This window comes from Ranitomeya variabilis, chromosome 3 (genome assembly GCF_051348905.1).
Source record: "Ranitomeya variabilis isolate aRanVar5 chromosome 3, aRanVar5.hap1, whole genome shotgun sequence".
Lineage (NCBI taxonomy): Eukaryota > Metazoa > Chordata > Amphibia > Anura > Dendrobatidae > Ranitomeya > Ranitomeya variabilis.
The window spans coordinates 52,254,606-52,461,509 of NC_135234.1; the positions used below are offsets into that span (position 1 = coordinate 52,254,606).

A 206,904-nucleotide genomic window follows, 5' to 3' on the forward strand; every position below is an offset into this window, starting at 1 on the left:
GCGCGTTCCAATTCACCAAACAATTTTGCTCCTATCTACATAATGGGGAAAAAGTGAAGGGAAAAGTGTTGGAGGAAAATTGACAGCTGCCAGATGTGAACAATGAGGACTTAAAGAATGAGAGCGATGGCGACAAAGAGTATATACCGTACAGTTGCTAAGGTGGGGCCCCGACATGGGATACTCACCACACACGGGGATATGAACACAAACACAAAATGCGCCACACACTACCACGTGCTTGAACACATATACCACCCTCAGCACACATTTCACCACACACACACACCAACCTCGCCACATAAAAGTCGAAACACAAAAGTCACCACTCAAAACTCGCTACATGCAAAACTCGCCATATGCAAAACTAGGCTCACGCAAAACTCGCCACACGTGCAAAACTCACCTCATGGAAAACTCACCTCATGCAAAACTTGCACACACAGAAAAATTGCCACATGTACAAAAGTTGCACCACATGCAAAAGTTGCCTCACACAAAACTTGCACATACTCAAAATGCACCACACATAAAACTCGCCACGCGCAAAACTCGCCATGCACAAATCTTGCTGCACACAACTTGCTACACTAACCTGTCACATGCAACTCAACACACAAAATGTTGCTACACGCATGTCGCCACACAAAACTCATCTCACAAAAGTCGCTACATGCATGTCGCCACACGCAACTCAACACACACAACTTGACACATAAAACTCGCCCTAAAACACACACAAGTCTGGTATTGTCCTTCAAAAATAAAAATCTGATTAATAAGCAAACTACAAGAGCAACAAATGTACCATATAGGAAATACGGCAGCTGTCAGTCACATGACCTGTCTATTATGTGTATGTGTGAGCTAATATATACTGCCAGGGGGGAGGGCTTCCTGTTGGCTGGGGATTTATCAGGCTGCCAATAGCAACCAATCACAGCTCAGCTTCTATTTTGCTACAGTTAATTAACCTGAGCTCTGATTGGTTAATATAGGCAACAAAGACATTCTCAGTATAACAAAGCTAATATATGTTGTGAAATGCTTCTATTTGCTTAGTTTTTGCCTTTTAATAATTACATTTCTATCTATTTGTTTTGTGGTTTTTGTGTGCAGAATAAATTTTTGTTAACACATTCTATTTTGCTAACAGCAGTCATTAACCCGGGCGAAGCCGGGTAGTACAGCTAGTATTGATATATATATAAAATAAAATAACTGGAGAGACAAAAAGCGCAAAATAAGGTCTTATCCGGTTACCAAAGGGTATAAAAAATGGGAAAGTGCACTCGCCTGGTAGGGTTGTGACAGTCACAACTCCTATAGAAAGCATGTGAAGGCTGCTGCAGGACCACCAAATAGATTACATGCAATAAATAAATCTGCCAGGTTTTGGACATCTACATGGAAGAAAAACTTTGCCTAGAGGAATGAGGAAGAAGTATGGTACTTTGTAAGGAATGGACAAAATAAAAATACACATAATATCCTCGTGTAGACCTGGATTTGTTACCATCTACCAGCAGCGAGGAATTTTCCACTTTTTTCTATCCATAAATTGCTGCTCAATGTAAGTCTGTGAGAGACTCATTCTGGCTTCGTTTTGGTGCTAAAATACTTGCACTGAGTAGTGACTTCCAGCTCGCCCTGCAAACACTCGAGCAATCCGGCAGGTCATAACCGGAATAAGCCCAGGGAATTTACATTAATAGCGCCACTACAGCGCTGCAAAAAAAAACTGCTGGAGTGGCGCTTTATGATGTAAAGTGGTCGAGAGCGGTAGGCATGACCGAGCTGCTGTTCCGTTACACGCTGCCACTTTACAGGAAAACCGTGTCCCGGGCCCAGAGTGCTGTCAGCTGTGGGGTGCATCACACTCACTTGTAGGCCTCAGGCCTCCACTGTCTCCAGGCCTCCATCGTCAGGAGCTGCGCACAACTCACGGAAACCAAGTTTATTTCCACCAACAGAAGTTTTCTGGACACTTCAAGTTTATCAGATTGTGACATGTGGGAAAGGGTACAACACTTTGTATTCCTTACTTCATTAGCACAATAAATCTTAAGCCCTACCTTTCGTTCCTCCTGGACTATCCCTATGCCCACTGGCTCTGTCAGCCCCAGGGATCTCCTGTCCAGTTTCGCTACCTTCCCTTTACCCGGTTCCACTTCCATCACCCCCTGTGCTCTAGAGGACACCATGCACCCTTTAGCCCCTATGCTGAGTCTTGATTTTCTGATGTTACCGGAATGTCCACCAGGGATTCTAGTACGGCCTCCCATTACCTTGAACATTAGGTGCATGCTGGCCCTAACAATCCACTGCGCTTGTGACTGTACTTCCCTATATGAGTCACTAACAGGAAGTACACACTTTTTACCAGCTCTAGCTCCCTCCCACTGTGGGCTAGCCCCAAATATTAACTGTATCTTAACCTACACTTTTACCTACCGTAACTGCAGTTACTATCCTATAACGATATATACTAAGCCTTTGTCCTTATCTTATGTCCTATCCTTATACTGTACACTATCACATGTCCTATGCCACTGGCCACGTACTATACACATTATCCTTCACAATACTACATTAACAGTACTTATACTACCCCATATCACAGTGCCTAGTTCACATAGTTCATATTTTCACTATCTATATTATGCCATGATTTTCTTCAGGGGCAGTGACAGGGCAATACAGTCCACACCCATGCACAATGTTGTAAAGAAGATTGTTTTGGAGGACTTTTGTCCCAATGTATGAGACTGAATAAGGAACTGACAATAAACCAGAGAAGCAGAGAGAAACAGGAGGTTCTGAGATACAACTGATTCAGTAGTAAAGCAGAGTTAATTCAGCAAAATAGTGGAGCTGTATTTGTCACAGAGTCCAAGACAGAGATAGCACAGCAGTTAAACAGGGTCCTCTAGTAATATAGCAAAGTCACAACATTCAGGAAGAACTGGCCTTCCCTAGCCAGACATAGCAGAGCTATAGGCAGAGCTAGCAAACAGTTTAGCAAAATTACCCAGCTATGTAGCAGAGCTGAGTTTGTCAGGATGGCCAAAGTTGTCCATCGAAGTTGTTTGGACACTAGCTACCTGAATACTCAAGCTGCACTTTGCCTCCTGAGGTTACCGATAAGGCCTGTGAGCATAACCTCATAGGACTGGACCACGTTTCCATGATAATTCATCACACAGAAAAGGAGAGGAATCCGACAGAGACAGGAGGAGGACGCAGCTTGGTCAGGATTGGTGAGTAACAGTTGAACACTGAGTTTCACTTTGCAAACTGTTGCAATGAATTAGGTCCCTAGTGACATGAATTTACTTTGTTATGTTTCAAAATGGGGTACAGTGTCTAAGGAATCACCTACTTCTTCATTCTTATCTCCAGCAATATTTAGGGAAGCAGTCAAGATGTGTCTTTGGATGAGATAAAGAGAAGACACATTGAGGATTAGAAGCAAGAGAAGGACAACAAGTACCACCAGGCAACAATTCAAAGGACAAGGCAAAAGCAGGATCAGCTAATGAAGCCAAAGTCAAGGCCAAAGTCTTCCTGTAATGTTCACCTTTCACCAGCAGATGGCAGACTCAGCACTTAGCCAATGAAAATGGGTGCAGAGATGAGCCAGGAGGAGCGAGGGCACAAGGTGCAGGCTCTAACTACAGAACTGGTGCCCTTGTTCTTGTGTATTATGTCTTTATTATTGGTAGTAGTGTTATTATTGTATGGTACATGCTTCTACTAGGTAACCAGCATTTCAGATCTATTAATGATAAACTGTGATCTATCAGGTAACATCCTCCTTAGAAGGTGATCCCAGGTCATCTGCAGATCCAGCTTCCTAATCCTTCCAGACTTAACTCTTTCCATCTCTAACCCTGGGTACTGGGCCACGCTGTAATCAGTGCACATATGGATGGATTCAGGTGTCGGACTGGGGTGCCCAGGGCCCACCAGTAACCACCTCCAGGGCCCCACTTCTCAGCTACGTGCAAATGTGACCTTATCCTCAATCACAAAGTTATATAACAATGACCTGGGCAGATTGTTAATTAATAAGATGCCGCCTCTGCCTGTACATAGTGATTCAGGTATATAGTGCCATATAAGAGGGTGGTGGCCCAGCGGAGGATTCTCCAGTCCTCCTGAGGGCCAGTCCAAGCCTGATCATGTCATGTATGGAGTCTTATGGAGCATCATCTCCGTCCGACCCACAAACTCTATTGTCACGTTTGTTTTCTTGCTTAATAAGTTAAACTCCTCTGAAAGCCGTCCCCGATCTCGGCCCCGTACTCCACGTCTGTAGCCAGGTGTTTTTCTAGGTTAGCAATGCTGCTATGTACTATGAGATCTTCTAAATAGGACGAGCAATGGATCTTCTTACTGTCAGACTTGCAAAGTCGTTAGATACTTTTTTTTTATTTAATGAAGTGGAATAGAGTAGTTCTATACCTTTGTTTTTACAAATTAACTTTTACCATCTGCAACTTTGGTGCATTTACAAAGAAGTGCGGCATCTTTTTGGGTTGCACCCATTAGTTTACAGCTTTAAAACATGTCAGCTTGCCATAGGAAAATCCACCAGCAATAATCAGAAGGTGAATCTGCAGATTGTCCGGCAACTGATTAGCCCTAATTACTAATTCTGTAAAGCTAATTAGAGACTTTGGGACAATATTTTATTTTTCAGTTTGAGATTTATAAATTTTATTAAATTTTTTTTTTTTTTAAAGTATAATAATTCCATGAAGATTTCTTTATGGCCCTTGGGAATCTACGCCACTCAGATGCATTTATAAGAAAATGTCAGCGGATTCTGTCAATATGTCCAAATTTGTGTCTGAGTTCTGGCAGGATCTTGTGTGTGTGAATGTATCCTTACAGAATGCTAGTGTGCCGCACGAAAGATTCCATGCAATGGAAAAAGTTAACAGAATTCTCCACCTTTGGGGTCATTTTTTTTTTATTAAAATGCATATATTTCGGGTTAAAAGTCATTTTTGCTGTTGGGTTTCCTAAAAAATTTTGCATTGTGTGCCTTTTATAGTCTCTGCGTATCACTGGCAATTGCCTCCTGCAGAATGAGTTATAATTTGTAAAGCGCTGCGGAATATGTTGGCGCTATATAAATAAAATGATTATTATTATTATTATGAGTTAACTGAGAATCCGTCAGTGAGCTCATTGTGATGACGGATAGTAAAGTTTGCAGCTCTTATATATCTCTTTTTAAAAGTTGACTGCACAGAGAAACAAGGAACTTGAATATGCCAAACATTGCAAAATGACTTTACCCAAAATACATGCATTTATGTAAAAAACAAAATTCCTCAACGTTGGACAACTCTAACTACAAACGTTGGTTGCAGATCCACGTTGAATCTAGTCAGACGCTTAAGCTATACTCCTACCACCCTTATGGAACTTTTTATAAATTACTTGTGCTTTTTATTCTTGCTGTGTGTTGAGCTTGGACTGAACTGGTTGACATCTCCATCCCATCCTGATAAGTTTAACATGTAAGATTTTTTATGCTACTGCATCAAACACTGCCACACAGTGGACGTTCATGTGCATTACATCCTTATCTTAAAAGTTTTCACAAACTTTTTTTTTTTTAAACTTTGTTTTTTATTATTATTATTTTACGTTGTTTATATGGCACCAATATATTCTGCAAAAAATGTACAAAGATTTTTATCACCATCCCAGTCATACTAAAGGTGAACTACTGTAACTGTCTTTCTAAGAACTGTACCTTTTTGATTATTAACGTGTGTTTTAGCAAAATTATTATTAGTAGTGATATTATTCTTAAAAATAGTAATTATAAATTATATTGTTGCAAAATTAATTATAACAAAAAGAATTTAAATTAAATAAGTACCAAATTGCATTGTTTACTCATTAATCTAGAAATTGGAACACCAAGAAGCAAAAGTTGTGGAATTTTGGAAATAAAAAAAATCGATGGACATGTTAGTGATAAGCAAATTATGGAAAAATGGAAACAACAGTTTTGAAAACATCTCAACTTATTTAGTATCGAGCATGAGCGCAGAAATCCCTGCCTTTACACAGCTTGGCTGCTGTCTATGAAGTTATTCATGGTTGTCTGAGGACTGTTCTACCATGCTGAATGCACTTGGGCAAATCATCAAGATCTCCTGCTGGCAGATTCCTTTGCAATTGTTGCACATAGGCCGTAAATAGAGTCTGATGGGCTCTGATGCAAAATTTGTACCTGGGATCCCACCTGCATGTTGGTCCAATGTATGGGCTCTTGTAGCATTCTTGATCCTATACAGACATATGTGTTCACCCTACATGTAATAATTTTCCATCCTGGCCTCTTCTAGCAATAATGTCCCATCATAGATCCCTTCCGGTAATAATATCTCCATCCTGGGCCCCTTCCTTAAATAATATCCTCCACCCTGGTTCCTTTCTGCAATAATGCCCCCATTCCTGGCCCCTTCCTGGTATAATGTCCCACTTCCATATATAATGTTCCCCATCCAGGTATAATGTACTCTTCCCCGGTATAATGTCCCCATTCCCGATGCCTTCCTGGAATAATGTTCCTCATTCTAGGTCAATTCCTGGTATTATGTCTCCTAACCTGGGCCCCTTCCTGGTATAAAGTCCCTCATCTTGAGTCCCTTCCTGGTATAAAGTCCCTCATCTTGAGTCCATTCCGGGTATAAAGTCCTTCATCTTGAGTCCCTTCCTGGTATAAAGTCCTTCATCTTGGGCCCCCTCCTGGTATAAAGTCCTTTATCTTGGGCCCCTTCCTGGTATAAAGTCCCTCATCTTGAGCCTCTCCCTGGTATAAAGTCCCTCATCTTGAGCCCCTTCCTGGTATAAAGTCCTTCATCTTGGGCCCCCTCCTGGTATAAAGTCCTTTATCTTGGGCCCCTTCCTGGTATAAAGTCCCTCATCTTGAGCCCCTTCCTGGTATAAAGTCCCTCATCTTGAGTCCCTTCCTGGTATAAAGTCCTTCATCTTGGGCCCCTTCCTGGTATAAAGACCTTTATCTTGGGCCCCTTCCTGGTATAAAGTCCCTCATCTTGAGCCCCTTCCTGGTATAAAGTCCCTCATCTTGAGCCCCTTCCTGGTATAAAGTCCCTCATCTTAGGCCCCTTCCTGGTATAAAGTCCCTCATCTTAAGTCTCTTCCTGGTATAAAGTCCCTCATCTTGAGCTCCTTCCTGGTATAAAGTCCCTCATCTTGAGCCCCTTCCTGGTATAAAGTCCCTCATCTTGAGTCCCTTCCTGGTATAAAGTCACTCATCTTGAGTCCCTTCCTGGTATAAAGTCCCTCATCTTGAGCCCCTTCCTGGTATAAAGTCCCTCATCTTGAGCCCCTTCCTGGTATAAAGTCCCTCATCTTGAGTCACTTCCTGGTATAAAGTCCTTCATCTTGGGTCCCTTCCTGGTATAAAGTCTTTCATCTTGGGCCCCTTCCTGGTATAAAGTCTTTCATCTTGGGCCCCTTCCTGGTATAAAGTCCCTCATCTTGTGGCCCTTCCTGGTATAAAGTCCCTCATCTTGAGCCCCTTCCTGGTATAAAGTCACTCATCTTGAGTCCCTTCCTGGTATAAAGTCCCTCATCTTGAGCCCCTTCCTGGTATAAAGTCCCTCATCTTGAGCCCCTTCCTGGTATAAAGTCCCTCATCTTGAGCCCCTTCCTGGTATAATGTCCCTCATCTTGGGCTCTTTCCTGGTATAAAGTCCCTCATCTTAAGTCTCTTCCTGGTATAAAGTCACTCATCTTGAGCCCCTTCCTGGTATAAAGTCCCTCATCTTGAGCCCCTTCCTGGTATAAAGTCCCTCATCTTGAGCCCCTTCCTGGTATAATGTCCCTCATCTTGGGCTCTTTCCTGGTATAAAGTCCCTCATCTTGAGCCCCTTCCTGGTATAAAGTCCCTCATCTTGAGCCCCTTCCTGGTATAATGTCCCTCATCTTGGGCTCTTTCCTGGTATAATGTCCATTCTGCTACTCTTTTCCAATGCATTTAAAAATTCAAAATAGTAATAAACACTTCTTCTTACCTCCCTCCCACTTCCATAGCAGGCACAAAGAGAGGCCAGCAGCTAACTGTGGCATGTCAGCCATGGGTCATTACCACACGCCGCCCATGATGGGCACGCCAACCTCAGCTGCTGGCCTCTGATTGGCCAGCAGCGTGTAATTCAGTGCAGGGAGTATGTTGGCATGAATAATCAAGCAAACAGTAGCTGATCAGTGGTGATTTGTGTACTGTTTTGTAAGTTAATGCTCCATTTTTGGGTTGCCCTTCATCGTGATTCTTTCTTCCTCTCTTATATAGTTTTTTCTGCTAATAACTACATTTCCTAGGATGTTTTTTTAGACTGGGCTAAGCATCATCACACTGTAGTTCTGCTCTAAATCCTAAAAGCAACAGTAATAGATTAGTTGCGTAAAACTACTGTCCTCTGACTCACGTTACAGAGTGTCATTGTATCCTATCTGATGCATCTTCAGCCTGTCTCTCACCTCCTGCTTGTGAAAGGTATCTCCTTGTCAGCATGTGTAAGCTGGAGCCAGGGAGAGCAGTGTAAAGCTGCTTTTCATATGACGCACTTAAGAATGTGAAAACAAACCTCACAGATAGCATAGACAGACAGAGTAAGTAGATTTTTTATTAATCATGGTATAGACTCATCTACTACATCACTGCTGCATTATATAAAGCATTAATAATGACTTTAGCTCCATGGGGAGACAATGATAGGAAGAAGAAGGGTGGAGTTATTTGGGGAGGGCTCACAGAGCTGCCAGGAAGGATGTGATAGGTGATGATGATGTGATCCTGTAGTTCGCACATTGGGGTATGTACCGGACTGGTGGTCAGACTGGAGATCACATGACCCAGATAAAAAGTTCAACTAAGGGGGCACAAAACAAATAACACTGGTAGAATATGGTAAAACATGTGCTGGAATGTTACTTTAGGTGACATCGCATGGAGTTGATACTAATATTTCTAATTGTATTTCATTTTCAAAATTGGTCAAAAGCTCGCAGTCCTTGAGATGGCAACATATAAAAATGGGCATCAGTTTCCATGTGTTTGCAGTCAGGTTCTTGTATTTTGGCAGACGTTCAGACACAAATTAACTTCATCAAAGCTTAGGATACACCTCTGCAAGCAGCGCCTGCCTGTAAACCGTAAGTACACAGTATGACTTCTGCTATATTAAACTGAGGAGCCAGATGGACAATTATGGGAAGTGACTGCGGAAATGATCTATGCAGGTGCACACGAGCGTCTCTCAGAGACAAATAGAACCTGGCGCTGGCCGCTCATATCAGGGTCTGATTCTGCGCTATCAGACGCACAGGTAGTCTCCACAGTAATAGGACCTTATATGTAAGCACAGAGGAATCCTCAACACCACAATATATTATGCTAAATTAATCTTTTCATGAGAATCTAAAATGCAAGAGATTCATATAAAATACATTTTCACTCTGGGGAACATTAAAGGGGTTTTTCTAGTTTTGGAACACCCCTGTACCCCAATTCTGAGCAACTTGGGCAGAGCTGCTGAGCCCAGATATTGGCAGTTAATAAATGGGGGAAAAGTGGGAAAGTTTCTTTTCTGAAACCGGAAGAAAATCACTTTAAGATCTGCTTTCCGCTGGTAACAAAAAACTGACTGTCACCATTACCAAAACAGAAAACTGGTGTGTACAGGTGCGACGTAAGAGTAGCCATCTTTATACATAACAATCAAATAAAGTTGCACTCTGTAGCCCTATAGCATGTTCACATGAAATATGAATAGCAATACTGCTCTAGATAATAAGAAAAATATGGAGACACTTGGCTCGTAATTTGGCCAATTCATGCATCACCAGCAGCCAACAAGGTGATCTCCGGTTTGCTGGGAACCTACGTGTCTAGTGTGAACACCACTCTTAGGTTAAAACCTGAATTTATGGATAGATAGGATCCTGATTCAATTAAAACCATAAACAAGTAACACACTGGCGCTCCTAGGGCCTCATACAAGGGTCAGTAGCTGCAAGTGAAATAGCAGGCTCTGTGCAAGTCCTGTAAATATGAAATAGAAAATGTAAAGAGATCAATGCGCTACGATAAAGTGCTGGTAGTGTATTCCTGTATGTATAGGTGTGAGGCTGCCATGTGCCTGATACTAGCAGCCGTTGGTGGAACTTACTTCTGCTGTCCAGGCGGGCCACAATAGTTTCCTGTGATAGCAACTAGCACAGGTGCACGGAAGCAGAATTGCAGGAGTGCACCAGGATAGAAGCTAACAGCAGGCTCTGGCCGGAAGCACCGCCGAATCAGGGATGAGGTAGCCGTAAGGTACTGCAGTTACTTCGGCACGGAACTATTGTGGCCCTCCCGGACAGCAGAAGTAAGTTCCGCCAGTGACTGTTAGTATCAGGCACATCGCAGCCAATCAACAAGTTTTAAAGCTGTGGGCACTTCCAACCTCATCACATCCATGTCAAGTATTGGCATGGCTGTGATTGGGCTGCACAGCACATGATCCAGCCTGAGGTTGTGAAATAAATAATAAAAAACAAAAGGTGCAGTACCCCCTATTTTAATAACCAGCCAAGGGAAAGCAGACAGCTGTGAGTTGGTCTTATTATGCTGGGAAGAGGTCAATATCCATGCACCTTCCCAGTCTGTTAATATCAGCCCCCTGCTGTCAGCGTTGACTTTACTGGTTATTAAAAAAAAATAAATTAATAACCAGCAAAGGCTAAGCAGAGAGCTGCTGGCTTATATTAATAGGCTGTGAAGAGCCATAGGTATTGGTCTCTCACCAGCCTAATAAAACCATCCCTCAGCCACCCCAGAAATGGTGCATCCATTAGATGCGCCAACTTTGGCACTTAGCCTCGGCTCTTCTTGATTGCCCTGGTGCGGTGGCAATTGTGGTAATGATTTTGGGGTTTATGTCAGCTGTGTAATGTCTGCTGACATCAAGGCCAGGGCTTAGTAATTGAGATGCATCTGTCAGACACCCCCATTACTAACCTCACAGTCAAAAGAAAGAAACACACACACAGAAGTTCTTAATTTGTAAAAGTCACTCCCCTACAAGTTCACTCTTTCACCCATTTATTACCAAAAAAATTCACAGGGGTCTGCTACAATCCAAATCGAGGTCCTCTTCTTCTTCGTCCAGTCTATGAAGCCCCATGCAGAGAATGCAGCTCCATAGACTGATGCATCAGCCACTGCCGGGCCTGACACTGTACTCCACGAGACCTGGCCACTGTGAACTGAGGTGAAGTCAGTAAAATGATGTTGGTCTTATGTATATGGAGGACTTTTGGAGGAGAGTTGTTCTTTTGTCTCTATGTTTTAGTGATTTGTGTGTTTCATGTCCATACGGACTATTAATGGAGCGCCCCCAGACGCAGGGCAGCAGGGTACTCGGTACCGGGTCTCTCTGTCTCGGTTCTGGGGATGTCACGGTGGCCCGACCCGGTCCGTGGCCCTGCTAAGGGACGTCCAATTAAAGGTGGGGTGATGGAATGGCAGCTAGATGGTGTAACTTCCCACAGGTGAAGTATGTCCCCAGGGCTTCCCTTGATGAGTAGATGGTAATGGTGTAGGTCGCAGTAAACAACGAGGACACAGGGTTGCAGTCTCTTTACCTTTTTACTGAAGGCTTCAAGATCCTCAATCCAGAGCACTGCTAACAGGGCTGGCTGAGACCGGCCGGTCCGATGGCACATCCAGAGTTTCCTTTGCAGGTGGAAATCAGTAGCCTTCCTACTAGCGCCTGGGTGTTGTAGCACTTCCCTGCTGAGCACCACGGGATAGTCCTCACAACTCTTGTATCTGTTTCTGATGTTCTCTCTCTCCGTCCCCCAGATGATATGGATAGGACGCACCCGTATGACAGGGTAGGCCTGGAGTTATTTTATAGGGACCCTAGAGACGCCCCTCTCCCACAATTGCCTCCGTTGTCTTCGTTAGGTGTAAATGGGTGAGACAACCAACCTGAAGTTAACTGCTCTGCTGTAGTTCAAAGTAATGTGTAGAGTCTATTACTTTCTCGGCGTTCCGGCCACCGGCTACGCGCCTCAGAAGGATGTTGCCGATCTCGGGGCATGACTCCTCCCGGTATTATCTCCTTAGTGCTGTGATCTCGTTTCTCACTTCTCCACAATATACTCCGCTTCTTGTCCTTTCTTAGGATGCCGCCGCAATGAAGTGCAGGCGCGGCTCCGTAACGATCTGTCTCTTGCTAGGCCTCTGTCAGGATCCCACCCCTGACAGGGACCCCCCTGGATCTTCCCAGCAACTCCCTCTCTAGATGTTACCTGGGCAAAACCCAGTCAGCTTCTCCCTAACTTCCTATCCAACCCCCAGTTTTACCAGAGTGTGAGGAGTGGCCTAGTAAATAGAACCTTTTGCTCCCCCTGGTGGCCAGAGTGTGAAGTGTAATGTGTGACTGTGATACCTGGTCAGGTGAACTCCTTTAGTGCAATCAGACGTACCATCACTCCCCTTAGTGGCAGAGCGACATTACTGCAACGACCAGGACTCTGGGGCGCTGCATTAACCCCTTCACCCCCGGAGCTTTTTCCATTTTTTCGTTTTCATTTTTCGCTCCCCTCCTTCCCAGAGCCATAATTTTTTTATTTTTCCGTCAATATGGCCATGTGAGGGCTTATTTTTTACGGGACGAGGTGTACTTTTGAACGATACCATTGGTTTTACCATGCCCTGTAACAGAAAACGGGAAAAAAATTCCAAGTGTGATGAAATTGCAAAAAAAGTGCAATCTCACACTTGTTTTTTGTTTGGCTTTTTTGCTAGGTTCACCAAATGCTAAAACTAACCTACCGTTATAAAAAAAATAAATTAAAAAAATTGCGCGATTTCCCGATACCCGTAGCGTCTCCAATTTTCATGATCTGGGGTCGGGTGAGGGCTTATTTTTTGCGTGCCGAGCTGGCGTTTTTAATGATAGCATTTTGGTGTAGATACATTCTTTTGATCGCCCGTTATTGCATTTTAATGCAATGTCGTGGCGACCAAAAAAATGTAATTTTGGCGTTTTGATTTTTTTTCTCGCTACGCCATTTAGCGGTCAGGTTAATCCTTTGTTTTTATTGATAGATCGGGCGATTCTGAACGCGGCGATACCAAATATGTGTAGGTTTGATTTTTTTTTTAATTGTTTTATTTTGATTGGGGCGAAAGGGGGGCGATTTAAATTTATATATTTTTTATTTTTTTTATATTTTTAAACACTTTTTTTTTTAATTTTGGCATGCTTCAATAGCCTCCATAGGAGGCTAGAAGCATGCACTACACGATCGGCTCTGCTACATAGAGGTGAAGCACAGATCACCTCTATGTAGTAGAAATGGTTGTGTACTTTGAGTGCCGACCACAGGGTGGCGCTCAAAGCAATCGGCCATCAACAACCATAGAGGTCTCAAGGAGACCTCTGGTTGTTATGGCAATGCACCGCTGACCCCTTTTTATGTGACGGGGGTCAGCGGTGTGAGAATCTCCAGCCGCGCGGCCGGGAGCGCTAGTTAAATGCCGCTGTCAGAGTTTGACAGCGGCATTTAACTAGTTAATGGGCGCGGGCGGATCGCGATTCCGTTTGCGCTCATTGTGTGCACATGTCAGCTGTATAAAACAGCTGACATGTCGCGGCTTTAAGGTGCCCACCTCAAAGCGGGGGTTCTGCCAGCTGACGTACTATTCCGTCAGCTGGCAGAAAGGGGTTAACATTGTTCATCCCCTAGAATGTGTCCTTTTTTTGTGACCACCATTGATTAGAGATTTTCACGTGAGTCTGTCCTTAGTCTAGGATGCGAGAAGCATGTGGTTGAACACTTCTGCCCCTTTCATGGATGGGGTGTCAGTGTCTAGATCCCCATCAATTTAACTTCTGACGTTGACATGTAACGTGTAAAAAAAAAAATTCTAAGCATAGAAATCGAATGAATGGATCAAACAAATCATGTCAGAGACAGTGGCCACATCCAGCTCTCGTGGCCCGGGGAAGCCATCACTGTGGAGTGCAGCACTGTGGACCACAAGTGTCATCCTTACATATGGAGTAATCAGCAATGCTATCCCCATGTTATCCCCGATGTGGAGACCGTCACTTCATCCTCCGACAGTAATATTCCCTCTGCGCTGCAGGTATGAAATACTCACGCGTTTAAAGAGCATTGCTGCTTAATTTTTCAGTTCAATTGACCACCTCAAATAAGTAAATGGAGAAGGGGAAGCCCAATTAAATAACTAGTAAACCTTTGATGGAAAATTTTGATTGACTGGCTGTTCTATTTAAAGAGCCGCGACGTGATGATGGAAATGTTTCTGGACAGGAGTAATTTCATCCGAAATTAAGTGAAAAGACTGATGGACAAGTCATTTTCTTGCAAAATTAGCTTTATGTATGGTTTATGGTGCAAATAAATGCCCTCCAATTCAGCTGTAAAAACGCAGAACTGTAGCTCAGAATATGAGGCTTAGGTTATAAATTTTTCATGGGCAGTGTTTAATAGAGGAATATAATATTCCTATATAGCGGGAATGTAAAAGTTCTGTGGGAAGGATAATTAAATCTCACTAACTTCTATTAACCCGATGGATAGACAGTATCCACAGATAGATGATAGATAGATAGATAATAGAAAATAGATAGATAGATAGATAGATAGATAGATAGATAGATAGATAGATAATACATAGATAATAATAGATAATAGATGGTACATAATAGATAGATAGATGATAAATAGATAATAGATAGATATTAAATAGGTAGATGATAGAAAGATAGATAGATAGATAGATAGATAGATAGATAGATAATACATAGATAATAGATAGATAATATATGATAGATAATAGATAGATTAGATAGGTAGATGATAGAAAGATACATAATAGATAGATAGATAATGGATAGATAAATAGATAGATAATAGATAGATAGATAGCTAATAGATAGATAGATAACAGATAGATAATATATATAAAGATAGATAATAGATAGATAATAGATAGAGAGAGATAGATAATAGATAGATAGATAATAGATAGATAATAGATGATTGATAATAGATGATAGATAAATAGACAGATAATAGTTAGATAGATAATAGATAGATAGATAGATAGATAGATAGATAGATAGATAATAGATAGATAGATAATAGATAGATAGATAGATAGATAGATAGATAGATAACAGATAGATAATAGATATAAAGATAGATAGAGAGATAGATAATAGATAGATAATATATAGGTAGAGGCAGTCACACCTCCAATAGTAAAATATAGAGAAAAAATCTGACCAGCACTTCCTAAGGTGTAATAAATGTGCATTATTTTAACCCTTACCAGCCCTATGACGTACTATTATATCATAATAATTGGGTCAATGCAGCGAAGTGGCGTACTAGTGTTCCACAGTGATAACTTAGGCACAGGAGCTCTTAAGAGTCTATTATATAAGCTGGGATTCAGACAACTCTGTTACTGGCCTTTTAATCCCTTAAGGCTGACCTCTCGTCAGATTTCTTAATACAAGTTTCATACATTATTAAATAGTACTCAGACTTGATGATGCTGGTATATTTACTGTGAACATTACTGTCAGAATGACTGTATAATCCTTTACATAAGTTTAACTCGATCTCTGCTTACTTACCAAGACTGACATCATCCTGCCTATCTGCTGCTGTGACCTCGCACTACCCAGGACAAGCTGCAGCTACTAGTGAGGCTGGGTGGGCGGAGGCCATTTGGACTCCTGACTATTTCATTTTATAGATGAACTTGTAGGAAGATGGACCACGCCGGTAATACCTCCCGCGTGTTAGTTTCGGAACTATCGGGCTGTCACCATTGTTGCCGGGGGGAAAGCTTTCTGACCCGGACAGACCTTTGCCCCCAACTGTAGGGGGCGTGTCAGGGATAAAAGGGACGGTGTGCGGGAAAGCCAGTCAGTTAGCAGGAAGACAAAGCACGCATCAGGAGAAGGTTCACTCACTCTCTGTGGAGCTACGCAATAGGCCAGACTAGCGTTGCAGCATTCTGCTGCAGACCGACTGTGAGGAACGTATAACTCTGTGCCCACTTACCCCAGTCTCGGGGAATTCTTCCCACACCATTCCACCTTCTGCTGCGGGCTCGCGGCCTGAGTCAGACCCACTGAGTCATTCAGAGCCGGGTAGAGTCATCCCCGCCTCTGCCTGTGAACTGACTCCCAGTCCGGCGGTACCACAGATGACTTCCCAGCTCGGACATCTCCCCTATATTCCAGGACGTCACCTCGGAGAGCCAGAATTCGCCACATCCATCAGGAGGCCGTGTATCAACTTTCTTCAAGATCAGGCCAGAGACTTCACGCGTCGCTTACGGCGCCACCGTGGGATTTCAAGCTTCGATAGGCCAGATCCCATCAGACTGATAAGTTTACCTGTTGCATAACCACTTGTTCTTACCCTGACATAATATTTACTTTAACTCTCCTCTTAACCATTTCTCTCACGGAATGGAGTAACCCCTGTAATAAACCCTTTAACTCTTGCTCTGCCTCCTGCTTGTCACTGCATCCCGCATCCCTGCGATTCTTACAAACTCATCAAATGCTCATCTTAATATCAGGATTGTACATTTCTATTAAAATGCATTTTACACCAGCCTCAGTTCTAAAGATCTAATGTATGCAGTTTGCAGCTTGAAATGACCCATTTTAAGAGGTGCAATGCATGCTAACAGAGGCATCTAAGGGTTTAGAAACAGAGAGAAGAGACCTTCTGTCACCTGATTGTCATCTCCATGATGAAACTGCTGGTCTCCACTTGCTTCCCTTGGCAGTTGATGGCCTATGTTACTGTCAGGCGTTAGTATATTCCAGATCAGTATATCTTGGTGCAGAGTTGTCAGTAGACAGATTACTTATCACTTTTTCACTGGCCACTGGTCAGTGCTAGTTATAGGTGCTAGTTTTTCCAACTACCTGGTGGTTGGAAAAACTAATTATTTTATAGCATCGCATATGCAGATATTTTTATTTAGGTGGGTGTTGAGTCCTTATCCGTCCCTGGCTTTCTGATGTAGGAAAATCCAAGTAATGACACACAGCACAAGAGATGTGTATTCATGTGCAGGGATCGCCCAGGAGCTCGCCTCTGACTCACTGGGACTCACCCCTCCTTTTTATATAGCAAAGAGATAAGCATTTACAGACATGCGTACAAGCGCTCATATTCTCTAACAAAGAGTATCTATTCTACTGATAACGTTCACTTCTGGAATGTAAGTTACAATATCACAAAGGAATGCGTCCATAAAAGGAAATGTCTATTTTGCTCAAGTCTTCCTCATATTAAGCCAGACGTCTCTGAAAAGGAAGACAAAATGGATTCTTCAATCTGATCTCCACAATTCCCCCCTTTGACATATTCCTTTTATGATCTATCACAAATCCCCTTTAACATATCCATATTTTAGATTACCACAGGGCCAAAGACAAAGCCTTTATTTTTGGTATTACACATGTACACGCTTATATCATTAATAAGAGAATCAAATCTAGTATCAATTCTTCCGTTTAACTCTCACAACCTTTTCTTTGTTTTGCAATAAGTATACTAAAATATAAAAACAAAAATTAGTACGGTAATATTAATTAGAATCACTAGAGGATAACATAAGAATAAAGAAGAAAATTTATACTCTTGCATCTATTACACAAAATTTATCTGTGCATACTGAGATACTCTTGAGCACAATCTGGAATAGTACGTATATGACTACAATAATCATAACTATATGTATTATGCTCTGCATAATCCCAGCAACCCACCCACCGATTCCTCTGAACCAGTTGGCTGGGTTGAGAAAAGAGAAAGTATCAGACCACCAGCTATCCTTATTCTGGTCATTGTCTTTATCATACTGATCTCTGAGTCGTTGTACGTCCTTTAATTTAAATGTCATACTCATAGTACTATTCGGGTCTATATAATGACAGCAGGTGGGTCCGATGATTTGACACATACCCCCTTGTGAGGCAGTTAGGTAATCCAATACCAGAGTATGTTGGTTGATGACTATTATAAGCTGATTCTGTACAGCTATACTAGTGTTTAGTATATCCAATATATCCCAGATCTGATCATCTAGATAATCCGTGGCTCTAACTAATTTATCCCACATTTGTGTTAACATAGGGTAAATAAAAATAGAACTGACAATTTTATTGGCTATACCCATTTGCACTATGTGTGATCTCCCTGAGGGACGTGGTGAGTTATCTGCAGCTCTTTTATACAGTGTGTGCTTGGGCACGGCTTGCATATTCACTTGTTTATTTGAAATTATGAAAGTAGCCGGGGTTAGGCGTCCTAATGTACAAGTACCCTTTATACCTACGGGAAGCCATTTATATGCTCCTTCTCCGCATATCCAAAATGTACCCTCAGGCAGATCCCATAGTGCTGAGTGCTGCAATACCAATCTGTGAGCCAAATCCACAAATCTAGATACATTCTGAAGCATACACCAAGAGGGTTTTTGTCCCAAGGGGCTACAGTACCCGGCTGCGGGATTCCCACATAAAGGCATTCCTCTGATATACTCATCGGATTCATTACAAACCAGGTTCCCCGGTTTGCTTGTACAACTGTTTGCATCACCTTGGGGGAACAACGCAGAATGTTCCCATTTTCTATTATGTATGTACCTTTCCAACATTGTAGGTTTGAAAGCATAAGAAGAGTCGGTGGTTGTACTGAAACTGAGCTGTAGATTTTCAGTGGGGACCTGTCCTAAATCAGTTAATCCAGTCTTATTTCTAGGTACCCATTTTCCTTCCCTGAATGCAAAATATTGTAAGTTGCCTATTCTTCCTGTAAGATTACCCTGCCACCAAGGAAATTCTACCCATCCCACAATTGGTATGGCGATTGTAGTATTCCACAGCCTAGTATTACCAATTTGGTTGTTGGCCAGGTTGTCTGAACAATTAGGCCAAGCGAATATTTCTTCAACTGACACGGGAACTGCTAGAAAAGGTATACTTGTGGCTGATACTGGTGAATGGGTACAGATCCAACAATCTGCTAGGGGTTGTGTATTATTTAACAAGTCATGTACTAATTTTCTATGATGTTGTACGAATCTATTGTTCAAAGGGGTTAGAGAATTCAGTTTATCCCATGCCTCCGTTGAGGTTAATACTATTAACATCAATGTTATGAGTTTTATACTGCTCTTTTGCAATGGCTTGCATGTATCCATGATGCCTTTCCTTCGAGCTTGACTGATGTAGGTGTTGTCAACAGGACTTGGAAGGGTCCGTCAAATCTTGGTTCAAGAGCCATTCTGGTGTGTCTTTTTACATAGACTTGATCACCTGGTTCCAACTTGTGACTTCCTTCAATGTTGTCAGGATCTGGAAGGGAAGCAAAAACTTGTGCATGCACCTTAGTTAATTGTTTCTGAAGATTTTGCACATAAGAAGTCAATGACTCAATATTTAACACAAGTTGCTGTGGAAAATAACATCCTAAATTGGCAGTCCTGCCAAACAAAATTTCATATGGAGACAGTTTAGTCTTACCCCTTGGGGTATTGCGTATTGAGTAAAGGGCCAGTGGAAGGCATTCTGTCCAAGGCTTTCCTGTTTCAGCCATGGCTTTCTGTATTTTTAATTTTAAAGTTCCATTCATGCGTTCCACCTTACCAGAACTTTGAGGATGGTACGGAGTGTGTAACTGACTTTCAACACCCAACATTTTCAGTACATTTTGAAATATTTCTCCAGTAAAATGAGTACCCCTATCTGACTCGATCACTTCAGGGAGACCGTAACGGGGTATCAGTTCGGCAACTAGCTTTACAGCAGTGTTTTTAGCTGAAGCCTTCCGAACTGGATAGGCCTCTGGCCACCCCGAGAACATGTCCACACATACCAACACATACTCATACCCATTACTTTTTGGCAGCTGGATAAAGTCTATTTGTAATCGCTGAAACGGATAGAGAGGTCGGACGTGGTGCTTCATAGGGGTCTTTGTTGTCTGTCCGGGATTATGTGCCAGGCATATAGCGCATGTTGCACAATAGTCTCTTGCGTAGTTGCCAAAACCTGGAGCCAACCAGACTTGCTTTGCCAGTAGTGTCATTGCATTTGCAGACACATGAGTAGGGTGGTGCAGTCCACCAACTACAATCGGGTACCAGGCTCTAGGTAGACATATTAGTCCATCTTTCTTCCAAATTCCTGCTTGTTCTTCTGCCCCTTCCTTTTTCCACCTGTCCCTCTCCTCTTCTCCTGCATCTTCCTGTGCTTGTCTCAGTCTATCTTCAGTATTTTCTGTGGGGTTTACAGTATGAACCTGCTGTAAGGGTTTGACCGCTGCTGCCTTGGCTGCTTTATCAGCCCTATCATTTCCCCTAGATTCCCTAGTGTCGAGTCTCACATGTGCAGCTACCTTAATTACTGCTACTTCTTTTGTTTCTTGTGCAGCCTCTAAGATCTGTTTGATCAGAGAAGCATGTTTTACAGGTTGGCCTGACGCTGTCATGTAACCTCTAGCTCTCCAGATTACTCCAAAGTCAAACACAATACCATGTGCATACCTAGAATCAGTGTATATATTAGCTGTCTGATTCTCAGCTATTTTTAGCGCTTCAATCAATGCTGTTAGTTCTGCTTCTTGTGCAGACTGTTTCGGTGGAAGAGGTTCTGCTTTGAGAGTTTCAGATTCTGACACAACTGCATACCCTGTATGGAAATTACCTGTGTCATCTGCAAACCTACTACCATCTATAAACAGCTCTAAATCTGGATTTTGAAGTGGTGTTTCGGATACATTGGGTAAGCCTACCGTTTCTTGTAAAATGAGCTCTGTACAATCATGTGTGTCTGTAGGGAAAAAATTTGCGTGTGGATCAGTGTCCTTATTCCCCCCTTCAGACTCGAGAGGTAGCAGTGTTGCTAAATTAAGAGTCTGAAGCCTAGCAAATGTGATAGTCTGGTAGCCCTAACGCTGGAGCTGAAACAAGGGCATCTTTTAATTGTTGGAACGAAATCTGACCTTCTTTTGTCAACAAATAAGGTTCACTTTTTACACAGTCATACAGTGGTTGCATTAGTTGACTGGCATGTATAATCCATTGTCTACAATGAGACACTATTCCTAAAAATGCTCGTAGCTGTTTATGATTTCTAGGCTCATTCATCTGTCTTATTGCTTCAGTTCTTTGAGGTGTAAGATGCTTTTTACCTTGAGAAATGCAATGACCTAGAAAGACCACTTTGGTCTGACAAACTTGTAGCTTTTGTCTATTCACTTTACACCCTTCTTTTTCTAGAAAACATAGTAAACTTACAGTAGACCTTTCTGCAGTTTCTAGGTCTGGGCAGCAAAGTAGTAGGTCATCCACATACTGCAAAATTACTACCTGTGGTTCGGGTTCAAACCTCTGAAGGACTGTTTGTAGGGCATTTGAATAAAGAGTAGGGGAGTGTATCATTCCCTGTGGAAGGCGTGTCCACGCCAACTGTTTGCCCTTAAATGTAAATGCAAATAAATGCCAACTATCTTGGTGTAAAGGAACCGAGAAAAATGCATTTGAAAGATCTATTACAGTAAACACTTGAGAACTGGCTGGTATCTGTGATAGTAACGTATGAGGATTGGGTACAACTGGGGTGATTGGATCTAGAACTTTGTTTATTTCTCTTAGATCATGTACCATACGATATTTGGGCATAGAACTCTTATCAAGAGTTCTCTTTTTGACTGGATACAGAGGAGTGTTAGCAGGTGATTGTATCTCTACCAAAACTCCTTTCTCTCTATATCCCTCTATCTGTTTTGTAATCGCTAATTCCTGCTGGGCACTCACAGGGTATTGTCTGAGCTGTGGGAGAACAGTTCCTGGTTGCACAGATAGTTTTACAGGAGAGATATGCAATAATCCCACATCAGTGTCACCCTGTGCCCACAGTGTTTCTGGGACCATTGAGAGATCTAGATCTGTGGTGTACTCTTTTTCTTCAGTATAATCCTCAAAAGCCTGAATTCTGACATATTGTTCTAATGTTTCTGCATCATCAGGGATAGTCAACATAACTGTGCCATCGTCCCTAAAATTGATGTTAGCTTCTAATTTCTTTAGGACATCAGTTCCTAACAAACATGTTGGGGCACCTCTGGCATACAAAAATCTGGATGCAAAACATTTAGGTCCTAACGAGACCTCTAGGGGCACAGTATATGGCAGTGTTCGAATTACCCCATCATAACCCTCAGCAAAAGTTGTTTGTTCTGAAATATCTTCCGGATTCGGAAGAAAATCTTGATTCAAAATTGAGGAAGTTGCACCTGTATCTATCAAAAATGGAATCTCTCTCCCCCCCACATTCTAGCTGGTAGGGAAGTTTGTAACACATCGAGTCAATCTGAATCTGGTATGGGACCATCTACGATAGTAGATTTCTGCTGGTTGTCCGTTTGGGGAGGGTTATTTCTGGGAACAAATTTGCCTGACTTTATATCTGCCAACTTCTTCCTGCACTCTTTTTGGAAATGACCTGGCTTTTTACAGTAGTGGCAAAGAAAATTGTGTCTCACTCTTCCTCCTGTATTAGCTTGTGCTATTCTAACAGGCTTACGATTCTCTCTCATGAAAATTATTAATGCCTCTGTGAACTGGGTACCTGATGCTTCTGTCTGTAAGGCACTCCCTTCTGCCACTGGTCTATTGGGCTGTAAGTGTGTCAATAATTCCTGAAAAAGTCCGGGGGACATTTTCATTCTACATAATTCTTCCCCGTCCGCCCAGACCCCAGCATGAGTCTGCATGATTTGTTGTATATACTGTGCAAATCTAACTGGAAACTGGATAGGATCTGGTGCGTTATGTAAGAGGGACATACCCTCGGCAGGGGACCAAGGGAAGTATTGCCGTGTGTTATGGTAGTGGGTTGCCATTACTCCATTGGCGCCAGCTTCTCTAAAAGGTCTAGGTACTACCCTAACAGGGGCAAGTACAGCGCCATATCTAGGTGTACCACAGGCTAGGCAATCATTTCTCCAATCTGGATTTTGTTGTCCACAGTGTGAACATTCCCATCCTCCTACCCCACCAAGATTGGGATACAAGGCTGGAAATTGTTTTCCTCCTTCTGCTCTTCCAGATGGTACAAATGATTGGGCTTTTGGATCTAGGTAAGGTGGTGGGATTATGTCACAACTTTTTCCCTTTCCCATGATCCATTTGGAAGTGTCTGGATCATACTTCCAATTCTCCTCTTTAGCTGTTTTTGAGACCTCTATCATACAATGTATGATTTCTTCCCACCCATTATCTTTGATAATTCCACCTCGTTCTTTACTCAGTCTTTCCCATTCTGTACTGAACATAAGTGCTTCTGAAATTCCCAATTTTCCTCTCACTCTTCTAATCTGACTTCTGACTGCCTTTCCACATCTTTCCTGTATGATATCTGCTGCTTCCACTTGTCCTAAGACGGTTTTGGTCTGTTTATTTCTCATTTTAGCTATTTCTACCCCAGGTGACGTTTGGACAATCACTGTGGTGATGTCTCGTTGCCTTCTCTCCTAGGGAGCTAAAATATCCTTTCAATATTTGCTATTTCTACCCCAGGTGACGTTTGGACAACCACTTCCTCTGTTGGTGGCGTCTCGTTGCCTTCTCTCCTAGGGAGCTAAAATATTGAAGGGCTTGTCTGCTCTGTTTCTTCTAATATGCAGGACGTACTTAAGTGCTATTATGCACACAGACCCAGCAACACCATACAGATCACAAAACTTTCTGTGTCAGTTAGCATACTTGTCCCAGGCTCATGAAAACCGCGTCCTGGGCTCATTCTATCACACCTTATCCAGGGAATGTAGAAACAAGTTCTATAGGAGAGTCAAGCATGGGCGGAGGTCTCCCAGAAGGACGCTACCTCATAACCCAGTTAGGCTGACTTCACCAATAACCTTGTTCTAACAATCGTGGCTTATTGTTCTACGTACTTCTATTCTTCTTTCACAACATGTCACAACCTTCACACTGTTCACACACTGTTCACACACTGTTCACACACTGTTCACACACTGCCAGGGACTAGACTCATAAATCTATACAATATGGTAACCCGAGTTCTATAGGTATCTACTCACTACTAGACTAACCCAGCATGACACGGCTCATAGAGATCTTTCGGATAATACAGGGCAGATAAAAGAGAACTAATAATGTCTCTTACCTGGCCAGGTTTTTTTCATTTGCCGTCCATTATCCCAGATCTCCGTTGTCCGTATCCGCAGGTAAATCTTGAGTAAATACTCTCACCTCGGGTCCCTGTTCGGGCGGCCAAGAAATGTTGAGTCCTTATCCGTCCCTGGCTTTCTGATGTAGGAAAATCCAAGTAATGACACACAGCACAAGAGATGTGTATTCATGTGCAGGGATCGCCCAGGAGCTCGCCTCTGACTCACTGGGACTCACCCCTCCTTTTTATATAGCAAAGAGATAAGCATTTACAGACATGCGTACAAGCGCTCATATTCTCTAACAAAGAGTATCTATTCTACTGATAACGTTCACTTCTGGAATGTAAGTTACAATATCACAAAGGAATGCGTCCATAAAAGGAAATGTCTATTTTGCTCAAGTCTTCCTCATATTAAGCCAGACGTCTCTGAAAAGGAAGACAAAATGGATTCTTCAATCTGATCTCCACAGTGGGTCACTCTCATTTTTATGGCCACCATGTTGGAATGTGCTGCTGAATGCCAAAGAAGATAGAAGTCTGCAAAGAAAAGCTGTGAATGTGAAAAAAGTCTCATGGTATCTGGACCTTATGGACAAGAATAGAAAGAGAATAACTCCAATCAGAAGACATCAACTATGAGGTCCCTGGTTTTAAATGTTTGTGATACTGACAGTGTCTAATCTGTACTGTGGTTCCTGTATGGTCCACAGTCTGAAGATGGCTAGTAGCAACAACTCTCAGCATCTCCTTACCATTGTAAGGTTTCTATTGGGAGTGCTATATTCATGTACTGATGGGTCTGGTGCAATATCCATGCACTGATGGTGGTTGTATTAATTTACAAATGCTGGTTCTGGAGCTGAATTCATATACTAATGATGGTTCTGGTACTGCACTCATGTACTGAAGTTGATTTTGGTACTGTATTCATGTACTGATGTACTTCATGTACTGATGATGTACTTGTGCTGCATTCATTTGATAATTATGATTCTGTGCTGTATTCATGTAGGGATGGTGGTTCTGGTGCTGCATTAAAGTTCTTATGATGATTCTGGTGCTGTATTAATGTACTAATGTTGGTGCTGGTGTCTTGTATTCATAGTTATTATGGTGCTATATTCATGTTATATAATATATATATAATGGTGGTGGTTCTATTGCTGTAGTAATGTACCGATTGTGGTTTTAGTGGTACTTTAGTGTTTAGTTATACTGTGCTGACGATAGTTCTGGTGATGTTCTTATGTATTGATCGTGGTTCTGGTGCTGCATTTATGTACTGATGATGGTTCTGGTGGTGTATTCATGTACTGATGGTGATTTTGATGCTGTATTAATGTACTAATAATGGTACTGCATTCATGTACTGAAGTTGCTTTTGGTACATTATCCATGTACTGGTGGCTGTTTTGATGATATATTTAGATACTGATTATGGTTCTGGTGATGTTTTTGTAGCGCCCCCACTGCCGCAGGGCCGAGGGGTACCCGGTACCGGGCCTCTGAGTCTCTGTTCTGGGGTTGTCACGGTGGCTAGACCCGGTCCGTGACCCTGCTGAGGGGCGTACAATGAAAGGTGTAGGTGGTGGTGAGGTTGTGGTGCTATGCAGGACGCAGTAAATAATGAGGACACCAGGTTGCAGTCTCTTTACCTCTTTACTGAAGGATTCTGAGTCCTCAATCCGGAATACGGTTAACCAGGCTGCGCAAGTCCGGCCGGTCCGATGGCACCTCCAGAGTTCCCTTTGCAGGTGGAAATCTGTGCCTGCCTTCTAGCGCTTGTGTGTTGTGGTCCTCCCCTGCTGTGCTTACGGGATAGTCCCCACAACTGTTGTGTCTGTTTCTCGTGTTCCCTCACAACTCGATTATCTGATGATCTTCTTGGTACCCGTCTGACGGGGAGGCTCGGAGGTTGTTCCGGGACCCTAGTGTCACCTCACTCCTGTTGTTACCCCCCTGTGTCTTCCTAGGTGATCTTCGTGAGACAGCCCGCCTCTAACTGACTGTCCTGCCGTAGGTTTGAAGTCTGGCTTGGAACCTAGTACTTCCTCGGCGTTCCGGCCACCGGTTATGCGCCTCTATAGGATGTTGCCTTGTCTTACAGCACGACTCCTACTGGTATACTCCTTGTTGCGTTGATCTCGTTTCTCACTCAGCACAATATACCTAGCTTCTCGTCCTTTCTTGGGGTACCGCCGCGATATCGTGCAGGCGCGGTCCCGTAACGTTCTCTCTCGTTGCTAGGCCTCTGTCAGGATCCCACCCCTGACAGGGACCCCTCTGAATCTTCCCCCTACAACACCCTCTGCCACAAGGTGTTGCCTGGTTCCAACCCAGTCAGCTGTCTGTCTAACTTCCTATCTAACCCCCAGTTTTACCAGTGTGTGAGGAGTGGCCTAATAAATAGCACCCTTAGCTCCCCCTGGAGGCCAGACTGTGAAATGTATTGGTGTCTGTGATACCTGTTCAGATGAACTCCTTCAGTGCCATCAGACGTACCGTAGCCCCCCTTAGCGGTGGAGCAACAGTACTGCAACGACCAGGACTCTGGGGCGCTGCATTTTCATGTACTGATGATGTTCTTGTGCTGCATTCATGTAATGATTGTGATTCTGGTGCTGTATTCATGTAGGGATGATGGTTATGGTGCTGCGTTAAAGTACTTTTGATTGTTCTAGTCCTGTATTAATGTACCAATGTTGGTGTTGGTGCTTTTGTCCTGTACTGATGGTTGTTATGGTTCTGCATTCATGTTCTGATATTGGCTCTGGTGCCGATCTATTGTTCTGATGCATGCTTTGATTACATATTCTGTAAGTTGCTTTTGGTACTGCATTAATGTACTGATGATGTTCTTGTACTGCATTTATCTAATGATTATAATTCCGTGCTGTAGGGATGGTGGTTCTGGTGCTGCATTAAAGTACTGATGGTTCTGGTGCTGTATTAATGTACTGATGTTGGTGCTGGTGTCTTGTACTGATGGTTATTATGGTGCTGTATTCATGTACTGATATTGGTTCTGGTGCTTTTTGCTGTAGTGATGGCTGTTCTAATTATGTATTCTGTGTTGTTGTTGCTTTTAGTGCTGTATTCATGTTCTGATGTTGGTTCTGGTGCCGAGTTAATGAATTGGTGATGGTTCTGTTGCTTTAGTCATATACTGGTGGTGGTTCTAGTGCTGTATTAATGTACTAATGGTGATTTTGGTTCTTTATTCATGTACTTATGATTTTGGTATTGTATTCATCTACTGATGGTGGTTCTGGTGCTGAATTCATGTACTGCTGATGGTTCTGGTGTTCTATTCTTGAACTGAGGATGTTCTGGTGATGTATTCATCTTCTGATAGTGGTTTTGATGCTGTATTCATGCACTAATGATGGTCCTAGTGCTGTATTTATGTCACGATGGTGGGTCTGGGGCTGTATTCATGCACCAATGATGATTCTGGTGTTATATTCTTGTACTGTTATTGGTTCTGAATGATGTTCTACATGGCTATATTAATAAAGTACTGTTATATTAAGGATTACTACTTCTGTAGTTATGTTAGGAGCATTAAACCTTAGTATTTGCTGGGGGGGCCATAAAAATGGGAATACCAACTTCAGTGTGCTGTGTAGTCTGCGAAGCTTCTGTAACTTTGTGGAATACCTGTATAAAACTTACTATGGCTACGTTCATATTTGCGTTGTGCGCCGCAGCGTCGGCGCCGCAACGCACAACGCAAACAAAAACGCAGCAAAACGCATGCACAACGCTGCGTTTTGCGCCGCATGCGTCCTTTTTTTCATTGATTTTGGACGCAGCAAAAATGCAACTTGCTGCGTCCTCTGCGCCCGGACGCGGGCGCCGCAGGGACGCTTGCGGCGCAAAACGCAAGTGCTACGCATGTCCATGCGCCCCCATGTTAAATATATGGGCGCATGACGCATGCGGCGACGCTGCGGCGCCCGACGCTGCGGCGCCGACCGCAAATGTGAACGTAGCCTATATCAGTATGTAATTTGTGCCGTTACATGGGGTGGCAGGAAAATGTGCATTACATTTATTTTATGGGTGTGGTAGGGCATGTAACTGGTTATGGACTGGTCCTCATGCAAACAGGTAACGCGTTGTTAAAAATTTGAATCCCATGGCTTGTATCACGTTAGGTCACAGATACTGTTAATTATTATGGTGGAGCACGGAGCTATCAGCTCTCCACTCCACAATTTACCTGAGCCATCGGACAGTCTACACAGCAGACATGATAATGAGCCACACACAGCACAAACTGCTCCTCTCACTGTGAGGATGGAGTGAAGTGAGTAATAATATTTCAATTTACCAGCAGAGTGGAGTATAGGGCACCAATATTTATGGGATTGTGGCACTGAGAACTTAGGGAACATGAAGTGTGGCCATCATGCTGTTTGGGAGGGCACTAAGGGCATCATAATGTGTGGATGGGCAGTGTGAGGGCATCTTATTGTGTGGAGGGGCATCATAGGGACCATAAAAGGGGTATCAAACTGTGGGAAAATGAAGGGGCTTTGCCATTTTTGTTTCTGTGAACAAAAAGGACTGGGTGGGATTTGAGTTGTGGCTTAGCTGTGAAGCAATTTGCCACAGCACACAGTGAGCACAGGGTTATCTGTACCTTTTAAATGTTCTTAAAATTTGGGAGTTAATTAAAATAAAGGTGGTAATTACACAGGTCTGCAGCTTGGACTGTGTGAGCTCCTTGCATTGGGATTCATACAGTTAACATTGCATTTGATAGGGGTGACATATAGACACCAATCTATACGGTATTAGCTCCCCCTAGAGTTGGCAGCGGGGAGTCAGAATTTTATCAATTATTATTATTATTTATTATTATAGCACCATTTATTCCACGGCGCTTTACATATGAGGAGGGTTTATACCTAATAAAGTACACTAATCTTAATCAATACAAGTCACAACTGGTACAGGAGGAGAGAGGACCCTGCCCGTGAGGGCTCACAGTCTACAAGGGATGGGTGAGGATACAGTAGGTGAGGATAGAGCTGGTCGTGCAGCGGTTTGGTCGATCAGTGGTTACTGTAGGTTGTAGGCTTGCCGGACGAGGTGAGTCTTCAGGTTCTTTTTCAAGGTTTCGATGGTAGGCGAGAGTCTGATGTGTTGTGGTAGAGGGTTCCAGAGTAGGGGTGATACGCGAGAGAAATCTTGTATGCGATTGTGGGAAGAGGAGATAAGAGGGGAGAAGAGAAGGAGATCTTGTGAGGATCGGAGGTTGCGTGCAGGTAAGTACCGGGAGACGAGGTCACAGATGTATGGAGGAGACAGGTTGTGGATGGCTTTGTATGTCATGGTTAGGCTTTTGTACTGGAGTCTCTGGTTAATGGGGAGCCAGTGAAGGGATTGACAGAGGGGAGAGGCCGGGGAATAGCGGGGGGACAGGTGGATTAGTCGGGCAGCAGAGTTTAGCATAGATTGGAGGGGTGCGAGAGTGTTCGAGGGGAGGCCACAGAGCAGGAGGTTGCAGTAGTCGAGGCAGGAGATGATGAGGGCATGGACTAGGGTCTTGTTTCAAGGGGAACAAACCCAAGGTTGTACAGATTAGATTAATGTCAGTGAATCCCACTGGCTTCAGTTGAGCCAGCCAATTGCAGATGCAGAAATGTAATGGTGTCATGTGATAGAAGAGTATTAATTACTGAATCACTGGAGCCCCTATAGTCCTGCTTTCTGCACATACTGATGACAAGGCCACTGGTTGCAGGGTCACTTTTAATTTATCAAGTTTAATCTGGAGTTTCTAAACTGTGTGAGCTGATGTCTATAAATGAAGGGCTTAGCAAGAGTTCTCTTACTAGTTCTTGCCACACGGCGCCCTATCACTTTGCCAAGGGCCCGAGGGAATGTCCAGCTGTGCCGCAATTAAACACATCTTGCAGTCATTGGTATTGTCCTTAACAAGGTCACAGTTCTACTGAGCAAACAGAAATAATATCTGCTCACAATTTCCATCTGGGCTTAAAACCCAGTGTTGCGGAGATGCTGTAGCTGAATTTGCAGGGCAGCCTCCTGAGTCACAGCTTATGGAATTAAACACTGAAACAGGGGCTAATGCCAAAAGCACATTCAGGATTGCACGGCGGTGGTGAGTATTACCGGATGATCACTGAATTGGATGGTGGATAAAATTAATCATGACATTTCTAATGAGCATTAACATTCGCTGACACCGTGTTTATTTAATTTCACTCTGTAAAAAAACAAAACAAAGAGGAAAAATAATAATTTGGGCATTAATGCTAACTTAAAGCTAATACTAATCATATCTATTGTCTGCATCAATATTATATACCGGTAGTATCATGTATAATCGAATAAATAAATTGTGTCAAATGATTCTTATGCAACAATGTATAAAAAAGTTATTCAGATGTAGCAGAGACGATTTTTTCATGTTTCATTTGCAAACAGTGTTCATTCCATTAACATTACGTAATATCTTAATTTGAAGTCCCATGTAAAAGCACAGACAGTATATCGTGGTATCACAAAGTGATCGGACAAATCCGTCTCTGCTGTTCCTGAAAGTGATGATTTACGGATAAAAACAAAAATCCAATTATAGAAAAACTACATTTTTTTTTACCTTTTTTTATTTATTTACTTTGAAATTATTTGCTTTTTTATATTTATATTCCTTTATTTACGTGAAATATTTGGAGGAAGAATATTTTTAACATTTTTATAAATATTTTGATAAAATTCTGAAATTGCTACTTAATTATTTGAGGCAGCATTTCTGTGAAATCTCAAGTAACAGATTGTGATAACCCAAATGCTACATTTGACAACCAGAGCCTCTGACGAATTGCATCTGTACCCGTAAAATCCGTAACAATTAATTATTTCGATTGTGTGTGTGTGCTGACCTGACGATAACATTATTTGTGAGCACTTTCCATCTCTTTTTCTCTCTAGCGATTATCGTCTTGATGGGAACGCTGTCTCTTTTATTCGCAGAATGGCAGCCTGTCTCATTTAATAATGGCCTCTGAGTCCCATGGATTACTGCAGGGATTTTATCTTGCTGTAATCTCTAGGAAGAAATATACAAACAGCTGGGAGGACAGGACAGATCAGCATTCTTCCATTGGAACACTGAGGAATACAACTTTTCAGGACCGAACTTAACCCACAAACCGGGATGAATCTCTTCTGTTTCTCGCTGGTAAGTGTCACATTCACTCTAGGCTGGTGGAACCAGCGATATCTATAACCCCCAAGATATATCGTACGAGTAAATAACGATCAACAATAATCATCCCATCTAATTACTGCTCCTAAATATGGAATATAAGGTTTCTATGACCCAGCCAAAATTCTCTTTTTCTATATTTATCCAAATATTTAATCCAGAATTTGTAACTGTTTCTCATCACAATTCGGTTCTATCAGTTCATAAGTGATCACAATATTTATTGTTTAATAATACTGAAATATGTTCACAACTAATGGGACTAATGTATGGAAGGATCACTGGACAGATAAATCTGCTTTAAAAACGGCACATATACTAGCTCCATATCCACAAATGTAGATTTTATTTTATTCTATCATGGTCTTTTATAAAATGGGTACATTGTATTTGGGATTTTTCTAAACAAAGCATCGCAGGTGAGGCTATAAGTTGGTTTTGCTTCTATGCGTAAAAGATGAGTCCTTTATATATAACCCGGACACGTGGAGGAATCAGAGAAAGCTGAGTGGTCTCATATCCCTCCTACAATAATAATATGTGCAATTTTGGATATACATCTTTTTTTTTTTTTACATATAATCCCATTCTGCGATGTATTTATTATTCCTTTATCTGAAATCTTGCTGGTCAACATTTTTAAGGACACGCAGAATTCTTGCTTTCTGACTTTAAAGTAACCTTAATTAAAGAGAATTTGTCACCAGAGTTCACAATATAAACTGTGCACATTATTACGGTAAATAGATTTCTTAGACTTGATAAGTACCTGATGTACTTACTATGAAAATTTGTGATAGAATTGGCGGTGTAACTCCTTTGTGAAAGTTTTTAATATTTAAATAAGCATTTTATCAGCCCGGCTCTAATAATATCAGGATTATGCAGCCGTTTCTGAAAAGGATTTTCAAAGTAAGTACACCAGCCTTGTCAGGTTTAAAACATCTGTTTGTTAACGTATGCAGTTTGTGGGTGTGAAATGTGTTGATTGATCTGCTTTAATATTACAGTATATACATTTCCACTCAAAAACATAGGAAAATTGACTTTTTGGTTTTTTAGTTAAAGCAGCGCTAGTTCACTTGAATTGTCCCCCGATAATGTGTTGCTGGGCAACTCTTAACCCTCTCTTCATAATGTCAATGCATCGATGATCAATTATGTATTTGCGCTAATTAATTGTACACATTCAAAAAATTGTTTATTTATTTTCACTATTTACATGTTAATAAAAAAAACTACCTAGTGAAAAATTCTTTAGGACACATTCACATGTTCAATATTTGGTCAGGATTTTACATCAGTATCTGTAAACCAAATCCAGGAGTGGGTGATAAATGCGGAAGTGGTGACGTGTTTCTATTATACTTTTCTTCTGTTCCTCTCCTGGTTTTGGCTTACAAATACTGATGTAGAATACTGACCAAACACTGACCGTGTGAACGTGGCCTAACCCACATAGTATTGCACCACCTGGTGTTTAAGATGTATAGCAATGTGTGCGCCTATCTCACGAGTGTTGGTGGACGCACGTGTTCAGTCTCTCCCCCCACTGTCTACTCTTTGTACAATGATCTTATGTTCACTACAGAGCAGACAAAAGACATATAGGGACCAATATTATTACATAGAGAGAAGGAGACTGATTCTGTCCAGTAATACCAAGGGAGACACATGGAAGCAACACTAATGAGTAACTCGTATTTTTTGCTAAAAAAAACAAAAAACCCTATAATAACAGCCTTTGAGGACTTGTAGTTGAAAATTATTCATGGGGGAACACCATTAATGTTTGTGACTTGATTTTTTCAGGAGGGGTCCATGGACAGTCTGTATGAGGCGGTAGAGAATATACAAGAAACAACCAGGAACCATGACAACAGGGCGAGCACGCCACCTTGTACCTTCACAAAGAACGTAGCACATGAGAGATCATACTCCATGGTGAGCTGTACATTGTTTATACAACTAAATGTCATTGGCACATATCACACTGGACAATTGTCCAGGAACAGCCATGAGGCTCCTGGAAAAGAGTAAAGGTTGAGGTGTCCTGGGCTTCTGTAGGCATTGGCAAATCTCCCGAATGACACCTGACCCTCTCCAAAAACAGCATTTCAAGAAACGTTCCTGTCTTGCCTGATGCTAGTATTCTCTCCTGTGAGACGGAGGCCCGGCATCTAATCGCTCTTTGTGGGCGGCAAACAGGTCATGAATGTGGCTGGGAACAGTCATGGGGGAGGGACGTCAAAAAGGGGCATGGTTGAGTAGAAGATATCAGTGCTGCAAACATCAAACACATGGAACTTGCCAGCCGATGCAGTCAATGCATTTTGGTGGCTCAGACAAACGTTTCAGTAAAGGCGAGGAGATATGTCGGCTTTGGTATCGCCTATCTCCACCAAAGGCAGCTCTTAAGTAATGACGTGTCTGGTGCTGCAGACATTTGATCATCGGTAGGTCTAAATTTGTGACTTCCATTGTGAAAATTGTGATATATGTGAAAAAAGTAATAATCTAGAAGGGAACTCACAGCATCCACACTATGGTGGCCTCATCTTCTATGTTGGCATCAGACAAAGATCTTTGTTGGCATCAGACAAAGATCAGATGAAAACTGATTCAGAGAATATGGTACATGCAGCTAATTTATGAGCGGACCACTGTGCCCTTTTTAATAAGCGAGCTTCAAATTATGACCCTGACTCCAAATATACATTTACTGTTTTCTTTAAGGTATAACCGCACTTTCAAGAGACGTCATAGTAGTGACATGTGAGAAGTTTTGATTATTAGGGGTCTGGCTGCTCAGCGCCCCAACAATCACTGAAATAAGGGGGCAGGAGCCCTAAGCAGACCACTATTTTCCTTGGATTAGTGACGATAGCTGAAGATGAGGCCATAGAAAGTCTAAGAGATGGTCTCCAGGCATCTCCATCTAACTGAGGAGAGCAACTCTCAACTTAGCATTTCGGCACCATTGTTTTAGCACCCAGACCTCCACTGATTAAAATTTCTGATATGTCACTATGAAATAACCAATGTCTAATACTTTTAACTATATTTTATATAAAACATAGTAAGTCCTAAATGATTACAGCCCAAGCATTTCCTTCCGGGTATCATAGTCTTCCCTAGTTCATACTGATGGTAGACTGGATCTGGACCTGGATCTGTACATCATAAGCTTTTTGTCATGATCCAGATCGGATTTTGGGTCTTTTCTCTCCTTTCCCGGTCTGGTCATGTCAGGGGTTAACTTTCACAGCCTTGTTCCCGTGTCAGGTTTGCTATATATCTGTGCTGCTCCCTGTATTCAGTGCCAGTTATATTTCCTGCCTACAGCGTGTGTAGCTGGCTCTGGTGAGACCCTGATTTGTCCTGCTGCGTTTAGCCTTCTTTGCCTGTGTCTGTTCATTCCTCTCTTTCTACCCCAACTCTGTGTGTTCCTGTGTGTTTGGATTCCCCGGTTCTCGACTCTGCTTTGGCTCTGACCTGATTCTGCCTCTTCCCTCTGATACTTCTGGTACGGACCGTCACTGACCTTTGGCACTCCTCTGACACTGTGTTTGGGATTTCCCTTGGTACTACGCTACTCTCTGATATTGACCCGGCTTGTCTGACTTTTCTGCTGCCACCTGGTGGTAGCCTCACTGCAGTTCTGCTGTCTGCTCTGAGCAGGTCTTTCAGACCTCTTTCCACTCTGCTGCCATCTAGCGGAGTTTGCATTTACCTGCAGTGCTGCAGCGTGACATTTTTCCGTTATCATTTTACACACAGAATCCATCATCAATACAGTCTAACGGATTATTTGTAAATCTACATATAGGAAATAAACCCTTGTGTCAAGTGATTGGCTCCAAACTCCAACTTGGTTATCTTCTTCTGAACCCTTGAGGCCCATTATTGTGCCAGTGGCTAGCTCCACTAAAGGATCCTTTACTCTTTTAGTGGGCCAGTCCTACACTGGATTAAAACAGATTTGCCAAATACCATAAATGTCTTAGACGTGATGAGGCTGTTGTAATTACTTTCAAAATTCATTTCAGAATGATAGTATTATTCTGGTGGTCTATCTAAAGCAGAGGTGTGGAACCATTTTTTCTGCAAAGGGCCTTTGGGGGCCGTACATATCATGCTCTAACTCCCCCCACAAAGTAGGCCCTGACGCTGGCACTGTACATTGTACATGCTTCTGCTTTACTCTGTGAACACTGCATGTACGTTCTCACAAAGCAAGAAGAAAGTAAAGAGTTGGTGGCTGGCAAAACACAGCTGCCAGCTCAAGCACTGCAGTCCCAGGAATCTTCCTGGGGACTGGATAAAAGGTCATAAAAGGTAATCAAGGGCCGTAAATGGCCTGTGGGTCTAAGGTTTCCCACCCCTGATCTAAAGGGTGGTAGAGCTCATGGGTCCAAGTGTATTCAGTTTCCACCCACCCAGCCTGATTGACAGCTGCAGCTTATACCGAGCTGTGTGAGATTTCAGAAGCAGCAGGGAGGAGGGCACTGAGGAGCTGTCAATCAGGCTGGGTGGGCAGAGATTGAGCTTACACTTTCACAAAGTATTATAAAGACATTCTGATGTGTGGATTTTAAAAGAAATTACACCAGACTAATCAGGTCTACGAGAGCTCTTTAATAAAACATGCAGTTTGTATTGAGAAATCTGGTGACAGATCCACTTTAAACAAAGGATTAGTTTGATATGCATGAAGTTAATTGGCTGTAAGTAATTATTCTGCTGATTGGTTGCTCAGTGCTGTGACTTCCTGCTGCGTTCAAGGCAGAGAGAGCCGCCACAGTTAAGTTTCGGAAAGACGTTTGACAACACGATGTAAAACATAAAGCTAAGCAAATTGTATGTCCCCTAGAAATTACAAGATTTTTTTTCTGGAACCATTTTTATGATGATGACCCCTTTTTATTGAATATAATAGAAAACTAACAAATGCTTTCCTGTCCTCATGTGCAGTCTGCAGTATTGTCTGGGAAGGAGATTAAAGCTGATCAGTAGATGTAGACATCCTACGTATAATCTGTAAATACCTTACACTACATAAGCATGGAGGAAAGTCTTCCTTCTGTGATTATTATAGCTGCAGTCTGGAAGAACAGCCACGAAATATAAACAGTCATAAAAACGAAACAAACTCTTGGAAGCTTGGAACTAATGAACAAACTCTCCGGTAATTACACCCCGGCATTGGATAGGGGCAATTAGTTTTTACTGAGCTCAGTTTTCTTTTTTTTGCAGTAGGATTTTTAATGAGCTACTGTAAAGTCTGAAGCAATATGAACATGGGAGATAAACTGTCTTTTCATGTAAGAAAGTGTGAGTAATGAAATGGAAAATAAAGAAATCTTTATTACTTCTCGGCACTTTATTATAATCACACAACAAATCAATAATCAATTAGGTCTGTCTGAGCGGAAAATGTTCAGATGCAAATTTATGTAAAATATGTAATCAACTACAACTGAGATGATCTAAAACCCAGAGCGCAGACCAGTCTGAATTTACCGTACTTATTTCCCATTGACTTAAATGCAGAATGAAACTGCAGAAGGCATACAACTTGTAAAATCTAGTTACCAAGGATCAAGTTGGATTTACAGAATTAGGTCTAACATTCGAAGTTATACCTATCCAAAGGATACTTGACTGATGGGAATCTGATCGCGATGGTCCTCACCGATTCTTAAAATGGGGCTCTGAGATGCCACATCGCGATAGAATGGTGACCATTAACGCACCTCACCACTGTGGTCATTGCCTCAGAGATTGGGCCCTTTCTTGTAGTCCCATAGACGATGTTTGTGTGGCCATCATTTCATTTTGATGGCTCATTTCAGAGCCCGATCCTCAAAATCAGTAAGGGTTCCTCCAAACGACATTAAAGCAAACCATACAGGTGCTACTGGGCCCCTCGAGAGACAGAGTTGGCCTGCCATATCAATTTGCTCCTCATTTTAATGAGCGGCGAGGTCCTTACAGGTATGTGATCTCCTTAAGTCAAGAACATGGAATGAGGACACCATGTCTCCTGTCCTAGGAAGTTAGAGATATGTTGGCGTCAAGCAGCATCTGAAAGGGGTCTTATTTCTATGAGGTATGGAAGTCATCCTATGTGTGGTATGGTCACCGGAGAATACTTTCTAATGCACAAGAGGTTGAAAATGCAACTCAGAGGCCATTAATGTCCAAGAATTGGCACTATTGCCAAGGCGGCCTTTTAATGTCCATCAGTCAATTGGAAATACTGCTATATTGTCCATTAAATCATGTGAGCAAGAAGACGCCTCAATCAATCTGCGGGCGTCAGGTCATTACCGTTCTTGTTACATTTCATCAGTACTTTTGGATCAAATGCCTGTGAGCTGGAAATGTGTTTACATCAGAACAGAAAATGTACGATGTGTCATAGATGACATTTATATTGCGACGTCCTTGTACTTATAAACTGTCCAAGCACAACTGATGGGAAATGACGGGAAATGACTTCAATCCAGTATTGGTTGGAATTGATATGTGCCATATTTTCCATACAGTATAGGTATGTATATTTATCTGCATTATCGTACAGTCATTGAAAACTAAAGAACTTAGAAAACCAGTAAATACTAGAATACTAGTAAATGTAAAAAATATAAATATATACTGTAACTCAAAATATGCAAGTATAACATTTTGCAACCTAATTCTCTTTGCTCGGTCTTCTGGTACTGAGCAATTACACAATGTATTTTACTTTTGTACTGTAAAGGAAATACTTTTTAGACCGTCTGGATTGTTCTAAACCAGAATTTAGGTCCCTTCACATGTCCATGTTTGCAGTACGTGGGGCATCTGTTTTTTTCACAAATGCCATACATACACATTGTAACTTATGCTTCTGTGCACATGTCCATTTTTTACACTATCTGTTCATGTAATTCACACGGAGATACATCTGTTTTTCACTGGCAGCACGGATGACAAGGGTCAATACAAGTCTATGGGTCTGTGTAAAACATGTACAGCACACGTACAGATGCACCGTATATACTTGTGTACAAGCTGAGTTTTTCAGCACATTTTTGGTGCTGAAAATGCCCCCCCTTGGCATATACACGAGAGACGGTACAGAAAGCTGGCGGGGAGGGGGGGCTGCAAAGCAGCGGGTGCCAGGAGCCGGCGCACACATCATACTCACCTACCTGCGCTCCCTCGGTGCTGGCACTGCATCTCGTTCTGGCCACCCGCGCCTGCCTGCAGCTCTGCGGTCACATGGTACCACTCATTAAGGTGATGAATATAGACGCGTCTCCACTCCCATAGGGGAGGAGCGCATATTCATGGCATGCATACCAGGACAGGGAAGGGGGAGGCATTCATACTAGGATAGGGACAGTGGAAGGCATGCATACAGGGACCGAACGGGGGATGCATTCATACCAGGACAGGGATGAGGGGACAATGCATACCCGGCATATACTCGAGTCTATAAGCTTACCCAGTTTTCTGTGGCAAAAGTAGGTGCCTCGGCTTATACTCGGGTCGGCTTATACTCGAGTATATACTGTATATTGCAAAGTATTGGAGAAGCTTTGTAATTTATTTTTCTTTTGCCATACCGGAAAACACTGATGGCACACTGATGACACAGTGACAACACACTGATAGCATATTGATGGCACACTGATGACAAACTGATGGCACACTGATGATACATTGATGGCACACTGATGACACACTGATGGCACACCGATGACACTGAGTCGCCCCACGGGCCAGGGGTCACTCGGTACCAGGTCACCAGGTACTTCACAGGGGGATGTCACGGTGGCTGCGACCCGGTCCATGGCCCAGGGCGCCCATGTAAAAGGGAAAGGTCTATAAAGGGATAGAGTTTATGTTCGTGACGCCACCTGTGGTATTCGGTCAGGATGACCGACGCTGCTTTAAGGGGTCCGCTGGGGTGATGTTATGGCAGCTAGATGGTATACCTTCCCACAGGTGAAGTATATCCCCAGGGCTCCCAGTGTGTAGATGGTGATATAGTGAGAGGTGCAAAGAAGAACGAGGACACGAGGTTGCAGTCTCTTTACCTTTACTGAAGACTTCAGCATCCACAGTCCAGAGCACCAGATCACAGGGCAGGCAGACAAGTCCGGGCAGTCCAGAGACAATCGAATTCCCCTGGGTAAGTCAGGTGGGAGCCTAAAACTCTGCGCTTTCTGTCTCTAAGTCCCTGCTGCCACTGAGTGTCTCAACAAGATCTTTAATCATTCTGCTGTCCTAGGACAGATACCTGTATGGAAGGCAGCTCGGGCCGTGTGAACTGGGGTCTGTTCTCGGTGACTCCAGGCTCCTAGGTGCTGCTGTGCCACAGGTAATTATGGGCAAAGTTCTTGTAGAACAATACCCTTCGGTTCTGTTCTGTGTTTTATAATCCACAAAAGCCTCGGGCTCCCGGTACCCGGATTCTTGCGCTGATACTCTTCAGAGGCCTGCTTGTGACCTCTTGGAGCTTTCATCCTCCTCTGTGCTCCACTCCTGTCTGTCCTCGCACACAGACTTCTGCTACAAACTGAGCTGTCTCCGCCTCCAAACCAAGATCTTTATTCAGGGAAGCTGCCCTAAAACAGGGCTTGGAGCTCCCCCTCCTGGTCTAGAAGTAGAAGGTGTTGTGTGTGTGTAAACCTACCAAAATAAATCTCACTTGTCTCCAGACATAGCACTATCCTCCCCGTGAGAAATACAGCACTACTGTGGTACCCGAACTCCTGGGGTGCCACATTTCCCCCCCCCCCCCCCCGTTAAATCCAGTACTCCTGGACAGGGAAAAGAGAATAACAAAATACAAGTTAAATAATGCAAACAATTTTGACAAACATTTGAACAATAATTACCTTTGGCTTCCCTTTATGGGAGGTAAGGACACTTGAACGTTGCAAAAACAAGTCTGTAAAAGTACATCTGGTATTGTCTTTGGTCAGATGAACCAAACAAGGTTCTACCCACGCCACAAATGGGCAGAACCAGTGTTCACCATGAGGATGCCAAATTATTTACAATGAAAGTTTTTGGGTAAGCATTGTCCATTACCTCAATGTCCATTTTAAACCTGTAACAAAGATAAGCAAGAAATTCAAACAGATAACAGTAATTATTGACATTTCTAGTCCTTGTAATGACTTGGGATTTGACTCTTGGTGCTACGTGTAGACCTGCGCAGTACAGGGATTGCTAGTGACCTGACAGGATTCACTGTTCTCGCTACCACTGGTATAGTGCACTGTCTTTTGGCTACACTTCTGGTGAGTCTACGTAGCACGGCTATACTGGACCTTCTGGGACTACTTCTACTTACTGTAGGCATGGCAGATTCACCAATAGCAGAGGGTGGATTTTCTGGTTCCACTGCTTGGGTGACACTGTCTGCTTGAACCTGTTGGTGCAGAGTCTCTTCAGGTTCTGGATGGTTCTGAGTCGCTTCTTCTTGTGTTTCCGGCTGGGGAAATGTTAAGACTGGTATCACTATGGCCTGATGTACTTGAGTCCAAGACTGGGGGAAATCTCCAAGAACAGTGTGAATTTTCTTTTCCTCTATTTCCTTAGGTGGAGATGTTCCTGGGTCTTTTTCTCTGTTCCTCAATTTATCAGGGCATACGTTGAGATGGTTTCTGGATACTGCCATCGAAGTTTCTCCTCCATCTTTACTGATAAGGCAGACTTTCATGTTGTCGAAGTTTGAAGGCAGGATAGCATACGGTTCCGCTTCCCATTGGTCATCAAGTTTGTCTAATCTCCTTTTACGCTTGAGCACTTGTTCACCTGGTGACAAGGGACTTGCAGGAGCATGTTGGTTAAAGTCTCTTTCTTGCTTTTGTCTGGCTTGTGCTAAACTTCTCTCTACGCATTCTTGCACTTGGCGGTACTTTTCTTTTCTCTCAGTTTCCCAATCTGTATCTGGTGAGATATCTTCTGGGGTTAAGATTCCCATGTCTAGATCGACAGGTAGTTGACTGGACCTTCCCCTCATTAAGTATGCTGGCGTATAGTTGGTGGAATTTACTGGGACATGGTTGTATAAGTCTACCAAGTCTGGTAACTTTTCTGGCCATAAGTTCCTTTCGTGTGAAGGCAATGTCTTCAGGAGATCAATCACTATCTGATTCATTTTCTCACACATTCCATTTGTTTGTGGGTGATACGGAGTTGTTCTGATCTTTTTACATCCGTACAGGTGGCAGAATTCCTGGAATACCTCCACTTCAACGGCTGGACCTTGGTCAGTGAGCACCTTCTCAGGGTATCCATGGGGTCTACAGAAGTACTGTTGGAAGGCTTGGGCTGCTGTCTTGGCTGTCTGATCCTTGACAGGTGCAACCACCAGGAATCTGGAGTAGTGATCCACAATAGTCAAAGCGTAGACATAGCCTGACCGGCTTGGGGTTAGCTATACATGGTCTAAGGCCACCAATTCAAGTGGCTTTTTGGTGACTATGGGCTGTAGGGGAGCCCTTTGGCTGTCACGGTCCTTTCTGCGCAGACTACATGGGCCACACTCACGGCACCACTTTTCGATGGTTTTCCTCATGCAAGGCCAGTAGAATCTTCCATGTAACAGGATCTCCAATTTCTTCCATCCAAAGTGTCCTGCTCCATCGTGGTACGCATATAGAACCATGGGCACATCTTGTCGTGGGACCACTATCTGCCAGACTAGCTCATGTGTGCGTGGATCAATGTTTCTTCTGCAGTTTACCATCGTAGATGTTTAGATTGCCTTTTTCCTTCCAGTTTCTTGTGGATCAACTGGACCAGGGTGCGAGTCTGCTTGTGTCAGCAGTTCTCTCACCAGACGGATTGCGGGGTCGCTATCCTGTGTCTCCGCCCATCCATGGTGGGGCAACAGATTCAGCATGGTTCTGCGTTTGTTTTTCCGCCTGTTTCTCACCTAATGAGAGAACTGAGTCGCTCCAGGGCGATGGAACGCTGGCAGCTCTACTTCTTCAAGCAAGTTCTTCTGGATCCTCTCCCACGTCTGGTAGGTTGGGCATTCTGGACAATGCATCTGAGTTGGCATTCTTGTGCCCTGCACGGTATTTGATGGTGAAGTCGTAATTGGACAACCAAGCCATCCATCGCTGCTCCAGAGCATCGAGTTTTGCAGTTTCTAAGTGGAACAGCAGGTTGTTATCCGTGTAGACTGTAAATTTTGCAGAGGCTAGATAATGTTTAAATCTCTCTGTCAAGGCCCAGACGATGGCGAGGAATTCCAGCTTGGAGGAACTGTAGTTCTCGGGGTTCCTTTCTGTGGGGCGCAGCCTCCTGCTGGCGTACGCAATTACTCTCTCTTTGCCTTTTTGTATATGGGACAGTACTGCTCCCAATCCCACGTTGCTGGCATCTGTGTACAGCACAAACGGTTGGTCGTATTCTGGGTAGGACAGTACTTCTTCTCCTGTGAGAGCCAACTTCAATCGAGTGAAGGATCTCTCCAGCCCGTTGTCCCAGTCAAATGGGGTATTCCTACCCTTGGTTTTCTTGGATTGGCCCACTAGCAGGTCTTGCAGTGGTGCGGCTATCTTAGTGAAGTCTTTCACAAATCTTCGGAAATAGCTTACCAACCCGAGGAACTGTCAGACTTCACGGAGGTTACTGGGTTTTGGCCAGTTCTTGATGACAGTGACCTTGTCTGGATCTGGGGCCACTCCTTCTGAGCTCACCACATGGCCCAGGTATTGCACTTTGGATTTCAACAGATGACATTTTGAGGGTTTTACCTTCAAGCCAAAGTTGGACAGGGCTTCAAACACCTCTGCCAGGTGTTTCAGATGATCCTCATACGTCTTGGAGAATACAATGATGTCGTCCAGGTACAACAAGACAGTTTCAAAGTTCTTGTGTCCAAGACAGCATTCCATCATCCTCTGAAACATACCTGGGGCGTTGCACAGTCCAAACGGCATGCAATTGAACTCGGAGAGACCCATCAGTGTTGTGAGGGCTGTCTTGTAGAACAATACCCTCTGGTTCTGTTCTGTTCTGTGTTTTATAATCCACAAAAGCCTCGGGCTCCCGGTACCCGGATTCTTGCGCTGATACTCTTCAGAGGCCTGCTTGTGGCCTCTTGGAGCTTTAATTCTCCTCTGTGCTCCACTCCTGTCTGTCCTCGCACACAGACTTCTGCTACAAACCGAGCTCTCTCCGCCAAGATCTTTATTCAGGGAAGCTGCCCTAAAACAGGGCTTGGAGCTCCCCCTCCTGGCCTGGAAGTAGAAGGTGTTGTGTGTGTGTAAACCTACCAAAAGAAATCTCACTTGTCTCCGGGCATAGCACTATCCTCCCCTTGAGAAAGACAGCACTACTGTGGTACCCAAACTCCTGGGGTGCCACAACACACTGATGACACAATGATGACACATTTATAACACATTGATGACACATTGATGACACACTGATAGCATACTGATGACACACTGATGATACATTGCTGACACACTGATGATACATTGCTGACACACTGATGACACACTGATGGTACACTGATGGCACACTGATCGCACATTGATAACACACTGATGGTACACTGATGGCACACTGATCGCACATTGATAACACACTGATGACACAGTGATGATACATTGCTGACACACTGATGATACATTGCTGACACACTGATGGCACACTCATAACACAGTAATGGCATACTGACACATTGATAACACACTGATGGCACACTGACGCATTGATAACACACTGATGGCACACTGATGATACATTGCTGACACACTGATGACACACTGATGGCACATTCATAACACACTGATGACACACTGATGACACACTCATAACACTTTGATGACACACTGATGACACACTGATGACACACTGATGGCACACCGATGACACTGAGTCGCCCCACGGGCCAGGGGTCACTCGGTACCAGGTCCGGTACTTCACAGGGGGATCTCACGGTGGCTGCACCTAGTCCGTGGCCCAGGGCACCCATGTAAAAGGGAAAGGTCTTTAAAGGGATAGAGTTTATGTTCGTGACGCCACCTGTGGTATTCGGTCAGGATGACCGACGCTGCTTTAAGGGGTCCGCTGGGGTGATGTTATGGCAGCTAAATGGTATAACTTCCCACAGGTGAAGTATATCCCCAGGGCTCCCGGTGTGTAGATGGTGATATAGTGAGAGGTGCAGAGAAGAACGAGGACACGAGGTTGCAGTCTCTTTACCTTTACTGAAGACTTCAGCATCCACAGTCCAGAGCACCAGATCACAGGGCAGGCAGACAAGTCCGGGCAGTATAGAGACAAGCGAGTTCCCCTGAATAAGTCAGGTGGGAGCCTACCACTCTGTGCTTTCTGTCTCTAAGTCCCTGCTGCCACTGAGTGTCTCAACAAGATCTTTAATCATTCTGCTGTCCTAGGACAGGTACCTGTATAGCAGGCAGCTCGGGCCGTGTGAACTGGGGTCTGTACTCGGTGACTCCAGGCTCCTATTTCCTGCTGTGCCACAGTTAATTATGGGCAAAGTCCTTTTAGAACAATACCCTCCGGTTCTGTTCTGTGTTTCATAATCCACAAAAGCCTCGGGCTCCCGGTACCCGGATTCTTGCGCTGATACTCTTCAGAGGCCTGCTTGTGGCCTCTTGGAGCTTTCATTCTCCTCTGTGCTCCACTCCTGTCTGTCCTCACACACAGACTTCTGCTACAAACTGAGCTCTCTCCGCCTCCAAACCAAGATCTTTATTCAGGGAAGCTGCCCTAAAACAGGGCTTGGAGCTCTCCTCCTGGCCTGGAAGTAGAAGGTGTTGTGTGTGTGTAAACCTACCAAAAGAAATCTCACTTGTCTCCAGACATAGCACTATCCTCCCCGTGAGAAAGACAGCACTACTTTGGTACCCGAACTCCTGGGGTGCCACAACACACTGATGACACATTCATAACACATTGATGACACACTGATAGCATACTGATGACACACTGATGATACATTGCTGACACACTGATGGCACATTGATGGCATACTGACACATTGATAACACACTGATGGCACACTGACACATTGATAACACACTGATGGCACACTCATAACACATTGATGGCACACTGATGATACATTGCTGACACACTGATGACACATTCATAACACACTGATGACACATTGATAACACACTGATGGCACACTTATAACACATTGCTGGCACACTGATGACACACTCATAACACACTGATGGCACACTCATAACACACTGATGGCACACTCATAACACACTGATGGCACACTCATAACACACTGATGGCACACTCATAACACACTGATGGCACACTGATGACACACCGATGGCACACTCATAACACACTGATGGCACACTCATAACACACTGATGGCACACTGATGACACACTCATAACACATTGATGACACACCGATGGCACACTCATAACACACTGATGGCACACTGATGATACCGGTACTGCTTTTTCCGTTACTGGTTTTAGACGGACGTTTGAAGATAGCCTTAAGGGAATTTGTCAGGATGATTTTAACCCATAACTAATAACCTGGCCATATAGGTCGACAACAACAATAAAAATGATACCTTTCTTACAATAATCCAACGAGCCAGTGCTAAAAATTCAAGCTTTTTATCCACATGCAAATTTTACTCTGAATACATTGATATTCCCCAATTGTACTTCTGGTCTAATTTCATGAGGCTTCAAAGGTTAATCATAACTACAAGACATGTATCGGTTTTATACACTTCTCAACTATGAAATTGCAAATTTAAGTAGGGAAACTTGTGGAACTATGGAAATAACAGTATCGATAGACATATTAATGACCTGCAAATAACAAAAACATGGAAACTGTAACATCTGTGCTGATTTGTGTCTCCTTTGTTTCCGTTTTGTTCGCTGGGCAGCGGCGCGCCTATTTTGCAGGCAATGTATGACGTTGGTCCTGCTATTCTTTCTGGGACTTTTGGTGTTGCCTAATAACAGAGATGTGTGGTTAAATTTGGTCTGGTTTTGATCACTCCTTCGGGGCTGTCAGCTATTTAAACCCCTCAGGCTCTGACTTCCACTGCCAGTAAATAGTTCTGCTTCCCTGGTCTATAGCTCTGTTCTATGCACCTGTTGTGTCACCTAGATTGATTCCATTCTCTACCTGACATGACCTTTTGGTATCGACTCTGCATAATGAAGATTCTTGCCGCCAGCTTCTTGTCCAAGGCCAGGGGTCCTTGTGTAAGTCCAGATTCCTGTACAAGGGTTAAAGAGTGAAAGCCAGGGCAACCACTGGGATCTGGTAAATGGCTTCTGCTAAGCCTGTCCAAGGAAGCTCTAATTAACAGCTGTCAGGTTTCAAATAGCAGTGTTATAGAGAAAGATTGACTAGACCACAAATTATGGATCCCCTTCAAATGGTGGTGGATCAAATGCAAGTCCTGACCATTTAGTCCAAGGTCATGCAGGGTGGTTTCAGCATTATGAAACCACTCAGGCCCAAGCCCCTGCAGCATCGCCTTTCACACTTTCTGAACTCAAGGGTAACCTACCTGACCAATTTTAAGGTGACCATGAGAATATTTTTTCCTTTAAGAAAATCTGTTGTCTGTATATCAGGCTCGTCATCATCTGTTTCTGACATCCCATGTGTGGGACTCATCATTTCCTTGCTGCAGGGTCACCTCTAGGCTTGGGCCTTTTCTCTCCCCGCTGGCATCCCAGAACTCTCCACAGTCAAGTCGTTTTTTGATACCTTAGGGCAGAGGTGTCAAACTGCATTCCTCGAGGGCCGCCAACAGGTCATATTTTCAGGATTTCCTTGTATTGCACAGGTGATAATTTAATCACCTGCATAGAATGATTCCAGCACCTTGTGGAATGCTAAGGAAATCCTGAAGACATGACCTGTTGGCGGCCTTCGAGGAATGCAGTTTGACACCTCTGCCTTAGGGCATCCCTGACAAAGTAGCTTTGGCTGAAAGTAAATTAACAGCACCCCCCAGGGGTAAAGTCTGGCTGAGGGTTACTATATGGAGTTTCAGGGATGGGCTACTACTCAAATAGGAATGACCAAGGCCTTCGCTATCAGTTTCGCACAAGACTTTCTGATCACATCAAGGACATGTTAGTGCCATTCTCATCTCCTGACTCCCTTAACTTGACCATGTCTCTGGAAATCTCTCTTGATAGGCGTTTGCAAGAACACAGACAGAAGTGCACTGCTTATGCTGCACCTCGACCTAATTCTTGTGCTCCTATTACTAGAGATGGGCAGACACCTGGATGTTCGGGTCCGGTGGGCTCTGCCGAAAACTTATAAAAAATTCAGGTTCGGGTACCAGAACAGTACCCGGACACGAACTGGAACCCCATTCACGTAAATGGGGGGCCCGAACATCCAGTGCTTGCCATGCTGTCATGTGCATGACAGCACAGCAAACACTGCTTCTGATCACTGCCGGTCACACAGCCACAGTTGCCATGCTGTCAAATAACAGCGTGAGCTCTCAGCTGTGATCGGAGGTACAAAGTGTACCTCCGGTCATTGGGGTCGGCTGATGAGAGCAGTAGAGGGGTCCCCACGCCATATTTTTTATTTAAATAAATAATTTACAAAAACAGTGTGGGTCTCCCCATTTTTGACAACCAGACTTGCTAAAGCAGACAGTTGGATGTTGGTATTCTTAGGCTGGTAAGGGGCCATGGATTTTGCTCCCCCAGCCTAAAAATAGCAGCAGCCCACAAAAGGCGCATCTATTAGGTGCGCCAATTTTGATGCTTTGCCTGGCTCTTCCCACTTGCCCTGTAGTGGTGGCAAGTGGGGTTCATATTTGTGGGGTTAATGTCACCTTTGTATTGTCAGATGACAACTTCAAGCCCACGGCTTAGTAAAGGAGAGGCATCTATAAGACACTTATCCATCACTAATCCTATAGTTATATTGTAAATAAAGACACAGCCAGAATAAAGTCTTTTATTTGAAATAAAACAAAACACACTTTTCCATTTTTATTTAAAAATAACAAACACAGTTATACTCACCTAACGCCTAATTCCACTGAATCCCTCATCTCCTGTAATAAAACGAAAATAAAATACAGTATCCCTCACCTGTCTGTCCTTTTGTCCCATGCCATAATCCATGTCTGGAGGATAAATAGTTTTCAACCTGGACAGTGTCAAGATGTGACCGTCCAGGCTGAGAACCAGCAACATCAGTGACTAGCAGTAACGTAATTGAGGTTACAGCTGGTCACTGAGGCTGCGTTCCCAGCCGACAAATGAACTGCTGTGATCTCTGCACCATGTGTGGTGATACGCTACCTGAGTGTGTTGGGGAACACTCGCTTGGCAGCAGGATAAACACTTCAGGCACGATATCTCACACATATCAGTCTTATTTGGTTTATTACACATCATAAACCACATGACGTACAGTCCATTGCGTTACATTTCATGAACTTATCACGACCCACAGACTGTTCATGCAGCAGATAGGCTTCTCTGCTGTATATTATAATCCCCTTGTCCGGGGTTACCTCTCAGGAGTTCCACTCCTCATGCTGATTTCATGTCAGTCCCAGGTCCTCAACACAGACCGTCCAGGTCTACGGTCTCCATGTGCTTCCAGGACGACTCCACTCCCAGGAGTCTCCAACACTGACCATCCAGGTCTACGGTCTCCAGGTGCTTCCAGGACGACTCCACTCCCAGGTGTCTCCAACACTGACCGTCCAGGACCTACAGCACACAGGCCACTCAGTGCCAAAGCCCAACCATGTGCTATTCAGGAATTCCCAGGATTTCCTACACAGGCTTCCAGGGCCTTGCACAGGAACAAACAGCTCCTTACACAGGAACCTCACAGGAACATGTGACCCATACCTTGGTCACATTATCTACCTGTAACCACTCCCATGGGTGTGTGGCTAGTTTGACCCTCCCATCTCTCACAACTAGCCCTGCCAATCTCCCATTAGAACTATACAATTACTTGTGGGACTACAGGTCCCAGAACACAACATATCTTTAGAATGACAGTGCAGAGTGTCCTCCTCTGCGACACACATACCGGCCATTTATAATCGTGCCGGACTTTCTCTCACCAACACAGTTATACATCCAAGTGCATCCTGCAGCGCACACACAGCGCCCCCTGGCTGTAAGATTCTTCACTGCACCACATACCTCCCCCCTTTGTTCAACCCTATCGGGGATGACACATGACATAAACCTGGGTGTTGTGAATTTGCTTTTTGCTCCCTCTAGTGGTTACTAGTTTTTTGACTCTGGTTTTTCTGTCTTTCCTTTTATCCGCACCTGGGTCGTTAGTTAGGGGTGTTGCTATATAAGCTCCCTGGACCTTCAGTTCAATGCCTGGCAACGTAGTTATCAGAGCTAGTCTGCTGTGCTCTTGTCTACTGATCCTGGTTCCAGTTATATCAGCTAAGTCTGCCTTTTGCTTTTTGCTATTTGTTTTGGTTTTGTATTTTTTTCCAGCTTGTTCCAAATCTATATCCTGACCTTTGCTGGAAGCTCTAGGGGGCTGGTGTTCTCCCCCCGGACCGTTAGACGGTTCGGGGGTTCTTGAATTTCCAGTGTGGATTTTGATAGGGTTTTTGTTGACCATATAAGTTACCTTTCTTTATTCTGCTATCAGTAAGCGGGCCTCTCTGTGCTAAACCTGGTTCATTTCTGTGTTTGTCATTTCCTCTTACCTCACCGTCATTATTTGTGGGGGGCTTCTATCCAGCTTTGGGGTCCCCTTCTCTGGAGGCAAGAAAGGTCTTTGTTTTCCTCTACTAGGGGTAGCTAGATTCTCCGGCTGGCGCGTGTCATCTAGAATCAACGTAGGAATGATCCCCGGCTACTTCTAGTGTTGGCGTTAGGAGTAGATATATGGTCAACCCAGTTACCACTGCCCTATGAGCTGGATTTTTGTATTCTGCAGACTTCCACGTTCCTCTGAGACCCTCGCCATTGGGGTCATAACAGTTTGCCAGGCCAGTATTAAATGTTTAATGCATTGCAGAAGAGGGATTATAAGAAAGAAGATTCTGAGTTTTTTTTTTCTCCTTCCCCTTTACCTCAGAGTGGCTATGCTTGCTGCAGACATGAATGTCCAGACCTTGATTACAAGTGTGGACCAGCTGGCTACTCGTGTGCAGGGCATACAAGACTATGTTATCAGAAATCCTAGGTCAGAACCTAAAATACCGATTCCTGAACTGTTTTCCGGAGACAGGTTTAAGTTTAGGAATTTCGTGAATAATTGTAAATTGTTTTTGTCCCTGAGACCCTGTTCATCTGGAGATTCTGCTCAGCAAGTAAAAATTGTTATTTCGTTCTTACGGGGCGACCCTCAGGATTGGGCTTTTTCGCTGGCGCCAGGAGATCCGGCATTGGCTGATCTTGATGCGTTTTTTCTGGCGCTCGGTTTACTTTATGAGGAACCCAATCTTGAGATTCAGGCAGAAAAGGCCTTGCTGTCTATGTCTCAGGGGCAGGACGAGGCTGAAGTGTATTGCCAAAAATTTCGGAAATGGTCCGTGCTGACACATTGGAACGAGTGTGCACTGGCCGCTAATTTTAGAAATGGCCTTTCTGAAGCCATTAAGAATGTTATGGTGGGTTTTCCCATTCCCACAGGTCTGAATGATACTATGGCACTGGCTATTCAAATTGACCGGCGGTTGCGGGAGCGCAAAACCGCAAATTCCCTCATGGTGTTGTCTGAACAGACACCTAATTCGGTGCAATGTGATAGAAAAACCGCAAATTCCCTCATGGTGTTGTCTGAACAGACACCTGATTTAATGCAATGTGATAGAATCCTGACTAGAAATGAGCGGAAAATTCATAGACGCCGGAATGGCTTGTGCTACTACTGTGGTGATTCTACACATGTTATCTCAGCATGCTCTAAACGTATAGCTAAGGTTGTTAGTCCTGTCACCGTTGGTAATTTGCAACCTAAATTTATTCTGTCTGTAACTTTGATTTGCTCACTGTCATCTTATCCTGTCATGGCGTTTGTAGATTCAGGTGCTGCCCTGAGTCTCATGGATCTCTCATTTGCTAAGCGCTGTGGATTTACTCTTGAACCATTAGAAAATCCTATTCCTCTTAGGGGTATTGATGCTACACCATTGGCAGCAAATAAACCGCAGTATTGGACTCAGGTTACCATGTGCATGACTCCTGAACACCGCGAGGTGATACGTTTCCTGGTTTTACATAAAATGCATGATTTGGTCGTTTTAGGGCTGCCATGGTTACAGACCCATAATCCAGTCCTGGACTGGAAGGCTATGTCAGTCTCAAGTTGGGGCTGTCGTGGTATTCATGGGGATTCCCTGCCTGTGTCTATTGCTTCTTCTACGCCTTCGGAAGTTCCGGAGTATTTGTCTGATTATCAGGATGTCTTCAGTGAGTCTGAGTCCAGTGCACTGCCTCCTCATAGGGACTGTGACTGTGCTATAGATTTGATCCCAGGCAGTAAATTTCCTAAGGGAAGACTGTTTAATCTGTCGGTACCTGAACATACCGCTATGCGTTCATATATCAACGAGTCTCTGGAAAAAGGACATATTCGTCCGTCTTCTTCCCCTCTTGGTGCGGGATTCTTTTTTGTGGCAAAAAAGGACGGATCTTTGAGACCTTGTATTGATTATCGGCTTTTAAATAAGATCACTGTCAAATTTCAGTATCCTTTACCGCTGTTGTCTGAATTGTTTGCCCGGATTAAGGGTGCCAAGTGGTTCACCAAGATAGACCTTCGTGGTGCGTACAACCTTGTGCGCATTAAGCAAGGTGATGAATGGAAAACCGCATTCAATACGCCCGAAGGTCATTTTGAGTACTTGGTGATGCCTTTTGGGCTCTCCAATGCGCCTTCAGTTTTTCAGTCCTTTATGCATGACATTTTCCGGAAGTATCTGGATAAATTTTTGATTGTTTATCTGGATGATATTTTGGTTTTTTCTGATAATTGGGATTCGCATGTGGAGCAGGTCAGGTTCGTCTTTAAAATTTTGCGTGAAAATTCTTTGTTTGTCAAGGGCTCAAAGTGTCTCTTTGGTGTACAGAAGGTTCCCTTTTTGGGGTTCATTTTTTCCCCTTCTGCTGTGGAGATGGACCCAGTCAAGGTCCGAGCTATTCTTGATTGGACTCAGCCCTCGTCAGTTAAGAGTCTTCAGAAGTTCTTGGGCTTCGCTAACTTCTACCGTCGTTTTATCGCTAATTTTTCTAGCATTGTGAAACCTTTGACGGATATGACCAAGAAGGGCTCCGATGTAGCTAACTGGGCTCCTGCTGCCGTGGAGGCTTTCCAGGAGTTGAAACGCCGGTTTACTTCGGCGCCTGTTTTGTGCCAGCCTGACGTCTCACTTCCCTTTCAGGTTGAGGTGGATGCTTCGGAGATTGGGGCAGGGGCCGTTTTGTCGCAGAGAGGCCCTGGTTGCTCTGTTATGAAACCTTGTGCCTTTTTCTCTAGGAAGTTTTCGCCTGCCGAGCGAAATTATGATGTGGGCAATCGGGAGTTGTTGGCCATGAAATGGGCATTTGAGGAGTGGCGTCATTGGCTCGAGGGTGCTAAGCATCGTGTGGTGGTCTTGACTGATCACAAAAATCTGATGTATCTCGAGTCTGCTAAACGCCTTAATCCGAGACAGGCCCGCTGGTCATTGTTTTTCTCCCGCTTTGATTTTGTTGTCTCGTATTTACCAGGTTCAAAGAATGTGAAGGCCGATGCTCTTTCTAGGAGCTTTGTGCCTGATGCTCCTGGAGTCGCTGATCCTGTTGGTATTCTTAAAGATGGAGTTATCTTGTCAGCTATTTCTCCGGATCTGCGACGTGTGTTGCAGAGATTTCAGGCTGATAGGCCTGAGTCTTGTCCACCTGACAGACTGTTTGTTCCGGATAAGTGGACCAGCAGAGTCATTTCCGAGGTTCATTCCTCGGTGTTGGCAGGTCACCCGGGAATTTTTGGCACCAGAGATCTGGTGGCCAGGTCCTTTTGGTGGCCTTCCTTGTCAAGAGATGTGCGGTCATTTGTGCAGTCCTGTGGGACTTGTGCTCGAGCTAAGCCTTGCTGTTCTCGTGCCAGCGGTTTGCTCTTGCCCTTGCCTGTCCCGAAGAGACCTTGGACACATATCTCCATGGATTTCATTTCTGATCTTCCGCTATCTCAGGGCATGTCCGTTATCTGGGTGATATGTGATCGCTTCTCCAAGATGGTCCATTTGGTTCCTTTGCCTAAGCTGCCTTCCTCTTCCGATCTGGTTCCTGTGTTTTTCCAGAACGTGGTTCGTTTGCACGGCATCCCTGAGAATATTGTGTCAGACAGAGGATCCCAGTTCGTTTCCAGGTTCTGGCGATCCTTTTGTAGTAGGATGGGCATTGATTTGTCGTTTTCGTCTGCTTTCCATCCTCAGACTAATGGACAGACGGAGCGAACCAATCAGACTTTGGAGGCTTATTTGAGGTGTTTTGTCTCTGCTGATCAGGACGATTGGGTGACATTCTTGCCGTTGGCTGAGTTTGCCCTTAATAATCGGGCTAGTTCCGCCACCTTGGTTTCGCCTTTTTTCTGCAACTCTGGTTTCCATCCTCGCTTTTCTTCGGGTCATGTGGAGCCTTCTGACTGTCCTGGGGTGGATTCTGTGGTGGATAGGTTGCAGCGGATCTGGAATCATGTGGTGGACAACTTGAAGTTGTCACAGGAGAGGGCTCAGCGCTTTGCCAACCGCCGCCGCGGTGTGGGTCCCCGACTACGCGTTGGGGATTTGGTGTGGCTTTCTTCCCGCTTTGTTCCTATGAAGGTCTCCTCTCCCAAATTTAAACCTCGTTTTATTGGGCCTTACAAGATATTGGAAATCCTTAATCCTGTATCTTTTCGTCTGGATCTTCCTGTGTCGTTTGCTATTCACAATGTATTTCATAGGTCCTTGTTGCGGCGGTACATTGTGCCTGTAGTTCCTTCTGCTGAGCCTCCTGCTCCGGTGTTGGTTGAGGGCGAGTTGGAGTACGTGGTGGAGAAGATCTTGGATTCTCGCCTCTCCAGGCGGAGGCTTCAGTACCTGGTCAAGTGGAAGGGCTATGGTCAGGAGGATAATTCCTGGGTGGTCGCCTCTGATGTTCATGCGGCCGATTTAGTTCGTGCCTTTCATGCCGCTCATCCTGATCGCCCTGGTGGTCGTGGTGAGGGTTCGGTGACCCCTCACTAAGGGGGGGGTACTGTTGTGAATTTGCTTCTTGCTCCCTCTAGTGGTTACTAGTTTTTTGACTCTGGTTTTTCTGTCTTTCCTTTTATCCGCACCTGGGTCGTTAGTTAGGGGTGTTGCTATATAAGCTCCCTGGACCTTCAGTTCAATGCCTGGCAACGTAGTTATCAGAGCTAGTCTGCTGTGCTCTTGTCTACTGATCCTGGTTCCAGTTATATCAGCTAAGTCTGCCTTTTGCTTTTTGCTATTTGTTTTGGTTTTGTATTTTTTTCCAGCTTGTTCCAAATCTATATCCTGACCTTTGCTGGAAGCTCTAGGGGGCTGGTGTTCTCCCCCCGGACCGTTAGACGGTTCGGGGGTTCTTGAATTTCCAGTGTGGATTTTGATAGGGTTTTTGTTGACCATATAAGTTACCTTTCTTTATTCTGCTATCAGTAAGCGGGCCTCTCTGTGCTAAACCTGGTTCATTTCTGTGTTTGTCATTTCCTCTTACCTCACCGTCATTATTTGTGGGGGGCTTCTATCCAGCTTTGGGGTCCCCTTCTCTGGAGGCAAGAAAGGTCTTTGTTTTCCTCTACTAGGGGTAGCTAGATTCTCCGGCTGGCGCGTGTCATCTAGAATCAACGTAGGAATGATCCCCGGCTACTTCTAGTGTTGGCGTTAGGAGTAGATATATGGTCAACCCAGTTACCACTGCCCTATGAGCTGGATTTTTGTATTCTGCAGACTTCCACGTTCCTCTGAGACCCTCGCCATTGGGGTCATAACACCTGGGGTTCCGATACCAGGAACCCACATCACCTTTGATAGGCCTCCCCCGCCCCCAGCGGTCAGTTTGTCGGCCTTGGGCTTCAACCCTTGAGTCACCACCTGTCTATCAGCAGACCCTTTTTGGTCAACCCACTTACAGTCAAGCTGACTGTCTGGTCTGAGTCTGACCCTTCGCTACTACGTCTGCTACCACGTTTCCCACCTCGGTCACTCAGCCCTGAGCTAACAGAGGAGTCACTTCTTTGGACTCTTCTATTCTTTAGGTTATCTTTTTGTATCTTCATACCCTGGGTTGGAAGTGGTCGCCATCTTATATTCTGCAGCTGTTTATTAATCTTCAGACGTTCCAGTCTTAGCTGCTCTATCTCCTTTAGATACGTCACCCGGTATTCAAGAAGCACTCGAATGTTCCTAAGGCTATCTACTGAGCCAATTACAACAAATGGAACCATCTCATCTTCACCAGTTACCTGGACTTCACCATCATCCGGGATCCTCAGTCTTACCACACCGGATCTATTCACCAGGTCCTGCATCACTTTTCCAAATCTTCCAATGACTTTCCCCACCAGACTTCTGGGTACTTGAACAATGTCTTCCACAAAGCCCAGCCGACTTTGAGCTTTCCTGGTATGCTCCAAACGTCGAGCGGCTTCCTTATTTCTCAACAAGATCATCTGTTTTGTACGGAGACATTGTAGGTGCATATCCTTCAGGATAGCCACCTGCTTCACTGTGACTTCCATAGTAGACAGTATCACCAACTGTTTAGTCTCTGGTGCCCAGTGCACACTACATGCTTCCACTGCTTTTCTAAAGGCCTCATGCACACCCTCACCAGTACAGGCTTCTTGCACTTCTTCGGGTACATCAATCACGCACTTGAAGAGCAGGGTCTCACTCTCTTCATGGACGGATGGCTCCTGTTCTTCCATGGACCTTTCCAATAAGACATCTGCCACGACCGGGTGACTGTCTTGTTCTGTTTTTAGCGCCAATTCTTCCTCCGCTTTACACTCTTCCAGACCCCTAGCCAGGATGGGCACTGGCATCTTCACCTCGTTACCACTCTGGTACCGCCGCTGTGAGTCTGTGACCAGCATCTCCTTCTCTTGCAGAGGACCACTTAATGCTTCTCTGAGCACTTCCACATCTTTCCTTAAAGCTTTATTCACACTTTGCCACGTTGACAGGTGACCTCGGAGCTCAGAGACTTCTTTCTCCAGCTTATCCACCCTGTGCTCAGCTGCTTGTCTCAGATGCCTTAACTCGGCCTGTAAATCTGTTACCTTTTGCTTCTCATGAGACAACTCATTACTGAGATCCTGGACCTCCTCTTTATCAGCCTTCTCACCAGGTGCAATTTGTTCAGCCCCTTTTCCTCTTTTACATCTCCGGCGACGGGAGGAAGACTTGCCACTTGTACTTGAGTCAGCTATACTGCACTCTTTTCCGCTGGCGTCATCATCTGAATGGGAGTCACCACCACCCAATTGGTCATCCTGTAACCCGCAGTCGCCCCTTACACAGGTCATAATTTCTGTTATGGCTGCCCCTGCCATCCTGACTTTATCTTGTGGAGCACTGTCGCTCCCCTGTGTCAGTGTTTCTGTCCGCACAACCTCGTACTCAGCTCTAGTGGTTGCTACTGGCAATGACACATCACAGTCACCCCCGGAGTCTGTGTCACACGCAACAGTATGGTGAACTCTCAAGTTCCTTTCTAACAGGGTGTCAGCTTCACAGGTTTTATTTACCACATCACTGTCAGTCATTTTGGGGTACATGTCAGGTGACATCATGTCAGTAAGTTGGGCAGACGAACCCTTCACACTGGTCACGCCGATGTCCGACCCGTCAATTCTGGGATATATTACTGACTTAATGTATGCCTCTGCAACAGTAATGAGACTTCCATCCTCGTGCTGCAGAGGAACGCCCTCCTCCCACAAGTCTGAGAATAACTTACAGTCCTGGCCTACTATTACCGGACAAGGTAGGTTAGGAACTATGGTGGCCAAAAGACTTGTATGGCTCCTGACCGTCTCGAGTTGCACCAAGGCCACTGGATAAACCTTAGTGTCCCCATGAATGCATGTGACCGCAATCTTCCTTTCAAACATTATAAATTTATCTTCTACAGCCCTTACCAGGGTCACTGGGCTCACCGAATCAACCAGACCAAAAACATCCTCTACATCTGCGTTCAACTCTAGAACACACCCACGCAGCTTCTTACTAGGAGGGTAGTTCACATGGCAAATTGGACACACATAGTACCATTGTCTCTGGCAACAGTCCGTTTGTGTCACCCCTTCAGTTTCAGGAGGCTCCGCCCCCTTTTGGGCCTCTGCCCCCTTTAGGGTCACCACCCCCTTAAGGTACTCCACCCCCTTTTGGACACCAACTCCCTTTTTGGATGCTGCCCCTTTTTGGGACTCCGCCCCCTTTTGGGCAACCATCCCTGGTTGGGTCACCGCCCCCTTTTTTGGGACACCACCCTATTAGGGACACCACCCCTTCCCTGGGGTATACCCCGTGGACTCCCCACAGTACTTTCAGGCCCCAGTTCGCACAGTACACCACTGTGACTCTGGCCTTGCACTGGCCCTTTAAGAATCTGCACGCTCTGGACCAGCAATGTCTTTTTTTTTTCTTCTTCTCTTTGCTGCAACTGCAGCTACACTTCACAGTGCTCTGCACCGCAGACTTCGATGACCCGCCGATCCACAGCAAGACGCTTGTCACCTTCGTGGACCCGCCGATCCACAGCAAGACGCTTGTCACCTTCGTGGACCCGCTGATCCACAGCAAGACGCTTGTCACCTTCGTGACCCCGCCGAGCCACAGCAAACTTCGTGACCTCACCGAGCCACAGCAAGCTGACTTGAGAAAAAATAATTTCAGTCTCTCACTGACCCAGGTCAGCGTCGCGCAGACTCCTGTCTGTTACACACGGTTCTCAGACCGTTTACTCCTCTGGCTCAGATCGGCCAGCACTGCAACATGTGCTTCTTGGACCGTGCCTGCATTCGAAACACCAAATGTGGTGATACGCTACCTGAGTGTGTTGGGGAACACTCGCTTGGCAGCAGGATAAACACTTCAGGCACGATATCTCACACATATCAGTCTTATTTGGTTTATTACACATCATAAACCACATGACGTACAGTCCATTGCGTTACATTTCATGAACTTATCACGACCCACAGACTGTTCATGCAGCAGATAGGCTTCTCTGCTGTATATTATAATCCCCTTGTCCGGGGTTACCTCTCAGGAGTTCCACTCCTCATGCTGATTTCACGTCAGTCCCAGGTCCTCAACACAGACCGTCCAGGTCTACTGTCTCCATGTGCTTCCAGGACGACTCCACTCCCAGGAGTCTCCAACACTGACCGTCCAGGTCTACGGTCTCCAGGTGCTTCCAGGACGACTCCACTCCCAGGTGTCTCCAACACTGACCGTCCAGGACCTACAGCACACAGGCCACTCAGTGCCAAAGCCCAACCATGTGCTATTCAGGAATTCCCAGGATTTCCTACACAGGCTTCCAGGGCTTTGCACAGGAACAAACGGCTCCTTACACAGGAACCTCACAGGAACATGTGACCCATACCTTGGTCACATTATCTACCTGTAACCACTCCCATGGGTGTGTGGCTAGTTTGACCCTCCCATCTCTCACAACTAGCCCTGCCAATCTCCCATTAGAACTATACAATTACTTGTGGGACTACAGGTCCCAGAACACAACATATCTTTAGAATGACAGCGCAGAGTGTCCTTCTCTGCGACACACATACCGGCCATTTATAATCGTGCCGGACTTTCTCTCACCAACACAGTTATACATCCAAGTGCATCCTGCAGCGCACACACAGCGCCCCCTGGCTGTAAGATTGGTCACTGCACCACACATGAAAAAGAGTCTCATGGTGCAGAGGCGAGTTCACTGCCGTGAAATCCTCCCTGTGAACTGCAGGGACCTCGCCCCGCCACCGTGAGTTTTTTCTCACGGTGCAGAGGTTAGACAGATACGTTCCCACACTGTCAAATGACAGCGTGAGCCCCCAGCTATGATCGGAGGTAAAAAGTTATCTCTGGTCATTGGTGTCGGCTCATGGGACTACTAACTCTCATCAGATGACACCTGCTGTTGCAAATAACAGTGACAGTAGAAGTATTCATCAGCCGACTCCTGCGCTGTAAATAAATCTATAAAAAAAAACAGCATGGGTTCTCCTGTATTTTCTATAACCAGCCAGGCAAAACTCACAGCTGGGGCTGCAAACCTCAGCTGTCAGCTTCAGCAAGGCTGGTTATCAATAATAGAGTGGTCCCCATGCCGTATTTTTTAATTATTTAAATAAATATATATTTTTTGATGATGTGGGTTCCCCCTCAATTTTGACAACCAGCGAAGCTAAAGCTGACAACTGGGGGCTGGTATTCTCAGGCTGGTAAGGGGCCTTGGATATTGCCCCTCCCTCCAAAGCTTAAAAATAGCAGCCCACAGCTGCCCAGAAAAGGTGCATCTATTAGATGCACCAATTCTGGCTCTTTGCCCAGCTCTTCCCACTTGCCTTGCAGTGCTGGCAAGTGGGGTTCATTAGTAATGAGCGAGTATACTCTTTGCTCTGGTTTTCCCGAGCATGCTCGGGTGGTCTCCGGGTATTTGTGACTGCTCAGAGATTTAGTTTTCCTTGCCGCAGCTGCATGATTTGCGGCTACTAGACAGCTTGATTACATGTGGGTATTCCCTAGCAACCAGGCAACCCCCACATGTACTCAGGAAGGCTAGCAGCCATAAATCATGCAGCTGGGTCAACAAAAACTAAATCTCACAGTTTTACTCACCTAAAGCCTAATTCCACTGAATCCCTCATCTCCTGTAATAAACAAAAAAAACAACAATATTCCTCACCTGTCCATCCTTCTGTCCCATGCTGTAATCTATGTCTTGGTGATAAACAGTTTTCAAACTGAAAGGTACAAGATGCGACCGTCCAGGCGAGTGCAGCATCAGTGACTACCGATGACATCATCGAGATTACCGCTGTCACTGAGGTTGCGTTCCCAGTCAGCAAATGAACTGCAGCGACCTCTGCACCGTGGGAATCTCAGGGAGAATTTCACTGCGGTGAATTTGAACTGGGGTGAACTCTCCCCTGCTACGTGAGACTTTTTCTCACAGTGCAGAGGTCACCACAGTTCATTTGCCGTCTGGGAACCCAGCCTCAGTAACCAGCAGCAACCTCGATAACATTACCGCTAGTCACTGATGCTGCGCTCACGGCAGTTCATTCACCAGTGGTCAAATCCAGAGCCATGATAGTCCCACTTTTGTCTTGGACACAATGATAACTGGAGATTATTTGGGGGCTATGTGAGCATGCCATGAAGAGGCTTTCATAAGGGAACATGTGTCTCAGGAGCTGTTTTTTATCACGACAACGTCAGGCTTCATGTTGCTCATGGCCTATACGTGCTACCACGCCCTGCAGCCTCTCTAAACTTATCTCCCATTGACCACATCTGGGACATCATTCGTCAGTAATTTGAAAGGGAGCTGCCAGCAAGAATCTTGATGATTTGCATGCCCAAGCATTCAACATGGCATAATATTTGATACTGAATAAATCGAGATGTTTTGAAATTTTAGTTTTCATTTTTTCATCATTTGTAGATCATTAAAATGTGTATCCATGCTGTGAGTTCCACAATTCCTGCCTTTTTTCTTCTGGGTCTTGCAGTTCATTGTTTAGTGTAGTTGTTCCGTGTCATACCACTAGTTTGATTAGTTAACCCATCCTAACATTTTCCCTTTAAGGATGTTTGCATGATTATTTATAATAGCAATAATAATATTAATAAACACAATTTTAGCTTTAAGCGTGAACTCCCCATGTCTCTTCTACAGACACCAGAAAAACAAAGGTCATTTTAATGAGTTTTTTTCTGTTTATTAAAAAATGACCTAGAAGTGAGACCTATTTTCGGTCTCCCCCAGCAGGATGTGGTATGTTTTGTGCTGCTTTGTAGAAAGCTACATGCATGCTGCAGTTTAGATAGACAGAAATTAGAGATTATTTTCAGATTTTGAAATAGTGTATAAATGTTGAAAATGCTTGTGGATCATGTAAATTATATTATTTCCATATGGAAACACATACATTTCCTTTTTTTCTTTTACATAGGCATGTGTTTTAAATAAGATTTGGGTATTACTGTGTTCATTTACAGTACTGGATATCATATTGGTAGAAGATGACAGTAATCAGCATCTGATGCCAATGCTTTCTGATTACCTGATCAAAGTGGGTTACAATACAGGAATTTCTGGGCAATAACTTAGGCTTAATACTATATATCATAGACCAGATCTAAGTCTTTAGAGCTCTATAGCTAATCATAGAAATTTAATAAGTGATCCAATAATTGTATCCATGTGATTAAAGGGGTTGCCTGCATTTCTTCAGGAGAATACCTCTCCTATGCATGCCGGAGTCCTGCTTGTGGGGGCAGTGCACTCCAGATGATTGACGGTTTGGGCCGGTGGCATGGCTGAGCTGCCAGCCCAAACTGTGCGCTCTCTGATGCGCTAGCGGAGGTAGCATAGCCTCTGCAGAATTAGAGGACCTCAGGGGCACTGAAGCTAGCTGGATCCAGGTGATGTAGAAACCCATAGCTTGAGGGCACACTATGGGTTCCTACTAAGGCTGAGAGCTCACCAGGACTGATTGCACGAACTACTGAGGTATATATGGACTTCTTGAATTTAACGGGGTTGTCTAGTGAAAACAATTTATTATCTATCCATTGAATAGGTGATAACTTGTTGATCAGTGGGGGTCCAACTGCTGGAACCGGCATCAATAAAAAACTGGACATTTTTGACCCCATTAGAATGGAGTGGCAGTGCACATGCTCAACTGTTGCTCCATTCATTTTCTATTGGGCTTCCGAGTACTGCCACAAAACAGAAGAAAATCCAGCTCAACGAACTTGTAAGCAAACTTCTTTCTTTATTCACTGATAGTGCTCAGTAGAGGATAACACATCGTGAGCTGGACCTAGTTTTGTTCCGAGTACTGCACTTGGCTTATTCCGGCAGCCCCATAGAGAATGAATGGATCTGCATTGGGCCATCTGGCCTTCTGCTCCATTTTATAATGGGTATAATAGTGCTCCTTCTGGGGATAATAATTCCTTGCTCTGCAGATAGTGATAAAGTTCTTAAAGGAGAAATAACGTGGCGCTATCTAAGTGTAGTGAGATTTAATCAATTGAAAAAGTGAGTATCTATAGGAAATTGCTCATCTGATGCGGTTGTGCAAACTGAGGCACAACTCCCGCTTGAAGTATGGATGTATTTGCAAAAGATTGCCGCCGATCTGGTGAGCAGGGATTAGACCCTGAAACAGAAGTATCCCACAGCGTGGATGCCAGAATGGTGGACCAGGAATAGCGCTGTCTTTGCCATCAAGGTGCAGGAACTTCAGGTTGCTTGTTAGTTACATTTTTAATTCATACTGATAAAAAAGTATCAATTCTGGGAAAGGGCTATACAAGAAGGGTCAAAATCATTTTCTCCACACACCTGAAGAAGGCTGCAAACAGCGAAACGTGTTGTATATATAGTTTTTATTTATTTTATATCAGTGTGAATAAAAATTTTAACCAACAAGAAACCTGAAGTTCCTGCACCTTGATTTCTCTCAGTGGCAAAGGCAACACCATTCCCTGTTCTGTAAATGTATGTAGGTCCCAGTGATCGGACACCCACCAGTCAGTAAGCCATTGGTTATCCAATAGATAGGCACTAACTTGTTTTAACTGGATAATGCCTTTAAGAGCTCATGGCCAGCATTCATAGGAGATTGTGAATTGTGCTACATGCAGCGCCCCCAATGCCGCAGGGCCGAGGGGTACCCGGTACCGGGCCTCTGGGTCTCTGTTCTGGGGTTGCACGGTGGCTAGGCCCGGTCCGTGACCCTGCTGAGGGGCGTCCAATAATAGGTGTGGGTAGAGGCGATGATGTTGTGGTCGTGCGGTGCAGTGCCGGTCACAGTGAATAATGAGGACACCAGGTTGCAGTCTCTTTACCTCTTTACTGAAGGCTTCAGGATCCTCAATCCGGAATACGGTTAACCGGGCTGCGCAAGTCCGGCCAGTCCGATGGCACCTCCAGAGTTCTCTTTGCAGGTGGAAATCTGTGCCTACCTTCTAGCGCTTGTGTGTTGTGGTCCTCCCCTGCTGTGCTTACGGGGTAGTCCCCACAACTGTTGTGTCTGTTTCTCGTGTTCCCTCACAACTCGATTCTGATGTTCTTCCACGTCCCCCAGATATTATGGTTAGGATGCACCCGTATGACGGGGAGGCTCGGAGCTCTTCCGGGACTCTAGCGTCGCCCCACTCCTGTTGTTACCTCCCTGTGTCTTCCTAGGTCAATTGGGTGAGACAGCCCGCCTATAACTGACTGTCCTGCCATAGGTTTGAAGTATTGCTTGGAGCTTAGTACTTCTTCGGCGTTCCGGCCACCGGTTACGCGCCTCAATAGGATGTTGCCTCGTCTTACAGCACGACTCCTACTGGTATTCTCCTTGTTGCGTTGATCTCGTTTCTCACTCAGCACAATAAACCTCGCTTCTTGTCCTTTCTTGGGGTACTGCCGCTATATCGTGCAGGCGCGGTCCCGTAACGTTCTCTCTGGTTTCTAGGCCTCTGTCAGGATCCCACCCCTGACAGGGACCCCTCTGAATCTTCCCCCACAACACCCTCTGCCACAAGGTGTTGCCTGGTTCCAACCCAGTCAGCTTTCTAACTTTCTGCCTAACCCCCAGTTTTACCAGATTGTGAGGAGTGGCCTAATACATAGTACCCTTAGCTCCCCCTGGAGGCCAGACTGTGAAGTGTATTGGTGACTGTGATACCTGGTCAGAAGAACTCCTTCAGTGCCATCAGACGTACCATAGCTCCCCATAGCGGCGGAGCGTCAGTACTGCAGCAACCAGGACTCTGGGGCGCTGCACTACACATACCAGTGCTGAAGCACTTCTATGTGTAGCACAGGAGATCGGATGATCGCAGCTTCTATTCTCCTAAGGGGACTATTGAAAGCAGTATAAATAAAAAAAAAAGTTTTAAAAAATGAAAAAAGAAAAACACAAAAGTTCAAATTAGCCCCTTTTTGCCCCTTTAACCCCTTCATGACTGGAGGTATTTTCAGTTTTGCGTTTTCATTTTTTGCTCCCCTTCATGCCAGAGCCATAACTTTTTTGTTTTTCCGTCACTATGGCCATTTGAGGGTTTGTTTTTTGCAGGACGAGTTGTACTTTTGAACAACACCATTGGTTTTAACATATTGTGTACTGGAAAATGGGAAAAAAAATTCCAAGTGCGGTGAAATAGCAAAAAAGTGCAATCCCACAGTTTTTTTTACTTTGCATTTTTACTAGGATCAATCACTAAATGCAAAACTGACCTGCCATTATGATTCTCCAGGTCATTACGAGTTCATAGACACCAAACATGTCTAGGTTCTTTTTTATCTAAGTGGTGAAAAAAATTCAAATCTGTGTTAAAAAAAATAAAAAAGCCATATTCCGATACCCGTAGCGTCTCCATTTTTCATGATCTGGGGTTGGGTGAGGCCTTATTTTTTTTTGCGTGACGAGCTGACGTTTTTAATTATACTATTTTGGTGAAGATATGATCTTTTGATTGCCCGTTATTACATTTTAATGCAATGTTGCGGCGACCACAAAAAAGTAATTCTGGTGTTTCAGCTGTCAGCTTTGCCTGGCTGGTTATAGAAAATACTAGGGAACCCACACCAATTTTTTTATTTATTTATTTATAGCACAGGCGATGAATACTTCCATCAGCCGCTCCTGCTGTCACTGTTAGGCTAGGTTCCCATTGCGTTAATGGGATAGCGCTAACGGACAGCGTTGCACGGCGAAATTAACGCCGTGCACCGCGTCCGTTAGCGCTCCCATTGCCGGCAATGTTAGAGCGCATTGCTAGCGCGTGTCATTTTCGGCACGCGCTAGCGATGTGCCGGTCTTTTGTAGCGCGCCTCGGACGCTGCTTGCAGCGTCCGCGGCGCACCAGAGGTCCGTTCTCCGCTCAGGCAGATCGGGGATCTGTGAGAGCGGGGACGTTAATGCGACCCCTGAACGCGGCCCCGAAAAAGACATTGCGTTAGCGCAATCCGCTAGCGCTCGCGCTAAACGGATTGCACTAACGCAATCTGAACCTAGCCTTATTAGCAGCAGCAGGGGAAGGCTGATGGGAGTAATAGTCCTATCAGCCACCGCCTGCTGTCACTGTTATCATTGAATAAAACTCTCATTATTTTCCACTGCTTGCGCTGATCGAAGGCAGAGCAGGGGAGAATGATGAGACCCGTGTTCAGCACCCGGCATCGGGGAACAGCGCTTACTGCACCGCTGCTTCTCATGCGTTGCTACGTGTGGTTCTGATGTGGCACATGTGTGCTGCAAGTATTACACACACGGACATTGACATCTCCGATACCATTTTTTACGGTATCGGAAATATCAGGATGTGTGAAACCAGCCTAAAGATTGATTGTAATCCTGTCTGCAATAATAATGAGACAGCTGAATAGTGTATAGAACAGGAAGTATAAGTCTAGTATTAGGCGTTTTAGGCAAAAGTTGCAAGATTTTTTATTTTCTTTTTCTTATATAGATAGTAATATAAAAAATAAAAAGAATTGCATAAAAATTGTAAAAAAAAAAACATTTAGTCTAAAAACATAATTTAAAGAATTACTAATTTTCTGATGACACATTCCTTGTAACGTTTTTTTTCTTTTTTTTCTTGTAAGCGAAAATAGTTTATTTTTTATCAATTGACAAAATACAATTACCACTTTTATTTCTTGCTTTGCAGCATTTTTCCCCACCTGCATAAAAGTATTGTGCCGAACTTTTATATTTACAGATAATTGAATTTACTGAATTTTTGTTCTCATTTTTGATGATCAATGATCTTCACATTCTGATGTCCCGGATCTGAATCCGCTTGTAAAATACGGTCTCAGATCTGACTTTCTGGCTTGGGGCGGCCTCTGTTCTGCAGCTCTTATATCTCCGCTCTCCCAGTTGGCCAGGAATAAGTCGAGTCATACTGCGATTAACAGGATCTTTTCAGGAGCATGGCCGGATGAAATACCCAGCGTTTCCCACCATCTGGAACCCTTGGATACAGATTAAACCCCCTGTAAGCGCTGTCTACAGAGCCATAAGGCTGCAGCGGTCGGGGTTAATTGTCCATTTCATAATCTTGCTATTCTTTCTAATGGAACATTGATTTTATATATTCCATCCTGACTCCCATTCCCACTGCTGATACCAGTCCCTACACTGAAATAATCAATATCTGGTGGTCTGGAAGGTGTTGGCTACCTGCTGGGTGCTGTAGCACAGACGGGCGACCTTACAGGCAAAGGCCATTGCTGGATTTAAAAAATAAAATAAAATAATTTAAAAAAAACCCAAACATAATTAACTTATATGAAGTAAATTGAATTAATGACATTTTTCGGTAAACCGACGTACGAATACATACCGCACAGAAAGCAGATGGGGCTTTGGTGACTTTCATTTAGAATACGTAAGATCTTAATCCCAAATTGCTTTAGAGACCTCTTTGTAAAAGTTGTTAACAGATGTTCAGCATCAGTAAGTTAAGCCGAGCAATACCAGAACTAGAAATAATGTCACCGGGAGAAAATTAATAAGCAGTGTAGAAAAAAAAATCCCAGTTCACAGATGCTTTAGAGCCTTGGTTACAGACCTATTTCTCTCCAGCTGACAAAAAAACCTACAACGGGGTCCATATTTTATTTCCAGAAACAGCGCCACTTTTGTTGATAGGCCATGCCTGGTGTTACCGTTTACACTATTGTAGTTAATGGTGTTGAGATGCAAGCAAACAAGTGGAAAAACTGGGTGAATCACATGCAGCCTACGTTAACCCCTTAGTGACCAAGCAAAATGTTAAAAATATGATTAATGTCATCAGAGCACCATGATGTAGGTGTGTGTATGTTCTCTTTGTTTGTGTGGCTTTCCTCCCACACTCCAAAGACATGCCGAGACGGAATGACATAATTACTGCTGAATGTAAAGTGCTGTGGAATGAATGGCGCTATATAAGTGGGTAAAATAAATAAATGTAGGGGCTGAGACCCTTATTCCAGCAATGTGTCGCTTACTAGGATGTGTGTTGCTGTTTCAATAACATCAGTGTTTTATCGGCAGGAGATTATCACTACAGGACTAGTTGTCTTATGCCTCCTAGTCATCTAACCCCGCCCCCACCACTGTCAATATACAGTATACACAGGAAGCAGCCAATCAGTGGTGTGGGCGGGGTTATACAGAGTTCAGCATTAAGAACTCCGCTAGATCTGCAGCAGAGAAAACTGTGATTGTATCAAAATGACAGGAAGCAGCCCAGCAAGTGAAACATCACTGGAATCAAGGTCTTAGCCCCTACATTGTGGTATTTTCAGATTACATAGCAAAAACTTGGTGGCACATTCCCTTTAAATGATGGCTTATCCTTAAGATACATCATCAGTGTTTTATCAGTGGAGGTCCGACCACAGGACATTTACTAATCATTAAAGAAGCTCTCCTCCTCCCATCAAAGGTTTTATCCTCTATACAGTATATTACAATCATCATATTATACAGCACTGTGCACTTACAATTGCTCATTTTGCCTTTCTACCAAGTAAATTCTTCTCTTTTCTCTGCTCTATGTAGAAACAGGAAGTCTCTTGTCCCTGCATTTATCATCCCCCCCTCAATTCCTGACCCCACTGCTCCATCCTCTTCCCTGCCAGGGACTTTTGCAGCAACTTATGATGTGCAGACAAAATTGACCTCCTTTTTCTACATAGAGGGTAGAAGGATTCAGCTAGTCTGTTTTTAATCTCGTGATGTCATAGAAAAGAGAAGAATTATCTGGGTAGAAAGGCAGAATGAGCAATTGTAAGTACACAGTGCTATATAATATGATGACTGCAATATATTAAGAGGATAAAAATATTGCTGGGAGGAGGAGGAGGGCTTCTTGAAAATACAGGGATTCCTGCACTCTCTGAGCTGCAATACCATACATACAGAAGGGGTGTCAGCTGTGTTATACAGCCAGTGCTTGCCTCCTACACCAACGCTGCTGATTAAACACTTAAATGCTGCTTTCATTCTGTGACAGCAGCATGTAACTGTTGCAATCCCAGTGGGGCGCTCGTTCCAACGCCCCCTAACCACCCGCAATGCAATCACGTGATCCCAGTGGTTTTCCCTGGCAGCCAGGGCTCTACTGAAGGCCCCATCGCTACCGTCTTTGCACTCCTATAAAGCGAAGACATGGGCTGGACTTTATAGAAGATCGTTATTTTTACTTTATACATAGTAAAAGTGATAAAGGGGTTGTAGGCGCAAGTCGTCCACAGGACTAAAAAAAAAGAAATAAAGTAAATTAAAAAAAGTTTTAAAAATATATAAAACAAAAAAGTTTAAATTACCCCTCTTTGCCCAGTCTATAAAGAAAAAATAATAATAGTAAAAGAAAAATATTTGGCATCGCCCCATTTGTGAAAAATCTGAGCATTTATGGCTCTTCGAAGAAGAGGAGAATAAAACAAAGCGCAAAAACAAACATTGGCTCTGACAAAAAGAGATTAAAGGTGTTGTCTGGTCTTGCGGTGAAATTCTGCAATCACTCCATGTGTCTGCAGTCTTCTGAATCCTTACAGCGTGCACACTGCATGCTGTCAGGATTGTGCGGTGTCGCTACCAAAACCAGAAAGTCATGTAACCTCAAGTATGTGATTTGCATACATGCAACAATACCACCAAAGAGTGTATCCACTGTATCCATTCATGTCACCAAATTACCCAGAGGGTAAATAAACCCTAATTAAGGGATGCATTAAAACATGACTTTTATTGTACTTTCTTAAAATAGTGCTGTAGAAATAAAAAACACACTAGTGTGCCTGTGCAAATACAATAACAATTATAATCTCTAGGATCTGTCTGATTAATAGAACATTCTAATTTCTATGCACAACTGTGCGCCTGTATATCTACCATGACTTCAGTTCATAGATTAGAAGCCACTCAATTAGAATCTCTCTTCCAAGAATATACAGGCAACACTCATTCTACCTAAAAACATCACATAGCCACCCCATCAAGTTTCGCCACACAGGTTTCCTCAGGGGGTTGGGGCTATAAAGCAGCACAAGTCAGTGTCGCACTCCTGAAAAAACCCTTAGGCTGCGCATCCAAGATTAGGAATAGCGTTTTGGACACAGTGTATTTGCGCCGCATCCAAAATGCTGTGTTCTACATTACAAGCACAGCCGATCTGATTTATGAAAATCCCATGACCATTGTGCTTCTATTTACCGCTACATATACTCACTTGCGGTACGGGTTTACGAGCCGCAGCATGTTCATTTCGGCAGCGGAGATGCTAGTCTCTGCTGTGTAGGTTCCCCCATAGCTATTCATTAGATGCATTAAATCTGCATAGTTCACTAGGAACTTGCGGATTTAACTGCGTGATTAGAACGCAGCGTTTACACCTAAACCTTAGAATGGGAAAACCTGACTTTTTGTACCTTCATTTGTACCCAGTAGATGGTGACACAGGGCCTATGCATTGGCCTAGTTGTTAGAACGGTATACTGTATATTGCAACCATTTTTTTCCTTAATGTTACATTAAATCTTAGTAGAACCCTGTTGTAAATAATTGTCCTTTTTTTCGGTTCTCCATACAATTTTCATTTAGCTAATTCTTTTGGAAATATACATACCCCAGTAGAATTTTTGCTTTTTGGCCTTTTTTCAGAGAATATGAATGATAACATCAACACTTTTTCTCCACTCATGGTTAGTGGTTGGGTGAAGCCATTTATTGTCAAACTACTGTGTTTTCCCTTTTTCAATCATAATGACAACCCAAAACATCCAAAGTTTTGATGGTATCATTCATATTCTCTGAAAAAAAGACCAAGAAAGCAAAAATTCTGCCGGGGTATGTAAACTTTTGATGATAAGTGAGAAAAAATCATTCCACTTTTCCGGATGAAAATCGGACCCATCATTTATACACTTATGTCACCCCAACCTTAATACTGCCATGATGAAGCATTAAAATCAGTTCTTCTCACAGTGCTCTCTATCCAACATCTAAACATACAACACATTTCCTTTTTACCAATTTGTAAAAAATAATTCATGTTAATGTGAGGCCGTGTTCACACCAGTGCCTTTGGAGACTACCCTATAGTATACAGTTTATGTCATCATTTGATACTCAGCTTATTGGGCATCTTTGATCTCTCCATTAGGAGCACTCCCAATATACAATCTATGATGAGAGGAGTTCACAAGTGTTATGTTAACAGGATCTGTACCACAGGACTGGCGTATAGCAAATGTGGTGCCAATATTCAAAAAGGGGACAAAAACTGAACTTGGTAATTATAGGCCAGTAAGCTTAACCTCTACTGTGGGTAAAATCCTGGAGGGCATTCTAAGGGATGCTATGCTGGAGTATGTGAAGAGGAATAACCTCATGACCCAGTATCAGCACGGGTTTACTAGGGACTGTTCATGTCAGACTAATTTGATCAGCTTCTATGAAGAGGTAAATTCCAGACTGGACCAAGGGAACCCTGTAGATGTAGTGTATATGGACTTTTCAAAAGCTTATGATACGGTGCCACACAAAAGGTTGATACATAAAATGAGAATAATGGGGATAGGGGAAAATTTTTGTAAGTGGGTTGAGAGCTGACTCAGGCAAAGGAAACAAAGAGTGGTTATTAATGGAGCACACTCGGACTGGGTTGCGGTTAGCAGTGGGGTACCACAGGGGTCACTATTGGGCCCTCTTCTTTTTAACATATTTATTAATGACCTTTTAGGGGGCATACAGAGCAGAATTTCAATATTTGCAGATGACACTAAACTCTGCAGGGTAATCAATACAGAGGAGGACAATTTTATATTACAGGATGATTAGCTTGGGCTGATAAATGGCAAATGAGCTTTAATGGGGATAAATGTAAGGTCATGCACTTGGGTAGAAGTAATAAGATGAATAACTATCTGCTTAATTCTAAAACTCTGGGCAAAACCGTCAATGAAAAAGATCTGGGTGTATGGGTGGATGACAAACTCACATTTAGTGGCCAGTGTCAGGCAGCTGCTGCAAAGGCAAATAAAATAATGGGATGTATTAAAAGAGGCATAGATGCTCATGAGGAGAACATAATTTTACCTCTATACAAGTCACTAGTTAGACCACACTTAGAATACTGTGTACAGTTCTGGTCTCCGGTGTATAAGAAAGACATAGCTGAACTAGAGCGGGTGCAGAGAAGAGCGACCAAGGTTATTAGAGGACTGGGGGGTCTGCCATACCAAGATAGGTTATTACTAGGGTTGAGCGACCTTGACCTTTTTAGGGTCGAGTCATGTTTTGCGAAACCCGACTTTTTGAAAAGTCGAGTCGGGCGAAATCGACCGATTACTGCGCAAAGTCGAGGATCGGCCGGAACACGAAACCCTATGCACGTCAATGGGGATTTTTATTTATTTTATTTTTTTCTCTCTCTCTCTCTCTCTCTCTCTCTCTCTCTCCCCCTCTGTCCCTGCCCCGAAAATTTCGTTTTACACATTGCAAATCCCTGCTGCGCACAAGCGCTAAAATGATAATAGGCGTGCACGCCCCTAACCCCTATGTCATCACTCTGCCCACACTCCTTCATTGGCTGAAAAAATGGCGCTAAACGCGTCATACGAAACGCGACTTTGGCGCCAAGATCGCGTACCGCATGGCCGACCCCACACAGGGATCGGGTCGGGTTTCATGAGACGCCGACTTTGCCAAAAGTCGGCGACTTATGAAAATGAACGACCCGTTTCGCTCAACCCTAGTTATTACACTTGGGGCTATTTAGTTTGGAAAAACGAAGACTAAGGGGTGATCTTATGTTAATGTATAAATATATGAGGGGACAGTACAAAGACCTTTCTGCTGATCTTTTTAATCATAGACCGGTGACAGGGACAAGGGGGCATCCTCTACGTCTGGAGGAAAAAAGGTTTAAGCATAATAACAGACGCAGGTTCTTTACTGTAAGAGCAGTGAGACTATGGAACTCTCTGCCGTATGATGTTGTAATGAATGATTCATTAATTAAATTTAAGAGGGGACTGGATACGTTTCTGGAAAAGTATAATGTTACAGGTTATATATACTAGATTCCTTGATAAGGCGTTGATCCAGGGAACTAGTCTGATTGCCGTATGTGGAGTCAGGAAGGAATTTTCTTCCCCAATGTGGAGCTTACTCTTTGCCACATGGTTTTTTTTTTTTGCCTTCCTCTGGATCAACATGTTAGGGCATGTTAGGTTAGGCTATGGGTTGAACTAGATGGACTTACAGTCTTCCTTCAACCTTAATAACTATGTTACTATGTTAAAGGGAATCTGTCACCAGGTTTTCCCCAATGTAAATTATGGCCACCACCTTTAATGCCTCTTTTACAGTAACTTAGCAAGCTGAATATAAGTCTCCAACCCCTCTGCCTAGCCCAAAAAATACCTTATATAATCGCCTTCATACGGCATGGTGCGGTCCGATGGGCATCACTTGTCTTGCTGCGGTGCAAGGTGCCCAAGACGGTAGCTGTGGGCTACTGCTCCATCACACCCTGGCACTTTCCAAGGAAATTGTGTCCCAGTCCATATGTGTGTGCTGTGTATAGTGCTTTACACTCACTTGCGGGCCGGAAGCCTTGGGTGTCTCCACGTCGATAGTTCCAGGACCAGCCGCACACATCAGGAGACACCCAGTTCATTTTAACAAGTTCAACTTTACTGGATAGTTCAAGTCCTCAGTATTTTAGACGCAGTATCAGGCACAGCACCCTTTGCCACTTGCTTTGTTCACACAGTACACTTCCATAATTTTCTTACTTTTAGCTCAGACTATCCCTACTTTAACAGATCCAGTTATCTCCAGGGATTTCCCATCTGGCACCGCAATATTACCGATATTCGCTATGGTTCCCTCAAGCGATTCCACGTCCATCTTCCTCTACACGAAAGGGGTTTAAGGTACTCTCCACAGCACCTGTTTAGAGTCGTAGGCTCCGGACGTTGCAGGAATGTCCACAGGGAGTTTTGTCTGACCTCATACCGCCAGAATGTTTTGTTCACACCGTACTTCCAGACCACTGCGCCTTGAACTTCACCTCGCCTCCAACAATCACTTTCATTAAAGGGAACCTGTCACCCCGTTTTTTCAGTATGAGATAAAAATACTGTTAAATAGGGCCTGAGCTGTGCATTACAACAGTGTATTTTGTGGACCCCGATTCCCCACCTATGCTGCCAAAATACGTTACCAAAGTAGCCGTTTTCGCCTGTCAATCAGGCTGGTCTGGTCAAAAGGGCGTGGTGTCTTCCCCCAGATCTTGCTTAGTTTTCCGTTGGTGGCGTAGTGGTTTGCGCATGCCCAAGGTCCCAAATCCACTGCACAGGGGAGTTAAAAGAGCGCGATGTGCACTATTTCATTGGTGATCGGTGGGGGCGGCCATCTTCCTTTGGCCGCGCGTGCGCAGAAGCGGCGCTCTGCTGGCCGCGGCTTCAGGAAAATGGCCGCGGGATGCCACGCGTGCGCAGATGGAGATCGCGGCGGCCATTTTCCTGAAGTCGCGGCCAGCAGAGCGCCGCTTCTGCGCACGCGCGGCCAAAGGAAGATGGCCGCCCCCACCGATCACCAATGAAATAGTGCACATCGCGCTCTTTTAACTCCCCTGTGCAGTGGATTCGGGACCTTGGGCATGCGCAAACCACTACGCCACCAACGGAAAACTAAGCAAGATCCGGGGGAAGACACCACGCCCTTTTGACCAGACCAGCCTGATTGACAGGCGAAAACGGCTACTTTGGTAACGTATTTTGGCAGCATAGGTGGGGAATCGGGGTCCACAAAATACACTGTTGTAATGCACAGCTCAGGCCTTATTTAACAGTATTTTTATCTCATACTGAAAAAACGGGGTGACAGGTGCCCTTTAACTTTCTCACTGACTCAATAAACCAGGAATTGGTTCCCGGTTTTACTTCCCCCTCCCAGCCTGGGCTAGTCCCAAACATTTAAATATATCTTGATTTAATGTATTCACAGTAGTAATACTAACCAAAGCACTAACCTACGTTCTTACCATATACCTGAGCTGAGTGAATGTTACCGACAGTAAGCATTAACAGTTTTTACACAGCAGCATCAGTACCTACAACACTATGCATTAGTTACATCACATTACTAAAAACCGCATGACACTGAACATACTTCACATGGCACAATAAAATGCAGTAAAAAGCATGACACTCGATGTTGTCTTCAAAGGTAGGAACAGGCCCATCCATAGCCTTATTGCGGCGCCTCCTTTCTCGTTGCAATCACCGTCCTCCTGCTTACTTTATGTGGTAATATGTCCTTCGTCACCGACACAGTGTCCACAATCATGCTTCTGCACAGGCGTACTTCTGCTGACGGCAAAGCAAACTCCTGTATTGCGCATGCGACGGGAGAGACCAAAGAGCGCCGATGACTGGAGAGTAAATCCGGTGCATGTGGAGCGCCCCCATAGGGCAGTGGGGTACTCGGTACCGGGTCCTTCGGTTCTCAAGGGGGATGTCACGGTGGCTGACCCAGTCCGTGGCCCTAGGGACATCCGTGTAAAAGGGGAAAGGTCTTTAAAGGGTTAATGTTCCTGACGTCACCTGTGGTATTCGGTCAGGGTGACCGACACTGCTTTAAGGGGTCCGCTGGGGTGATGGTATGGCAGCTAGATGGTATACCTTCCCACAGGTGAAGTATGTCCCCAGGGCTTCCCAGAGTGTAGATGGTGGATGGTGTGAGGTGCAGTGAAGAACGAGGACACAAGGTTTTAGTCTCTTTACCTTTTTTACTGAAGGCTTCAGTATCCACAGTCCAGGGCACCAGATCATAGGGCAGGCAGAGTCCGGCCGGTTTGGAGGCAAATTCAGAGTCCCCTTATCCAGGTGGAAATCAGTAGCCTTCCTCTAGCGCCGTGTGTTGTAGTACCTCCCTGCTGAGCCTCTCATAAGGTCCTCACAACTGTTGTAGTTGTTCTAGGTGTTATGTCTCTTTCTCTGTCCCCCTGATGGTAAGGATAGGACAACCGGGGACACCGTGTGTATGACGTAAGACTCGTCATTCACATGAAGCAGGGAAGGAGGATGGTGATTACGGGGACAGAGGAAGCAACGAAGCAAGACTAGCCCTGCCCATCAGACTGGACTGCACCGTATGGGGGGATTATAAAAGATATTATTGGGGTTATGCAGAGGGGGTTGAGGACTTATATACCTTTTGCTAGAATACAGTAAAAAAGGTATTAAAGGTGTTGGTTGTAGTTTATATTGATTAAACCTAGTGACAGGTTCCTCTAACAGAGTCTTCTAGGCAAAAAACGAGATTATTATAGCTTTTAATTTAATTATTTTGTTTTACTTTTTCTTTTAAGGAAATGTCGGACATGAATGCTACGGATGCAAACAAAATACGCAAAAAGTAAGTGGAGAACAAATGAAAACAACATCCATATCAGCCATAAATGTATCTGATGCTGAAATAAAGGTAGTGTATGTTGCCTACTACAGCTGACGACGTCATGCAACGTGGTCCTCACAGAAGAACAAAGGACAATGTTATTTTATTTAGAGATCTGCTTACCAACACTGTGGAAAATAAGTAATTACAGTAAATTGTGTATAAGTTGGGCACTAAATGTTGATCATTCTGACAGCAGTAATTAATTACCTCTCAAAAATCAAAATCCATAAGATTGAATCAGCCATAGTTAAAACTTCAAGTGCGCGGCACAGTTGGCCAAATGGTGCCAAACGTTTGCTACTTTGCACCAGCCCATTCTGTTGTTTTTTGTTAATTTAACTACTGTATCTCCCCGATCTGCCAGTTCAGACTGGGATGTTGCACAAATGATGTGACACATTCTGGCTCATAAGTCTTTTGTGCTGATTTGTCTGGTATCAATTTGTGACAGATCGTTATGTGTATGGCTCAGTCTTATTTTAGTCAATCATGATGTTTTTTCAACAGGGAATAAGGCAATATTCACATGTCTATTTGGCATTTTTATTTTTGGATCTGCTTTTGAATGAAAAAAACTAAAATAAAATGATCCAGTACAGGACCTGTTCATATCAGGGAAGGAAATGTCCTAAAAAGTCTAAAACCGCAATAGTCTGCACAACGTTATTGTTCAGCCAAAAAAAACAAAAGCAAAGAGCAACTGCGTCCATTTTTTTTAAACATCTAAATATATGGGAAACATACCATAATGGATGTTTTTTTGTCTGTTTTGATTTTTAAAGACACATCCTTCCAAAAGCAAAAACTTTGGTTTACATTTTGCATCTGTTTTCGCTCCGTATGTGAATGGGTTGTCAAACAAGTAGGTAACACTAGGATGTATTCTGTGTGTCATCCGACTGCTGTTCATTTTTTACTGTCAACTCAAATAAATCAGAGAAGCTTAGAATTTTTTTCCGTACAATTACGGATTACGAATTATTAAAAATTAAACATAAAAGACCAAAGATGGAGGAAAATTAGATCCAGCACACCAGTTAAAAAATGGTTCTTGTTTTCTCACATGCAAAAAAATGGGTGTCTGTATGCGGTCTAACTCATCTGAAGCTCAAAGATAATAAGCTAGTATCAGTGCTACCACCTTCTAATTATCTGCCTTATTTCAATAGGAATCTTGCATTGAATGGGTGAACACATACAATATGTGCAACTGCACATGACCCCAATAAATAGAGAAGGCCTGAAGCGGTGGCAGAACGACACCACCGGACAGGGCTCAAATACAGTACAGTAGACGAAGAGACAGAAACAAAACATCGGCTATATTAAAAGACAGTGGATTTTATGCCAGAAAATAAAACTAATGGTTCTTATAATGATAACAGAAATCATAAATACAAGGAGGGATAGCTGGAACGTGTCAAGCAAGCTGTGCTCCTGCAATTGCAATACAAAGTTCAATACAAACAGTATAAACAATAAGGAAACCTGCTCTATAACCTAACACAGTTGAACACTGGTGTCACAGTCACAGTTCTGCAGCGCGGATGAGAAAGTCTGCTATCTTTCTGTGTGGTCCCAATGTAATGGAGCTAAATTTTCTGTGTTGCACTCCTCTTTTAGATAAACGGTTCAGTTTTTTTCCGGGTCCAGGCAAGTTTCGTCCACTTTCTATGCTGGGGGATCACTGGTAACACAGCGTTGCTTTCACTCTCCAGGTTACAGGTGCTTGAGGCAAACTATCTTTGCTGTACTATGCAACACTTTCCTTCTGACACGGTCTTGCTAGTCGATCCTGCGTTAACCAAGCACAATCTTCTCCCTTAAAGCTGCAGATTCTTTTAATGGTCTCTCACTGTTCACACACCCTTGTTGGTCAGTCTTCTTGACACAGGCATGAGTCTTTCCCTCGCTCCACTTCCGAATCTGATCAGAGACTTCCTGCTTCTTGCTCAAATCAACATGCTGCAGGGGGAAAGGAATAGTCAATGTGCACACAAATCAGAGGGGAGATTTCTCTTAAAGTCACAGTTTAATTCAGCTCTTGGCAAGGACTGACCCCCTACAGGTCCAATGCCTAAAAAATCATCTTCCTACTGTCCTGCTGTATCTTAGCTCAGTGTCATGTCCTATACAACACCTTATGTAACTTTGACCATAGATCATAGCTATCATTGTTAATTGATATTCTCTTTATTCAGGTCTCTCATACAGAAATCCATATCAGAAAATGAAGCATTCGGTAAGTGTTAATATTTCATTGCATTCTAGTGTAAGGTTTGATTGCTGTGCACAAGATGAACTCTTATTACAACATACAAGGAATTACATACAAGATTAATTAAGCTAACAATGCTGGTTTGACCTCTTTCAATATTAGATTAAAATTCCCATACACTGAAGTTGGCTAAAACCACCAATATTTTCAGGCGCAGCTGACAATCTAAAGTGCAAGGGGGGCTCCTGACTCTCTCATGAAAGATGATGTCAGGGTAGATAAGGATCCAGTATATGTGATTTTGGACTGCAGATCCTTTTGTATTCAGTCAAGATAAGCCACCGCCAGAGGAGTCTGGTAATATCCCTCTCACAGAGAGCGTGCTCCTGTGTATGGAGGAGTTGGGAGAGTTAGCTGACAGCTGAACCATCGTTCATCTATTGTATCTTTACTGAGAAGTGCAACCTTAAATGGGCTATCCAGGACTTTGCTAAAAACTTACGCACTAACTACAGTGGGGGAAAAAAGTATTTAGTCAGGGTACAATTGTGCAAGTTCTCCCACTTAAAAAGATGAGAGAGGCCTGTAATTGACATCATAGGTAGACCACAACTATGAGAGTCAAAATGAGAAAACAAATCCAGAAAATCACCTTGTCTGATTTGGCAAGATTTATTTTGCAAATTATCATGGAAAAAGAGTATTTGGTCATTAAAGGGAATCTGTCACCACTTTTTTGGGATATCATGTAAAAATATCATTCAATTTAGTGTCACCTATGCATTATACCAGTACTTTTGATACCCCTCGACTCCCCACCGATGATCCATAAATACCTTTTATAATCCTCCCGTGGTGTATGCTCGGTCCGGTCCAATGGGCAGGGCTTACTGTCCGTCTCTCCCCCCCTCCTGGCTTGCTCTACGTATTTCTTTCAGGTAATTCCTGTGTTCGTGTAGAGTTACTGCACGTGCGCATTCAAATGTCCTCTCGCGCGTGCACAGTAGGCTTTGCCCTACTGTGGGCAAAGCATAAAATCAGTATTGCGCATGCGCCGGCATACTCCATTATGTTCTATGGCCTGGAAGTAATGCAATGCAATTGTGTGTTCTCTCACGCCGGAAATCTGTCAAAAGCCCTGCACATTACACCGGAAGAATCGGAAAGTGAATCTCTGAAAATACATTTGACTGATGTATTGGTTGAGTGATTGTAACTTTCGCCTCTTTGATGCCAGACAGGAGAGTTGGAGTAACAGCACATTACCTTACCTCCAGGAGACCTGACCATGATTCCTACCTCAGGAGGCACGGTCCCATTGAAGGTAATATGTTCATACTGTAAGTGTGATGACATATGTCTCCATATATACTTCCATATAATCCCCCAAAGACTCATCATCCACCTACTTTTTTAGTTACCGTATATTTGTATACATTACTCATGTAATGCCAAGCTCAAACTTAGGTCCCATGGGCCCTTCAGGTAAACGATTCTGTGGTACACCACCCGTCCGTACAGATCATGTTCATGCATACTGTATTGTAATCTACGGGGGGAAAGATACATCATTGCTTTCGCTCTTTTGATTCTGCAGAAAAAATAGTTTTAATAACGACTTTTTTTATTTGTACTTTATTCCTTATTTAATTTGTGTCCTTTTAAGGTTAATTTTACTCAGTTTCTTCAGGCTTTTCTTCAGCATAATGACCTTGGGTTTGGTTGTCCTACATCTAATTCATCGTTTGCCATCTAGTTTGTGCAATTGTACTCTTGTAACCGAGTGGAGTGCAAAATCTTTTTAATTTTATATTTTGTTAAGTTGAAGATTGTCCACCAGTTTATTGTAAGGTGCAAAAAAGAAAAAGTGGCAAAAAACTCTGTGTGCATATGTGCCAATTAATCGCACAGAGACAAAAAAAAATAATTTTAAAAATATGGCACACATTATCATAAGTATCATCCTCTAAGAAATAGACCCAAGATTCTGGGGACTGGCTCCAAAATCAGTTTCCAAATGGGATTGCCTTATACTGGACTTTTGGGGTTGCAGTTGGGTCACAATCGATAATATGAACAACGTAATATAAAGACAGGGGGCATTCATCAGTGTAGCGGGTGCAATCTGATCTATCTCCTGTAAGTCAATATTGGAGCCCAATAAACCAGCAGCAGTCAGGATGTACAAAATATCAGTGCTGCTCCAGCCTGTGATATGTGATAATTGAAGCATCCCTTCACCCTGGGACTGAAACAGGACTGAACATTTTTCATTTTTAGTCACCCAACCTGGCGCCCTCCAGTTACTTCCCGCTGCTTCCATTACTCAGATCAGCGTTCCGCTCCCTCTGCTTTCGGGATGGCCACCACAGTAGTATGGGGAGTTCAATGGTGAGTGTCGACCATGCCTTCTCTGCCATTCCTGTCCTGGCAGTAGGATAGGAAAGGCAGGGAGATGAGCTTTAGACTTAGCCCTGCTCTCCCCATGCCATCCCGAAAGGAGGCTAACGCCAGCCTGAGTGGAGTAGGCAGGGAGTGGCAAATGGAGGACACCAGGGAGAGCAAGTCATTTTTCAGTCTCAAGGTGGAGGCTTTTAGATGTGAGAACCAATTAGGAAGTAAACTTTACTCTGTGTATATATCGTAGATCTCAGTGAAGAAGAATTTATGATGGGAGACCGAAATACTTTACTTACCAGGAGGAAAGCTGAAGAAAATCTTTGCCAGGTAAAAAAAAAACTTCCTAATAATAATAATAATAATAATAATATACAGTTACATGGAATAGTGGTCAGAAAAAAAACAGTCCATAGTATGAACAGTACATTGTTTTTTTTTCCTTGAGGTTGTATGGGAAATTTTGAGAGGGGTTGTCCAGATTTGGGATAAAAGTCTGCTGCCACTGCAAGCTGTCAGTTCTCTTTGGTTTATTTAGTGAGACCACATGGCCATGTGAGCGCCAAAGTGCGGCCACATTCCAACCAGACGTGCCTTGCTCAACACAAATGAAGTGAATGAGGTCAAGCACGTCTAGTCGGTACGTGACTGCATGCAAATCGACTACTCGCTCTCGCTGCCGGAACCGGAAAAGTGTGCAGTGAGGATTCAAAAGTCTTTTAGCATGCGGTGACAGTAATTAATTAAGAAGCCTCAAATCTCAATGGGATCATTTCATGAGAGACATTTATGACAATTCCTCTGGAGACTACCCAGTTAAACTTTAACATCCGGAATCTATTTCAAAAGGGGTTGTCCACCACATGTCCACCCTCTTAACTAACTTAGGCAAAAGGAAACACTTTTCTAAATACATTTAGGCTGTGTGCACACTTTTCAGATTTTTCGCATTTTTTTATGTTTTTTCGTGATAAAAACGTGAAAAAAAACACATCCTTTAAGCATCCTATTAATAGAATGCAATCCGCATTTTTTGTGCACATGTTGCGTTTTTTTCCGGTAAAAAACGCAGCATGTTCATTAATTTTGCAGATTTTTTGCAGATTTCCCGCTATTTATTGCATTGGGAAGCTCCGGAAAAAAAATGTGAAATATCCGCACAAAAAAATGCGAGAGAAAACGCGAAAAAAACGCATGCGGATTTCCTGCAGAAAAAGTCCGGTTTTGTTCAGGAAATTTCTGCAAAGAATCCTGCCGTGTGCAGTGCACAAAGCTTTAGGATTTCCTTCTTGCCACCAGCCTCTGACATAGTGACTTCACTATAGAGGCTATCTTAGCAGGCCTGAAGATGACCACACAGGCACACCTCAATGACAAAGCCTATCCAGCGACCTCACTGTGGCATTCCAACAGATGCTGCAAAAAGAAAATGGAAACCGCCAGATGGCATCATGTGATCGCTTTCTGCACAGCAAGATCAAGGAAACATAAGTAGATAAATGTATAAAGAAAAGTAATTAATTTCCAAATGAATAGTTAATAGAGAAAATTGTGGATACATGGTAGACAACCTCTTTAACTCCTCAACTTAAAAGATTATATAGAACTAGCTGTACTGCCCGGCTTCGCCCGGGGTAATAACTGCTGTTAGCAAAATAGAATGTGTTAACAAAAATTTATTCTGCACAAAAAAAACACAAAACAAATAGATATAAATGTAATTATTAAAAGGCAAAAACTAAGCTAATAGAAGCATTTTACAACATATATTTCAACACCAGAGATATTCCACACAGATTTAACTAAATTGGCCAAGTAATGTGAAGTAATCTTCTACTACTTATTCGAGAGCCTTTTGATAAACGACATTCTTAGTTTTTCCTTCAGGTGCAAAGACAAACAGATTTTTGGCTGTTCCAACTCTTGAACAGGCCACATAAAGTTGACCATGAGAAAAGCATGGAGATTGTAAATCTAAGCTAGCTGAAGAGCCCGGCGTTGCCTGGGCATAGTAAATATCTGTGGTTAGTTATAGCACCTCACTTCTCTTATTTTCCCATCACGCCTCTCATTTTCCCCATCACATTTTTCATTTTCCCCCTCACATCTCTCATTTTCTCCCTCACACCTCTCATTCCCCCCTAACACTTGTCATTTCGACCTCACATCTGTCATTTTCCGATCACTCCACTATTTTCCCTCACTCCTCTCATTTTGCACTCACACCTTTTCATTTTCACCTCACACCTCTCATTTTCACCTCAGTATATACATGTTTTTCATCTCCCTTATATATAGTATATACCTGTATGTCATCTCCCCTGTATATAGTATATACCTGCTGTGTGTCATGTCCCCTGTATATAGTATATACCTGTATGTCATCTCCTATATATAGTATATACCTGTATGTAATCTCCTCCTGTATATAGTATATACCTGTGTGTCATCTCACCTATATATAGTATATATCTGTGTGTCATCTCCTCCTGTATATAGTATATACCTGTATGTCATCTCCTCCTGTATATACTATATACCTGTAGGTAATCTGCTCCTGTATATAGTATATACCTGTGTGTCATCTCCTCCTGTATATAGTATATACCTGTATGTCATCTCCTGCTGTATGTAGTATGTACCTGTATGTCATCTCCTCCTCTATATAGTATATACCTGTGTGTCATCTCTCCTGTATATAGTATATATCTGTGTGTCATCTCCTCCTGTATATAGTATATACCTGTGTGTCATCTCCCCTGTAAATAGTATATACCTGTGTGTCATCTCCTCCTGTATATAGTATATACCTGTATGTCATCTCCTCCTATATGTAGTATGTACCTGTATGTCATCTCCTCCTCTATATAGTATATACCTGTGTGTCATCTCTCCTGTATATAGTATATATCTGTGTGTCATCTCCTCCTGTATATAGTATATACCTGTGTGTCATCTCCTCCTGTATATAGTATATATCTGTATGTCATCTCCTCCTGTATAAGACGTCGTTCACACGTTATTTGGTCAGTATTTTTACCTCAGTATTTGTAAGCTAAATTGGCAGCCTGATAAATCCCCAGCCAACAGTAAGCCCACCCCCTGGCAGTATATATTAGCTCACACATACACATAATAGACTGGTCATGTGACCGACAGCTGCCGGATTCCTATATGGCACATTTGTTGCTCTTGTAGTTTGTCAGCTTATTAATCAGATTTTTATTTTTGAAGGATAATACCAGACTTGTGTGTGTTTTAGGGCGAGTTTCGTGTGTCAAGTTGTGTGTGTTGAGTTGCGTGTGGCGACATGCATGTAGCGACTTTTGTGAGATGAGTTTTGTATGGCGACATGCGTGTAGCAACTTTTTGTGTGTCGAGTTGCATGTGACAGGTTAGTGTAGCAAGTTGTGTGCAGCAAGTTTTGCGCATGGCGAGTTTTGCGCGTGGCGAGTTTTATGTGTGGTGCCTTTTGAGTATGTGCAAGTTTTGTGTGAGGCAACTTTTGCATGTGTTGCAACTTTTGTGCATGTGGTATTTTTTCCGCGTGTGCAAGTTTTGCGTGTGGCAAGTTTTCCATGAGGTGAGTTTTGCACGTGTGGCGAGTTTTGCATGTGGAGAGTTTTGCGCATGGCGAGTTTTGAGCGGCGACTTTTGTGTTTCGACTTTTATGTGGCGAGGTTGGTGTATGTGTGGTGAAATGTGCGCTGAGGGTGGTATATGTGTTCGAGCACGAGGTAGTGTGTCGCGCATTTTGTGTGTGTGTTCATATCCCCGTGGTGGTGTGGTGATTACCCCATGTCGGGGCCCCACCTTAGCAACTGTACAGTATATACTCTTTGGCGCCATCGCTCTCATTCTTTAAGTCCCCCTTGTTCACATCTGGCAGCTGTTAATTTGCCTCCAACACTTTTCCTTTCATTTTTTCCCCATTATGTAGATAGGGGCAAAATTGTTTGGTGAATTGGAAAGCGCGGGGTTAAAATTTCACCTCACAACATAGCTTTGACGCTCTCGGGGTCCAGACGTGTGACTGTGCAAAATTTTGTGCCTGTAGCTGCGACGCCTCCAACACTTTTCCTTTCACTTTTTCCCCATTATGTAAATAGGGGCAAAATTGTTTGGTGAATTGGAAAGCGCGGGGTTAAAATTTCACCTCACAACATAGCCTATGACGCTCTCGGGGTCCAGACGTGTGACTGTGCAAAATTTTGTGGCTGTAGCTGCGACGGTTCAGATGCCAATCCCGGACATACATACACACATTCAGCTTTATATGTTAGATTTGAAAACAATATGCTTTACAAGTAAATCAAAATCCATGGCTCACCTGCTAAATCCTGTGCTGTTCCAGCCATGACACTCTGGCGGAGCCCACTGGTCTTTATTGATTTTCCTATAGTAATGATGTGCTGTACATCCATGCGACTACTTCATCCAATTACTGGCCTCTGTGGTTTTGTGCTGAACATGCTAACATGGCAGCTGAAGGCAGTGACTGGCTGCACTGGACATTTGGATTTGCTAATACAGGAAATGAACAGTGAATGAGAAAATGGTGGCTTGGAGGAAACGGGGGGGGGGGGGGGGGATTATTCAGTTGACCAGATCTTATATACTGATGACCTATCATTAGTATAGGTCATCAATATGATATCGGTAGATAACTGACATCTAGCAACGTCACTGATCAGCATTTTGTAGTTTATCCATTCTGGATATCTGCGTAGGTCATGTGGCTAGGCGATAAATATTAATATATGGAGCTCTGCATCAATCACTTATAGCTTTTTAGCAGCCACTACTTTATTAAAGGCGATGGAATATAGAGTTTAATGGTTTTAATTAGATGACAATAAAATCATATTGTGATGTTCTGTTTGTCCCATAGAGCATGGAAACGGAAGTCCTAGTTATCTATCGATCTTTATCGTTATTTTTCTGTCTTGTGTTTAGTGTTTCAGATTAACAATAATAAGAGGCATGAAGTTCATAAATGGCTATGAGCTGTAGATAATATCTATAAATTGGAGATGCATTGCCTAAAAACAAGAATCGCCCGTTTGGGTATTTTCATCTAATCATGTGTATAACATTGTATTAGAGTGGATTAAATGTAATCTTACTAGAAAGAGACTCTTTAAAGGGGTACTCCGGGGAGATGCAAATAATATATTCACATCGACGCTACTTCAAATACTATAAAGCTCACATTCATGGTAGTGTTTTAATGATCAAAGTATGTGATATGTATAACTGTGATGGAGATGCAGCTCCTGAGTGCTCATCCTCCCTCCTAGGATGCTGGGACCCAGGTCAAGGAGCGAAGCTTGCAACTGCCTTCTAATTCAAGCCAGCCCCCTAATTATACCTCCTTCCACTCAGTCATGGATCAAGTAGTGTGGTTTGTATCTTGCCTGGAATTCAAGCCAGCCCCCTGATCAAGTCTGATGTCCTGTATGTCGCCCCATAGTTTGTGCGTTGCCTGAGTGATTTCACCTGTAATCTATGACTGCTTCTTCACAGCTTGTCTCAGACAGTCATCGTTCCCTGTACATTCCTTGACATGCCACAGAGAAGCTGTGCAGCGGCTGGTTGTATCCCTCCCATATTCTATTCCACCCCATCACCACCCCTTCTCCATACTCCCTGGGTAGTTTTGCGCCTCCTGCATCCTATCTGTGCCGCTCTTAACACTCCTACTTCAGGAGGTCTGCTGCGGCATTTATCAGACATGGTATAACCCCGCTAGTTGCCCTCACCAAATTCCACAGAAAATTCACCTTCTAGCGTGATAACAACTCTAAGCATTCCCCCAAATAAACTAAGAACGGCCTTATTAGAAGAAGATCAAAGTTTTGGAATGGCACAGCCACAGCTCAGACCTGAATCCAATTGAAAATCTGTGAGTGACCTGATGGGGGCGCTGTACACAGGAGATGCACCACTGCATGGAAGAGTGGGCAAGGATTGGCAATTCTAGATGTGCCGTGCTGATAAACTGAAAAAGACTGAATGCTGTCAGACATTCAAAGGTTACTTCAAAAATGGGTTAGTTTAGGGGTGTAAATATTTATGCAAACAAGTTATTTTAGTTCATTATTTTTCTTTTTCAACCCAAAAACTATTTCAGTTTATTTTTCAATTGAATTTTACAGGTTGAGTGACATAGAAGGTGGAAAAAGTTATGAAATGATCCTTTTAGCATGATTTTTTCTGCATGACAAAAACCTGATATTTTAACAGATGTGTGTAGACTTTTTATATCTACAGCACATTAACTCATCAGTTTTCTCACTGTTAGTATGGAGCGCACACAGATTCAAGGAGTTTAATGAAACTACTCACACTAGTTTTGTACTTCATCCAATTTTGCAGATCAGAACCGGCCATTAAATTCTATAGGAATCCATTAAAAATGGATGGAAAATGGAAGACATTTTATTACAATTTTTTTTTTATTGTATTCCCATTGGATCCACAGATAAGTGATAAAAAAAATGAGATAAAATGCATCAAACCAGATGCCGCATTAGAAAAAAGTCAATTTTTGGAGACAAAAATATGGAACCTGATGTGTGACGGCGCTCACAGGAGAATTGGCCTGTGATTTCTACCAAAAAATATTCAGTATTATTAATATTCAGACATTATTTTGCACAGAATTTAGGATTTATTTAGATACCATCTCTGAAACTAATCTGTAATATTTGACAGATCCCTCCACACGAACAATGGAACTCAACGTGGAACCAAGGGTCAGCTGCAAATACGGAGATGGTGAGAACAGAAACTGGGATACATCAATATTAAAGGGGTTGTCCACTACTATCAATTATCCCCCCAATGTATCCCCCCGGGGCCCCTGATGAATTGTGTAAATACCTTGCGTTGCCTTTTTCGCCTGTGAGCGGCGCTATGCTGGTGGCTGAGTCCGGGTCACGTGAGCCCCAGGCTGCAGCCACCGCTAATTTCCGCCGACGTCACGTCAATTTCCAGACTCCAGCGGCGGCCGGTCCCGCGGTGGCGGCGGCGGCCGGTGCCGTGGCGGCGGCCGGTGTGTCAGCGGCTGGTCCCGCAGCGGCAGCCGGTGCCATGGCGTTGGCGGCTGGTGCGTCGGCGGCCGGTCCCGCGGTGGCGGTCGGTGCCGTGGCGGTGGCGGCCGGTGCCGTGGCGGCGGCGGCCGATCCCAAGGCGGCGGCCGGTCCCGCGGTGGCGGCGGCCGGTGCCGTGGCGGCGGCCGGTGTGTCAGCGGCCTGTCCCGCGGCGGTGTCCGGTGCCGTGGCGGCGGCAGCCGGTGCCGCAGTGGCGGCGACGGCCGGTGCGACAGCGGGGGTCTGCGTGGTGCTGAAGGTGCCGCCGAAGGTGCTGGAGTGTGGCTGTGCGGTGGTGGTGGCGGCGGCGTTGTCTCTGTGTGCAGGCATGTCCGATGGGACTACAAGTCCCATCGGGCTCTGCCTGCTACAGTGACAGTGAGTGACACATTAGCCAATGATGGGACAGTAGTAGTCCCATCATCCGGCTAATGTGTTGAATGTAAAAAAAAAAACCACACATATACAGTACATACATACATAGAACACATACAGAACATGCGACATGCGACGACATGCAGCATGCGACAACATGCGCCATGCGACGACATGCAGCATGCGACGACATGTGCCATGCGACGACATGCAGCATGCGACAACATGCGCCATGCGACGACATGCAGCATGCGACAACATGCGCCATGCAACGACATGCGCCATGCAACGACATGCAGAATGCGACGACATGCAGAATGCGACGACATGCAGAATGCAGCATGCGACGACATGCGCCATGCGACGACATGAAGCATGCGACGACATGCGCCATGCTACGACATGCGCCATGCGACGACATGCGCTATGCGACGACATGCAGAATGTGACGACATGCGCCATGCGACGACATGCAGCATGCGACAACATGCAACATGTGACATCATGCGACATGCCGCATACAGTACATGTAACATAGAGTACATACTCACCATCACTTGTCACTTTGATCCCCGAAGCCATTGTCATCTGTAAAAAAATATTAAAGTAATAAACAACCAATATACTCCCTGATCCGCAGAAATCCAATTAAAACGAGTGTCCCTCGACGATCTCCCGTGGAGAGCAGGAGCATCAGCTGATGCAACCACTCTCCAGGGGCTCCAGGAACACAATGAGGGGAGGAAGGTATCCTTCCACAATGTAGTCCCCACAATGTATTCCAACGCCCCTGTGAGAAAATAGTCCCTAGTCTCACTTTATGGCATTGCTGTATGAGAAAGTTCCCACGCAGCTTTTTGCCATAAAGTGAGACCAGTGAACTTTAGTAACCTCAGTGATGCACTGCAGGAGCCATTGTCTCCTATCTGTCCGTTTATCTGTGTGTAATGGAGTGTGGGTTGGACAAATGTAAAAGAGGAGGTTGGACAGAAATGACATCACAAATCTTTTTGAAGATAGAGGAGGGAGGGGTTGGGGTGTGTTTTGGAGTGGGTGTGGTAAGTTTGGGCTTAGAAGCCAGTGCAATGCATCATGGAACTTGTAGTATTAGAGCACAATAACTCAGGAGAAAGGAAGTTGTCGATTAACCCCATGAGAGCTGGATCCAGCACTAAAGATGTGCTGCTACAGCATGATAAAAGGTAATATTGCTAAAATAAACACAGTAGATGTTTTCAGTGGCCCATAATAGCAAGATTTATGAAAAAAAAAAAAAAAAAAGTTATAGTAGTGGACAACTTCTTTAAGCTTTCGGGATAAGTCTATTGTATGGAATTATTTTTGTTTGACTGAGCACAATAAGTGTAACCCCTCAATAAATGCCAATGTACCTTTTAATTGACCTGAGAGATAAGAGAGTATCATCCCCTGATGGGCGAAAATGCAGCATGTTAACCCTCTAGATGCCGCTGTTAATATTGACTGCAGCATGCAGACGGTTAGCTGGGGGAAGGAGCTCCCTCTTTAAATCCGTTGTATTTCTGTGGTCTCAATGGTCGTCATTGCAATCTGCGGCCAAGTTATGGCCTCAATGTCTACCAGTTATGGTGGCTTGTTAGGAAGTCAGCAAGTCAGCATCATGTTAGGGGGAAAAAATATCATTTTTCATTGCATTTATTCCACTTTGTGTTGATTCCTGTGAAGAATCCAAAAGGGTTCACAAACTGCCTGAAATCAGTTTTTGGATATTTTGACCGGTGTTGTTTTTATAATTATATTAATTTTAGGGATTGTCCAATATAAAGGCCCCTCAAATCCTCACTTCAAAACTCAATAGGTGTCTTAAACAATATAAAAAAAAAAAAGATTTTTAAATTGTCTTGAAAAAATGAAAATGTACTACTAATACCCCTCTAACATCCTACCAAAGTAAAAGGACATTAAAAAAAATAGGGTTGATGTAATGTAGACACATGGTAAATGTTATTTATTTTAAAGGGACCCTTACATCTGATACAGGCTGCTTGGTCCACGGGCAGCATGTATCAGACACTGGCTGTATGATTATTCACAAAATGGAAACCCCTAAGTGACAATTAAAGGGTCTCCAACACTGGTACTTAGTAAAATAAAATATATCTTTATTTATATATCAATAAAACATCATAAAGAGAAGGTGCTAGATCCAAAAAAGAGGGACTGCAATACCCTTGGATCTCCTACAACAAACCCACAGATGCCATATAACCCCCAAGTACATAATATACAATATGTGCGCTCAACAACCAAACTTGTAGCCTCATACCAATGGAACAATATAATACTCGCAATACGTATTGCCAAATTAGACATATATGCAAATTTTTGCAAAGGAATTGTCCCAAATATACATCATTAAATATATGGCTGTGAGCAATCACTATAGTGACATAATAACAGTCATTGTATGGGTTATAACATACCAGATAGTGAGTAGGTGGAGGTTCCTGGGCGTCCCTCTGCCCCGACGCGCATTTTGCTCTGCTTCTACGGAGGCATGTCTAGGCAGCTGCACTATTTAAACCGGCATGCCCCCTGCCTAGATACACCTCCCATAGAAGCAGAGTGAAATGCACGTTGGGGCAGAGGGACGCCCGGGAACCTATGTTTAAATGTACCACTACCACGTAGAATGTGACATGAAAAAATAATCTCAGAATCATTGAATATGTTGAAACATTGCCATGGTACCATGATTCATTTTTGTGACTTATTGCATGCCATATGTGACATTGGCAGCCAATTGCTTGCTGCAGTAGTCATTAGTCAGGTATATTGCAGCATCATCCGATGGGCTTCAAGTCACACAACCCTCTAAACTGCAGATAAATTTATGCTAGCATCACAGGTTTTACATTGAAAGCTTTGTTCACATTCGTTTTTTGTATATGTTGGGCTTTTTACATGTTTATACGTCAAACAGAAGCCTCGATGAATGCCTCTGCATAGGCATTAGGTGAGATATGTCAGCCATTGACTCGCATAGTAAAAAAAATAAAGTATGATAAAAAAGGTATTTCACTTTCCTATGCAGTAAAAAAAAAGTAAACATACCCTTAAATATAGGTTGCCCCTTATCGATGGTCAATCTGGTGGCTATGAAAGCTCAAAGGGATGCAGAATGACATAAATATCTGACAAGAGTACGGATCCCTTGCCGCAGGCCACCACACTCGTAGTATGAATTTAGCCTGGCTGTTTCCATAATGCATATTGTACACAATGGAGGGAGCCATGCTCATGTACATAAAAACTCTCCATTCTTTATTAACCTTGGGTACACAACATAGGTGCAGTCAGATGACATCTGAGTGCAGTCCGATTTTCACGGACTGACACAATGGAGAAGATGGAGACTTTTTTGTATCCATTTTCTCATCTGTGGGAATCTGAATACACCGTGATCACACTCTGATCATAGCGTGTTTAGCATAATCGGACAGATTATCTCGGATGAGAGAAAATACGGTGGTGTGACCCCAGCCTAAGGCTACTTTCACATTTGTGGTTAAGTCCACAGCGTATCATCCGCAACCGCAAACGCATGCAAACGTCTTTAAACGCAGCGTTTTTTATCCGCATAAGCTTACACATGATGGTTAAAAAAAACGCAGCGTTTGCATGCGTTTTTACATGCGTTTGCGCTTTTTATGCACATGCGTTTGATATTTCCAGGAGGGTGTGTCTTTAATGGGCATGCGCTGTCCGAAGTACGCAAGCGCATCAAACGCATGCGTACGCAAACAAATGTGTACGCATGCGTTCCCATAGATAGTAATGCGTTTCTTTGCCGCATTCCTTGCGCTAACAACTGCATACATTTCTAGGCGGCAAATTGACGCCTCTAAAATTACTACATGTAGCGTTTACCGCGCCAAACCGCAGACGACGAAACGACGCATGCGTCGTCAAACGCGGCAAAACGCAACCAATCGAAGACACATGCGTCCCTAATGTTAAAGATAGGAAAACACAACACATGCGGATAATTGCAGCACAAACGCTGCGGACACAACCGCAAATGTGAGACCGGCCTAAGTCTTATGGATATGCCATATTTATCTGAGATAGAGATGTCCCCTTTAATGAGTGCAAAATACTCCATAGATATAAAGTGCCCTCACGTTGCTTGTTTTTCTTTTTTTTTTTTTTTTTTTTTTTTACAGGAGATGGATGACAGCAAATCCGAGTCGATGGGGACATTAAAAAGATTGCAGAAGATAGTCCGAAATAAAAAGGCCAATGATGACGTGAGACACTCTCTGCTACAGTGTAAGATCTCATGTCATACATACAGATCTAACCTGCACCTATACATTATTCCTGGCAGCACTGTCTTCAGCTTACCCTCGCATTCTTAGCATAGGATTTTAGTCCATATTCCAAAAGTATAGATATTCTAGGCTTAGTATATAGCATAGAAATGAACGCATATAGTCTGTGATTGGAGCCTTACTGGGGAAGCAGAGTATAAAAATACTAGCACTACAGGAGGGACACGAGACGTATCGGTATGTGTTACCACTTACCAGGTCTGTGTACACGGCTGCGGTGGGGTGCTACAGATATCTTTATACATGTAGCTCATCCATAGAAATGTATGCATGGATGGCGCAATGCACAATTACAGTTATATGAAAAAGTTTGGGCACCCTTATTAATCTTAAGCTTAATGTTTTATAAAAATTGTTTTTTTTTTGCAACAGCTATTTCAGTTTCATATATCTAATAACTGTTGGACACAGTAATGTTTCTGCCTTGAAATGAGGTTTATTAGATATATGAAACTGAAATAGCTGTTGCAAAAAAACAATTTTATAAAACATTAAGCTTAAGATTAACAGGGGTGCCCAAACTTTTTCATATAACTGTACGCTTTTACAAGGAAACATTACATGAAAATAAACAACTTTGTAATAGATTTTATCAGAGAAATCTGCTCCTTTCTTCTTTTCGAGTAAAATCTGCATTCAGTGATTTTCCCATTACTGAGATAGGAGATGACAGTTGGTGCTTATAACCCCTTCATGCCGCGGCTCTTTTCCGTTTTTGCGTTCTCGTTTTTCGCTCCCCTCCTTCCCAGAGCCATAACTTTTTTATTTTTCTGTCAATATGGCCATGTGAGGGCTTATTTTTTGCGGGACGAGTTGTACTTTTGAACGACATCATTGGTTTTAGCATGTCATGTACTAGACAACGGTAAAAAAATTCCAAGTGAGGTGAAATTGCAAAAAAAAGTGCAATCCCACACTGTTTTTGTTTGGCTTTTTTGCTAGGTTCACTAAATGCTAAAACTGACCTGCTATTTTGATTCTCCAGGTCATTATGAGTTCATAGACATCAAACATGTCTAGGTAACGTTTTATCTACGGTAAGTGATGAAAAAAATTCAAAACTTTGCTTAAAAAAAAAAGAAAAAAAAAAGGCGCAATTTTCCGTTACCCGTAGCGTCTACATTTTTCGTGATCTGGGGTCAGGTGAGGGCTTATTTTTTGCGTGCTGAGCTGATGTATTTAATGATACCATTTTGGTGCAGATACAATCTTTTGATCGCCCGTTATTGCATTTTAATGCAATGTCACTGCGACCAAAAAAACGTAATTCTGGAGTAATTTTTTTCTTGCTATGCTGTTTAGTGATCAGATTAATGTTTTTTTTTTATTGATAGATTGGCCGATTCTGAACACGGCGATACCAAACATGTGTAGGTTTGATTTTTTTTTTATTGTTTTATTTTGAATGGGGCGAAAGGGGGGTGATTGAAACTTTTATATTTTTTTATTTTTTTCATATTTTTTTAAACTTTTTTTTTTTACTTTTGCCATGCTTCAATAGCCTCCATGGGAGGCTAGAAGCTGGCATAGCCTGATCGGCTCTGCCACATAGCAGCGATCATCAGATCGCTCCTATGTAGCTTAATTACAGGCTTGCTATGAGCGCTGACCACAGGGTGGCGCTCACAGCAAGCCGGCATCAGCAACCATAGAGGTCTCAAGGAGACCTCTGGTTGCTATGCCGACGCATCATGTGACGGGGTCGGCGATGTGCGCATTTCCAACCCGATGGCTGTCAGCGTTTGACAGCGGCATTTAACTAGTTAATAGCGGCGGGTGAATAGCGATTACACCCGCGGCTATTGCGGGCACATGTCAGCTGTACAAAACAGCTGACATGTCCTGACTTTGATGCGGGCTCACCGCCAGAGCTCACATCAAAGCGGAACTGACCTCCGCAGTTCTATGGAGAGGGGCGGAGCTAGAGGCAGACACAGATATTCTGCTGCACATTCCATAAAACTTTAAAAGCACCAACTGTTATCTCCTGTCTCAGTAATGGAAAGTCTGTATTAGCTGAAGACAGATTTGACCCATGAATTGAGAACTTGAATAATAAATAATAAAAGTTCTGTTCAGAAAAAGAAGATTTCTCTAATAAGTGATATTACAACGTTTGTGTACTATTAATTATGCAAAAAAGATGTAAATGACCGTTATTCTTTAACATTCTGTATGTAGCACAGCACAGGGCAATGGGGGGAGGCTCCTGCTGCAGCTAATGACATTTTACAGCTAGTAAAAAGATTGAGAAAATGAGTGGGGACGTGGCTGAGATTAAGGGACACAAATAAGATTTCTTTAAATATTTTCTTTAATTTTAAATACAGCATAAAACTAAATGGGATCAAAGTAACAGCAGAAATGTAGGGGAAAGATTGGTGAGGATGTTTTCAAATTTTTTTGTAAATTAAAAGGCGGATTCTGGTTTTAGCAAATAAATATTTTTTTATTATAAGAAATCAACAATTTGCCAATATCATTTACGGTATGTATCAATGTTTAATTTATTTTACTTGCTTACATGGCGGCATTAATTTCAGCAGCACTTCACGTTCATTATCATCTCTGTCCTCATTGGAGCTCACAATCTAGAATCCCTATCAGTATATCTTTGGAATGTGGTAGGAAATCGGAGAACCAGGAGGAAACTCACGCAAACACGGGGAGAACATACAAACTCCTTGCAGATATTGTCCTTGGTGGGATGGGATCCTAAGGCCCCAGTGATGCAAAGCGACAGTACTAACCACTGAGCCACATTAATGATTTTTAATATCTTTGCTTGTAGTTTTATATAGGAGCCTGAGAGAACTGTGATACACTCAGTACGTGGCAAACTGCATTGGTACAAAAGTCATGGTAAAACTGCAGAACTATTACATCTATGACACAACTTCAATTTCCAAAATTGTCAACATATTTCGAACATTATTTCATTTTTGCTTTGTTTAGTTTTACTGCCAGGAAGAATCCGAATTATAGACTTATAATCATGGGTTCAATGTTTCATTCACAGCTCCTACCCAGGACATTGAAGAAGAGGAAGAAGAGACATTAGTAACATGCATGAAGCTATCGAAATCCCAAGACAAAAAAATGGTCAAAAACAGACAAGAACCAGAGCAATATACAGAGCACAATGGCACTTCGTTAGACAAGTCTATCAGCCTCAAATGGAACCCTCCAAAAAGTATGGCCCCATCTCTAGAGAACCATTCTTACTACTTCACTGACTGGAAATCCTTTCCTGATCACTTTGATCCTTTGATTTTCTCAACATCACACATAGAAGAATGGGAAACCTGCATTTGTTGTAACCACCAGGCCCAAATCCCATGCTCCTTCACTGACACACATCTTCCGTATGCTTGGGTAAGTCATCTCAAAGCTTTTTTTTAACCCTTTTTCCAGGGTCTTAATGTTACCAAACAGTGGTTGATAAAAGTTATTATTATCTTTAAAAGTATATCTGGATATGTGCGCTTGTTACGGCGCTGGACAAATAGACTGCTGACAAAAGGATGAAATTGAGGAACTAATTAAAGTTCTCCAAACTACCCCAAATAAACAAAATATCATCAATAAAACATCACAATAATATTAGCCCATTCCGTAAACAGCCTTCAGAGTAGATCGTTGAGTCCTTTCATTTTCCTACTTATAGATTTTGTAGCTTGGGGCAAATTGCGTCCCCATGGCTGTACCCCATTTTTGTAGCTATAAATATTTTTTGTAAATAAAAAATCTAAGATTCATTGACCCCTTATTTATCCTTTATGTGGAATTATTATCAGTATCATAACCCTCCATTCCAATGTGTATTTGACACCCTGGTTGTTCCCTGTGGTATTGCATTTAAGCTATTTAAATAAACACGGCAGACAACACATAAGATCCAAGATAACTGCACATGATGGTTAGTCTGTCTGTAGGCTAGTCTAGATGTACTATATGTCGATACTGGCACTTTAATCAGTTTTTCAATTTCATCCTTTTGGCAGCAGTCGATCTGTCTCAGTGCGGTAGCGAGCACACGTCCAGTTATTCATTCATTGATGGATCAGCACACAGAACCGTTTTCCCTACCAGCAGCTATCTATATCCTCCAGTGTATTAGGTAAAGCACCAGTGTTTTAAAATATTTCTTCACATATATTTGATGTACAATAACAAATTATATTGTGGTAATCTGTCAACAGGTTTTTACTATGTAATCTGAGAGCAGCATGATGTAGGGGCTGAAAGCTTAATTCCAAAGGTGTGTCATTTTCAGTTCCGCATATGTTCATTTTTTTACAATCCCCGTTTTCTCTGCTGCAGATCTAGCAGAGTTCGGAATGCTGAGCTCTGTATAACCCACCCACACCACTGATTGGCTGCTTTCTCTGTACCATATACATTGTCAGAAAGCTGCTAATCAGTAGTGGGGGCGGGGTTACATAGAATACATAGACCAGGAGCCAAGAGGCAGCTAGTGCTGTAGTGATAATCTCCTGCTGATAAAACACTGATTTTATAGAAATAACAACACACAATCTAGTAAGTGAAACATTGCTGGAATCAGGGTCACTAGCACCAATTAATCATTGCATTACTGTCAGTGTTTTGTCATAAATATTTTTCAGTTGGGGACTTCTTGATTTGCAGCAAATTCATCAAACGATTTGCACCTTTTTTTCAAGATGTCTTTCATGATTTAGCTAATTTTCTAGATGTTTTCCAGATTTATGAAATGTGATTTTTTTTTCTTTACTTTTTTTTAAAAGTCAAAAAATTTAGCAAAACTCTATTTCAGTTCCCTGCAAGAATGATTTTATGAATGTAAGAGGTTTTTTTGGCACTTTATTGCAACATTTTGCGAAACGTGCAACGTTTCCCGTTAAACTGTTGCAAAATCAGTTCAAGACAAAAAAAGAATATGTTGGACTTTGCACAAAATTCATGATTTGCAAGTGTTATTTTGATGAATTTGGGAGAAAAAACATCAGCAAGAAGCAAAAGTCTAAAAAGAAACTCACAACTTTTTTGGGTTTTTGATACTTAGTAGAGATAAGTGTCTGGTGTGAGATGGAGATTATTGAGCAGTGTCCCCCACCAGCATCTTATCTCCAGATTCGTAATCTTAAAAAGTAGACTTTTTCTATGTTTTTTGCACAAATCATGTTAGATAGTATGTATTCGGCAGCATGAGAAGATCAATGTTGTCGTAGCCTCAATCTTTGAGCTACCTGAATTTTATTGACCCCTGGCGATTTTTCATTTTTGTACATTCGTTTTCTCCTCACCTTCTTCCAAGAGACACAACTTTTTATTTTTGTGTCGTCACATAGCCGTGTGACGCTTACTTTTTGTTTACTTAAGAAATATAAGACGGATCCAGGCAACTATCATCCGGTAAGTCTGACATCAGTAGTGTGCAACATTTTTTAAGCCTTTATAAGAGTTGACCTGCAGAGATATATTGCAGAGAATAATATAATAACTGACAACGACCATGGATTCATGAAAGATAAGTGGTATCTAATCAACATGTTGGGTTTCTAAGTCTGGATGATGGCCATGAAGCTGATGTGACATATATTGGCTCTACAAAGGCATATGATACTGGACCACACAACAGCCTTACACTGAATCTCCAGAAGCCAGGACTAGTGGACACTGCATGCACCATAGGTAAAAAACTGGTCAAGGGACAGGAAACAAAAAGTCATTGTAAATGGCACATTATCTAAATGGGATAAAGGCATCAGTGGGGACCACAAGTATCTGCACCAGGAGAAGTGGGGACCACAAGTATCTGCACCAGGATCAGGGGGGATAACAAGTGTCTGTGTAATAGTATTGTAATAGTATGCATGTACTGAGTGTGTCACCACGGAACAGACAGACCAACAGTTGAGGGGTTTATTAACAGGAATCAGGTTCTCCTCGCAGGGAGGAAGAAGTGGAATATAACTAAAGGTACCTTCACACGAAACGACTCTACAACGAGAACGACAACGATCTGATCGCTGCAGCGTCGCTGTTTACATCGCTGTAGAGATGTCAAACACAGCAGCTCCAGAACGACGCAGGAGCGATCCTGTGACGTAGCGGTGACGCACTTATCGTTCTCACAGGTCGTTAGCTCCATGTTTAACATTGCTGGCATCGTTGCTTTTGCTGTCAAACACGACGATACACGCCGATCTGACGACCAAATAAAGTTCTGGACTTCTAGCTCCGACCAGCGATATCACAGCAGGATCCAGATCGCTGCTGCGTGTCAAACACAACGATATCGCTATCCAGGACGCTGCAACGTCACGGATCGTTGTCGTTCTCGTTGTAAAGTCGTTTCGTGTGAAGGTACCTTAACAATATAACAGTGCAAAAATATGGGAGTCAAACAGTGTGACAATAGAAAACGGAATTTCTTTGGAAAAAAAACACTTATCAGTCTGCTGAGGACTTGCTTGAAGAGTCATCTTCTCCAACGAAGGCGCCGAGATACAGCGGCACATGTCGTCCCTCTGTTGTCCGTGGGCTGAGTAGTCTGTAGGAGCCTGCTGCCTGGGGTTTCGAGAGCTAATGTGGTATACACCGGCTCTGAGTCTTTAACTTTTGCAGCACAGCCTATCCCGGGAAAACGATGGTCAGTCTATTAATAAGTCTCTCAGCAGCAATCAAGGGCTCTGCACTGATACCATGGGTCACAGTCTCTGCATGGGCCACTGTCTCCGCACAGGTGTCAAGGCGCCCCTCTCCAGTCACAGCAGAGTCTTCTTTATGTACTTAGAAGATGCAGTCTTTTGGGGCAATCTCCCTGTATTTGTCCTCTGACCGAGAGCTCTCCCTCTTTCCCGGATTGCAGCTGCGTCCTGCTCTGACCGCTGCTCACGCTGCTCTGACCCTTGCACGCACACCTTTCCCGCTCTCTGCCCGGCTTCCTTCCTGTCCCAGTCTCTAAGTCTGCCCCCTGGGGAACCTGTAGCACAGCTCAATGGTTCCAGGCACGGAGCCGAGAAGGTAACCGCCCCCGGACTCTTCTTACGCTTCACCTCCTTACATCTGCATCAGGAGCAGTAGGGACCACAAGTATCTGCACCAGGTGCAGTGGGGAATACAAGGATACCAGTGGCAGTGTGGGCCACAACTATCTGCATAAAGAGCAGTGAGGACAATTATCTGCACCAGGAGCAATGGGGACCACAAGTATCTGCATGAGGAGCAGTGGGTACCACAAGAATCTGCACCAATAGCAGTAGGGGCCACAAGTATCTGTACCAGGTGCAGTGGGGACCACAAGTATCTGCATCAGGAGCAGTGGGGACCACAAGTATCTGCACCAGGAGAAGTGGGGACAACAGGTATTTGCACCAGGAGCAGTAGGGACCACAAATATCTGCACCAGGAGCAGTGGGGACCACAAATATCTGCACCAGGAGCAGTGGGGACCAACACCAGGAGCAGTGGGGACAACAAGTGTCTGCATCAGGAGCAGTAGGGACCACCACCAGGAGCAATGAGGACCACAAGTATCTCCATCAGGAGCAGTGGGGAATACAAGGATACCAGTGGCAGTGGAGGCCACAACTATCTGCATAAAGAGCAGTAAGGACAATTTATCTGCACCAGGAGCAGTGGGGACCATAAGTATCTGCACAAGGACCAGTGGGGACCACAAGGATACCAGGAGCAGTGTGGACCACAAGGATACCAGGAGCAGTGGGGTCCGCAAAGATCTGTACCAGGAGCAGTAAGGCTTATTTTTTAGCGTGACAAGATGTTGTTCTGAATTACACCATTCATATTACCAATGTGTAGGTTAACTCACTCAGCTGCTCTCAGAGGTAGACACAGGAGTACTGCTTAGGTTAATCTTTTGCTGGTTTATTAAACAGCATAAACCATGGCAGGATTTAACAAAATAAACATGGCCTTTCTGGCATAACAGCAAAACAAAAGATAACTTGTAGCACAGTCCGTGTATCTGCAGGATTCGCCCGCTCAGGATACAGTACACTCCAACTCCCACTGGAGCTACCACCTGGAGACTTCACTGTCTCCAAACACACAGCAGATAAAAAAATACAGTTGCTGGACATTTAACTTCTCTAACCACACCCTTGGGGAGGAGATATGGTGAGTGGCTGTCCCACCCATCTCTTACAGCCACTCACAAGAAACCCAACCCTGTCATGGTCGATTAACCCCTTAGCACATAACATGCTGGGGAGAATCTTCTGGGTTTCACACCACAGAAGATAGTAACCTTTGTGACACATATCTCCCCTCACACACAGCGCCAGTGACCCTCTGACACCATATAGACTAAGGGAAAATGGTTCCTCAAAAATCCAAGTGTGGTAAAATAAAGCAATATTGACAATGTGTTTTCGGTTATATTTTTACAATGTTGATTGTACAGTAAATGATACTGATTCTCAATTCTCTATTTTTTACTAGTTCCCTTTGGGGACTTGAACTTGCAATCGTCTACGTGACTGTACAATATATAGCAATACCACAGTATTGCTGAATATAGTGAAAAGCAGCGTCTTCTATGAAGCTGAGCCACAGGCTTGGCATCGTAGAAGCAATCACATGACGGTTACCTTTTGGCTCCCTGTGGTCATCTTGCAGGGGAGCTCATGGGCATCCCAACCAACCTCCAGGCTGGATCAGTGATTGACATTGGCATTTAAGCAGTTAATAGCAATGATCTGTGGGAATGCCAATCGCTGCCATTACAGACAGATGTCCGCTATATAATATAGCCGGCATCTGTTGTCTCTGGAGTGGGCTCTGCTTCTGAGCGCACTCAGAAGTCCCTGACATGCTCAAAGACGTAATGGTATGTCAGTGCTGAGGGGTTATTGTTGATAAATGTAAAGTAATGCACTGTGACCACAGTAATCATATTAACTCATATACATTAAATGGGACTATATCAACAAGAGAAGGACTGGAGCATTCTGGTCATCAGTAAGCTGAGCAGCAGTACTCAATGTCAAGCTGCAGCGGGAAACGCAAACAAGATTTTAGGGTGTATAAAAAGAGAGATAAGATCCTACAATCCCAAAATATTTTATCCCTCTATAACTTATTCGTAAGGCCACATCTTGAATGTAGGATCCAGTTTTTAGCACCACATTTTAAAAAAGATATTGGAAGTTAGAGTAAGTTCAAAGGTGGCAAGTAGGTCATTACATATGATGGAAGGCCTCTCATGTGATGAGAGGTTAGGGAAATAGGGATTGTTTAGCTTAGAAAAAAGATGCAATCTCATTTATATGTATAGATACATTTTTGGTCAATACAATCGACTGGCACATGACTTATCCCTTCCAAGAAATTTACAAAGGGGCACTCATTACATGTAGAGGAAAAGCGATTCCAGCAGATAAGTAGGAAGGGTTCTTTACAGTTGGAGCAGTCAGACTGTGAAATGCCAGACCACAAGAGGTAGATGTGGAGACTAGGGTTGAGCGACTTTCATTTTTTTAAGATCGAGTAGGGTTTTGGGAAACCCGATTTTGTCCAGAGTCGAGTCGAGTGCAGTCGGCCGATTATCGCTAAAAGTCGGGGATCGACCGAAACACGAAACCCAATGCAAGTCAATGGGGAAGCATAGTCGGCAGTGAGTGGAGGCCAGGAAAACACCTACAGTGCCCATTTTAATGCCAAAAACATCCATTCTTGTTTCTGAAGCTTGCCAATCTTAATTAACTGTATAATAATAGTTGGGCATAGGGAATTGGGTGAAAGTTGTGGGGGGAGTAGGGCTGGCTCAAGTTTTTCGTGGGCCCAGGAAATGCGGACTACGTCACGGCGGTGTTGCAGGGAAAGGTAAGTATTTAAAAGTTGCAAGTGCTGTGATCCTGAGCAAGCAGGGGGGGGGCCCACTCGTTCGCATTGCCACTGGCACAGGGCCCCTCAAAGTACGGCGGTGTGTTTGCATGGCGGGGGCGCCTCCCACCAGCAGCGACACTTTTGCGTACTCTGAGGGGCCCTGTGCCAGTGACGTCGCCAACGAGTATGCCCCCCCACCTGATGAAGGAACCTGCACTTTCATCTGCACCTTCCTCTTTGTCCCTGTGTAAGGTGGTATAACATGCGGGAAGGGGAACCTTACTTTCAGCAGGGACAGATTCTGGCTGTGTAGAGTACAAGGGGAATGTAGTGGTCTAGGTCAATGTACCAGCAGACTCATTTAGCAGTGGCTGGGCAATGGGCAGGATGAGGAGGAAACAGATATAGGGCCAAAGAATAAAGTAGGCTACATGCAGTTCAAAATTGGTAACAGGACTAAACAGGCGGCATTGCTTTGTTCAGTGGAGTAGCAAACCCAAGAGCAGCAGACACTGTTTCAAGGGCCTAACCACACTAGTAGGCCAAATGCAGTTTAATATCTGATAGTATAGGGCGAAAGCCAGAATGTGGAAGCTCAGCTTTGTTCAGTTGAGGACAACACCAGGGAGGGGCAGACACCTTTAGTAGGCCGGAAAAGCCTATTGCATTTTTTAAAATGGTAATTTGGAGCAGAAGGTTGAAGCTCAGCTTTATTTACTTGAGGGCAACACCAGGGAGGGGCAGAAGCCGTTAGTAGGCCCTAACCACCATTTTTTTTTTTTAAACCACATAATGAGAGCCGGAAGGTTGAAGCTCAGCTTTATTTAGTTGAGGACAACACCAGGGAGGGGCACACAGACAGACACCTTTAGTAGGCCTGAAAAGCCTATTGCATTTTTCAAAATGGTAATTTGGAGCAGAAGGTTGAAGCTCAGCTTTATTTAGTTGAGGGCAACACCAGGGAGGGGCAGAAGCCGTTAGTAGGCCCTAACCACCATTTTTTTTTTAAAACCACATAATGAGAGCCGGAAGGTTGAAGCTCAGCTTTGTTCAGTTGAGGACAACACCAGGGAGGGGCAGACACCTTTAGTAGGCCGGAAAAGCCTATTGCATTTTTTAAAATGGTAATTTGGAGCAGAAGGTTGAAGCTCAGCTTTATTTAGTTGAGGGCAACACCAGGGAGGGGCAGAAGCCGTTAGTAGGCCCTAACCACCATTTTTTTTTTTTAAACCACATAATGAGAGCCGGAAGGTTGAAGCTCAGCTTTATTTAGTTGAGGACAACACCAGGGAGGGGCACACAGACAGACACCTTTAGTAGGCCTGAAAAGCCTATTGCATTTTTTAAAATGGTAATTTGGAGCAGAAGGTTGAAGCTCAGCTTTATTTAGTTGAGGGCAACACCAGGGAGGGGCAGAAGCCGTTAGTAGGCCCTAACCACCATTTTTTTTTTTAAAACCACATAATGAGAGCCGGAAGGTTGAAGCTCAGCTTTATTTAGTTGAGGACAACACCAGGGAGGGGCACACAGACAGACACCTTTAGTAGGCCTGAAAAGCCTATTGCATTTTTTAAAATGGTAATTTGGAGCAGAAGGTTGAAGCTCAGCTTTATTTACTTGAGGGCAACACCAGGGAGGGGCAGAAGCCGTTAGTAGGCCCTAACCACCATTTTTTTTTTTTAAACCACATAATGAGAGCCGGAAGGTTGAAGCTCAGCTTTATTTAGTTGAGGACAACACCAGGGAGGGGCACACAGACAGACACCTTTAGTAGGCCTGAAAAGCCTATTGCATTTTTCAAAATGGTAATTTGGAGCAGAAGGTTGAAGCTCAGCTTTATTTAGTTGAGGGCAACACCAGGGAGGGGCAGAAGCCGTTAGTAGGCCCTAACCACCATTTTTTTTTTAAAACCACATAATGAGAGCCGGAAGGTTGAAGCTCAGCTTTATTTAGTTGAGGACAACACCAGGGAGGGGCAGAAGCCGTTAGTAGGCCCTAACCACCATTTTTTTTTTTAAAACCACATAATGAGAGCCGGAAGGTTGAAGCTCAGCTTTATTTAGTTGAGGACAACACCAGGGAGGGGCAGAAGCCGTTAGTAGGCCCTAACCACCATTTTTTTTTTTAAAACCACATAATGAGAGCCGGAAGGTTGAAGCTCAGCTTTATTTAGTTGAGGACAACACCAGGGAGGGGCACACAGACAGACACCTTTAGTAGGCCTGAAAAGCCTATTGCATTTTTTAAAATGGTAATTTGGAGCAGAAGGTTGAAGCTCAGCTTTATTTAGTTGAGGGCAACACCAGGGAGGGGCACACAGACAGACACCTTTAGTAGGCCTGAAAAGCCTATTGCATTTTTCAAAATGGTAATTTGGAGCAGAAGGTTGAAGCTCAGCTTTATTTAGTTGAGGGCAACACCAGGGAGGGGCAGAAGCCGTTAGTAGGCCCTAACCACCATTTTTTTTTTAAAACCACATAATGAGAGCCGGAAGGTTGAAGCTCAGCTTTGTTCAGTTGAGGACAACACCAGGGAGGGGCAGACACCTTTAGTAGGCCGGAAAAGCCTATTGCATTTTTTAAAATGGTAATTTGGAGCAGAAGGTTGAAGCTCAGCTTTATTTAGTTGAGGGCAACACCAGGGAGGGGCAGAAGCCGTTAGTAGGCCCTAACCACCATTTTTTTTTTTTAAACCACATAATGAGAGCCGGAAGGTTGAAGCTCAGCTTTATTTAGTTGAGGACAACACCAGGGAGGGGCACACAGACAGACACCTTTAGTAGGCCTGAAAAGCCTATTGCATTTTTTAAAATGGTAATTTGGAGCAGAAGGTTGAAGCTCAGCTTTATTTAGTTGAGGGCAACACCAGGGAGGGGCAGAAGCCGTTAGTAGGCCCTAACCACCATTTTTTTTTTTAAAACCACATAATGAGAGCCGGAAGGTTGAAGCTCAGCTTTATTTAGTTGAGGACAACACCAGGGAGGGGCACACAGACAGACACCTTTAGTAGGCCTGAAAAGCCTATTGCATTTTTTAAAATGGTAATTTGGAGCAGAAGGTTGAAGCTCAGCTTTATTTACTTGAGGGCAACACCAGGGAGGGGCAGAAGCCGTTAGTAGGCCCTAACCACCATTTTTTTTTTTTTTAAACCACATAATGAGAGCCGGAAGGTTGAAGCTCAGCTTTATTTAGTTGAGGACAACACCAGGGAGGGGCACACAGACAGACACCTTTAGTAGGCCTGAAAAGCCTATTGCATTTTTCAAAATGGTAATTTGGAGCAGAAGGTTGAAGCTCAGCTTTATTTAGTTGAGGGCAACACCAGGGAGGGGCAGAAGCCGTTAGTAGGCCCTAACCACCATTTTTTTTTTAAAACCACATAATGAGAGCCGGAAGGTTGAAGCTCAGCTTTGTTCAGTTGAGGACAACACCAGGGAGGGGCAGACACCTTTAGTAGGCCGGAAAAGCCTATTGCATTTTTTAAAATGGTAATTTGGAGCAGAAGGTTGAAGCTCAGCTTTATTTAGTTGAGGGCAACACCAGGGAGGGGCAGAAGCCGTTAGTAGGCCCTAACCACCATTTTTTTTTTAAAACCACATAATGAGAGCCGGAAGGTTGAAGCTCAGCTTTATTTAGTTGAGGACAACACCAGGGAGGGGCAGAAGCCGTTAGTAGGCCCTAACCACCATTTTTTTTTTTAAAACCACATAATGAGAGCCGGAAGGTTGAAGCTCAGCTTTATTTAGTTGAGGACAACACCAGGGAGGGGCAGAAGCCGTTAGTAGGCCCTAACCACCATTTTTTTTTTTAAAACCACATAATGAGAGCCGGAAGGTTGAAGCTCAGCTTTATTTAGTTGAGGACAACACCAGGGAGGGGCACACAGACAGACACCTTTTGTAGGCCTGAAAAGCCTATTGCATTTTTCAAAATGGTAATTTGGAGCAGAAGGTTGAAGCTCAGCTTTATTTAGTTGAGGGCAACACCAGGGAGGGGCAGAAGCCGTTAGTAGGCCCTAACCACCATTTTTTTTTTAAAACCACATAATGAGAGCCGGAAGGTTGAAGCTCAGCTTTATTTAGTTGAGGACAACACCAGGGAGGGGCAGAAGCCGTTAGTAGGCCCTAACCACCATTTTTTTTTTTAAAACCACATAATGAGAGCCGGAAGGTTGAAGCTCAGCTTTATTTAGTTGAGGACAACACCAGGGAGGGGCAGAAGCCGTTAGTAGGCCCTAACCACCATTTTTTTTTTTAAAACCACATAATGAGAGCCGGAAGGTTGAAGCTCAGCTTTATTTAGTTGAGGACAACACCAGGGAGGGGCACACAGACAGACACCTTTAGTAGGCCTGAAAAGCCTATTGCATTTTTTAAAATGGTAATTTGGAGCAGAAGGTTGAAGCTCAGCTTTATTTAGTTGAGGGCAACACCAGGGAGGGGCAGAAGCCGTTAGTAGGCCCTAACCACCATTTTTTTTTTTTAAACCACATAATGAGAGCCGGAAGGTTGAAGCTCAGCTTTATTTAGTTGAGGGCAACACCAGGGAGGGGCAGAAGCCGTTAGTAGGCCCTAACCAAAGTTGAAGGCCAAATGCAGTTTAATTTCTGATACTATAGGCCGAAAGCCAGAAGGTGGAAGTTCCGATTTAGACAGTGGAGGACAATTTGAATTAGGGACTGCAGACAGACTTAGTAGGCTGTCCCCTGTGGACCATGCATCCACCACATTAACCCATTGCGCCGTAATGGACACGTAATCTTCCGTGGCCATGCCTACAGGTCCATGCGTCTGTTGTCAGGTGCACCTTTGTACTCACAGATTGCCAGAGTGCATGGACAATGCGGTCTTCTACATGCTGGTGGAGGGTTGGGATGGCTTTTCTCGCAAAAGAAGTGTCGACTGGTTAGCTTGTAGCGTGGTACAGCGTAGTCCATCATGGCCTTATTAATAGTAAATAAAATATATAACTAGGCTCTATGAACTTTTAAATAGGTTCCAGGGGTACACGGGCAGCATTGGTGTGGTCAGTGGAGGAGTATTGCAAGTAGGGGCTGCAGACAGGCTATCAAAGGCCTAAAATAACAAACAGTAGGCAGTCATGGCAGTTTTACATCGGTTACATGGATACACAGGCAGGCACTCCAGGCAGCATTGTGGTCAGTGGAGGAGTATTGCAAGTAGGGGCCGCAGACAGGCTATCAAAGGCCTAAAATAACAAACAATAGGCTCATGGCAGTTTTACAGCGGTTACATGGATACACGGGCAGGCAGCTTGGTGGTCAGTGGAGGAGTATTTAAAGTAGGGACCGCAGACAGGCTTCAAAGGCCTAACATAAGAAAATGGGCTGGCTGTAGGCACTTTATAATTGGTTCCAGGGGTACACGGGCAGCAGTGGTCTGGTCAGTGGAGGAGTATTTAAAGTAGGGACCGCAGACAGGCTATCAAAGGCCTAACATAACAAACAATAGGCTCATGGCAGTTTCACAGCGGTTACATGGATACACGGGCAGGCAGCTTGGTGGTCAGTGGAGGAGTATTGCAAGTAGGGGCTGCAGACAGGCTATCAAAGGCCTAAAATAACAAACAGTAGGCAGTCATGGCAGTTTTACATCGGTTACATGGATACACAGGCAGGCACTCCAGGCAGCATTGTGGTCAGTGGAGGAGTATTGCAAGTAGGGGCCGCAGACAGGCTATCAAAGGCCTAAAATAACAAACAATAGGCTCATGGCAGTTTTACAGCGGTTACATGGATACACGGGCAGGCAGCTTGGTGGTCAGTGGAGGAGTATTTAAAGTAGGGACCGCAGACAGGCTTCAAAGGCCTAACATAAGAAAATGGGCTGGCTGTAGGCACTTTATAATTGGTTCCAGGGGTACACGGGCAGCAGTGGTCTGGTCAGTGGAGGAGTATTTAAAGTAGGGACCGCAGACAGGCTATCAAAGGCCTAACATAACAAACAATAGGCTCATGGCAGTTTCACAGCGGTTACATGGATACACGGGCAGGCAGCTTGGTGGTCAGTGGAGGAGTATTGCAAGTAGGGGCTGCAGACAGGCTATCAAAGGCCTAAAATAACAAACAGTAGGCAGTCATGGCAGTTTTACATCGGTTACATGGATACACAGGCAGGCACTCCAGGCAGCATTGTGGTCAGTGGAGGAGTATTGCAAGTAGGGGCCGCAGACAGGCTATCAAAGGCCTAAAATAACAAACAATAGGCTCATGGCAGTTTTACAGCGGTTACATGGATACACGGGCAGGCAGCTTGGTGGTCAGTGGAGGAGTATTTAAAGTAGGGACCGCAGACAGGCTTCAAAGGCCTAACATAAGAAAATGGGCTGGCTGTAGGCACTTTATAATTGGTTCCAGGGGTACACGGGCAGCAGTGGTCTGGTCAGTGGAGGAGTATTTAAAGTAGGGACCGCAGACAGGCTATCAAAGGCCTAACATAACAAACAATAGGCTCATGGCAGTTTCACAGCGGTTACATGGATACACGGGCAGGCAGCTTGGTGGTCAGTGGAGGAGTATTGCAAGTAGGGGCTGCAGACAGGCTATCAAAGGCCTAAAATAACAAACAGTAGGCAGTCATGGCAGTTTTACATCGGTTACATGGATACACAGGCAGGCACTCCAGGCAGCATTGTGGTCAGTGGAGGAGTATTGCAAGTAGGGGCCGCAGACAGGCTATCAAAGGCCTAAAATAACAAACAATAGGCTCATGGCAGTTTTACAGCGGTTACATGGATACACGGGCAGGCAGCTTGGTGGTCAGTGGAGGAGTATTTAAAGTAGGGACCGCAGACAGGCTTCAAAGGCCTAACATAAGAAAATGGGCTGGCTGTAGGCACTTTATAATTGGTTCCAGGGGTACACGGGCAGCAGTGGTCTGGTCAGTGGAGGAGTATTTAAAGTAGGGACCGCAGACAGGCTATCAAAGGCCTAACATAACAAACAATAGGCTCATGGCAGTTTCACAGCGGTTACATGGATACACGGGCAGGCAGCTTGGTGGTCAGTGGAGGAGTATTGCAAGTAGGGGCCGCAGACAGGCTATCAAAGGCCTAAAATAACAAACAATAGGCTCATGGCAGTTTTACAGCGGTTACATGGATACACAGGCAGCTTGGTGGTGAGTGGAGGAGTAGTGCAAGGAGTGTCTGTCCCAGTACTCCCAAAATATAAATAGATGTTAATGTCTCGCAAAACAACCAAAACAAAAAAAAAAGGTGGCATACTTAGGTACAGGGGTGGGCTCATCTACTGAGTTTCTGACATAGTAATTTGGCAGTAACTATTTAATGGTGCCAATATAGGACACAGACACAGACTACTTTAAGTTGCATCATAGATGTCTACAAATTTGTATTGTCAGTGCCAGACATTGAATGATGTCAGCGAATAGACTAAAGATTGGTGGAGCTGTGCGACATAATTTTGCACGTGGTAGAGCACATTTTGAGCTGGGGTAGGGGGGAACTCTCTTGAGGCCGGCGGGACCGCCCCAGGGCCCCTCATGTTACAACGGTGTGTCTGACGTTGGGTGCGCACCACCACCGCCAGAGACACTACATTGTACTATGAGGGACCCAGTAGCAATGCCGTCAACCAAAAGCGAGCACACCCACCTCTTCAGACAAACAGCAGTCTCACGGGTGCTTGCGCCAAGTCGCGATACCACGGCCCCGTGTGGGGAGTTTTGCCATTTAGGGAGGTGTAAACATGTCGTATGCTGTACAATCAGCTGCAGCAAATTAGACATTAGAAAAGTAATTCACAGGCAAGAGCTTTTCATAGGAAAGCTAGGTGTCGGCCGGGCAAGGTGGGGCAAAAGATTTCGAAATCCAGTTGTGGTTCATTTTAATGAATGTTAGATCGTCAACATTTTGGGTAGCCAGACGAGTCCTTTTTTCGGTTAATATTGAACCTGCAGCACTGAATACTCTTTCTGATAGGACACTTGCTGCCGGGCAAGCAAGCTCCTGCAATGCATATTCTGCCAATTCTGGCCAGGTGTCTAATTTGGAGGCCCAGTAATCAAATGGGAATGACGGTTGAGGGAGAACATCGATAAGGGATGAAAAATAGTTAGTAACCATACTGGACAAATGTTGTCTCCTGTCACTTTCAATTGATGCAGCAGTACCTGTCCTGTCTGCGGTCATAGCAAAATCACTCCACAACCTGGTCAGAAAACCCCTCTGTCCAATGCCACTTCTGATGTGTGCACCCCTAACACTCCTAGTCTGCTGCCCCCTGGAGCTCGTGTGAGAACGATCACGTGCGCTGTGTGCTGGGAATGCCTGAAGCAAACGGTCAACAAGAGTTGATTGTTTGGTTGCTAATATTAGTTCCAAGTTCTCATGTGGCATAATATTTTGCAATTTGCCTTTATAGCGTGGATCAAGGAGGCAGGCCAACCAGTAATCGTCATCGTTCATCATTTTCGTAATGCGTGTGTCCCTTTTTAGGATACGTAAGGCATAATCCGCCATGTGGGCCAAAGTTCCAGTTGTCAAATCTCCGGTTGTGATTGGTTGAGGGGCAGTTGCAGGCAAATCTACGTCACTTGTGTCCCTCAAAAAACCAGAACCCGGCCGTGACACGCAACCAAATTCCTGTGCCCCCGGGAAAGGTTCGGCATTAAAAATATACTCATCCCCATCATCCTCCTCGTCCTCCACCTCCTCTTCGCCCGCTACCTCGTCCTGTACACTGCCCTGACCAGACAATGGCTGACTGTCATCAAGGCTTTCCTCTTCCTCTGGTGCAGACGCCTGCTCCTTTATGTGCGTCAAACTTTGCATCAGCAGACGCATTAGGGGGATGCTCATGCTTATTACGGCGTTGTCTGCACTAACCAGCCGTGTGCATTCCTCAAAGCACTGAAGGACTTGACACATGTCTTGTATCTTAGACCACTGCACACCTGACAACTCCATGTCTGCCATCCTACTGCCTGCCCGTGTATCCTCCCACAAATAAATAACAGCACGCCTCTGTTCGCACAGTCTCTGAAGCATGTGCAGTGTTGAGTTCCACCTTGTTGCAACGTCTATGATTAGGCGATGCTGGGGAAGGTTCAAAGACCGCTGATAGGTCTGCATACGGCTGGCGTGTACAGGCGAACGTCGGATATGTGAGCAAAGTGCACGCACTTTGAGGAGCAGGTCGGAGAACCCAGGATAAGTTTTCAATAAGCACTGCACCACCAGGTTTAAGGTGTGAGCCAGGCAAGGAATGTGTTTCAGTTGGGAAAGGGAGATGGCAGCCATGAAATTCCTTCCGTTATCACTCACTACCTTGCCTGCCTCAAGATCTACTGTGCCCAGCCACGACTGCGTTTCTTGTTGCAAGAACTCGGACAGAACTTCCGCGGTGTGTCTATTGTCGCCCAAGCACTTCATAGCCAATACAGCCTGCTGACGCTTGGCAGTAGCTGGCCCATAATGGGACAACTGGTGTGCAACAGTGTCATCTGCCGATGGAGTGGTTGGCAGACTGCGTTCTGTGGAAGAGCTGTAGCTTCTGCAGGAGGACGAGGAGGAGGAGGAGGAGGGGGTGCGAACGCCTACAGCCAACTGTTTCCTAGACCGTGGGCTAGGCACAACTGTCCCTAAATTGATGTCGCCTGTGGACCCTGCATCCACCACATTCACCCAGTGTGCCGTGATGGACACATAACGTCCCTGGCCATGCCTACTGGTCCATGCATCTGTAGTCAGGTGCACCTTTGTACTCACAGATTGCCTGAGTGCATGGACGATGCGCTGTTTAACATGCTGGTGCAGGGCTGGGATGGCTTTTCTGGAAAAAAAGTGTCGACTGGGTAGCTCGTATCGTGGTTCAGCGTACTCCATCAGGGCTTTGAAAGCTTCGCTTTCAACTAACCGGTAGGGCATCATCTCTAACGAGATTAGTCTAGCTATGTGGGCGTTAAAACCCTGTGTACGCGGATGCGAGGATAAGTACTTCCTTTTTCTAACCAGAGTCTCATGTAGGGTGAGCTGGACTGGAGAGCTGGAGATCGTGGAACTTTCGGGTGTGCCGGTGTACATGGCAGACTGAGAGACGGTTGGAGACGGTATTGTTTCCGCCGGTGCCCTAGATGCAATATTTCCTCCTACAAAACTGGTGATTCCCTGACCCTGACTGCTTTTGGCTGGCAAAGAAACCTGCACAGATACTGCCTGTGGTGCGGAAAATGGTGGCCTTACAGTGACGGAAGGGATGTTGCGTTGCTGACTAGCTTCATTGGCCGAGGGTGCTACAACCTTGAGGGACGTTTGGTAGTTAGTCCAGGCTTGAAAATGCATGGTGGTTAAGTGTCTATGCATGCAACTAGTATTTAGACTTTTCAGATTCTGACCTCTGCTTAAGCTAGTTGAACATTTTTGACAGATGACTTTGCGCTGATCAGTTGGATGTTGTTTAAAAAAATGCCAGACTGCACTCTTCCTAGACTCGGATCCCTTTTCAGGGATTGCAGACTGAGCTTTAACCGGATGGCAACGCTGTGCTCCAACAGGTTTTGGCTTTGACACGCGTTTTGGGCCAGATACGGGCCCGGCAGATGTAACCTGTTGCGATGTTGATGCCTGCTGCGGCCCCTCCTCCACCTCCGCTTCTGAACTACTGCCGCCTGCACCCTGTTCCCCCAATGGCTGCCAATCGGGGTCAATAACTGGGTCATCTATTACCTCCTCTTCGAGCTCGTGTGCAACTTCGTCTGTGTCACTGTGTCGGTCGGTGGTATAGCGTTCGTGGCGGGGCAACATAGTCTCATCAGGGTCTGATTGTGGATCTGTACCCTGAGAGGGCAATGTGGTGGTCTGAGTCAAAGGAGCAGCATAGTACTCTGGCTGTGGCTGTGCATCAGTGCACTCCATGTCAGAATATACTTGTAATGGGCATGGCCTGTTAAATGTTTCACTTTCTAAGCCAGGGACGGTATGTGTAAAGAGCTCCATGGAGTGACCCGTTGTGTCGCCTGCTGCATCCTTCTCTCTTGTTGTAGTTTTTGCTGAGGAGGACAAGGAAGCGACTTGTCCCTGACCGTGAACATCCACAAGCGACGCGCTGCTTTTACATTTACCAGTTTCGGAAGAGGAGGCAAAAGAGCTAGAGGCTGAGTCTGCAATGTAAGCCAAAACTTGCTGTTGCTGCTCCGCCTTTAAAAGCGGTTTTCCTACTCCCAGAAAAGAGAGCGTTCGAGGCCTTGTGTAGCCTGACGACGAAACTGGCTCCACAGCTCCAGACTTAGGTGGAATATTTTTATCCCCACGACCACCTGATGCTCCTCTACCACTACCATCATTACCAGCTGACAATGAACGCCCACGACGACCTCTTGCACCAGACTTCCTCATTGTTTTAAAATCTTAACCAAAGTAACTTTATTTGTTGCTGTCAAACAACTTACACGGTGAGCTATAACTTCAGTATGATTTCAATATCCCTTAACAGGTTGGTGAGACCACAAGGAAAATCAGGCACAATGTTACACACTCTGTTTTCTGTGGCACAAAATCACAGAGATGACACACACGCAGGACTGTCACTCAAGCACTAATGTCAATATTAATCTCCCACCTAATTTATTTTTTTTTTTTTCTCAGGGAGACTTTAGAAACCAAATAATATTAAAAAAAAAAAAAAAAAAGGCTTTCTATGGCCCACAATTAGAGAGAGAGAGGTGGCACACCCAGGAGTCAAGACTGGCACACAAGCTGAGAGGGCAATATTACTCTCCCACTGTTTTTTTATGTATTTTTTGTTTTTTCAGGGAGACTTTAGAAACCCAATAATATTTAAAAAAAAAAATAAATAGGCTTTCTATGGCCCACTGAATGAGAGGGAGAGAGGTGGCACACCCAGGAGTCAAGACTGGCACACAAGCTGAAAGGGCAATATTACTCTCCCACTGTTTTTTTAGGTTTTTTTTTTTTTTTCAGGGAGACTTTAGAAACCAAATAATATAAAAAAAAAAAAAAAAAATAGGCTTGCTATAGCCCACTGAATGAGAGATAGCACACACAGCAGTGGCACACAAGCCCTGACTGAGGCCAATATTTTTCTCCCACTGATTGATGTAGTGTTTTTGTGTTGAGGTAGAATTTAGAACACAAATCACGGAAAAAATAAATAGGCTTTCTATGGCCCACTGAATGAAAGGGAGAGAGGTGGCACACCCAGGAGTCAAGACTGGCACACAAGCTGAAAGGGCAATATTACTCTCCCACTGTTTTTTTATGTATTTTTTGTTTTTTCAGGGAGACTTTAGAAACCCAATAATATTTAAAAAAAAAAATAAATAGGCTTTCTATGGCCCACTGAATGAGAGGGAGAGAGGTGGCACACCCAGGAGTCAAGACTGGCACACAAGCTGAAAGGGCAATATTACTCTCCCACTGTTTTTTTAGGTTTTTTTTTTTTTTTTCAGGGAGACTTTAGAAACCCAATAATATTTAAAAAAAAAAATAAATAGGCTTTCTATGGCCCACTGAATGAGAGGGAGAGAGGTGGCACACCCAGGAGTCAAGACTGGCACACAAGCTGAAAGGGCAATATTACTCTCCCACTGTTTTTTTAGGTTTTTTTTTTTTTTTCAGGGAGACTTTAGAAACCCAATAATATTTAAAAAAAAAAATAAATAGGCTTTCTATGGCCCACTGAATGAAAGGGAGAGAGGTGGCACACCCAGGAGTCAAGACTGGCACACAAGCTGAAAGGGCAATATTACTCTCCCACTGTTTTTTTATGTATTTTTTGTTTTTTCAGGGAGACTTTAGAAACCCAATAATATTTTTAAAAAAAAATAAATAGGCTTTCTATGGCCCGCTGAATGAGAGGGAGAGAGGTGGCACACCCAGGAGTCAAGACTGGCACACAAGCTGAAAGGGCAATATTATTCTCCCACTGTTTTTTTAGGTTTTTTTTTTTTTTTCAGGGAGAATTAGAAACCAAATAATATTAAAAAAAAAAAATAAATAGGCTTTCTATGGCCCACTGAATGAGAGGGAGAGAGGTGGCACACCCAGGAGTCAAGACTGGCACACAAGCTGAAAGGGCAATATTACTCTCCCACTGTTTTTTTAGGTTTTTTTTTTTTTTTCAGGGAGACTTTAGAAACCAAATAATATTAAAAAAAAAAAAAAAAAAAAAAAAAATAGGCTTGCTATAGCCCACTGAATGAGAGATAGCACACACAGCAGTGGCACACAAGCCCTGACTGAGGCCAATATTTTTCTCCCACTGATTGATGTAGTGTTTTTGTGTTGAGGTAGAATTTAGAACACAAATCACGGAAAAAATAAATAGGCTTTCTATGGCCCACTGAATGAAAGGGAGAGAGGTGGCACACCCAGGAGTCAAGACTGGCACACAAGCTGAAAGGGCAATATTACTCTCCCACTGTTTTTTTATGTATTTTTTGTTTTTTCAGGGAGACTTTAGAAACCCAATAATATTTTTTAAAAAAAATAAATAGGCTTTCTATGGCCCACTGAATGAGAGGGAGAGAGGTGGCACACCCAGGAGTCAAGACTGGCACACAAGCTGAAAGGGCAATATTACTCTCCCACTGTTTTTTTAGGTTTTTTTTTTTTTTCAGGGAGACTTTAGAAACCAAATAATATTAAAAAAAAAAAAAAAAAATAGGCTTGCTATAGCCCACTGAATGAGAGATAGCACACACAGCAGTGGCACACAAGCCCTGACTGAGGCCAATATTTTTCTCCCACTGATTGATGTAGTGTTTTTGTGTTGAGGTAGATTTTAGAACACAAATCACGGAAAAAATAAATAGGCTTTCTATGGCCCACTCAGTGAGAGATGGCACACACAGGGATGGCACTGTAGCAGAAATGCCAATCTTAATCTCCCACAAAAAAAAAAAAAAAAAAACTGTCCTACAATTACTATCTCCCTGCAGTAATGTAAGCCAGGTATGGCAGGCAGCAATAGGAGTGGACTGATGCACAAATTAAATAAAAAGTGTGGACAAACAAAAAAGATAGCTGTGCAGAAAGGAAGGAACAAGAGGATATGTGCTTTGAAAAAAGCAGTTGGTTTCCACAGTGGCGTACACACAGCAATACAGCTATCACGGAGCCTTCTAGGGCAGCCCAATGAGCTACAGCGCTGAGGGGAAAAAAAAAAAAAAATAGCTTCCACAGTCCCTGCACACCGAAGGTGGTGTTGGACAGTGGAAATCGCTGCAGCACAAGCGGTTTGGTGGTTAGTGGACCCTGCCTAACGCTCTCCCTGCTTCTGACGAAGCGGCAGCAACCTCTCCCTAAGCTCAGATCAGCAGCAGTAAGATGGCGGTCGGCGGGAACGCCCCTTTATAGCCCCTGTGACGCCGCAGACAGCAAGCCAATCACTGCAATGCCCTTCTCTAAGATGGTGGGGACCAGGATCTATGTCATCACGCTGCCCACACTCTGCGTTCACCTTCATTGGCTGAGAAATGGCGCTTTTCGCGTCATTGAAACGCGACTTTGGCGCGAAAGTCGCGTACCGCATGGCCGACAAGCACAGGGGTCGGATCGGGTTTCATGAGACGCCGACTTAGCCAAAAGTCGGCGACTTTTGAAAATGATCGACCCGTTTCGCTCAACCCTAGTGGAGACACGAGGGTCAGTGAGTGCTCTATTCTGCTGGCCTGACTATCTTTAGAAAGACCGCATGGACCAGGGCACATCCCACTGAATGCCCATACTCCCTCCCCATGGGCAGAATACTACGCAGACAACACAGGGTTAACGTAACATACTGCTGTGATACTTTATTGGGTCACCAAGAGTCAACAACATATAGTACAGACCCAGCAAATGCTCAAGATGGTGCAAATGACAAGGGATTAGATCTGAGGCTTCGGGACATTCAGTGCCAACTACCCCAACCAGTAGCACACTGTTTTGGCAGTCACCCACAAAGAGGAGGTTGCGGCAAGCTTAGGATGCTGACTGAATACAGTGAGATATGTAGCCAAGTGACTTTATTGTTCCAACCTGGGTTCTCCAAATGTCGTCATGGGTACAGTGATGGGCAGTGAAACAGATCTATATTACACCAGATGAAGCCATGGTTCCTCACCTTGGCCGATGTCCTGAAGAGGGACACTGGAAACAGGCAGATGCCTTTTAAATTCCACAGCTCTTTATTCAGGGCATTCTTCCTCAGGGTTGGGGGAAGGTGGGAGGAGGTAATCCCTCACCGTACAATTGTTCAATTAACATGCATATTTTGTCCTCCAAGGTTTGTAGTCTAATAAGCTGAAGGGCTGATACAATATGTAATAAGCAGGTATTCAACAAATTAAATAAACACGAAAAAATCCAACTCAATGAACTTGTGAACAAAAGTCTTTATTCACCAAAAGTGCTCGATGCAGGATAAAAGAGAATCAGCAATGTAAGTTACATGATATGCGACATTGACGTGTTTCAGGTGACTGAGCACCCTTAATCATTTGACCCAACAAATTAACTAACATCAATCGTTCACTTAACCTGGGTATTTGTCCTCCAAGGTTAGTATGCTAGTAATCTACAGGGGCTAATACAATAGATAATCAGCAGGCATTCAACAATCAACATACGAGAGTCAACGTACAGGTTCTTATGAACAATGGCTCATGTCCCTTGACCTACTGAACAATACGTCTGGAATAATTAAGAATAAATGCTTTCGTCACAATAGTAATGGCAGACACTATAACAGCTTTTTGTCACGGTTTGTTCTGGATTTCTTTGGCAGTACTTCTAGGGTTAATTTATGTGGCCTCTCTTTGGGTTGGGGAGGGCTATATTTACCCGCCCCTGTGCTGTGCCCGTTGTCAGTTATACATCCAATCTTGGCTGAGCAGCTGACTCCGTGAACACCTGTGTATGTTGCTTATTCCTGGTTGCGTGCTTGTGTATGACCCGGTCTGTTCCCCGTTTTTGCATTTGTCTCCTGATTCGGTACTTCTCATGATACTCCTGGTTTTGATCTCTGCTTTGTCCCCAGACTTCCTGCTCGTTAGTCCTTCTGGTACCTCGTGTCTCTCTCTTGCTTCTGACCCCAGCTTGTCTCTTACCACACTATTAGTCTCTCCCCTTGGCTACCGCGCTGTCCGCTGGTCTGACTTCGGCTCGCCTGACATTTCTCTCGGCTTCCCCGGCTCATGTGATCATCCCTGGGAGTTCAGGATGACTGGAAGCTTTAATAACAATAATTGGCCTTGTGTGTTATAAAGAATCTAGCGCTAGAAAATGTATAACTGGTGAAGAAAAGTTAAACTTGATGGGCTCATTTTTTCAACCTATGCCATATGAGGCTTTTTGCAAAACAAAACCGAAAGAAATGAACTGGAGTATAAGTTGGTATACATGCAATGTGTAGGCGCATGTTCACAGTGGCGATTAAACAGATAAAACCTAAAATAGAAACTTTATGAACATATACCCTCTGTAAGTAAAAAACAATAGTGCATATAAATAACAAGGAGACTTAGTAAATACTATTTTGGATTTTAAAAAATTTGTAAACGTCATCTAGTATTAAAGTCTTATCATGTGTCAAAAATTACCTAAATTTGAATAAGGGCCAAGCAGATGCGGGGGCCGACTGTGGACCCAATCAATGGAAGCAATACAAACGTAATGTCCAGCTCAAAATTAGGGAGGCCGCACCCTTGGATTCTCTGAGTGAGATTTTTTGAAAATCAAAAACAGTGTTTATATGCACTATTGCTTTTTACTTACATATTACAGGGTATACAGTATGTTCATTTTGTTTTTGTTTTACATAATGAGTTGCATTTTTCAATGACTCCATTCATTTTGCCATATAATGTACTGAAAAACAGTTACACAATTCCAAGTGAGGTAAGAAAATGAAAAACAGTGCAATTTTGCCAATGGTCACTGTATTTTGCATTTTTGGACTCCATTGTGAAGCAAAAATGACTAACGTAGCCAAAAAATTAAAATATAGAAATATTATTCTTCAGCCCATTATGATTACGGCAATACCTAACTTACAAAGATATATTATATGTCTTTAGTTGTTAAAAAAAATTAAGAACTTTGTAAAAAAAAAGTTGTGTCATCATTTTCTGAGGCTTATACTTTTTTATTCTTCCATCAATAGATCTGTGTGTGTGAGGGTGGAGGGGATTGTCAAATGTCTGTCAAGCTGACTTCTTTATTGATACCATTTTGGGTACATATGACATTTTTATTCCATCTTGCATTTTTGGAAGGAAGAGTGTCAAGCAATAAATGACAATTCTACTGCTCTTCTTCTGGGATAAATATTGACATATTCTATTAGATATTCTATTAGTTCACACAGTTAGACATGCAGCAATTCCAAATATGTTGTTTTTTTACATTTCACTATTTATGTTTGATAAAAAGGGGTAATTTAAACTTTTAGATTTTGGGGAGTTTCGGTTTTTAAAAATACAGTTACGTCCATATATATTTGGACAGAGACAACATTTTTCTAATTCTGGTTATAGACAATGTCCGGAGGACAGAGAATGAACTTCAATCCAATATTGCGGCCAGCATGCAGCCAGCGGGTAAGGAAAGGGTGAATCAAACACCTGAAAACCCCGCCCATATGACCCAAAACCGGTCCCGCCAAATTCAGGTGACAGGTTCCCTTTAAGGATGGCTTGTTTCACCTGCATGGAGAGCTCCTTTGACCGCATGTTTACTTCACAGCAAAACCTTCCAAATGCAAGCACCACACCTCAAATCAACTCCAGGCCTTTTATCTGCTTAATTGAGAATGACATAACGAAGGGATTGCCCACACCTGTCCATGAAATAGCCTTGGAGTCGATTGTCCAATTACTTTTGGTCCCTTTAAAAACAGAGTGGCACATGTTAAGGAGCTGAAACTCCTAAACCCTTCATCCAATTTTAATGTGGATACCCTCAAATGAAAGCTGAAAGTCTGAACTTCAGCTGCATCTGAATTGTTTTGTGTAAAATTCATTGTGGTAATGTCTATAACCAAAATTAGAAAAATGTTGTCTCTGTCCAAATATATATGGACGTAACTGTATATTTTTTTAAATTTTTTTATCAGTTACGCATAGGTGATTTGAACCTATAATTGCTGGATCGCCCATACAGTACACTGCAATACCATAGTATTGCAGTGCAATGTGAAACTGAAACTCTCCTATGAAGCCCAGCTATGGGCTAGGCTTCATAGCAGTTCTAACATGGCAGACAGTGATGCCTTCAATAGGTTCCCAGCTGCAATGGCAGCCCATCGGCATCCTGACGAGCATCTAATGTGACCTCCCAAAAAGGTACGGAAGGTACTGGGACCTAGAACTGGTATCTTTATATCCATTGGAAGAAGTAATGATCTTATCCCAGTGGCTTTATTCATTCTCTATGGTACTGCTGGAGTGCTGTACTTTCTCCTGCAGCCCTGTAGAGAATGAAATGCTTGGCGGTTGCGCATGCGCACTGACGCTCCATTCTAACAGGGATAAAAGTGTGCAATCTGGGAAGCAGTGGGTGTTCTATTGGTCATGGAGGTTTCCAGAGGTTGGACTCCCCCCAATCTGGAAGTTATCACCTATTCCATGGATAGCAGATCACTTCTTTCAACCAGAACACACCTTTCATTTTAGAATATTAGGAAGTTACATTAATTTACCATTATACATTTTAAAACAACCATTTCTGCTGGAAAGCCCCTTCCTAAAATAATACAAAACCCCAGAAAAGTAAGGGGTATCATTAATTTTCAGAGAAGGATATTTATTAAAGCTCGAAAATGCTTGGTAAAGATTATACCCAAGCAGGATAATGCACTAATATTACACGCATAAAAGATAGTAAAATGTTTTAGACTTTTACATGATCTGCTCTTGTGTTCTGAAGAAATGATAATAGGAACCTCTAAAACTGTACAAGAGAAATGATTATCGAGGGGAGAAGATGATAAATTTCCTTTACGATAGCGATAAGCGCTCAGTGACAGGAAATGTGGCCAACGAGGCTCCGGCTGCTGAGAAACCATCAGATGCTTCCTCGTCTGCGACTTTCTGTTTCCACTACACTGGTTTATTGCTTTCATAGAATCCTGTAATATCAATGGCGTCATTATAGAATCTGGATATTTTTGCAAGGTCATAGGAAATATGAGTCATTATTTGGTAAGTAATCAGTCGATGTAACTGGTGACTGAGAAGTCAAATAAAGTGGCTTAAAGAGGTCCTCCACCCAGAGACATGGAAAGTGCCCACACATTTCTCATAGGCACCCTATCACTAGGTTTGCCTCCAGGTTCCTCCTAAGATCTAACAATATGCAGAGAACAGAGCTGCGCTGTTCTGCACAAACTGAAGTTTAGCCAGATATTCTAATTATTGACCTCGGTGCACCCTTGTTGTGGCCAAGATCCTTAGTGTACTGTTCCGTCCACTCGCTTTGCACGTCCCTGTCTTCCACTGGTGATTGACGAGCACTGACTTTCCTGAGCTTTCACTGCAGACTGTGTTTGCTTCTGGCAAGCCAGCGATATCAATCACCAGTGAGAGAGGTGGGCCATGCAAAAGAAGAGGGCAGTACGATGCTCTTGGCCACACCAATGGTGCACTGAGCACCCTAATTAGCATATTTGGTTAAACTTCAGATTTTGTATAATAGAGGCAAGATTAGAAGACAAAAGGTGCTGTATCCCCTCTATGCTTTATTTATACTGTCAATTTGAGCTAACGGACTTCTTTTAAGATTGTTTTAGAAATCAGTACGGAATTTCGGATCCGTAATATTGCTAATTTGTGCCATCATTAAACACCATTCATTCATTCTATTGGCGTTTGTGTAGAATCTGGACCTTACGTGGTACCTGCTTCTGGCTCAGCGACGTAGATGAGGCCTTTTCTGGGAGATGATTCATGCCAGGCACGTGCGAGCTCGGGAACTTCTCTATGAACTGATGAAGCAGGAGGAAATATGTGTGCTCGTTTCACAGCTTCTATATTCTGCTGTTTGGTTAGAACAGTTTTGATGTTCCCATTCATGTTTTGCTAGCAGAAAATCAATATTTCTCATTGTTACTTTGCTGAAGGTTTGTAGGATTTGTATATATTAATTTATCCTTGAAAGAAAAAAAGAAGGAAAAAAATGTTCTTTATCTTATGCTCATCTGTCACCTTCGCTTTTAAAGAGGACATTTTGGCTCTGTTTAGTGAATGCTTGTAATCCTTATGAAATAATAATTCTGTTGCACCTCTTCATAATACTGTGTATTGGTCCGTTCCACTGTAACTCTACATACTGAAAAATTGACAACCGGGTGTAAAAAATTTTCCTTGGAAATATATTGAAAAATTGACAACCGGGTGTAAAAAAAATTCTAGTCAACAGGGTGTCCATCACCTCTGACCAGTCTAATACCTCCTGCACTGATCAGATCATATCGGATGGTGTAAATACAATCATTTAGGCAAGAGGAATGTTTAACGAGTTTCTACATTTTTTTTAAAGGCTCAGAATGGATTGAAACATAAAATAAAGAATACTCAGCCCACCGATCGCCCGCTGTATTGCATTTCATAGCTAAATAATATTCGCTTATCAAGTCCAACCACAGACTCGGCTTCATAGGAGGACGAAGGTGACAGTCATGGTAATCAGTTGGCTCCCTGCAATCGCATCGTGGGTGGCCAAAGGGAGCACAGGCAGGCATCGGCAATTGCATCATTTTAATGCCGCTTTTAGAGATTGACAGTGCCATTTAAATGGTTAAACTGCAGCATTCAGAGCACGATCCGGATGCTGTTGTTACAGGCAGATGCTGGTTATGTAAAACAGCTGGAATCTACCAGGTATGGCGTCATCTCCTGGGCCAACTTTATACTTACCCTGTGACCACGTGATGGAAATTAACGTCATGTGGTTGTGAGGGAATTAAAGGAGTTTTCCATGCTTACTTTATTGATGAGTTATCAGATTTTTAGGATATTTGTTTTAAGCTCTAGTAGAAGCTGGGTGTAAGTAGAGAATAGAGTCAAACAGCACCATGTAATTCATAATGTAGTGGCCCCACTTGGGTATTTGAATTAGCACCTATTGAAGTAAATAAGATCTGAGCTGCAGTACTGGGATTTGCCACTGTACAATGAATGGAGCTGTACTGTCTTTAAAGGGAACCTGTTACCAGAATAAAACACTATTATCCTGCAGATATGGGGTTAATCCTGCCACACCATGACCAGACCACTTATTACCACCACATAGTGACCGAATAATACCACATATTAGGAACAAATACAACCACATGATGACCAGATCACATATAACCACCATATAGTGACCAAATAATACCAAATACAATGAACAAATACCACCACACCATGACCAGATCACATAGTGCCACATAGTGACCAAATAATGCCACATGCATGGGACAAATAATGCCACACTATAACCAGATCAAATATTACCACCACATACCACCCGAATACTACAATACTGATCATTAATAAAAAAAAACCCACAATACTAATATTACCATACGTGCCATTATACACAGGAGCTCTGTACATAGTATACAGTGTATAGTGTAAGTGGACAGGTAATACTCACCAGTGACATTATACACAGGAGCTCTGTATATAGTGTACAGGTAATGCAGTGACTCATCAGTGACATTATACATAATAATTCTGTATAAAGTGTATAGTGTAAGTGTACAGATAAGATCGCTAAGTCATCTGGGTAATTTCGCAATGCATCCTGGGAACGGAAGATGGCGGCCGGCGCCAGCGGCTTGGCGGAGCTTCTGTGGATCCCAAGCATCGGCAACCACTTCCTGGATCCAGGCGCCAACGGAAGGTGAGTATATAACTATTTTTTATTTTAATTCTTTTTTTTTTAACAGGGATATCATGCCCACATTGCTATATACGTGGGCTGCGCAATATACAACGTGGGCTGCGGAATATACAACGTGGGCTGCGCAATATACTACGTGGGCTGCGCAATATACTATGTTGGCTGCGCAATGTACAACGTGGGCTGCACAATGTACAACGTGGGTTGCGCAATGTACTACGTGGGCTGCGCAATGTACTACGTGGGCTGCGCAATGTACTACGTGGGCTGCGCAATGTACTACGTGGGCTGCGCAATATACAACGTGGGCTGCGCAATATACTACGTACGCTGCACAATGTACTACGTGGGCTGCGCAATGTACTACGTGGGCTGCGCAATGTACTACATAGGCTGTGCTATATACACGTGGGTTGCGCAATGTACAACGTGGTCTGCGCAATGTACTGCATGGTCTGCGCAATGTACTGCGTGGGCTGCGCAATGTACTGCGTGGGCTGCGCAATATACTACGAGGGCTGTGCTATACACTACGCATACATATTCTAGAATACCCGATGCGCTAGAATCGGGCCACCATCTAGTTATACATAGTAGTTCTATATAAAGTGTATAGTGTAAGTGTACAGATAATACAAAGACTCACCAGCGACATTATACACAGGATCTCTGTATATCTCTGTATATAGTATATAGTGTATAGTGCACAGGTAATACAGTGACTCATCTTTTGTAACTTTGAAGGCCTTGAAGCGGCTAAAAGAAGTGACCGTTCTATTCACCATATGGCTTCCACTTGGAAGCCGTCATTAATATACGGAATAAAAAAAATATATATATATGCCGGCAATATGAGGGTAAACCGATGTTTTCCTGAACCATGTTTAAAAACTGTGCAGGTACACCAGTGTCTAAAAGACACCATGTGAACATACCCTAACACATATTAGAAGGTTAAATAAAATATATATTGATATCTTAGGGGCCCTGGCAATGTGACATGGTGCCCGCCATCTCTTTCAGGCAAATTTGTGTTTCAAAATTCAAATATTGCTCCTTCCCCTCAGAGCTCTGCAGTTTGTCCAAACAGAACCTTTTGACTACATATGGGGTATTGCTGCGCTTGTAAGAAAGTGGGTAACAAACCGTGTGGTTCACTTTTTAGTGTTACCTATTGCAAAAGTGAAAAAATTGGGGCTAAAGCAACATTTTAGAGGTAACAATTTTTTTTTCATTCCCTTTGCATTAATTCCTGTGTAACATTTAAAGAGTTAAAAAAAAAATTCCCGACAACAGTTCTGAAGTATTTGAGGGGTGCAGTTTTTAAAATCGCATTACTTTTGGGGAGTTTCCAATATATAGGCCCTGCAAAGTCCATTTAAATCTGAATAGGTCCCTAAAAAAACAGGTTTTGTAAATTTGATGAAAAAATGAGAAATTGCTGCTAAACTTTTAACCTTTCTAACAAAAGAAAATTATGTTTCAAAAATAATGCAGACATATGTGAAATGTTATTTATTAATTATTTTGTATGGTATAACTATTTTATTTAAGGGCATACAAATATTAAAGTTTGAAAATTGCAAAATTTTCAAATTTTTAATTTTTTTTACTATATTTTTATAAATATACACAAATCATATCCACCAAAATTTACCACTAACATGAAGTACGACATGTCACGAAAAAACAGTCTCAGAATCAGAAGGATACGTTGAAGTGTTCCAGAGTTATTACCACATATACTAACACTGGTCAGAGTTCTAAAATTTGGCCTGGTCATGAAGGTCAAAATCGTCTGTCACTAAGGGGTTAAATGAAAGGAGGAGTTACTAGTGTGAGGCATGTAATGACTGACAGTCTGCTCTGCTGATCTACATGCCTCACACTGGTAATGCCTTCTTCCATTTAAAACAAGCTCTGGAGGTGGAGTCTCAGGGAGATCTATGTCCGGCCCATAGATCTTAACAGCTCATTTACTTATAAGGAGAATGTGGATTTTTCTGAAATAAGACGTCGAATTACAGATATCAAGGTATCATTTTATTCAACTTTCTATGACCTGAATATCCAAAAAGACGTCTTAGACGGTTGATCTAACTGACAGATTCCCTTTAAGGCTATGCGCCAATGATGAGTTTTTGACGCCGCATATTTTTGCTGCATCAAAAATGCAGTGTCTTACAGTTCCAGCAAAGAACATGGGATTTATAGCATAGCACAGCAACAAGGAACAAAAACCTCAACATCAAAACACAACAAAAACTCATGTAAAAACCATGCGTCACCTAATCTGGCCCAGGCAATTAATATGCTGCAGTCTGCACCTTTACATTTACCCATTTTTTTCGATCTGCTTATTTTTTACCTATTACTTAATAAGGGATTTTCCTGCTTTATTGTATAACAAGAAGGCCTGCAATTTTCTAGTATGCTTTTTGCATAATTTCCTTCCTGTTTTTCAAGATTTCCAAATATAAATATCTTAACGAGTAGCCGTAATTGGTCACTGTACTTTCTGATAACTTAGTAATTTGAAAGATCGTGTGATAAGTAGCCAATCTGCAAATCACAAATATGTTGCCTTCCCTCTGCAAAATTACTCCAAAATGCCAGCGACTAGGTGTCTTCCTTCTGTCCGCTGCCTGTTGTCAAATGCAATCCATCTCTAGGAGCAAACGGAACAAATTGCTACGGATTACAGGACGTGGGAGCAGGTCTTTGTCTGCTCTCCTGTCTGTGACGTTCAGGGCTACAACCCATTGGACAATGCTAAAAAGCAATACATGCTGGGAAGTGAGCAAAAAAGAAGTTCCTGCACCTATTGTGCTGGCAGAATACTGATGAGGAGGAAATGCCCACCCAAAAAAGAAAGAATGGCAACTTAATAGACCATGGGAATTAGGAACGTTACTGGATATATTGGACTGGCTTGTGCCAGGAGTAGTTCTGAGTCTGACTTGTTGGGGGTCAGGAAAACAATGCTTTTCTAGAAGCTTCTGTAAAAAGATAGTTACACTGCATTTTTCTTGTAATTTGAATACTTCTGGTGGTCTAGGATAGTGAAAATGTTAAAGAGGTGATCTGAAGATTTTTATTGCTTCTACGGGTGCATCCTTGTTGGATGTCCTAGTATTTAAGAGCTCTGGGCAATTGCCTAGTCTTCCACATTCTAAAAGCATACATATTGGGGTTACCTTGCGTTCTAGGTAGTGATGAGCGAACGTACTGGGATAAGGTGTTATCTCAGCATGCTTGGGTGCTAACCGAGTGTCTTCGGCGTGCTCAACTAATATGATCAAGTCCCCGTGGCGGCATGATTCGTGGCTGTTCAACAGCTTCAACAAATGCAGGGATTGTCTGCTGGCTCAGCACTAGTTCTAGGCCAAAATAATAACTGTTACCCTTAAATTAATGGCAATGTGAACAGCATTGTACTACATTCTTGTAGTAAAAAGTCACATATTGGCCACTGTAGTGTGAACAGAGCCAAGATATTGAAGTTTCCTATTCAATGACTGCAAATCTGAAATTTGAAGCTTTTTTTTTTATTAAACAGTAGTAAAAAAAAGTTTACTTTGTCGGATTTGTATGGACTTGTATGTAAAAATCCCCTGGAGAGATTACCAATAATGACAAGTCCTCTGTGTGAGATACAATCCACAGTCAGAGGGCATTAAGGTGTCTGTAAATGAGAGATTTAGTGAGGATGCTGGAGATAAGTAGATACCCACAGGTTTGGGAAGAGGCGCATAAACCGGCGACGTCTGCGGAGTGCACGCATTTCAGGCAGGAAATGAGAACATTTTCAGACATGAAAGAAAATAATCTCCTTCTTTTGGCTTTGATGAGAATATTACAGAGGTGTCATTTACCTTTTAGACATTTTATTTTTGCTCTTTTGGAAATTAATTTTCCCTCTATCATATTTTATGTGTGAGGAAAAGAAAACCATTTTTCACATTTGTACATAGATCATTTACATAAAGACTTAAAGTATCTATTTATTCCAGTTTCAGCAATAATCAGGGGAAATTAATTTCAAGATTCTTTACTTACATTTTATTTATTCTGTATAAAATGTTGTTCATTACAACTGCCGACTGCTACTCTTGCACTAGCTCTCAGGAAGATTGTTATGCGGCCCGCGGAGCTGTCCAGGATGCATCTGATTCTTCTTCCCAATATTCAAATTATTTGCATCTTTCAGTAAGGGTTCTGGCACTGCATTCATGTACTGATTGTTGTTCTGGTGTTACATTCATGTAATGATGGTGGTTCTGACGCTGAATTCATGTATGGATGGTAGTTCTAGTGCTGCATTCATGTAATGATGGTGTTCTGGCACTGCATTCATGTACTGACATTGTGTCTGGCACTGTATTCATGTACTGATGGTGGTTCTGGTGCTCCATTCATGCACTGATGGTAGTTCTGGTGCTGCATTCATGTAATGATGGTGGTTCTGGCACTGCATTTATGTACTGACGGTGGTTCTGTTGTTGCATTTGTGTACTGATGGTAGTTCTGATGCAGCATTTATGGATTGATGGAGGTTCTGGTGCTGAACTCATGTGCTGACAGTGGTTCTGTACACATGTAGCAATCCATAAAGGCACTTCATGGCTATATTAACCCCTTCATGACCCAGCCTATTTTGACCTTAATGACCTGGCCGTTTTTTGCAATTCTGACCAGTGTCCCTTTATGAGGTAATAACTCAGGAACGCTTCAACGGATCCTAGCGGTTCTGAGACTGTTTTTTCGTGACATATTGGGCTTCATGTTAGTCGTAAACTTAGGTCGATAATTTCTGCGTTTATTTGTGAAAAAAATGGAAATTTGCCGAACATTTTGAAAATTTCGCAATTTTCATATTTTGAATTTTTATTCTGTTAAACCAGAGAGTTATGTGACACAAAATAGTTAATAAATAACATTTCCCACATGTCTACTTTACATCAGCACAATTTTGGAAACAAAAATTTTTTTTGCTAGGAAGTTATAAGGGTTAAAATTTGACCAGTGATTTCTAATTTTTACAACAAAATTTACAAAACCATTTTTTTTAGGGACCACCTCACATTTGAAGTCAGTTTGAGGGTTCTATATGGCTGAAAATACCCCAAAGTGAGACCATTCTAAAAACTGCACCCCTCAAGGTGCTCAAAACCACATTCAAGAAATTTATTAACCCTTCAGGTGTTTCACAGCAGCAGAAGCAACATGGAAGGAAAAAATGAACATTTAACTTTTTAGTCACAAAAATGATCTTTTAGCAACAATTTTTTAATTTTCCCAAAGGTAAAAGGAGACACTGGACCATGAAAGTTGTTGTCCAATTTGTCCTGAGTACTCTGATACCTCATATGTGGGGGTAAACCACTGTTTGGGTGCACGGCAGGGCTCGGAAGGGAAGGAGCACCATTTGACTTTTTGAATGAAAAATTGGCTCCAATCTTTAGCGGACACCATGTCGCATTTGGAGAGCCCCCGTGTGACTAAACATTGGAGCTTCCCCACAAGTGACCCCATTTTGGAAACTAGACACCCCAAGGAACTTATCTAGATGCATAGTGAGCACTTTAAACACCCAGGTGCTTCACAAATTGATCCGTAAAAATGAAAAAGTACTTTTTTTTCACAAAAAAATTATTTAGCCTCAATTTTTTCATTTTCACATGAGCAACAGGATAAAATGGATCATAAAATTTGTTGGGCAATTTCTCCTGAGTACACCGATACCTCACATGTGGGGGTAAATCATTGTTTGAGCACATGGTAAGGCTCGGAAGGGAAGGAGCACCATTTGACTTTTTAAATGAAAAATTATCTCCATCGTTAGCGGACACCATGTTCACGTTTGGAGAGCCCCTGTGTGCCTAAACATTGGAGCTCCCCCACAAGTGACCCCATTTTGGAAACTAGACCCCCCAAGGAACTTATCTAGATGCATAGTGAGCACTTTAAACCCTCAGGTGCTTCACAAATTGATCCATAAAAATGAAAAAGTACTTCTTTTTCACCAAAAAATTATTTTAGCCTCAATTTTTTCATTTTTACATGGGCAACAGGATAAAATGGATCATAAAATTTGTTGGGCAATTTCTCCTGAGTACACTGATACCTCACATGTGGGGGTAAACCACTGTTTGGGCACCTGGTAAGGCTCGGACGGGAAGGCGCGCCATTTGACTTTTTGAATGGAAAATTAGCTCCAATCATTAGCGGACACCATGTCGCGTTTGGAGAGCCCCTGTGTGCCTAAACATTGGAGCTCCCCCACAAGTGACCCCATTTTGGAAACTAGACCCCAAAAGGAACTTATCTAGATATGTGGTGAGCATTTTGAACGCCCAAGTGCTTCACAGAAGTTTATAACGCAGAGCCATAAAAATAAAAAATAATTTTTCTTTCCTCAAAAATAATTTTTTAGCCCGCAATTTTTTATTTTCCCAAGGGTTACAGGAGAAATTTGACACCAAGAGTTGTTGTCCAGTTTCTCCAGAGTACACTAATACCCCATATGTGGGGGTAAACCACTGTTTGGGCACATGCCGGGGCTCGGAATTGAAGTAGTGACGTTTTGAAATGCAGACTTTGATGGAATGCTCTGCGGGCTAAACAGTAGAAACCCCAACAAGTGACCCCATTTTAGAAACTAGACCCCCAAAGGAACTTATCTAGATGTGTGGTGAGCACTTTGAACCCCCAAGTGCTTCACAGATGTTTATAACGCAGAGCCGTGAAAATAAAAAATCATTTTTCTTTCCTCAAAAATAATTTTTTAGCCTGCAATTTTTTTATTTTCCCAAGGGTAACAGGAGAAATTGGACCCCAAAAGTTGTTGTCCAGTTTCTCCTGAGTACGCTGGTACCCCATATGTGGGGTAAACCACTGTTTGGGCACACGTCGGAGATCGGAAGGGAGAGAGCACCATTTGACTTTTTCAACGCAAGATTGGCTGGAATCAATGGTGGCGCCATGTCGCGTTTGGAGACCCCCTGATGTGCCTAAACAGTGGAAACCCCTCAATTCTAACTCCAACACTAACCCCAACACACCCCTAACCCTAATCCCAACCCTAACCACAACACACCCCTAACCCTAGTCTTAACCCTAATTCCAACCCTAACTCTAATTCCAACCCTAACCCTAAGGTTATGTGCCCACGATGCGTATTTGTGTGTGGATTTTTCACACCGTTTTTGAAAAATCTGCAGGTAAAACGCACTGTGCTATACCTGCGGATTTACCGCAGATTTCCAGTGTTTTTTGTGTGGATTTCACCTGCGGATTCCTATTATGGAGCAGGTGTAAAACGCTGTGGAATCCGCACAAAGAATTGACATGCTGAGGAAAATACAACACAGCGTTTCCATGCTGTATTTTCCTCACCATTGGCACAGTGGATTTGGTTTTCCATAGGTTTACGTGGTACTGTAAACGTGATGGAAAACTGCTACAAATCTGCAGCGACCAATCCGCTGCGGATCCACAGCCAAATATGCACCGTGTGCACATAGCCTAATTCTAACCCTAATTCCAACCCTAGCCCTAATTCTAACCCTAACCCTAATTGTAACCCTAACCCTAATTGCAACCCTAACCCTAATTCTAACCCTAACCCTAATTCTAACCCTAATTCTAACCCTAACCCTAATTCTAACCCTAGCCCTAAGTGCAACCCTAGCCCTAAGTGCAACCCTAGCCCTAAGTGCAACCCTAACCCTAAGTGCAACCCTAGCCCTTAGTGCAACCCTAGCCCTAAGTGCAACCCTAACCCTAAGTGCAACCCTAGCCCTAAGTGCAACCCTAGCCCTAAGTGCAACCCTAGCCCTAAGTGCAACCCTAGCCCTAAGTGCAACCCTAACCCTAAGTGCAACCCTAACCCTAACCCTAACGGAAAAACAAAAATAAATATATTTTCTGTATTTTATTATTGTCCCTACCTATGGGGGTGATAAAGGGGGGGGTTATTTACTATTTTTTTTATTTTGATCTCTGTGATAGAACCTATCACAGCGATCAAAATGTACAGACGGACGGCAGATTCGGCGGGCGCACTGCGCATGCGCCCACCATTTTCCAAGATGGCAGCGCCCATGCGAGAAGACCGAGGACACCGGGAGGGGCACCGGGACTAGGTAAGTATGGGGGGGTGTGATCGGACAGCGGGGGGGCGGAGGGGAGGACGGGGGAGGGCCGGAGGGGAGAGGAAGGCGCTTAGGACAGGACGGAGGGGTAGGGAACACTGACGGCGGCTGCAGATCGCCGCCGTCAGTCAGTGGGGGGGGCCAGATCGGGGTCTCCAGCCGTGGCCTATGCTATTGCAGCATCGGCCATGGCTGGATTGTAATATTACACCAATTTTCATAGGTGAAATATTACAGATTGCTCTGATTGGCTGTTTCACTTTCAACAGCCAATCAGAGCGATCGTAGCCATGGGGGGGTGAAGCCACCCCCCCTGGGCTGAAGTACCACTCCCCCTGTTCCTGTAGGTCAGGTGAAATTGGAGTAAACCCTTTCACCCGACCTGCAGGAACGCGATCATTCTGTGACACAGCATATGCGTCACAGGTCAGATTGGCACCGACTTTCATGACGCATACGCTGTGTCACAGGTCGGGAAGGGGTTAAATCTTAAAGTGTCAAAATTTAGAGATTTCAGATAGAGGAGGATTTGGTGATTTTCTCCTCTAAAAAGCTCAGTTTAAGTTAGCGTGCGTTCACACTGATTTTTTTGGAGTTGAAATTGAGCAGAAATTCTCCAAATCCCTTTCAAATACTCAAAATTTGGTTTCTGTGATGCACTAATGTACTGATGGTGGTTTTGGTGATGTATTCATATAACTAGCCCTTTAAAAAAATTGTGGCCCTTGGGAATGGTTCAGTATGGCATTGTGGCCCTTAGACTAAAAATGTTGTGTACCCCTGCACTAGCGGAACTAGGCGATCCAGATATTCCATGTAATACTGCTTTTACCTTGTAGTGACCGTTGTAGAAAGCAGCCAACGGAAAGTCCTATTGGCCAGCGGTCTCTGGATTGGCTCTCATATTCAATGTTTTTTATTCTATTCAGAGCTCGACTTAAACTGGTAGTGGCTGTAAATTGATGACGCTTGTTCCAGGGCTTTAATGCCCATTGTAAATTCGTGGTGCATAATTAAAGCTAGATTGAAAGAGCAAGTCAGGTCTTCGCCTATGAGGCAACTATGAAGACAATGTCGTATAGACAAAACCAATTTATTACCGCCTCTGTCTCTTCTATTATTGGCGATTTAATATTCGGTGACCGTTATGCCATGAATAGAAGCATCAGAAAGGTGGAAGCTTCTGAATGATCTGATGATCACATGATCTCCAGTTGTCTAACAGATCTGCTGGGTCCTAGCGAACCTATATCAGCTCAGCCAATGACTTGTGGCACACAATGGGGCTGGTTTCCCCTGTTACTGGGGCTCCTAAAATTCCCCATTTACAGTAGGAACAAATAAACAATAAATGAAAAAAAAAGAACTGTTTCCCAGATGTCTTTTCTACACCTATTGGGTATCTACATGATTGTAGTAACCCTGTAGAATTTATTTAACAGGTTACTGGGTGTGAAAAATGAACAGTATGCAGAAATAAATATGCTTTTACTCTACATTTGTGTAGCAAAAAAATCTATATAAATTACACAGTTAGGTCTCACTTACATGTCAGTTTTTTTCACGTACTAGAAAAACTGACTGCTTTTCATCACTGATTTCGGTCAGAGTTTCATTAGAGTTTTATCAGAGTTTGGTCCAAGTTTCATCAATTTTTCTCGTAGGTGAATAAAAGAAAAAAAAATGTTTCTCTGCCTTCTAAAAGTCTGTGAAAATTGGACCGTACTCGGATGTCATCCAAGTGCTGCCACGGACTCATAGACTTGCAAAGATGATTTTGATTGGACCCTCGAGTCAAAATCGGACCTATCTCCTCGATTTTGTGTGGACCACTCAGTCTGTTAAATATCACGGACATGAATGACCCCATTCACTATTATAGGCACGAGCACTATCCAGAAAAATCACAGATAGCACTTGCAGCGCCCCCTCTAACGCCGCAGGGCCGAGGGGTACCCGGTACCGGGCCTCCGAGTCTCTGCTTCTGGGGTTGTCACGGCGGCTAGGCCCCGGTCCGTGACCCTGCCGTGGGGGGGGGCGCACAGTAAAATGCAAGGTGTGGGTGTTGGTAGTAATGATAGCGATGTAGCGGTGCAGTTGTGGGGGTGCAGGTCGCAGTAAATAACAAGGACACCAGGTTGCAGTCTCTTTACCTCTTTACTGGAGATCTCTGAGTCCTCAGTCCAGAACACGGTTCACCAGGCTACGCAAGTCCAGCCGGTCCAATGGCACCTCCAGAGTCCTCCTCTCAGGTGGAGATCTGTGCCTTCCTTCTAGCGCTATGTGTTGTAGTCCTTCCCTGCTGTGCTCACGGAAAGTGACCCCACAACGGTTGTGTCTGTTTCTTAAGTTCCCTCACAACTCGATTTGATGTTCCTCTGTAATCCACCCCTTCCCTGTATTCAGGTTGGAATGGCACCCGTTTGTCAGGTAGGCCTGGAGTTCTTCCGGGACCCTAGAGACGCCCCTCTCCCGCAATTGCCCCCCAAGACTTCATAGGTGATATGTGGTAGACAGCCCGCCTGAGACCGACTGTCCTGCCGCTGTTTGGAGTATGGCTTGAAGCTGTATTCTAATCCACTCCCTCGGCGTTCCGGCCACCGGTATTGCGCCTCAGCAGGGTGCTGCCTCTTTCAACAAAACCCCTGCTGGTATTCTCCTTCTGCTTGATCTCGTTTCTCACTCAGCACAATCTGCCTCGCTTCTAGTCCTTTCTTGGGCACCGCCGCTAAGCTGAGCAGGCACGGTCCCGTTACGTTCTCTCAATGCCAAGCCTCTGCCAGGATCCCACCCCTGGCAGAGACCCTACAGTCTCTCCCTTCACAACACCCTCTGCCACAGGGTGTTGCTCTGTTCAATCCCGTCAGCGTTCTCTTCTAACTTCCTGCCTGACCCCCAGTTTACCCACTATGGTGGGGAGTGGCCTAATGAATAGCACCCTTAGCTCCCCCCGGAGGCCCTGCTGTGAAACATATTGGTGTCTGTGATACCTGATTGGAGGAACTCCTTCAGTGCCATCGAACGTACCATGGCTCCCCTTAGTGGCAGAGCCACAGTACTGCAACGACCAGAACTCTGGGGCGCTGCACTCCCCCCTGGTTAAACACAGTACTCCGGGACTGGGAAGAAAAACAACAATACAGATTAGTAAACAGACATACAATTTTGTTGAGTGCAAAACAATAAGTATACTTGAACAGGTTTCCCTTTATGGGAGGTGAGGACACTTTTAACGTTACAAACATAGTCAACATTATAAATTACAGGCTATACATAACTCCTGTTACCCAACCGGGTATTCTACTTAGTGCAAATTCTGGAACAATAAATTAACATTGCCTTAAGAAACATACACTCTTAGTTTACCAAAGGCCTTCCTATAATCACATTACAGGGTAGGGTAACTTCACATTCTCCTACTTTGAACCTGCAGGACCGCCTGTCCCTATGGCACCAGACCTACTGCCTCTCCTTTCTTTTACAGGACCGCCCCGTTCAGCCAGGGCCTACTGCCTTTCGCTACTATACATAGTATAGACATAACATTCCTTTCGTTTAAAGAACTCTGAGCCAGCTCTACTCGGCTCCTTTAAGGACTCACTCTCTAACCCCTACGGGTTCGCTTTCTGTCCTTAGTCACAAAGTAACTTTCTATGGGGACGCAGGGTTTACCTTCTATCCTCACCTTCATCATTACTTCTTTACTTTCAACTACGCAGATCTCTACTTCTACCCCTGCGGGCTCTCTGCATCTTTTCCTTTCACAAAACATTATTTTCAGATTTCACAATTCAAACAATTTAAACACATATAACTTTTCATGTAAAACAGTTACATTCTTTTTCTCAAAGCATCATCATATTACCGTTCTAAAACAGTATCGCTTTCAAGTTCAATTCCACGCATCCCCTTTAAGAGGGGACCAAGCCTTTCTGAGGTAGCTCGTCTTCTCAGCCTACCAGTCCACGCAAAGGCTCCGGAATGGCATCTTCGCAAAGTGTCTTTTAACTAAAACCAGTAGGAAAGGTATCTTCGCAAAGTGTCTTTTAACTAAAACCAGTAGGAGGCACCCTTAAGAAGGTGCAACTATTTACAAGGAAGTTCGAATCATGCACAGTCCATGATTACTGCAGTTTGTGTAAAACTTCTAGAAAACAACAATAGTGACCCCGGGTCAACAAAGGGGTCACCTTTTAAAGTTTACCCTGGACGGGTTTAGCAACAAACAATCAGGAACAGTTAAAGGAAAACTATTTACACTTTTCAGGTTTCCGAGGTTTATTCTTCTTCAGGTGGCTTTGGTTCCAGGACCCCGGACACTGTAGCGCCAGTGTCCGCGGTTCGAACATGCAGTTGAACTCGATTGGCCAACTCTGGGGCTGCCACTAGGCGTACCGTTGCAATGGTGACAAGTTCGGGTACTCCCGGGACCAGGTCTGGGGTAGCTAGTGCCGCGGCTCCAGACATACACCGCCGAACATTCCGTGCATACCACCCGAGTGGGTTCAAGTGGCGGCTGTAGGTCACTGGATCCCCCTTTTGTAAGGGTTCTCCGCTTCGGCCACAACAGGGAGCCCTCACGTTACAATGCGCAACGAAAACATCAGTATCCAGTCCCGGCTCGTGTATGAGGCCCCACCCCCTTTTTACATGGTAGGCCAACACAGTGCCCCGCCTTACCACGTCTCTGTCATCCCCTGTCGGGGGGGGTTGTCGTACTTTCGATGGGCCCATCGACTCAGTCCCTTTCCGTCCTTTCCACTGCAGAATCAAGCACTGTCTATATTGTTCCCATGTAAGCACCGCAAGAGTGGACCCGTTCTCCCGGGATCCATCTGCTCTAAACCAGGGGGTGTCCCACCGAAGAACTACTCCATCTAAACTCACATCTATTGGCTCCCCCACTCCAGTCGACAGCGGTGGCACCATCCTCCCCAGGTCATCGGGGGATAGCACCATTAGCCCTGCCGAGATAAGTCGCTCCCTACTGAGACGGAGGTGGGTCATGGAATCGGGCTCGTGAAGGGGAGCAGGGACGTCGGCCATACCTGCGCCTAATGTGGTTCCATCGGTGTCGCTCCGGTCCATTAACAAGGGTGCTGGAGTCGGCTGCAGCCCGGACTGCGGCTCCTCCAATAGGATTCTCGGATTCGGCTCCGCTTGCTGTAGTTCCTCCTCCTCTAACTCCGAAGTCAGGATTGGTGGACGTAGCCCCGCTGTCGGGTCCGCAGGCTTCCGGTCCATCGTTGGTGAAGAAGGGCAGGCCGGAACTGCTCCTTCCTCGCTCAGGCACTCGCCATTCATCGTCGCTGCCCGATAGTCGGTGGCAGTGCATGCACCTAACTCCGCCATTTCTCCGAGGTCGGGCTTCTCCATCCCCAGCCCCTCGCTGTTGCATATCAAGGGGTGTTTCTCTTCCGTTTTGGGGCAGGCCATTCCTCTGCAACCAGAAGTGCAGGGGGCGGTAGCCATTTCTCGCGCCACACTGGGAGTCTCCGCCCATAACACGCCCTCCTTCCCCTTGGATGCAGCAATGGCGGCGCCTTTTGGCGGGAACTTTTGGCGGCTAATGGCGCAGCACAGTCTTACAATAAAGTACAGTCCAAGCACAGTAAATTACAGTCTCTAGGCACACATGACCTGATTCTTCAGGCTTAAGTAGATCCTGTTCGTGACGCCAAGTTCTGCAGCGCCCCCTCTAACGCCGCAGGGCCGAGGGGTACCCGGTACCGGGCCTCCGAGTCTCTGCTTCTGGGGTTGTCACGGCGGCTAGGCCCCGGTCCGTGACCCTGCCGTGGGGGGGGGCGCACAGTAAAATGCAAGGTGTGGGTGTTGGTAGTAATGATAGCGATGTAGCGGTGCAGTTGTGGGGGTGCAGGTCGCAGTAAATAACAAGGACACCAGGTTGCAGTCTCTTTACCTCTTTACTGGAGATCTCTGAGTCCTCAGTCCAGAACACGGTTCACCAGGCTACGCAAGTCCAGCCGGTCCAATGGCACCTCCAGAGTCCTCCTCTCAGGTGGAGATCTGTGCCTTCCTTCTAGCGCTATGTGTTGTAGTCCTTCCCTGCTGTGCTCACGGAAAGTGACCCCACAACGGTTGTGTCTGTTTCTTAAGTTCCCTCACAACTCGATTTGATGTTCCTCTGTAATCCACCCCTTCCCTGTATTCAGGTTGGAATGGCACCCGTTTGTCAGGTAGGCCTGGAGTTCTTCCGGGACCCTAGAGACGCCCCTCTCCCGCAATTGCCCCCCAAGACTTCATAGGTGATATGTGGTAGACAGCCCGCCTGAGACCGACTGTCCTGCCGCTGTTTGGAGTATGGCTTGAAGCTGTATTCTAATCCACTCCCTCGGCGTTCCGGCCACCGGTATTGCGCCTCAGCAGGGTGCTGCCTCTTTCAACAAAACCCCTGCTGGTATTCTCCTTCTGCTTGATCTCGTTTCTCACTCAGCACAATCTGCCTCGCTTCTAGTCCTTTCTTGGGCACCGCCGCTAAGCTGAGCAGGCACGGTCCCGTTACGTTCTCTCAATGCCAAGCCTCTGCCAGGATCCCACCCCTGGCAGAGACCCTACAGTCTCTCCCTTCACAACACCCTCTGCCACAGGGTGTTGCTCTGTTCAATCCCGTCAGCGTTCTCTTCTAACTTCCTGCCTGACCCCCAGTTTACCCACTATGGTGGGGAGTGGCCTAATGAATAGCACCCTTAGCTCCCCCCGGAGGCCCTGCTGTGAAACATATTGGTGTCTGTGATACCTGATTGGAGGAACTCCTTCAGTGCCATCGAACGTACCATGGCTCCCCTTAGTGGCAGAGCCACAGTACTGCAACGACCAGAACTCTGGGGCGCTGCACACTCCTATGCAAAAAATAAATACAGGTGCTCCTCAAAAAATTAGAATATCATCAACATTAATAATCATCAACATTATCATCAACATTAACAGAAATAAACACTTGAAATAGATCACTCTGTTTGTAATTACTCTATATAATATATGAGTTTCACTTTTTGTATTGAAGAACTGAAATAAATTAACTTTTTTATGATATTCAAATTTTTGGAGAAACACCTGTATCTAAATTAGCCATGATTTATATATACCCCAAACAGCAAAAAATAAAAAGTTAGAGCTGACAAAAAATAGGAAAAATGAATAAATAATAAAAATGACCAGTTATTAAGCCCCATGTGGGTACATCAGTGAAAAATAAACAATCTTACCAACAATGCGTGATCGGCAAAATTTGACTAGCGCCAAAACAATGGTAGGATTGCTCATTTTTTTATTGACCCCCCAGAAAAGAATGAATAAAAGATCATCCGTAATGACGTGTACCCCAGAGCGGTGTCGTTGGGGACTCGTTCTCAGGTTCGGAGAAGGCCCAAGTGCTGTGATCCTCTGCGAGGGAAGTAACCCTTTAACAACCAGACAACACATCTTTGCACCAAACATTTAAATAAATTAACATGAAAAAAATCTACAATAAGAAAATAGAAATAAAAAAGCAGGTTTCACAATGTGATTTTAATTAGTAAAAAGAATAGTGTAGGTGATGTGTTCCCAGTGCAATGAAATAGATTTTCGTTCAATCCTTCATAGCTGAAATATTAGATTTTGATGGAAAAATTGTCACAATCTATTACATTGCTTGGGTTTGGCAAAGTAAGTTTACGTTCCCTAAATCGAAGATTATGTTGTATGTCACAAAGTGACGTCACTGTTTCCAGTGGAAAAAAATGATTATATTTTCGTAAAATTAATTCTGCAAAGAAAACTGTTGAGTTCATGCAAATAAGGCACCAAGAGTATTGTATGGTACAACCCGAAGGGGAATTTACACCTGAAATATAGCAGATGTAAATGCATCACTGTTACTTGCTGTAAGACTTCTATTGTGGAAATCACCTTCTTAATGTTCATTCTTCATGACAGGGTGATTTTTTGGTTTTGCACTACTATTTATTCTTACCTTCTTCCAAGAGCCATACATTTTTTTGTTTTCCCATCAATATAGCTGTATGAGGGCTTTTTTTTTGTGAGACAAGTTGTAGTTTTCAATGACACCATTCATTTTGGCATATAATGGACTGAGAAATATTAAAAAAAATTATCAATGGGATCAAATGGCACTGAAAAGCCAATCATGACTATCGTAGTCTGTATAAAAGCTGGGGCAGGAAATGCAGCAGCCATTTTGATGTATATCTTCGTTGTCTGAGGACATCACGGCTCACAGCTTAGCCATAGAGTTGGGGAGATAAAGCCATAAACACTGAAGAAACTGTACAAATAGTGTGTAAAAGCATAGCAGTGATAAACAGCTACCATCTAGTTAACCATAGTCATATGTGTGTAGGTCATTTGGACATTACTATGTGTCTATGTAAAAAAGGTTGAAAGAGTCCAATGCCCTTTAAAAAATAGGACTAAATTTGCCCCCTCACCCTCACCTCACCCCATCCTCCAGCATGTTTCATTGGTTAGACCAGCTTCTTACAGGAAGATGAGAAAAATGACATGGAATTGTATTAAGGTTCATCACTGTTTAAGTGAATGATGAAACACCAATCATGAACAAAAAACACTGAACACCGCACATTTTTTTAGGTGTAGTGAGCTGTAGCGTACATGTAGAACAGGTAGAGAACAACACGGTACTTGTAGTACCGGTAGAAAGCAGCACAGTACTGGTATTACCGACATACCTCCCAACTTTTAAAGAACAGAAGTAAGGACAGATCACTCGTGGCAAATTTTACCCACGCCCCTGACCACACCCCAATCCATGCCCATTTACCATTTCTAACCTGGCAGAAGGAGATGTCAGAAGGGCGGTGGTAGTGAGGGAAATTCAGCAAATACCCGAGACTGCAGGGGGTAGACTCAAATCCAGGACTGTCCTCTTTATCAGGGACTGTTGGGACTAGACATGAGCAGATGGATTCATGGGATTCCGATGAAGCACCTAGATCAGTAGAATTTGGTGGCTGGATGGGAGGCTGCGAATCTCTAACCTTCCGGCATCCCCGAAGTGGCTGTCCATCCCCTAGAGTTGGCGGGATGACATCTGTGCGTCCTGCTCATCTCTAGTTGGAACCTGTAGATTTATTTTTTGTTTCTTGATTCACAGACGGAGCCGCCAGAACTTTCTCATCTTTATGTAGAGTCACTATATGACATCTGTCTTTTTTGTGTCTGTAAGGCCGTGTTCAGATGTTGCAGAAATACTGTGACTTCTGTTTTCTGCAGATGTCCGCACCAAACTACACAATAACAATTTTCTCCCCCTTATTTGACGCATGTTTGGTGCAGATGTGAAGCCGCATTTTTAATGTTTTTTATAGCACAGAAAAGCTTTGATTCTGCTCTTAATAAAGTAACTGCAGTTTTTTACACGTGTTTTTTTCCAAGCAGAGATGGATGTGATTCGATGAAATCTCCGCACTCTGTGTCTGAAGACGCTGCTGAACTCTGCTGTTTTGGTGCATTTTTTTTCTTTAGGCTTAAAACGCATGAAAAAAAAGCAAAGAAAATGCTGTTTTTAAGCGCAGAATCAAAGCTTTTCTGTGCTATTAACAAAATCTTAAAAACTCTGCCCCAATATAACAGCAAATAATGAGGTGGAAAACGCATAAAAGAAATGCAGTAACCACACAATAATCAGAGAAGATTCTTATTGCGATGTGTGGTGTGGACATCTGCAGAAAAAAAACAGCAGAAAGAACGCAGCATTTACGCTGCATGTGAACACGGCCTCAGCACTAAATTTTTATTACATTTTTTAATTAACTTAATATAGAAAAAATATCAATCACGCCATTTTTTTTACATAATTTGCCAATCCCCGTAAATAATCTGATCGCTATGTTGTGCGGATCGTTATGATTACAATGACACCGCTCATCACAGCGTAAGCGCGGGGAGCCACTCATAACAGCGTAAGCGCAGGGAGCTGCTCATCACAGCGTAAGTGCGGGGAGCCGCTCATCACAGCGTAAGCGCGGGGAGCCACTCATAACAGCGTAAGCGCAGGGAGCTGCTCATCACAGCGTAAGCGCGGGGAGCCGCTCATCACAGCGTAAGCGTTCAAAGAGGGAAAAAAAGCAACGCGAAACGCGCGTTAGGGGGTATTCAGAGCCCCAGGCAAACAACCACTTCACCATGGGTAAGCAATTCTGCATCAGACTTGCACTACAACTGATTCAAGTATGGTAGATATATGTCCACATGGACATTAGTACTATATAAAATACCCATACCATGCTTATATGTGCTGACATTGGTGCTTACTTATGTAGATATACCATGGTGTTTTTTACCTTTCTTTGCCTGTGACTCGGATGTTTTTGTACTAGGGTCTCCTTCCTTCCACTATTGTACTGTTACATTTTTTGGACTATGTTATGTCTTTTAATAATTGTTATAATAAAAATTGAATATTTTTATATCCGTATAGAACTCCTTTTTTTTGTTTAATATTGAATTATTCGGAGTATACGTTATTGTTCCTTGACACATACATGGGTAGAGATAATTATCTGTCTACACCTGCACACGTCGTGTGTGGGGTCCATGTTGTTTCTGTTGGTTTATTTTCATTGTTCATCACAGTGTAAGCGCGGGGAGCCGCTCATCACAGCGTAAGCGCGGGGAGCTGCTCATCACAGTGTAAGCGCAGAGAGCCGCTCCAAGATACACACTGCGCAAGAGCGGGATTTCAAAGCGGATTTGAGTGAGGTCAGCGCATCAGTCAAATTTCGCAGATGGCGACAACCGTGACAGAACGAAATGAAGCACACCCCTACGTCTAAAAGAGCAGATATGATCTCACTATATAAAGTGCTTTTTGCACATGATTACAGCACCGCTTATAATGAAAAAGCACATTAGTGATGCACATTGCATCACTATCAACGCACTGGGGACAGTTTAGATGCTAACAATGACATGACAGGTTCCCTTTAAGATTGTGGGTTTGATTACAGTGATGACTCACAGAAAAAAAAGACATTTTTGTAATTGCTAATTTTTTATTTTACTACTTTTATAGGGACAAAAATATATATATTTTTTACCACAATATACAGGAGCCATAAAAATACATTGTTATACATGATGTATCTCTATGGACATGTATAACCTGGTTCTGGGTTCACTGCCTGCAATACACGTCGACATTGCTAAATTCTGACTGCTTCTGACCAAAAGTCTCATTGGCCACAGTCAGTGACTGCTAGATCTAATTTAATGCCATGTACAATGTGCCCTTGTTTGTAGATGCCTGTCCCGATGATAGATATTGTTTGTCTGTACATGGTCATCATTTAGCTTCCTGTTTGCACAATATTCTGCCATTAATGGCTATTAAATAATAATAATCTTCAGTGCTTGACATCTGCAACTTCTTTGATTCTTAGAATGACAAAACCTCAAGTAACCCACATATATCACACAGAATGATACAGTGGAAGAAACAGAAAAGAGAGAGATGAAACTTTTGCATCAACGCCTACTATCCTGATTTTAAATTTTTCACGTTTTCATTTTTACCCTAATAAATGTGAAGTTTTAGATTTTTTTTCTATAAAAAAAAATTAATATATATTACCACATAGTCAGATACAGGGACAAAATACACTCACCGGCCACTTTATTAGGTACACCATGCTAGTAACGGGTTGGACCCCCTTTTGCCTTCAGAACTGCCTCAATTCTTCGTGGCATAGATTGAACAAGGTGCTGGAAGCATTCCTCAGAGATTTTGGTCCATATTGACATGATGGCATCACACAGTTGCCGCAGATTTGTCGGCTGCACATCCCAAAGATGCTCCATACAAGGCAGGATGGATCCATGCTTTCATGTTGTTTACGCCAAATTCTGACCCTACCATCCGAATGTCGCAGCAGAAATCGAGACTCATCAGACCAAGCAACGTTTTTCCAATCTTCTACTGTCCAATTTCGATGAGCTTGTACAAATTGTAGCCTCAGTTTCCTGTTCTTAGCTGAAAGGAGTGGTACCCGGTGTGGTCTTCTGCTGCTGTAGCCCATCTGCCTCAAAGTTCGACGCACTGTGCGTTCAGAGATGCTCTTAGGCCTACCTTGGTTGTAACGGGTGGCGATTTGAGTCACTGTTGCCTTTCTATCAGCTCGAACCAGTCTGACCATTCTCCTCTGACCTCTGGCATCAACAAGGCATTTCCGCCCACAGAACTGCCACTCACTGGATTTTTTTTCTTTTTCGGACCATTCTCTGTAAACCCTAGAGATGGTTGTGCGTGAAAATCCCAGTAGATCAGCAGTTTCTGAAATACTCAGACCAGCCCTTCTGGCACCAACAACCATGCCACGTTCAAAGGCACTCAAATCACCTTTCTTCCCCATACTGATGCTCGGTTTGAACTGCAGGAGATTGTCTTGACCATGTCTACATGCCTAAATGCACTGAGTTGCCGCCATGTGATTGGCTGATTAGAAATTAAGTGTTAACAAGAAGTTGGACAGGTGTACCTAATAAAGTGGCCAGTGAGTGTATATGTCACTATATAGTATATATACCCAAAGTGGTACCAAGATCATTTAATTAGAAAGTGGCTGATCTTCACAGTATCCCTTTGTTTTGTAATATGCACTTTTCAGTCACTGTCTGGTACAGGCACTTTCCAATTAATTGATCTTGGTACCACTTGGTCTATATATACTATATAGTGACATATATTTGTGCCTGTATCTGACTATGTACATGGAGCGCCCCCACTGCCGCAGGGCCGAGGGGTACCCGGTACCGGGCCTCTGAGTCTCTGTTCTGGGGTTGTCACGGTGGCTAGACCCGGTCCGTGACCCTGCTGAGGGGCGTCCGGTGAAAGGTGGTGGTAAATGGTGGTGATATTGCGGTGCAGTGTAGGTCGTAGTAAATAACGAGGACACCAGGTTGCAGTCTCTTTACCTCTTTACTGAAGGCTTGAGGTGCTCAATCCGGAGCACTGTTAACTGGGCTGTCTGAGACCGGCCGGTCCAAAGGCACATCAGGAGTTTCCTTTGCAGGTGGGAGTCAGTGCCTACCTTCTAGCGCTGGGTGTTGTAGTTCTTCCCTGCTGAGCACCCCGGGATAGTCCTCACAACTGTTGTGTCTGTTTCTCGTGTTCCCTCACAACTCGATTCTGATTCTGATGTTCGTTCTCTCCGTCCCCCAGGTAATATGGCTAGGACGCACCCGTATGACGGGGTAGGCCTGGAGTTCTTCCGGGACCCTAGAGTCGCCCCTCTCCCACAGCTGCCTCCGTTGTCTGCTTAGGTGTTAAGTGGGACAGCCAACCTGTAATTGGCTGTCCGGCCGTGGTTTTAAGTAATGCTGGTAGTCTCTTACTTGCTCGGCGTTCCGGCCACCGACTGTTTGCGCCTCAGAAGGATGTTGCCTCGATCTTACAGCACGACTCCTTCTGGTCCTATTGCCTCTTTGCTGTATTCCCGTTGCTCACTGGTTTTTTCTGCTATTAGGAGTCTGCCAGGATCCCATCCCTGACAGGTCCTCTCTCTAGCTCTTCCCAGTTACTTCTCACTGTCTTCCTGTCCAACCCCCAGTTTTACCAGAGTGTGAGGAGTGGCCTACTAGATAGAACCACCCCCCCTGGTGGCCGGAGTGTGAAGTGTAGTGTGAGTGTTACCTGGTCAGGTGAACTCCTTTAGTGCAGTCAGACGTAACATCACTCCCCTTAGTGGCAGAGCGACATTACTGCAACAACCAGGACTCTGGGGCGCTGCATACATATATAGCTTCAAACATATATACAGGTGCTTCTCACAAAATTAGAATATTATAAAAAAGTTAATTTATTTCAGTTCTTCAATACGAAGAGTGAAACTCATATATTATATAGAGTCATTACAAACAGAGTGATCTATTTCAAGTGTTTATTTCCATTAATGTTGATGATTATGGCTTACAGCCAATGAAAACCCAAAAGTCATTATCTCAGTAAATTAGAATAATTAGCAAAAAGCACCTGCAAAGGCTTACAAAGGTCCCTTAGCCTGTTTCAGTAGGCTCCACAATCATGGCTTGACAAATGTCCAGAAGGCAGTCATAGACACACTCCACAAGGAGGGTAAGCCACAAAAGGTCATTGCTAAAGAAGCCGGCTGTTCACAGAGTGCTGCATCCAAGCATATTAATGGAAAGTTGAGTGGAAGGAAAAAGTGTGATAGAAAAAGGTGCACAAGCAACCGGGATAACCGCAGCCTTGAAAGGATTGTTAAGCAAAGGCCATTCAAAACTTTGGGGAAAATTCACAAGGAGTGGACTGCTACTGGAGTCATTGCATACAGACGTATCCAGGACATGGGCTACAAGTGTCGCATTCCTTGTGTCAAGCCTCTCATGACCAATAGACAACGCCAGAAGCGTCTTACCTGGGCCAAGGAGAAAAAGAACTGGACTGTTGTTCAGTTTCCAAGGTTGTTTTCAGATGAAAGTAAATTTTGCATTTCATTTGGAAATCAAGGTCCCAGAGCCTGAAGGAAGAGTGGAGAGGCCACAATCCAAGCTGCTGGAGGTCTAGTGTGAAGTTTCTACAGTCAGTGATGGTTTGGGGAGCCATGTCATCTGCTGGTGTAGGTCCACTGTGTTTTATCAAGACCAAAGTCAGCGCAGCCATCTACCAGGACATTTTAGAGCACTTCATGCTTCCCCCTGCCGTCCAGATTTTTGGAGATAGAAATTTAATTCTCCAGCAGGACTTGGCACCTGTCCACACTGCCAAAAGTACCAATACCTGGTTTACAAACAACATTATCACTGTGCTTGATTGGCAGCAATCTCACCTGACCTTAACCCCATAGGGAATTGTCAAGAGGAAGATGAGAGACACCAGACCCAACAATGCAGACGAGCTGAAGGCTGCTATCAAAGCAACCTGGGCTTCCATAACACCTCAGCAGTGCCACAGGCTGATCGCCTCCATGCCACGCCGCATTGATGCAGTAACTGATGCAAAAGGAGCCCCAACCAAGTATTCAGTGCAGTTACTGAACATACATTTCAGTAGGCCAACATTTCGGATTTTAAAATCATTTTTCAAGCTGGTGTTATAAAGTATTCTAATTTACTGAGATAATGACTTTTGGGTTTTCGGTGGCTGTAAGCCATAATCATCAACATTGAATTGCAAGATACTCCGGTCACATGGGAGCACACAGGACACAGATGAAAGGATTAAAAGTTTCTTTGTTTATTGAAATCCACAACGCGTTTCGACAGAACAGCTCCGTCTTCATCAGGTGGCAGTATGTTACTGCCACCTGATGAAGACGGAGCTGTTCCGTCAAAACGCGTTGTGGATTTCAATAAACAAAGAAACTTTTAATCCTTTCATCTGTGTCCTGTGCGCTCCCATGTGACCGGAGTATCTTGCAACTCACTGTTTATTCCTCTCCTGAGGCACCCGGCAGGAGCTGCATCGGACCTTTCTCAATCAACATCTCCCCTGACCGCCAGCCTGGCGCTCCGTTAGCCTGTCTTCTCTGTATCTATTTATAATCATCAACATTAACAGAAATAAACATTTGAAATAGATCACTCTGTTTGTAATGACTCTATATAATATATTAGTTTCACTTTTTGTATTGAAGAACTGAAATAAATTAACTTTTTGATGATATTCTAATTTTGTGAGAAGCACCTGTACACATATATAATCTTTACTAGAAATGATTAAAAATACAGTTATAAAAAAAAACACTGCACATAAGTGGAAAAATAAAGCGAGGTAGCCTGGTCCCAGTACACGCTAGTCTCATATACGCTAGTGTGTATTGGGACCTGACTCTCTTTCTTTTTCCGCTTATGTGCAGTGTCTTTTTTCATATGTATTTTTAATCATTTCTAGTAAAGATTTTCTTTATATCTAACAGTTTTAAAGTCTTACATCATTTATATATGATGTTGACTTTATGTCTTACCTCCAAAAAAATGCAAAAAAACCTGTATATGTTAATTATGGGCTGATTTGCACTGTAGGAAATTATTGTAAATTTTTGGGGGTTGCAGGATGCCCCTCAGCTACTATGTAACATTGTCTATTTTTTTTTTTTTAAATGTCAAGAGCTGCAGGAAATTGAAAAAACAAAAAAAAGCAAAATTGCACCCAAATTTGCCACATTTTTTCCACATTAATGTGGATGCCTCTCTCATAATAAACCCCCTCCCCATAGCACACCTTGACAAATACTTTGGCAAATAGACCGTGGGCTTCCATACTCTGGGATGACATTAAACCGCCCTCGCCCATCAGAATTGTAGTTTTGGGCAAGAATCTTGATAATTCCACTGAAATGTGATAACTTTCATGAACGACACATCAGGGTGACAGGAAGAGGACACATTGCAAAACAGCAGCCTGTGCAGCGTGGCCACGGTGGTGTCACATCCTCTGACTTCAGGAAGCCGGAGGTAACGGACAGCTTCGCAATCTCACACTCGCTGCTGTCTGTGAAGCTGGTACCTTGCACAATGCTGAAAAGAAAACCCTCCAATGTCTCGGACAAGGAGAAAACGCAAAAACCGAAGGTAAAACCGTATATGTATTCTATGTCCATCATAGTAGTGCATTGTAGATGTAGCAGAGAGGAATTTATCACAAAGCTATTTGGACCTGTCTGATGACAATTACTTTGTAAGTTAATCGAAAATTAAGTTGCAGTCCTATGTAAAAAAAAGAAAAACATTGTAACAAGTGTTGTGTCAAGTGACATACTCAGCCCAGCCGGATTCGTAAGTATATTTTTTACGTATATATATTACGTACTTTTTGTTTGTTGTTTTGTCTAGAATTAATCGTGTTATCTCTAATTTTAGAAACATTTCAGTTCCATGCATTTTTTACAGTGCGTATAGTGAAAGAAGTATTCTGTATGTGAAGCATTTCATTTTTTTAATACATGTACTGTAAAAATAAAAAAACATCATATTGTAAGACAAGTTGCACTTGATTGCAAAATAACCAGCGTTCTATCTGCAAAAACTCTGCTCTGCTGCAACTAGAACTCTGCTCTGCTGCACCTAACGCTCAGCTCTGCTGCACCTAACGCTCAGCTCTCCTGCACCTAACGCTCAGCTCTGCTGCTCCTAACGCTCAGCTCTGCTGCACCTAACGCTCAGCTCTGCTGCACCTAACGCTCAGCTCTGCTGCTTCTGGACACAACATATTTGAAATGTTAATTAATGCGTATAAAATGTTCATACTTTATGATAAATGTAGCATTTTAGGTGATGTTTTTGTTTCAGCTTTTGTAGCATACAGTGCCTTGAAAAAGTATTCATAAGTATTCATAACCATGCACAGTGAATACACATTATTTTACATTACACCCACAAACTTAAATGTTCTTTATATTCGTCCTGTGGACAGATTCTCTCCTTCTCTGAGCTGTGGATCTCTGCAGCTCCTTCAGAGTGACCATGGGCCTCTTGGCTGCTTCCCTAATTAGTGCTCTCCTTGCTTGGGATGTCCATCTAGGTGGGCGGTCATGTCTTGGTAGGTTTGCAGTTGTGCCGTACTCCTATTTTTGGATGATGGGTTGAACAGTGCTCTATGAGATGTTCAGAGCTTGGGCTATTTTTCTATAATAACCCTAACCCTGCTTTACTCTGCTTCACAACTTTATCCTTTGCCTGCCTGGTATGTTACTTGGCTTTACCCTTCACCACAACTTTATCTCTGTCCTGTTTGGTGAGTTCCTTGGCTTTGCTTTTCTCTACAACTTTATCCCTGGCCTTCCTGATGAGTTCTTTGGCTTTGCTTTTCTCTACAACTTTATCCCTGACCTGTCTGGTGTGTTCCTTGGCTATGTGATGGGACTTTGTTAGCAGTAAAAAAAAAAAACCTATAGAAGGAATAGTCCCACAAACAGCATTTACCACCTATCCACGGAATAAGTGAAAAAATATATGGCCACTTGATTTGACCCCCAACGATCCTGAGAACAGGGATCCCATGCTGCCTGCACAAATAGAGCAGTGGTGTTAATATATGACCATATCTCTATTTACTTTTATGGGTGTATGGGGAAAGATGCGCAAATACACGAATGGAGCAGTGGTCACACATGCATAAATGGAGCAGTGATCACACATGCACAAATGGAGAAGTGGTCACACATGCACAATTGGAGCAGTGGTCACACATGTGAGTCGTCCGCCTGGGCCGTGGGTTACTCGGCACCGGGTTCGGTTGCTCTTAAAAGGGATGTCACGGTGGCTGCGACCCAGTCCATGGCCCTGGGAGCTCAAACAGGGGAAAGGTCTTTTAAATGATATTTGGAATAAAGTCTATTTCTGACACCACCTGTGGTTCTCGGTCAGAGGGGACCGACGCTGCTTAAAGGGGTTGTTGCAGCAAGATGGTGATGCTTCCCACAGGTGAAGCGGGGTCCCCAGGGCTCCCAAGGTGTATGGGCAACGATGGTGTATGCATACAAATAAGTGGAGGACACAGAGTTGTAAAGTCTTTACCTGGTTTACTGGTGGTAGCTAGGGTTGAGCGAAACGGATCGGTCATTTTCATAAGTCGCCGACTTTTGGCAAAGTCGGCGTCTCATGAAACCCGACCCGATCCCAGTGTGGGGTCGGCCATGCGGTACGCGATCTTGGCGCCAAAGTCGCGTTTTGAATGACGCCTTCCCCGCCATTTTTTCAGCCAATTAATTGTGGGCAGCGTGATGACATAGGTTCCGGGCCGGTTTCTGCGGCGTCATAGAGCCATATTACCGTTTGGGCTGCAGTGATTTCCGGAGTCAAATACAATGAGAGAGAGAGAGAGAGAGAGAGAGAGAGAGAGATGAATGCACATTGACTTGCATTGGGAACACGACTTTACAGTAGAATCGGCCGATTTCACACGATCCGACTTTTGAGAAGGTCGGGTTTCACAAAACCCAACTTGATCCTAAAAAAGCAAAAGTCGCTCAACCCTAGTGGTAGCAGTCCATAGACCAGAGTACCGGGCACAGGTGGTGATGTGGTCCGGCCGGCCTGAAGGCAATAGTGGATCCCTCTCCCAGGTGGGGTCCGTAAGCCTTCCTACTCACGCTAGTATGTGAGGTCCCTGCTGCCTGTAGCTTGCTGGCAAAGTCCTCTCCCTCCTGTATTGAGACAGGTACCTGTATGGTGGGCAGCTTGAGCCGTTTTATAGGGTCTGTATCATGACCCGGGCTCTTCAGGTGCTGCTTCGCCTCCAGGCGTGGTGTGGGCAAATAACATACAGTCCTATGCTCTCCGGTTCTGCTATGTATACTAGAATACAACACAGCCTCGGGCTCCCAGTGCCCGGTTCCTGCGCTTTGGCTCTGAGGGTGCCCAGTCACAGTTCCCCTGAGCCCCTTTCCTCCTCTGTGCTCCTTTCTTCAGTAGCTCCACCACTATCCAACCCTTCAGGTTATCTCTTCGTTTTCCAGGGGCTGCAGCTCCTATGTGGCTGCTTGGCCTGTTATGATCCGGTGACTTTGGAGCCGCATGAACTTTCTCTGGAGTAGGTGGAAACTGTACTGACCGCAAAACCTGAACTAACACCGCAAGTAGAAGTAGCCGTGGGGTGTGCCTAACAAACCCTAGACACCTCGACACAGCCGGAGGACTAAATACCCCTATAGATGGAAATAGGAATACTACCTTGCCTCAGAGCAGAACCCCAAAGGATAGGCAGCCCCCCACAAATATTGATTGTGAGTAGGAGAGGAAAGACACACGCAGGCAGAAAACAGGATTCAGCAAAAGAGGCCACTCTAGCTAAATAGGGAAAGATAGGACAGAATACTAAGCGGTCAGTATTAAAACCCTTCCAAAAATGTCCACAGCAGATAATACACAAAGTTCCACAATCTAACTAAAGACATGGAATGTATATCTGCCACTCCAGAAAATCCAACAAGACTGAGAAAATACTGACACAATCTAAGCTGGACAAAAAAAACACTGAATAGCACAGAATTATTAAGCACACAGCATGTGTGCCACGGAAACAAAACCAGACACTTATCTTTGCTGATTTGGCAGAAGGCAGAAGGAACCAAACCAGGACCAAAACCTCCCAACAACCATGGACAACTGGCAAGGACTAATGAATCCTGCACGCCTAAATACCCCAGTCAGAACTGCAATCAGCAGATACACCTGACCAGGACTGCAACTCAGGTACAACTGCATTACCACCTACAACCACCGGAGGGAGCCCAAAAGCAGAATTCACAACAGTACCCCCCCCCTTGAGGAGGGGTCACCGAACCCTCACCAGAGCCCCCAGGCCGATCAGGACGAGCCAGATAAAAAGCATGAACCAAATCAGCAGCATGGACATCAGAGGCAAAAACCCAAGAATTATCCTCCTGGCCATAACCCTTCCATTTGACAAGATACTGAAGCCTCCGCCTCGAAAAACGAGAATCCAAAATCTTCTCAACCACATACTCCAACTCCCCATCAACCAACACAGGGGCCGGAGGATCAACAGAGGGAACAACGGGTACCACATATTTCCGCAATAAAGATCTATGGAAGACATTATGGATAGCAAAAGAGGCCGGAAGCGCCAATCGAAAAGACACCGGATTAATAATCCCAGAAATCCTATAAATACCAATAAACCGAGGCTTAAACTTAGGAGAAGAAACCTTCATAGGAACATGACGGGAAGACAACCAGACCAGATCCCCAACCTGAAGCCGGGAACCAACACACTAACGACGTTTAGCAAAACGTTGAGCCTCCTCCTGAGACAACACCAAATTGTCCACCACATGAGCCCAAATCTGCTGCAACCTGTCAACCACCGAATCCACACCAGGACAGTCAGAAGGCTCAACCTGCCCAGAAGAAAAACGAGGATGAAAACCAAAATTACAAAAAAAAGGCGAAACCAAAGTAGCCAAACTAGCCCGATTATTAAGGGCAAACTCGGCCAATGGCAAAAAGGCCACCCAATCATCCTGATCAGCAGACACAAAGCATCTCAAATAAGTCTCCAAGGTCTGATTAGTTCGCTCGGTTTGGCCATTTGTCTGAGGATGAAATGCAGAGGAAAAAGATAAATCAATGCCCAGCCTAGCACAAAAGGCCCGCCAAAACCTAGAAACAAACTGGGAACCTCTGTCAGACACAATATTCTCCGGAATACCATGCAAACGAACCACATGCTGAAAAAACAACGAAACTAAATCTGAAGAGGAAGGCAATTTAGGCAAAGGCACCAAATGAACCATCTTAGAAAACCGGTCACAAACAACCCAGATAACCGACATCCTCTGGGAAACCGGAAGATCAGAAATAAAATCCATAGAAATATGCGTCCAGGGCCTCTCAGGGACCGGCAATGGCAAAAGCAACCCACTAGCACGGGAACAACAAGGCTTGGCCCGCGCACAAGTCCCACAGGACTGCACAATAGAACACACATCACGTGATAAAGAAGGCCACCAAAAGGACCTACCAACCAAGTCTCTGGTACCAAAAATACCAGGATGACCAGCCAACATAGAACAGTGAACCTCAGAAATCACTCTACTAGTCCATCTGTCAGGAACAAACAGTTTCCCCACTGGACAACGATCAGGTCTGTCAGCCTGAAATTCCTGAAGAACCCGTCGTAAATCAGGGGAAATAGCAGAAAGAACCACCCCTTCTTTCAGAGTGCCGACCGGTTCAAGGACCTCAGGAGAATCAGGGAAAAAACTCCTAGAAAGGGCATCAGCCTTAATATTCTTGGAACCCGGAAGATACGAGACCACAAAATCAAAACGGGAAAAAAACAAGGACCATCGAGCCTGTCTAGGATTCAGCCGCTTGGCAGACTCGAGGTAAATCAAATTCTTATGATCGGTCAAGACCACAATACGGTGCTTAGCTCCCTCAAGCCAATGTCGCCACTCCTCAAATGCCCACTTCATAGCCAACAACTCCCGATTGCCGACATCATAATTGCGTTCAGCAGGTGAAAATTTACGGGAAAAGAATGCACACGGTTTCGTCAAGTAACCAACATGATCCCTCTGGGACAAAACGGCCCCTGCGCCAATCTCAGAAGCGTCAATCTCAACCTGAAACGGAATGGAAACATCCGGTTGGCGCAACACCGGAGCAGAAGTAAATCGACGTTTAAGCTCCTGAAAGGCAGAAACAGCCGCAGAGGACCAATTCGCCACATCAGCGCCTTTTTTCGTCAAATCGGTCAAGGGTTTAACCACGCTGGAAAAGTTAGCAATGAAACGGCGATAAAAATTTGCAAAACCCAAAAATTTCTGAAGGCTCTTTATGGACGTGGGTTGAATCTAATCATGAATGGCCTGAACCTTAACCGGATCCATCTCAATAGATGAAGGAGAAAAAATAAAACCCAAAAAAGAAACCTTCGGCACCCCAAAGAGACACTTAGACCCCTTCACAAACAAAGCATTGTCACGAAGGATCTGAAATACCATCCTGACCTGTTCCACATGAGACTCCCAATCATCAGAAAAAATCTAAATATCGTCCAAATATACAATCAAGAATTTATCAATATAAGTCCGGAAGATATCATGCATAAAAGATTGAAAAACAGAGGGAGCATTAGTGAGCCCGAACGGCATCACAAGGTATTCAAAATGGCCTTCGGGCGTATTGATCGCAGTTTTCCATTCATCACCCTGCTTAATACGAACAAGATTATACGCCCCCCGAAGGTCAATCTTCGTAAACCAACTAGCCCCCTTAATCCTAGCAAACAAATCGGAAAGCAAAGGTAAAGGGTATTGAAACTTGACCGTGATCTTATTCAAGAGGCAATAATCAATACAGGGTCTCAAGGAGCCATCCTTCTTAGCAACAAAAAAAAATCCCGCTCCCATCGGTGAAGAAGATGGCCGAATATGCCCTTTCTCCAAAGACTCCTTAACATAACTCCGCATAGCGGTATGTTCAGGCACAGACAGGTTGAAGAGTCGGCCCTTAGGAAACTTACAGCCTGGAATCAAATCAATAGCACAATCACAGTTCCTGTGCGGTGGAAGAGAACTGGACTTGGGCTCATCGAATACATCCTGAAAATCAGACAAAAACTCTGGAATTTCGGAAGAGGAAGAAGAGGAGATGGACATTAAAGGAACATCATTATGAACCCCCTGACAACCCCAACTAGTCACAGACATAGACTTCCAATCCAACACAGGATTATGTACCTGCAACCATGGAAAACCCAACACGATAGCATCATGTAAATTATGCAATACCAGAAATCGACAATCTTCCTGATAGGCAGGCGCCATGCGCATGGTCACCTGTGTCCAAAACTGGGGCTTATTTTTAGCCAAAGGTGTAGCATCAATGCCCCTTAAAGGAATAAGGTGCTGCAAGGGCTGCAAGGGGAAACTACAACGCCTGGCAAACTCAAGGTCCATTAAGTTCAAAGCGGCGCCTGAATCCACAAAGGCCAAGACAGAAAATGATGACAATGAGCAGATCAAGGACACCGATAACAGAAATTTAGGTTGTACAGTACTGATGGTAAATGAACTAGCGATCCTCTTTGTCCATTTAGGGCAGACTGAAATTACATGAGAAGCTTCGCCACAATAATAACACAACCTATTCTGACGTCTGAGTCCTTGTCGTTCTGTCCTAGACAGAATCCTATCACACTGCATTGGCTCAGGACACAGCACAGGCTCTGAGGACAACGCCACAGCGCGCACAGTTCTGCGCTCCCGCAAGCGCCGATCAATCTGAATGGCCAAAGACATAGAATCACTCAGACCGACGGACGTGGGAAACCCCACCATAACATCTTTAACGGATTCAGAAAGACCCTTTCTGAAAACTGCAGCCAAAGCATCATCATTCCATTTAGTCAACACAGACCATTTTCTAAATTTCTGACAATACAATTCTGCCGCCTCTTGACCCTGAGATAGGGCCAACAAGGTCTTCTCCGCTTGATCCACAGAATTAGGTTCATCATATAATAGTCCTAAAGCCTGAAAAAAGGAATCTACATTAAGCAAAGCTGGATTCCCAGATTCCAGGGAAAATGCCCAATCCTGTTTATCACCACGCAGCAGGGAAATGACGATTTTAACCTGCGGAATAGAATCCCCAGAGGATCGAGGTCTCAAAGCAAAAAACAGTTTACAGTTGTTTTTAAAACTCACAAATTTGGACCTGTCACCAAAAAACAAATCAGGAGTAGGAATCTTCGGCTCTAAAACAGGAGTCTGAACAATATAATCAGAAATTCCCTGTACCCTAGCAGCAAGCTGGTCTACACGAGAAGCTAATTCCTGAACATCCATGCTAACACAAGACTCCTTAGCCACCCAGAGAAAAAGAGGGAAGAAAAGGCAAAGCAAACTGCAGAAAAAAAAATGACTCAACACCTTTCTTCCCTTCTTCTGAGATGCATTTAACTCATAGTGGGCCAGTTGTACTGTTATGATCCGGTGACTTTGGAGCCGCATGAACTTTCTCTGGAGTAGGTGGAAACTGTACTGACCGCAAAACCTGAACTAACACCGCAACTAGAAGTAGCCGTGGGGTGTGCCTAACAAACCCTAGACACCTCGACACAGCCGGAGGACTAAATACCCCTATAGATGGAAATAGGAATACTACCTTGCCTTAGAGCAGAACCCCAAAGGATAGGCAGCCCCCCACAAATATTGACTGTGAGTAGGAGAGGAAAGACACGCGCAGGCAGAAAACAGGATTCAGCAAAAGAGGCCACTCTAGCTATATAGGGAAAGATAGGACAGAATACTAAGCGGTCAGTATTAAAACCCTTCCAAAAATATCCACAGCAGATAATACAAAAAGTTCCACAATCTAACTAAAGACATGGAATGTATATCTGCCACTCCAGAGAATCCAACAAGACTGAGAAAATACTGACACAATCTAAGCTGGACAAAAAAAACACTGAATAGCACAGAATTATTAAGCACACAGCATGTGTGCCACGGAAATAAAACCAGACACTTATCTTTGCTGATTTGGCAGAAGGCAGAAGGAACCAAACCAGGACCAAAACCTCCCAACAACCATGGACAATTGGCAAGGACTAATGAATCCTGCACGCCTAAATACCCCAGTCAGAACTGCAATCAGCAGATACACCTGACCAGGACTGCAACTCAGGGACAACTGCATTACCACCTACAACCACCGGAGGGAGCCCAAAAGCAGAATTCACAACATTGGCCCCACTGTCTGCGCTCAGTTCCAGACTTCCTTCTCTGTCCACTGTCTCTCACTAACTGTCTCCTTTGGTCTCCCTGGACCAACTCTTAACTCCTCCTCCAGACCAGAATACTTAAACCTAGGGAAGCTCCCCTGAATCCGGGTCCTGAGCTCCCCCTTCTGGCCTGGATTCGGAATGTGTTGAATGTGGTTGCGTTACCTGGTAAAGAGAATCCTCCTTCCCTCCAAGCATGATATCGCCCTCCCCGAAAGGAAGACAACATCACTGTAATAACCGGTTACCTGGGGTGTTACACTTGCACAATTGGAGCAGTGGTCACAAAGGCATAAAAGGAGCAGTGGGCACACAGGTATTAATGGAGCAGTGGTCACACATGCACAATTGGAGCAGTGGTAACATACACAATTGGAGCAGTGGTCACACATGCACAATGGGAGCAGTGGTCACACATGCATAAATGGAGCAGTGGTCACACATGCATAAATGGAGCAGTGGTCACATGCATAAATGAAACAGTAATCATGTATGCACAAGTAGAACAGTGGTCACGCATACACAATTGGAGCAGAGGTCAGATGTGTGCACTACTGCTCCATTCATATGGGGCACATGAGACCCCGATTCTTATGATTAGGCCGGAGTCACATTACCGTTGAATACGGCTGAGTACTATGAGAGAAAACATCACATAGCACTCGGCCCAGTGTTAATCTATGTGGCAACTCACATCAGCGTTTATTTTCTCAGGCGTATTCGCAGCAGGCTGTGATTGGCACCAAGACTTGGCCGAAACTCGCCATTGCAAGCCTATGGGTGCAAGAAGCATGCAAGTGCTGTCCAATTTTTATGCACCAATGTCCTTTAAGGCTATGAGCCCATGATCAGGAATAGACTGTGCTTTGGACACAGCACATGTCCGCTGCGTCCAAAGTGCTGCCGGCTTTTGAACGCAGGTCAATCTGCATGTGTTCACTGAACTGTGCGGATTCACCACGTCCAATACATTGTATTGAACGCGGCTCCGCAAGATAAATTGACATGCTGCAGTCTGGAAAGACGCGCCGCATGTCCATCTCTGCAGGTGACCCGTGAGCATCAGTGCATGCATAGTGGACATGGGATTTCTTGAAATCCCATCCACTATGCTGTGACATCTTGACGCTGTGGGTTGGACGCTGAGGAAGTACACAGCATCCAATCTGCAGCGCTTACTGACCGTGTGCACCTACCCTGAAAAGCCGGCAATTCATGTGCCACGTACAGTAAAATCACAGAGTAACAGGTTAGAACAGAATAGATATATACACATAAATATATATATATATATATATATATATATATATATATATATATACAGATGACAGTGACACACACATATATGTAAATATTACATAGATAGATAATAGATGGATGATAGATAGAAAAATAGATAGATAGATAGATAGATAGATAGATAGATAGATAGATAGAAAAGCCGGCAATTGAGCGGCAGCGTAGTGTTAAATCACAGCAGGAGCCAACACGATAGAAGAGATGAATTACATTCAGTAAATACACATAAAATATGCAGCTATATAGATGTCAGTGACAAATACAATTAGTACAGTGTGTGTGCAGCTTACTGTACATGTATTTCATTAATAAAAGATTATTTTTCTGAAAAAAATGTTGTGGCCTACCGCTTAATTGTGCTAACCAGCAGAGGGAAAGCTGACGCGATGTTTATAGCCTGGGAAGGGGATAATACCCATGGAGCTTCCCAGGCTATTAATATCAGCTCACAACTGTATACTAAGCCTTTACTGGCTATTAAAATGGGGGACCCTAAAATTGACATAGGGTCCCTTACAATTAATAACCAGCAAAGGCTATGCAGACAGCTGTGGGCTGATATTAATAGCCTAGGAAAGGGCCATGGATACTGCCCCCCCCCCAGGCTGAAAACATCAGCTCTCAGCTACCCCAGGAAAGGCACATCTCTAAGATAATAATAATAATATAATAATAATAATAATTTTATTTATATAGCGCCAACATATTCCGCAGCGCTTTACAAATAATAGAGGGGATTTGTACAGACAATAGACATTAAAGCATAACAAAAATCACAGTTCAAAATAGATACCAAGAGGAATGAGGGCCCTGCTTACAAACTAAAAGGAAAAAGGGGAGACACGAGAGGTGGATGGTAACAATTGCTTTTGTTGTTCGGACCAGCCATAGTGTAAGAATAGGGTGTTCATGCAATGCTGCATGAACCGGTTATCAACCTTAGTATGTAGCAGTACAGACACAGAGGGCTACTAAATGCATAAAGTGTATGAGAATATGTTGCAAGGAACATGATTTTGGTTTAAACTTATATGAATGGGCCACACAGGGATAGTTAGGTAAATTTGTTGAGGCGGTAGGCCAGTCTGAACAAATGCGTTTTTAGGGCACGCTTAAAACTGTGGGGATTGGGGATTAATAGTATTAACCTGGTTAGTGCATTCCAAAGAATTTGCGAAGGACGTGAAAAGTCTTAGAGACAAGAGTGGGAGGTTCTGATTCTTGAGGAAGCTAACCTCAGGTCAATAGCAGAACGGAGAGCACGGGTAGGGTGGTAGACTGAGACCACGGAGGAGATGTAGGGTGGTGCTGAGCCATGGAGTGCTTTGTGGATGAGGGTAGTAGTTTTGTACTGGATTCTGGAGTGGATGGGTAGCCAGTGTAATGACTGGCACAAGGTAGAGGCATCGGTGTAACGGTTGGTGAGGAATATGATCCTGGCTGCAGCATTCAGGACAGATTGGAGCGGGGAGAGTTTGGTATGAGGGAGAACGGTTAGTAGAGAGTTACAATAGTCCAGATGAGAATGAATGAGTGAAACAGTAAGAGTTTTTGCAGAGTCAAAAGTAAGAAAAGGGCGAATTCTAGAAATGTTTTTGAGATGCAGATAAGAAGAGCGAGCCAGTGATCGGATGTGCGGGGTGAATGAAAGCTCAGAATCAAGTATGACCCCAAGGCAGCGGGCATGTTGCTTGAGAGTAATGGTGGAACCACACAAAGAGATGTGTTCTGTTATGCTGTAATGTCTGTTGTCTGTATAAGTCCCCTCTATAAGTTGTAAAGCGCTGCGGAATATGTTGGCGCTATATAAATAAAATTATTATTATTATTATTATTATTTAAGAGATGGCAATGTCAGGCATAAGTAGGTTAGTAGAGGGAGAGAACACGAGGAGTTCAGTTTTTGACAGGTTCAGTTTCAGATAGAGGGAGGACATGATGTTAGAGACAGCGGTAAGACAATCACTGGTGTTTTCTAAAAAGGCAGGCGTGAGATCAGGAGAAGAAGTGTATAATTGGTTGTCATCAGCATAGAGATGGTACTGGAAACCAAATCTACTGATTGTTTGTCCAATAGGGGGAGTATACAAAGGGAAGAGGAGGGGGCCTAGGACTGATCCTTGAGGAACCCCAAAAGTAAGGGGAAGGTGAGAGGAGGAGGAACCAGCAAAAGATACAGTGAAGGAGCGATCGGAGAGATAGGAGGAGAACCAGGAGAGAAACGGTGTCCTTGAGGCCGATGGAGCGGAGCATAGTGAGGAGGAGCTGATGATCCACAGTATCGAATGCTGCGGAGAGATCCAAGAAAATTAGCATGGAGTAGTGACCATTAGATTTAGCTGCTGGTAGATCATTAGAGACTTTAGTGAGGGCAGTTTCAGTAGAGTGTAAAGAGCGGAAACCAGATTGAAGAGGGTCGAGAAGAGCGTTATCTGAGAGATAGCAGATAAGACGGGAGTGGACCAGGCGTTCGAGGAGTTTAGAGATGAAGGGAAGATTAGAGACAGGTCTATAATTCGCGGCACAGTTTTGATCGAGGGATGGTTTTTTAAGTAGTGGATGTATGATGGCATGCTTAAATGAGGAGGGAAAGATACCGGAAGAGAGAGAAAGGTTGAATATTTTTGTTAAATGAGAGGTGACAGCTGGGGAAAGGGACTGAAGGAGATGTGACGGAATGGGGTCACTGATGCAAGTGGTGGGGCGAGAAGATGCCAGGAGCCTTATTAAGTCTTATTCTGTAAAGGTACCGTCACACTAAACGATATCGCTAGCGATCCGTGACGTTGCAGCGTCCTGGATAGCGATATTGTTTAGTTTGACACGCAGCAGCGATCAGGATCCTGCTGTGATATCGCTGGTCGTTGATTAAAGTCCGGAACTTTATTTGGTCGTCAGACCGGCGTGTATCGTCGTGTTTGACACCAAAAGCAACGATACCAGCGATGTTTTACACTGGTAACCAGTGTAAACATCGGGTTGCTAAGCGCAGGGCCGTGCTTAGTAACCCGATGTTTACCCTGGTTACCAGTGTAAAATGTAAAAAAAACAAACACTACACACTCACCTTCGCGTCCCCCGCCGTCTGCTTCCCACACTGACTGAGCGCCATAAAGTGAAAGTGAAAGTACAGCACAGCGGTGACGTCACCGCTGTGCTGTTAGGGCCGGCGCTCAGTCAGTGGCAGGAAGCAGACGGCGAGGGACGTGAATGTAAGTATGTACTGTTTGGTTTTTTTACATTTTACGCTGGTAACCAGGGTAAGCATCGGGTTACTAAGCACGGCCCTGTGCTTAGTAACCCGATGTTTACCCTGGTTACCCGGGGACCTCGGCATCGTTGGTCGCTGGAGAGCGGTCTGTGTGACAGCTCTCCAGCGACCAAACAGCGACGCTGCAGCGATCGGCATCGTTGTCGCTATCGCTGCAGCGTCGCTTAGTGTGACGGTACCTTAACTGATTCAAAGTCAGAGAGTGAACTAGATGCTGTGGGGGAGGGAGGACAGTGCATGGTATGAAGGGATTGGGAGATAATTTCCTGTCGGATGTGGTCAATTTTTTCTTTGAAATAATTGGCCAGATCGTCAGCGTGGAGATCTGTGGTTGGGCCTGCACTCTTGGGTTGAGTAGGGACTGGAAAGCGTCAAAGAGACGATTTGGGTTATTGGACCGGGAGGTGATGAGGGTGTTAAAGTAGGTTTGTTTGGAGAGGTGAAGGGCAGAGTTGTATGTTTGAAGCATGAACTTATAATGGATGAAGTCTTCGGGTAGATTAGATGCGCCAATTCTGGCACTTAGCCTCGCTCTTCCCACTTGCTCTGTAGTGGTGGCAAGTGAATTGACAGTTGGGGTGGTTGATCTCACCTTTGTATTGTCAGGTGACATCAAGCACCGAGGTTAGTAATGGAGCGGCTTCAATAAGACGCCCCATGACTAATCCCCATGACGTATGCCCAGTTTCTGCCTGTGAACTGTTATTTCCTGTCTGAGGGCACCGCGAGCGTGAGAAAGTTCTGCTGCTCGCGGTGCCTTCAGAAAGTACCTGGAAGTTCACAGCCAACAAACGCACTTCACCTTTCTGACGTCAGGGCGAGTGCAGTGGGAACATTTCTTGAGAAAGACTCATTGCAGCCGAAACATCGCCACTGCACCAGGGCTATTAAAGTCCCTTTTGTATTTTTGACAATACTGGAGTGCAGACTTTTTCTGAATTTATATCCTTTTGCATGGAGGGGACTCCTTGCCTGAGAAGCCCTGCATTCAAAGTATTGCTATATGTGTGCTGTTCCAATTTCTTGACCTATATATATCTAACATATATATATATATATACATACATACAGTATATGTGTGTGTGTGTGTGTGTGTGTGTGTGTGTTTTGATGAATATTTCCGTGGAAAACGATGTGTAAATGACAGACAATTGCTCTATGTAAAAGCTCATGTTAAAGTCGCATTGCTATTGGAAGCTAGGTGTGAAGAGTCGGATTGTACTCACATGACACTCGTGCGACTCTCGGCAGGGAGACTTGGACCCATTTTTCATACATTTAGTGTGACTCCGGCCTTAGTGTGATTCTCAGTAGTTGGACTAACCAACTAACCAACCCCCACCTCCACCCCTCTTTATTTATCACCTATCTTGTGAATAGGTGAAAAATGTGATTCATGGGATAACCCTTTTATGCGGACATGGTGTATAAAGGAGAGGTGGGATAATTTCTTGCGATGGGACAAGGAGCTCTATTCTGATACTTCTTAATGAACTGGAAGAAAGTCAATTGTGCCATATTAGGGCAGCTGTAGACGAGCGTGTTTTTGGCCCGAGTACGATCAGACAAAACATCAGATGGCAATCTGACCAATGGTAGTCTATGGGGCAGTGCACTTCTGATCTTTTCTTTGGACAGATATGGTCCGAGCAAAAAAATTGTTGCATGTCCGAGTTTGATCCAATATTTGGATCACACTGGGCCATGCAAGTCATTGAGTGCATGGAAAACATTGGACTGCACTCGGATGACATCTGAGTGCAGTCCAATTTCTGCAGATTGACAGAAGGGAAAAGATGGAGACATTTATTTCTCCATCATCTTGTCATCTGAGAGAATCGTAGCACACTGTGATCATAGTGTGATCGGCGTGTCATTTGCATAATCATCCTGGACAGATTACACGGCCGTCTTCCCTTGCCCTTATATAAATTATAGCAGTTCTAACGTACAGTATGCATCGTGCTCCATACCCAGCAATAAATAAAAAACAAACTATACAAGCAAACAACCTAATAACCTCAATCTGCAAGACCGCTGTTTTGGAAAAAGACATCCTGTATTTGCAACTTATTGCAGATTACATATTTCCTAGTGCCATTGCATAAATCTGTCACTATTTTATCTTCTAGAAAGGTATCTTCCAAAAATGTAAAAAAAATAAATAAATAAAAATACTTGAAGCATCAGGATCACAAAGTCTATAAGCTTCCAGATATTAACTGCTACTGTTGAACTCAGAAAACATAAAGCATGCAAAAAAAAGAACTTTCTGTCAGTTTTATTATGTCTCCAAAGGTTCCCCTTGAAAGACAAGAGTGACCTTGATATGCTGAGTTGGCACATGCCAGTGAATTAATGGCAGGACGTAGCTGGAGGGAGGCTGGCAGAAACAAAACAGCGCCAAGGGCTGTGTTCTGCTCTGATCATTAACTAGATGAATCAAAGTGATACATCAAATGCACTAATCTGGCGATGGCCTTTTTACTTTGTTCAAGACCTCTGATATGGAGAACTCTCAGAACAGAGCGCGCTGCAAAATAAGGGTGTGCGGAGATCCTAATCCCAGAACATGCCGCTTGCTTTCTTATTTTTTATACCCAGGGTCTTGAGATGTTTGCCAAGCATGATAATCGCTTGCTGACACATCATAAGCCACTTCTGTCTTTTTAGAGGCAAGCAGGAATCGGGATGGAAGAGACAGTGGTAAAGATAATGAGTGCGGATTAGCCCCTTCTGCATCAGTCGGTGCCATCTATAAGCATTACTGGCACGCGGACACGTCGCCCCTCCGGGTCTGGCCACGACTGGGCAATCTGACATCTTTACAAATAAAAGAAAAACTGTTTGTCTTAGGTTGTGCATAGAAAAAAAATATTTAAAAGACTATTTCATTAATTAAAGGGAATCTGTCACTAGGTTTTTGCTACCTCATCTGAGAGCAGAATAATGTAGGGAGAGAGACGCTGATTCCAGCGATATGTCACTTAGTTTACTGAGTGAAGCAGTTGTGATGCAATCAGAGTTTTTAGATGTTGCACGTAGCAGAGCTCAGAAAGCTAATCCCGCCCACACCACAGCTTTCTGTTTACATTGTCTATTGACAGTGAGCTGCTAATCAGTGCTGGGGGCGTGGTCGCACCAGGAGGCATGAGGGCAGCTAGTCCAGCAGTGATAATCTCCTGCTGATAAAATACTCATTGTATTGAAACAACAGCATGCAGCTTTTTAAGTGACATATAGCTGAAATCAGTGTCTCAGCCCCTACGTTATGCTGCTCTCAGATTACCTGCTAACAGATTCCTTTTTCATAAATTACACAATGCATGATCTGCAGCATAGAACTGCTCAGTGAAGTAAGGGCCAGCCACGTTTGCCCAGAGTGTAGTGCCCTGAGTAGTTGTCACTCCCTAATATAGGGAACATATAACATCGTACACGCAGTCATATATCCAAGCAGCTTGTTATATTGCAGGAGGAGCAGAGAATATTGATATATAGGTTGGGGGGAAAAGATAAAGGTGAACTAACCAATAGTTTGTGCATTTTAATCCCTCTTTCTGCTTAGGAGTCCAGTGGGAGGTTCTATCACTGCCTTCCCCTTTGAATATGCGTACGAAGAATTCCATCACTAAGTAGAAGCACTCACAGAACTTCTAAGCATAGAAAGAGTCGAGGTTTAAAGGATTTGCACATCTTTGCACATATTTTTTTTCCTTGTTCATTGGTTTCTTAGATGCAAAGTTAAGCAACTTTCTAAAAAGTCTTCATTAAAACATTTCTACTGTTTTGCTGCTGTGGCGTGTTAATAAGTCTTTTATGCAGTTGAATGCTTTGTAGGAATGCTACAAATCCATCAGTGTTCCTGCTTGTGGCTCAGATGGTTTTTCTGCTCCACATTCCCTTCTCTCAGTGGTAGACATAGCAGTAGGAAACGTGAGGAGTTGAACATAGAGGTAGGAAATTAACGATCATGGTCGCGACTGCAACCAGGCATGTGCGGGTGAGGGGTCCGCCGACGCCAGTGCAAACTTTAACTGGATGTGCATCCTCGGACGCACATTCAGCTGAAATGTATTGTGGCACAGTGGATCCGCCATGCTGCCGGTCAATCACAGGTCAGCAGTTGACCTCGGCGTGTACATGACTGGGGAGTGGGGACGCATGGCAGTGAAATCATGCAGAAGTCAGCTGCCGGCTTCACAAGTGCACGACGCACGGAGTGGGGAGGAATGTAGGGAAGGTGAGCAGAATTGCTTATTTTTTTCTATGCATTAAGAACAGTGGTAAAACGGGGGATATATGCCAGGATGGGACCAAGATGGGGAGCATACATTGGCATGTAAAAGTAGTATCACCCCTGGTCAAAGTTACTGTTATTGTGAACAGTTAAGCAAGTTGAATATGAAATGATCTCTAAAAGGCCAAAAGTTAAATATGACACATTTCCATTGTATTTTACGCAAGAAATATACATAATTTCATCTTTTGCATTTTAAAAATTACAATAGGAAAATTGGCCAATGCAAAAGATTGTCCACTCCGCATGGTTAGTATCTAGTAGCACAGCATTTTGCAAGTATCACAGCTTGTAAACGTTTTTTGTAGAAAACAAGAGCCTTTCATTTCTTGTTTGATGGATTTTCATCCATTCTTTCTTGGAAAATTCTTCCAGTAATGTGAGATTCCTTGGTCATCTTACATGCACTGATATTTTTAGGTCTAGGCACAGATTTTCATTGATGTTCAGATCAGGGGACTGTGAGGGCCAGTGTAAATCCTCCAGTTTGTGCCTTTTGAAGTATCTATTGTAGATTTTGACTTGTGTTTAGGATCATTACCCATTTGTAGAAGCCATCCTCTTTTCAATTTCAGCCTTTTTACAGATGGTGTTATTGGCATCAAGAATTTGTTGAAATTTCATTTAATCCATTCTTCCGTCTGTGAAATGTTCTCCATGTCATTGACTGCAACACAACCCCAAAGCATGAATGATCCACCCCTAATGCTTAATGGTTGACGAGATGTTCTTTTCCTGAAATTCTGTGCCCATTCTTCTCCAAACATACCTTTGTTCATGGTGGCAAAGAGTTTTAACCTCATCAGTCCACTGGACTTGTTTCCAAAATGCATCAGGCTTGTTTCGATGTTCTTTTGCAATACTTCTGAAGCTGAATTTTATGGTTAGGTCGCAGGAGAGGTTTTATTCTGATGACTTTTCCATGAAGTCCAAATTTGTGCAGGTGTCTCTGAACAGTAGAACAATGTACCACAACGCCATAGTCTGCTAAATCTTTCTGAAGGTCTTTTGCAGTCAAGTGGGGGTTCTGGTGTGCCTCTTTAGCAGTCCTACAAGCAGCTCTCACTGAAATTTAGCTTGGTCTGCCAAACCTTATCTTGACCTCTACTGATGCTGTTAACTGCCATTTCTTACAGTACATGTCGAACTGAGGAAAGTGCACCTTGACAACACTTTGCTATCTTCTTATAGCCATCTCCTACTTTGTGGACTGCCACCATTTTCATGACTGCTGTTTTTTGGCACAAGGTTAGAGGAGGCTGGGTTTTATAAAGCTAGGAAATTTGCACCACTTGGCCTTTCCTAACGATGATGGTGAACAAGCAATAACTCTAACAGGCATGAAACCTTGGTCAAAGTTATCTGAGCACACAAATCTCCAAGGGTGCCCAAACTTTTGCATTGACCCATTTTCCTTTTTGTAATTTTAAAATGTAAAGAATGACCATAAAAAACAAAGGGATGTGTCATCTTTAACTGTAGCTTTTTTAGAGATCATTTCATCTTCAACTTGCTTAATTGTTCACAATAACAGTAATTTTGACCAGGGGTTCCCAAACTTTTACATGCCACTGTATATACCAGGATGGAGAATATATATACCAGAATGAGCCCAGGATGGGGGACATATATACTCGGATGGGAAACTTATACACCAGAATGGATCCAGGATAAGAGACATATATACCAGGATAAGGGATATATATTTCTGGGTGGGCCCAGGATGGGGGTTATATATACTAGGATGGGGGAACAGATATATATCAGGATGGACTCAGTATATGGAATATATATATACCAGGATAGGCCCAGGTTGAGGGACATACATACCAGTATGGAGGTCATATACACTGCCCAAAAAATAAAGGGAACACTTAAACAACAGAATATAACTCCAAGTAAATCAAATTTCTGTGAAATCGAACTATCCACTTAGGAAGCAACACTGTTTGACAATCAATTTCACATGCTGTTGTGCAAATGGAATAGACAACAGATGGAAATTATTGGCAATTATCAAGACACCCTCAATAAAGGAGTGGTTCTGCAGGTGGGGACCACAGACCACATCTCAGTACCAATGCTTTCTGGCTGATGCTTTGGTCACTTTTGAATGTTGGTTGTGCTTTCACACTCGTGGTAGCATGAGACAGACTCTACAACCCACACAAGTGGCTCAGGTAGTGCAGCTCATCCAGGATGGCACATCAATGCGAGCTGTGGCAAGAAGGTTTGCTGTGTTTGTCAGCGTAGTGTCCAGAGGCTGGAGGTGCTACCAGGAGACAGGCCAGTACACCAGGAGACGTGGAGGGAGCCGTAGGAGGGCAACAACCCAGCAGCAGGACCGCTACCTCCACCTTTGCGCAAGAAGGAACAGGAGGAGCACTGTCAGAGCCCTGCAAAATGACCTCCAGCAGGCCACAAATGTGCATGTGTCTGCACAAACGGTTAGAAACCAACTCCATGAGGATGATCTGAGTGCTCCATATCCACAGATGGGAGTTGTGCTCACAGCCCAACACCGTGCAGGATACTTGGCATTTGCCACAGAACACCAGGATTGGTAAATTCGCCACTGGTGCCCTGTGCTCTTCACAGATGAAAGCAGGTTCTCACTGAGCACATGTGACAGGTGTGACAGAGTCTCGAGATGCCATGGAGAGCGATCTGCTGCCTGCAACATCCTTCAGCATGACCAGTTTGGCAGTGGGTCAGTAATGGTGTGGGGTGGCATTTCTTTGGAGGGCCACACAGCCCTCCATGTGCTGGCCAGACATAGCCTGACTGCCATTAGGTACCGGGATGAGATCCTCAGACCCCTTGTGAGACCATATGCTGGTGTGGTTGGCCCTGAGTTCCTCCTAATGCAGGACAATGCCAGACCTCATGTGGCTGGAGTGTGACAGCAGTTCCTGCAAGATGAAGGCATTGTAGCTATCGACTGGCCTGCCCGTTCCCTAGACCTGAATCCGATTGAGCACATCTGGGACATCATGTCTGGCTCTATCCACCAATGTCACGTTGCACCACAGACTGTCCAGGAGTTGGCGGATGCTTTAGTCCAGGTCTGGGAGAAGATCCCTCAGGAGACCATCCACCGCCTCATCAGGAGCATGCCCAGGTGTCGTAGGGAGGTCATACAGGCACGTGGAGGCCACACACAATACTGAGCATCTTTTCCTTGTCATGAGGCATTTCCACTGAAGTTGGATAATCCTGTAATTTGATTTTCCACTTTGATTTGAGTATCGTTCTAAATCCAGACCTCCATGGGATATTCATTTGGATTTACATTGATAATTGTTATGTTTATTGTACTGAACACATTCTACTATGCAATTAATAAAAATTTGCAACTGGAATATTTCATTTAGAGATATCTAGGATGTGGTATTTTAGTGTTCACTTTATTTTTTTGAGCAGTGTATATCAGGAGGGGAACACACATACCAGGATGGAGGACATATATGTATGCCTGGGCCAGGATTGATGGACATTATTACATAATGGGGGATGGGTGGAAACTCGCATGGCCTTATAGGGTTTAGAATGCTACAATGGCCCATACATGCGGGGGAGGGGCCAACATGCAGGGGAGGGGCAGGCTAGGTCCAAATTTTGCACCGGGGCCCATCGGACTCAGGTGATAGAAAAGGAGGAAAGCACACGATGAGCAAATTGCAATAGAAGCAGAATAGAAGCTTTCATAAAATTTAACAAGCTACCGAAATTTTCAGCATCCTTTATATGCACAGATATGATGTCCATCCTATATTGCCGGGACACAAGAAAAACATCTGAAGTTTGGATAAGGCTGCAAACTATTTATCATGGGATCTGAAATGAAAGGAGGAATGAACCAAACAGACTGAAACTTTGCAATTTTTATTTAATTTAGCAAAAGGTAATCAGTCACTAATATATACCAGTGGTGTTTTCTAGCACAGGGTGCTTTAGGTCTCCAACAGGTCAGGGCTTTCTTAGAATTAGAGAGGGGACTATTATATTGTCAGACTCTTAGGAATTACTAGTATTTTCATGACCCATTGGGGGTAATTTAGGGCCTGCATTCAGGAACATTTGTATAGTGGAACATCTACTCAAATATAAGCAAACACGATCCCTTCCAAGAGGCTGGAAGTTAAATCTCTAATGCCACGTATAGGAGACAGGAACCCTATATGTCAATGATAACCCTATAACAAGCTTTGAGGAAAGCCTTATGACATTCTGCCAAACAAGAGTCTTCTAAAAAAAAAAAAAAAAATAAGAGATTTTATCTGCAAACGGCTGTTCTAGGGTTGTTACTCCTTATCAGTGCAGATAAGGATACTGGTTGGCTATTACAGGAAGTGAATAACGTGAAGTATCTCCTTGAGGAGAGAGCCTTAAGGCCCCGTCTCACACAGCGACGCTGCAGCGATACAGACAACGATGCTGATCGCTGCAGCGTCGCTGTTTTGTCGCTGTGTGGTCGCTGGGGAGCTGTCACACAGACAGCTCTCTCCAGCGACCAACGATCAGGGGAACGACTTCGGCATCGTTGAAACTGTCTTCAACGATGCCGAAGTCCCCCTGCAGCACCCGGGTAACCAGGGTAAACATCGGGTTACTAAGCGCAGGGCCGCGCTTAGTAACCCGATGTTTACCCTGGTTACCAAAAAAAACAAACAATACATACTCGCCTTTCGGTGTCCAGGTCCCTTGCCGTCTACTTCCTGCTCTGACTGAGCCGCCGTACAGTGAGAGCAGAGCGCAGCGGTGACGTCACTGCTGTGCTCTCACTTCTCACTGTACGGCCGGCAGTCAGTGAGAGCAGGAAGCAGACGGCAAGGGACCTGGACACCGAAAGGCGAGTATGTACTGTTTGTTTTTTTTGGTAACCAGGGTAAACATCGGGTTACTAAGCGCGGCCCTGCGCTTAGTAACCCGATGTTTACCCTGGTTACCAGTGAAGACATCGCTGGATCGGTGTCACACACACCGATTCAGCGATGTCAGCGGGACCTCAACGACCGAAAACGGCCCAGGCCATTCCGACACGACCAGCGATCTCACAGCAGGGGCCTGATCGCTGGTACGTGTCACACATAGCGAGATCGCTATGGAGGTCGCTGTTGCGTCACAAAACTTGTGACTCAGCAGCGATCTCGCTAGCGATCTCGCTATGTGAGACGGGGCCTTTAGACCAAGCAATGCTCCCTGAGGCCGGTTTCACACGTCAGTGGCTCCCATACGTGTACTGAAAGTTTTCTCATGTACCAGAGACACTGACACACGTAGACCCATTCAAATGAATGGGTCTATGCACATGCCTGCGTGTTTTCACGGACCGTCTGTCTGTGTGCAAAACACGGAGACATGTCCGTTTTTCTCCTGCAGCATGGTCCGCAAAGCGTCCCGCACACGTGCACACGGAGAACAGTGTGCACTCTCCTCCATATGCATGTACCGCCGCATGAGAAACAGCGCTACAGTTAAGCGCTGTCCCCTGCGTGTGGTGCTGAAGCCGGTATTCATCCCTTCTGTTCTGCTCGGCTGAAAGCAGCGCTTGCAGGACAGAAGGGATGAAAGATCAAGTTTTTTTGTTAAAAATAAAGTTTGGGGTCACCTCCCACGTCCCACCCCTCCCCACCCCACGCGCACCCACCCGCTTGCAGAGAAATACTCATCCAGCTCCCGCGATGCCTCCTCTCAGCGCCGGCAGCTTGTCCTGTGTGAGCGGTCACGTGGTACCGCTCATTACAGTGATGAATATGCTTCTCTCCTGTGAGCGCTGCAGGAGACAAGAGATGAATGCCACCTTCAGCACCACATGCTGGGGACAGCGCTTACTGTAGTGCTGTCTCTCCTGCACAGTCCGTGTGGTCCTCAGGCGGCACACGGCTGCCGCACGTGTGCCACGTGAGCACACGGACACGGATAACTCCGGTACCGTTTTCTCCGGTACTGGAAATATCTGGACGTGTGAGACTGGCCTGAGAGAAAGGCATGCACATTAGCCTTCTGCCAGGTGAAAAAAAGCTGGCTGTCTAGTGAGGGCACGTATAATACTGCCAAAGCGGCTGACATCCATGATCCATCATTAAAGGAACAAGGGGCAGATATATTAGCATTATTGTTCCTTGATTCAGTCCACATTTATTATATTTTGCAAACAATCTATTACATTGGTCTTCCTTTTTAAAATGCTATTGTATCATAGGTTTTCAAAGGTCTAAATTAACAAATGGAACTTTTGCTTATCATCTCTGGATCCATCGCTGCCTCTCGACCGTTGGTCCAGTCTGTTGATTGACTGCAGTGGTGAGGTCACATCTACAGCGTTTATAACCGTTGCAGACGATCAACAAAGAGCAGTGGTGAAAAAGCAGTGCTGGGCCCAGGGAAGGTTATTAACATCTGTTCATTATTTAAGACTGCAGTAAAGATAATGAGTGAAGATTGTTGCTTCTTCACCGCTGCTCTGTTCTGTTGATTGCCTGCAGTGGTGAGTTCACATCTTCAGCGGTCATAACCGTAACCTTATGGTACAATCAAATTTTAAACTAATAACCCCTTTAATGTTATGTGCAATTTTCAAGGGGCAAAATACATGTTAACAAGAGGTGTCCTAAAGAAGGAGAAAGAGTCCAAAATGCACTACCTATGCCCTTGGGTTCAGTCTAGAGATCGTAGGAGTTGATGGGAGCCTGTAATAGCCCGCAGCGTTGCCACTAGAGTACTTCAGAGTAGAGACACGATGATAAATTATGGCTACTTTATTAGAATCAACATGTTTTGGGGTTGTACCGACCAGAGACGCGGTAATAAAATATCGATATTTCATTCGAACCTATGCGTTTCGAGATCGGTATGACTCCGAAATGCGTTAATTCTTATACCGTACCAATCCCTTATCATCCCATCTTTACACTGAAGTACTTTAGCGGTAGCGCGGTTGGCTATTAACCTGTACAGGTTTCCATCGGTTCTTACCATTTTTACACTCTACACTGAGGGCGAGAACGAACAGCAGCTACTGCAATCACGCAGGCAATCCTAGGTGTTCTGTCCTCAACACAACACGCCCAGGTGAGCAAAACTGACATGGGGGCATCCACACCCCCTTTGCAGATGCATCTGTATGCAGTGGCAGTGGTGCCCTAAGAGCGCTTGGCTCCTGTTTTTTAGATTTGGGTTTAACCCCTTTATGATGGAGCCCTTTTTGGTTTTTGCATTTCTGTTTTTCATTCCCCTTCTTCTCAGAACCACAACGTTTTTAGTTTTTTCGTCAATATGGCCATGTGAGGGCTTGTTTTTTGCAGGACAAGTTGTACTTTTGAACGACACAATTGGTTTTACCATATCGTGTATTGTGCTATTTCACAACTGTTTTTTGGATTATTTTTACCATGTTCACCAAATGCTAAAACTGACCTGCAATTATGATTTTTCAGGTCATTACGAGTTCATGGACACCAAACATGTCTAGGTTCTTTTTATCTGAGTGGTGAAAAAAAAATCCAAAGTTTGTTAAAAAAAAAAAGAAAATTTCAGCATTTTCCAAGACCCGTAGCTTCTCCATTTTTCGTGATCTCGGGTTGGGGGAGGGCCTAATTTTTACGTGCCTATCTGATGTTTTTAATGATACAATTTTGGTGCAGATATGAGCTTTTGATCGCCCCGTTATTGCATTTTTCAAAACTTAATTCTGGCATTTTAAATTTTTTTATCGTTACACTGTTTGGCGATCAGGTTACTTCTTTTTATAGCTTGATAGATCGGGTGATTCTGAATGCGGCGATACCAAATATGTGTATGTTTGATTTTTTTTATTGTTTTATTTTGAATGGGACGAAAGGGGGGTGATTTGAACTTTTATATTTGTTTAATATTTTTAAAAAGATTTTTTTTACTTTAGGCATGCTTCAATAGTCTCCATGGGAGAATAGAAGCTGCCATAACCTGATCGGCTCTGCTACATACAGGCAATGATCAGATTGTCTGTATGTAGCAGAATTGCTGACCTCCGGGCGACACTTATAGCAATCCAGCATTGACAACTATAGAGGTCTGCAGGAGACCTCTGGTTGTCATGCCAACCCATCGGTGACCCGCGATCACGTGACAGGAGTCACCGATGGGCGGATTTCCAGCACGTTTGCCAGAAGCAATGTTAAATGCTGCTGTCAGCGTTTGATAGCGGCATTTAACGGGTTAATAGCCGCGGGTGCCGGAAAAGATGTTGGCTCAGCGCCGGAGCCCACATCAAAGGGGGAGACACGACATGCGTAGTATATGTACGGCCCATGTCGTGAAGGGGTTAATCTAACTACATTTGACCCAATTTTCACAACTCTGCCCCAATGTGTTTGCATCTTTAGCCTCTATTATGGCATTTACAGCTATAGTTATGACCTTACTTTGTTGTGTAGTGCTTTGCAGAACACATGATCCTGCTCCCAAATTTTGAAAACCATGGGGAAAAGGGTTATCTATAAGCAATAACTTTTTCGAATGTCCCTTGCGCCATGTCTAATTCTTTATGTTGTTTCTAAGGAATATGCTGTCTTGTTTCACAATCCAAATGTACAGTCTAAATGAAAAAGTATGAGGGAAGGGTCCAAAAATGTTACTGTGGACGAGTCTATTTTTACACGACTGAGGTCATACGTTGCTGTGGTCGGATAAGCAAGAACTTTCACACATACTTAGTTCCGTCAATCCTTAGCAACAGTCTTAAAACTGCCACAAAATATAATTTTGCAGTCTATGGGCAAAGGTGGCATGCTTTCTGATTCACCCAAGCGTTTACTGGGGCCCTTGGAAATGGAGAGCAGCAGTGGTTGGGCCCTATCACCTTTTTAACCCGGTGGAAGCATTTTGTGCAGGACTTCCTTCTCGGAATTGTATTATTGGCAAAATAGGGATGATGAATTGGCTTGAAAGTTATGAAAAGGGCCAACAACATGGGTGTCACAGGTTTACTGCGTCAGGGAGGAGCCAGAAGACAGCAGCGTCTGATTTCTCCTACTCCTGCACTTCACCTTCATATTATATAGTGCAGGTTTCTTTTAGCAGTGCAGGGGTTAATCTGCTCAGTTGAGAGCTCCTGGAAGCTTTCCTGCATTAAGGCTCTCAGATGTGCACTGTTAGTCACTCCAATCTCCTATATAATCTGGGCACTGGCTAACACTCATTGTCAGAGTTAGCTTATGCTGCATGGCTGGAGATTTTTAATGGTTGTTATTGGAGAAGGCATCTGGTGGAGTTATCTGTGACTGTTACTAGGTTTTGAGTGTGTGATAATTCCCTTTGTTCTCCTATTTTGGTTTAACCCCATTCCTCTATTGTAAGTGTGAGCATGTTTATAGGTTTGGTATTTTTCATTATCCCTGTTCGTATTACCTTGTTAGTCTGGTTGATGCATTATGGTGCACTACTACTCTCCTCTTCCCTGGGTGTGGGAAAGGTACAGACTGAGGGCAGATTCAGGAGCTAAGGCAAGGTATGTGGCCCCGGCATTTTCATCATCAGAAGTAATCCAGGGAACAGGGCGAGCTAGGGCACCCCTAGCATTAGAGACAGGGAAGGAGCCCCTGGTCCCGGGACTCCCAACAACAGTCATGACAATGGGCTAAGGAGCAAGGTTTACCAGATTACTGAAGTCACGTAGGGTTGTACATGAGACCATTATGGCGCATGAGTTCCATAAAGTTTAATAAAAAGCCAGATGGGATCCTGATCAAGCAGAGGACAGTAGGCCGTGGGGCTAAATGTACAAGAAAAAGAATAATCCACAGGCATATGGGTGATAAGAAAAAAAACATTTACATTGTCCCGGATCAGAGAAATAAGATGCCATGTTCTTGCGATCTGTGTGCATTTCAGTGATCAGATTCAGGATTTAGTGCCTATCTATCTATCTTTGCAAGAGCCATGCATGCCTCACACTGGGATAATGCTGTAAAAAGAAAGGATAAATGGTGCAGTGCCATTGACCTACAACATGTAAGAACATCCTAAAGACGGATTCCTCAGGGTCTGGTTTCTCTATTTCTCTATCGGATGTCCCTCTTGAAGGTCTTGGGGAAGTTCCATTAGGTTTCTCATCCCTCCTAAACCAAAGACCCTGACTGAAGCTCTCAGTGGACACTGCAGTGGCAGCTCGGATGGAAGCTGGGAGCAGGATGGGCTACTGTTAAGGAAGGCCACCTGTCCACAACCTTTCTGTGGCTTGGTGGAATGGAATATTTCTTGGGGGCCATTTGCTTTATGTAGAGGGCTTTTGATTGACTCCATCCTTGTGCATTTTTTGTGTGTTATTCTGTTTTTTTTTGGGTGAAGCAGGACGACGTTCTCCAGCCTAAAAATAAGTAAAGAACTCTTGCCATTCTGGATTTTCTTTTACCTGCAGCTTGTTTTCTTATTTTTTATTTTTGCACTAAAAAAAGAGATTGGGAAGTTTCCGTAATGTTTTGACCAGCAGTTATGGACCTTAGTTTAGGATGTGCCTCTATAGTTTTGGTTCTTTGGGGCAGATGTATTGTTTACACTCAAAGCTCCAACTTCAAAGTCACTGAGATGTTCAGAAATACCCGATACCCATACTACTGCCAACGTTTGTGTATGGAGATCGCAAAACTGGACGCTTGATTTCATACACCCATTTTGAATACCTAATCTCAATACTTTGGATATATATTGGTTCTGCAAGCGTTCTTAGAGCATAAACATGTTATTTTGAGAGCATTATCATGTGCATTGAAGTACGGAGCCATTGCATATCTCTTAAAACATTTATTCGATAACGTTCGGTAAATCAAGAAGATCTCAAAAGGAAGTGCACACATGACTGACTCACTCTGGCCCCTGGAACATATACTGTCAGTTTTTGGAAGTCTAGTTTTCTGCAAAATATTATAGCTATAAATGTCATTACAGTTTCAAATTGGCTAAAAAAAGGCTGACATTTTCCATATTATTTCACTTATAACCCACATATGGCACTGGTCAAATAGTTGGAAAAAGCAACTACTGTTCTATGTTAAATGTTTTTTTTTACTATTCCAGCAGATAATCATCAAGAGTTTTTTTTAGCAACTTTAAAAGGGGAAATCCACCTTAAGTATGTTTGCACATGATGCCTTTTTAAGGCGGACTACATTGTAGAGACCGCATGACAAACCTCAGAAAATGCTCGAAAGAACGAACGTATGCATTTCTACATAAAAAACGACTTGCTGTGCAGATATTCAGTGTCTTGAGCATCTTTTAACCATTTCAGGTTTCTAAAAAACGACAAGCAGTTATAAGAAGTGGTAGGTCGATTCTTCTGGCACTTTCTGCTCTGAACACACGCTGTACTCTAGAAAATCAATTGAAAGGCCTCAAAAGATTCTCGGAAGATGAGCCTTACAGTAGATTGCCATTGTTCTTCTTAAAAACAATGTTAGCGATTTCTTCATTATTCAATGGAGTAAAAAATAAAACCATCGGAAAAATCATAAAAACCATGGGAGAACCCACCAAAAAACGCTGGTGGCCACGACCATCAGAAAAAGGCTCTGGAAACGATCGAAAAAAATTACCTCAGTCGATATACCTGAGATTAAAAGACAGTGTGTGCACATGCCCTACACAAGTAATCTCCTAGACACTTGTTTTCATAGGAAGAGCTCTGGACACAGATGTGAACAGAGCCTACCGCTATATATATTGTAGTACCGCAACGGGGATAAATGTGCAGGACAAGTAATCACTGATTTACTGGATAGATAACTGTTAGATCGGTGTGGGTATCACCTCAGAGACATCCAGCCATCACAGAACGCGGCACCTACATTTCCCCATCACCCTCTGCCTCAAGTCCACAGCCAGGATGAGATACAAGATGCACCACGTTGCGCATGCGCCGGGCCGCTCTGGTTGATTCTTTATTGGCCACGGTAGAGAAGGCCAAGGATGAAAGGGGACACAAACCCTTCTTTACGGTGATCGGTGGAGGTCCCAGCGGTGAAACCCACAATGATCTAACCATTATAATTTATTGCTGTTCCTCCTAATGCAGTAGGGATTGAGTGGGGTGAAATGGTCGCACATGCGCACTACCACCCCATTCATAGACTATGGGAATGGTGGACATTGCTGTGGACGGCTGGCCACATATTTTTAATTGGGCCCCAACAGCTGTATAGCCTATACTGCTCTAATGGCAACACTGTGCATATGGGCACATAGGGCCTAATTCATTATTGCATTTGCACCTTATTTCACTATTTCTTCTATGTTCTTAGCCTGTGTTTGATTTGCACCAAATTCTTTTATTAATTTGCACCTTTTGCAAATGTATTCATTTGTTTGTATTTTTTATGTTCACCAATGTGGGCGTTGATATTGTTTTCCAGACGTTTCAAGCCGATTCATCAATTGCGACTATTGATAAAGGCACTACATTTTTGCGAAAGTGTATTCTAGCAATCCCCTGGTGTCTATATGTATTTCTGAAAATTTTTGCTGCAAATTTGGCAACACGTGCTTTTTTTTCCTATGATGAGGCACAAATAGAAGAAAAAAATATATAGAACATCTTTTTTTTTTTGCTTTTGAAGAATTTGGTGCAAAAATGTCAACTAATACAATACAAAAGATGATAAGTGACTTAAAAAAATGCAAATGATGAAGAATCGAGCCCACGGTGTATCCATTCATGCAAAGGTGTAGTAGAAATGCCGTATTTACCCACATGGAGCCCCCCACACCGTGGTGTGCCAGTAGTGTATTCATATGCCGCAATATAGGCTCCATGTAAACAGTTCTGCAGTGTGCATGATCCCTAATTCACAGCTCACTAATTTCATTATCCTGCCGGTTCGGGCTGATGAAGGTCCGCAGTCAGGCTCGATTATCTCCCTATGTCATTATGAGAATTTTTTTAATTTCCCGTCCTCTCTGTTTGCAGCGCACCAGCAGCTTTGGGACCTTCGATCGGTTTAAGAAACCCTCGATTTCCAAGCCAGAAGACTTAAATGAGGTCTGTGTACGTCCCCGCTCCTCACCGCATCGCTCTGTGCTGCTGTATTAATAATGATTCATCTGATCTCGGGATGATTTTTGGAAATGATAACGTGCCGTGTTATTTCATCTATTTATGGCAATGTCTAGTTAGCGGGGTTTATGCAGTGTATGAAAGGAAAGGGAGATGAAAGGGCTTCTGCTATGCTAAAAGATCAGTGGGGAGCTGCTGTGCTCTGTTTTTTTCCATTTCTTTGACCTTGAGGCTCCTCTTGAGAATTTTTGTCTCCTGAACACAATAATAACTGCAAAAAAAAAAAGTAGGGATGCGACAATTAGATACAAAAGACTCGGCGCTAAATGTTTTCTAATGAGGCAAACAGGCAGATGAAAAAATAAATTGTGTTCATTGATGATGCCCCACCTTTGACAGCACATAGTGAAGGGTATGTACATTTATGCAACCATCGTTTTACTGCTGCAATGCATCTAAATGAAAAGTAAAGCTGTTAGTCATACAGTCTTCAAGAGAACTTGCCGCCAGGTCAAAAGCGTCCACTTTTTCTTATTATTACATTCCCACTGTTCACCTGAGTGAAATAAGAACTTTTTTTTTTATTTATTGCAAATTTTTATGATCTTTAACAATAGGGCGTGGCTTACAGGGTTCCGCGGAGGTGTATCTTTAGGCTGCTCTGCATTGTTACCTTGTGCGCCACGCCCTCTTGGTAAAACATAAAACATATCACTAAATATAAAGGCTTATATCTTAGGAACCATATGGTGGATTTAAAAAAATGAAGAAAAACAAAAATAGGTACCCAGAAAACTTAAGGTAGCATCGGGAATAAGTAGGAGCAAAAATTGGTCACTTTTTTGCCTGATGCCACATCCTCGTTAATGGGTTTCCGGCTACTAGGTAACAACCTATTCATAGACCCCGGTTATACGAAGAGAAGAAATAAGGTACTCACCTCCATCATGCACCGTGCTGCAGCCATTGTTTGACTGAAGAGTTCACAGTCCATCTGAGTTTAAGAAATGTGAGCACTTCTGCCGATCAGCAGCTGCTGACTGCCTGCAGCGTTCACATGCCACCAACTCCCTGCATGTTGATCCTAGTAGGCGGTCAATAGATGCAGCACTGACTACAGAGGAGAAGTACAGGAGGGTTTTTTTTCTTCCACCTCACCGGACACATTAATAAGGGGTTATTCTGCAATGGATAACCCATTTAATTAAAAAAAAAACAACCTTTTTTGTGTTTACAGCTCCTATGCTGATCATTGTATCTCTATGGTTGCAGACCACAAAAAAGTGGAGACCGAGCCTTTATTCATACTAATTTGAGGTTGGAGATACCAGGTGAAGGGCGCCTCCACGTTAGCAAATGTAATCAAATAGAAAAAATACCAAGAATGCACCAGAGGAATAAAGTGAAATAAAAGAAAACTGATTTTAAAAAGACAACATGTTTCGGCTGTATCCTGATCTTCAGGTGTCCAGACACCTGAGGAAGGCTGGAAACAGGCGAAACGCGTAATGTTTTGTTTTTTTTTTAAGTCATTTTTCTTTGATTTCATTTTATTCCATATATTATTGGTATTTTTTCTGATTACACCTGCTACCATGGGAGCGCCCTTCACCTGGTATCTCCACTCTCATTACGCACTGCCGACACTCCTTTGGGGAAATTTCCATTAACACACCAGGTTGGCTGCACCTATTGGATTCAGTTCATACATTTTTAGGAGTTGTGTCCAAATGTGCACAACTCCATCAGGCAGTGAATTCCTTTTTAGTGATGCCCCTGTAGATGTCAGCAGTTTTACTAAGAGGAAAAAATGGTTCTAACACTATCACACGTCAATCTCAAGAGTCATGTAGGCGGTGCTGCAGCAGGGACTAGTCGGGTTATAACCATGCCCACTCTTCCTTGATTGATGTCCTGCTCAGCACAGTTAACACTGACTTTATGGGTTCACATATCCTTATAATTTATTTTTGTGCTTAATGGGGAAAGTGGAGTAAGCCACTGCCAGACAAGAGGGGCTACGGACAAGGTAGTTGAAGGTAAAATTTAAAGGTAACCTGTCATGTTCAAAATGGTTCCAGTTCTGCAGGCAGATGTTGTAGAGCAGGAGGAGATGATCAGATGTTCATTTTTGTGGAAAGAATGTCATTAAAACTTGCATTTTACTCATTAAGATCCTTGGTGTTTGTATTCATGAGTCCAGTAGGCGGTTCTACCCAGCATAGTCAGACTGGGACTCAAATTTAGTCCTGATTTTTTAAACCTAACAGGCCCATGCTGGCTCCCCACACTTCTTCTACAGGTGCAATCTTTCGATTACATATATTATCCTGCCTGGAGAAAATCAAGACTTACAAGACCAGTTTTACCAATAATACTGCTATATACGATCAAATAATATCGCTACGCCATGTCTACATAATACCATAGCGTAGAATAACGGCATCATACTGATCATTAAAGGGGTTGTACCTTTTCGGCAAGTAGTAACGCAGCCTACCTAATTTTATCTGTGTGTAATATATATGTATACCATTAGGATTCCACTCCTCTTGCCGGTTCCAGCAGATATGTGATTTTCACACTCGTGGTCAAGTGCTGACTAGAGTTCTAGCGGCTCCACTCAATGTGCTAGTCTAGTCTGCATGTGACTGCAAGCAGCCAAATCACATACTGGTGAGCACGTGACAACTGCTGGAACTGGCTAGCGGAGCCAAATCTGATGGTGTGTAATATATACACCATTAGGATTTGTTTTGAGAACATTGATACTGTTAAAATTTTGGCCATAGTGTCTCACTGCCTTAGCCTGATTTGCCGATGGTGAGGTGCATGCAGAGATAGCTGTCAGTCACTAGTAGCTATCAGTCATACGTAGGACCACCAGCTGGACTGATATGTCAGAGCTGTCAGTCACTAGCAGGACCGCCCACTGGACTCCTACTCATACAAACATCAGGGATTTAAATGAATAAATTACAGGTTATATTGAATCTTTTCCAACAAACCTATCATTCTGCTCAGCTTCTCCTTCTCTATACCATGCTGTCCACAGATCGGACTGCAGATACAAGGTGACAGGTTCCCTTCACCATTAATCCTGTATATACAGGCAGGCTGATATGTAAAATGGTAAAGTTTTTTTTCGTAGGTCCAGATATAGTGGTGAAATGACTGCATGTGACCTGTATTCTTCACATAAACAGATGGGCGATACCGAAGGTGTTTTTGAAGCCGGAGGAGGAGTCTCAGATGGCGACAAAGCGTCAAACAATGCTGGAAGTATAAGTAAGAAGATGAAAGCCATATCACTGACCATGAGGAAGAAGATGGGGAAAAAGTATATTAAAGCTCTTTCTGAGGTATGGAATGGATTCATGTTGGGCTGTTTTATCAACATTTAAAGTAAAAACTATATCAAAATGAAAAAACGTAATATTTACCGCCACCAATTTTCCTGCAATTTGTGTTTCGAGGCTCACACTGTCCTTGACATCCCACAGAAGGCTGGAAATGCCCGCTCAACCGATCACTGGCCACAGCAATGAAATGCATCAGCTGAGGAGACATATCCGGACACTTAGGGTGCTGAGGTCGGGACCAAGAAGCAGAAGCTAGGGGGATCCCTTTAATGCAATTCAAGAAAAGTTAAGGGTGGACACATCCAGAAATTAGGTTTTAACCAAGTGCTAGATATTCTTAATACATATTAACATAAGATATGTCTTCAGTATCCAGTTGATATGTCTTAATTAAAAATCGTTCTGTGTCTAAAGCATGAAGACCTTGGTGTCTCCATGGTAACAGACTACAAACAAACCCAGTGTAGTCTGATCATACAGGAAGAAAGAACAGTATGTGAGCTGAAATAAATACTTCTGTACAGAAATGTATTGGAAAGCTACACCTCTGCCTTACACCAGAATTTCTCTATGTATATCTGGCATCAGAACATAAAGGAGCAATCCTTAATCTACGACCCATAAAGTGGTTTTCTATGACTATGGACTGATGTCCTACCTTTGGGATAGGTTGTTATTTTGAGGGCTATGGGGGTCTGACCTCCAGGTCTGGAATGAGCTGCAGTACCAGGTACAGCCCCATGCATGGATGTGTATAACACTGTATGGGCGATATTGCATACTGGGGTCTCGGAGTTCTGCTGGCTAGTTTGTGGTTGTGGGGTCACACCACTGTTCTCAAGTTGATGGCTTATTCTTAAGGTGGCCATAGTCCTTAGCTCTCTGTACTATACTCTTTGACAGCTGATGGCTATTTCTGCAGGCTAATAATGTATGTGTATGAAGGAGTCTGGAGACAGAGAGCTGTGGGCTGACAGCTAGCTCTCTGACCGACCAATGCACATTCAGCTCAGGTGAGCATACATGTGTTTTTAGTGGAGTAAGGAAAATAAAAGGATAGGGTATTGTAAATAAACATGATGTGAGCGGGTTGAGATGTCTCCTTGGTCAGAACCTCTAAGCTCAGTGATTGACTGCAGCGCTGCAAACAATAACAGACTTCGGGAGCAGCGGAAAAGACTCGACACTGGAACTGTGGTGGGTGAATAAAGCTCGGTTTGTTTAAAGATAAATAAACTGTGCCTGGGGACAATGGGGAAAAAACCTTACAAATGGGGAAATGGAAAAAAAACTCTGCTACTCAGACAACCCTTTGTCAATCACTATGTTTCCCCAGAGTAACTAATAATACCTAAACTCACCTCCGTTGAGCGATGTCAGCACTGGCTCTCTTGGGCTTGCCAGACATTGTTATGTCACACCATCCCTGATACTACTCATCGTCCTTTTGACAAATCATACATCCGGATGAAGTCAGAGCTACAGCTGCTCTCTCATCTCCTCCAGATGTCACTTGTGTCCAAAGGATGAGGTGAGTGAAGCCAACGCCGATTAGCCGCAGGAAGATCCAGTGCCGACACCGCTGGAATGGCGCCGGCACTGAAGGTGAGTATAGGTGTTTAGAAAGGGTTGTGCGAGTAGTGGACTACCGCTTTATGTAGTACTATCCTAGACCACACACACCTGGAAAACCCCTTTATCACTCTTCATTCTTGGATATATAGTGTAAATGATTTATGTATTTTACCTTGTTTCCATGTTTTTTTACTATACCAAATTCAACCTTCTAAAGTTTAAAGACATAATAAAGGTTACAAGACTAGAAAATAAAAATGTGAACTTCCATTTTATTACTTATCACTTTATTTCTTTTAGAGTGAAGATGTTGAAGGGACATTTTCTTACCGACACAGTGACCCTACAGGAGGACTCGCTGCAGAGAAAGTCACTCTGAGAGCCAGTGAATCTGTTGAAAGTCTTTATAGTCTCAACAGTGGTCAGAGTTCATCCAGTAAGTGTCCATAAAAAAGTATTTTAAATGGGGGCATAAAGAAAGGAATAAGATCTTCTTTTTGTGTCCAAATTGTGGATTTGAGCAACTTTTCAGTTGTATTTTTTGCAGGGGCTGTAATGGGTACTCGATGTAAAAACACATTAAATTTAAAAGGTCTTTCCCCAATTAACGTCAAAGAGGGGGACACCTACAGTATTACATGTATTCTTCACTACAGTTACTATGTGCTGGAAAAAGTAACTTTACATCACACATCTGAAGTATCAATACAGTCGATGGATTCCCCAGATTTGCACTTTGCTAAGAGAAGTTGATCTTTGGATTTATACAATAAACAAGGGCAATGATTACATGATTTATCCATTTGATCACTTGTTCATCTCTTCCTACTATTGTTTACATAAATGGCGAAGTGTCATATTGATAAATCATCACTGTCACACTCGCCGGTGGCGCACGTACTTCATGGACCCACTGTGCCACAGGGCCGGATTTGCCAAGGAAGGGGCGTAGCTAAGTGACTACCTGGTGTTCAGGCGAGCTGTTGATGGTGTAGTCAAGCTATAGCTGCAGGTAGCCACAAGGTACCACTCCTAGGCAGCCCAGCAACCACTCCTAGGCAGCCCAGGAACCCTCCTAGGCAGTCCAGGTACCACTCCTAGGCAGTCCAGGTACCACTCCTAGGCAGTCCAGGTACCACTCCTAGGCAGTCAAGGTACTACTTGTAGGCAGCCCAGGAGCCAATCCTAGGCAGCCCAGGAACCCCTCCTAGGCAGTCCAGGAACCCCTCCTAGGCAGTCCAGGAACCACTCCTAGGCAGTCCAGGTGCCACTCCTAGGCAGTCAAGTTGCCACTCCTAGGCAGTCCAGGTGCCACTTCTAGGCAGTCCAGGTGCCACTCCTAGGCAGTCCAGGTGCCACTCCTAGGCAGTCCAGGTGCCACTCTTAGGCAGTCCAGGTGCCACTTCTAGGCAGTCCAGGTGCCACTCCTAGGCAGTCCAGGTGCCACTCCTAGGCAGTCCAGGTACCACTCCTAGGCAGTCCAGGTACTACTTGTAGGCAGCCCAGGAGCCAATCCTAGGCAGCCCAGGAACCCCTCCTAGGCAGTCCAGGAACCCCTCCTAGGCAGTCCAGGTGCCACTCCTAAGCAGTCCAGGTGCCACTCCTAGGCAGTCCAGGTGCCACTCCTAGGCAGTCCAGGTACTACTTGTAGGCAGCCCAGGAACCCCTCCTAGGCAGTCCAGGAACCCCTCCTAGGCAGTCCAGGTGCCACTCCTAGGCAGTCCAGGTGCCACTCCTAGGCAGTCCAGGTGCCACTCCTAGGCAGTCCAGGTACTACTTGTAGGCAGCCCAGGAGCCAATCCTAGGCAGCCCAGGAACCCCTCCTAGGCAGTCCAGGAACCCCTCCTAGGCAGTCCAGGTGCCACTTCTAGGCAGTCCAGGTGCCACTCCTAGGCAGTCCAGGTGCCACTCCTAGGCAGTCCAGGTGCCACTCCTAGGCAGTCCAGGTGCCACTCCTAGGCAGTCCAGGTGCCACTTCTAGGCAGTCCAGGTGCCACTTCTAGGCAGTCCAGGTGCCACTCTTAGGCAGTCCAGGTGCCACTCCTAGGCAGTCCAGGTGCCACTCCTAGGCAGTCCAGGTGCCACTCCTAGGCAGTCCAGCTGATACCATGGTTCGGGTTCACTGGACAGGGACACTAGAGCAGAGGCATAGACAGGAAGGATTCAGAGACTGGTAGACAAACCGGACAATGTAGACTTTGGGAATAGGTTCTAGTTAAGGCACAGAGGTCTTGGGAGACGGCTCAGGTATTGCCGGAGTGGTTTCAGAATAACGAAGAATAACAAATAAACTACAGTAGACTAAAGGGACGATAGTGGATAAGGGAAAAATTATTATAGACTAATGACCTGGCAACATACAGTTGCACACACAAACTACCACTAAATAACTATAGGGATTGCTCAGGGACCTCTCTAATGGGGAGGGTGCCTTTTATACAAGAAGCCTCCCAGCTAGGCACGCCGTTAGAAGCCTGTGTGGTGTGAACAGGGGAAGGAGGGAGAAGAGGGTGAGGAAGCTTCTGCAGCCGGGGCGGTAAGTATGTCGGTGTCCCCACATGGAGAAAGCAGGGGAATCATGTGGGGCGCCATCAATGGACGTTACAATTACAGTGTCAATATGGTAAAAATTTGTAAAATGTATCAGACATATAGAAATAACTGCAAACCTTCCTCTAGGTGGTGTCACCAGTTGCTCTGATGGAACCAGTAACAGGGACAGCTTTAGACTTGATGATGACATTCCTTATACTGGTCCATTCTGTGGTCGAGCAAAAGTCCATACCGACTTTATCCCCAGCCCTTATGACGGAGAGTCACTGAAAATAAAGGTAAAGCACTAGCCGAAAATGGAATAAGCTGCTACTAGAAGGGTCTTCCTGCAATACATTATAGCAGAATGTATCATTTGATTTGTACCAACTTTATGGCAATAAAAAGTTGCCATTTATAGCACACACCATATTTGCGCTATTTCCATCGCCACTTTTGAAAAGTGATGAGAAAAATGTCCTGCGGTTAGCAAGAAGCTGAGCGGCCAACAACAGACTGATACATTTATTAAAAGAGTTATTTATTACTTTATAACAGTTGCTAATGGGACATGGTGAGTAGTAAAATAAAGAACGAAAAACGTTATTTACTGCACTGGAGCTGATGTTTCCTTCTCCCACTGGCATCACCCGCTGGACTCCTGGTTTCCTCTTCTGACGATCGTTGGGTGCTGATCGGCTGCAGCCTTTACATTCCATGTGGGTAGGAGGAAATTCTGATTGGCTGCAGTTGTGGACATAAAATCTTGCCAGGATTGGAAGCCAAGAGCCCGGTGGGGATGCTAGCAGCAGTACAGAACAGCAACCCGATTCCGGTAGGAGAGTATGCTGCTTTTGCTCTACCATCATCCTATTAAGTAACCGTTAGGCTGCCGTCACACTATCAGTATTTGGTCAGTATTTTACATCAGTATTTGTAAGCCAAAACCAGGAGTGGGTGATAAATGCAGGAGTGGTGCATATGTTTCTATTACACTTTTCCTCTAATTGTTCCACTCCTGGTTTTGGCTTACAAATACTGATGTAAAATACTGACCAAATACTGATAGTGTGACCGCAGCCTTATAAAGAGGTGGACAACGCCTTTAAGTTTAAAGCCAAAAAATACCATCTGCTCAAATAGATATAGATTTCAGGGGAAATGTATTAATCTATTTCTGCAACAATTATTTCACAAAAAAAGTTAATACAATGATGGCGTGTATTTTATTTGCGCTATAATTTGCAACTTTTGGTGCGAATTGTAGAGCAATTGTACAGAGCAGGTACAAATTAAGATTTCTGTCTCTAGACCCGTCCAACACGATGGTCCCAATCCCAACATATAAGTCACATTCTGTAATGAGAGATGACATGGCGCCGCTGTGAATATAGTGGATGTCTTCTGTTCATTACTTTATGTTCTCGAAAAACATGTTCGAGTGTCCGCGGCTGCATGCCTCGCGGCTGGTCGACTTATGTCTGGATGAACAATGTGATCAGCAGTCTGAAATCAGAGATGTGCGATTGACATCTTCCCTGGTTATCAGTCGGCCAGCGCCCCTATAGAAATAGCCAAACCTGTAGATATTGGCGGGTTCAGCCAACATTAGTCTATTATGTATGATGGCCTTAATGGCACATTTACGTAGGACAATTTCAGCCCGTCATCAAGCACCGATCAACAATACACAAGCCAATTACACTCAGGTAATGGTCTATTCATATGGGCCAACGACATAAGGTGGACATAATGACTGCGGCATGTTGTCGGCAGCACATCCCTGGTTATGGGGCGATGTGCTGCCGACAATGATGATTTTTTCCATAACATAGAGGCGGCTTGCAAGCAAAAGCCGCCAAGAGAATGGACCGGTCACTTGTTTTAGCTGATTCACAGCTTTCAAAGCCTGAAGACAGTAAAAAAGTTACAAGAGACAGAACATATGTGCAGCAAGTCGTTTTGACATTGTTATGCATATGTTAAGATTTTTTATAATGCTTTTTCATGGAGGTTCCAGGTGGAATCCACCTGAAAAAGGCTTTGTGTGCGCATACCCTAAGATCTGTCTGATTAAAATTGTGTGTGGTTATAATGCCAGCTTAACTCTTTTTATCATTTGTTTTTTTTAGAAAGGCGACATCATAGATATCATCTGTAAAACCCCCATGGGCATCTGGACTGGCATGCTGAACAACAAAGTCGGGAATTTTAAATTTATATATGTAGATGTCATATCTGAGGAGGAAGCTCCGAAGAGAATAATAAGAAGGAGAAGTAAACGACCAAGGCCAAAAACATTGCTAGAACTTCTGGAAAGATTCAATTTACAGGTAGGAAACACAGCATAACATAAGATGCTTTGACTTAAGGTGCTATTGACATGAAATTCTCACCAGATGTTGGTAAAAACCCATCCAATCCACACAGGCAAAGAAATCACCATAGATGTCCATAAATTATGTATAATAATGAGAAATGACACCAGGGAAAAACTATTGAACACTAGGGGCAAGAGAGATGCAAAAAGCCATGGAAAGTCATGACACCAGCTGAAATCTATCATAGCAACATAGTAACATAGTTAGCAAGGCCGAAAAAAGACATTTGTCCATCCAGTTCAGCCTATATTCTGTCAGAATAAATCCCCAGATCTACGTCCTTCTACAGAACCTAATAACTGTATGATACAATATTGTTCTGCTCCAGGAAGACATCCAGGCCTCTCTTGAACCCCTCGACTGAGTTCCCCATCACCACCTCTTCAGGCAAGCAATTCCAGATTCTCACTGCCCTAACAGTAAAGAATCCTCTTCTATGTTGGTGGAAAAACCTCCTCTCCTCCAGACGCAGAGAATGTCCCTTGTGATCGTCACCTTCCTTGGTATAAACAGAGATATTTGTATTGTCCCCTTATATACTTATACATGGTTATTAGATCGCCCCTCAGACTAAATAATCCTAATTTTGGTAATCTCTCTGGGTATTGTAGTTCCCCCATCCCCTTTATTAATTTTGTTGCCATCCTTTGTACTCGCTTTAGTTCCATTATATCCTTCCTGAGCACCGGTGCCCAAAACTGTACACAGTACTCCATGTGCGGTCTAACTAGACATTTGTACAGAGGCAGTATAATGTTCTCATCATGTGTATCCAGACCTCTTTTAATGCCTCCCATGATCCTGTTTGCCTTGGCAGCCGCTGCCTGGCACTGGCTGTTCCAGGTAAGTTTATCATTAACTAGGATCCGCAAGTCCTTCTCCATGTCAGATTTACCCAGTGGTTTCCCATTCAGTGTGTAATGATGATATTGATTCCTTCTTCTCATGTGTATAACCTTACATTTATCATTGTTAAATCGCATCTGCCTCGGCCCAAATTTCCAACTTATCCAGATCCATCTGTAGCAGAATACTATCTTCTCTTGCATTCTTCTCTTTATCTTTATTTTTTTATATAGCGCGAACATATTCCGCAGCGCTTTACAGACATTATCATCGCTGTCCCCAATGGGGCTCACAATCTAAATTCCCTATCAGTATGTCTTTGGAATGTGGGAGGAAATCGGAGTGCCGGAAACCCACGCAAACAAGGGGAGAACATACAAACTCCTTGCAGATAGTGTCCTTGGTGGGATTTGAACCCAGGACTCCAGCGCTGCAAGGCTGCAGTGCTAACCACTAAGCCACAGTGCTGCCCCATTGACTGCTTTACATAGTTTTGTATCATCTGCAAATATCAATATTTTACTGTGTAACAGATCGTTAATAAATATGTTGAATAGAACAGGTCCCAACACCGACCCCTGCGGTACCCCACTGGTCACAGCGACCCAGTTAGAGACTATACCATTTATAACTACCCTCTGCTTTCTATCACTAAGCCAGTTACTAACCCATTTACACACATTTTCCCCCAGACCAAGCATTCTCATTTTGTGTACCAACCTCTTGTGTGGCACGGTATCAAACCCTTTGGAAAAATCTAGATATACCACATCCAATTACTCACCTTGGTCCAGTCTATAGCTTACCTCTTCATAAAAACTGATTAGACTGGTTTGACAGGAGCGGCTCCTCATAAACCCATGCTGATATGGAGTTATACAGTTATTCTCATTGAGATAATCCAGAATAACATCCCTCAGAAACCCTTCAAATATTTTACTAACAATAGATGTTAGACTTACTGGCCTACAATTTCCAGGTTCACTTTTAGTAAAGCAATCCTGGAAAGAAAGGAGAGGTTTGTGGATGGTTTCCGCGCTTGCTGATCTATGATGAGACATGTATCCCAGATTGTCAAACAAAATAGTGGTTTATTCTACGCGTTTCAAAGTACAAAAGACTTCTTCATCAGGAGAGACCACATGTATAGCCTGTGGCCAGTTTATGGTGAAATGATGATCTTTCCACTTCAGGATTATGGCCCCAACAGTGCTCACTTGAACCTTCAGTAGTTTAGAAATTCTTCTGTAACCAATGCCATCAGTATGTTTTACAACAACAAGGTTGAGAAAGTCTTGAGAAATTTCACTGGTTTTACCCATCATGAGATGTTTCTTGTGCGGCACCTTGGTAATGAGACACCTCCTTATAGGCCATCAGTTGAACCTGCTGATATTATTTTTCACTAAGTGGCAGGACTGTTTTCTAATTACTAAGAAATTTCACCTGGTGTCATGACATTCCATGGCTTTTTTACCTCTCTTTTTTCGTATGTTCAATACTTTTTTCCTGAGTCTAGACTTACTATTACACATAACTTAATTTATGGACATCTGCGGTTTGATTTCTTTCTCTGTGTGGACTGGATGGGTTGTTACTGACATCTGATGAGAATTTCATGTCAATAGCACCATTTGAAATTACTTAGAAAATTGGTGACGTGTTCAATACTTACTTCACCCGCTGTATGTCACTCACTGAAATCTGAATGAGGCCTTATGTACTGTAGTTAATACAGTATACAGTACCATTCCTCAAAATTTGCTTTTCCTACCCCAAAAGTTTGGTGTAACATGCCCCAAATTCATTATGAGGACAGTGGCTCTTAATGACTTTATGACACATTTCTTACCAACCTGGGCACCATAAGCAGAAATCTACACCAGCGATGGGACTCTGTATATTTCGGCTATAATTACGGTAAGCCACTTTCCAGAGTAAAGGATACAGAATATGGCGGATAGTAATTATACAACCCCTGTAAAGCCCATCACTCTATTTAGAAATCTCATAGGGACCAGTTTGTAAACACCAGTAGTCACTTTGCACAAAAATGTGCGACTTATTGGATGATTTTATACTTGTTTCTGTTAACCTCTCTGTTCTGTCACACAGGAATATATGTCAAGCCTACTATTGAATGGATATGAGAATCTGGAAGATCTAAAGGACTTAAAGGACAGTCATCTCCGTGAGCTCAACATCACAAACCCTGAAGAGCGAATGAGGCTACTGATCGCCATCGAGAATTTACAAGATTGTGACTGTGAGTTATTCTATGTTGTATTTCTCGTCACAGATCAGCACCAGTGATGGATATGGATGATTATAGTGTCTTTTGGTCAACAAACAGAAGTTTGATTTTCTCATTAAAGGGAGTTGTCCGGCAGGAAAATGTAATGTATATTGTTTAGGAATCATAAAAAAAATCTCAAATTATCAAATCTTCTCACATCGTGTTGCTGTATTTTTGATCCGCTCTCCTGGTCCTGAAACCTAAATTTTCATATTGGTCTAGTAAAGGCTGTGTCTGTGAGATCCAAGAATCAGGGCACCAGACGTCCTTCATTAGATCATTTTATTGATACAGAAAAATCACAACGTTTCAGCCACGCAGGGCCTTTATCAAGTCATATCTCTCTTTATATGGCTCAATAAAGGCTCAGCGTGGCCAAAATGTTGTGATTTTGCTGTATCAATAGTTACCTAAAGGAGGACGTCTGGTGCCCTGGTTCCTGGATCTCTTTGTACTGTTACAACCTTGTGGAGGGTTTCACCGAGTGTGCAGACAACAGAGTGGTGCACGGGACTCGTCTATTGTAAGTTCAAAGGCTGTGTCTGTGACGTGATGAAGGGGGCTGGTTTGTCTAGTTCAGTTCAATATATAAACCAGCCCCTTCTCAGTGCATGAGAAATGGGCTAGCTTAACGGATGAACTGAGCGAGAGAGCCTGCCCCCTTTGACAAGTCACAACCTGTTTCGGAATGAAATAGGAAGTGACGGGACCAGAAGAAAGAGGGGGTCATAAATATAGTAGAAAGCTTTTTTTGGTCAACGATGAGAGGCAAACACTGAGACCTGGCACTGCTTAGAGGAGAAGTCAGCCTGTTCCACAACAGCTGCTATGTAATGTTGACCATAGACAATAGTAGTCAGGTGACATCCATCCTTTCAGACTCTTGTACATAGGAGCCGACATCTTGTCTAATCATGGTTTCGCTCAACAGGAGATGTCTGGGGTATCCTTCCTGTCCTCTTGGTAAAGGACAAGCTTAGCTACCACCTAAGTACAAAACATCTATGGTCCATAGCCAACATGACACGGCCCAACTCCACTAGTACTTTTCTGATATGTTCAGTATATGCAGAACGGGCTGTTTTCTGATTACTTTACACTGCAAATGTTTCAATATTTGGTGACTGATGACTGATAAAAAGATAAAATACACTCAAATATGTATTAATACAAATCCTAAAAACTTGGAACACGTGCCACTATCTTCAGGTGCTTCTTCTCAGCAGGATCCAAAGCGGCTCTTGACTTTGAAAATACGCTCAGGATTAGACTTTATAGGTCACAGCTTCATAGGAGTTTCAGGTAATCCCAGGAAAGTTAATATAAGGACAGGCTGGAAGCATTAGGAAGGTTCATGGGATTATAGGTGCCGAAAAAAAATGTCAATTTTAAGAGTCTTTTACTATAGAGTAATACGTGTATGAATTAACTCTTAAGATATTCATTCTGTAATGTATAATAAAAGGTATATAGGCTGAAGATGGTAAGAGAAAAAATCTTAATTTCTACTCATTTCATTAAAAAAACATAATGGGGATTCAATAAAAAAATTCTATATTACCTCGTTGACCCATATTAAAAAATAGCCCAAATGGGAAGTTGCTCAAAAAAAGTGCAACATTTGCTGTTTTCATGCCAGTCCCAGTAACTTTAGTATCATAACTTAGTCTAGAAATGTACTCCTGTCTCTGACTGTAGTAACATTTCTGGCAGCAGCGCACACCAGGTAGCAGGTGCACCCAATTCATTAAATGGCGGGTGCCTCTAAATGATTTAGGTGCCATGTACTCCGGTGAGCTCGTTCTTTAAGACTGGCATGCACAAAGCAAGTCTTAATGAAGGGATCCCAGATGACTGGTGTAAGAGGTAGGTCCTTTCCGGCTTCTCTCCACCCCACTCTTTTAGACTGACAGGTCCCTCCCTATGTGTGTATAGAGAATTGTCAGCTTAGGGAATTAGGAAAGGGGGAAGCTGCTGGGGAACCACTAAGGCTGCAAAGTCCCAGTCGTTTTTTCAAGGTTTGCTCTGAAATGTCGCAGTGTTTCTGTTATGATAGTGTAGCAACTCACTCGGGAAAAATTGGTAACACACTAAAACTGCAACTGACCCTGTCAGTTCCTTGAGATCCTGACCCACAGTCCTTAGTGGTTCCTGCGTGAGCTGAGATAGACCTAAACACAAACTAGATGATGACAACTCGGACTTGCGGTGCCTGAAAGTCCGTCAAGCGCTTCACGTTCCTTCCAAAGAACCAGAGGGCAGAGCAGAGTGCAAATTACCTACAGAAGGGAAAGTGTGCTGAAATAAAAAGATACCAGAGTGAGTATAACAAACCACAAAATAAAGTATAAAAAGTATATACTGATAGAGAATAAGCCACCTACTTCCTAAAAAGAATCAGAAGATAAGTGCAGGGAAAAGAACATAGACAGCAGAGAGATAAACCCATTAAAGTTGATTCTTTGGAAGCAGCAAAAATATGCATTTGTCCTACTTTGACAAAGCTGAGATAGATGGAGGCCCAGGTCATCGCATCTCTGAAACATCGTGCCCTGTAGGGTATTCCTAGTATACAGTGGTCAGTACCTACCAAAAGTGATCCAAAGAGGTCAACTGCTTAAATAGTGAAGGTGTTATGGGCTTCCAAGTCTCATTGATGCATGGAAAGACGTAAGACAGTCCAATACCAAAGAGGAGGGACTGTAGAACAGATTGCTGAGAAAGTTATAGGGGTTATCCAGCAGCCCTCATTCCCAGCAGAAGGTGACTGGCGCTGTTGCTGACCTGTTCTGTTGTACACAGCCCCTTGGCATACATGAGCAGGTAGATAGATAGATAGATAGATAGATAGATAGATAGATAGATAGATAGATAGATATGAGATAGATAGATACTATTTCCTCTCAGCAGCGGTGCATTTCCGCCGTATTTCAGGATGTGTCACTGAGAAGACTTTCTGTTTCTGTTGTGACAGGTGAACATGAAGCTGGCACTGACGCGGTGACACAGACGCTCAGCCCTGACACCGCTGCAAACAAACGTGAACTAAGTGACTGTCCAAGAGATTCAGGATGTTACATTACATTGGAGAATTCAGAAAACAGCAAAGATGACGTCGAGTCAGAAAAACTGTGTGAATCTGTACAGAAAATCACCATTACCGAATCCCCCTAACTAGCCGTCACTGGGACATTTGTCAGAACTGAGGCACGAGCCTGTTTTCGCAGTTTACACATGGTCGGCTCGTCAGATCCTTGAGTGCGATGTTCCTTCCCGTGGCAGATTTTCTCTCTCTTAGTATTTATTAGCGATGTATAAAGCAGCGGACAGAGCCGGACATGGCGGATCGACAGGATCTCACGGGGGTTGGGGCGGCACAGTTTCTATGTTACGACAAGAAGCGCTTATGACCATGACCATGTACTGCAGAACGTCCGCCATGATCCAGTCCAAATCTCCAAGGATCTCATTACTGGTACTAGACAAGCCAAATCATTTACAGGGAACTCTCTGTCTCAATGGATCTATATTTCTGCTGGGATATAGATGTAGCGGTGTTTAGTTTGTCATTGCAATGTGCAGCTCTGTATAAAACCCGCAAGGATGTTTCCATGAGTTATGTCAAATGACAATTGCAGCCCTGCTACTTCTGACAAAGTCAGCCCTGCTACAGCTATAACATCATTCTTTTGGCATTGTACATAATGGCATATGTTGGGTATTAATAAATACGTTATATCTATGTGCTTTTGGTAGGAAAACAGTGACGACCCCAACCTTGTTGTGACCTTAGTCCCTATGTTAGTGCTGAGTGTCAGGATGTTCCCCACCACCCCTGGTCCCTGGCATGGAAACTCTCTGATAGACAACTTATTTCACTTTCTTCTCACCCCCCGCTAGTAATCACCATACCTATTCCCAGTCCACCTTACCGCTATGGGGACTTGTTTTTAGCAGGACCTTGAATGACCTTAGTAATTTTACCATATAATCTACTGGAAACCAGCAGAGGGTAAATGCAACTAATCCATTGTTTTTTAGGTTTTGTGGAAAAATGACCTGATGACGTGATTCTCTGGATTGGCACAATTATGGTGAAGCCAAACAAGCACAGTTCTTCTTTTATTTAAGTGATGAAAACATTTCAGAACCCATTTCTATTTTTCTTGTTAGGGGCTCATATTTTGTGTGGCGACCTGCATTTACTATTGTCACAATTTTTGGTTACAGAGAAGCTTTCAATCACTTTTTAGTGGATTTTTTGGGAATATGGTGGGGGGATCGAAAATGGCAATATTGGTATTTTTATTTATTTTTTCGTTTTCCTTGAACAGGCACGTCACCAGGATCACGCAACTAAAAGGAGTTGTCTGGCCTTAGGGTGCTTAGTCCTTAGTCTGTAGTCGCTCTTACTGCGTGCTGTGAGTTTTTTTTGGAGCCTGACCGCCAGTGTCTGATTTGCATGCATGCGGTCACATGCCAACTAGATGTGCGCCATCTCCTTCAATGCAATCGTACTGAACAAGGCCAGACACGACTAGTTAGAATGTGGCCAAAAGTATCAAATCAGATACAATCGCCAGCACCAGAAGATCCTCATAGCGCGTAGTGTGCACGATGCGAGGATTTACAAGTCTGTAGTTACATACAGTGACTGCAGACTTGTATATCAAGGCCGGACAACCCTTTCAACTGCCTCTGCCAGAGACTGATAGTGGCAAGCTAGCGCAGATAGATGCCGATAGAGGTAGTTGCTGGCTGTACAACAAAGGTGGCACCTGCCATATTTCGAGCGGGGTCGGCTCCTGGGCCTGCTCCATATACCCACACCCAACATAAGATGTAATATTACCTTTTATGTCAGGAACGGGCTAAAGTCAAAGTACTATTACTTTTTTAACTCATGATTTGCCCCCTTCCTTTTCTCAATGACGCCTTAGGAGATTACCCTTCGTCCTGACTCTGACACCTACACATTATGGATGGAAATTCTGCTGTAAATATGTGTGCCTTTACTGTGATGTGTATACCTATATTGTATTCTATGCATCCTCTGTTATATTCCTATTCGATACTGTAGCATCGCAGTCCTGTAGTTCCTTACAATACAGATAGCGTGCAGGGGCGGACATGTTATATGGGGCTGCACAAGGGCCCAATAGGGTACAGTTATTTTACACAAAAAAAACATACATGAATTCTCCACACCTCAATCAACTCAATGTGGAAAATTTGCAAACACAAGGCATATATACCACAAAATAAATTGACATGGTGCGAATTTCAAAAGCGCACCGCAGGCCGGTTTCTGCAGTGTAAAGCACAGTGGTCTACTTTCCTGGAACTTTTTTTTTTTAATTATTTGTGCACATACAGTGGGGCAAAAAAGTATTTAGTCATTCAGCAACAGTGCAAGTTCCACCACTTAAAAAGATGAGAGGCGTCTGTAATTTACATCATAGGTAGACCTCAACTATGGGAGACAAACTGAGAAAAAAAAATCCAGAAAATCACATTGTCTGTTTTTTTATCATTTTATTTGCATATTATGGTGGAAAATAAGTATTTGGTCAGAAACAAAATTTCATCTCAATACTTTGTAATATATCCTTTGTTGGCAATGACAGAGGTCAAACGTTTTCTGTAAGTCTTCACAAGGTTGCCACACACTGTTGTTGGTATGTTGGCCCATTCCTCCATGCAGATCTCCTCTAGAGCAGTGATGTTTTTGGCTTTTCGCTTGGCAACACGGACTTTCAACTCCCTCCAAAGGTTTTCTATAGGGTTGAGATCTGGAGACTGGCTAGGCCACTCCAGGACCTTGAAATGCTTCTTACGAAGCCACTCCTTCGTTGCCCTGGCGGTGTGCTTTGGATCATTGTCATGTTGAAAGACCCAGCCACGTTTCATCTTCAATGCCCTTGCTGATGGAAGGAGGTTTGCACTCAAAATCTCATGATACATGGCCCCATTCATTCTTTCATGTACCCGGATCAGTCGTCCTGGCCCCTTTGCAGAGAAACAGCCCCAAAGCATGATGTTTCCACCACCATGCTTTACAGTAGGTATGGTGTTGGATGGATGCAACTCAGTATTCTTTTTCCTCCAAACACGACAAGTTGTGTTTCTACCAAACAGTTCCAGTTTGGTTTCATCAGACCATAGGACATTCTCCCAGAACTCCTCTGGATCATCCAAATGCTCTCTAGCAAACTTCAGACGGGCCCGGACATGTACTGGCTTAAGCAGTGGGACACGTCTGGCACTGCAGGATCTGAGTCCATAGTGGCGTAGTGTGTTACTTATGGTAGGCCTTGTTACATTGGTCCCAGCTCTCTGCAGTTCATTCACTAGGTCCCCCCGCGTGGTTCTGGGATTTTTGCTCACCGTTCTTGTGATCATTCTGACCCCACGGGGTGGGATTTTGCGTGGAGCCCCAGATCGAGGGAGATTATCAGTGGTCTTGAATGTCTTCCATTTTCTAATTATTGCTCCCACTGTTGATTTCTTCACTCCAAGCTGGTTGGCTATTGCAGATTCAGTCTTCCCAGCCTGGTGCAGGGCTACAATTTTGTTTCTGGTGTCCTTTGACAGCTCTTTGGTCTTCACCATAGTGGAGTTTGGAGTCAGACTGTTTGAGGGTGTGCACAGGTGTCTTTTTATACTGATAACAAGTTTAAACAGGTGCCATTACTACAGGTAATGAGTGGAGGAAAGAGGAGACTCTTAAAGAAGAAGTTACAGGTCTGTGAGAGCCAGAAATCTTGATTGTTTGTTTCTGACCAAATACTTATTTTCCACCATAATATGCAAATAAAATGATAAAAAAACAGACAATGTGATTTTCTGGATTTTTATTTCTCAGTTTGTCTCCCATAGTTGAGGTCTACCTATGATGTAAATTACAGACGCCTCTCATCCTTTTAAGTGGTGGAACTTGCACTATTGCTGAATGACTAAATACTTTTTTGCCCCACTGTATATACACAGCAGAAAAAAACAACCACACCATGGTGAGAAGTTATCCTAAGGGGTAGAGACCCTAGGCCCTCACCCTCCGGCCCCGGGCCACTGAGCTCGTGCCCATAACTTATGATATACTGCAGAGCTGCAATCACAATTCTGCTGCTTTCTATGGAGAGCAGTTGACAGATTCACCACTAACAGATCACTTGAGCTTTAGTAGAGTTTTTTCCTATATTAGATTACTGTAAAGTGCTTGGTGCGAAACTGACACCTCCCAAAAAGCAAATCCCCAGAGCAAGCACTGTACAGACACGGGTATATGAAAGTCAGAGGAAGCAGCAAATCTTGTTCTATCCGACTCGAGCCTCAGTGTAATACATCGTCCATCTTGGGAGCCGGACCCGCAGCTCGTATATTGAAGGGGTTTTGTATGATGATACAGCCCCTGATCTGTGACGACAGACACCCATCGATGACCTAGGGCATTACGTAGGTGTAATCTCACCCTATATTTCATGTATCCAACAACTCCAGTTATAATCGGCAATGGCGTAACTGAGTGTGGGGATTGCAGTCGCATCAGGGCCCCGGGGGCCTAGTTGGCCAAAAAAAGTCCCTTTGGCCCATATAGGATGACGACAATTATTAAATAAAGACCCAGGATAGTTGGGGGCCCTGTTGGGAGATTTTGCATTGGGGCCCACTAGCTTCATGTTTCGCCACTGATAATAGGTTTTGTGTAGATGTGATTAGTTCTATGAACTATTTTTCTTTTTTACTTTAACTCTTTTTACAATTTCTTACATTATGTGTTTTTCTTATATGAAGTGAATTTTGTATAAATCATGTAGAAAAGATTTGGAAATAAAGGGCATTTCTGGTACCTGTTGTGAGCCCATGGTTTTTAAAGAAATCTGTTACTCAGCCGCAGCAGAATTGAGATAAAGTCATTCTATTAGTCAGCCGCGCTGCAGGATTTTATTTCGTTATTTGGGTGCATTTGCTTTTTCTTTGTTTTCTGGTTTCCAGCCTCCCAAGTGTGAATATTGTACCTATTGTCATGCAATGGGCGAGTGGACACCCAGCGTGCGGTGCAACATGAGGTGAACACCAGGGAAAATGTACAGGGAGACCCTGGTGATAGGGAGAAAGGAGAGGGGTCACCTCCCAACATAAACCTGAGTCTGATCACTGCCCTCCCTATCGTCCCTAGATGGGTCCTTCCCCCCATGCGTGATCACGTACCTAAACCCCTGCTGGCTCTGAACTTATCCTGACTGGTACTCAGGCCAGTGAGACACTAGTCCCACTACCACAATAAGACAAGAGGTAGATACGACAAACAGTGGGAAAAGACACAACAAAAAACACTCGTTAGCATCTCCAACAGGAAACTTCACTGCTGCAACAGGAACGACCACCTCCAAAGAGGTCAGTATAGAAGATCTGTAAGCAGCAAGGAATGAAGCTAGAAGTGGGTTTCTATAGTGGAAGGGAGTGGTCACAAAGTGCTGCATCTGAGAACTCAAGCTCCAAGTGCACAGCCAGAAGAGAAAAGGCCCTTAACCCTTTCAGCACCGAATGAAAGTAAATCCACTTCAATTCAAGGTAAATGACAAAAGAGGGCCTGCAATCTAATAAATGTTGTGAGCTTCTTGATCCCAGATCCTCCAGGAGTCGCATCAGGACGTGACACACTCGTGACACCTATTCACTGCTTAAAGGGAACCCATATTTACCAACACCAGGTCACAATACTAAGGGTATCCGTGCAAATCGGACTGAGATCGGACCGCAATACCATGGCTCTCCCGACCCGAGTGTGACAGCTTCATATATTGAATGGTAGGTAGCCACTGACTGCTGTCAATTAATGCCACTGCCCAGGGTAGCGCGCCCACAGCAGTATGACTGACGTCCTGGCGTGTGCCGGGAGAGCAGGGAGGATAAGCCATACCTTTTTCTTCCTCCCTGCTCCGCGCACACTCAGGGAAGTTATATACATTGCTGTGGACGTGTCCCCTCCTCTATCTGGGCAGCAGCACTGATGACAGCAATCCTGGTCTAATCCAGTGACCACTAGCAAGGACAATTAAAATTACTTTTTTAAACACTTATATTAAGTGTTTGGGCTAATTCAAGCATCATTAAAGAGTGTACTAGGAGGCTGATAATATCTTCTAGGGGTAAATCCAGATCTCAGGTTCCCTTTAAAAGAAGAGATCTTCATTATGTAACGGTAACAATTTAACGAGAACTTGTCACCAGGCATCACTGATCTCTGTGCACACCCATACAAAGGAAGCTGTCAGTCACTGACTAGGACCACCCACTTGACTGAAAAGTCCCAAATCAGCAGGGACTGAAGTGAGAAAATTAAAAATAATACTGAATCTTTTCCCACAAACCTATATATCAACCTGCCAGCTCCTCCTGTTCTATTCTACCATGCTGCCTACATAAATGCTTAGATGGCTTCCCTAAAAAGAACTAGTGACACCTTTGACATGGAAAAAAACAAGATTTTCCTGGTTGTCTTAAGTAAATAAAATTGCAAGTTTCAGTCTGCAGTCTTCATTACTTCATTCTGTTTCACACCCCCTGCAGTTTGCAGCCCGATCAAAGTTTCACATTTTTCTCTCATGGGAGCGTCTCTCTCTGTAATACAGGCTGGATGTGAGCTCGGTGTATATCCAGTGTGCTGCTGTCTTCTGCAGATCATATATCAGCACAGATTCTATTTTGTAAGGGTGTGTTCACACCGAATTTTTTAGTGAGTTGACGAATCAGAAACTCTCCAAAAACCATCAGTTTTTGGAGATGTGTTCACACTGAATCTTTGCATTAAGTTTTTGGAGCAGAAACTGAGCAGAAACTCTCCAAAGTCTTCTTCAAAAACGTGGAAATTTCCGTTTAGTGTCTACATCAAAAACTAAGCAGAAAAAAATCGCAGTATAAACACACTCTGTGGCAAGAGTTTTTCAAGGAGTTTTTTGGAGCTGAAAGTGAGCGGAAACTCTCTAAAAATTCCTCCAAATCTCAAAGTTCCTCAAAAACTTGGGAGTTTCCGCTCAGTTTCTACTTCGAAAATTCATCAAAAATATTCTGTGTGCACATCGCTTTAGGTATGTGCACATGGCGTCTTTTAGATGGCAGCAAACTTGCCGGTCTCTCCCAGACGAAGCTGCTTCAGGAGAATGCTGGTGGTTGTTCCTCTGAGGTGGCTTCACCAAAGTTCTTGCCATCGTCTTATTCTGTACTATGAAGTTGCTTGAAAAATGAACATTTCACTTCCGAAGCGGCCGCAGTAAGTGGCACATTGCTGGAATCGGGGTCTCTGCCCCTACATCAATCTGCATTCAAATTATATAGCAAAAGCCCGGTGACAGATTCCCTTTTAAAATAGTAGAGATCTGCATCTGACCGGGATACAAAGATGTGCGAACAGGATGCGAGATATAAATGCGGAAACGCTGAAAATAAACCTGTAGATAAAATAAAACAACATTCATTAATGAGGCAGAAGTGAATGTGTAAATACTTCCTGATAGCCATGACGATTTGTATCTTTTAGGACATGCAAGCTAATTATCATCTTTGCCATCACTGACCTAGATGTACAGGATCCTGCAGGCTGCCACTGAGGCGACAACAACCACACGCATAAAAAGGTTTTTACTTGTGCTTACTGCCATCTGCTGCTGCACAAAGGAAGCGCAGCGGCAAAAAATAAACTTTAATAAGTATGTATATCATCAAATGTAATTTCATCATAAGTATTGAACACGTCATCAATTTTCTAAGTAAAAATATTTCTAAAGGTGCAAGGAAATTCTCCCCAGATGTCGGTAACAACCCATCTAATCCAAACCGGCAAATAAATCACCATAGGTGCCCATAAATTAAGTTATGTGTCATAATGAGAAATGACACAGGGAAAAATGAACAAATGCAGAAAGAGAGGTGGAAAAAGCTGCAAACTATCAGTAATTAGGTAGCAATCCTGCCACTGAGTGAGAAATAATGTCAGCAGGTTCAACTGATGGACTACAAAAAGGGGCCTCTGATAGGGTGAGTATCAAAAAGACTGACCGTCACATCCAAACATAAATATCTGATAAGGTGAGGTCCCGGGCACATTCTGAGAAGCTCAGCCCCAGACTCCGGAAAGTACGCCTTGGTGCTCTGAAAGATGGCGCCCAGGTCAGAAGCCAGGGAGTATCAGTACAGAGAAGGCTTTGCATGTTGTTCCTGCGTCCTGCGCTTACTCTTGCCCAGTATACCTCCCCAGTGCTCATAAGCTCCCCTGCCTCTGCTTGTGACGTCAGCGAGACTCCACTGATAACCTAGATGGTCAGACACGACTGCCAGACCTGTGTCACCTGCACCAAACCACGGGGAGAAGAATCTGACACCGGCATGCCATGCATGCATTACTCTGAAATTCTGCGGCATTACGGAAAAAAGCATACATGGAAAAGCCGGTGGGGGATATTGGCCCTGATTCATCAAACTTTTTTACGGCAAAATTCTGATGCAAAAAGCTTTGAAAAGTCGTAACATTTTAGAGCAAAATTTCACAACTATTGCATTTTTAACACCATTTTCGCTAACCTCCGACAATGTAGGCGGTACAGACCACCCGCTCGGCTTGTCAAATTCATGAAAACGGGCGGCGTTCCGAACACTACAAAACTTACTACAATCCATGACTGGAACAAGATTAGTGGCGAGGCATACACGGAGGAGCACACCATTCGTCAGGTGGACCGGATTCATTAAGACGTGAGCGCTTCTTAATGATTCGGGAGCATCAGACTTCTCATCAAGACTCGTGTGAACAATGCCGGGCCTCATGAATTGGGACCTATGTGTTTTATGCTCACTAGTCAGAGGCCGGTCCCCAGCAGTTGCTCCCCGCCACACTCCCCTACATTGACAGGTCTCTCCCTGAGAGTGCGCACTATCACATTCACATGCAGGGGCTGGGGAGCTGGTAAGCACTGAGGACATATACTGGGCTGCAGGAAGACACAGGAAATAGGGTGTCCACTAAATAACCCCTTATAAACCAATCCACTGTGCCCCATAAAATAAACGTTTGGTATACTTATGGGCAACGTTCCTCCAATCGCAGCACTGTGGCTCCCCAGCAGTCACGTGGTGCGTGACCGTGTGACATCCGTCAGTAACATCCGTGTGACATTCGTGTATCCGGTGTCTTTGTCCGTGTGTCCCCAGCCATGTGCCATTCGTGTGTCCGTGTGACACATACCGGCAGCAGGGAAAAGCAGTACAGTTAGCTGTTCCCAGGCGCCAGGTGCTGAAGACAGATCTCATCATTGTCGCCTGGACTCTCAAACCTCAGCGTGACTAGGTGACAATGATGGGAGTATTCAGCACCCGCTGTGTGGATCATGTATAAAATAAAGAATAAAAAAAATGGCAAGTGCAAATCAGACAGCTGTGGGTTGATATTAATAGCCTGGGAAGGGGCCAGGGATATTGTCCCCCCCCCCTCCTGGGCTACTAACATCAGCCCTCAGCTGCCTCAGAAATGGCGCATCAATAAGATGTGCCAGGTTTGACACCTAGCCTCGCTCTTCCCACTTGTGTGATGGCAAGTGGGGTAACTTGCTAGCCCCATAGAGGTTCCCACAAGCAGCTCATTGTGAAGGGGGGGCCGATGAACTGCAATGACCTCAAGGAAATCCCTGTTAGCAAGGTGAGAAATTTCTCACTGTGCTATTGGTGACGTCATGAAGGTTAACCCAGTTCATCGAGGCACTCACACTGAATTGAGCATTGGAACAGTGTCAGTGACCGGTGGTAACATAAAAAAATAATCAAACAGCATATTCTTCACTTGTCTGATGAGAAGATAATCCATTTGTCTCACGCCGTAATCCATCTCTGCTACATCTGGATGTCTTGATGAATGGTGGCATGATGCGACTGTTCACCCTGACATCCAAGAGACACGGAGTTGCTGAGAGCGCAGCTTCAATGACGAGCGGTAATGTCACTGAGGTTACCGCCAGTCACTGAGGCTGTTCCCATGCCCAGTTCAGTGTGAGTGACCCGATGAACCTTCATAACATCACTGTAGGTCACTGAGGACTTTATTCTTGCTGTGTCTTTCTTAAAATATGACTATGGGGTTTTAGTAATGGGGTCATCTTATAGACGCTTCTCCATTACTAACTCCTGGGCTTGATGTCAGCTGAAAATACAAAACAGACATTAACCCTAACCCTATTAAGCCACTCGCCACCATACCAGAGCAGGTGGGAAGAGCGAGGCTAAGCGCCAGATTTGGCACATCTTCTTGATGTGCCATTTCTGGGGTGACTGAGGGCTGATGTTCGTAGCGTGGGTGGGGGCTAATATCCATTGCCCCTTCCCTGGCTATTAATATCAACCCACTGCTGTCTGTTTACCCTTTGCTGGTTAGATTTTATTGGAGGACCCTACATCACTTTTTTTTTTTACTGGGGACCCCCGTAAATTCACCAGTAAAGGCTAAGCTAACAGCTTTGAGCTGTTATTGATAGTTTGGGAACCTTAAGAGGTATTGTCCCATTTCCCAGATTAGTAACATCAGACCCCAGCATTGGGCTCTCTCTTTGCTGGTTATCAAAATTATGCAGGAGTCCATGCCATGTTACACACGATGTACACAGCGGGTGCTGAATACAACTCCCATCATTGTTGGCTGGTCGCGATGATCACAGGAAGACCAGGCGACAATGATGAGAGCTGCCTTCAGCAGCCGGGGCCTGAGAACAGCGTGAACTGTACTGCTTTTCCCAGGCGCTGGTACGTGTCACTCTGATAACTCCCATCATTGTCGCCTGGTTGCGCTGATCACAGGAAGACGATGATGATCTGATGACAATGAGCCTGCTGAAAACTCTTCTTGAAAGGGCAGGACGTAGAAGTCTAAAAAAAAAGCCCCAGTGGCCAGAGTGAGAATTACAAGATTACTCCTTTTGTTTTTGTTTTTAGAAAGATCATCATATGAAAAAAAATGCCATTTTTTTAAATACATTAACACAAAAACCTGAAGTAAACAGCAGGTTATTTCCCATCACACACTCCCTTTAAAATCTTTGAAGTCTAAAATTCAAGAAAGTCCAAGCAAAGTGTATATAGTGTGAAAAG

The 206,904-nt window shown here is 43.8% G+C and overlaps 1 protein-coding gene across 3 annotated transcripts; it reads left to right on the forward strand.

Moving 5' to 3' along the window:
- Positions 1-31,360: 31,360 nt before the first annotated feature.
- On the forward strand, positions 31,361-198,141 carry SAMSN1 (SAM domain, SH3 domain and nuclear localization signals 1). Of its 3 annotated transcripts, XM_077294039.1 has the most exons (16): positions 31,361-31,542; positions 33,382-33,513; positions 76,217-76,263; positions 78,507-78,547; positions 79,761-79,847; positions 81,171-81,250; positions 87,638-87,700; positions 92,595-92,700; positions 95,782-96,137; positions 179,696-179,767; positions 182,989-183,144; positions 185,020-185,155; positions 187,399-187,550; positions 189,384-189,584; positions 192,594-192,744; positions 195,749-198,141. In XM_077294039.1, exons 1-16 carry the CDS (start codon positions 31,519-31,521, stop codon positions 195,946-195,948), a joined length of 2,004 nt encoding a protein of 667 aa, XP_077150154.1. In that variant the 5' UTR covers positions 31,361-31,518; the 3' UTR covers positions 195,949-198,141. The 3 variants fall into 3 exon arrangements, with proteins under 3 accessions (XP_077150154.1, XP_077150155.1, XP_077150156.1); XM_077294040.1 differs by lacking the exons at positions 31,361-31,542; positions 33,382-33,513; positions 76,217-76,263; ... (4 more) ...; positions 92,595-92,700; positions 95,782-96,137 and adding an exon at positions 149,079-149,196; XM_077294041.1 differs by lacking the exons at positions 31,361-31,542; positions 33,382-33,513; positions 76,217-76,263; ... (5 more) ...; positions 95,782-96,137; positions 179,696-179,767 and adding an exon at positions 149,079-149,196.
- Positions 198,142-206,904: the final 8,763 nt, after the last annotated feature.

What these genes read in the sequence shown, in the direction of transcription:
- SAMSN1 (XM_077294039.1), top strand. Translation starts at nt 31,519, where the DNA reads ATGAATCTCTTCTGTTTCTCGCTG. An exon ending in ATCTCTTCTGTTTCTCGCTG is followed by an intron (nt 31,543 to 33,381) that starts GTAAGTGTCACA and finishes TGATTTTTTCAG; the next exon opens with GAGGGGTCCATGGACAGTCT. An exon ending in TGGAAAGATTCAATTTACAG is followed by an intron (nt 189,585 to 192,593) that starts GTAGGAAACACA and finishes TCTGTCACACAG; the next exon opens with GAATATATGTCAAGCCTACT.